The sequence below is a fragment of the Microcaecilia unicolor genome, chromosome 2 (assembly GCF_901765095.1).
Source record: "Microcaecilia unicolor chromosome 2, aMicUni1.1, whole genome shotgun sequence".
NCBI lineage: Eukaryota > Metazoa > Chordata > Amphibia > Gymnophiona > Siphonopidae > Microcaecilia > Microcaecilia unicolor.
The window spans coordinates 29,298,114-29,586,471 of NC_044032.1; the positions used below are offsets into that span (position 1 = coordinate 29,298,114).

At 44.7% G+C, this 288,358-nt stretch overlaps 1 protein-coding gene across 1 annotated transcript; it reads right to left on the reverse strand.

Moving 5' to 3' along the window:
* Positions 1 to 24,280: 24,280 nt before the first annotated feature.
* UBE2R2 (ubiquitin conjugating enzyme E2 R2) lies at positions 24,281 to 179,377 on the reverse strand. The gene is made up of 5 exons (XM_030192873.1): positions 178,668 to 179,377; positions 152,197 to 152,283; positions 94,163 to 94,260; positions 68,000 to 68,134; positions 24,281 to 25,377 (listed from the first exon to the last, which is right to left on the reverse strand). The coding sequence occupies exons 1-5, from the start codon at positions 178,842 to 178,844 to the stop codon at positions 25,158 to 25,160; spliced, it is 717 nt and encodes a 238-aa protein (XP_030048733.1). The 5' UTR covers positions 178,845 to 179,377; the 3' UTR covers positions 24,281 to 25,157.
* Positions 179,378 to 288,358: the final 108,981 nt, after the last annotated feature.

A 288,358-nucleotide genomic window follows, 5' to 3' on the forward strand; every position in this document is an offset into this window, starting at 1 on the left:
AGAGGAAGACAAACGAAATTGAGTAAGCAACCAATCTGCCATTTGTCTCATAAAATTATGCCAGGTCAGTATGGAGGGTACCACAGCCCCTCTGTACCCCCTTTTTGCCTCATTCCTTCTAACCATCCCAAGACCCAACCCAGCACACCCCCACCTTTGTGCCCCACTGCCTCCCTTCTTTCCTCTTTAGCTTCCTGAACTCCCCTCTCTCCCTCACATCTAACCAGGCCAAACAAGACACTTGATCTATGTGGTCCATTCTCCTAACACCATGACAACGATGACTCAACCTCCTTCTTCAATGACCTGGCTGTGGAGACAGTGTAGCTGTGAGGGGGAGAGGGAAAGGAGGTGGAGGAGACAAAAGGCTAAGGGAAATGCTACTCCCTGTTGCTTCAGGGTGCCAATGTTTTGAAAAATACACTACCTGCCACACCCATGTACTGCCCCTGCCCTGCTCCCAAAATAACTGCAGCTAGTGCAGGCAGTACAGGATTCAGGTGGCTGAAGGCCACATTGAGGGCTGGGGGGGAGGAAAGAGTACAAGAGATTGCACTCTTCAGTGTCCACTGAACTACAGTCTTGCAAAACACTATGCTTTCCCCCCATATCATATTACAGCCAAATTGTGCATCCACAAAACCACCGGCCCTCCCCCAACAATGAGTGCACAGCATGGCTGGGACATTTTTGCATAAAACTCACCATACAAAACTTCCAATTCTACTGTAATCTCATTAACAGCAACATAATTTTTTCCCAGAACCAGGCATCAACACAGCTCAACAAAAAGTGACTTGGAACCTAGGGCAAATCCACCATCCCAGCACTAAAGGCAGTGACCTTGATGAACCTTCAGTCTGCCTCAGTATGGCAACACTTATGTACTTATGTAAATACTTCAGTGAGCCACAGAACTTCAATAACCTATTGGGAAAAACTGAACAAGCCCAATTACTACAGATAGATAAATAGAAAATTAATGCTAAAATACCTTGTCTTGGTCATACACACAGATACCAAATACACAATAACTGACCACAAACTAGAAATACACAGTAGAAATAAGTAGACAAATTAAACAACCAGACCTTGCGGGTAGCACAACACTAGAGAAACAACCAGTGCAATTGCTCTGGACCCCCTGGCCATAGAAAACCCCAAGCCTGCCTGAACCTGAAGATGGCACAGATTGGTAGTGGGCTTTGGGGTCCGTTCCAGATTTCTGCACTGAGCTCCACCCATGACTAACACCAGCTCTGGCAGTTGTATATTCCAAAAACTGACCAATTCTAATAAACGAATAGAACATTAACTTATTTTCTACCTTTTTGTCATCTGTATTGGTCCCAATCTCAGGTTTCTTCTCTTTCTTCTCATAACTTTTTGCCAGTGTCTATTTAAAATTTCTTCTTCCTCCATGTACATCTCTCTATCCCTACTCTCCCCCGAAAACATAATAGCAGCCGTACTGGGTCAGGCCAATGGTCCATCTAGCTCAGTATCCTGATTCCAACAGTGGCCAATCCAGGTCACATGTACCTGGCAGAAACCCAAATAGCAACATTTCATGCTACCCAATCCCAGGGCAAGCAGTGGCTTCCCCCAATGTCTCTCTCAATATGGGGCTTTTCCTCCAGGAACTCAACCAAACCTTTTTTAAACCCAGATTCACTAACCGACAAGTTCCAAAGCTTTACTATTCTTTGAGTGAAAAACTCTTTCCTCCTATAAAAGTATTTCCAAGTAATTTCATTGACTGACCCCTGGTCTGTATTCTTTGAAACAGAAAAAATGAATTAATTTTTACCCATTCTACATCACTCAGGATTTTGTAACCCTCAATTATATCTTCCCCTCAGCCATCTCTTTTCCAAGCTGAATAGTCCTAACCTCTTTAGCCTTTCCTAATATGAGAGGAATTCCATCCCCTTTATCATTTTGGTCACTCTTATTTGAACTATTTCTAATTCCACTATATCTTTTCTGAGATATGGCGACCAGAATTGAACAATACTCAAGGTGTGGTTGCACCATGGAGCAATACAGAGGCATTATAATATTCTTGGTCTTATTTACCATCTCTTTCCTAATAATTCCTAGCATCCTGTTTGCTTTTTTGGCTGCCACCGTACACTGGACAGATGTCAGTGTATTGTCTACAAGGACACCTAGATCTTTTTTCTTGAGTGCCGACTCCTAAGGTAACTATGTTTTGTATTATTCTTCCCAATGTGAAAGTTTCAGTATCTCCCTTCTCTGTGTCCCCCTATCTTCTACCCATGTTCAGCATCAACCTTGTGTCCACCCCCCCCCCTATATTAAGCATTTTTCCTCTATATCCCTATCTCCCCCATATCCAGCATTGCTCCCGTGTGCCTGCCCCCCCCCCCCTTATTTAGGATTGTCCTTGTTTCCCTATGCTCCCATATCCGGCATCATCACTTTGTGTTACCCTCTCCGGTGTCCAGCATTGCCCATGTTCCTATCCCTTCCCCATCCAGCATTATTGCTTTTTTCCATGTTCCAATGCTCCCCCATGCCCAGCATTCTCCTTGTTTCTGTAGCCATTCCTGGGTCCAGCTTTTCCAATCTGCTTTCCTCACTCTTGCCCCCATCATGTAAAGTTCTTGCATTTGCTACTATTTGCTCAGCTTGCAACAACCTCCTTACACTTCTATTCGCAACATTAGTTGCTCAATCCATATTAGATTCTAATACTGGTGCATACATTAGATCTACAAAATTAAATACTGCTTTAGTATCTGTTTTTCTTTAGCATAAGATTTTGCAAAATCAAAAAATTTCATAGCCCAACAAAGACTTGAAGACATTTGTCTTGGATATAGAGGGAAAGCATTCCAGAGCTTAGTTTCTTGGAACTGGAAAAAGGAGTCAACATATTTCTACAACTTTGACAACCCCACTCACCTCCCTCCCCCAAAATTCACTTGTTCTACTGGCAATATATTTCTATAACGTCAACAACCCCACTCACATTCCTCCCTCAACATTCACTTGTTCTACTGGCTTGTGCAAAGCCCGCTGCCCCGCTCCTACTTCTTGGGACTAGTGCAGCCTTCTCATTGGCTAGATCCTTCCAGTGTCTCTGTACTAGAAGGGGAAGGTTGGGAGCTATACAGGACTAATTTCTGAAAATTATCTAGACACTACAGCTATCATTCTGGCTTTGGAGCAATTAATCTACAAATGTATAGAATCCTGAAAAAATCCAGGCAATTGACAATCCTAGGCTCCTGCATCCACAGCACATCTGACAGCGCCCACTAAACTTTTTGTCCTTAGAAATGTGCCTAGTTTGCCTCTGCCTTAATCCAGCTCTTTTTATAGTTTTTAGTTCTATAATTACTAAATATTTGTGATTCAGCCTCAAATACACTATTCGTATTCAGCTGAATAGTGATTTAAATTCAAATAATCCAGGGCACAAATTGTGCTAAATCCTATGGAAATAAACACGATCTCTTGCTTTCACACTGCTTATTTTATCATTTGTTATGTTAAAGCTCAGTTGCCCATTATCTGTATTTGGCCGAATAAGAAAATATGCTAGTCAGAGCCACTCTAATAGAAACTTCAGAAAATAAGATGCTTCACCTTGGTATAAGCTCATTAATATTTAAATTTCCCACAGAAGTACACATTTACGGTTTAAGGGACACAATATGACCAATAATAAAGGAGAAAATGGAGGAATTCGGGTGTGAATGGCTGCTGCCATTGGGGCCCACTCCGGAAGCCAGTGCAAGCATCGCTGTGGCTGCCTCTGCCTGAATCAGCTTGGGGGGCTTTGTGCTCTTTATCATCTAGCGATGCTTATGTTGCACGGCCACAGGGGCAAGCCATGCCCCTTAGGAGTCCCTTTGGAGCACAGCGGGAGTGACTAGCTCAGCTTTCTTAGGATGGAAGATCTTCACAGGGAAACAAAATCAAGAATAAAGGTTCCCTTTCTTCTGCTTCAGTTGAGGCTCCTATTGGGGAGACCCTTTTTCACTCCCCCGATAAACCTCCTTCCTTGGAGTTAGAACTCCTCCTCCCCATCCGCAAGTTTTGTCAGATGATTCCCCTAATCTTCCTGCAGCTGCTTCATCGCCTAAAGCTGAAGCAACACAGGAGATGCCCAATATCAGTCTCTGATATTTACACCTCCTTTGAAACCTATATTAATTTCTGCTGGGTTGACAGAACTGGACTAGGGGGAAGAAGAATGTTTCTCAGCAGGATTTATGGCAAGCTATGTGTGTTCTGGGTGGTTCTTTCCGGCGTACTACTGTTCAAGTATGTATGTGCCTTCTCTGAAAATACTGTCTCTAAGATTTCTAATGTTAAAACAAATCTGAAAGTTTTGCAGACTAAAATTTGTAAAATGGAACCTTGAGTTTCCACTTTGCAGGCTGTATCCTCTACTATTATTAGACTCTCATACAATTAATTTAAAACTTGAGTAGAGAGGTGTGGTAGCCGTGCTTTGATGTTTCTCTTATATATACTATCTGCTACCACATTTGCTTATTTCCGATCTGACGAAGAAGGGCAACCTTCGAAAGCTAATCAAGAAATGTATTAAGTTATGTCCAATAAAAAAGGTATCATCTTATTTTCTTTTCCATGTTTTATTTTGTTTGATTTAAAACTTGAAATGTTACAGAATGCCAGCAGAATTAGAGTTAAAATATAGTGCACTAAATGAAAAATTAGATATAACAGGCATCTCTGAGACCTGGTGGAATAACCAGTGGGACAAATTATATCATAGTGATAGAGTGAATCAAATTGATGGAGGGGTAACACTGGCCTTGAATCAAATAGATTGAAAGTTCTGCAGAAATCATCCTGGAAGCCCATGTGTAAAGGGGAAACAGATAGCGATAGGAGCATACTATCGTCCACTTAGCCAGGATGAACAGATGGATGAGAGATTAAATTAATTCTTTGCTTCGGTCTTCAACAAGTACGATTTGAGAGATAAACCGCTGCCAGAAATACTATTCAAAGCTGACGAATCAGAGAAACTGAATGAAATATCTATAAACCTGGAGGATGTAATAGCGCAATTTGACAAATTGAAGAGTAGCAAATCTCCTGGACCGGATGGGTATTCATCCCTGAGTACTGATAGAATTGAAAAATGAACTTGCAGAACAATTGTTAGCAATACTGTATGTAATTTATCTTTAAAATAAAGCATAGTTCCAGAAGATTGGAGGATGGCTAATGTAATGCCAATTTTTTAAAAAGGTTCCAGAGGAGATCCAGGAAATTATAGACTGGTGAGCCTGACGTCAGTGCTAGGCAAAATAGGAGAGACTATTATAAACAACAAAATTACAGAGCATATTCACAAGCATGGATTAATGAGACACAGCCAACAGATTTGGTGAAGGGAAAACTTGCCTCACCGATCTATTACATTTCTTTGAAGGGGGTGAACAAACATGTGGATAAAGGTGAACCGGTCGATACTGTGTATCTGGATTTTCAAAAAGCATTTGACAAAGTACCTTGTGAAAGACTCCAGAGGAAACTGGAGTCATGGGATAGGAGGTAGTGTCCTAATGTGGATTAAAAACTGGTTAAAAGATAGAAAACAGAATAGGGTTAAAAGATCAGTATTCTCAATGGAGAAGGGTAGATAGTGGGGTTCCCCAGGGGTCTGTGCTGGGGTCACTGCTTTTTAACATATTTATAAAAGCTCTAGAGATTTCATTAGTGAGGTAATTACATTTGCTGAAGACACAAAGTTATTAAAAGTTCTTAAATTGCAAGAGGATTGTGAGAAATTACAAGAGGACCTTATGAGACTGGGCATCTAAATGGCAGATGACTAATATGAACACGTGAAAAGTGATGCATTTGGGAAAGAGGAACCTGAATTATAGTTATGTAATGCAAGGTTCCATATCCTAGTCACCTACCAGGAAAGGGATCTAGGCATCATTGTTGATGATACGTTCAAACCCTTGGCTCAGTGTACGGCAGATAATAAAGCAAATACAATATTAGATATTATTAGGAAAGGAATGGAAAACAAAAATGAGGACATTATAGTGCCTTTGTATCGCTCCATGGTGCAACCGCACCTCAAATATTGTGTTCAATTCTGGTCACTGAAGGGCGATGAAGATGATAAAGGGGATGGGATGACTTCCCAATGAGGAAAAGTTAAAGCCGCTATGGCTCTTCAGCTTGGAGAAAAGACGGCTGAGGGGAGATATGATAGGTCTATAAAATGAGTGGAGTGGAAAAGATAGAAACTACAAATTAGTAAATTTAAAACTAATCTGAGAAAATATTTCTTACTCAATGCATAATTAAACTCTGGAATTCATTGCCAGAGAATGTAGTAAAAGCAGTTTGCCTAGCGGGGTTTAAAAAAAGGTTTGGAAGGCTTCCTAAAGGAAAATCCATAGACCATTATTAAAATGGACTTGGGGAAAATCCACTGCTTATTTCTAGAATAAGCAGCATAAAATGTATTGTACTATTTAGGGATCTTGCAAGGTACCTGTGACCTGTATTGGCAACTGTTGGAAACAGGATGCTGGGCTTGATGGACCTTCGATCTGTCATAGTATGGCAATACTTATGTACTTATGACCCAGAAACTTGCGTTTCCATCAATTTTCTCTATACTCATTTGTTACCTGCAGAAATTCTTCTTAGAAAATATTTTAAGGAGGTTCTTCTCCTGACAATAGCAGATTCTATGTCTATTTCAAATTGTTATTATGTTCCTGTTTGTGGTGGCTCTTACAGGCTGCTGGAGCTCCAGCTCAGCCTAGATCGAACTGGCTTTCTTGAAGATTCTATGGACAATATTTCAACTAGAGCCACCCTCCTAGTGACTTTCTCTACAGATAAAGATAAGTTTGGTTTTGAAATCTTATTTCAAAAAAGGAAGACTTTTTTTGTGGTGCTAAAATGCAGTTATTTCCTGATGTTTCCCATGTGACACAGGCTTATAGGAAAGCTTTCCTCCTATTGAAACCTAGGGTCTTGGCAATTAATGCAACATTTTTTTCTCAAGTTCCCATTGAGTGTATAACCACTTGGCAGGGGAATCAAAATGTTTCGTGATCCTATTCAATTGGAGAAATTTGTTGTGGACATGTATACCCTGGAGGAAAGGAGAAACAGGGGTGATATGATACAGACGTTCAAATATTTGAAAGGTATTAATCCACAAACGAAACTTTTCCGGAGAGGGGAAGGCGGTAGAACTAGAGGGCATGAAATGAGATTGAAGGGGGGCAGACAAGAAAAATGTCAGGAAGTATTTCTTCACAGGGAGAGTGGTAGATACTTGGAATGCCCCCCCCCCCCCCCCCACGGGAGGTGGTGGAAATGAAAACAGTAACGGAATTCAAACGTGTGGGATAAACATAAAGGAATCCTGTTCAGAAGGAATGGATCTTCAGGAGCTTAGCCGAGATTGGGTGGCAGAGCCGGTGGTGGGAGGCGGGGCTGGTGGTTGGGAGGCGGGGATAGTGCTGGGCAGACTTCTACAGTCTGTGCCCTGAAAATGACAGGTACAAATCTAGGTAGGGTATACACAAAAAGTAGCACATATGAGTTTATCTTGTTGGGCAGACTGGATGGACTGTACCATCATCTACTATGTTATGTTATTATACTATTCTACTGAATACTATTCTGGACAAAATACGGGGGATACAGACAGGTGAACCATGTGGTAGAAGAGGTAGTAATACTCTTGATTATTGGAAGATATTTTTCTAGTATTATTCCTCTCTCTCTCCATGATGAGGGCTAGTGTTGTTTACTTTTTCCTTATGGATTTTTATTTTGTTGTAAACATTTCTGTTTTGCTTGTTGTATTATGCAATAAATATAATAAAAGTTTGAAAAGAATACCTTATTCAAAAGGCCTCATACTGGGGTGGAACAATTTTGTTCATAAACACAGGTGAATTGGAACATAAATATTGTATAATTAGATTATAAGCTCTGTCGAGCAGGGACTTTCTCTTGTTGTCCAGTATACAGCGCTGTGTACGTCTAGTAGTGCTATAGAAATAGTAGTTTTGATACAATATAGTAAATGCAGTTCTAAAACAGAGTCTCACCTTCATACAGCCCACAGCATTAGCCATATTTTTGTTCATGAAGAAGATAATTTAGGCATCTCATTCCAGCCTGTGTCACCTCTCAGCACCTCTCATGTAGTTACTCAGCAGTGTTATATAGCGTGAACCCTCTTTAACCTTTGGAAGGTCAAGCACCTAGGACATTTGTCAAAACCTCTTGTGTAAGTATCGCTTCTCCTGTGCTACAGCTTCTAGCAGCAACTCTAAATACTTTTAAGTGCACTGCTGAATCGGTGCAGAGGCAACACCTTCTGCAACCAGGCATTTTTCTGCTGTTCCCTTTATGATAGGAAAGGGAAGAAGCCTTATGCCTTTATTAGAGTATCCTTTACCCCACTGCATTCACAGCAGGACACTAACATTTCCAGAAGTCAGATATGAAATAATTTTTAAAGCACCATTTCAAACCCAACTTGCTTCCCCTCTGCTTGAGAGCTACCTTTTTTAATAAATAAGGATTAAAATTTGTGCCTTCAGTAGTCAGGTAGGCACTATTTTTTTTTGTTACAATTTAGATCAAAAACTACAAGTCAACTGTGTATACAAAGCATAAAACATTAACTGCGATGTCTGTTCAAGTTCTCATTGACTGCGGAAATAAATCAGAAACATTTAAGAATGTAACCTGATCTTCCAAATACCAAGCACGAAAGGAGCTTAAGAGTACGTAATACATTAACCTTAAAATAGACAAAGCAATTTTCTATCATCATTTGATTGTAACACCCTCTGAAAAGTGGTGAAACCTACAAATACAGGTTAACAAATCAAAGGCCAAGGTAACCCATACCAGTCACCTTTTCCTTAGAAAAAAATCTGGATTGTCAAGCGCAAAAATATTAATACAGGAATATTTTATTTCACACTTCATTAATAGACAAGTGTGCAAGACAGACAAAATAAAACTACAGACAGGGGAAGGTAACACAAATTAGGTAATGCTTTGTGCTAAAGCATGGGGGAAAAAAGAAGATTATCTGGAAATCCCTGCTAAGGACAACTAAAAATGCCATGAGCACCATTTTTGTTCGCAGGAGGGGGAAAGAAAATTTTTAAAATTTGTTTAAACCAAGATGCTAATTTGTTTTTCTTTAATGTTGGAAGGGAGGATTTATGAGTTATACAATTTTTTTTTTTTGAAAATATATTGTTTTGGCTTTTATATTATGTTTAAAGGAAGCATGCCAGAAATTAAACCATGACACTAACAGGAGAAAAGGGGAAACCAGTCTGAGGAATGGTATTTTTCTTTAAAACAAAAAGCCTCAACCCTCCCCACCAGAAGGATCCTAAGACAACAAAGTTTGAAAATAGAAGTCACTGGAGAGTAAAGAAGTGTCATACTAGATGGGAAGTGTACCCTGAATGATTCAGTATCCTTATTTCAAACTAACCAAGAGTATCGGCAGCAGAACTCCAAGGTTCATGATTTGGTCATGGTAACACTGCCCCTTGCTGTGGGGTTGCCTATCTTGTCCGCTCCTTCAGATTCCATGAGCTTGGAGGCTGACCTGAACTTTTTTTTTGTAATCTTAAAATAATTTGTGAGCCTCATTTATACACACAAGCTACAGCAATAAAACAAAATGCCTCAATCTGTGCTAGGATTAAAGAAAGTGACAATTGTATACAGGCTGATACCAAGCAAAGTCTGGTTCATGTTACCAAATGCTTCTCCATGTGGCCTTAATGTGTTACATATCTGGTACTCCTGATCATTCAGAATAATTTTGCTCAGTTGAAAATATTGAATCATTATCCACAGATATGGCGACAGCATTACTTGTGGGGGATATTTACTATCCAATATAAACTAATTTCTTTACTGCTGCAAAATGTTACTTAACTACCAATTTGGGGAGGTGGGGAGAAGCCAGAAAGATATCCACCAAAGGACAAGTGGGTACATAAAATATAGGAAATCATGTGATAGGAACCCCTTTCAAAGGGCCAATTAAAAAAAAAAGTTAATTTCCTGAAATATAGGAAAACAAGGAAGCCTAAGACCCAAAAGTTTGAAGTTTGTGTAGACACTGCTACCATTAACAGATGCCCTTATCGTACAATCTCACTGAAGCCAGGCTTTTGACTTTACGGTTGTCAGTTTCATCTAATACTGTAGACCACTTAGTATGGATTTGAATGCATTTTAACTGGATATATGCTAAAAGTAATGCTATATAGACCTGTATGATCTTAATGTATGGAGATTTACCTTTAATTTGAATTATTATTTATTTGGATTTTGCTCACACCTTTTTCAGTAGTAGCTCAAGGGAGTTACATTCAGGTACACTGGATATTTCTCTGTCCCAGGAGGGCTCACAATCAAATTTGTACCTGAGGCAATGGAGGGTTAAGTGACTTGCCCAAGATCACAAGGAACAGCAGTGGGGTTTGAACCGGCCACCTCTGGATTGAAAGACTTGTGCTCTAACCACTAGGCCACTCCTCCACAATAACTTTTTGTGTGTACTGGAAAAAAAAAAACTTACACCTTGTTTTCTAAATAGTGAAATACTGAAAATAAGCTGCACTTCTGAAGGTAGAACAGCAGCTGCATCATGTGATTAAAAAAAAAAAAGATAGCAGCTATGTCCATCTATTATACAAGACAGAACAGAATCTAAAAATTCAGCATGTCTCCAGAACACTGGACTTGCATTTTTCCATGCATAGCTAAGTATAAAAAGTTTCCAACTTCAGTGAAAGAAAGACAGTCCACAGGACTTAAGGCAGCAGCACCAGTTGTAATAGTGTTGTTGGATTTCTCAAGTGCCTTCGACACTGTGGATCATATCATCATGCTTATAAGATTGGCAGACAGGTATACGCTTTCCAAAAATACTAGGACTAGGGGGCATGCGATGAAGCTACGATGTAGTAAATGTAAAACGAATCAGAGAAAAAGTTTCTTCACTCAACATGTAATTCAACTCTGGAATTTGTTGCCAGAAAATGTGGTAAAGGCGGTTAGCTTAGCAGAGTTAAAAAAAAAAAAAAAAAAAAAAAAGCTTGGATGGCTTCCTAAAGGAAAAGTCCATAGACCATTATTAAATTGGACTTGGGGAAAATATTTCTGGGATAAGCAGCATAAAATGTTTTGTACTTTTTGGGGGATCCTGCCAGGTATTTGTGACCTGGACTGGCCACTGTTGGAAACAGGATGCTGGGCTTGATGGACCTTTGGTCTGTTCCAGTATGGCAACACTTATGTAGGTATCAGTGGCATAATGTTTACATGGTTCAAATCCTATTTGTCAGACAACAATCAATTCTGTTCAGCAACAGCACATCACTACCCTTGAGCACTAAACTGTAGGGTGCCAAAGGGATCCATACTTTGTCGTTTTATTTAATAGTTACTTCTAGCCTCTGGCTGAGCTGCTTCAGTTGATGGATACAAAATTCTACATCTATGCTGATATGGTATCTACCTATACCCATTGAACCAGATCTACCCACAGCTCTGAGTAAACTGTCTGCCTGCCTAACCTCAACTCAGCAATGGGCAAGAAACAAAAATTCTGTCTGAACTCAAGCAAAACAGATTCTTTGGGTACCTAACACAAGTGGACAAATACCTGACTTCAACATACCTTTTGGGAAGTATGAACGCCCCATAAAATCACAGGTCAGGAATCCTGGAGGTACTGCTAGACTCAACACTCACTCTGATCCCGCAAAGATTTGTCTCTACCATACACAGCAACTATGAATCTCTCTCCACATATTGAAAAGACGAATCTGACCACAGTGGTCCATGCCATGACTACATAACAACTAGACTACTGTAATGCCCTGTACATTGGTCAAACCAAGAAGACTGCATCAGCTCCAATTCAGAATGCTGCAGTACGACTGATAGAAGGCTGTAAGTGGTGTGACATCATCACACACTTCCTGCAAAAAATCTACACTGGCTACTAGTACCTTAAGGGCTAAATTTAACTCTGTTCAAGGCCCTCAGACAAAATAGGCCACAGTACTTAAAGACTAAGTTAATCCTTTATACACCTTTGAGACCACTAAGGTCCTATCAAGGACCATCACTCTGTTCCCTCATCAAAAGAAATTGTACCTGCAGGCAAGCCTTCTCAGGAGTAGCCCCCGTGCTCTGGAATTTACTCTCAGAGGAGCTACGTATTAGAGACCTGCATGGGAATGGTGTTTGCGGGAATCCCGCAGAACCCTCAGGGTTCTTGTGGGGATGGAAGCAGTTCTGCGGGGATCCTGTGGGGACAGAAACAATTCCTGCGGGGTTCCCGTGGAAGCGTATACTGCATTGCATCGGCCTCTCACCTATCAAGTACCAAGTCCTTTGAGTACTGTCTCCTCCTCACTTTAACAGCACAGATGTGGAAAGTCTCCATTAAAGGAGGTAGTAGAGACACAATTGGTGACGAATTCAGAAAGGCAAGAGATGTACACAGAGGATCTCTAATTAGAAAATAGAAGTTACAAAAAACCTAACTTAAATGGCTGCATGGGTGTGGATGTATTGAACGACTCCAGCTGTGATGAACTAGGGCCAATACCAGGCAGATTTGTATGGTCTCTCTCTCATATACGGCAATCTGGTTTAGGATGGGCTGCAAAGGGCTTAGACAGCAACTTCAGTGGTTGGAACATGAGGACAGTGCTGGACGGACTTTTACGGGCTGTATCCTGCAAATGAGAAGAATAGGCTGGAGTGGGCTTCGATGGCAACTCCAGTAGTTGAAACATAAGGATAGTGATAGGCGGACTTATATGGTCTATGTCCCAGAGATACCAAAGAAAGACCATAATCAAGTATATAATATCACGTTCATTGTTGATTTAATCATGAATTGATAATGAGTGTGACTATTGGGCAGACTGGATGGACCGTTCAGGTTTTAATTTGCTGTTGATCCTCTCTGCTCCTGGGCCGACACGCAGACCTCAGCTCTGACAGAGGCACGAGCATCAGGTGTCATCTGACCTACTGGTGCGTCCATGTGGTGACCTCTTAGCACATAGTGCCAGTGAATCAGAGACAAGTCCATGTGTGCACCAGAGTGTTCCAAATTCCAACTTCCATTCCTGCAGTGCTGTGGATTGAACCAAGAGATAGACAACGAGCCAACCATAATTTTTTTTTTTTTAATGTACCATTAAATTCCTGCGGGACTGGGTGGGGACAAGTTAAATTCTTGCGGGGATGGTTAAGATTTCTGTCCCCATGCAACTCTCTACTATGTATAACTCGAGACTACCTCTACTTCAGGAAGACGGTGAAAGCCTGCTTCTTCTTCCAAGCCTTTAATACATAGTGTGACTGACTATACATTCATTCTGCACATGGGACTAACTTGCAACACACTAACTTAGAAAAGTTCCTTATCTTGTTTAACTGTACAAAGAACTTGCCTTGAGTTTAGCCACCCATCTATTTATCCCAACTGACTCTGTACCACGCATTTAGTCCCCATCTACATTTGGCCCCTCTGATATATGGTAAGCTGTATTGTAGAAAAGCATTAGTATCGTAGCTAAGTTATTTGAATGTTTTGATGTATGTTTATTAGATATTTCATTAGTATTATGCTGACATATCTGTTATTTGAATTTCAGTGCTTTTAAATGTGTATATTTTTGAACCTGTTTCATGGTAGTCTTATTACGTTTCAATTTGCTGTTTTCAAGTTTACTTCATCTACTGTATTTACATTTATACTTAGTTATTTTACTATTATGCTGTTAACAAAATTGTAAGTTTTATATTAAATGCTACCTGCTGTACACCACCATGGGTGAATCTCTTCATAAAGGCTGTTAATAAATCCCAATAAATAAATGCACTTTGAACCAGATGTTTTTAGTTTCTGCTAAATGTGTTGGGAACATCCTATTCATTTTGACCCAGCTGTTCTTTCACATTAGTATCTGGACTGAGTTGCCTAGCAGATCATTATTGTTCTATGAACCTGCCAAATCACCAACTTCATTACTTCCTGTTGCCAGTGCAAAATGCAGGCAGTCTACAGAAAATACACCAAAGCCACAGGCATCCTTCACAGCTTTTGAGCCTACCACCTCATCTACCAAGGATTTCAGAGGCTAAAGACAGATAAATGTAAAGTTTACATGAAATTTAAATTGTCTCATTCAAAAGAAGATTATTTCTATGCACTAAGTAGTCTTGGCACTGGGTACTACTTTTTTCTTGCATTATCCTTGCAAATGTCTGATAAATCACTTAGGATCAAGATATGTTCTTTGACCTAGAACAATTACACTCCTTTATTGATTTACAGAAAGTCTCTGTTTTGCCACCTATATCAAGGACCAAAGTGACTAGCAATGGTTAATCGGGAAGGTTCCAGCTAAGAATTTTTGTTTAACATTTTTCTTCTAGATATCCCCCGTGTTGCCTAGTCCACCCATCTTTAATTGTGGCTTAATGTTACAAGTCTGAGATTGATTTGTTATGTGGAAAAAAAAAAAGTATATTCTTTATACATTTTATTATTTTCTCAGACCTGTGTTTCTTGATCAAGTGTATACTTGTGTAGTTTATTAAACTTATAAATAAAAAAAAAATTGTAATATAAATTTTGTGTAGGTTAATTTACATTCTGCTCCCCGTATCTTATAGAATCATTTGCCTGCCCCGTAGTTTATCTCCTATATTTAAAAAGCTTTCACCTCTTCCCACTTCTGAACCTTATTATTGACCTTTTCTTATTATTCCTTATACTCCTTCACGTTCTCTTCGGTCACTCGACTCTCACCGTCTGGTTCTGCCTTCAACAAAACAGGCTCATTACTAATCTACTTGTCACACTGCATTTTACCTTCTGGCACCAAAACTGTGAAATGACTTTCTCCTTTTGTCCTTCACCCTTCGAAGTCCTCCTGAAGACTCATTTTTTTTCCCTCTTGCGTTTGGATCTTCACCCCTGCACGTTAGTGCTGGGTGCTGGCCTTCGGTTACCTGCTCAGTTGATTGTGTAGTCCATATTTTGGTCTGTTTGCTCTTGCATGAATGTTTGTCCTTTCAACTAATGGAGTTCCTTTCTATTTTTTAATGATATTTTTATTGCAAATCGCTGCAATCCTGTTATAGAAATGGCAGTATATTAAAAAATGTTAATAAGGATCCAAGATGGTGGCTGAGTAGGCGGACGTGTCCCGAGACACTGCACCCAAAAAGTTGAGGACATACACCCGTACCTGCCCAGAGTGGGAGCTGAAATCGCCAGGGATTAAAAGTTGAGTAGTCGGTGGCCAGGAGGCGCTGACTTGACGAGATCAAGAAGCGGGAAGGATTGGGAAAGCGTGCCCATGCTTACACGTGGCGGGCGCAATGGTCCGGAGATTGCGGGAGAGCAGAGCCGCCGCTGTAGACGGGAGGACACTGAGTCCATTGTGAGGCGGGAGCGGTGGATCGGCAAGGGGGAAGGCAGTCGCTGAAGAGACAGTGAGCTGCGGTGGCGGCATAATAAGAGGAATATTGCCGGAAGCTCCTGGAGCGTTGGGGCTCGGCGGTGTTGGCCTTCAAGGCAGAGGCACAGGCAGGCCGGTGAGTGGAGAATCGCTGTTCCTGCGAGGAGGCCAGCTGGGGCAAGGCTGGGAGAGGAGCTGCAGGCTACAGAGACTGGAAAGGTAACAGTTCTCTGTATAGAATCCTACACTAACAGCATAGCTTTGAAAGTAAAACTGCTTCAGTCGGGTTTTTGACTGCATCACCCATGCCTTGCTACTTTCCCTTAGAAGGGACTGGTTTTCTGAAGAACAGTATGTGCAGGCAGAGTGCAAGAGAAGAAAGGACTGGACAAGGCAGAAATAACGCTGTGGGGTGCTTGCAGGTCATGGACTGAGAGGTCAGCTTCAGTGCAGAGATCCATTGGGGCTTTAAACTGAGCAAGTGAATCCTGTAGAATTAAGTGGCATCCGGAAGGGTGCCTCGAGGGGGAAAGATCCCTGAGGAATGCCACCAAAGAAAGGAGTAGAGAGATTCCGTTATTCAAAGGAGCAAGGGGGGGAAAAAAACCTTGGTGACATCAGCGGGGACAGAGAGGAGTGGTATAAAGATGGTGACGAGCAGGTAGAGGAGGGCCCCAACCCTGGGGACATCGTGAAATGAGAGATGGTGGATTGGTTTCAGGACCTCAAGGCGGATTTGGCAGGGGTCAGACAGGATATACAAACTGCCCTGAGAGAAATTAAGGCTGAAATCCGTGATTTGGGAACGCGTGTCGGAAAGGATGGAGACTTTCAAGCAAGATGTGAGAAAACAACACAAAGTGTTGAACGATGACACGTGGGAATTACAACAACTTAAGGAGCAGGTGGAGGACCTGGAGAATAGGTCACGTTGCAACAACCTGCGATTTGGGACTTCCTGACTGATATATTTAGCAATTGTGAAGCAGTGATTCGGGAACTGTGTGGGTTTATTTTGAATGGGGAGGACGAGGGTCAAGTGCCAGACCTTGGAATTCAGAGAGCGCATAGAGTGGCTGGCCCGCAGCAAGACACTCGCCAGAAGGACATTGTGGTGTGTTTTGCTGACTTCCCTATGAAGGAGAAGATATTGACCAAAGCAAGGCAGCAAAAAGAAATTATTTGGAAAAAGATTGAAGTGTTCCAAGACTTGGCCTGGACTACACTGCAAAAGCGTTTATCCTTCAGAGAAGCCACGATATGAGGTCAAAGGGGATCCAGTATAAGTGGCTATTTCCATTTGGGATGTGGCTATTTCCATTTGGGATGTGGCTAACACTGGATGGTAAATTGTGTAAAGTCAAGACTCCGGAGGAGGCATGGGCAACACTGTGCTCGTTGGGGTGCAGAGATGTTCCAGTTCAGAAAGAGTTGCGGGAGATCACCAGAGAACCCAGAGCGGATTTGGTGTAGCAGAAGGTGGTGGAATGGGGAAAGACATCTAACAAGCAAGCTTCCTGAGGGATTATAGATTTGTGTGGACTGGTGGTGGAAGCATGAATTAGTGGGGAGGTTGGGTGGAGGAATGTGGGGTACACGAATGCAAGGGGTGTGGGTGAAGTAAGAAGCTGGGAGGGATAGGGATTAGCATTGGAGAGGTTAAAATGTTTGGGAGTGTGTGTGGATCTCTCGTGGGACGGCTGATTTACTGACGGAGAGATCGGCTACAGGTAGGGGGAAGGGTTGGGATAAGGTGGAGCAGGGGAGTGTCGGTTTGGAGCAGGGCGGAGGGTGCATGGGGGAAATGAGAGGGAAGGGGTGGGGGAGGAGAAGGGAGAGACCTTATTGGTGGGAACATGGAATGTAAGCGGGGTTAATAACCAAGGGAAGCGTAGTAGAGTATTTAAGGAGTTGGGTAGGCTGAAATGGGATGTGACGTTTTTGTAAGAAACACATTTAAGACCAAGGGATGTGCACCTGCTGCAGCGTAGGCCTTTTCAGGAAGTGGTGGTACATCAGGGAGTGGGGCTTAAACAGTTGAGGGAAGTGGCTATTTTGATAAGACAAACTTGTGGAATTGTGAATTAAAGAGGTGTTTCGGGATACTAGTGGGCATCTGAGGGTGGTTGCAGGGGAAGGAATTGACTGATTAATATTTATGCTCTGAATGTGGGGCAGAGGGACTATTTTCAAACATTAAAGGAGGAAATTTTGGGATTTGTAGGAGGGCACGTTGTGGTAGGGGGGGATTTCAATATTGCCCCTGATGCGAGATTAGATCATTCGACGGGAGGGGAGCAGCAGAGTGGCCCTGGGAGGAAAGCTTTCTTACAGTTTTTGAAGGGGTTGGAGGTGGTGGACTGTTGGAGGTTATTACATGGGGTGCAGCGGAATTACACTTTCTTCTCGCATGCAGCACAGACTTATTCCCGGGATAGATGGGCTATGGGTGCATCACAATGGTTGGCATATGGTGGGGGCAGCTGAGATAGAGACCATGGGTATTTCTGACCATGCGCCAGTGTGGATTAAATTAATTGGGTTGGGACAAAGCAGGCAACAAGGACTTTGGAGACTCAATGAGTCATTGCTTGGGGATGAGAAAGTGCGGGAAGATATTCAACATACTATTCAAGAATATCGACACTTCAATGATAATGGGGAAGTAACAGATGGGGTGCTCTGGGAATGCGCTGAAGGTAGTGGTCAGGGGTGTTCTGATTAAGTGGGGGTCGCGCAAGAAAAGGGAAAGGGGGCACAAAAGAAACCCTACACTGCAGGCATGGGCAGACCTTAAGCAAGTGAGAGGAGAAATAGCACAATTGCAGATGGCAGAGGTGGATTTTATGAGAACTAAGCTCAAGCAACAATATTTTGAGTTCGCCAATAAATCCAGGCCAAGGTTGGCCCGTTATTTGTGGGCATTCCTTTATTCAGAAGTTGAAGGATGAGAAGGGAGGATGGCATTATGCTGATTCTGACGTTGGAAATTGTTTTGTGAAGTACTGTCAAGAGCTATATAGTGCTTCCGAGGAACCACAGAAGTTAGAGATGGTTCGGTTTTTGGATTTCGATTCCCTTACCATGCTTGGATGAATCTGAAAGAGCTCAGCTGGGGGAACCCATTAGATTAGGGGAAGTACAGGGGGTGATAAAACGGCTACCTAATGGTAAAGCACCAGTTTTAGATAGATACTTGGCGAGGTTTTATAAATGTTTTGTGGAGTTGGGAGGCCTCTTGGTAAGGGTGGGAAATGGAGTTTTGGAAGGTAGTGGACTTCCGGTATCAATGTCTGATGCTGGGATAACGGTTATACCTAAGCCAGAGAAAGATCCTGTGGTTTGTGGGGCTTATAGACCGATTTCACTTCTGAATGTGGATGTAAAGATAATAGCTAAGGTTCTGGCTAATAGGTTGGCTAGGGTGCTGCCAAAATTGATCCACATAGATCAATCTGGTTTTATCCCGAGCAGGCAGGTAGGGTTAACATTAGGCGTACGCTACATTTAATACGGGAGGCACAAAGATCCCATCTAGTGCAGGTTTGTTGGCGCTAGATGCGGAGAAGGCTTTTGACCGGGTAAGCTGGGGGTTTCTGCGGGAAGTAATGAAGCGCATGGGGTTGGGAGATAAGTTTGGGGCTTGGTTGGCTGCTTTGTATACAGCTCCTAAGGCATGTCTCAATATCAATGGGGGGTATACACCCTTTTTCCCAATTGGCAGAGGGTCTAGGCAGGGCTGCCCACTGTCGCCCCTTCTTTTTGCACTTTACATAGAGCCGTTGGCAGTAATGATACGTCAGCATCCGGACTTTCAGGGTATTAGGGTAGGGGGGATGGAGCATCGAATTGCTTTGTTTGCAGATGATGTGTTACTTTACGTGGTGAATCCTGAGCAGACATTGCCTGCGGTGTTGGAGATATTTAGGAAATTTGAAAGATATGCTGGCCTAAGGATCAATATGGATAAAAGTGAGTTATTGGGGATTTCTTTTTTTGTTTTTTAATTATTTAAATTTTCCAATACATCACCACTTAAAGTGAATATACAATCGGCATTATTTAACATTAGGAAACAAAAATAATAAGTATATATCTTTACAGCCCGTTTGTCCACAAGTTAAAGAAATTTGATTCCAAGATTAAGGAAATTAAAAAAAAAAAGAAAGAAAAAAAAAATACAAAAATTATCAATCAATAGACGCTTCCTCTGGTTCAGACCCCAGCCTGCTGATTAGGGAAGGTTTACTATATTCACATCAACTCTTGCATCAATAAACTCTTTCAACTGTTTTGGGTCTACAAACTGAAAATGTTTACCCTCAAGCATCACATTACAAAAACAAGGAAATCGCAAGACAAAATTTGCTCCCAATGCCACCACCCTGGGGCGAAGTTCCAAAAAGGCCCTTCGTCTCATCTGTGTAGGCCGTGAGAGATCTGGAAAGATACGGACCTTTGAGCCCAAAAACAGATTTTCTAAATGTCTCAACGAAAGCCGTAATACGGCATTCCTATCAGGCTCCAGCGCAAAAGTGACAAGCAGAGTTAACCTCTGAGTAACTATTTCTAATGAGCTTTCTAGGAATGAGGTAAGATTCATTCCTTCCCCTATTACGGGGGGGTGGGGGGGGGTTCCTACCACCACTCCAGTACTCCCGATGTAATAAGCCCGTGTAATGGGAGGGAGTGAGTCCTTGTCCATTCCCAGGATGTCCACCAAGTATTTTTTAACCATCTCCAAGGGATGGATTAACGGCGATTTGGGAAAATTAAGAAACCTAAGGTTAAGTCTTTTAGTCTGATTTTACAGGTATTCAAGTTGTTTATGTAGGAAATTATTGTCTTTAACCAGAGCTGTTTCTATAGACCCCATTTCTTGAATTTTGATATCCACATGTTCCAATTTCTGGGTTTGCTGTGCAGTTACTTGCGCTTGAAGCAGGGCAGCCTCAGAAAGAACTTCAATATCAGAAGAATTCTGCTTTAAAGTAGTTTGCATAGAGGTTTGGATATTGTAAACCATATCCCATAGTGACTCCAGCGTCACAATTGCTGGTCTAATCACTCCACTAGCCACAGGAGGAGATTGAGACAGACTGTCAGCACGAGCTAACTTGGAAACAATAGCTTGAGGCAATACCTTTGAAGCCTGTTGTAGTAATGTTTCCCGAAGTTGAAAATCTATCTCCGTTGCTGCAGTCACACCCTCAGACAGGACCAGCTGAGCCACTTCGGCGTCTGTCTCTGTTTGATCAGCCAGCAACTCTCCTCCAGGCTGGGGAGCTGCAATTCGCTCCACAGGGCTCAGGGAAGCCCCGTTTCCACTCTCGATCGACTCTGAAGGGCCGAGAGCTGCAGAGGGGGTCGAAGTTCCCTGAGGACCCGGTTGCTGCCTGGGAAATTGCAGGGTTGTTTGTTTCATCGTCGAGGAGGTCACAGGAACCGAGGGATATTCCTTTACCTTCCCCCTCCGCTTCCCCATCGTTGACGAGGCTACAGAGGCACCGAAGAAAACTCACAAACACAGCAGCCTCCAGGAGCAAACACAGGTGTGTGTCCATTCACAGCGCCATCTTGGAAACGAAGCCATTATTGGGGATTTCTTTGAATCAGGGGGAAAGAAGTAGATTGAGGGCACTGTTTGCGTTTAGGTGGGCCAAGCATCATATTCAGTATCTGGGGATTCAGATTCCCAGGGACTTGGGTGAGGTGTATAGTCTCAATTATGGGGAGATAATAGATCAGATCCGGAGGGGAATTGTCCCAGTGGAAAGGATTGTGTCTCTCGTGGTGGGGGCATATGGCAGTGGTGAAGATGAACGTGTTGCCTAGACTGCTATTTTTGTTTCAGGCGCTGCCAGTGAAGGTACTGAAACGGATACTTAAGCTGTTGCAGGGTTTTGTGTCACAGTTTATATGGGGGGGGGGGGGGGTAGGCATCCTCATTTGGCTAGACGAGTGTTATGGAGCGCTCCCTGGGGGGGGGGGGGGGGGGGTAGAGTGGTACCTAATATTGAATGGTATTATGTGGCTGCTCAATTGAGGATGATCCTAGATTGGGAGAGGGGGATGACAGCCTGCTAATCACGTGGAGAAAGCATATAGCTTGCACAGGCCCAATGAGCTCTTATTTATGGACTAGTGAGGGAGTGGGAGTGATCTTAGATGGGATACAGAATCCATATGTGAAGCATTTGGTGGAATTGTGGGGGGAAGTGCGGAGAAAATGGGGGCAGTTTAGTAGGGTATCAACATTGGCATCTTTGAGATGGGAGCCTACATGCTAGTTTTTTGAGGTGGGAGCAAGCGGGCATTGTGAATTTTTGGGATGTGCTACGGGGGGGGGGGGGGGGGGGGGGGATGGAAAGTTTGGAAAATCTGTGTCTTTTGTTGAGGAAAGTGCCCATACCTATATCAGTGATGTATAAATTTTTTAGGGGGTATGATCCCAGATCATTTAGTTTTCAGGGGGCTTGGGAGGAAGATTTAAATTGCCGCTTTTCCGATCAGGAGTGGGAAATTATTTGTGGAGAAGTTCAGAAAGCTTCAATCTGTGTTTTGGTACTAGAAAATGCATATAAAGTTTTATCCAGGTGGTATTACACACCTGAGAGATTGAAGCGGATGTATCCCAGTACATCAGATTTATGCTAGAGGTGTAATTCACAAAGGGGTTCATTTCTACACATATGGTGGACATGCGCCAGAGTGGTGCCTTTTTGGCATGCAGTTATGAAAGCGTTAGTAAAGTTGATTGGAGTGTCTTTGGTGTGTAGTCCTTTGGGGTGGCTCTTGGGCTTATATAATGACAGGGACTCTTGGAAAGGGTGACTGGAAATGTAAATTGGGGCTATTAATACAAATGAAGCGACTAACAGCATACCGTAGGGAGGGGGCACTGAGATATATGGGTGGATGGGCTCGCTTACAACAGCGATTGACATGTATTTAGGAATGTGGTGTATTGTAGGACGGGGGGGGGGGGGGGGGGGAAGGAGAGAGGGATGTGACTCAAAGAACCAAGGGGTATTCTTAAGTTGACTTGGGATTGGACACAGTTAAAGGGGTGGGGAAGGGGATGTTGCTACATTAGGGGTGCACGGTTTAGTTGGGAATTGGATACTGTTTATGGGACTATTTTGATGTTAACTACTACTACTACTACTGGGGATGTCAGGTCCTGATGTAGTAGTTCAGTATTTATGAGCCCCTGCGTGGGCAAACATGAGCAGGTTGTGCTCTTTGCGAAATTGCCTGTTGCAGATTTATTATCATAAAAAAATTAAAAAAAAATTAAAGTGAAAAAATAAAAGTAAAAAATGTTAATAAACATAACAGCAAATTCATACAGAGAATCCCAGAGCAGGGACCCTTAACGCTGACTGCTTAGTGTGCACATTTGAGTGGGGAAAAACTAATCCAGCCATTATATCCATAAGCTGGGGAAGGGGGAAGACAATAACTCCTATACATTAGCTAGCTTCAGTTGTCTGCTCCAGCCAGGATGAGCTTAGTATTTGACACCCTCCAACATTCCTGTTAAGGCCAATCATCCAAATTTTGCTACTAGGGTACAAAATACAGGCTCCTAGAAACAGTACCTTAAGGTTTCCTTGTGACATTAGCTAAAGAACCCAAGTTTGAAAGCTCTTTTCTAGCCACATGGCAACTAGGGACTCAAGTTAGGGCCTAACATCCTTAGGATGTATTAGACCAGAGGTAGGCAATTCCAGTCCTCGAGAGCCGCAGGCAGGTCAGGTTTTCAGGATATCCACAATTTGCATACCAAGGAGGCAGTGCTTGCAAATCTCTCTCCTGCATATTCATTGTGGATATCCTGAAAACCTGACCTGCGGCTCTCGAGGACCGGAGTTGCCTACTCCTGTACTAGACCCTTGAAGTCCAAGTACCATAAGTTTAAGCCACAGCTCACAGAGTGAAATGCAGCTTTACACCTCTCCCTCCCTGACCCACCACCAACCCCACTGTTCTACATATGAATGTGCTACCAGCTAGCTACATCTCACCCTTCATTGAGCCAAATGAAAGCTCACACAAGGCAATCTTGACCACATTTTACTTGGAGGAATTTGCCAAATCACATATGTTTTCAGTAAGTATATGAGAGGGTCTGCAAGATTTTTGCCTCTCCCTCTCAACATCTCTAAAGGATGTATTCTCCTACATGGCAACTTCCTGCGGCAGAATAAAAGCAGAGAGCCATTAGTGCCTTATCTATGGAATATTCACAAATTCAACCTTCTATATTCAAGTCTAGGCTCTTAATTAACAGAAATATGTTTTACAAGGAACAGAAAAACCTAACAGAGTTGCATGGGGACAGAAATTTCACCAGTCCCTGCCTGTCCCCCACTGGAATCTCCTCCATCCCCTGTACTAAAATTACTCAACTTATCAGTAGCCCATATTGATAACTTCCCCTCTTAGTGCTTATGGGGATTTCAATGGTATCAATCATATCCATTATTTTTATTTTTTTTTTTAGTGTTATAATTGCTAAGCTAGCTTAGAAACATAAGGCTAAGTAGGCTGGCCAGGCACTACACTTCCGTGGGAACGACGCAGGACTTATGTTCATCCCTGCGGGATCCCCATTAACCCAAGTACCCATGCAGCTCTCTCTAATTTATGTTGCAGGAGCACTGTACCAACCGAACAGCTTTTTTTTTTTTTTTTTTTTTTTAACAACTCAAATAGCAACCAAAGGGCTCAGCTGGAGAAAATAAGTAAGTATCAAATGTTTATTTCAGGGCTCAAATTGACAATCATTACAAACATTAAATAAAAGAAAGCATTACTTCTCTGGGCCTTGACTGTAGCTGAAATATGTAGATATAGATATATATCCATTTGCACAGACATATATGTATATGTTTAAAGAAGGAATACTGTACCTTCTAGTAACACATTCCATTATGCTTAGCACAGTAGCTTACCATTCTCCACCCCACTTCTTAAGGGAGAAACAAAACAAAACAAAAAAAAAAAACACCCCTAAAACATTCACCATCACTAGTTTAAAAAATGAGAACACTTATAGTAAATGGATCACCTAAACCTTGGCAATTTTCTGCTTTTATTTTTTTTTTGCTACCGAACGTTGCACATAGGATCTAGACCCAGCATCCGTGTGGGCTCGGCTTCAAAATGCTTGTAGTACACATTCTATTGTGAGATGCAAGCATTCAGGCCCTCAATGACTAACACGCAAACCCCCCCCACCAAAGAACTCCACTTTTTGCTGTGCAATTTTTTTTTCGAAAGTGGAAAGGGAGAATTACTTAACAAACCCCCCCCCCCCCCAAAAAGAATCATAATACAGTGATGAAAAGGTTAAAGAATGCAAAGAATTCATTAACATTCTGCAGAGCATTCCCCCACCTCCTGGCATGCTCCCCATCAGCGGTCCATAAAAAAAGGAGCAAACAAATCTCACACAACAGGAGACAGCAGCAGTTTGTTCTGGTTTTATCCCCATATATATTTTTTTTGCTGGACTGTTGTTAGGTTACTGCTACTCCTTTTAGGCCTGAGTACGCAGGGTGCAGGAGAAGGGGAAAGGGTTGGAGGAAGGGCCCCTTTCTCAGCAGGTCACGACTCCTCATTCCCAGAATCATCATCATCATAACAGTCAGCATCTTCCTCCTCTTCATCTTCATCATCAATGTCGTCGTCATACAAGTCGTCATAAAGCAAGTCTGAACTGTTATCATTAGAAGGCACTTTAGTTTTGATGCAGTACTCAGCCAGGGTGGTGGGAACCTTCACACCATCCTTTTCTGCTTCAGCCTTAGTAGCCAAAACCTGTTTCCTATGAGGGAAGCCAAAAGACAACAGCCATTAAATACCAGTTTGTGATTTTCTGACACAGAATATTTGCCGTTCTATGTCCCTTTCTGCTTGGAGAGAAATGTCATTCATCCCCATGCTTGGCTATGCGAGGCCAAGGAACAGATAAGTGTTCATTCTGCTTGACAGATCAGGGGTGGGCAACTTTGGGTTCTTGAGGGCTGTACCCTGCATGCAAATACATCTCATGCATATTCGTTGCAGAAATCCTGAAAACCCAACTGGATTACAGACCTCAAGGACCGAGGTTGCCCACACCACAACAGATTGATAAAAGTTCTTCAGATTCAAAACAGTTATTTAAAATAGTTAATACTCTGTCACACTGGTGATCTAACATCTGACTTCTCTGAGCAATCATCATCATTCCAACTAGCAGGTTTTTTTCATTTTTTTTTTAAATAAAGCAATTACAATTATAACAATCCACTAACAGCTGTAGGGTTAGAGATACCGCAAATAGAATCTTCTTAGGGTATTCCCAGCGATTGTGGTAAAAAAAATTTTAATTACTGTTGCTGACCTTTCTTCTGTTTTAACAATATTGATAAAGTCATACTGCCCTTCAGATGTTTGTCCCTCCTATTTATTAAATCTTCTCCTACGTTTTTTTTTTGCTATAGCTAACCACACCAATGTCTAATTTGTTTAAGCTAGGATACTTTACTACTGAGATGGGAGAAATTTTGTTAATTTATAGCCTAAAAAAAAGACATCCTTCAGGGAATCCAAACTAATTGTCAAATTATAGACCAATAGTGGTATTCTGATCTTTTCAAAATTGGGAGAAAGACTGGTAGTTAAACAGTTAACAATATTTAGAATTACATGACATCCTTCATTAGTAACCAATCGGGTTTCCAAGGTGGTTATAGTACAGGAATGTTATTAGGAACATATAACACTGCATATGATTTTTGCCGAGGGCTCTTCTGTTTTGTTTTTTTTTAACTTGTCTTCAGGTTTTTATTAGGTACCACTACTACTTATTTCTATAGTGCTACTAGATGTACGCAGCGCTGTACATTGGACATGAAGAGAAAGTCCCTGCTCAACAGAGCTTACAATCTAATTAGGACAAACAGGACAAATAAGGGATAAGGGAATTACTAAGGTGGGGACGATAAAATAAGGGTACTGAACAAGTGAGGGTTAGGAGTTAAAAGCAGCATCAAAAAGGTGGGATTTTAGCCTAGATGCGAAGACAGCCAGAGATGGAGCATGACGTATCTGCTCAGGAAGTCCATTCCAGACATATGGTGCAGCAAGATAAAAGAAACGGCGTCTGTAGTTTGCCGTGGAGAAGGGTACAGATAAGAGACTTACCCAGCAAACAGAATTCACAGGGAGGAGTGTAGGGAGAGGTAAGTGGAGAGGTACTGAGGAGCTGCAGAATGAATGCACTTGTAAGCCAATAAGAGGAGTCTGAACTGTATGCAGAAACGGATAGGGAGCCAATGAAGTGACTTGAGGAAAGGACTAATATGAGCACAGTGACGATGGCGGAATGTAAGTCGTGTAGCAGAATTTTGAACAGATTGGCTTAGTGAGAGACCTGTGAGAAGCAAGTTGCAATTGTCTAAGAGAGAAGAAATAAAAGTGTGGATAAGGGTTTGATAGTGTGCTCAGAAAAGAAAGGACACATTTTGATGCTATTACAGAGAAACAAACAGGTTTTAGCAGTCTGTTGAAAATGTGCAGAGGAGGGGGGAGAGGAGTCAAACATGACCTCAAGTTTACGAGCTAATGAGACAGGGTGGGCAAGAGTGTTATCCACAGAGATAAAGAATGGGAGAAGAGAAGAGGTTGGTTTAGAAGGGAAGATAAGAAGCTCAGTCTTGGTCACATTTAGTTTCAGATGGCGCTGAGACATCCAGGCAGCAATGTCAGACAGGCAGGCTGATAATTTGGCCTGGATTCCTGCTGAAAATTTCTGGTGTGGAGAGGTAGATCTGGGAGTCATCAGCGTAAAAGGCGATACTGAAAACCAAGGGATAATATCAGAGTACCAAGGGAAGAAGTATAGATGGAGAAAAGAAGAGGTCCCAGGACAGATCCCCGAGGTACACCAACTGATAGTGGGATAGAAGTGGAGGATGCACCAGAGTAAACACTAAAAGTGAAATGGGAGAGATAAGAAAACCAGGGAAGAACAGAGCCCTGAAATCTAAGTGAGGACAGTGTATCAAGGTGTATGTGGTGATCAACAGTGTCAAAGGCAGCAGATAGATCGAGAAGGATGAGGATAGAATAGAGACCTTTGGATCTAGCCAGGAACAGGTTATTGGAGACTTTAGCAAGCGCTGTTTCAGTTGAAGAGTGCGAAAGCCAGATTGAAGTAGATCAAGAATAGCTTGAGATGAAAGAAAGTCAAGACAACGGCAGTGAACAGCATGTTCAAGTATCTTGCATAGGAAATGGAGGAGGGAGATGGGGCGATAGTTGGAAGGACAGGTAGGGTCCAATGAAGGTTTTTTTTGAGGAGTGGTGTGACAACGGCATGTTTGCAGTGGAAAGTGAAAGATTGAGGAAATGACTGATAAAAGTGATGACAGTAGGAGAGATACTGCTAAGTAGATGGGTGGGAATAGGATCAGAAGAACAGGTAGGTAGTTTCAAGGAGGAAACAAAATGTGTCTACAAATGGTTAATAGTTGGATGAAAGCAAATTGCTTCAATCTTGTCAAAATATTGTTCTTGTCAAGCAACAATTCTATGATTGTACCACCATCAATTAAATTTGATATCACCCTTATTCTTACAGAATGTTAATATTTGGTGTTTGTTGATTCGTTATCTTTAAAAGCTCAGGTAAAGAGTGTAATCAAGAAAGCTTTCCACCATAAACCACTCAGGAGATTCATCTTGCAATACTATGATGAAGAAGCCCATCAGTGGAACACTTTACCTTTTGATTTACGGATTATCCCAGTGTTATCACAGTTCAGGAAACAACTGAAGGCTATTTGCACAAGCTTTTGCTACATGTGTATTTTTTGACTTGCAGTTTCAATGAGTCAAGAATGTTATCAGTATTTGTCATGTTTAGGCAAGATAACAGCTCTTCAATATTTGGTTTGTCTAATTTGGATTATTTTCTCGTGTATGTTTTGCTTTTGTACCCTACCTAGAATGGTTGTATAGCATGGGTAATAAGTACTTAAAATAAAATAATGGGATTTGATATACCGCCTTTCTGTGGTTACAATCAAAAGCATTTTACATATTATATACCAGTACTTATTTTGTACCTGGGGCAATGGAGGGTTAAGTGACTTGCCCAGGAGTCACAAAGAGCTAAAGTGAGAAACTAGTTCATAAGCTGGTATTTCCATTTTATTGAGGCAATGCTCTGCAGGCTTGGTTCATTTTTGTTCTGAGCATGAGACTTTGGAAGGGAAAGCTAGTAAGCATAATCTATTGCTTGTTATGAAAAGCTTCTCTTTGCTATCTGTCAAAATCCTAGTTGTATCAGATAACATACAAAATGTATGCCATACTAGACAGACAATACTGCTACTGTCCCACACACCAAAGCACCTCAAAGCTGTTGTGGTATAAAGTAGCACAAAATAACTGTTCAAAGTTTATAGGGTTAAATCAAACATGACCCAAGGACAGAGAATTAATTGCTTTATGAGGAGGGTAGAAAGAAAAGGGGCCTACAGTCAGTACCTATCTTGCATAAACACAAATGAATTTTTTTTTAAATTTAATCTACCAACTGGAATCAAGAAAGCTAACTCGCTCATGCAAAGGCTTACGAGAAGAGGCTCTTGAGCTGTTGCTTAAATGTTGGAATATCTGGCCTGTTCTCGAATAAGCTTCCAAGGGGGAACTGAGAATCCTTTCAGAAACAGAGAAGACAAGTTTCAGCAAACAGATTTTTGAGTCATTCTGTGTCAAGTGGACCAGGGGTCCCCACCTCACCATCTCAGATTTTGATGAAATTTGGTACATAGTTTATGATAAAAAACTAAGCTGTGCAAAATTTTAGTTCAAAAGGCTAAAAATTGGAGGTTCTAGGGGACCTCAAGTAAAGGGTTGCAAAATGTCACCTGAGCAAAAATGACATTTTGGGCCAACTTCCAGAAGCTGTAAAACTGGAAGTTTTAGTAGTACAAGGGGGATATTTGGAGAACCTGCACTACTTTTAGGGCTTAATGAACTGGCAAAACCCCATGTTCCTAGTCCTCTTACTTTTTGAATGGTTTAGGCTCAAACTTTGCCAAAAAAATGGCAAAAATCAATTTACAGCGATGTTGAGGCTGCTGTAGTTTCTAAACTAGTTGGCCTTTCAGGTTGATTTTTGGTAGGTGTACTACATGCATGGCTGTAATGAGGCATTCCAATTTGCAGCACTTTCCTTCAAGTGGTTGAAAAATTATAAGCGTTAAAATTTGGTATAAAAAGCATTTTTGCCCATTTTGGGCTATATTTGATGCCCTTGATCTCCAGTGGGACAGCTTCAATATTCTTTCTTTTAGCACCATTAGAAAGAGCAGATTTCCTTCTATCAGAATATGTAGTTTTCAATTTGGAGTCTCTCCATATAAGGATTGCAAAAAAATTGTTTTTTGGCCAGTATTGTTGAATGATAGATGAAACGGATATAGGGCCCATCAATGTTTCTAATTGCTGTATAAGTCACTCAGTTGCTTTAAGCATGCGTTGATCCATGGTGGCTACGCCACTACCCATTCAATAGGAAGTGGCAACCTCATCGCCAAGAGGTCACGCCCGATAGCCATGCAAGTCCAGCCACTTGGCACAGGTTCCCAAACCTGAAGGTGGGCATATTACTTGAGGTTCCCAAGCCTCATTTGGTTGTCTTTGCCTAGTTTCTCAAGCCTAATGGGGGTGTCTTAATGGTTCCCAAGTAAAACCTCAGTGCTGAAGTGACAAGAATTTTTCACTGATAAGTTTCACTGCTGTTTCTGGAAATGTATACTGTCGTTCAAGTGCTGTAGTTGCTGGTACTGGAAGAACTGCTAGAATATGCTGTTCAGAAATCCAACAAGAATCTCTTCTGCTAGGCCAATGAAATGTTCGTGCAGGCCCGCATGGATGCATAAAGTTGACCAAGTCATCATGTTCTTCAAATGATGTGTCACAGACATTGCCAATCCACCATCTGTTGTCATAAACACAGGCAACATACTGCCCAGGCTGAAGTTGAGACACATTTATGCCAGGTACACTCACTGGGTCATCTGACTGACAAAGTTTGACAACAAATGAGGAGGAATCATTTGACACTCTACTGACTGAAATTTGGTTCAAGTCAATGGGAATAAACTGGTGATTTTCACAAGTTCCAGCAACTGTGGAAGCTTTACTGAATCTTTCCTCTTGTGCAGATCTTGAAGATTCAATTTCATCCTTGGAAACAAAAATGAACTTGATTTTATTTATTTTTTGATCACAAAATTCAAACAAGCCTTGTGCTGTGAGAATTTGGCTATTTTTAGGTCGTTGCAAACTAGCCTGAGCAGCTAGTCGCTTTGTTGTACCACCTATGGCATCACATGGTGACTTGCCATGGCTTGTGCCAAAGAAATTCCACTGTGCACTTATTCCAAATTCTGTTTGATGATAGCACAAGTTGGCAAAGTTTTTGAAGTTCTTGTATTGTGCAGCTGAGCCATCACTAAAGTATGTTACATATTTTATTTCTCCAATTTTGCTTGTTAAGAACGCGATTAATTTTTCCAAGAATGCATGTACAGCAACTGCATCATGCCGCAAGCTGTCACTTATTATGCAAACACTTATGCACTGAATTTCACTTGAAGCATCACGGAAGTACACAACAAATGGATGCAGTGTAGCTTGACTGTTTTCCCAGTGGAAACCTTGAACAGCATCTTGGACAATAAAGGAGTAGGTTTCAGCAAAGTCCAAGAGAACAACAATTTCACAAGGATTTAGGTTTTCTTTAACAGTTTTTAAGTATTGTGTCCGATGTTTGGAAATGTAATGGTGAACTGACAGGTTTGAAACTTTCAATGCAAGCTCAGATACAAAATCATCAACATACATCTGTTTGGTCTCCAGTGTGGTGCGATCTGTATGAACCCACTGCTTAAACTCGATTGTTTCACCTGGGTCAGCATCACTGAACACTTCTGTCAGGTAATTTTCAAGCACATCTTTACCTGGACATATTTCACACCTGTGAAGCATGCATTCTTTGCATTCCAAATTGCACACAGTTTTAGCCATCAGTGCTTTGTAATCTTCGTTCAGCAGATGGCTTCCAGCAAGCATAAGCTTCACATTTTGATGAATGACACAAACACACACTGAATGCATACAAGATGAGCCAACAGTGACACACCATTTTGGCCTTAGCTCACGAAATTTGGAAAAACCCACTTCTGGCCCATTTCGAGTACGATATGCAACATACATTTCTTTTAGATTGCTAAGCAGCAAGCGCTTTTGGCATTTGAATTTTTTCAGTGCCAGTTCTGACAGAGACAAAATCTTTTTTCCCTGGGTACAGTCTACTGAATTCATCAACTTCAAAAAAAGCCAAGAATTTTTTTTTCTGTTTCTTCTGGTAAAACTTTACCTTTCTTTTTGTCTGGTTTTGCCAGAATTCCACAAACTGATTTCAGATTTCTTGCTTTTTTAACCATTCTAGTTGAAACCATGAATTCTGAGGCAGTTCTTTCAATAGACCAGCTGTTTGGTGCTAAAGTTAGTATTTGCAGTTTTTCTGCATGATTTGCTGAAACTTGGACTTTGTTTTTCAACTCGTTTAGCAGGTCATCATAATCAGAACATTTGTCACATTTCTGACTGGTAGAAGGTTGAGTTTCAAACTCATTTAGGTCTAAGCCACCAGCAACTGCAAGATGATGACAAAGTATTTTGCACTCGCCTGATTTTGCGCTTGGTGTAGCCTCGTACATCACGCTTGCTGACTTTTTTGAACTTTAATGGAGAAATACCAAGAGATGTCAAACTTGTGTTCATCATCTGCTGTTGTTGATGATGATAAAGAATCAGCAGCTCTGTTACTGACGTCTTTTCGACAAGATGGACATAGTTTCTGACCTGGCACAAAATATTTTGCTTGTTAAGGCCTTTAGCTGGGCTGCTAGTGTGTCATCCAGCACTCTTAAGCCCCTTTTTGCATTATGACCACCTTTGGAAAATGGGTTACATCAGGTTCTTTGCAAAAATTCAAACTTTTTCAACAGTAAGGATTCATGATGAAGGCAAATAGTTGATCCAGCATCGAAAAGTTGACCAGAACGCTCTTGTAACAACTTCTGTTGATCAGGCAGAAGCTCTTCAATTAATTTCAAACCTTTATTTTTATTGTATGTCAGTAAATGACACTGATGTACTTGAACAGCCAACTGAGCAAAGTGGAAATTCATCTGATCTTTCTGGATCCATTGATGACCATTAGCATCAGTTCAACACACACATTTATTCTTGCAATCAGGTTTTCAATGGGTAAAATTTTACTTCAGTCTAAAGTGATTAATATCTTCATTTGTGGCATTTAATTCAATATAAAAGAGCCTGTCAGTGCAGATGCGAGTTTCTTCAACAAGAAGTATGTATACAATGGTTTCCACCCTGTTTTTTAGTTTACTTGAACACAGTTTTATAACAATGTTTAAAGAAAACTTCTTTAGCCAGTTAGACTTGGCCAATTATGATTGGTGAACCCTGTTGCAAGGCAGAATTGTTTGTTTCATTGCCCAATTGTATGTTTCTGGTACCTCCTGGCTCCTGAGTGTCTGTTGCTAGGCTTACTTTGATGCCTACAGTTCACTAAGAGGTCAAACTGTAGCAAGGGTGAAGAAACACCAGCAACAGACACTCAGACGCCTTGCAACAGGGTCCACCAATCATAATTGGCTAAGTCGGTCATCCTAACTGACTGCAGTTTTCTTTAAACCTGTTATGAAACCTGGCCTCATCCTTCCACATCCTAAAAAACATTCCTGTTTTTTAGTTTTCTTGAATACAGTTTTATAACATAATGTGTTCTTTATTTAAAAAAATTGGTGCTTTTTGAAAGAAGAATCACTTTTACTACACTTGTATCAAGGGTGTAGTGAAGAAATCACAGGCTGCTGCCCGCAAACATTTGAGGGCATTTTTGCAATCCTTATATGAAGAGACTCCAAAATGAAAACTACATATTCTGATAGAAGGAAATCTGCTCTTTCTAATGGTGCTAAAAGAAAGAATATTGAAGCTGTCCCACTGGAGATCAAGGGCATCAAAGATAGCCCAAAATGGGCAAAAATGCTTTTTATACCAACTTTGAACGCTTATAATTTTTCAACCACTTGAAGGAAAGTGCTGCAAATTGGAATGCCTCATTACAGCCGTGCATTTAGTACACCTACCAAAAATCAACCTGAAAGGCCAACTAGTTTAGAAACTACAGCAGCCTCAACATCGCTGTAAATTGATTTTTGCCATTTCTTTTGGCAAAGTTTGAGCCTAAACCATTCAAAAGGTAAGAGGACTAGGAACATGGGGTTTTGCCAGTTCATTAAGCCCTAAAAGTAGTGCAGGTTCTCCAAATATCCCCCTTGTACTACTAAAACTTCCAGTTTTACAGCTTCTGGAAGTTGGCCCAAAATGTCATTTTTGCTCAGGCGACATTTTGCAACCCTTTACTTGAGGTCCCCTAGAACCTCCAATTTTTAGTCTTTTGAACTAAAATTTTGCACAGCTTAGTTTTTTATCATAAAGAAACTATGTACCAAATTTCATCAAAATCTGAGATGGTGAGGTGGGGATGACCTTTAAAATTGGTCCACTTGACACAGAATGACTCTTTTGCTAAAGACAATCTAAAGTAGCTGGGTACCCTCAGAATTTAAAGCTATACAGGGGCCATAAGGTTAAATAATGTGGGGCATGAACTTGAATTACCATGCGAATCAGTAGTAAGATTTTAAACAATGCATGAATGAATGGACAGTCAGTGCAAAGCCTGTAGCTGCAGAGTGATATGTTGGTACCTCAGTATGCTGACCAACAATCAGTGGTGTTTTGTATTAGCTGTAATGCTGTCATTTGAGCCTAACAGAACTATAACATAGCCCAGCTTGGCCAAGGCCTAATACTGTATCAAAGGTATTTACAGTTTGAACATGGGTTTGATCCTACTAAATCTTAAGTAGGTGACTGTAGAACTGCCTTTATGTATGATTACATGGAGAGGGAAACCAGGTGACTGATAACCATGTTTGAAAAACTGTAGACAAAGTGAGTCTCGCACTTAAGTTTGCTTATTATTTTGGCCAAAATAATGGCTACTAATGAAAGATCTTTCCACATTAGGTATTTAAGACAAGTTTATTCTATAAATGTATTGGAGTGAGTTAGGCTACAATCGTGCTGTTTCATAGAATGGAGTCTTCATGGCGGGGGGGGGGGGGGGGGGGGGGGGGGGGTTCTGGCATAACCCTATCATGCTACTTCACTCTGGGGGAAATTGCTTACAATAGAGTACAGATCATATAATCACCATTACAAAATACTTTTGTAATGGTGATTATATAACCCTATCATGAACAGATGAAGAAATACAAGTTTCCATTAGTGTGTATATGGCAGGCTGCTATTCTACCACTAAGGTGGTGCTTAGATCACATAGGTCGAGTAAGTATGGAAGTCAAGTACAGATCTGACGCCAAACACCACAGCATGAACCTTGTCCAAATGAAGCAAACAGGACATTCTCTACTTCTCGAGAAACTGCAGATACAATGCTAAGAAGTGTTCAGATTTCATTTTAGTACTACTAATTTTTTTTTTTGTGAACGTTTTTACTGAAATTTTTCAAAATATAACAATGGTCCCACCATACAACATATTGCACACAAGTAGAATACAAAAGCATCCCTAAACACAGCAACTATAGTAACATTAACAACATAATATACAGACAACAGACCCCCCTTCCCCAAACTTCCCCTCATGTTCAAGTTCCTTTAAGATGATCAATGAATTGGTCCCATTTAGCCAACTCTTTAGGGCTCTTATTTAGCGACAGATCTTGGCTGTCTGCTGGATATGCGCAAAGAAGGAGAGGGAGGAGTCAAAGAGGACTCCGAGGTTGCGGGCAGATGAGACGGGGAGGATGAGGGTGTTATTGACTGAAATAGAGAGTGGAGGGAGAGGAAAAGTGGGTTTGGGTGGAAAGACAATGAGTTCGGTCTTGGCCATGTTCAGTTTCAGGTGGCGGTTGGACATCCAGGCAGCAATGTCAGATAAACAGGCCGATACTTTGGCCTGGGTTTCCGCAGTGATGTCAGGTGTGGAGAGATTATGCTGACGACACCCAGCTTTAAGATGATATTGGAAACCATGAGATGAGATCAGCGAGCCCAGGGAAGAGGTGTAGATTGAGAAAAGAAGGGGTCCAAGGACAGATCCCTGAGGAACACCAACAGAGAGCGGGATGGGGGTAGAGGAAGATCCATGAGAATGTACTCTGAAGGTACAGTGGGAGAGATAAGAGGAGAACCAGGAGAGGACAGAGCCCTGGAATCCAAATGAGGACAGTGCGGCAAGGAGTAGATTATGATTGACAGTGTCAAAAGCGGCGGATAGGTCGAGGAGGATGAGGATGGAGTAGTGAGCTTTGGATTTTGCAAGGAACAGGTCATTACAGACTTTAGTGAGTGCCGTTTCTGTCGAGTGTAGAGGGCGAAAACCGGATTGAAGCGGATCGAGGATGGTATGAGAGGAGAGAAAATCAAAGCAGCGGCTGTGAATGGCGCGTTCAAGTATCTTGGAGAGGAAGGGTAGGAGGGAGATGGGGCAGTAGTTGGAAGGACAGGTAGGGTCTAGTGATGGTTTTTTGAGGAGTGGTGTGACTACAGCATGCTTGAAGGTGTCAGGGACAGTTGCAGTGGAGAGAGGTTGAGGATATGACAGATGGGGGGGTGGGGGGCGTGACAGTAGGAGAGATGGTGTTTAGTAAGTTGGTGGGGATGGGATCAGAGGAACAGGTGGTGCATTTCGAGGAGGAAAGAAGGTGAGCGGTTTCCTCCTCGGTGATATCAGGAAAAGAGGAGAAGGAGGCCTTGGTTGGTTGGTTGGTTGGTTGAGGGAGTGGGTTAAAGGGTGAAGAGGGAGGTGGCTTGGTAGTGAATTCGAGGTTGATCTTCTGCACCTTGTCGCGGAAGAAGTCAGCCAGTGATTGAGGAGCGAGTGGGGGGGGGGGGGGGAGCGGAGGGCACTTTGAGGAGGGAGTTAAGGGTGGAGCGAGTGAGGGGGATGGGAGCGGAGGGCACTTTGAGGAGGGAGTTAAGGGTGGCGAAGAGACGACGAGGGTTGGAGCAGAGAGGATTAGTCAATTGGGTGTAATACTCCTGTTTGGCAAGGAATTGGGAGGACTGGAAGGAGGATAGCATGAATTTGTAATGAATGACGTCGCTATGGGTGCGAGATTTCCTCCAGAGGCATTCAGCAGATCGGGCGCAGGAGCGAAGTTATTGGATGCAAGGTGTCAGCCAGGGCTGGGGATTAGTACGCCTTGTGGGACGGGGGATGGATGGTGCAAGGGTGTCCAGAGCAGAGGAGAGAGTGGCGTTGTAAGCACAGACAGCCTTGTCGACAGACTCGGAGAACATGATGGAAGGGAGGAGATTAGAGATACTAGAGGATAAGGTGGGAGGGTCGACAGCCTGGAGATTCCTGAAAGTAGTGTGGGCGGGACTGAGGGGGAGGGTGATGAAGTGTGAAGGTGATCAGGTGATGATCGGAGAGAGGAAGAGCTGAGGCGCAGAATTTGGAGGGTGAGCAGGCAGAGGAAAGGACGAGGTCAAGACAATGGCCAGTTTGGTGAGTGGGGGTGGTGGAGCTCAGCTGGAGGTTGAAGGAGGATGTCAGAGTGAGGAACTGAGAAGCGTAAGAGTCGGATGGGTCGTCAGTGTGTATGTTAAAGTCTCCAAGAATGAGGGACGGAGATGAGGGTTCAAGAAATACGGACATCCAGGCATCAAAGTCGGTAAGGAAGAGAGGGACTTATCGGGAGGGGGGGGGGGCGGTAAATGACTGCAACTCTGAGTGGCAGTGGGTAGAATAGACAGATGGAGTGAACTTCAAAGGATGAGAAATAGTGAGATTGCGGTAGGAGGAGGGGTTGAAAACTACAGGAGGGCAAAAGTAGAAACCCAATGCCTCCTCCGCGGCCAACTGGGCGGGGAGTGTGGGAGAAAAGATAACCTCCATGGCATAGGGCCGCGACTGAGGCAGAGTCGTCAGGGGTGAGCCAGGTTTCAGTTAGGGCGAGCAGTTGAAGGGAACGGGAGATTAAGAGATCATGGGTGAAGGAAAGTTTGTTGCAGACCGAGCGGGCATTCCACAGGGCACATGAGAAGGGGAGGGAAGAGGGGGGGAGGAGGGGAATAAGAGATGACATTGGAGACATCCCGGATTCGTTTGCATGGATAGGACGAGGACAGGTGTGGAGGACCAGGATTGGGATTAATGTCCCCAGTGGAGAGCAGGAGAAGGAGTAAGACAGTACAGAGAAGAGTAGGAGAGGTACGACGACAGCAACGAAGGCGAGATGTACTCAGATAAAAAGAAGATGGAAGTTCAGAGGCTTGAAGAGAGGCCCAATTAGAAATGACATTAGATTTAAATCCCAATAGCCATCAATGCTTCATTAGGGGGATGAATAAAGTTTAACCACTTACAGGATCTGTACCAAGTCCAGCAATATAAAAAAAAGTGTATCCAATACACACTATTATGAGTCACACTCTTCAATCAACACAATCAAATATTAAGCCCAAACAGATACTTATAAAAGCGGATCCTCAAGACTGAGCTCAGAATGTTATCTTTCGCAGGCTGAACACCTACTTTCATTGATCATTTTTTTGTACCTTAATTATTAAATAAACACTTAATTTAATAAATATATCCTAACCTCCTGCATCCACACAGGCCACAAATTGCCTTGCAAAAAATGAACTGAAGAGGTCACAAGTCTCACAAGCAAAGGCACTACACATAACAATAAAGATACAGCCCAGTGCTGAAATAATCTCTAAATATTTAAAGCCACAACGCTTACATCTGGCCCCAGCGGTGACTATTCACATGAGCACACAGGCTTATGGCTCACCTACCCCCGAACTGGCCATCACAATTTTTTCAAATATTACTTTAATAATTTTCATTTCAAAATATGACTTTTTTTTTTTTTTTTACTTACCTTAAAAATCAAAAGGACCAAGTGCCATTTTGGAAATAAAAATTATTAAAGTAATATTTGAAAAAATTACGACGGCTGATGTGGAGGCATACGAGCCCAGATGAGCCATGAGCTTTATACTCATGTGAAAAAAGTCAGTGTTGTGGCTTTAAGTATTTAGAGATTATTCCAGTGCTGGGCTATATCTTCAATGTTATTGCAAAAAATGCCAGCATGAAGTGAATACCTAAACATTGAGAAACCTTGACTTAAATACCAGTGCTCAAAGACTTTCTATGCTGATACAGGCTAGAGAGAATTTATGGGCCTTCAGGAGCATAACTACAGCTGAATAACTTTCCACCATAGGTGATGTTGCTCAATTGCCAAGCTTGAAAGCCAGAAGGGATCCGGATTCTTCATGAGAACCAACTCTGTTGAAGACTACCTGGACCTCTTGGGAGAAAGAGTGGTGGGTCCACCAGTGATTTAAATCATAACTGTGTACCAGGAATGATGAGGCCAATTCAGAGCAAGTCAAGATGACCAGAAAAGGGTTTCACAATCCTGTGCAAGACTTGGACAACCCTAGTTCTTTCCTTCAACTTAGTCAACTCACCTGAATTCCAAGTGTCCTCTCCAGTCAAACAATAGAGCCCCCCCCCCCCCCCCCCCCCCCCCCACACACACACACAGAAGGTGCTCAGGCTCAATTCCTACTCCCTGGAGTCTAGCAGCTGCCTGCTGAGAATCATATGCTGATGCACCCCTGAAGAGAGACAGTTCAACTTCCAGGAACACTGCCTGTACCACCCTTCTTGCTTAAATACACTAATATCACTGTGTTAAGCATCACAGAAACTGTTTGCCCCTGTAACAGAGGAAGAAACTGTAGCAACAGCTAGCTAAATGGCTCTCAATCCAAATGGTGGGTTTTCCAATTCTTGAGTCTCATATTAGTTTTCATTAAGGTCCAGGAGAGCATAGTGCAACAGGTGCTCCAGAAGAGTTCATACAAGCTACCTCAAGGGTTACTGAATCAGGACTCAAAGCGCTGATAAAATTGGGACTAATAAAAATGCCTGCTGCAGGGATTATATGAGCTCTCTCACACAGAAATTCTGAGGTTGCTGTTATGGAGCCCTGCAGCTGCAGACATGCCAAGCCTTTAAGGCTTGTGGCAAACAGAATACCACAACTTGGGTTAGGAGCTTTTTCACTGTCTGTGTCCTGAAAATGGCAAAGAAGGATCAGGGTGGTTGGCTTCTATGCTACCTCCAGTAGTTGGACAGTTGGGAATTGAAGCCAGCGCCAGGTAGACACAGTCTATTCTGAAAATGGCAATGACAGGTCAGGATTAAGTATGTGTATTTTATATCACATTTATATCATATGTTATGAGTGGGTGTTACCTCTCTATGGTGGAAAGGAAGATATCTTATGATTGAAATCAGAAGTTAAATGTTGCCAACAATACAACCTTATTACTAATTATCGATAGGACTATGGTATTGCAATTTTGCAGTATCATATAGAACTGCCTATGAATAATTATGGTAAACTGCCAATTGCTAAAAGAATGTAACCTGCACAGTGCGCCCAACAAGGCAGCCGGAGTCACACGTGCCAGACTAGATGGACCATGCAGATCTGCCTCATTTACCGTGTTACCGTATAAGGCACTAACAGACAGATAGCATCAACTTTTGATGGCAACTAGCTCTTTTCTATTTTTTTCCTTTTTTTAGGGGGGGGGAGGCAGCAGAGGGAAGGCAGCCTAAAACAGAAAAGAAATGGGCCTAGACAGGATGAGTTGGATTCTATTCCCCAAAGATTCTGGAGGGCTAACTTACCAAACCTGTCAAGCTGCGGAGTGTTTTTCCCAACAGTAGTGAGATGTCAATGTTATGAACAGATATCCATATCTATACTGCAGCTTTGCAGTTTACTCCAAAGCTGTCATAGCTCCAACATCAGCTATGACATGACCATCCAGACTCATACCTGTCTAGGAATAAACAAAAAAATGCATTCTGCTAGCCAAATTAGTGTGTTTATGACCGTCCCTATTTGGATCAAAAGAACAGAACATTGCACTTTGTTGGCATGAGGCCTGGGGAAACAAATATCAGTAGAACAGACCAATTAAGATGGAGTCACTACCTTAGGAAGGGACAAAGGATGAGTACAGAGCCACCTTGTTGAATTTAGTGTGAAGATAAAGTCTTAATAGAGCCTGGAGCTTATGCACTCTACACGCTGAAGTCACTGCCACCAAAAACAATACCCTCCTTGTCAAGTACTTCAGTTCACAGGTATAGATTGGCTCAAAAGGAGCTTTCATCAGCTCAGTTAATACCACACTGAAGTCCCATGACACTGCAGCAGGCTTATGTTCAAACGTTTTTTATTGACATTAATCAACACCAACATTGTCATACAAGCTGTGCTTCAATCTAACTGTATAACAATTATTAACTAACATACAGCATTTGTACATTTTGTCAACTTTTTACCTCATCAATTGTACCAATCCTCCCCCCACCCTCTCCCTTTCCCTCCCTTCCCCCCCCCCCCCCCCCTTTTTTACCCCAGACCTGGATAATCATTCAGTATCAGCCTTTTGAGTTCACCCTGTATTTAGGAGTAAACTGCGGCCTTTATGGCTTAGACTGTGCAAATAAGGGCCCCATATAGCCAAAAATGTGACTCTCTTTTTCTGTGAGAACCGAGATTCTCCCGCCTCCCATGACACCAATTGATGTAGCTGATTTCTCCAGTGCCAGTATGCCGGAGGGTCTTTGACCGTCCAATTCTGTAAAATGCATTTCCTTGCCAATAAGCTCATCTTGCGGAGCATTAATGTTTCAAAGCGATTTCGCCCTCTAAAGGACCCTGGAATATCTAAAATCAACTGCTGAACTGTCCCTAAGATCCTCAACCCTAACCGCTCCTCCCAAAATCCTCGAACTCGGGCCCAGAACCTTTTCAAAATTGGGCAGCTCCAAAACATATGCAGCATCGTGCCAGGATGTCTTCCACATTTAAGACATTCCGGGCTACGGTTCCCTCCCATATGTGCTAACTGAGCTGTAGTTACATATCCCCTATGGATACAACGATAGGCACATTCTCTCAATCGAGCATCTGATATTAACAGGGGTATTCGTGCTATTGATTTAGTAATGTCCCATGATGTCACCACAACCCCCAATTCCTTTTCCCAAGCACTCTTCAACTGTCTATAGTCCCTAGGGGGCAGCCATCCTGATATTGTTTTATGAAGTGAGGATATCGTGATTCCTCCCTCACCAAAAGAGTGAAAAAACTCCCGTATCCTCACCCCCAGCCGAGTTCTCAGAGGGTCTGCTGGTAAAGAAATGATATAATGCCGTACTTGGCGTATAGCAAATTTATTCCCCCATGAGTCGCCTACCCTTCCAGCTAACTCCTCGTCTGTAAGAGGCTGCCCATCTTCACCCACCAGATGTTCCAATTTGGAAATTCCCCGTCTAGCCCATTCAACAAAATATTGGCTTGACAATCCTGGCAAAAATGCATTGTTCCCACGTATGGTTATTAAATCTGTTATTGTGGGGTCCCCTCCTAGTTGGCGTATAATCATTCCCCACACCTCTCGAAGTGAGCGCAGCAGCACACTTTTATTGAATCCCTGCGGTAAGTCTCGCGTTTTGTGGTGTAAAAGCGAAAATAGATGATAAGGTTCCCAGAGCGCTGCCTCCAGCGTCGTAGGAGTATAATGTTGCGTATCTAAACACCAATCTCCCAGGTATCGCAAATGACATGCTTTATTGTATAATTCCAAATTGGGCATACCCATTCCTCCTCGGCTCCAACTCCCCACTAACCGTGAGAAGCGAACCCTTGGCTTCTTGCCTCTCCAGCAGAACTTTGATGCTAATTTGTAAAAACTCTTTATGTCTTTCCGTCGGAGCCAAATTGGGATGGTCTGCATCACATAAAGCCATTTGGGAAACAACACCATTTTAATCATGTTTATTCTCCCTAACACTGACAACGGCAAATCCATCCATCCTTGTAGCACCTGCTGTGTCTCCTCCAGCAACCGAGTAATATTCAGATCATATAACCGCGAAATATCCATGGGCATCAGGATTCCGAGATACCGAAAAGAGGTTTGCGCTTTCCTCAGAGGAAACTCGCCTCTCCACCGCCTCCACACGTCCTCCGAGGAAGCCAAGGCCTCCGATTTTTCTAGATTCAAACTGAGTCCCGCATAATCTCCATACTCGGAGAAGATCTCTAATAGAGCATTCAGGGATTCTTGGGGGTCAGTTAAATGAACCAAGATGTCATCTGCGAAGGCCGCTACCTTAAAGACCTCCCTTCCTATCCTTACCCCTGCCACCGCTTCCTGCTCCTCAATTTCACGCAGCAGTGGATCTAGTGATAGCACAAATAATAACGGGGACAGAGGACAGCCCTGACGTGTTCCCCGGCCTATTTCGAATTCTTGTGTCTCAATCCCATTCACCGATATTCTCGCCTTTGGCGCGGAGTACAGTGCTTTAATCCCTGATAGAAATCTATCCGTGAAGCCATATCTCTGAAGAACAGCATATAGGAAATTCCATTTTACTTTATCAAAAGCTTTTTCAGCATCAAAGCTTATTAATAAAGAGTTTTCCTTCCCCCGACATCTAGCTTCTAATGAGGCCAGCACCTTGCAAACATTCTTGGTGATTTTCCGTCCCCCTACAAACCCCACCTGAGATTCGTGTATGAGATTCGGCAAGATTCTTGCTAATCTGTTCGCTAGTATCTTAGCCATCAGTTTCACTTCATAATTTAGCAGTGAAATGGGCCTATATGATTCAACTAGTTCTGGATCCCTCCCTTTCTTGGGAAGTACTATAATACAGGCTGTATTTAAATCCGGAGGCATCCTTTCCTGCTCGATTAATTTGTTAAACATTGCAGCTAAAGGCTCAGTGATTTCTTCTCCCATGATCTTGTAAAATTCCGCTCGGTAACCATCTGCGCCCGGCGCCTTAAACAGTGCGCTTTGATTAATCGCCAGAAACACCTCATCTGGAGTGATAAAAGCATTAAGTTGCTTTGCCTCCTGAGGTGATAATGTTGGTAATCCCATCTGATCTAAATATGAGTCTCCCGACAGACCATCATCCGGCGGGGCCTCATATAATTTTTTGTAATATTGATAGAAGCTCTCACTAATTTCCTTATCTGTGTGGACTCGTTCCCCTTGCCTCTTCCTCATAGTCAAAATCCTAGCCTTACCCTGTTTAGCTGCAATCAGGCGCGCCATCAAACGACCACACTTATTCCCATGCTTGTATAATTGGTATTTGTAATAAATTTGCGATTGGACTGCTTTGTAATGAAGCATTTCATTTAATTTAGTCTGCAAGAGCAACAAGTGTTGTCTATTCTCATTGGAGGCCTGTTGCCCGTATCTTCTCCGAGCTTGGCATATTAATTGACTCAACCTCAATATCTCTCTATCCCTGGCTTTACGTTTGTGAGCCACATAACTAATGATTTCTCCTCGAAATACTGCCTTAGCCGCCTCCCAGTATAAAACCGGGTCTTCAACGTGCATTGCATTATGTACTTTATAATCCTGCCAACTCTGATGTATAGAGGCCTTGAAACCCTTATCTCGATATAGCTCTGTAGGAAACACCCATCTCTGTACCCCTCCCCTCTCCTCCCGAGGTGCCCAGCTCATTTCCACCCAGGCATGATCCGATATCACATCTGCTCCTATTTCAGATGTTGTCACTGAATTAAACATCCGTTCTGAAATCAACAGATAATCGATTCGAGCTTGTGTGCCGTGCGCCCTTGAGAGGTGTGTGTAATCTCTCCCCTGTGGATTGAGAACCCTCCAGACGTCCACTAGCCCCACCTGTCGGCAAAAATTAGGCAGCCCTCTAGACTCCTGTCTAAACTCATTCCTCCTAGCCCCAGTACTATCGCTCAAGGGATCCATCACCATATTAAAATCTCCCCCTATTATCATGGGCAAAGATTTGCTCAGTAATAGACGTGAAATAATCATCTTATAGAACTTCCTATCATATTGGTTCGGGGCATATATATTACCAAACATCATAATTTGGCGTTGCACCTGAGTCTCGCACAGCAGAAATCTACCCCCTGGGTCTTTAAATTTCACTTCCACCTTATCCACTATTCCTTTTCGAAACAGGATGGCAACCCCCCCTTTTTTCCCTTGTGCCGCTACAGATACACACTCCCCCACCCACCAAGTTCGCAATTTAGCATGTTCCCCATCCGATAGGTGAGTTTCTTGAAGAAAGGCTATATCAACTTTATGTCTTTGTAAATGTTGCAAAATTTTTGAGCGTTTAATTGGGGACGAAATCCCTCCCACATTCCATGTAACTATTTTTAAAGGACCTGGGTCACATAAGAAATCTGATCACAAGATATATACCATTTGTTCATAGAAGAGGGATGTCCCAGCCTCCACCCCTCCTCATGTGCTATCTTTAGCCATCTTAGTTCCTTTTCAAACCCCAGTCGCCGTCTCTTCCAGGTCTCATTCCCCCCCCTTCCCCCAAACCCCCCCATCTCCCCTTTATAAGCCCCAACTATCCCCGTAACCCCCAACTTCCCCTCTTCTAATCCCCTGCCTCCAAAAGAGACCATCACGTATAACACCCCCTACCCCCCTCTCTCTCGTAAGCCAATTAACACAATGCTTCCCTCTAGGTCTTCCTCTCCTCAGTATGATTCTAAGTTAAGGTTGTGTAACCTTTCCAGTTAGTCCAAAGAAAAACAGCATTTAACAAACAACTCAAAACCTTGCTCCAGAGTTCTCAGGCTGTCCCTCTGGCCTGGAAGGAGAATCCCCCGCAGCCTCTGCAAGAATATCCTCAGGATGGTCTTTTATAACATCACTCTGATATTAATCCAAGCCACTTTGACAGACCTCGCCTCAATTCTTCCATGTAATGATTATGTCTCGATTTTCTGTAGTATTCTTTCTTTAAGCCCAGGCTTCCGCCCAGTCCATTCTGCAGCACATACCCCAGGATTTCTGGTTGTCTAGTAAATTCTCCTGGGCTGCCTCCTGTGTCCGCAAACCCGACACACCATCAACTCTCCCCAACAAATTAGGTCTTAACATCTTCCAACTCCAATTAACTTTTGTAATCCAACATGAGATATCTGTCAATCTTCCATTTGACCTCTCAGTCAGCGGTGTTCCACAGAATTCAAAAAAGCTTGTGCTTGTTCAGTCGTTGTATAAACCTGTGTAACCGCTTGATAAGTAACTCTTAATTTAGCTGGATACTGCAGTGCAAATCGAATTTTCTTTTCAAAAAGTTTTGTGCAAATAGGTGAGAACTTCCTTCTCTGCATCGCCACCGCAGCCGAATAATCCTGAAAGCATAAAATCTTTTTATTCTCATATTGCAGCTCCTGATCCTTCCTTAATGCTTGCAGTATTGCCTCTTTGTGCGCAAAGTTTAATATGCGGCAGATCACCACCCTCGGGCGCGCGGTTTCCACAGGCTTGGGTCCCACTCGATGCGCTCTCTCTACCTGGAGAATTCCCAAGGCTTCTGGGAGTTGTAGTTGTTCTGGCAACCATTTTTCCAAAAATCCCCGCAGGTTTACAGTCTCCAGTGCCTCAGGCAGGCCCACCAATCTTAAGTTATTCCTCCTTGATCTATTCTCGAGGTCTTCAAGCTTTCCCTCATAGCTTTCCACCATGGTTTTAAGCTTTGTATTTTCCTCCTCCATTTTGTGCACTCTGTCTTCGAGAGCCCCATGACGTTGCTGGTACTCCGCTAGTTCTTTAGTTAGCTGTCCCAAGTTCTCCTGGACCAACGTTATTTTACTGTCAATTGGCCCCAAACGTCGATCCAGCAAAGGCTCCATGGCGGCCGTCACCTCCGCCGCCACCTCCGCTACCCACACGGAGCTCAAGGCCGTCGCAGCCGGACTCGCCGGCGCCGCCATTTTGTCCTCGCCGGCCCGTGTCTTATCTTTGTCTCGGCGGACGCTTTTCGCCGCCATGGATTTTTCCGTGAGTAGCGTCGATTTAATTACTTTCTCTTCCCCTTGCGGAATAAGGTGTTTGTCAGTTCGCAACTGGTCCGTTGCCCTAGATTTTGAGGGTTGAGTGGGTAAGCTGGCCGGAGCGGCGATTTCAACAACCGCTCCTGGTCATGGCGTCACGTGATCTACTGCAGCAGGCTTAAATGGGTTGTTTCAATAGAAGCAAGCACCGCATAAAGTTGAAACTAAAGGATGTGCAGAGATATGCTTTCCTCTATGTGGCAATTAATGAAGAAAAGCCTTCATCTGGGTGCAATTAGCACTTATTTCTATTCACAAAAAGCAATATAGGACACCAATACTCAAAAAGTCCCTCAGAATGACCTGTAAGCTCAGTCTTTTGGACTAATGGACATACCTAGCCATCTCTGCTAACTACATTAAAAACCTCATTTTCACTCCCCCCCCCCCCCCCCCCCCACGCACAGGTCCTTTTACTTGTCAATTTACAAAGGAATGACAGCAAATTTCACATTTTGCATTCATTTATTAGTATTTGATAAAACTGTCATTTGCAGGAAAGTTCATGGTGATATACAAAGTTCAAATATAAAAGCTAACCGATTATAAAAGCATGTCAATACTCAAACATTTAAAAAAAAAAAAAAAAAAAAACACAAACCCCCTCCACTTATCCCAAACCTTCCCCCTCCCCCAAAAAAAAAAAATTACAAGAGGAAGAGGGGATACACAACACAGGAACATTATCTAGAGAACAGTATTAAAAAAAATGGACAAGCAGAAATTTTGGGTATGACTTGGAGGGAGGTGGACTTTACAAAACTGATAAAGGCTATTCCGAAGCAGGTTTTCAGTGCCAAACTCCGCATACTTCATACAGCATATATATCACAGCTACAAGCCTCTAGTGGGTTGGGTGATCATTGTACAGCAGGCGGACAATACTTTTTCTTCCATGCTTTCTGAAGATGTAGTTGGTATCCAGGATTTTTGGAGGACAACTCAGATACTCGAGGAATGTTTTTGGTCACCGTATAGTCTTTTCTTGGAATGGATTCTATTGGCACTGGGGGAAAAAAAATGTCTACTTCATCACTGGTTGCAGGATGTCCCCCTCTCTTTGGTCTTGGAGAAAGATTACATTCTTTAAATGTTATGGGAGGCGCAGGTTGCCCATGCTACCCAAACATGACAAAAGGCTTTTTTGTTTGTTTGGAATTGTTATCTACAAACTCTTCCACGCAAGGCAAGTGCTGTACTGAATAAATTCTAAAGCACATCATGATTTGGTTATTGCCTAACAATAGGCTGTCAGGGGTCCTATGTGTTGGGAGGTGGGGGGGGGGGTGGCAGGGGGAGGCTAGAGTATCTTGGGCACACTCATCTTAATAAGATGGCCTGGAATCATAACAGTCCAGACAATGGGCCACCATAGTTGTATTTTCAAGGATAAAGGTTATGGGGAGGGGTGGTAATAGGTTGCTCATAAAAATGGGATCATACGATTTTGCTCATGTTTCATGATGCTTTGTTAGTTATACTATCAATAGAAATCAAACAAAATAAAACATGGAAAAGAAAATAAGATGATACCTTTTTTATTGGACATAACTTAATACATTTCTTGATTAGCTTTCGAAGGTTGCCCTTCTTCCTCAGATTGGAATTAAGCAAATGTGCTAGCTGACAGTGTATATAAGTGAAAACATTCAAGCATTACTATGACAGTAAAATAGATACTATTGGAGATTCTACATGGAATGTTGCTACTATTGGAGATTCTACATGGAATGTTGCTATTCCACTAGCAACATTCCATGTAGAAGGCTGCGCAGGCTTCTGTTTCTGTGAGTCTGACGTCCTGCACGTATGTGCAGGACGTCAGACTCACAGAAGCAGAAGCCTGCGCGGCCACATTGGTGATTTGCAAGGGCCGACTTCTACGTGGAATGTTGCTACTATTGGAGATTCTACATGGAATGTTGCTACTATTGGAGATTCTACATAGAATGTTGCTATTCCAGTAGCAACATTCCATGTAGAAGGCTGCGCAGGCTTCTGTTTCTGTGAGTCTGACGTCCTGCATGTACGTGCAGGACGTCAGACTCACAGAAGCAGAAGCCTGCGCGGCCACATTGGTGATCTACAAGGGCCGACTTCTACATGGAATGTTGCTAGTGGAATAGCAACATTCCATGTAGAATCTATAGAAATCAAACAAAATAAAACATGGAAAAGAAAATAAGATGATACCTTTTTTATTGGACATAACTTAATACATTTCTTGATTAGCTTTCGAAGGTTGCCCTTCTTCCTCAGATCGGAAATAAGCAAATGTGCTAGCTGACAGTGTATATAAGTGAAAACATTCAAGCATTACTATGACAGTCTGACAGGGTGGGAGGATGGGGGTGGGTAGGAGGTATGCATGGGGACATCAAAGCATATCATTGATATTCTAACAGGGTGGGTGTGGATAGGTGAGGGGAGGGTGACTTAAGAGTGGACTAACACGGCTACCACACTCCTCTACTTAGTTATACTATTATTTTTGAATTATGTAACTGACTGTTGACTTTGTTTTACAAATTTGTTTAGCAGCTTGCTGTATTGGTTCTTTTGATCCTGAAAAAAAAAAAAAACTTTAAAAAATGGACACAAGGAAGAACTATATTACAGAGAAAGAAGGAAGCAGAATGTGTGTCTCCAAAAGAAAAGAGGTCCCTCACGGAAATGGTCAAAAACCAAGTTTTCAACACGGCCCTGAATTTTTAAAATTAAGGCTGTAACTGAAGATCCACTGGTAGCATGTTTCACAATACAAGGGCCACACAGCAGGCTGAAGTTGGAGAAAGCCTAGAAGGAGAAGGCACCAGGAACAAAGTGAGCAAGATGGAGCATATGTGATCTGAGAGATATGAAAGTAATTCTGTATAGAAAGTCGTGTGCCAAAAGCAACATTTTGAAATGGATTCCGATAGAAATAGGTAACCAATGTTTAACAGACAGAGGGGTGAAAAGGTTTTTGTTTTTTTTGTATGGTAAAGAATAACTCCTGTGTTCTCAATCAACTGCAGGCACTGGAGAAAATAAAGATGAACATCATCTAATAGAGAATTACAGTAGTCTAATCCAGGCTTGTCCAACCTACAGCTCGCAGACCAAAATTCGGCCTACCAATTTTTTTTTTTTTTTGCCCTTGGAAGCTTGACAACAGTAATGCTTACAGTGATATTCTTGCTTCCATACCATTATTCAGCCCCATCTTACAGTTACATAGTAACATAGTAAATGACGGCAGAAAAAGACCTGCATGGACCATCCAGTCTGCCCAATAAGATAAACTCATATGTGCTACTTTTTGTGTATACCCTACTTTGATTTGTACCTGCCCTCTTCAGGGCACAGACCGTATATGTCTGCCCAGCATTATCCCCGCCTTCCAACCACCAGCCCCACCTCCCACCACCGGCTCTGGCACAGACCATATAAGTGTGCCCAGCACTATCCCCGCCTCCTGCCACCGGCTCTGCCACCCAATCTCGACTAAGCTCCTTAGGATCCATTCCTTCTGAACAGGATTCCTTCATGTTTATCCCACTCGTGTTTGAATTCTGTTACCGTTTTCATTTCCACCACCTCCTGTGGGAGGGCATTCCAAGCATCCACTACTCTCTCCGTGAAAAAATACTTCCTGACATTTTTCTTGAGTCTGCCCCCCTTCAATCTCATTTCATGTCCTCTCGTTCTACCGCCTTCGCACCTCCGGAAAAGGTTCGTTTGCGGATTAATACTTTTCAAATATTTGAACGTCTGTATCATGTCTCAACTGCAAGACCAACCCAAACTTGAAGCACCACGTGGCTCAAATTCGTGCTGGGGGAAGCAGGAATCCCATTGCTTTTTTGGTAGCTGAAGCCAGGTGAGATGAAGAAGTGGTTGAAGACTGAGGGGGGGGAAGTACATGAGAGAGAAAGGGGTGAAGACAACAACATACTGTCATATTTTACCACTATTTGACAAAACATGCAGCAAAATATAACGGTGTGTGTTGTGGCCCTCCAAATGTTACAAAATATAAAATGTGACCCTCAACAGAAAAAGGTTGGACAAGCCTGGTCTAACTATTGCAGAATGAGAGCATAAAGTTGCATCTTTAAGGCCCTGTCATCCAAGAATGGCCTAAGCTATCCGATTTTGATTTTTTTTTTTGCTTAAGTCTTTATTAAGCTTTAAGAAGGGATAATAGAGAATACAAGCATAAAACCATATCAAATCACTGCAAGCCTATAATGAAGTCATATCATTAAAAGAGACAAGAGCTAAATAAACCATAATTAGGTCCAAAGAAATCTAATGACCAAACCTTAAAGTAGCTCCAGATCCCCTTCCTATTAATCCCCCCAACCTCCCACCTCGCCTAAATGTTAATCTATAGTGGAAGAATAGAATGAACATTTCTAGAGTGATAGCTGGCACCCAGATAAGTCTGTAAAGGAGACCACACATTTTGAAACTGATGTAGTGTATCTAGATTTTCAGAAAGCTTTTGATAAAAGTTCCTCATGAGAGACTCCTGAGAAAAATAAAGAGCCACGGGATAGGAGGAAAGGTTCTGCTGTGGATTAGGAATTGGTTATTGGACAGAAAACAGAGGGCAGGGTTAAATGGTCATTTCTCTCAATGGAGGAGGGTGAACAATGGAGTGTTGCGGGAATCTGTACTCGGACCGGTGTTAACATATTTATAAATGATATGGAAATCGGAACGAATGAGGTGATTAAACTTGCAGATGATACAAAACTATTCAAGACTGTTAAAAACATGTGCAGACTGTGAAATATTGCAGGAAGACCTTAAAAAATTGGAAGACTGGGCATCTCAATGGCAGATGAAATTTAATGTGGACAAATGCAAGGTGACGCATTGGAAATAATAATCCAAATCACAGTTACCTGATGCTAGGGTGCCACCTCGGGGGTCAGCACTCAAGAAAAAGATCTGGGTGGTGTTGTAGATAATATGCTGAAATCTTTTGCTCAGTGTGGTGGCAGCCAAAAAAGCAAACAGGATGCTAGGAATTATTAGGACAGGGATGGTGAATAAGACTGAAAATACTAGCCTTTGTATCGCTCCATGGTGCGTCTGCACCTTACTACTACTACTAATTTCTTTTTTTTTTTTTAATTCTTATTTATTGCAATCCAAACTATATCCATGTACATCAATCTCAGAATAAACAATAAGTAAGTACAGTGTTTGAGTTGCTTAACTTTTTTAAACATTTTGTCCCAGCTAAACCCCACCCTTTCTCCCCCCTCCCTCCTCTACTACTAATTTCTATAGCGCTACTAGACATACGCAGCGCTGTACACTTGAACATGAAGAGACAGTCCCTGCTCGACCGAGCTTACAATCTAATTAGGACAAACAGGACAAACAAGAGATAAGGGAATATTAAAGTGAGGATGATAAAATAAGGGTTCTGAACAAGTGAATAAGGGTTAGGAGTTAAAAGCAGCATCAAAAAGGTAGGCTTTTAGCTTAGATTTGAAGACGGTCAGAGATGGAGCTTGACGTACCGGCTCAGGAAGTCTATTCCAGGCATATGGTGCAGCAAGATAAAAGGAACGGAGTCTGGAGTTAGCAGTGGAGGAGAAGGGTGCAGATAAGAGAGATTTACCCAGTGAATGGAGTTCCCGGGGAGGAATGTAGGGAGATAATGAGAGTGGAGATGAACTGAGGAGCTGCAGAGTGAATGCACTTATAGGTCAATAAGAGGAGTTTGAACTGTATACGGAAACGGATAGGAAGCCAGTGAAGTGACTTGAGGAGAGGGCTAATATGAGCATAACGACCCTGGTGTTCAGTTCTGGTCGCCGTATCTCAAAAAAGATATAGTGGAATTAGAAAAGGTTCAAAGAAGAGTGCCCAAAATGATAAAGGAGATGGAACTCTTCTCTTATGAGGAAAGGCTAAAGAGGTTAGGGCTCTTCAGCTTGGAAAAGAGACGATGAGGGGGAGATATGACTGAGGTCTACAAAATCCTGAGTGGTGTAGAATGAGTAGAAGTAAAATAGATTTTTCATTCGTTCCAAAAGTACAAAGACTAGGGGACACTCAAGGAAGTTACATAGAAATACTTTTTAAAACAAATAGGAGAAAATGTTTTCTCACTCAATGAATAGTTAAGTTCTGGAACTCTTTGCCGGAGGATGTGGTAACAGTGGTTAGCGTATCTAGGTTTAAAAAAGGTTTGGATAAATTCCTGGAGAAAAAGTCCATAGTCTACTACAGAGACATAGGATGCAACTTCTTGCCCTGGGATTTGTAGTATGGAGTGTTGTCACGATTTTGGTTTCTGCCAGCTACTTATGAGCTGGCTTGGCCACTGTTTGGAAAACAGGATACTGGGCTAGATGGACCATTGGCCTGACACAGTACGGCTACTCTTACGTTCTCTCTCATGCTTAATAGCCATCTTCTCCATCAGTAAAAGGTGTTCCAATTTGTTTTTCCAGTCTGTAAAGGAAGGTGCAAGATTTGCTGTCCACAATCTGTGATCTGTTTTTGAAAGTCCCAAAAGGACTTCTGGACTACATGAGAGATGTAATGACTAAAAGAGAGAGTCATCTATAAGAACTCTCGAGGATACAAATCCTGGTGTGGAATCTGGAGGGCTTCTGGATTTTGCAGGATTTAAAATTAGCTTATAGGCTTCAGGAGGCAGAATCAGAAATACCCTTACTCACGGTTCTGCTGGAATGGGGAGCTCGATATTAACATATATGTAGGATGCAATGCTTGGTCCTGTATCAGTGTGGCAAGAGGAACCATAAAGACATTAAATACAGTGGCCAATATAGGTCCTGGAGGTACTTCACAAGAGGGAGTAACAATACAGGTCAAACAAGAATTAATGAAGTACAACAAGTGATCAGACCACACTTCAAGAGCAATGAGGGAGTCCCATCTAGCAGGGTGACTGATGGTCCAACAGAACCAATCATCTTTTGAAGTCCTAAATAGTACAGTTTGAAGATAGCATGCAGTTTACAACATGGTCTTCAAGGTAGCATGTCTGTTATATGCAAGGGAAAGAAGTGAAGAATAAAGATGTGATTCTTTGACTGAAGGGCCTTGGAAAAGGGACAATTTTTCCAAAAGAGTCTGCATAATTATCTGGAGTAGATGTAGTGTCTGCTGTGAGGAGTGTGTCTAAGTTTATGATTTTAGAATAGGGGCCCAGGTTATGGATTACATCCGGGTTTCCTTTAAGCAACCAAGTTATCAGAACCTATAAGTTCTCCCATATCTGCAACTAAGTCCCCTATTGAAGGAGATTTGTCAGCTTTCCATTTCTGGTCAACTGTCATCTTGGCAGCCAGAAGGTTAAGATCAGTTTAGAAACTCGTTTTGGGGACCCTAGATTTACACCCATCTAACATGCAATACTAACTTAGGAAATTCTCAGGAGATTTAATGTATTTCCACATTCTCACAGAATATATCTTGCCACATATACCCATGAGCATCTTACACCGCCTCTAACATTTACTACTCTCTAAAGCTCCCCTTTTGAGAGTCTTACTGAATTAAAGTCTACAAACTATATTATACTGCATCTGTTTAAAGTTTGTGGGAGCAAATGTATTTGCATATGCATAAATGCTCTTTTCTACACACAACTCCTTGCCTGCACGCATTAAGAACATAACATAAGCACTGCCATACTTGGACAGACCAAAGATCCATCAAGCCCGGTATCCTGTTTCCAACAGTGGCCAGTACAGGTCACAAGTACCTGGCAAGATCCCAAAACACTATAATACATTATATGCTGCTTATCCTAGAAATCAGCAGTAGATTTTTCCCAAGTACATTTTAATGGACTTTTTTTTAGGAAGATATCCAAACCTTTTTTAAACCCCGCTAAGCTAACTGCTTTTACCACACTCTCTGGGTGTGGGTGGGTGTCACATCAAAAGAAAAAGTCTCAGAGGAAACAAATACTGAAATTACTAAGGGGCCCTTTTACTAAACTTGTATTTATTTATGCATTCTTGTATCTCACTATTATCCAAAAACAAGATTTGGTTCAAAGTGGTTACAATTTACATTTTGGTGGAGTTACAATACTGTTGTGCAATGTTGAGAAGAATCTATAGTTCATGTGGCTATTCATAGAGTTTTTGCACGGACAGATTTGAAGTGGAAAAGGTACTAGCAGCTTGTGTGTTCAATTGTAGAGTTTTGGTGATATTTATTTATATAGTTTTTGAAGAGATAGATTTGAAAGGAAGGTGACAATATCTTTGTGATTAGCTGTTGAATTTTTTTGAAGAGGTAGGTTTTCATTTCTTTTCTGAATTGGAGGTGATCTGTGATGCTTCTTATGGTTTTTTTGTATCGAGTTCCACCATTGGAACCCAGGTAGCTAAATCCTGCTGTGTAGATAGTTTTGTAGATAGTGTTTTTGCAGTTGGGTAGATGGAGGAGTAGGTAGTTTCTGTTTTCTGGGCTGGCATTTCTTGAGGATAGTTCAATCATGTTAAGCATATATTTGGGTGCCATTCCGAACAGTACAAGAAAACAACTTGTGTAATATGATTAGCTGAGGTTCAAAAGTAAGTATCCAAAATAACACCAAGAACTTTTGAAGTTCTTTTAATCTTTAGAGAAAGGCAGTCGGATATAATTATAGAGTCTGGAACAGAATCAGTATTTCTATCTAACCAAAGTACTTTACTCTTATCGGTGTTCAATTAAAATCCATGGCTAAGGCAATAATAATTAACTTTAGAAATACTGCAAACAACCTTAGATGAAATATCATTCAAATCATTCTCAACTGGAATTAACAGTGGCATATCATCTGATTGAGTAATATTTCACACCTAAAGAAAAGCCAAAATCCATTAATGTCATGTAAACAGAACGGTGAAAGTGAAGAACCCTGTGGGATTCCACAAGATGGGTGCCAAGATTCTGCAAGCACCTCCTTCATTTTAACCCTATAATGTCTGTTAGAAATTCTTTAAATTGAAAAAAACATTGCCAGAAATAATGTAATATGGTAATGTAATGTAATATGCTTCTTGTATCCCGTTAACTCCCAAACAGCATAGGCAAACAGTACAGCATGTCATTAACCCAGAAAATGTTTAAAAAAAAGTTTTCAGATCTTTATGAAAGGAAAAGTAGGATGGAGAAGCTCATAAATCTACTGGTAAACAGTGAGATTAAACCAAAAATGATCTGGCATCTGAAACAAGAGAGTAAACTAACTTTGTACTATGGAAAGATCAAAATCTAAACTATAATGGACTTCAACTATGTTTACCCAAATAAAAGTTAATTCAGAGCTACAAGAGACTCAAAAGTTTAGCCAATAATGGAATACTGGCAACCAAATAATTCCCTCTAATTCAACTGGATACAGACCCTGTTGTAATAAAAAAATTTACAAAAGATGTAAGCCAGTTAATAGTTGATAGTGGAGATTTCATAAGATATGAAGGGCAACTATCTAATAAGAAGCAGCAGCAGAGAGTTTAGACAACAGACCCTTAAATTCAGTGGCACTGACCAAAGAAAAGGCATTCCAGTGCCTATCAACAGGAAAAGTCCCAGAGGCAGAAGTGGAAAGATCCACTTCAGACTGTAAATCAAATGGAACCAAACTCCTAATTTTTAGTAATTTATCCTGAAAAATAGGTAGCTAAACAAGAGGACGACAGAAAACATTCATCAACATCTGGGTACAGGTACCTAGTACTAAAGTCCTAAATAAAACAAAAAGCTGTTTAGACGAAGAAGCACCCTAAGTGAGGGAAAAGTTTTTTTTTTGCTTTATAAATAGCAGATTTATACATTTTCAGAGCACTACTCTACTTGGCAAATTGAGACCAACGCCAACAACATTCTAGCATTGACATTTAGATTTCAGAATTGCCAAGGATCTCTATATAGAAAGACGGAATCAAAGACCTTCACACTTTACAAGGAACAGAAGGGCGTAAGCTGCATGGAGAAGCAAGTACAATTAAGGTTGCCTTGCTGGACAGACGAGGAGTATACAGGTCTTTATCTGCAACCATTTACTATGTTTACTATGCTTAGTTACCCTCTCAACATCCAAGCTAGGGAGCAAAGGACAATTCTGCGATACAACAGAGTTCCCTGAGCCTGTGTGAGCAGTAAAGCGAAGATACTTACCTGTAGCAGGTATTCTCCGAGGACAGCAGGCTGATTGTTCTCACATGTGGGTCGACGTCCGCATCGGCCCAGGAATTGGATGGGATTTTGCAAGCAAAATATTTAAAAAAAAAAAGTTTTGCCAGTCTTCTGGCGCGTGCGTGCGGACTGATTTCCCGCCCGTCGTGTAGCGCATTCCCTCAGTTAAATCAAAAAACAAAGAGAAGCAAATAACTCCAAAGGGGAGGTGGGCAGGTTTGTGAGAACAATCAGCCTGCTGTCCTCGGAGAATACCTGCTACAGGTATGTATCTTCGTTTTCTCCAAGGACAAGCAGGCCCCCGGGACCACAGGATTAGACAGAGGGAACGACCAGTTTCGCATAAGGACTTTCTTCAGTACATTATGCAAAGGAGCCGTTGCAGCCTCTCTAGGCGGAGGATAATCCAGGACCTCGAGCATCTCAGCCCTGAGCTCATCCTCAACCTCCATAGGGAAGGGAATAGCCACAGCCATTTCCTGGACAAAGGAGGTAAAAGATAGACTCTCCAGTAAAGAAAGTGTCCTTTCTGGTGGAGGTGAAGGTTCAGAGGGAATCCCATAGGACTCGTCAGAAGGAAAAGTACCTGGGATCTTCCTCTTCTTCCCACGAACGATCATTGTGGAGGAGTGGCTTAGTGGTTAGGGTGGTGGACTCTGGTCCTGGGGAACTGAGGAACTGAGTTCGATTCTCACTTCAGGCACAGCTCCTTGTGACTCTGGGCAAGTCACTTAACCCTCCATTGCCCCAAGTACAAATACGTACCTGTATATGTAAGCCTGACATGAGTGGGAAAGCGCGGGGTACAAATGTAACAAAAAAAAATAATAAAATAAAATAAAATCTTCAGTATCGGACAAGATATCCCTCAGAGCAGTCCGAAACTGAGCCTGTCTCGACGCCGAAGAGCAACGTCTTCGAAGGCGGTGCCGAGAAGTCGACGCCCGCCTGGACTGTGGTGAAGCTTCCTCCATCGACGTGGAAGGGGAGTCGGCCTGGGTGGCAGGCGGCACCGAGGTCGGGGACCTCACCACAGGCGAAGGGCCAGATGCCGCTGCAGCAGACGGTATGGAAGGCGCAAGCACCCCTGACACCGAAGCAGACTGGCGCAGCAATCCCTCCAGAGGCTCTGGAAGCAGGGCCCTGATGCGGTCGTCGAGAACTGCCGTTAGACAAGGCTGCGGGGTCGGTAAAGGAGACGGTGGCAGAATCTGTCGAGGCTCGGGAGCACGTACCAGGCTGCCAGAAGACCGACGCATTGGCACCTCCTGAATAGAGGGGGAGCGATCCTCTCCACGCTGACGCTTCACGGGTGCCGATTCCCTCAACGCCCCAGAGCTCCTGGCACTGTGTGTCGATGGAGAATAACGACGGTGCTTCTTCGCCTTCGCTCGATGCCAGTCATCGAGACTCCTCGGTACCAATGAGGACGTGGAATCTTCACGCCTCCTCTAGGCCGGGTCTGACGAAGGTTGGTCCCAGAAGGCCTGCATAACAGGAGGCCTCGAGGCAGGTGGAGACCCACTCAATGCCTCACTGCTCCCAGCGTGGTCTTTCAGCAGCCATTACCTCCGTTCCCGACGTTGGTACTTCCCTTAATGTCGATGATGCCAACCTCAGTACTGAAGTCGATGTCGAAGGGCTGGACCAAGCCCCAAAAAGCTTTTCTCGTTGGGCTCGAGACGCTTGGTTCAGTTTCTTCATACGAAGACACAGACTGCAAGCGGCTGGGCTATAGTTGGGCCCAAGGCACTGGATACACCAGGTGTGGGTATCGGTACCTGAGATGATCCGGTTGCACCGAGTACAACGTTTGAAGCCCCTGGGTGTCTTCAATGACATGGAAGGAAAAACGGCTTCGGAGAAATCAAAAGACGCGATTGTGTATGATAAAAGAAAAAGGGCACAAAAATAAGGGAATAACCCAGCCACGACAAAAAACAAAGGAAACTTGAAAGGAGACAAAACAAAGTACACTACGGGAACTCCCCCCCCCCCCCCCCCCCCCCCCCCCCCCCCTTAATGACAATAATAATAAAATAAAGAAAAAATTAGGAGAAAAAAAGCAAAAACTCGAAGACTTGGAGAAAAGAAAACTGAGAACACGCTCACACGATGGGCGGGAAATCAGTCCACGCATGCACTGGCAAAACATTTTTTTTTTATATTTTGCTTGAAAAATGCCGCCCGATTCCTGGGCCGTTGCGGACGTCGACCCACATGTGAGAATCTGAGAATGGAGAATTTCCCAGTTTTATGAGTGGTCTTATAAAGTTCCAAAAAGGAGGAGCCACAATTCCTTGCTAATGAGGAACAATGAGAATCATGGTTCCCCCACTCTGTCAGTTTCAGGAGAGTTCTCATTATTAGGGATACTGGAGTGTGTACAGAAACCCTCCCTACAAACCAGGAAGAAGTCATCCAAGGTTAGATTGCCATGTACCCCTATTCTATAACAGAATGGAGGTACCTTGTTTTGAGTGGAAAAAGATCACAGGAGTGCCACACTTGAAATACCTGTTGAGCCACTCTTATCTAAAAAGGACAACTTATGTGACTGTAGCATATCTTTCAGCTTGTCTGCCAGGGAATTGTCCTTCCCTACTAGTAAAGTTGCCAAGGGTCCTCCTATGACCTCTCTACATCCTGACATTCTCCCAAACAGGCGGTACAATCTTGTTCCTCCCTGCTTGCTGATGTAATACATCGCCATCAATATAACTGGTAGTCAACCAACCTCCGAAAGCCTTTAGACTAGTGTTTCAACTGCTCTTCATTACATACATAGTAACATAGTAGATGACGGCAGAAAAAGACCTGCACAGTCCATCCAGTCTGCCCAACAAGATAAACTCACATGTGCTACTTTTTGTGTATACCTTACCTTGATTTGTACCTGTCCTTTTCAGGGCACAGACCGTATAAGTCTGCCCAGCACTATCCCCGCCTCCCACCACCGGTTCTGGCACAGACTGTATAAGTCTGCCCAGCACCATCTCCGTCTCCTGCCACCCAATCTCGTCTAAGCTCTTTAGAATCCATTCCTTCTGAGCAGGATTCTTTTATGTTTATCCCACGCATGTTTGAATTCCGTTACCGTTTTCGTTTCCACCACCTCCCGCGGGAGAGCATTCCAAGCATCCACTATTCTCTCCGTGAAAAAATACTTCCTGACATTTTTCTTGAGTCTGCCCCCCTTCAATCTCATTTCATGTCCTCTCGTTCTACTGCCTTCGCATCTCCGGAAAAGGTTAGTTTGCAGATTAATACCTTTCAAATATTTGAACGTCTGTATCACATCACCCGTGTTTCTCCTTTCCTCCAGAGTATACATGTTCAGGTCCGCAAGTCTCTCCTCGTACGTCTTGTAACGCAAATCCCATACCATTCTCGTAGCTTTTCTTTGCACCGCTTCAATTCTTTTTACATCCTTAACAAGATACGGCCTCCAGAACTGAACACAATACTCCAGGTGGGGCCTCACCAACGACTTATACAGGGGCATCAACACCCCCTTTCTTCTGCTGGTCACAGAAGAAAGAGATGTGACATCTTTTACAAGAGAGATGTGACATCTTTTCTGGGGAGGACCACAAACCCTGAATGTGAAAACCAATCTACATCTCAGTTTGGATGAACTTTGTTCGATTCTATTACAGAAGGGTGGTAAAAAAAAAATCAGGGCAGTTTACAGGCTAAAACGAAGGTTAAAAGGAAATTTATTTTCAATAAGTAAAAAAATAGCATTAGAATTGAGAGAGAAAAGGAGGAATAGAAGTAAAGTTGAGGAGAGAGGGGTAAATAAGAGGAGGGATTCAGATTGTTTTGCTGCTGGAGCTACACCTTCAAACTGCTTGGCCAAAGAAGGCTAAGGAGATAAATTCACATCAGCACTGAAAATCTGAGTTTGATATTGTGAAATTCGGACAGGGATCCATTATGCCAGATGAACCATTCACCAGGACACAGAAACTAGAGGGGTTTTTATTAAATATTCCAGTCAGAGGCCTACATCTTGAAGGTCTATTGAACTTATCTCCAATACCAGCTACATGTAAGTATCTTTGTTTTCTCCGAGGACAAGCAGGCCTTCCCTATTTTCATGTGGAAATCTCTAGCTACTGGGCTCACTGAAAACAAGAAAGCTAGGATAATTGATTCTCAAAACTTCAGACAGCCCAGAATACAGCAGCTAGACTCATTTTTGGAAAGACAAAATACGAAAGTGCAAAATCCCTAAGAGAGAAGCTCCATTGGCTCTCAGTTAAGGAACGTTCTGTGTTCAAAGTTTGCACACTGGTCCATAAAATCATTCATGGAAATGCTCCGGCATATATGTCAGACCTTACTGATTTACCTCCCAGGAACGCTAAAAAAAATCAGCACGTACATTCTTGGGATTCCACTTCCCTAGTTGTAAAGGTTTAAAATACAAACTAGTTCATGCATCCTGCTTATCTTATATTGGCACGGAACTGTGGAATACACTACCACTTAACGTAAAAAATATTCATGACCTTACCAACTTTCAAAAATCACTAAAGACCTACCTTTTTACCAAGACTACCCATAATAATTAATAACAGGAACTCTAAACACATCATTACTTACTAGGGAATCTGTCTGTTTTTTGATTTATCGAACTGTTTAATCAGTCTGTTTTCTGATTTATTGAATTGATGATTATATCCATTGTGTTACACTTGTTCTCTATGTAACTAATTGTTTTATCTACTCTTGATTGACGATGTTAGGATGTATTATTGTAAGCCACATTGAGTCTGCAAATGGGTGGAAATGTGGGATACAAATGCAACAAATATATAAAACATCGAGACTAAAGCTGATTCAACCTTAAAACTATATACATACTAGCTGTGGAGGTACAATCTGGAACAGATTAAAACAGGGCCTAGGAGGGTGGAGCTGAATTCTACACACTGAACAGATTCTGCAGAACTGCCTATCCGAACCTGTTGTGTCGGGTATCCTGATACAGACAATAGTGTAATGTGAATGTGTGGACTGAAGACCACGTCACAGCCTTGCAAATCTCCTCTATGGAGACTGAGCTCAAGTGGGCTACCGATGCTACCATGGCTCCAACATTGAGAGCCATGACATGTCCCTTAAGAGTCAGCCCAGCTTAAGTATAAGCAAAGGGGATGCAGTCTGCTATCCAGTTTGAAAGTGAGTTTGCTGATGGCCACCCCCAATTTGTCGGGATCAAAAGAAACAAAAAGCTGAGTGAACTGTATGGGCTTTAGTCTGCTCCATGTAGAAGGCTAAGGCTCGCATGCAGTCTAAGGTATACAGTACACTTTTCACCAGGATGGGCATGAGGTCTTGGGAAAAATGTTGGAACAATTGACTGGTTAAGATGAGACTCCGACACTACCTTAGGAAGGAACTTGGGGTGCGTGCAGAAGACTACTCTGTTGTGATGGAACTTAATATACGGTGGATGAGCTACCAGGGTGTGGAGCTCACTGACCCTGTGAGCTGAAGTGACCACCACCAGAAATATGACTTTCCATGTCACAAACTTCAGATGGCAGGTATGCAGAGGCTCAAAAGGAGCTTTCATCAGCTGGGTGAAGACAACGTTCAGATCCCATGACACAATGGGAGATTTGATTGGGGGCTTTGTCAACAACAAACCTCCAATGAAGCAAATAACTAAAGACTGTACAGAGATGGACTTGCCTCTTACACAATCAGCACCGACTGCACCAAGATGGACCCTTACAGAGTTGTTTTTTAAACCAGACTCAGAAAGGTGCAGGAGGTACTCAAGCAGTTTTTGTGTAGGGCAAGAAAGGCCTTGCCCTCACACCAGAAGGCAAACCTTCTCCATTTAAAAAAAAGAGTAACACCTCTTAGTTGAATCTTTCCTGAAAGCCAGGAAAATACAGGAGACACCCTCAGGCAATCCAAGAGACCCAAATTCTATGCTCTCATCCTCCAAGCCGTGAGGGCCAGAGCTTGGAGATTGGGATGCAGAAGGGACCCTTCGTTCTGCATGATGAGGGTCAAAAAACAGTCCATGGATCTTCGGAGGACACTGGCAAAAGAGGGAACCAAATCTGCCATGGCAACTAAGCCCTGATCTTGACTGAGTTTCAGCAAACATCCTCTCTATGAGAGGAATGGGAGGATATGCATACAGAAGACCCTGTTCCCAATGCAGGAGAAAGGCATCAGATGTAAGTCTGCCATGTGACTTGAGCCTGGAGCAGAACCGAGGGACCTTGTTGTTCAGATGAGTGGCAAAAAGATCCACCAAGGTGGTGCCCACTCTTGGAAGATCTTCCAGGCTATGCTCATGTTTAGAGACCACTTGTGCAGCTGCAATATCCTGCTCAGTCCACCAGGCAGTTGCTTTTGCTGGGCAGGTAAGTGGCACGGAGGTCCATCCAGTAAAGAAGAGCCCACTGCCACACCCCTACCGCTTCCTGACCCAAGGGATAGGATCATGTACCCCTCTGTGCAACCTGGTTGGCTGTTTGAATTTGAACAATTTGGTTCTGAAGTCTATCTCTGAAAGCTTGTAGAGTGTTCCAAAAGGCCCGGAGCTCGAGATTGATGTGGAACTGACCCTCCTGAGTGGACCACTGGCCCCGAGTGTGAAGCCCATCCACATGAGCTCCCCAACCCAGTTGAACAATGCGTCCTTAAGGATAGGGTGCAATGGTGCAGTGACTCCTTCCTTAGGAGACTTATAGCCCAGATCAGATGGCATTTCTGCCCTTGTCTCCTCCTCCGCCTCCAACTTAAATGGGACAGCTACAGCCATCTCCCTCACAAAACTGGTGAAAGAGCGTCTCGGGAGGAAATTTTCATCTTTTGAGGTGGTAAGGGCTCTGGTGTGATGCCATATGATTCCTCCTCTGAGAAGTAATGTGGATCCTCATCTGATTCCCAAGAGCGGTCTCTTTTGCTCATATCGAGAATAAGAAGACACAGTCTGCACCGGCCTCGACCTAGTGGAACAATATCCATGCTCTGAAGAGCCTCAAGATGCAGTCCTTCCCTCAGACTCTGGGGAAGTTTCCTCCCACAATGTAGGAGGAGGCACTGCATGTTCAGACTTCATGTTAGACACCTTGTGTGGCATTGAGGATATGGTTATCAGCATCGATGGAGCCTCGGAGATGGCCTGGGGCTGTTCTGCAAGCTCCCTTGATGTCAAGGGGGAGCTCCCTGCAACAATTGCACCAGCTGCTCTCAGAGCATGCTTCAGAACTGCTCATCGAAGGCGGGCATTGGCAAAGGTATGGGAGCTGGAGCCAAACCGGTGGAGGAAACCTGGCCACTCAACTGGCACGATGACACCACTTCCACGGAGGGGAAGTGGTCCTCCCAATGCAGGCACTTCTCAGGTATTGCAGAGCCCGATGCCTTGGTGCTCCTGGCGCTTCGTTCAGTCCCCTGGTGCCGATAAGGATGCCGCCGAATAAGAGCGTCGTCTCAGTGTTGGGCCCGATGTTGACTGGTCCCAAGGAATGCTAACAGCACCTGGTGTCGAGGCAGGTGGAAACCCACTTGATGCCAATGTCGCCGATGCCAAAGACGATGGTCTGGCCTTCAAAGAGCCAAAAAGATGCTCCATTTGAGCCAGTTGAACCCTATGGGTTCTCGCCTGCATATACAAACAGAGGGGTCATGATGCGCCAAGGCACCCGATGCACAAATTACGCGGGTGCGTGACAGAAATCATGTGCCTACACTTGGTCCACCACTTGAAGCCACTGGGTTCTTGGATATTGAAATTAGAATCTCGGCTAAATTAAACTCCTCATTTTTGAAGTGATCAAATTGAGGATGGGACTGTGGCCTAACCATGCAGCCAATCATGAAAAAGGAAACCTAAAAATGCTGAAAGAACGTAAAAGGTTAACAGGAAGGTAATAGGAAAGTAACTTAAGTAAAAAAAAAAACAAACAAACCCAAAACCTCAACACCTCCATGGGAAGGCACTCACTGAAAACTACAGCACAGCATTAGAGAGAGAACACAAAGCACATCCTTTCAGCTGCACAGAAAAAAAAAAAAAAGACTGGAGGACCAGCGCTACTGCGTTCCATTTCCACTGCAGCTCCTTGTAACCTTGGGCAAGTCAGTTAAGCCTCCACTGTCCAGGTACAAAAAAAAAACCCAAAAAAACCTTAGAATGTGAGCCCTCTAGGGACAGAGAAAGTATCTGCATACATATACACAGCGTTACGTATGTCTAGTAGCACTACAGAAATGATTAGTAGTAGTAGAAATGTTAAATAGTAGTAGTAGTAGTAAAAAATATCATCTGAAAGTCTTGCCCAGTTAAATTACCATAAGAGTCTAATAGAACTTGAAAATTTCTCCACTACTGAAAAAAGTTCTTTATCATTAGGTGCTTGAGATATCAAAATATTCTCTTAGATGTCTTAGAAAGCTGCTGACAATCTTGCAAACTAGCACAATAATCTACAAGGGTCTCTTGATTATGTGTTTTACACCACATTTTCTTTCTTCTGTAAGTCCTGTTTTGCCAACTTAATATCATCTGAAAACCAGGGAGCAACACATGTTTTTAACACTAATTTCTAAAGGAGCTATGACATCAAGACTCTCCGTCAAAGAGAATTCCCAAAAATCAATTGCATCTTCTACCTTTAAAGAATCTAAAGGACAGTTTAGAACACCATAAGGAATGCAAACCATCTATCTCAAACTGGGGATGTACTGTCTTTTAGATGAGAAAGAAACAGAAATCAAACCATCATCGGTCCGAGGCACTGGAGTATTAGACAAAGAAAAATCAGGATCATTAGCAATAGTTCGACAGATAAAACACAAATCAATAGTATAACCATGAACATGAGTAGGTCCCTTAACCACTTGCTCCCAACCCAAAGAATGTCATACTAAACAAAAATCATGTTGCGCTGAACCAATCCTAGGTGAAATCAAAAATGGTGCAGCTCCTGATGCCACTGGGATCAATGCCTCCAATTCAGATGTACCGGACTTTGGTACACCAAGAAGATTCTCATGCAGGGCCTCTACTTTTCTGTGTTCTTTTCTGTATTTAAAAATAGAGTTTACAATGAGAGGACATGATTAGGTCCAAGGCACAGCAGGCACCAGTTGTAAGGATCTGTCAGAGACATGGTCCTACTGCACTAAGAACTTCTTAAACCCACTGGGAGGCTTTTGATACATATTGGGGAAAAACAGCCAAAGCAAAACTTAAGCCAATTGATTGTTTTTTGTTTTTTTTTGAAAGAGGTCCCAATCAGGAGCTCAGGCATAAGTAGGCCATGAACAAAAAAAAAAATAATTAAAAATGCTAAACAGTAAAACTTAAGGGGAACAAAAAGAAAATAAAAACAAATGTCACATGCTACTCACACTGGGGGAAAAAAAAAAGGCAGGAAGGCCAAACAAAAAAAAAAGCAAAATGGAGTGTCCCACATGCATGCACAGTAGGACAGACCAAAGCTTCTAGAATAAACAGAACACTCTGCAGCATTCGTTCCAGGGCTCCATGGATGATGTCATCTACATATCCTGCTTGTCCTTGGAGAATCTAAATACAAATTTATTAGGGGTGCATTTCGATTAAAAATTTTTACATGTTTAAAAAATTTCAATCATGATTAACTGTGTGATTAAAAGACCAAAATGAGAAGAAAAGAGAGGAAAAAAAAATAAAAACTACCCTCCAGTGTCCAGCATATTGCCCATCTCCTCCACTCCCCAGGCTCAGTCCAGGAATTCCACATCTTATGATCTCTCGTCCCTCCCCCCCCACCCCACCTGTCAGCAGCAGAATGGCATCTCTCCCTGTACTTCAACCTCACCAACTTTCCTGTACTTTCAAAAGTTGCCTACACAGAAGGAGCAGTGTAGCAGTGTCTATATATGCTGCCTGCTCCAGAGACTCCTTCTCAGCCACTCCGCCCCCTCTGAAGCAGTTTCCTGCTTCCTCAGAGGTGGGACAGGTCAGAGGGAGCCTCTGGAACAGGCAGCATATAAAGACAATGCTGTGCTGCCCCTGCTGTCTAGGCAACTTTGAAGGTAAAGGACAGTGCAGAGAGATGCTGATCACACTGTTGACAGGGGTGTTGACAATTAATTTAATTAGCTGCAATATTTAAATCGTGACTAAACGTTAAATTGCAGCATTAACCATGATTAACGTGCAGCCCTAATTATTTATATAAAATTATTTTTAAAATGTGTGTGCGCGCACATATGCAGTAAAACTACAGGTACCACAGTAGCCATCTCTTGGAAAAGGTGACTAAAGTCATCAGAAACAAAATTAGGTTTTAAGGAATCCTATTAGAATAAATTGTAACATAACAGTCCGAACCCTGTACCTTTGTGTGAAATAAAAAGTTATAGATGTTCAAACGTATGTAACATTTTCAGCCTGCTGATGGACCCATAGCATTGAGAAACTGGCCATACTCAAAATCTGGATCTGCCAGAGATGGTCACATACACACAAAAAAATCAGTGATGTTTCCACCAAGGAAATGAAACCCACACAGAATAGCCCATATTACGATAAGCATCTGTTTAGATCAAGAACACAATTTTCATTAAGTAAAATGTTTTCCTTAAAATCATTCTGATAAGACCATATGTATTACTACTTTCCAGATATAGAATTTAGGCTCTAAGGCAGATGGCATAATGGCTATTAATTTAGTTGAACTATTTGAGAAGAGAAAAAAACATTACCTAACAGCTGGATAAAGAGTTTGAAAGATCGAATAACCTGAACAACCATGGTAGTGAAGAAACTTAACCGACTTTCAGAACGTCTTTTACACATAATGTCCTTGAGATATAAAAGCTTCAAATCAGTTTGAATACCTAACTTCTGACTCCTACCATGACCATTAATTCTGGATGAGAATGTCTAACATGGATTTGGATCACTGAACAGCACTGAAAACAGCAGCAATTGTGTTCAGATTTGCTGCTCTTGGTACTCAATGGTCTGGCAAATATAAAAACTGAAATGGTCAATGTGGGATAAATGCACCAGATTTTAAAGCATCTATGTTCCTATTTCTCTTGCACAGTTTACCTAATGATTTCAGCATATTCTTTGTCTTTTCCTTTACTGTCCCTCCATTTTCTAAACATTACTGAGGCGTCCACATTGGCAGGAGAGAAGGTGTTGGGCTCATTAAGCAAGGAGATAACACTCAGCAGTATAGTCCTGAAAACAAGAATACAAAGGTGAGTTCCAATATTTTATGAAAATTATGCTTATATACACACACACATACCTTAAGCAATGACCCATTCTTGTTGTATTAGTTCACTTGAATATATACAAATATGGGGCAAACATTTGAAATTAGGATGACTGAATAAAAAATACCAAAAGATACTTGCTCTCTCATCCATTATAAGTTGTATATCATTTCTTTCAAAACCCTTCTCCAATATCCTTAACTGACCTGTATTGACAAATGCAAGTGACAAAATCCAATTATCTAAATCCAGCACAACTGTGCTTTTTACTGGCCTGATGAAGATAATCGAAGTTAGTCAAAATGTATTATTTTAGCCAAATATAAAGACTTGTTACCTACAAGCTGTAGCACAACTCATTTCTGCCCATATGTATTGCATACTCATGCCAAAGCAGCACTAGGGGTCTACATTTGAGAAATTTCTAATTGATCTAATAAAACCTTTAACACTAATACAAAGTAAACATTCCTTAATCTTCACTTCCCCAGTTGTAAAGGCCTAAAATACAAACTAATGCATGCGTCAAACTTCTCTTACCTGACTACACAGTTATGGAACGCATTGCTGCGCAGCTTAAAAAATACTTATGAACTAACTTTCGCAAATCCCTGAAGACCCTAAAGGACAAGTCCATAGACCGCTATTAAATGGACTGGAAAAATTCCTCATTTTTAGGTATAACTTGTCTGGAATGTTTTTACGTTTGGGGAGCGTGCCAGGTGCCCTTGACCTGGATTGGCCACTGTCGGTGACAGGATGCTGGGCTAGATGGACCTTTGGTCTTTCCCAGTATGGCACTACTTATGTACTTATGTACCCACCTATTCAACAAAGCATACCAATAAAAGCAGCAACTATAAATGTAATACATCGCAACCTACCTATTATCAACAATGTTTTTGCTTAGATCTGCTTGTTTAAATTTTGATTACGTTAATTTCCATGGCATCTCCACCTTACCCATTGTCAGTACTGTTTACTACTTATATTTACTTGTTTAAACTTCGATTATGCTATTCTTTATGTAACAGTAACTGTTCTCTCCTAATCTACTATCCACTAATACCGACACATTGAGCCTGCAAAGAGGTGGGAAAATGTGGGATACAAATGCAATAAATAAATAAATGAACAGTCATGGACTTTACTTCTGAATTACATAAGTGGTTATGATAAATACACAGGACCATTGTTTTGGAAGTAGAGTAACGTGCAGCCAGAAAAGTAACAACAGTTCAATTCCTGGCCTAGATAATTTACTCAGCTAGGGGAAAAACTACCACACACTTGGTCTAAACAGAAAGCACCAAAGCAGCTAAGGGAAAGCTGCCTATACTTATAACATCTGCAATTCCAGAAGGAAGCTCTGACAGATACAAAGTACTACTGCTGATGTTCACCATAAACGATATACAGGTCATATCTACCCTGGCTTAGTAGTGAGGTTCATAACTGCCATGGGTGTGCACAAAACTAGCCCCCTGAAGACATCACTCCAAATATACTTCATTGTTACAGGTTTTATTAAATTTTGTTTTTCCTTCTCAAAAGCTAACACAAATCATCAAACCATAATGTAATCCTCAGAGTGGAGGAAAAACCCTCACACCCCCAAGCAGTGATTTTCTCAAATTTTTAACACCGCTAATATCAACCGGGCTGTAGCATCATAGGTAAAGAACAAACATGAAAATGGTATTAATTCAACAATCTAGACACTTGGAATGCCCTCCCGCAGGAGGTGGTGGAGATGAAAATGGTAACAGAATTCAAAAATGCGTGGGATAAACATAAAGGAATCCTGTTCAGAAGGAATGGGTCCTCAGAAGCTCAGTGGAGATTGGGTGGCAGAGCCGGTGAGGGGGGGGGGGGGGGGGGGGCTAGTGCTGGGCAGACTTCTATGGTCTGTGCCCTGAAAATGGCAGATACAAATCAAGGTCAGATATACACATAAAGTAGCATATATGAGTTTATCTTGTTGGGCAGATTGGATGGACTGTACAGGTCTTTCTCTGCCGTCATCTACTATGTCACTATGTTACCTAATGATAATAAGAGGAGTGAAATCGCACCTATCTTTAAAAAAAAAAATATCCCAACAGGAGCCTGTCTCACCAGTGGCTTCTTCAGGGGATCATCATACTTCAGCGCCTATAAAAACAAACCTGGTGTCAAAACAAGTGAAAGCAAAAATAAGTACATACATAAGGCAATCCTGAACTGGTATTAATCATGCCATAACGTTTCCCCTGCAGCTTATGCAAATCAAAAATGGTGCCAATCTGCCTTGTGGACACCACAAAATATAACCACTGCGTTATACAGGAAGTCAAGTCATCCAATCACACCAATCAAAATGTCCAACGTTATCCAGTCACCATCTCATCACAAAAGCACAATCCATTCAATGGTGTTATTGAGGCTGCTAGGCTCTAAAACATGCAAGCAATGAATCCCATCGCTGTATGAGCTTCCTTGCTGTGATCTCCACATCAGCCCATCGTCACATGATAAACAAAATCTTCAAAGGACAGGTTACGCAACAATACAGTGAGTCACTAACAGGACTCCCAACTTGAGTCATAGTACTGCTGAACGATGTTCATTCAATCTATTGTGTAATGGCCAGACAGTTTTGCCAACATATAGTTTGTTACATCTACATTTTAATATGTGCACAATGTGATCTGCCTTAAAGGTGTTAGAACATCTCAATACATAAAGACTTATCCACAGGGTTCACAAATGGGAGTTCTTTCATCATAGGGCAAGATTTACGTCGTCTGCATCTATGGTACCCAAGCACTGGTGTTGACTCCTGCTCCAACGATGGCCCAATAACAGAGCTGGATTCAATACGATATTTTTGAGTATATAACCCGCAGATTATACACTATTTTAAATTTAGAACAGGATTTAGATTTACTATTTATAATCCGCCCTTATCTCCCATGTTACTCTATTTCCAAGTCAGCCCCGGCCCTTACATTACCAGACAATAGACTGAGATGCGAATTGAGTAATAAACTGTATATCTTTATTTAACCAATAGCAAAAAGATAGCAATTACAAATGAATTTCACCAATCATTCACAAGTTGAAAAGTAAATTTCTTGGGCATCATCTTCCTCTTCATCACCAGAAGTAAAGCTTTTAAAGTCAGTGTCAGCAAAATGTTCTTCAGCAAATGCTTCAGCTTCGTCATCTCCCATTTCATTCTTCATCACCACTGGAGTCTGAATATGGTAAAGCTGTTGTTCTCGAGTAAGCCTACCTTTTGAAAGCCATGGATAATGGTAGTTGGTTTCACAGCATTCCAAGCACTCTCTACCCAACAGCAAACTTCTGTATATATTGTGCGTCACTGTATACTGGAAGGAGAGAATGAATGAGTTCCTTCTCACATTCACTCTTTTCTTATGAGCGTTTTAAATGCGTGATTGATGGCGATGTCCAGCAGTTGTAGTTTGTAAGTAAGCCCGCCAGGGATTTTTTTTTTGTTAACATCTTCAAGTTTGTGGGCTGCCATTGAATCAAATATAAGTAAAGACTTCTGAGCAAAAAATCCACCAGATCGAGCATGGAAGCACTTATCAACCCACTCTTTCATAATGACTTCATTCATACAGCCATTTTTGTTGACTATCACGACCACAAAGAGGAAAGTTTTCATGAGGAATAGTTGAGTGTTTGAAAATGGACAATGTTTTCAATTTCCTCCTATCGGCATCACAGGTTAACAGTGAAACTGCTCCATTCATGGCCTGTTGATGTAATTGAGACTGTTTTGCTGCCTCACTCAGCCACTGTTCTAGTTGCTGGTGTGGCGAATGCCACAGGGACTTCGTCCATGTTAAAAATGCTTCCTGGTAAAAGATTACCTTTAAGACTCTTGTTAACCATTTTCTTTTCCCAATGTTCTGGTAGCCTCTGAACTGTGGTTCTGGCCCTGACAAAATTTCTATGCATAAACTCGTGAGTCCAATTAACCTCTCCAGTAAAATCTGGTATTTTCATCATGATGGCAAGCGCTTTGGTCTTTTGTTTGGATGCTGATAGTTGAGATCACCCTGCAAACTTTCTCTTTTGATAGTATCCCAATGTTTCAATTTCACCTCAAATTGAGACCACTTGGCAGACCCTTCCACGACAAGCACACTTCCTTGGGTTGAGTTCATTTAAAGTTTCTTCTTGGTGGCACCATTCTCAGACAGACTTCTCATCCACCGAGAATAAGTGTCAAAATTCTCTGTTTCCATGTTCTTTTGCATACCCTATCACTAAGTCAGATGTTTAAGACCTCCTTTTCAGCACAGTTAAGGTAGGCCTTATGTAGAATTGAACTGTTGCCTTATAAGCCAATCCCATATCGACTGACATTGCATAGCCTTGCTTTCTGCAAGACATGCATATCTACATTCTGCATATATAATCCATGTCTATATAAGGGTGCAGAGGTTACATGTGTGAAAAAATGGTACTTCTTTTAGATTTATGTCCCTGGATAGAAAGCTATCTGCAAGGTGTGATCACAAAAAACAGGGTGGGTCTGCATAACATCCCAATTTCTTCTGATGGTATTTGCCACCACTTCCCCTCCCAACTTGAATCTCAAAACAAAAGTATCAGTTGTCACCATGAGACATCATAGTGGACTTACTTGCATCTTTCAACAAATCCTGGTTGGTGTATGTTGAGATTTCGCAAAAAAATTGACCATTTTCTAATCAAAGTGTATAAGAAACCAACTGCCATCCCCACTGGTTGAATAATTTACTCTACTCAGGATTTCTACATTTTCACAGGATTTGTGATGACAACAAATTCAAGTTACAGGCTCATGTGTTAGCCCCTCTCATGCAAAGACTTGGACATCTTAAGAATGTTTCGAAGGCAGCTTACTGGTAGACAAAATTTAACAACCTAGATATGTTAAAAGATTTGAGTAAATCAACTATGTCTCATAGTGACAAGACTGATACTTTCATATTGAGATTCAAGTCAGGAGGGAAGTGGTGGCGATCATGATTAGAAGAAATTGGGATATTATGCGGACGCATTCCATTTTTTTGAGTTCACACCTTGTGGGTAGCTTTTTCGAGGAACAGAAAACTAAGAAAATTATTGAGTCCAGCTATGTTACTTGGGCCATCATTGGAGCAGGAGTCAACACCAGTGCTCGGGCACTAAAGATGTTGACGCTGTAAATCTTGCCCTATGATGGAAGCACTCACTTCATTTGCGAACCCTGTGGACAATAAGTCTTATCAGATGTTTTAACACCTGTTAAGATGGATCACGTTGTGTACATATTAAAATGTAGATGTAACAAAAGACCATCTAGCCATTACTCATTAGAATGAACATTGTTTAGCAATACGACTCCTCAAGTCGAGAATCCAGTTAGTGGCTCACTGTATTGCTGCTCAACCCATTTTTGAAGATTTTGTGTGTTTTATTGATCATGTGACAGTGGTCCGCCATGGAGGCGACACAGTAAGCTCATGCAATGAGAACAATGGATTAATTGCTTGCATGTTTTAGACCCTAGCAGCCTCAATAACGCCATTGATTGGACCGTGTTTTTGTGATGAGATGGTGATTGGATTACATAGGATATTTTTTGAATGTGACTGGATGATGACAACTTCCTGTATGATGCAGTGGTTATATTTTGTGGTGTCCACAAGGCAAGTTGGCACCATTTTGACTCATAGGGGCTGTGGGGAAAAGTTATAGCAATGATTGAAACAGCGAGTCCTGGACTGCCTTATATATGTACTTATCTTTGCTTTGTGACTCCATTTTTTATAGTCACTTAAGTATGATGATTCCTCCCCCCCCCTCCCCCGAAGAAGCCACTGGTGAAACAGGCTCCAGTTGGATCTTTAAGATAGGTGCAGTTTCATCCTGTTTATTAGTATTGAGGCCTTAGACTGTTGAACAAATAACATGAGTGGAGGTAGTTTAACCTATAATACCACAGTCCGGTTGATATTAGCTATGTCAAATTTCTTTGAGAAAATCACTGCTCGGGTGAATGAGGTTTTTCCTCCACTCTGAGAATTAATACATTATGGTTTTGATTTATAAAGTGATTGTTCTTCCACTTTTTGTTTTTGATTGTTAGCACATTCATTTTGTTAAGTGGAAATTGGTTCTCTTGTTCATATTAAAGTTTCCTTCTCAGAAAGCCATAAGGCTAAGTACAATAAAGTAATATATATTTAAAATTCAAGCTAAAAAGCAGTTACATCGTGATTTCAATTTTCTGTTACATCAAGCCATCAAGAGCAGTCCATAGAACAGGAGCACAGTATAAATGTTTTCACACCAATCCATCCCAGTCAGATTTTGCTTACAGTAGATTTTGAAACGATGATCAGTTTTTCAAATTTATGCTTTTTCTTCTAATTGTTGACACTTTGCGTCTGTTATATAATTTGTTTTCTTTTTTGTGTGTTGTTTTTACCGTTCACTGTCTAGAAAATAGTACGCTTGGATAGCATTGTTAAGTTGCTACTTGATTGTTTGACTGGATTAAGATCTTTGTCAACCATGTTTGAATGCTTTCAGACCAGTAGAGATTGCTCTTAGTTCTAGGTCAAGATGATGCATTTTCCCTCTCTGGTCCAAGCTCCTACGATTCAAAAAGAACAGAACATGAGGTCCCCCCCCAATCCTATATTAGAGTCATGTATAGGGAATGTTTGTCATTTAATAGCACATGTAACTCATTTTCCTGGTAAGGGAAATACTAAATACATACCATATGAATATGTGTTTTCCTATATGGCCCTTCCAGGTTTAGATCTAATGGGCAGCCATGTAGGACCTCATCACAGATATGCATTTTATCTGGTGAAAGGGGTGTGGATAGTTAAGGTGAAAACAAATGGGACCGAGAAAGAAGGCAGGAAAAGCAGGATTTCTGTGTATTTTTATCTCACCTTTAAACACACCTCCACTGCTTTTTCTGCAACTGGACCTTTGAAACTGAATTTACTGTCTTCTTAAGTAGAGACTATGTATCTTTTAGGTGGCAACTAAGGAAGTTATTTTAAAAAGCTTTTGCTGTCTATTTTGTTAAAGTATGTCATTGATTTTATACATGCCGTGTTCTGTGATGGATGGCATTTTAGTTAAACATGCAGAACTTAAGTGCTGAACAAGTGGAATCTTTCCCAACTCACTCCCTACCAGGGCAGACACACAGGGACTGGCGTATTTTGAATGCAACAGTACCCAAATATTCCATTTTTTTGGAGAGAATAAAATTAAACCAAGTGTGATAGCATATCTAGATATAAGTCCCTGATTTAAAAGCACGACTCAACTACAGCTACAGCTACACCACTAGTCAGCAGTACACATAGCAACTAGCTCAGTCATTAGATTTCAGTGCACATAACCATTAAGAAAATGATCTATGAAACCTTGTAACTAAAGTAATTTATAACCAAAAAATATTTGCATCATTAAAGCACCTTAGCAGAATACAGAGTGATAACAAGAGAGGAGGTGCATGGTAGGAAAAATATGAGAAGCATGCTTCATGGAAATATTTCCAACCCTGTTGTCCCTGCTATATATATATATAATAGACATAATTCAGGCAAAAGCCCTTTCTAAAGGGTCTGTGTGTATATATACATACATATCTATATACACACACACAGACCCTTTAGAAAGGGCTTTTTGCCTGAATTACGTTGAGTAGATCTCCTCTGAATTTCAAGTGAGATGAAATGGGGTAGCTGATTACGAACTCTAGTGATTCTAACGCTGGGACGGTTGTGTTAACTTGCTGGTCAAATATATATCATAGGAGGGGGCTATGCCATCAATCATCCAAATATAGAAATCTGTGCCTCACCAGTTTAAATGCACCGCTACCACAGGTAAGAATTTTGTGGTTGATACTCAGTACATATCCAGACAAGAGTCACTACTACCCAGGAAAGTCCTGCTCACTAGGTACATAACCAAATTTAGCAGCATTATCTGGATAATGTGCTAAAAATATGGGCTGACAGCAGTATCTGGGTAGTGCTAGGACAGAGCCTAGATGGAGTTGCCATTTACCTACTTAGAAGTGATATTCAGTCCACTAACAGTGGTTCTCAACCCAGTCCTTGGGGCACACCCAGACAGCTGGGTTTTCAAGATACCTACAATGAATGTGCACAAGATAGATTAGCATACTAAGGAGGCAGGGCGTACAAATCTTATGCATATTCATTTTGGGTATCCTCAACACCCAGTTGTCTGGGTATGCCCCAAGGACTGGGTTGAGAAGCACTGTACTAATGGGTTAACAGCCCAAATCTAGTTAGGACCACAAGGAGGCAAGATAAACCTGGATATTAAGCACCAGACAGCATCTAAATACCAACACTGAATATTCATGTATAGAATACCCAGTGCTTTTTTTGTAAGAAAAAAGGTACTGGACTCATGCAGTGCAACTTTAGGGGCAGGGTCACTATTTATGGCTCCTCCCCTACAGCAGCCACACTCCCATAGTAACCACACCCCTTTTACCAGCCATGGAACATATAAAAAAAGGCATTACTGAAAATACTTTATCCAATTTGTTTTAAGTGTACTACTTAGTAGCTTTGTTGCAGACAAAATAATAGAATTCAGTCATATCATGGGAGAAAGTAGGTGGATATGTCTGAAACATAAGTACATAAGTAATGCCACAATGGGAAAAGACCAAGGGTCCATCGAGCACAGCATCCTGTCCACGACAGTGGCCAATCCAGGCCAAGGGCACCTGGCAAGCTTCCCAAACGTACAAACATTCTATACATGTTATTCCTGGAATTGTGGATTTTTCCCAAGTCCATTTAGTAGCAATTTATGGACTTGTCCTTTAGGAAACCGTCTAACCTTTTTTTAAACTCTGCCAAGCTAACCGCCTTCACCACGTTCTCCGGCAACGAATTCCAGAGTTTAATTACGTGTTGGGTGAAGAAATATTTTCTCCTATTTGTTTTAAATTTACTACACTGTAATTTCATCGCATGCCCCCTAGTCCTAGTATTTTTGGAAAGCGTGAACAGACGCTTCACATCCACCTGTTCCACTCCACTCATTATTTTATATACCTCTATCATGTCTCCCCTCAGCTATCTCTTCTCCAAGCTGAAAAGCCCTAGCCTCCTTAGTCTTTCTTCATAGGGAAGTCGTCCCATCCCCGCTATCATTTTAGTCGCCCTTTGCTGCACCTTTTCCAATTCTACTATATCTTTCTTGAGATGCGGCGACCAGAATTGAACACAATACTCAAGGTGCGGTCGCACCATGGAGCGATATAACGGCATTATAACATCCTCACACCTATTTTCCATACCTTTCCTAATACCCAACATTCTATTCACTTTCCGAGCCGCAGAAGCGCACTGAGCAGAAGGTTTCAGTGTATTATCGACGACGACACCCAGATCCCTTTCTTGTTCCTTAACTACTAACGTGGAACCTCGCATGACGTAGCTATAATTCAGGTTCTTTTTTCCCCACATGCATCGCCTTGCACTTGTCTCACATTAAACGTCATCTGCCATTTAGACGCCCAGATTAGTATATACACACAACTGGGCATTTATAAGTGTCTGTCCTTTAACAAAGCTGCATGTTCAGAAATCATAGCCATAAGTATAGGCAGCTATTCAAACATTATCACATGCAAACACCAGAATAGGCATCCATACACACATTGCAAAAGTAAACATCTTCAACAGAGTACATCCAAATGTTAATTTTTCTCATTCCATCTTCTGAAATTCTAGACAGCAAATGTACAGATCAGTAGGACCAAAATAGTCCAAAACAACTAAAGTCAGAAACACAGTATATACCTAACTGTTCAACCACCCTTAAGATTCACCTTTGGGTTTAAAAAGCAAAAACCATGTGCATGTCCAAAGCTTATGTTTGATTTATTCTTACTGTGCACCGCCTTAAGTGAATTCTTTCAAAAAGGTGGTAAATAAATCCTAATAAATAAAATGTAGACTGGATAAACAAATTAGAAAAAAAGTTTAAAGCAATTGCCCTTGATAAGAAATACTTGGTAGCAATAATGGAAGAATGATGGAATATTCACATAGCAAGCAGACTGAGCCAACAGATTTATTTTCCACTGAACATAATTTTGTATGAACTTGGCAGCTAATAGTGTGCTGAACTGGACAAAGTTGGCACATTTAGACTGACTCAGGACAGAATTTCTGCAAGAAGGAAGCTCTGTGAAATAGCAGTAATAAAAGAAAACAAGTGCATTTTTATAATATACCACTACATGCCATAAAACAAAAGGAGCAAGTTTCCATATGCTATCTTTTTCTTTGGATGTAGAGCACAGGAAAAAAAACAATGATGTTAAATGCTCCCAGGTATCAACTTAATTTTTTTTTTTTTTTTTAATTGTACTTATAAATAGTAAGTCTGATTGTTAAGCTGTGTTTTGGTAGCCCTTTACCAGGTGAAAACATCTCTGCTTCTGGGTCACTATAACCAGCCCCTCCAAACACTGCTTTGAGTGAATTCTTTCAAAAAAGGCCATAAATAAATCCTAATAAAAATAAACAAACAAACACGCAATGATTTACAATTTAGAACTAATTACTACTCTAACCAATGAAACCAATACTTCCTGGGTACATCTGTATGCTGCACAATCCGGCATGTTTGAAAATATAAGTGAGATCAAATAGAAATGCTACAAATAAAGAATGAAACTTGGATAGAGCAGCTCAGAGGTTTGTTTGCTTTGTTTTGGGTGAACAGGGATGATGGCTGAGTGGAGGAGAGGAAAAGGGAGTACATAAGTACATAAGTAGTGCCATACTGGGAAAGACCAAAGGTCCATCTAGCCCAGCATCCTGTCACCGACAGTGGCCAATCCAGGTCAAGGGCACCTGGCATGCTCCCCAAACGTAAAAACATTCCAGACAAGTTATACCTAAAAATGCGGAATTTTTCCAAGTCCATTTAATAGCGGTCTATGGACTTGTCCTTTAGGAATCTATCTAACCCCTTTTTAAACTCCGTCAAGCTAACCGCCCGTACCACGTTCTCCGGCAACGAATTCCAGAGTCTAATTACACGTTGGGTGAAGAAAACTTTTCTCCGATTCGTTTTAAATTTACCACACTGTAGCTTCAACTCATGCCCTCTAGTCCTAGTATTTTTGGATAGCGTGAACAGTCGCTTCACATCCACCCGATCCATTCCACTCATTATTTTATACACTTCTATCATATCTCCCCTCAGCCGTCTCTTCTCCAAGCTGAAAAGCCCTAGCCTTCTCAGCCTCTCTTCATAGGAAAGTCGTCCCATCCCCACTATCATTTTCGTCGCCCTTCGCTGTACCTTTTCCAACCTAATTGACTTCAGCTTTTTGACATCATGAGTCTCCTGTTCGCAATGTAACCTCCTTGTCAGGAACAAAGGCAAGAAATTCCCAAGCAAACTTTCTAGCCACTACCCACCTCACAAGCAGTCTCCCTGCAGCCAGCCAGGCCTCAATCTCTTTCACACCTCCCCCTCCAGTTTACCTTTTAGCTTGTTTCTGTTGTACAGCAACAGCAGAGAAATTTGGCTGTGCCAGCCCAGAAGTCTCATTTCTGCTGCACCCCTGCGGAACAGTAAGCTATGGGGCAGAGTGAGGCAGAGAGGAGATTCCGGGGCAGCACAGTCAACAACTTTCTCTGTAATGCTGCTGTATGACAGAAACAAACTGAAAGGTAAACCAGAGGGGAAGCTGCCTCGGCACCTGCGGCTCCTCCTGTTCCGACAACAATGGACGGGGAGCAGGCAAAAAAGGTGCCCATAAGTAGCAGATATTTTAAAAATGATGACTGTTTAGGGATGAATGGGGGGAGGGGTGCGTGAATGTGGGGTCCTAATGCTAGGCTAAGAGCACTATGTGATACTAGAGATGGTGATTGCCTGTCAAATGGCATTTCCTGCAACTTGGATGTAGACTAAGCATCCTAGACCCTGGAAGCACAGCCAATCTCCTTTTAACAAAAAATAGATTTAAGTGCATCTAGAAGCTATTTAAAATTACTATTATTTTAAACACAAGGAATACACTCAATGTCCTTAAGTCCAGGAGAGATTTGAGTCCTCCTTTTCTCTGGGATCAGGAAATACTTGGAATAAAATCCCTGCTCCCTGAAGTGGAGTAGCAGCCTGGTGGTTAGTGCAGCAGACTCTGAACCTGGGGAACCGGGTTCGATTCCCACTGCAGCTCCCTTACCCTGAATTGTTCTGTTTACCTGTCTTACCTAGATTGTAAGCTCTTTGAGCAGAGACTGTCTTTTGTGTATGGTGTACAGCACTGTGTATGCCTTGTAGCGCTATAGAAATGATAAATAGTAGTAGCTCCTTGTGACTCTGGGCAAGTCACTTAATCCTCCATTGCCCCAGGTACAAATAGAGAAAGGTACATTCTGATGCCAAGAGTTTGGACATGATCTCAATAGGCAATCCAGTGTTAGTGGGAGGGAGAGTACAACAAATCTGAGGTTATCAATAGAAATCCTGAGGAAGAAGGGCAACCTTCAAAAGCTAATCAAGAAATGTATTAAGTTATGTCCAATAAAAAAAGGTATCATCTTAATTTTCTTTTCCATGTTTTATTTTGTTTGATTTCTATTGATAACCTTAAGAGTGGACTAACACGGCTACCACACTCCTCAACAAATCTGATGAAATAACCACAGCTGTGAATATTTTCAAAACATTACTCAATGAAGTAGAAACCAAAAGTATTACAAAAAGGTCTTGTGGCAACTCCAGAATATGCCTATAAGAGCTGAATTGCATAAATTTACCATAAAGTTTATCTGCATGTAGTACAGACTATTGTAAAATGTTATAGTAAGTGGTAACAACCAGATACTGTAAATCCTATCATATACATATGTGACCACTAACAGATGGTAACCCTAGCACCAAATACTTTAAGCCATATATCAATACAGCATAAACTGTACCCTGATTTTACCATGCTCCGCCTTCAGCAAGGAGGAATTGGTTAGAACTACTTACCTAATGCATTCACCTAACATTCTTGTACAGTGACATGTACCCCAAGTCAGGTTAACCCAGTCAATTCGGAGCCTGGGCATGGAAGGTGGCCACAGAGCACACATAATTAGACTGTTCAGTCTGTTTGGTGCAAGAGTTCCTGAAACTGCACTTTGCTGATGCAAAATGGACATTCTAGTGATTTGCCAGGTCAAAAGGTCCAGAACAAGGAGTGATGTTTTATGTTAACCACGGCCACATGCTATAGCTAGAAATGGTATATAAGAACACCTCTGTGGTCCAAACGTTATCTGATGATCTCACCAGATCTGAGCAAACATCCTCTCATATATCCTAGTTCATAATACTCCGACTTCTTCTACACCTCCCTGCACTGATGGGACTCTTCAGAGCTCCTGCTTGCCTCCTGCCACACATCTCCAGGAGAAGACATCAGGCTGTATAAAACCAGCTCTGTACTGCTACTGGGTAATAAGCAGGTGGCCCCTGAATTCCGGGCCTAGGGCCTAAGTGTGTATTTACTTTAAACCCCTTTTAATAAGTGCAAGTTATTTTTCTTTGAATGACCCAGCATTGTGCATAACCTTCCCATACTTGTTGCCTCCTTCATTCCAGTAATTTACTTGTTGATAGAATACATTTCTATTCATATAACTTGGGCCTTGTGTCTGTTGCTTGTCAGTATTGCTCAGAAGCTAGAACTTAGATCTGTGTGGTCTGGGGATATACCTTGTATTTTCCTGACCCTAGAGTGCTAAACATACCATTATACTTCAGGCTGTCCCCATCTTATATAGTGCTATCAGAAAGCACTGTAAAGCTACAAATTCGCTCCACTTACACAGTCACAATTTTAGTGTACAATGTATTAGTATTTCAAGCTGCAAAGTACTTGTTTGCCAGCCATTTTGAAATAAAGGGGGTGGGGGTAACCGTAAGGGCTCCAGGCCCCTCGTCTATATAGAGTAAATTTAATACAAAGCTTGGATTGACAACCTTCTGCAAGAACAGAGCTCAATGCAGGGTGAATTTTAACCTGAATTCACCCATCAGCTGGAACCGGACTACTTAGCTGATATCTTTATTGCACAAACTGTGCCCTGCACTTTGTGTACAGATACCAGCATGACCCCCACCCACTCTGGTGCCTGGTTTCAAGGACTTTCCTAATTCCAATAACTGCATATTTACCAACGTAAAGCCCTGCAAACCAAGAATACTAGCCTGATGCTACCATCCGACCGATATAATCATTTCAGGTGTCCACCAGTCATTTTATCTGCTACTTCACTGCTGGGGCTCTTCTGAATCCAGTTGCTCATCTGGTGTCCTGCACGAACATCACCTGCTACCTTTATCTGTTGTATACCATCTCTATTATTGGTAAAGAGTAATAGGAAGCCCGATTTCAGGGCCTGACCCAGAGTTGCACACATTCATTATAATTCACTGAGAACCTGTCTTACTTTCCTGAGCTACCTCACATTTGAACATAATTCTTAGTTACTCATGTTTTCACCTAGATACAATTCGAGATGGTGCTGGGGAGGAGACAGATGTCTTCTTGGTACATGTGGATACCAGTGACATGGGAAAATGTGATAAGGAAGCTCTGGAAGCAAAATGTAGGCTCAGATGGAAAGCTAAAATCCAAATCCTCCAGGGCAGCATTTTCAGAAATGCTCCCCATTCCACACACAAGATTCAAGAAGCAGGCAGAGATCTGAAGTCTTAATGTGTGGTTGAGATGATGGTACAGGGATGAGGGATTTAGATTTGTTAGCAAGTGCACAACATTCTGGAAAAGGGGGAGTCTATTCTAAAAGGATGAACTGCACCTTAACTGGGATAGAACCAGGCTGCAGCACCAAAAAAAAGAGAAAGAGGCTTTTAAAACTGAAATGGAGAGAAAGTTGACAGTCACTCAGGAGTGCGTTTGGTCTGCAGTATCCTTGAAGGATATTAAAAAAGGCCATTAAGGAATCCCAATAGAGAGATTTCAACAATAGTGAAAGAAATCCAGGAGTGTAAGGGAACAGCGGAGTAAAGAATGGAAATTATCCCTGTCAACTTCTAAGCTGCTTGTAGATGCAAGGGAAATTTTTGTATACCAATGCTAGAAGCATAAAAAAATAAGATAGAACGTAAGAACATAAGCGTTGCCATACTGGACCAGACTGAAGGTCCATCAAGCCCAGAATCCTGTTTCCAACAGTGGCCAATCCAGTACCTGGCAAAATCCCAAAACAGTATATGTTATGCTGCTTATCCTAGAAATACGCGCATTTTCCCCAAATCCATCTTATTCATGGTTAATGGACTTTTCTTTTAGGAAATTATCCAAACCTTTTTTTAAATCCCGCTAAGCTAACTGCTTTTACCAAACTCTTTGGCAATGAATCCCAGAGTTTAATTACATCTTGAGTGAAGAAATATTTTCTTCAATTTGTTTTAAATGTATTACATTGTAACTTCTTTGCATGCCTCCTACTCCTAGTATTTTTGAAGGAGCAAACGAGATTCATGTCTACCAGATCCACTCCACTCATCTTATAGACCTCTATCATACCTCCCCTCAGCCTTTTCTCCAAGCTGAAGAGCCCTTGCCGCTTTAGCCTTTACTCATAGGAAGTCATCCCATCCCCTTTATTACTTGCTGCTCTTCTCTGTACCTTTTCTAATTCCACTATATCTTTGAGATGCAGAATTGCACACAGTATTTGAGGTGTGGTTGCACCATGGAGCGATATAAAGGCATTACAACTTTCTCATGTTTGTTTTCCATTCCTAATACCTAACCTTCTATTCTCTTTCTTAGCTGCCGCTGCACACCGAGCACAGAATTTCAACGTTATCAACAATGACACCTAAATCACTTTCCTGGTCTGTGACTCCTAATGTGGAACCTTACATCACATAGCTGTAAGTTCAGATTCCTCTCTCTCACATGCACTTGCGCACATTAAACATCATCTGCCATTTGGATGCCCACTCTCCCAGTCTCGTAAGGTCCTCTTGCAATTTGACAACTTAGAATAACTTTGCGTCATCAGCAAATTTAATTAACTTGCTAGTTACTTCCATCTCTAGATAGTTTATAACTATGTTAAAAAGCAGTAGTCCCAGCACAGACCCCCTGGGGAACCCCACTATCTACCCTTGTCCACTGAGAATACTGATCATTTAACCCTACTCTGTTTTCTATCTTTTAACCAGTTTTTGATCCACAATAGAACACTACCTCCTATCCCACGATTCTCCACTTTCCTCTGGAGTCTCTCACGAGGTACTCTGTCAAATGACTTTTGAAAATGCAAAACAGTTAAAGTACATAGCAGTAAATGAAGAGGTAGATATAACAGGTGTATAAAGAGACCTGGTGGAAGAAGAACAATCAAAGGGAGGGGGGGGGGGGGGATATGTTAAAGAGGGAATTAGGAAATATGGTAAAATTGGCCAACAGTATAAAGGGTAATTTCAATTATCTCATCAAAAAAATGATCACAGGACAAAAGATGGACAAAAAAAAAAAAATCAAGGAAAGACAAAATCACCTCTTCTACTTCACAGTCAGAACCCACTGCTGTTTCACAAAAAATTGTGGCGAGAAGAGACCTCAAAAATCAAGAGCTTCAAACAGAACAGCAACAACTGAAAACAGTAGAAAGCTCAACTTCATCACTGGTCATAAACATAGGGAGCTTTAGGGAGGCTTGGGCCCTGATGTTTTTATCTTCAGAGCACCCCTCTGAATAATGAACACAAGGGGTTACCTGTAAGAATCCTTTATCCCCACCCCCACCCCCTCCAATAACTACAACTATTCTATTCTGTGTGATAATTTCAGCCTTGGCTTACAGGTTGAAATTGTGAAAAATAACAGATAGATAGATAGATAGCTCACACACTTCCCGTATCAGACTGGGTCCAAGCATATTTACGCATCAAAGTGTGACAACTTGGGCAGTCATGAGATGGGAAATAGAGAGGTGGGCATGCACCTGGTACTGCTGAAAGGGAAGTTTAAGATCTGGGAGAGAGAGAGAGAAAAAAAAGACAGAATGTGAAAGGAAACAGAGAGCTTATGTAAGGGTCATGACCCAAGGCATAACATTAAACAGTTACTGATTCTATTATATGCTTTTATAGAACAGACAAAAGGTATAATAATAAAGGTGAAGTTCCTTTTTATATATATATATATATATATATATATATATATATAATAAGTATATCATTCTGCTTAGGCTCATACTTTACATGATATTACTTTATAATATCAAGTCCCTATAAGAAAGAATATGATCTTTATAGAAGCTGGAAAAGTTTCTTTTTTTTTTAGACAGTCACAGAAGCCAGGTGGTGGATGAAGATAACGACCTTGAGACCCAGGAGGCATAACTGCTATTTTAGGGATTAGGATATGAACTGATAATTGTCAGAATAGGTCAGATGTATTTGGAACAGGAAAGTAGATGATTGGTTGGTGGAATGTGCTAAAATGGTAAATTAGTTTCCGGATTGTCTAACTTGTGCTAAACCAATTGTATAAAAATTGAGGGCAGTGAACTGGCATGGAAATAAGGAAGTCTCTCTAATTATTTCTTTCTGTATTTCAGACTTGCAATAGACTCTGCTTGAGCTACTATTTACTTGTTTCCAGAATAAACTTTTCCTTTCACTTCTGAGTATGACAGTATTATTTTGTTTTATTAGTGTAAGAAAATAAACTCCAAGAATGTGGGTATTCCAGCAATTATCAGTTGAGGTAAGCTCTAATGGGGGGCAATTATCTAGTGTGTGAAAATACATAGACCCCAACATAAACTCCACAATAAGTTTAAAAATCCAAATATCAAACAGAACAGCGAGTTCCTGCTTTTTGTAAGGCACTCACTGTTTTTTTTTTTTTGTGGAGGTTTTTTTTTTTGTTTTTTAAATGACTAAAGGTGAGCTTTCTATTATTTTCAGCTGTTTTGTTTGAAGCTCTTGATTTTCTGAGGTCTTTTTGCTCCACTATTTTTTTTGAAACAGCAGTGGGTTCTGACCTTAAAGTAGGAGGTGATTTTGTCTTCTTCATTTCAATTACCCCAATATTGACTGGATAAATGTTACATCAAGGAGTGCAAGGGAGGTAAAATTTCTAGAGGTAATAAATGATCATTTTTTAAATTTATGTTACATTTGTACCCCGCACTTACCCACTCATGGCAGGCTCAATGGTTCAAGAGCTGACAAAAGGGGGAGCTATTTTAGATCTAGTCCTTAGTGAAATGCAGGGCATGGTACGAGAGGTAACGGTGTTGTGTCTGCTGGGAAACCATCATAACACGATCAAATCTGAGCTGATATCTGGAGTGAAGTCAAAGGAAAGCTACTGTAGCAGCATTTACTTTTTGAAATGGTGACTGAAAATGAGAGGGGGGGGGGGGGAAGCTAAACAGATCAGCTGTGAAGGTTAGGACTATAAATCAGGCATGGACATTGTTATTTAAATACCATCTTGGAAGCCCAGACCAGATGTATTCCATGTATTTACAAATTGGAAAGAACAAACGACAGCCAACATGGTTAAGTGAAAGAGGCTATTGGAGCCAAAAGAACATCCTTCAAAGGGTGGAAAAAGAATCCAAATGAAGAGAATAAGAATCAACATAAGTGCTGGCAAGCTGGCTACAGAACAGTGATACATAAGGCTAAAAGAATATGAAGAGAAAGTTGCCGCAGAGCCAAACACTCACAGTAACAACTTTTTCAGGTACATTAGAAGATGAAAGCCTGTGAGGGAATCCGTGGGACCGTTAGATCATGAAGGAGCAAAGGGGCAACTCAGGGAGGACAAGGCCATAGCGGAGAAACTGAATGAATTCTTGCTTCACTCTTTACAGAAGATGTAAGAGATCTACCTGTACCAGAAATGGTTTTCAAGGGTGATGATGCGGAGGAACTAAAAAATTTCAGTAAACCTGGAAAATGTACTGAGCCAAATCAACAAGTTAAAGAGTAGTAAATCACCTGGACTGGATGTCATGCATCCAAGGGTACTGAAAGAACTGAAACATGAAATAGCTGATCTGCTATTAGTAATCTGTAGCCAGTCATTAAAATCGTTTGTAGTACCTGAATATAGGAGGGTGGCCAATGTAACACCGATTTTTAAGAGTACAATGAGTGATCTGGGAAATTATAGACCAGTAAGCCTGACTTCAGTGACAGGCAAAATAATGGAAACTATTATAAAGAATACAATTATGAAACACAAACATGGTTTAATGGGACAGTCAGCATGGGGAATTTAGTAGGAATAGTCACATCCATGAGGCACTGAAGTATCACATGCTGGCTCTTGGGTATGTGAAGACTGTTTTACCCCCTCTAACTTAGGAGCACTTCGAGGACACCAGTGACTTCTGTCATCTTGGGGCTATATGCCAGCCTCTGCCTACCACTCTACATCATGAGCCCCTGGCATTAGCCTAGGTAGAATCTTTCTGACACTGAGCATGGCTAGAGGCCACTGGGACTGGTCATCTTCAGAGTCCCATTTGAAGGTGATCAATACACTGACAAAGCATCCTTCACATCTGAAGCAGCTTTGGGGCCCATAAAAGTGCTATACTATACCAATATCCTGGACTTACTAACACTAAATATGTTTGTTCACAGATGTCTTTGGGAGAAGTGCCATCTACAGCAACATGGATCATGGTCAAGCCCCAGGTAACATAACGTTAACATAACATAGTAGATGACGGCAGAAAAAGACCTGCACGGTCCATCCAGTCTGCCCAAGGTACAGGCATTAGTTGAGTTCTGTTATAGATATGGTCCTGCTACACTTCTTAGAGAAACGGGGGGAGGAGCACTTTTTTTGAGACACGTCTTCTGGAAAGAAATAGCCCCAGAGAATAGATTTTTGAAAAGATCATGGCAAGGTGCCCAAGGTTCTGAAACAATGCCTATACTGGGTTATGTGTGAAAAATAAATGAAAATAAGTAGGATGTTACTGGGAACTGGCACCACAAAACCGCAACTTGACAAAGCTGAAAAACTTAACAGGATAGAAGTGAAAACGTCTACACGAGCTCCAGTGACATGCAACTGACCCGCTCCATGGAAAGATGAAAACCAAGATGGTTCTGTGTGAAAGCAGTACGCAGAAATAATGAGCACGTGCAGTAAGGCAGTTCAGAAGCTTTTAAATACCAAGCTGGAATAGCTTCCTGTTTGCAAGCTGTCTGCGACATCACCCCTATTGTGAGAGATTGCTATCAAGATGTCAACTGATGCTGGGGCTGGAATTATGTTAGCTGGGATAGCAGAAAAATGCTGGATGTTTATTAACTTATTTGATTAAAACTGTCATATCCATACTGCCATGGGAGACATGTGCATGAAATTTCTACCAGAGTTAACATACTTAAAGTAAGAGTAATAATATATTACAGACCTCTCATGTCATGAATTTTCTCTTATTTATATGTAGATATAATGCCACTTTCTATGGATGGATTAAAAACCTATACACTAGAGGTCTGTGGGGGTCCAGTGAGGCCTGAAAAAGGTAGGCAGCAAGCTGAGGAAGGGTTCAAGCAAAAAGAAAAATAACCTTTGAGGAGACAGAGAAGCTGTGTTTGAGCCTTGGACAGTGATCCTTTCAGGTAGTACAGTTTTCATCTCAACTCCTTCTTCCCTGACATGTGGTGTCCTCCCCAGGGACTGGTGCTCTCCACAATGCTTTTTGTTTGGCTCTACATATTCAGTCTCTGGGATCAGCTCTTATTCTTACGTCAACCATTTTCTTTTAGTCTATTACACTGACCTGAACTCCACTGATTTACAGTCAATTCAAAATTGTTTGTATCTTGTAGCATGTTGGCTAAAGATCATCGCTTAGTTTTGAACCCCGAAAAGATAGTAGCCTGTTGGGTTACTGGGTCATCTCCACCAACTATTACTTCTTTGACAGGCACATTATTCCCATTCCATCTTTTCAATATCTGTCATTCTGGATTCAGCTCTGTCCTTTGGATCTCAGATCTCAAGTTGTTAAAACAGTTTTTTTTTTTTTGCGTACGTTAAGATCAATTCATAACTTACTGGATTTTGATGTTCTCTGTTTTATGCCTTTCTTTGTTCTAGATACGGATTATTGCAAATGTCAACTATGCAGGGATTACTAAACAATCTTAAGGGGGCGTGTCAAGATGGCAGCACACTAAGTTCTCCTGGTGCTAGCTCTCGACAGTTTGGAGAATAAAACTTTTTTTCTTCAAGAAATATGCCCCATACAAAGTGTAAGGGGATAGTTAAGATGGTTTCCTCGGCCGCCGTAAAACTACCCCCGCAACAACAAACTATCGAGCGCTATGCCACGAGGCAACCGGTCCAACCTACCGAGAGGGGCCCTGCTGAAGCCACGGGGGAAGACACCCTTGGAGTCTTGGGGCTAGATGTGTCATTCTCCCCTCCGGATCATCATCCGCCGCTGCCGCCCGATGGTCGCCTCTCCAGGCGAGACCTGCTCGACCCGGAAGTGGAAGGGGTATCGGTCGACGATCGAGAAACTCGAGGGGCGAGCCATTCAGGCGGCCAAGAGATGGAGGAAATCCTGGCTGAGCCAGCTAAGAGGGATCGATCGACAGAGGTGATTCTGGAGAGCATTTGGGACGCTCTCCAGAGAGTGGAATTGACGACGGCCAGAACAGCACAAGAGATTGCAACCTTACTAGGTACCGTTGAACATTTAAAACTTTCCCTAAATACTTCTAAGCAATTTAAGGCTGTTAAAGACGATATCTCTCAGTTGCAAGGAGTATCAGCCTCGGTAATTAAGGATAATAGCATAATCCACTGTCGACTTGAACAAATAGAAAACTACAACCGTAGGTTGAACTTACGTTTTTTGAACTTTCCTCAGGAGTTTGGAATCAATCCACAGGAAGCCTTTAAAACATATCTCTTAGAAGTATTAAACTTTACCCCAGACTCTTTTCCACCATTGAATAAAATATATTATATACATACAAAAAAAATCAGTGGACGATACCCTTCAAGCCTTACCATCAGAGGTACCAGAAAAACAGTTAAATATATCCGAGATATTAGAAACATCTCTAACAGCTGCTTCTGCAAGAACTACCCCCAATTTGACTGCCCCTATCGGACCGACCGTTCACTTGTCTATTAGATTGTAAGCTCTTTGAGCAGGGACTGTCTCTCTTTGTTAAATTGTACAGCGCTGCGTAACCCTAGTAGCGCTCTAGAAATGTTAAGTAGTAGTAGTAGTGTCTTTTGTTTTTCAACAAGACCAAGATGCAGTAAAACGTATGTACTTTAAAAAGATGCATGTTTTGTTCCGGGGGGAAAAGATATGGATGTACCCAGATATAACCAAGCAAACACAAGAAAGGAGAAAACTCTTTCTTTCTATGAGACCTGAAGTGTTAAAACTGGGAGCCTCCTTTTATTTGAATTACCCGTGTAAATGTGTCATTAAATAAGCTGTGAGGAAAGCAGAGGTATTGAAGACTCCGGAGGCTCAGATGAGTGGGAAAGGCAGGGAAAGGGCGAACCTATATGCCTGCATCCACTGTTGGTGGGAAAGGACAGGGAAAGCAAGGCAATATGTCCACATCCATAGAGGTATGGGTAAGGCAGGGAAAGGGCTAACCTATGTGCCTTTAAAGTGAAGCTGCTATAGCCTCCAACACCCCGGTTAACAACTGGCAAGCCAGGAATCACCTCCCGGCAGATTTTTCTGGAGCTCGAACAAGCTGCAGCCACCCTGCTAGGGGAGATAGAGAATACTGAAGAGGCAGTGGAGCTAGCTGGCCAAGAGGGCACTGTAAAAGTTTGAGTGCTCTCTATCTCCCCTGCTGGTTGATGGACATAACCCATACGTAATGGCTTCATCTGCTTGATGACAAGGAAATATCTTTTTTCAACCAGAACAATTGAAAGAATTTATAACTGTAAAGAAAGTTGGTTAACGTCATTTCCCATTATTATGGTATAATATGATTTACGGGACCGAGAAAGTGTGTTAAGCATATTTCCTCTGGGGCAGATATTATTGATTTAAGAAGTCTTCTTTTTCCTTACGCTCACCCCTTGAATTAGTGATCTAAAGAAGAAATTATTAATGTTTACTTTAAACTGGTGTTATTGTAATATTTTCTTTTTCTGAATTTCCTGTCAAGTGTAATAGCTTGTTATTTAATGAAAATGAATAAACAATAAAATAAAATAAATAAACTATCTTAATAGATTACAAACTATAAAATACCGCAGCCTGTATACTCTGTCAGGCATCCTGCTTTGATCATAGTTCACCTCTCCTCTGACAACTTCCTTGGTTACACATTGATTTCAGGATTAAGTTTATAACTTACTTTGACCAACAAGGTTCTTTACAGTGGTTCCCCTGTCTACCTTGCTTCCTTGGCGATTCCCTACACATCTTCTCACACTTTACATTCACTAACAGGCTAGTCCTCCCCACACCCCTCGAAACCTAGATGGAAATCCACCAGATCTAGTGCATTCTATTTTATTTCACCAGCACTATGGAATTCATTACCACAGTGCATTCAACTTGGAAATATCTTACACATCCTTTCATAATCTATTAAAGACCCACTTGTTTCAGCACGCTTTCTATATTAAGGTTTGGCTTGAATCTGCAATGGGAGGTCAGGGAACAGTTTAGCTGCGTGAATTGTTAAATTTGGACTGTCTTTGTATTCATGTCTTCGACTACGTTCTTTGTGGGACAGATAGGAAATAACTAATGCAACCAAACACTATCTACAACTGGTTTTCTTTTCTGTTGTTTTTATTGATTTTATTGTAAACCTCTAATTTCCTTGCAATGAAAGCAGTATAGCAAGTTTAACAATAATGAGGCTCAGAAAGCTGGGGTATTGGCCATAGGACAGAGGTGTTTAATGCCACTCCTCAGGGGCCGCAGCCCACTCGGGTTACAGGAATTCCCCAATGAATATACATGATATCTATTTGCATGCATTGTGGAAATCCTGAAAACCTGGCTGTGTTGCAGCCCTTGAGGATCGACATTGAACACCCCTGCACCCTTTCAAGCCTGGGGAAGGTACATGATTATCTTGGTAAAAGAGGCACTGGCGCACAGCGAAAATGGCCGTTTGCACGGGCCCCTTTTACCGCAGCTTAGTAAAAGGGCCCCTAAGATGAGTTAACAAACAAGAACATAACAGATCTGAAAAAAAGGGTACAACACATCTTGGGACAAACCAATAATCTTGTACTAAAAACAATTAACTTCAAAGAATTTTTAGAACGTCTCTGTAGAATTAAAATGCTCTAAACAAAGCTTGTTTTGCATTTACATTGTTTTATTCTTGCTTTTCAAATTTAAGGCAAGCTGAATACAGAAAAAAAAACCTTCAGCCACTGAAAGGGGAAGAGCAAACAAAATGAACAAAAAAACCAAAACCACTGTTCTGAGAATATCTAGCAAGCAGGTTAGTAGAGGCCATAGTAAAAGTTGCATCCTCCACTCTCAAATTTTGGTCCAGGTGAGAGCAGGAATGCAATATCAAGGCACACAGGTAAAAACAAAAATTCAATGGGTACTCTTTCAAATAACTGTCCAGCTCCTTTGTTGCAGCAGCTGTTTCAGTAGTGGTGCAGGACTACTAGTTCTTGTCAGACAGGAGTTCCTGCAAAGCGCAGCTCAAAATCTGACAAGTCAGAAAAGTCACATGAAGTGGACAGAAGAGAAATACCTGCTTTAACAGTAGCTAACACACAAAACAGGTATAAAATCCCAGGTACTAGACGGCAATTTTTGGGTGCCATGACAACCCAGCACTCTGGATTTGTCAAAGACGGCTGTAAATACACCACTAGTATTACCTACTACCCACTTTTTTTCTCCCTTTATTGGCCTAGTCCCACATGTGGATTTTAAGCCCATCAATAAGCTCCATTTCTGTTCAATTTTTATTTGCTATATGATTATGGATACAATCATAAATAACCAAGCAAAACCTGCTTGTACAGAAGTGATTAAATCCATATATCATAAACCAAAAGGAAATATTACAAAAGAAATCTACTAGAAAACTCTGGAGTGGAGGAGTGGCCTAGTGGTTAGGGTGGTGGACTTTGGTCCTGGGGAACTGAGGAACTGAGTTCGATTCCCACTTCAGGCACAGGCAGCTCCTTGTGACTCTGGGCAAGTCACTTAACCCTCCATTGCCCCATGTAAGCCGCATTGAGCCTGCCATGAGTGGGAAAGCGCAGGGTACAAATGTAACAAAAAAAATAAAATCTTGTGTTGATTGGGGCTATAACCACAAGCCACCAAATAGTTCTATGCAGTTTGGATGTACCAAACCATAAAAACAGAACTTTCTAGATACAAAAAGGGAAATAGTCATACATTCTTTAAATCAAGACTTGTTTTCAAGTGCCCTTAGGCAAGGCTGACTATTTGTTTTTCCCTTTAAATTCTGTGCTGCTCTTTGGAACACTGTTGGATATTACATCTTGCTATGCAGTCCTTCTACACTCACTTTAAAATAACTGCCATCATGACTGCAGATGCAAATGAAATATTTAAATTGCTTAAGCTGTAATATTTAACTCGATACTAAATGCACCAAAGCCTCAAGCAATTTTTTTAAGTACGTAAAGTAGCATATTAGAGTTATATGACTGCCTCCAGTACACTATACAAGTTAAAACTGCCATTAATGTGGTCCTTGAATCCAAATATTGGACAAAATGTGGAAAGATTTAGCCTCATGAGCAAGAGAGAACTGTGGTCAACAGTATTAGGTCCAAGAACTCATAGTAAATCATCCACATCTTCAAAGTCAGAATCAAACTGATTTTCAACCTCACATGTTTACACATTGCTTAGACCATTACCTGACATTCTGTGTGGGATTCCACCTTTCTGATGGTAGCTCTCCACTTTGTGGATCATCAACTGGTGGGTGAAGAATTGAGATGCATACGTCTCCATTCTAAAAATAGACATGTTAAGAGTATTAATTATATTAATTGGGGAACTACTGTTAAAAAGACAATACAGTTATAAAATGATTGAGTTCTCAGATCATTAATTCGTGCTGGTGAATCAAAAACTAAGATCTTTGCATCCTAGTGTCTTCAGACTTTGAAATATGTTGCATCCAAGCCACACTACTTAGTAGCATGTGTCTGACCTAGGGAAACCTCAAACTAGAGCAAACTCAATCGGTCACTATAGTTAAAAAGTTCCCAGAGTGAATGGTGCAAGTTTGTAAAAATATTACACTGAATTCAGGCAACTATTTTTGCAGTTTATTCAAACAGAAATTAACAAGTTGAGGGATTTCACTTCATTTTCTAGGATTTCCAAGTTCAGGGTGGCTTCCACCATTTCAGGTATGTTAAATTGTAAGCATTTTGGGGAAAGGACTTCAGTACCTGAAGAAAATGGGAGATAAAGTAACTTGCTAGATGTCACAAGGAATATTAGTATGAGAAGTGGGATTTTTAGACCCCAAAATCTAATTTGTAGTACATTTAGTCACTCTAAATATCAAAAAGCTTCAAGGTCAAATAGAAGTCTGAGAATGAGGTCTTAACGTCCAGTAAAATTCAAACTGTGCACGTCATCCAGGGGACATGGGTTCAGATACCAGCTTAGATCATCCATTTCACAGGTCTTCACACACTGGTGACTCTAGGGCCCAAGACTGCAGGTTTCTAGGACCAAGTTGGGGAGTATTAAGAAGAAAACTTCTGGATAGTTATGCAGAAAGACATGGCACTTGTCCTGGACCCAATCTAAATTTAGGTAAAGAAAAACTGATAGGTAAAAAGAAAAAACTATGAGCTACTGGAGTATAAAAAGGCAGATTTAGTTAGTGGAAAATCACTTAAACAGCTCCACAAGAATTCTAGCAGAACACCAGAAAAGGCCACATCACTTACCTGTAAACATGTTCCTGGTAGACAGAAGTAAGCAGACATACAAGAGAGTGATGTCATTGGCTGAGAACAGCTCTGAACTCAGAAAAAAAAAATGTAGAGTTCTGAACAGACATAGCCCTTCCTAATGCAATAGTTCACTTAGTTTAAAGCTTAGAAAAAAAAATCTTGAAACAGGGAGGAAATACACGCATAATTAATTCTATTTGCAGAGTAAACTTGTTACAGGGAAGTAACTGATTTCTATATGGACAGGATTGAAATCTAGCATAAAGTGGATGACTACCAAGCTCAGGTGTGCTCCTGCCTCTGATATTCTACTGAGGAATGGACTAGAAAGTTTGTGAGCGCTAAACAGATCAGTTTGTTCAGTACTGTTTGACCAGCCTGTCAAAGACACTGAAGACTGGTTCAGAAAGTACTACAAAGTATGGGGTGATGAACAATTAGCCACTGCACCAGGCAGCCTTTATGTGATAAAATTTTAACTTAGTCAAAAAATACTTGTAACTATACATGATAGCCAAATTTACTAGTATACATAGTAACATAGTAGATGATGGCAGAAAAAGACCTGCATGGTCCATCCAGTCTGCCCAAGACAAACTCATATGTGTATACCTTACCTTGAATTTGTACCTGTCCTTTTCAGGGCACAGACCGTATAAGTCTGCCCAGCAGTATTTCCTGCCTCCCAACCACCAGTCCCGCCTCCCATCATCGGCTCTGGTACAGACCGTATAAGTCTGCCCTCCCCTATCCTAGCCTCCCAACCACCAACCCCTCTTCCCCTCACCTGCTCCGCCACCCAATTTCAGCTAAACTTCTGAGGATCCATTCCTTATGCACAGGATTCCTTTATGCCTATCCCACGCATGTTTGAACTCCGTTACCGTTTTCATCTCAACCACCTCCCGCGAGAGGGCATTCCAAGCGTCCACCACCCTCTCCGTGAAAAAATACTTCCTGACATCTTTCCTGAGTCTGCCCCCCTTCAATCTCATTTCATGTCCTCTCGTTCTCCCGCCTTCCCATCTCCGGAAAAGATTCGTTTGCGGATTAATACCGTTCAAATATTTGAACGTCTGTATCATATCACCCCTGTTCCTCCTTTCCTCCAGGGTATACATGTTCAGGTCAGCAAGTCTCTCTTCATAGGTCTTGGAACGCAAATCCCATACCATCCTCGTAGCTTTTCTTTGCACTGCTTCCATTTTTTTAACATCCTTCGCAAGATACGGCCTCCAAAACTGAACACAATACTCCAGGTGGGGCCTCACCAACGTCTTATACAGGGGCATTAAAACCTCCTTTCTTCTGCTGGTTACTCCTCTCTCTATACAGCCTAGCAATCTTCTAGTATGCTTACTGGAATACCAGAAGTTTGAAGTCAAAGGAGACAAAGCTGTGTAGACCAAGTTCTAGGAAGCACATGAGCTTGTCTGAATTCCAGAATTTAAAGAATTCTCATTATAATGCATTGAGAGTTAGGAATAAAGGAAGGTGAAACACTGATGTGTGTTGATTATCTTTAAGGAGCTTAATTTCATAGCAATGAGGATGCATTCATGAGTATAGCTCATATGAATGAGGCTTGAAGATCACTGATTCAGTGATTCTTCTGGCCAAGTAACTGTTACCAGGTAAAAGTACGGGTGGAACTAGGCTGCTGAAGCCCTACATTTAAAAAGGAGATAGAGCAATTTCTAAACTAGATCTTGGAGGAAGCCACGAATATAATGCCCAGTAGAAAGGTTGTCATAAATCCTAAGTAGCCCAGCTGCATATAAACAAATGAGATAGGCAGTTGATTCCAAACTATTCCCTCACTATGAGGCAAGCTACTAGGCAGATCTATTATTAGAGGGCAATGCTCTCTGTTGGAACCTTTATCTACCTATTTTTTTTACTCCCTCTGGTATACTGAAGATCCTACTCACTTTTTGAATAACATACAATATTAAATTTATTGATCAACAAGAAGGGGTGTGCCTCACCCCTCTGTACAAAAAAACTTAGTGCAACAGTTTGGTCAGGATAGAGAAACCAGTTTAAAAAATGTTGTTGTGAGACCATCATTGTTTTATATTTTAAGGTAAGCCAATTTTCTCCTTATTGCCCAATACAGGTATTTTTCAACCGTTTTCATCTCGTGGCACATTTCCAAGGTGCAAACACTGTCAAGGAACACCACTGGAATGTAACCTATACTCATCTGTCCCTGCTAAGATCCATTCCATCCCAACCCATACCTGTAATCTTCAGAAGTAGTAGTTATTTCATTTAAATATGCTACTGAAATACATTAGAACACCAATATACCCTGCTACTGAGAAACTGAAACAAGATTGACTGTTACAGATTCCTACACAGACATCACGAGCCAGCAGAATCCTTTACCTCTGTTACAAAATATGACTCTCACCTGATACAAAATAAGGAACCACAAAAAAAAACCTGCAGACAAAAACTCTGCATGTTGTGTAACACCAGAGAAATATAAACATAAACATAGTAGATGACGGCAGAAAAAGACCTGCACGGTCCATCCAGTCTGCCCAACAAGATAAACTCATATGTGTATACCTTAATAAAGAAATACATGTCCTCCTGTACAGTGAAAAATAAAGCCAATAGATGTAAATTCTCAACACCAACATAATTCAAACACTGAACTGAAAATAAAATCATTTTTCCTACATTTGTAGTCTGGTGGTTTTATTATTCCAATCATCTTGTTCCCAATCTTTCATTCTGCTTTCTTCTCACTGTTCTCTCAACTGTTTCCAGGGCCTCCTTTCCATTTGCAGTTCCTCACCTCCTGCCCTGTGTCTTTCTGATCTTTCATCCAGTTTCTCTGCCTCCTTCTCAAATCTATCTCCCCTCCCCTCTTCCCTTCCCTATGTGTGCAGCCTGTCTCCCCTCTTTTCTTCCATACCCATTTTATCTATCTTACCTCTGTGTCCCTGTCTCTATCCTACTCCCACATTCAGCATCTCGCTTCCCCTGCCCAACATCTCCATTCTGTATCCCTACTCCCCCTGTTCAGTTATCACCCCTCCGTGTCCCTAACCCATATCCAACATCACCCTTTTCCCCGACCACAGGCTCCCCCCCAAGTCTAGTATTTCCCTTCTGGTGTCCCTAATCACCTCCCAGCCCGAGTTCCTACCCTCTCTCTACCCAGCATCGACTCTTTCCCCGTCCCTCTGCTCCTCCATACCCATCATCTCCCTTCTGTTTCTCTATCCCTTCCCATGTCCAGCTTCTCTCTACCCAACATCTTTCCTATTCTTCCCACATGGTCCACTATCTGTCTCTTCTCTCCACCCTTCATCCTATGTCCAGCATCATTTCCTCATCTTCCCTCCATCCTACCACAGGACAGTATCTCTCTCCGCCTCTCCAATACCCAGTGCAGCATGTGTCCCTACCACTGAGTCCAACATCCTTCCTCTTCCCTCCTTCTCCCACGTCTCCCCACTATAGCATTTTATTTCCCCCCTCTCTGGGTCCCCCCTGGGTAGCTTGGCATCTCCCCCCCCCCCCCCCCACAGGTCCAGATCTTTTACCATCTTCTCCTGCCAATCTACCATCTCTCATGCCCTCTGCATGGTCAAACTTCTCTCTTGCGCCCCCCTGCAAATCCAGCAGCTCTCCCCTCCATTTGCCCAGCCCTGTGATGTTTCAATCCCATATTTCTTGCTTCCTCCTGTCCGAGTGTACCTCTTCCCAAGGCACTTCAAACTTGTCTCCTTGCTGCAGCAGCTATCAACACACGCTGTCTGCAGCTAGCCTTGGAACCTTTCCTCTGCATGTTCCAGGCTCCCGGAAATTGAATCAGCTGGGAGAGGGGGAGTGGAACTTGCAGAGGAAAGGTTCCAGGGCCAGCTGCAGACAGTGTGTGATCGCTGCTGCTGCTGCAGGCATGGGAAGAAGCGGGAGAGGTGTTTGAACCCACAGGGGGAGTGGGGGAAAGAAGCGGTGTCAGAAGAGCTCCTGACTTGCACTCGGGGAGGAAGGAGAAAAATGCAGCATCAAGGAAAGAAAAAAAAAAAAAAAAAAAAGATGCAGCTGGAAATGAGAAAAAAAATAATTTTAAAAAATCATGCAGTGTCATGGAGATTCCTAAAGTCTCACGGCACACCTGGGAAGCAGCCGCAGCACACCGGCTGAAAAATGCTGGCGTTATTGGCCTAGTACCCTGATGGCGAACCTATGACACGCGTATCAGCACTGACACGTGTGCCATTTTCGCTGACACGTGGCGGATTTCAGCATTTCCTTGATTTGTCCAGGTTTCTCGACAAATCAAGGGAATGTTGAAATCTGCCCCGCACTCCCCGACAGAATCCTCCGATGAGCACGCGACCACCTCACCTTCTTAACTCCTCTGCTCTGATGCACGCGCGATGGCGACACAGGCAGGCTAGAGGCAGCGTCTGTGCTCGTGCGCGTGCCAGCCAGTGCCTGCATGCTCAGCATCAGCTGGTGATAATCCTGCACGCAGGCGCAGCGGCTTACTTCTACTGTCTGCAGCCTGCCGCCTTCTCTTCAGCCGCTGCCATAATAATCGCGAGTCGACGAGAGCATGAGGCTGCAGCGGGACTGTCTGGTCTCTATCTTCTGACTCTTCTCTTGTGCCCTGCCTGCCCCTTGCTTAGCCGCCACCATAACAGTGAGGTAAGATTCTTAAGAATGGGCTCCCATGATAAATTGTTTGGGATAAATATAAGTAATATAACAGCAGGTTATGCCATGATTTAACAGGGCAGGCATTTCTCAGTCTGGGGGGGAGGGGTGCATAGTTCTCTGGAAGAAAGACAATCTACTGAAGACCTTCCAGAGAATTACGTGCAGTGTGAGCTGATTTTCATTTTCCAAGTCTCACCCTGCTGCTGCTGTTCTTTCTTTCCTTTCCAGGTTAGTTAAGGAGTGTGGTAGCCGTGTTAGTCCACTCTTAAGGTTATCAATAGAAATCAAACAAAATAAAACATGGAAAAGAAAATAAGATGATACCTTTTTTATTGGACATAACTTAATACATTTCTTGATTAGCTGACGAAGAAGGGCAACCTTCGAAAGCTAATCAAGAAGTGTATTAAGTTATGTCCAATAAAAAAGGTATCATCTTATTTTCTTTTCCATGTTTTATTTTGTTTGATTTCTATTGATAACAGGTTAGTTAAAGAATTCCCCCTCCCCCTCACTTATCTTAGTTCACGGCACCCCACACAAGTTAAATAATATCAAGACCAACAAAAGAAACCGACAGATGAACAAAGAAGTCACTAAGCAGGTAAGTTAAATAATTAGTTTTTGGTTTATTAAAAACAGTTATATATTACAATTATACATTTTTGTTATTTAAACTATAAATATCGCGAAATTATGGTTTTTTTTCTCAAAGTGACACACCACCCAAGTTATGCTCGGTTTTTTGGCAAATTTTGACACACCAAACTCAAAAGGTTGCCCATCACTGGCCTAGTATAATACCACAATTGTTAACACAGCAATGTTGAAGAAATGGCTGTTGTATTTTTTTTTAGTGATTATGTTACTAAAGTTAGAATGTTTTATGTAATGATGTGGGCACAAGAATTCCTGTGATTATAAATTATTTTCATCATGTTAAATCATTCCTCAATACTCACCAACAAACTCTTAGAGGTGGGTTTATACCAGAAAGTCCTATGAAGGTCGGAGTGTAAAATCCAAACAGCTGAGTAGAGGTATTATCTTCATGTCAATTGATTAATGTAAGAAAAAGGAATATATGATTTCATATATTCCCACGCCAGTACATATAATTAATGCAAAATCGATAGTTAAATCAAATTAAAGATTGGGTAGATGGGGGAGATATGATTGAAGTCTACAAAATCTGAGTGGTATAGAACGAGTAGAAGTGAATCTATTTTTTTTTTTTTTGTACTTGTTCCAAAAGAAAAAAAAACCCCAAACATTAGGGGACACAAGTTACATGGAAATACTTTTAAAACAAACAGGAGGAAATATTTTTCCACTCGAATATAAGCTCTTGAACTCTTTGCCAGAGGATGTAGTAACAGCGGTTAGAGTATCTTGGTTTTAAAAAAAAGGTTTGGCCAAGTTCCTGAGGGAGAAGTCCATAGTCTGCTGTTGAGAGAGACATGGGGAAGCTACTGCTTGCCCTTGGATTGGAAGCACGGAATGTTGCCACTATTTGGGTGACTACCAGGTATTTGTGACTTGGCTTGGCCACTGTTGGAAACATGATACTGGGCTAGGTGGACCACTGGTCTAACCCATTATGGCTATTCTTATGTTCTTATGGAAGTCAGCTGAGAATAGTATTTACAGTAGAAACTTGGTTTGTTTTAAGGCCGACCTGTCATTATGGAACTTTGTCCAAATGGATATGAAATATTTCATCTTACAAGAGAGGGGAAGAAGGGTGGCGATATAGCAGTGATTTACAAATCCTCTTAATCTGCAATTAATATCAAGTTATGTCACACCTTATTTGGAAATAATGGCCTGTTCGGTTCAGGACAATACAAATGATTCATTGTGCTGTGTGTTTTTTTGCCCTCCAGGGAACTGGAGGTTAGTGCAGGATGTTTGTATGGACTGTGTCTCTATTAGTTTGAAATATGCACATGTATTGTTAAGAGATTAATACCTAATTAGAAAGCTTAGATGACCCAAGGTCAAAGCTGGTCTATGATTTGCTGAAAGCTTTAGCTTACACCTCACCTCCCTCGGTACCTATGCATATTAAGGGTAATCAGTTAGACCTTTTTGCTTATAGATCATAATCATCTGATAAACTTTTTCATTACCGACTTAATTTGGGAGCCAATAATTTGTTTGGATCACAACAAATTGCAGTTTATAATTCAGTGGAAGGAAAAGTTAGATAAACCAAAAAGGGGTAGTGTAACAATATGAGACCAGAGATAAAACTGATGAACAGTACCAGGGTAGACCATTCCATGCGGATGGGGCAGCAATAGAGAAGGCCCACAGTTTTTGTCTTAACATAATTATACGATTTAGTGGAATGTAAACAAAGCTGATGGGACATCTCAGAACTTAGTGCTCGTTTTGGTTTATATAATCGCAAGGTATTTCGAAAATAGGCTGGAACGTTCCCAAATAGAGAGTTACAATAATCAATCTGTCAGTACCAAGCTCTGTACAATCGTCCAAAAATCAGATGGTGTTGCCATAGCTTTCAGTTTGCTCAACATGCAAAGTTTAAAAAAAAAAAAAAAAAGGCCAAAATCAAATGGTCTATGTTTTTGCATTGTCAGATTGGTGTCTAGGAAAACTCCCAAACTATAGACAGAGGGCTTCATAATTACTTTTTCACCCTGATATTCAAACATTGCTGGCAGAGACGAGTCCAGAGTTCTACCTACATACATTATTTCTGTCTTTGTAACATTTACTACTACTATTACTTATCATTTCTATAGCGCTACTAGACGTACGCAGCGCTGTACACTTGAACATGGACAGACAGTCCCTGCTCGACAGAGCTTACAATCTAATTAGGACAAACAAGAGACAAGGAAATATTAAGGTGAGGATGATAAAATAAGGGTTCTGAACAAGTGAATAAGGGTTAGGAGTTAAAAGCAGCATCAAAAATGTGGGCTTTTAGCTTAGATTTGAAGACGGCCAGAGATGGAGCTTGACGTACCGGCTCAGGATGTCTATTCCAGGCATATGGTGCAGCAAGATAAAAGGAACGGAGTCTGGAGTTAGCAGTGGAGGAGAAGGGTGCAGATAAGAGAGATTTACCCAGTGAACGGAGTTCCCGGGGAGGAATGTAGGGAGAGATGAGAGTGGAGAGGTACTGAGGAGCTGCAGAGTGAATGCACTTATAGGTCAATAAGAGGAATTTGAACTGTATGCGGAAACAGATAGGAAGCCAGTGAGTGACTTGAGGAGAGGGCTAATATGAGCATAACAACCATGGCGGAATATTAGTCGTGCAGCAGAATTTTGAACAGATTGAAGAGGAGAGAGATGGCTAAGGGGGAGACCTGTGAGAAGCAAGTTGCAATAGTCTAAGCGAGAGGTGATAAGAGCGTGGATGAGGGTTCTGGTAGTGTGCTCAGAAAGGAAAGGGCGAATTTTGCTGATATTATAGAGAAAGAAACAACAGGTTTTAGCAGTCCATTGAATATGTGCAGAGAAGGAGAGGGAGGAGTCGAAGATGACCCCAAGGTTACAAGCTGATGAGACAGGAAGGATGAGAGTGTTATCCACAGAAACAGAGAATGGGGGGGGGGGGGGGGGGGGGGGGGAGGAGGGGCTGGTTTAGGGGGAAAGATAAGAAGCTCAGTCTTGATCAGGTTTTAGTTTCAGATGGCGCTGAGACATCCAGTCAGCAATGTCAGACAGGCAGGCTGATACTTTGGCCTGGGTTTCGGCTGAGATTTCTGGTGTGGAGAGGTAGATCTGGGAGTCATCAGCGTAAAGATGATACTGAAAACCATGGGATGAGATCAGAGTACCAAGGGAAGAAGTGTAGATGGAGAAAAGAAGAGGTCCCAGGACAGATCCTTGAGGTACACCAACTGACAGTGGGATAGAAGTAGAAGAGGATCCACTAGAGTATACACTAAAGGTACACTGGGAGAGAAGAAGAAAACCAGGAAAGAACAGAGCCCTGAAATCCAAGTGAGGACAGCGTATCAAGGAGTAGGCTGTGATCAACAGTGTCAAAAGCAGCAGATAGATCAAGAAGGATGAGGATAGAATAGAGACCTTTGGATCTGGCTAGGAACAGATCATTGGAGACTTTAGGAAGCGTTGTTTCAGTTGAATGAAGAGGGTAAAAGTCAAATTGAAGTGGATCAAGAATAGCTTGAGATGAAAGAAAGTCAAGGCAACGGCGGTGAACAGCACGTTCAAGTATCTTGGATAGGAAAGGGAGGAGGGAGATGGGGCGATAGTTGGAAGGACAGGTAGAGTCCAATGAAGGTTTTTTAAGGAGTAGTGTGACTACGGCATGTTTGAAGGCATCAGGAACAGTCGCAGTGGACAGTGAAAGATTGAGGATATGACAGATAAACGGGATGACAGTAGGAGAGATAGTGTTAAGTAGATGGCTGGGAATAGGATCAGAGGAACAGGTAGTTAGTTTTGAGGAGGAAAGAAGATGTGTAGTTTCCTCTTCAGTGATTTCAGAAAAGGAAGAAAAGGAGGCAGGGGTTGGAGGGTTGAGAGAATGGACTAAGGGAAGGAGAGGTGGAGGTTTTTTTTAAAAAATATTTTATTTACAATTTTCAGGTGGAGGTGACCTGGTTGAGAATTCAAGTTTAATCTTGTGAACCTTATCATGAAAGAACTCAGCCAGGGTCGGGGGGGGGGGGAGTGAAGGCACTCTGAGGAGAGAGTTCAGTGTGGCAAAGAGACGACGAGGGTTTGAGCCAAGAGAATTAGTCAACTGGATGTAATAGTCCTGTTTGGCAAGTAAAAGAGCAGACTGGAAGGAGGTCAGCAAGAATTTGAAATGTATGAAGTCTGCATGGGCACGGGATTTCAGCCAAAGGCGTTCGGCAGAGTGGGCACAGGAACCTAGGTAGCGGATTCTAAAGATCAGCCAAGGTTGGGGTTTGGTACGTTTTACAGAACAGGGAATGAGAGGAGCGAGAGTATCCAGAGCAGAGGAGAGAATAGTATTATAGGAAGAGACAGCCTGTCTCATTCAATCAACAACTTTGTCAAAAACATTCTTCAGTTGTACAGTTAGATCCTGATCATGTTTGTTAACAAGGATAATGAGTTGTACATCATCTGATATGTGCAGATCTTGGAAAACAGACCCTAGAGACACCACAAATAAGTTAAAAAGTATTGCCAAGAGGGCTAAACCTTGCAGTACATCAAACGTGATTTGGAAGCTAATGGAAACTGTCCTGTACTTTGAAATGAATCTTCTTCTCTGCGAGTACGAAACTAGGATAGGACTTATCCACCAATGCCAAAATCTGACAATTTGTTGAGTAGCAGCTGATGGTCAATAGTGGCAAATGCTAATGCAATTATCGAGTGTGAATGCATAAATTAATGTTCTGGTCCATTCCAATCATTAATTCATCCAACATTGATAGTAGCAAAACTTCCACACTAAGCCATATTGAAAGTCGTTTAATAAATGATTTTCTTCTACAAACTCCATTAGTTGATGCAACAGTTTTCTCAATTTTTAAGAACGGTATGACTAAAATTCGTCTGCAATTATTCATTATGCTTACATCAAGTGATGATTTTTTTTTTTAGTAATGGTTTAACAGTCACCTCTTTAAGCGAGTCCACCACCACACCTTGCTGCAGAGATTTATTCACTAGATATTTCAAAAAGGAAACAATTATCTCTGGCATTCATCTAAATATTACCGGAGAGCAGGGATCTATCTGAGCTCTGGTGAGCGATACGCTCTTCACCAGTTTCTCTATCATTCACCATGTGGAATGAATTCCAAGTATTTTCTGCTGCTGCTTCATTTGATATGGGCATAACTACATTATAGCGAAGAGGACCAACAAAAGAAAAAAAATAAAATAAAAAAAGTTAAAAATATAATAAACACAAAAAAAATAATAAAAACAAAAAAATAAAATATAGGGCGTCGACACAGCTGTGTTTCGGAGTCTTCTCACTGTATGCTGATCTTATATGCTATCCAATTAGGGAGAGAATGTGTATATCTCTTTCTAATGTAATGACATTGTGCGGTATTCAAACCAGAATCAAGCGGGAATCAGAGTAGCGTCTCGTTTCTCTCACTCCTGACGCAGGCCTGTATGGCCGAAACACAGCTGTGTCGAGTCCCTTTCTCCTTGCTATTACAAATAAAGTTTACTTTTGATTTCAACAACCAGTGTTGACGCCCTATATTTTATTATTTTTTTATGTTTTTATTATATTTTTAACTTTTTTTATTTTATTTTTTTTTCTTTTGTTGGTCCTCTTCGCTGTTTTGTTTGTTGCTAGTTTTTGCGAAGACTGGTTTCTTCTGTTTTTTCACATAACTACATTATCACATTCTGAGTTTGACATTTTGGTATTAAGTTTCCGATGTAGCCCAATCGCATAATCCTGAGGATCAACATTTTGTGCCAATTCATCTTTTCTTCCCTCAATTAAGTAGTTCACTGTATGAAATAATTCTCTGGGTCAATTTAGGGAAGCTTTAATCTTATCTTTGAAGTATATATTCCTTTCTTCTTCCCACCATAACTGCTTATATTTATATTTTAATCCTATATATCTCCAGGTTATTGTTTTTTTTCCCATATTCTCTCTGCAGCTCTTAGACCTTTTCTTGCTTGTTTTAGTGTTGGTGTGAACCAAAAACATGTCTCTCTTCAGCTCTTTACTTTTATCGTCTTTATTGGTGCTACTTGAGCTAAGGCCTCTCTTATTGATTTTGTCCAGTGATCAACCATATCATTTTGACTCATCTGCATTGATTGAGAATTTATCTGCTAGACAGGCTTTTAGGTTTGCCAGCTCGAAGTTTGACCATGTCTGTAACATTTTGACTTCTGACTTTTTTACTTTCTAAATATTTGATCAGACCATGCAATTTCTTGAATGACAGGGGTTACATTTAGGGACTGAATTAAATCAGGTGATAAATATACTAGATCTAACATGTGACCTGTAGTCTCATGATTTGTTTAAATTGAAATTGCTCTAATATTACTTTCCATGATCTTTCACCTGGTACATTAAAACCACCTAATATGCATACCTTCTGGATATCAATTGATAAAGTCAATAGAAATTCTAAGAATGGTGGTTATTTTTCCTGGTGGACAATAGAATAAGCAAAAGGCTATAGATGTAATTCTATAACTAGGAATTCTGCAAATTCGGATGACTCTGCATCAAGCAGTTTAAGTAACTTTAAAAATATTACTCCTCCGCCTCCTCTTTTGTATGATCTACATGAGCTTTCCCATTTATATTCTTTAGGACAGAACTGTCTAACTACAACTAAGTCTGATTTCAAAAAAGCCATTATTCTATAACACAAAACATGTTGAAGTTATGCTGATCTAAAGTACTGGTAAGGAGAAATTAAGTGTTAGATGAAATTTTCTTTCCATTAACACTATTCCAGAAGAGGGTGGTAGACGCTTGGAATGCCCTCCCGCGGGAGGTGGTGGAGATGAAAACGGTAACGGAGTTCAAACATGCGTGGGATATGCATAGAGGAATCCTGTGCAGAAGGAATGGATCCTCAGAAGCTTAGCTGAAATTGGGTGGCGGAGCAGTTGGGGGGAAGAAGGGGTGGTGGTTGGGAGGCGAGGATAGGGGAGGGCAGACTTATACGGTCTGTACCAGAGCCGGTGATGGGAGGCGGGACTGGTGGTTGGGAGGCGGGAAATACTGCTGGGCAGACTTATATGGTCTGTGCCCTGAAAAGGACAGGTACAAATTCAAGGTAAAGTATACACATATGAGTTTGTCTTGGGCAGACTGGATGGACCATGCAGGTCTTTTTCTGCCGTCATCTACTATGTTACTCAAACTTTACCAAGTACATGAAAAATGTTTACAGCAAATAAGAAAGGAAAACAAATTTTAAATTCCATACAAATTAGAAACAGAAAAATAATATTAAGGGTAATAGAAATATATCCTCTCAGTCCCCAAAACTGAGATTCCACATAAATTACAGAGATATATAAAAAGGAAATACATATAACCATAAGAAAAAACACTTAAATGCCCCAAAAATGCCCCAAAAGGTTGCTTCTATATGGGAGCTCACTCACCAACTGAAAAAGAAACTTACTATCTGTGAATTGTTTCACATGTTATCAGGTCACAGAATATCTATCACATTTTGAAATTTAACCAAACAAGAAATCATTTAAAAAAATTCTCGCCAATTCCTAGAACACATGGGTGGAGATCCAGAAAAAAAAGTTTATCAGATTCAAACACGAATGATACCAAAAGGGTTGATGGGTTTCTACTTATCCTGAGAGGTCTCCAGAATTTCAAACATTTAAACTGTCTGAGGAAACAGCTTCCAATCTGATAATAAGTCCACTCCAGATATTCCTGAAGCTGGTTGCTTTTTATATGGAAGAGTACTATTAATGATTTACTGGTGTATTAGGTCTTACCTGAATTCTCTTTCCATTAGCCAATTCCAGAACCTGTGGGATACTTGTTTGAATCAACCAGCAGGTGGAGCTAGAGAACTGAAAGCTGAGCTGAGACATCTCTCTTGGCATCCAATTCAGCTCCTCAATATCTACTTAGTCAAGTAGTAAGGATAATACTCTCTAGCCTAACACTAACCAGACAAGCAAACATGCGTGGACCTCTGATCTTACGACAACTTGTAGAGAAAAAGATATGCAGGAAGCACCATGCAAAGTAACAGTCCTATTTGGCCCATTACATCACACTTACTAAACATATAAGAAACCTCAGGTGGGCCTTCTGGAATAGTAGGACGGACTAATGGAAAGAAGAAAATCATCATCATCAGTTAACACCTAATTTATCCTATTACATAGCTTCCCACTATTTCAGAACCTGTGGGATGTATAAAAGCAATCCTTATAGCGGGTGGGATCCTGGTGTTGCCACTGCTCTGAGAACCGATGCCCCAAAACTGGCTTCCGAGTGCACCACAACATTCACCCTGTAGTGCTTGGCAAAGGTATGTAGTGTCGACCACATCGCTACCTTGCAAATATCTGCCAAAACAGTTAATGTAGTCTCCACCAGGATGTTGCTATACGCCTGTTAATCTGTTCGTGAGCCCAGGCAAGATCTTGGCCAAGGCCTAGGGTAGACCAAACAGGCGCTACACACAACCCCAGCCACCAAGCCTCACACACACACAGGACATGCAACTAGCACCACCAGGAAAACAGAGATAGACCACTTGGGTAGGCCTCGCGGCCGAACAGGAACCCAATCGTACAGTCCAAGCATGCGGGCCTCACGGCCGAACAGGAACAGAGTCATACACTGGGAAGGGAGAAAGAGCAACAAGGGGTCCCCAAGGGACTGGAGCAGAAGCAAAGCACACAGCACAAGCTAGAGACACCAGGGAAAGGGCGACAGCCAGAAGCTACTATAGGAATACATACGGCTGTGCCACACAGCGCACAAGGGTAAAGGGAAGCTGCTTACAGGAGTACACAAGGCCGTGCTACACAGCGCACAAGGGTAACGGGAAGCTGCTTACAGGAGTACACAAGGCCGTGCCACACAGCGCACAAGGGTAACGGGAAGCTGCTTACAGGAGTACACAAGGCTATGCCACACAGCGCACAAGGGTAACAGGAAGCTGCTTACAGGAGTACACAAGGCTATGCCACACAGCGCACAAGGGTAACAGGAAGCTGCTTACAGGAGTACAAAAGGCTGTGCCACACAGCGCACAAGGGTAGCAAACCGAGAAAGTTGCTTTAACATACACAAATCAGACAAGGAGCAATGCTCACCAAAATCAGGAGACAGACTCAGCAAACAAAGGGAAAAAACAGGTTAAAGGGAAAAAACAAGTTAAAGGGAAGGCTGCTTCTGGGACACCAAACAGCAGGAAGCAGGGCAAACACGGCAGACAAAGGAAAACTTAAACAGGGAGGCTGCCGACAGAGGCAGGACTACAGATGGCAAATACTAAATTCAGCACATAAAGGGGTACACTGAGGAAAGGGAAACTAAACAATCTAACTGAAACGATACAAGGGACAAGCTTACCACAGACCACACTACAGCAGCAAGTAGGGAACAGACTCGGGTGCAGGGGAGTGAAAATCAAGCTCACGCTGGGAACACCCAGCAAACACAGAAGCTACAAGTTACGAGGAGAGAAGACAAAAGTCCAACAAACACACAGTGTGCAACAGCACAGACAGAGAAAGGGGAACAGACTTCAGCAGACAGGAATCAAACGCTAAAGTATGGCCTATAGGGAGAGGTAAGTTTACATAAATAGATCAGGCTTCTGACATCTGCTGCTTTAGACGTCAGCTCAACCCCTGACAGGCCAATCAGAAGTGAGTCCCAAACATTCTCCTGCCTGTCTAGCAGAATCATAACGCCTCATAGAACAAGCCCATAAGACCTGAGGAGCCTGCTTCCTCGCAAATAAGATGAGTCACATTCAGCCATTAACAAGTGTGGGCTGGGAAGCTACAAGGCCAAGCCTCCATTTACCAAAAAGCACAGGCAGTGTCTGATTTGTGAAACTCACTCGTGACTTCCAGATATCAACTGAGAACTACTCACATCAAGAAGCTTCAAGGAAGAATATTGAGCCTCTTTGTCCTCTACTAATCATTTCTAAAGCGCTACTAGATGCACACAGCACTGTACACATTATATGCCCTCTCTCTGTCCTCTAAGGACAGAGAGAGGGCTCACAATCTAAGTTTTTGTACCTGGGGCAATGGAAGGTTAAGTGACATGCCCAAGATCACAAGGAGCTGCAGTGGAAATTGAACCCAGGTTACCAAGATCATAGCATGCTGCACTAACCATTAGGCCTCTCCTCCACTGCAAAAGGATGGAAGCTCCACAAATTGGTTGAGATGTAATGATGATACCATTTTCGGAAAAAGAATGGAACTGTGAGCAAGGAGACCACCACCTCTGAAAAACTGAGAAAAGGATCCTGACGACAGAGTGCAAGCCTGAAGTTCTGAAACCCTACGTGCTGAAGCAACAGCCACCAAGATCTTTCAAGGCAGCCTTCCGGCTGCGGCAGAGCTCATAAAACTAAATTGAGGTTCCACTCTGGACAGTGTGTACAAAAGGGATGTTGCAAGCAGTCCATTCCCCACAAGAATCGAATAATATCCGCCACAAGAGGCGTCTTCTGTAGTTGGCCCCTGAAACAGGCCAGAGCTGAAACCTGAACGTTGAGAACCCAATGCCAATCCTTTCTGAAGGTCTGCCTGGAGAAACGCTAGGATGTGTGTGATCTGAGCAGAGGAGGGACAAAGTCCACACTTGGAACACCAGTCCTCGAATGTCCTCCACACCCTCGCATATACCATAGATGTAGTGTTTCTGAGCCTGAAGCAAGGTAGCAAAGACCAAACCATAACCACCTTTTTATATCAGCCAAACCCTTTCAATGGCCAAGCCATAAGATCAAAGTCTTTCGCAGGTACATGGCCTACTGAAGGTAGAGGACTCCCGTCCAGAAGTCGAATCAGGTCTCCATACTATAGCCCGGTGATGGCGAACCTATGGCACGGGTACCAGAGAGGGCACGCAGAGCCCTCTCCCTTGGCATGCGCGCTGTCGCTGGTCCGCCCACTCTCCCTCCCTCCGAGCATAAGTTCGGCCTCCCTCCCTCCCTCCAACCAAACAAGCATCAGGCCGCCCGCCCGCCCTCCCTCCCAGCACCAGGAACCCCCCTTCTCCTCTGAAATTTAAAAAGCGTACCGTCCTACTCCTCGGGGTTAAGGCGGCGTGCGTCGGCAGCAAAATGCGTGTTCTTCTTGCGGCGGGCCTTCGGCCTTCCTTTCTGTCTCTCAAGCACTTGAGAGACAGAAGGGAAGGCTGAAGGTGCGCCAAGCAAATAACATGTGCTTCGCTGCTGACACACGCTGCCTTAACCCCGAGGATGGTACGCTTTTTAAATTTCAGAGGAGGACAGGCGCCTGATGCTTGTTGGAGGGAGGGCGGGAGGCAGGCAGGCCTGGTGCTGGGTGAGAGGCTTGGTGCTAGGTGGGTGGGTGAGAGGCTTGCTGCTGGGTGGGAGGGCGACTGGACATGGGTGGCTGGAGGGGAGGGCAGGGGGAGAGGAGGGTGGCTGGACATTTATGGCTGAGGGGAGCGGAGGGTTGCTGGACATGGATGGAGGGAAAGAAATGAAGACGAAAGGAGGAAAGTAAAGAAATAAATGGAAAGGAAGCCCTGGAAACGGAGTTAAGAGGACAGATAGCAGCAGAATCTGATACTGGGCCAGCATGATCAGAAAAACAAAGTCATCAGACAACAAAGGTAGAAAAAATCATTTTCATTTTAGTGTTTGGAATATGTCCAATTTGAGAATTTACATCTGCTGTCTTATTTTGCACTGGGTATACTGGAGCTGTAACAGCTTTCAGAAATGATTTATAATGAAAGAAAATCATGTTATTTTTTTCTCCTATACTAGTATAATATTTTCAATGATGTCTGTTTATATGCGCCATGGCTGGTGTAAGGGGTGTGGCTATCATAGGGATGGAGTCATATGTGGTGACCCTGCCCATAATGAGTACTGTCACTTTGCAATAAATAATTTGATTTTGGGTTGCTGTTTGGGCACTCGGTCTCTGAAAGGTTTGCCATCGCTGCTATAGCCTCTGCGGCCAATCCGGGTCTATGAAAATTATTCTACCCCAGTGCAATGCGATCATTTTAACATGCAGCATACCATGGGCTAAGGAAGTAAGACACAGTAGATATGCCTCTAGCCAGGGCTGCACTAAGGCATCAATCCCCACTGAGCCCAGTTCTTTCCAGCAGCTGAAGAACTTGGGCACTTTGGCATTCCATTTTGTCGTCAGTTCAGAAGCAGAGAACCCCATCAGTCCACAATCGGCTGAAAACCCTTGCTAGATAGTTCCCATTCTTCCAGGTCCAAGGAGTGCCTGCAGAGAAAGTCCACCTTCACATTCAAAAGATCCAGCAACGTGAGCTGCTAACAAACAGAGGATTTCTCTCCGCTGAACTCACGAGGGAAGCAGCTTCCACTACCATCGGTCAGCTGCAGGTCCACCTTGCTGAATGATAAACCACTGTCGTCACATCGTGGGAGAAAACTCAGACCAAGGCCCCTGCCAGAAAGGGAGTGAAGTCGTGCATGGCATTCCACAGTGTGCTGAGCTCCAAGTGATTATCCATCACCAAGACTCTTGTTCAATCCATGTGCCCTGTGCTAATTGAACTTGTAATGAGCTCCAGCCCAACTTGCTGGCGTCCATTGTCACCACCTCCCACTGAGTTATCAGAAAGGGAACTCAGTCAAATTCCTGGGCAACCATCATCACTGCATACTTTGGCTGACATCTAGTGTATAAGGAAGATATAGTAACATAGTAGATGAGCAGAAAAAGACCTGTACGGTCCCATCCAGTCTGCCCAACAAGATAACTCATATGTGCTACTTTTTGTGTATACCCTACTTTGATTTGTACCTGTGCTCTTCAGGGAGATGAAGTTCATACTGAGACACTGGAGAACAGCAGCTGAAAAAAGAGATTTCTGTAATGGCTACATATGAGCCCTTGCCCATAGCACCACTACCATCACAGACCCCAGAATCTGGACTTAGTCCCAGACCCTGAGCCTGCCATGACAGAGGAAAAAATGATCCTGTTGAACCAGATTTGACCTCCTGCATTGCATGAGAAAGATAGTCTCCCTTGCTGTGTCAAATAGAATACCCAGAGACACCAAATACCCAGATACACCAATGTCTGATGAGTTAGTCTACTCTTCTCGAAATTGACCAACCAACCCAACAACTGCAGAAGGCAGACAACTTTGTCACTGCCACGCTGTCTGAATAGGATGTACAAATGAGCCAGTCGTCAATATACGGGAGAACTGATTCCCTGGTGCAGAAGGCTGCCACCACCATAATGTTGGTACACACTCTTGGTGCTGTGGCAATTACAAAGGGCAAAACCCTGAACTGGAAGTGACAGCCCAGCACAGTAAAGTGGCCATACAGGTATACAGAAGTGTGCCTCCTTGAGATCAAGGGTGGTGAGAAATTCTCCTTCTTGAACTGATATTATGACTGCTCTTAGCATTTTCATGCAAAGCAGGACATCCAGGGGCAACAGTTTAGACCTTAGAGACTAAGTAAAAGGTGCCTTCCTAAATTTGGAAGTAGACACAATCTGCTTTGTCCCTGTTCGGCCTGGGGTACTGAAACAATGGCCTGGAATGGCCGGAATCTATGGTGGCCTGAACCTTGACCGCCTTGGTTCCCTTTCAACAAGGAGACAAAGAAAGTGACCAGGCGGGAGAACTCAACTTTTAACCTTCTATAAGAATATCCAGAACCCTCTGGTCTGATGTGGTTTTGGCTCACTCCTCACAATGGAGGGAGAGTGGACAAGTCTCACATGATTACGAAGCTCGGGAGGCATTGGGCATTCTAGCAGATAGAGGAGGACATCCTGTCCACATGAAAGGAAGAGTGGCATGCCTGAAAGTGGACTTTTGATCATACTACTGATGACCAGGCTGGTATCATCTGCTATCTCAAAATCAAGATTGTCCATCTTCAGGGTGCGCTCAGAGGTTTCCAGGTTATCCTCAGCAACTGTGTGGCTTAGCTTCTCCCAGTTTTCAACAAGTTACTGAGATCTCCAAATAGTCACTGCCTCGAAAGGCAAGTTTAACTAGATGTGGCATTGGGCAGCGAATGCAGCATCAGTCACAACAGCCAAACACATACTATGGGTCATAATCCATAAAATGACCAACAGAATCTGTCACAGTGGCTAACACTGTGTCCAGTTAGGCATTATGGCGCCCATCTTGTGCTGCAAACTGTCGCTTGAAGATCCTAGGAAGCTGCAGTTTTTCTTTCTTCTCCGGAACCAATGGGTGGAGGCGAGGCATGGATCTTCTCACTCTCAGCCCCGTGTCTGATGAGACCCATTCTGCTCTAATTTGGTCCTGAATGTCAGCATGCATCGGGAAGGCCTTAACACAGAAGCCCCCTTATGATCGAAGACAGAACTCCTGATGCTGAAGCAGCAGGCTCCTGAATAGAAAGCATGGCCAGTAACTCAGAAAGAAGTACTGTGAAAAAACCTCTGTACTTTTGGGTCAACCCCCCTCCTCAGGAGGAATCTCTCCCTCTAATAGAAAGAGGCCACATCAGATGAGGAGGGAGAAGCAGAAAGCCACATCTACCCACTGCTGGATAAATGAACAAGATCTCTTAGCAGCCAGAGGGGCAGCAGAGCAAAAAAAAAAAAAAAACAAAAACACTAAAGCATCTTGCAAAAACTTAAAAAAAAAAAAAAAACTTTCCCTGCTTTAGTCAATAGGCCTGGTATAAGAGCAATATAAACTCCAGAGAAAAAGATCCTGATGCAGCTCAATGTTCTGTCAGGCCCTGAGGTTGTAAAATGGCAGCTGTGCTACATGCGTGATCAGACAGCAGATGTTCCTCACTGCCAGTCCAGCCCCGACAAAATGGCGCTTGTTCCCACGCTCTCCTGTGAACCAGCCCTGCTGGAGGGCCTGAAGTCTCTGGCATATTTGGAGGCTGCGCCAAATCTGAAGATGTGCTGTAGAACTTGTGGGCCTCCAAGCGGTTCTGAGTCAAACTTGCTACTGCTGGCTGCCCCCCCCCCCCCCCCCCCCCCCCCCCCCCCCCCCCCCCCCCCAGCTCAGTGTCTCCACAAGTCTTACCTTAGATGAGGACCAATCAGGACTGATACTCTGTCATACACTCTTCAGTAAACATCTTGGAAAAAACAATTTATTTTATTTTTTTTGGTAAGGTTATGTTGGAAAAGAAGAGCTCCACAGGAACACAGGGGAGAGGTGACGGGAGGGAAGAAGTAAATTTGCAGGGCAGAGACAGGATCTGAACACCTCCAGAAAGGACTGCCAACTCATGAGACCTGCAAAGTTCAACTGGGAACCAGCTGACCAACTGCACCTGGAGCAAATCACTCACAACCAAAGGCTGCTGATGGAAAATACCAAAGGAGCTGGACTGGATACCAAGAGATGTCTCGGCTCAGTTTTCAGTTCTACCTCCACCCGCTGGTTGATGGTCACAGCTATCCTACAGGTTCTGGAATGGTGGGAAGCTATGTCATGAAAATATCTTTTGTCCTGGATCTAAAGTTGTAAGTATAAAATAATAAGTTTGCCATATATTATGTTTTGTTTTTTTATTTTGAAGCTGGAATCGGTACACATAAGTACAGTGAATGATACATACCTGTAGCAGGTGTTCTCCGAGGACAGCAGGCTGATTGTTCTCACGACTGGGTGACGTCCGCGGCAGCTCCCACCAACCGGAAAGAAGCTTCGCGGGACGGTCGGCACGCAGGGCACGCCCACCGCGCATGCGCGGCCGTCTTCCCGCCCGTGCACGACCGCTCCCGCCAGTTGAATGACTAGCAAAAGATGAAACACACAACTCCAAAGGGGAGGAGGGAGGGTAGGTGAGAACAATCAGCCTGCTGTCCTCGGAGAACACCTGCTACAGGTATGTATCATTCACTTTCTCCGAGGACAAGCAGGCTGCTTGTTCTCACGACTGGGGTATCCCTAGCTCTCAGGCTCACTCAAAACAATAACCCAGGTCAATTGAACCTCGCAACGGCGAGGGTACAACAGAAATTGACCTACGAAGAACAACTAACAGAGTGCAGCCTGACCAGAATAAATTCGGGTCCTGGAGGGTGGAGTTGGATTTACACCCCAAACAGATTCTGCAGCACCGACTGCCCGAACCGACTGTCGCGTCGGGTATCCTGCTGGAGGCAGTAATGAGATGTGAATGTGTGGACAGATGACCACGTCGCAGCCTTGCAGATCTCTTCAATAGTGGCTGACTTCAAGTGGGCCACCGACGCTGCCATGGCTCTGACACTATGAGCCGTGACATGACCCTCAAGAGTCAGCCCAGCCTGGGCGTAAGTGAAGGAAATGCAATCTGCTAGCCAATTGGAGATGGTGCGTTTCCCGACAGCGACCCCTAGCCTGTTAGGGTCGAAAGAAATAAACAATTGGGCGGACTGTCTGTTGGGCTGTGTCCGCTCCAAGTAGAAGGCCAATGCTCTCTTGCAGTCCAATGTGTGCAACTGACGTTCAGCAGGGCGGGTATGCGGCCTGGGGAAGAATGTTGGCAAGACAATTGACTGGTTAAGATGGAACTCCGACACCACCTTCGGCAGGAACTTTGGGTGGGTGCGGAGCACTACTCTGTTGTGATGAAATTTGGTATATGGAGCATGAGCTACTAGGGCTTGAAGCTCACTGACCCTACGAGCGGAAGTAACTGCCACCAAGAAAATGACCTTCCAGGTCAAGTACTTCAGATGGCAGGTATTCAGTGGCTCAAAAGGAGGTTTCATCAGCTGGGTGAGGACGACGTTGAGATCCCATGACACAGTAGGAGGCTTGATAGGGGGCTTTGACAAAAGCAAGCCTCTCATGAATCGAACGACTAAAGGCTCTCCAGAGATGGCTTTACCTTCCACACGATAATGGTAAGCACTAATCGCACTAAGGTGATTCCTTACTGAGTTGGTCTTGAGGCCAGACTCTGATAAGTGCAGAAGGTATTCAAGCAGGTTCTGTGCAGGGCAAGAACGAGGTTCTAGGGCCTTGCTCTCACACCACACGACAAACCTCCTCCACTTGAAAAAGTAACTCTTTTTAGTGGAATCCTTCCTAGAGGCAAGCAAGACCCGGGAGACACCCTCAGACAGACCCAACGCAGTGAAGTCTACGCCCTCAACATCCAGGCCGTGAGAGCCAGGGACTGAAGGTTGGGGTGCAGCAACGCTCCGACGTTCTGCGAGATGAGAGTCGGAAAACACTCCAATCTCCACGGTTCCTCGGAGGACAACTCCAGAAGAAGAGGGAACCAGATCTGACGGGGCCAAAAGAGCGCTATCAGAATCATGGTGCCGCGGTCTTGCTTGAGCTTCAGTAAGGTCTTCCCCACCAAAGGTAGGGGAGGATAAGCATACAGGAGGCCGGTCCCCCAATGGAGGAGAAGGCGTCCGACGCTAGCCTGCCGTGTGCCTGAAGTCTGGAACAGAGCAGAGGCAGCTTGTGGTTGGTCTGAGAGGCGAAAAGGTCCACCGAGGGGGTGCCCCACTCTCGGAAGATCTTGCGTACCACTCTGGCATGGAGCAACCACTCGTGCGGTTGCATGACTCTGCTCAGTCTGTCGGCCAGACTGTTGTTTACGCCTGCCAGGTACGTGGCTTGGAGGAGCATGCCGAACCGACACGCCCAACGCCACATCCCGACGGCCTCCTGACACAGGGGGCGAGATCCGGTGCCCCCCTGCTTGTTGACGTAATACATTGCAACCTGATTGTCTGTCCGAATTTGGATAATTTGGCAGGACAGCCGATCTCTGAAAGCCTTCAGTGCGTTCCAGATCGCTCGGAGCTCCAGGAGGTTGATCTGCAGATCCTTTTCCTGGAGGGACCACAGACCCTGGGTGTGAAGCCCATCGACATGAGCTCCCCACCCCAGGCGAGATGCATCCGTCGTCAACACTTTCGTGGGCTGTGGAATTTGAAATGGACGTCCCAGTGTCAAATTGGACCGGATGGTCCACCAGAGCAGTGAAGTGCGGCAACTGGTGGAGAGGCGGATGACATCTTCTAGATTCCCGGTGGCTTGGAACCACTGGGAAGCTAGGGTCCATTGAGCAGATCTCATGTGAAGACGAGCCATGGGAGTCACATGAACTGTGGAGGCCATATGACCCAGAAGTCTCAACATCTGCCGAGCTGTGATCTGCTGAGACGCTCTGGTCTGCAAAGCCAGGGCCAGGAGATTGGTGGCCCTCGCTTCGGGAAGGTAGGCCTGAGCCGTCTGGGTATTCAGCAGAGCTCCTATGAATTCCAGAGACTGGGTTGGCTGGAGATGGGACTTTGGGTAATTTATCACAAACCCCAGCAGCTCCAGAAGCTGAATAGTGCACTGCATGGACCGGAGGGCTCCTGCCTCCGAGGTGTTCTTGACCAGCCAATCGTCGAGATATGGGAACACGTGCACTCCCAGCTTGCGTAGGTAGGCCGCTACCACCACGAGGCACTTGGTAAACACTCGTGGGGCAGAGGCGAGCCCAAAGGGCAGCACACAATACTGAAAATGCCGTGCGCCCAGGCGGAATCTGAGATACTGTCTGTGAGCTGGCAGTATCGGAATGTGAGTATATGCGTCCTTTAAATCCAGGGAACATAGCCAATCGTTTTTCTGAATCATTGGCAGAAGGGTGCCCAAGGAAAGCATCCTGAACTTTTCTTTGACCAGGAATTTGTTCAGGCCTCTCAGGTCTAGGATGGGACGCATCCCCCCTGTTTTCTTTTCCACAAGGAAGTACCTGGAATAGAATCCCTGCCCTTCCTGCCCGGGTGGTATGGGCTCGACCGCATTGGCGCTGAGAAGGGCGGAGAGTTCCTCTGCAAGTACCTGCTTGTGATGGGAGCTGAAAGACTGAGCTCCCGGAGGACAATTTGGAGGCAGGGAGGCCAAATTCAGGGCGTATCCGCACCGCACTATTTGGAGAACCCACTGGTCGGAGGTTATGAGAGGCCACCTTTGGTGAAAAAATTTTAACCTCCCTCCGACCGGCAGATCGCCCGGTACGGACACTTGTAGGGCGGCTATGTTCCCGTGGATCCAGTCAAAAGCCCGTCCCCGGCTTTTGCTGTGGAGGCGCAGGGGGCTGCTTAGGCGCACGCTGTTGACGAGAACGAGCGCGCTGGGGCTGTCCCTGTGCCTGACGAGGCCTTCGGGCCGGCTGGTTGTACCTACGCTTCGCAAAAGAATAGGGTGCAGCCTGCCGGGCCCGGGAAAAACGTCCACCTGTGGAGGTGGATGCTGAAGGCGCCCGGTGGGAGAGCTTGTCGAGAGCGGTTTCCCGCTGATGCAGTTGGTCCACCATCTGCTCGACCTTCTCACCGAAAATGTTATCCCCCCGGCAAGGGACGTCAGCCAGTCTCTGCTGGGTGCGGTTGTCCAGGTCAGAGGCACGCAGCCATGAGAGCCTGCGCATCACTATACCTTGGGCCGCAGCACGAGATGCCACGTCACAGGTGTCAAAAATACCCCTGGACAGGAACTTTCTGCACGCCTTCAGCTGCCTGACCACCTCCTGATAAGGCCTGGACTGCTCCGGCGGGAGCTTCTCGACCAGGTCCGCCAGTTGTTGCACATAGGTCCGCATGTGAATGCTCATATAGAGCAGGTATGACTGGATGCGGGTCACGAGCATGGAGGATTGGTAGGCCTTCCTCCCAAACGAGTCCAGAGTGCGAGACTCCCGCCCCGGGGGCGCCGAGGCGGTATCCCTCGAACTCCGTGCCCTCTTGAGAGCAGAATCCACGACCGCTGAGTCATGGGGCAATTGGGGCCGCATGAGCTCTGGGTCAGAGTGGATCCTGTACTGGGACTCTGCTTTCTTGGGAATGGTGGGGTTAGTTAATGGTCGCACCCAGTTCCGGAGCAGCGTCTCCTTCAGGACATTGTGCAGCGGTACCGTGGAGGACTCTCTAGGTGGTGATGGATAGTCGAGGACCTCGAGCATCTCGGCCCTCGGCTCTTCCACAGAGACCACGGGGAAGGGAATGCTGATAGACATATCCCGCACAAAGGAGGCAAAGGAGAGACTCTCGGGAGGCGAGAGTTTCCTCTCCGGTGAAGGCGTGGGGTCCGAGGGAAGGCCCGTAGACTCCTCTGAGGAGAAATATCTAGGGTCCTCCTCTTCCCCCCACGAGTCCTCATCCTCGGTGTCGGACATAAGCTCATGTAGCTGAGTCCTGAACCGGGCCCGGCTCGACGTCGAGGCACCAAGGTCTCGGTGTCGTCGAGCGGTGGACTCCCGCGCCGGCGGGGACGGAGCTCCCTCCATCGACGTCGACGGGGACTCCACCTGCGTGGCGGTCGAGACAGGCACCGCAAGCGGCGGCGGCGGTGTCGACAGCCCCGGCGCCGGGCTAGAGCTCGCCGGCGCCACAGTCATCGGCGCCGAGGGCGCAAGCACCCCCGGCGCCGGCACAGCCTGGCGCATCAGCCCTTCCAGGATCCCCGGAAGGATGGCTCTGAGGCACTCGTCCAGGCCCGCTGCCGGGAAAGGCGGTGGGGCCGGTAGGGGTGTCGGCGCCAGAAGCTGCTGGGGGCCAGGAGACGGCACCGAGGTGCCGGAACCCCGATGCGTCGGTACCTCCACAACCGACGGAGACCTCTCCTCTCGACGATGACGCTTCGGCGTCGCCTCCTCTCCAAGATCCGGATGCACCGAGGGCGACCGGTGACGACGCTTCTTATCTTTCTTGCGATGCCCGTCACCGGCGCCGGAGGGCATGGAGGAGGAGGAGGTCGATCCCCCTCGGTCTCGAGGTACCGGGTCAGACAGGGTTCGGTCCCGTGGCTCACGAGCTGAGGGAGTGACCGGGGCCGACTGCCCACGCGGCCTCTCACCCCCACTCTCACCGGAGGACCGGCGGGCCGACGGGACCTGTTCTCCTGGGGTCGCTGCCATCGGTGCCGATGTCTCGGGCATCGATACCGGTACCGAAGGGCCGGGCGTCGATACCGATGCCTTCAAGGTCGACGTCGAGGGGCCGGCGCAAGTTCCAAAAAGACGGTCCCGCAGAACTTGCCTCGCAACCTGAGTCCGTTTCCGGAGACCGAGACACAGAGAACACGACTTGATATTGTGCTCCGGCCCGAGGCACTGGAGGCACCAAGCGTGGGTGTCGGTCTGCGAGATCGGCAGGCCGCAGCGACCACACTTTTTAAATCCACTCGGGACCTTCGAGGACATCGACGGAAAAATCGCGTCAGCGAAGTCAAAGTCGTCAATGGTGGCTGAAATCACACCACGAAAAGGAAAAACGACCGTGCGGCCACTAGACCGCAACGCGGCGTCCCCGCTGGAAGCGAGGGAAAAAGGGGAGCGCGTGCTCCACACGCGCAGGGTTTCTTTTTTTTTTTTTTAAAAAGAAACCGGACGGTAACTAGACCGAAATAAACAATAGAAAAAAGCACGATCGGCGTAAACGCGATCGAAATCCGGCGGCTGAATCCGAGAGAGCGGCGAGGCACGACTCTCTCCAGACGCGGAAAAAAAGGAACTGGCGGGAGCGGTCGCGCACGGGCGGGAAGACGGCCGCGCATGCGCGGTGGGCGTGCCCTGCGTGCCGACCGTCCCGCGAAGCTTCTTTCCGGTTGGTGGGGGCTGCCGCGGACGTCACCCAGTCGTGAGAACAAGCAGCCTGCTTGTCCTCGGAGAAATATAAGTACATAAGTATTGCCTCACTGAGACAGACCAAAGGTCCATCAAGCCCAGCATCCTGTTTCCAACAGTGGCCAATCCAAGTCACAAATACCTGGGCAAGATCCTGAAAAAGTTCAATACATTTTATGCTGCTTATCCCAGAAATAAGCAGTAGATTTTCCGCTAGTCAATTTAATAATGGTCTATGGACATCTCTTTGAGGAAGCCATTCAGACCTTTTTTAAACCCCGCTAAGCTAACCACCTTTACCACATTTAATGGCAACGAATTCCAGAGTTTAATTAAACATTGAGTCAAGAAAACTTTTCTCCAATTAGTTTTAAATGTACTTCTTTGTAGCTTCATCGCATGCCCCCTAGTCCTACTATTTTTGGAAAGAGTAGACAAATGATTCACATCTTCCTGTTCCACTCCACTCATTTTATAGACCTCTAGTATATCTTCCCTCAGCCGTCTTTTCGCCAAGCTAAAGAGCCCTAGACGCTTCAGCCTTTCCTCATAGGGAAGTCATCCCATCCCCTTTATCATTTTCGTCGCCCTTTTCTAATTCCACTATATCTTTTTTGAGATGATGTGACCAGAATAGAACACAATATTCGAGGTGCGGTCGCACCATGGACCGATACAAAGACATTACTACTACTATTACTATTTAGCATTTCTATAGCGCTACAAGGCATATGCAGCGCTGCACAAACATGGAAGAAAGACAGTCTCTGCTCAAAGAGCTTACAATCTAATAGACAAAAAATAAAGTAATCAAATCAATGTGTACAGGAAGGAGGAGAGGAGGGTAGGTGGAGGCGAGTGGTTACAAGTCAAAAACAATGTTAAAGAGGTGGGCTTTCAGTCTAGATTTAAAGGTGGCCAAGGATGGGGCAAGACTTAGGGGATCAGGAAGTTTATTCCAGGCGTAGGGTGCAGCGAGACAGAAGGCGCGAAGTCTGGAGTTGGCAGTAGTGCCCTTCCGCAAATAGGAAATGAGGGTGGGACCAGAGGCAGAGCTGAAACAGAAGCGAAGGCAGTGTGAAGCACCTTGCCATGCCTGCTCGACTTCACTGTTGTCGGCGGACCAGGAGGAAGAAGTTTTAAATAACAGCCGGCACTTACGAAGAGGAGAGGCACACGTCCTACTTCCAGTCGGAGGGCACAAAGAGAGAGGGAGGGAGGCGCAGGCCGGTGGAACTCGGAGAGACAGCAGGCACTTACGAAGGGGAGGGAGAGGGTCCTGGAACTCAATGAGAAGGGGGGGGGGGGGTCCTGCAACTCGAAGGACAGGGGGGGAGGGAAATAGGGGCCATGGAACTCTGAGAGGAAGGGGCCTGGAACTCCGAGGAGAGAGAGGGATGGACACACGGGGGTGTGGAACTCCAAAGACAGAGACCGAGGGAGGGAGAGCTGGAACTCCGAGGAGAGGGGAGCATAAAACTCCGAGGACAGGGAGGGGGGGGCCTGGAATTCACATGATAGGGAGGGAGGCAGGAGGCCAAGCTGCAACTGTGAGGAAAACTTTGCTAGCGCCCGTTTCATTTCTATCAGAAACGGGCCTTTTTTTACTAGTTTCCCATAATAGTCAAACTTTTACAATCATATGGACGCTACTGAATATAGCATGGTTTGGAGAAGTCAAATTTTTGTATGCAGATATTACATCTCTGTAGTTCAAGATAGTCTAAATCTTTCACAGAAAAAAAAAAAAGTAGGCAGATAACGACCAAATGGCCTATCCAGTAACATAGTAACATAGATGACGGCAGAAAAAGACCTGCACGGTCCATCCAGTCTGCCCAACAAGATAAACTCACATGTGCTACTTTTTGTGTATACCTTACCTTAATTTGTACCTGTCATTTTCAGGGCACAGACCGTATAAGTCTGCCCAGCACTATCCCTGCCTCCCAACCACCAGCCCCGCCTTCCACCACCGGCTCTGGCACAGACCGTATAAGTCTGCCCAGCCCTTCCTCCCACCACCGGCTCTGCCACCCAATCTCGGCTAAGCTCCTTAGGATCCATTCCTTCTGAACAGGATTCCTTTATGTTTATCCCACGCATGTTTGAATTCCGTTACCGTTTTCGTTTCCACCGCCTCCCGCGGGAGGGCATTCCAAACATCCACTACTCTCTTCTTGAAAAAAATACTTCCTGACATTTTTCTTGAGTCTGCCCCCCTTCAATCTCATTTCATGTCCTCTCGTTCTACCGCCTTCGCATCTCCGGAAAAGGTTCATTTGCAGATTAATACCTTTCAAATATTTGAACGTCTGTATCATATCACCCCTGTTTCTCCTTTCCTCCACCCGCAAGTCTCTACTCATACGTCTTATAACGCAAATCACATACCATTCTCATAACTTTTCTTTGCACCGCTTCAATTCTTTTTACATCCTTAACAAGATATGGCCTCCAAAACTGAACACAATCCTCCAGGTGGGGCCAAACCAACGACTTATACAGGGGAATCAACACCCCCTTTCTTCTGCTGGTCACACCTCTCTCTATACAGCCTAACAACCTTCTAGCTACGGCCACCGCCTTGTCACACTGTTTCGTCGCCTTCAAATCCTCAAATACTATCACCCCAAGATCCCTCTCCCCATCCGTACCTATCAGACTCTCCCCGCCTAACACATACGTCTTCCGTGGATTTCTACTCCCTAAGTGCATCACTTTGCATTTCTTCGCATTGAATTTTAATTGCCAGTCTACCCATCTGTGCAGTCTCCTTATCACTCTAAGATCCTATGTACTGGTCCCAAGTCTAGACCATTCCTCTAGCTTCGCTAAGTTCTTGCCTCATGTTATCCACATTATCAGGGGTCTCTATGCTACTGCAGATTTTGGTTTCATCTGCAAAGCGGCAAACCTTAACAGAAAGCCCTTCAGCAATATTGCTTACAATATAGAAAAAGAATTCTATACCACCTAGTCCTTAGTGGAGCGCATGATCTGGTGTAGGAGGTAATGATGCGGGGGCCACTTGATAACAGTGATTATAATATGAACAGATTTGATATCGGCTTTGGAGTAAGTACACACAGGAAATCCAATACATTATCGTTTAACTTTCAAAAAGGAGACTATGATAAAATAAGAACGTGGGGGGAGGGGGGGGGGGTCTTAGAGAAGCAGCTGCAAAGCTCAACAGTTTATATCAGGCGTAGATGCTATTCAAAAATACCATTTTGGAAGCCCAGGCCAAATATATTTCATGTATTAAAAAAAGATGGAGGGAAAGATCAAACGACAGCTGGCATGGTTAAAAAGTGAGGTGAAGGAAGCTATTACAGCCAGAAAAGAGAAGTTGAATGAAATCTCTATAAACCTGAAGGATTCAAATGGTGCAATTTGACAAATTAAAGGAGTAGCAAATGTCCTAGATCGGATAGTATTCATCCCAGAGTACTGATAGAATTGAAAAATGAACTGGCGGAACTATTGTTAGTAATATGTAATTTATCTTTAAAATCAAGCTTAGTACCGGAAGATTGGAAGGTGGTCAATGTAACGCCATTTTTTTTTTTTTTTGAAGGTTCCAGAGGAGATCTGGGAAATTATAGACCAGTGAGCCTGACGTCTGTGCCAGGCAAAATGGTAGAGACTATATAAAGAACAAAATTACAGAGCAAATTCAAAAGCATGGACTAATGAGACAAAGCCAACATGGATTTAGTGAAGGGAAATCTTGCCTCACCAATTACATTTCTTTGAAGGGGTGAACAAACATGTGGATAAAGGTGAGCCAGTCAAAATTGTGTATCTGGATTTTCAAAAGGCGTTTGACAAAGTACCTCATGAAAGACTCCAGAGAGCTCTGTCGAGCAGGGACTGTCTCTTCATGCTCAAGTGTACAGCGCTGCATACGTCTAGTAGCGCTATAGAAATAAGTAGTAGTAGTAAATTGGAAGAGTCCTGAATTAAAACTGGTTAAAAGAGTAGGGTTAAATGGTCAGTATTCTCAATGAAGAAAGGTAGATAGCTGGGACAGCTGCTTTTTTAACATATTTATAAATGATCAACAGATGGGAGTAACTAGTGAGTTAGTTAAATTTGCTGATGACAAAATTATTCAAAGTTGTCAAATCGCAAGAGGACTGTGAAAAATTACAAGACTGGGAGACTGAGCATCTAAATGGCAGATGACATTTAATGTAAGTGCAAAGTGATACATGTGGAAAAGAGGAACCCGAATTATAGCTACGTAATGCAAGGTTCTACATTAGGAGTCACCGACCAGGAAAGGGATCTAGGCGTCATCGTTGATAATACGTTGAAACCCTCAGGTCAGTGTGTGGCGGTGGCTAAGAAAGCAAATAGAACATTAGGTATTATTAGGAAAGGAATGGAAAACAAAAATGAGAACATTATATTGCCTTTGTATTGCGACTGCACCTCAAATAGTGTGTGCAATTTTGGTCACCACAACTCAAAAAAGATATAGTGGAATTAGAAAAGGTACAGAGAACAGCGACAAAAATGATAACGCGGATGGGAATACTTCCCTATGAGGAAAGGTTAAAGCGGCTAGGGCTTTTCAGCTTGGAGAAAAGACGGTTGAGGGGAGATATGGTAGAGATCTATATAATAATGAGTGGACTGGAACGAGTAGACTTGCATCGATTGTTTACTCTTTCCAAAAATACTAGGACTAGGGGGCACACAATGAAGCTACAAAGTAGTAAATTTAAAATGAATTGGAGAAAATGTTTCTTCATTCAATGTGTAATTAAACTCTGGAATTCGTTGCGAGAATGTAGTAAAACCAGTTCGCTTAGAGATGTTTTAAAAAGATTTGGATGGCTTCCTAAAGGAAAAGTCCATAGATCATTATTAAAATGAACTAAAATCCACTGCTTATTTCTAGGATAAGCAGCATAAAATGTATTTTCATTTTTGGGGCTCTTGCCAGGTACTTCTGACCTGGATTGGCCACTGTTGGAAACAGGATGGTGTGCTTGATGGACTTTTGGTCTGTCCCATTATGGCAATACTTATGTACGTATATTGTAAACATGAAGACTTTAAACTATGAAAACACTTTTGGATTTAATTTTTAATTAAAAATTCTCAGATTGAAATAGATAGGGGCTCATACTGCCAGAACTGAATTTGAGAGACATGAATACCATATAGCTAAAGTATATCTGGATTCTACACTGCATTCACTCATCTACAGCAAAGTTTAGTTCTGTATGGTTCATGGTATGTTTTTTATTTAAAAAAAAAACATAAAATGAAAAAATGATAGGGTATCACTTAAAACTGCAAAAACTATACAGAAATGTAGTCGACTTGGCGGATAGTATAATCATTTAGACCAACCAAAAATTATCAAATATGTTAAAATTCTTAACTGTATGTAACAGTATTTTAAACCAAACACCAGTCCAAGTCCCAATGCTAACCTTTCATCAAATGAATTCCACAAGTTCCCTTGACACAGGCATTCAGATGGTCATTATTTTAAATTGGTGTTGCCTAGGAACACAGAAAAATAAATCAGTAAGCAAAGTTATAATGAAAAGCAGAACCGAGCTACTGCAACACTTTCAGATCAGTAGTGGCCATTTTTGAAACACCATGCCTCCCGAGTATGCACGCTACTATGACAATATATATAGACCTTAAAAGTCAATCATGCATAAGTAGACCTCCCATTCAATTTCCGCATTTAACTCTGTGGGTGCTACTATGTTGTATTTGTAATATCAGACACTGATATGACAGCAAAGCATTAAGGTCACTTCTGAGGTACAGAATTTATAGTCAACGGATAAAAAGTAATCATGAGGGTTCTACAAGTATTTCATCAGAGTTATTAAATTTTTTTGTCCTTATTAACCTATAAAGGCAAGACAACATACTCACTGAAGACACATTAATGCAAATTTTATGTTCAATTACACAAGGGACTAATGAATGCTCCCTTGTACATTCAATTTTGGCATACGTTCAAAGATGTGCATATCACAGTGAACAATGCTCTCTCAAGGGTAACCTTAATGCCCTGCTGTTACAACATTAACACCTGATTTACAAATGCGGTAGCACCCACAAGGTTAAATGTGGAAACTGAATGGAAGGTGTGGTAATGTACCCGATTCTATTTAATTGACCATTTAAAGTCCATGTTGAGGGGCATAATCAATAGGGGCGGCCAAGTTTTCCTGAGGATGTCCTCAAGGACGTCACGGCGAAGGGGTGGGGAAACCCATATCAAAACAAGATGGGCGTCCATCTTTCGTTTCAATAATACGGTCGGGAACACCCAAATCTTGACATTTAGGTCGTCCCTAGGACTTGGTTGTTTCTGATTTTCGGCGATAATGGAAACTAAGGACGCCCATCTCAGAAACAACCAAATGCAAGCCCTTTGGTCGTGGGAGGAGCCAGCATTCGTAGTGCACTGGTCCCCCTGACATACCAGGACACCAACCAGGCACCCTAGGGGGCACTGCAGTGGACTTCAGAAAAAGCTCCAAGGTACATAGCTCCCTTACCTTGTGTGCTGAGCCCCCCAAAATGCCCCCAAACCCCACTACCCATAACTGTACACACTAACATAGCCCTTATGAATGAAGGGGGGGGGGGCACCTAGATGTGGGTACAGTGGGTTTCTGGTGGGCTCACATTTACCACCACAAGTGTAACAGGTAGGGTGGGATGGGGCTGGGTCCGCCTACCTGAAGTGCACTGCACCCACTAAAACTGCTCCAGGGACCTGCACACTGCTGCAATGGACCAGAGTATGACATTTGAGGCTGGCATAGAGGATGGCACAAAATATTTTTAAAGTTCTTTTTTTGAGGGTGGGAGGGGGTTAGTGACCAGTAGGGGAGTAAGGGGAGGTCATCCCCGACTCCCTCTGGTGGTCATCTGGTCAGTTCGGGCACCTTTTTGTGCCTTTGTTGTAAGAAAAACTGGACCAGGTAAAGTTGTCCAAATGCTTGTCAGGGACGCCCATTTTTTTCCCCCATTATGGGTCGAGGATGCCCCTGTGTTAGACATGCCCAAGTCCCGCCTTCGCTACGCCTCCGACATGCCCCTGGGAACTTTGGTCATCTCCACAATGGAAAGCAGTTGGGGATACCCAAAATCGGCTTTCGATTATGCTGATTTGGGCGACCCTGTGAGGAGGACACCCATCTTCCAATTTGTGTCGAAAGATGGGCGTCCTTCTCTTTCGAAAATAAGCCTGATATTGTCTTAGTAGTGTGCATGCTCAGGAGACATGACATAAGTGGCCATGTTTGAAAGTGAGTTCTCTAATAGCTTGGTTTTACTTATTTTGTGTTCCCAGACAAAACAATTTCAAAATCACCGATTTCCACAAGTTCCCTTGAATCAGGCATTCATTTACTGAAACACAGGTGTGGGACCTTATTGACATTTGGATTATACCACTGTTAAGTACTTTATTACATTCAATGGACAATTTATCTGCCAAATCAGCTACATCTCTTTAAAGTTTGAGGTTTCTAAGTATGATATCCCTTATCCATTTCATTGTGAGAATAAAAGTTAAATCCAAATATTTTCAGCTTAAAAATCTTCGAGTTCATTATACCAGTCTCTCCCTTCTTCTATCTTCCCTTCCTAATCGCTACACATTACTAACTGTATCTGATATCCTGCAATGACAATGTTAACAAATCTATGTAAGCCACATTGAGCCTGCAAACAGGTGGGGGAATGTGGGATACAAATGCAATAAATAAAAATTATATACCTTCACCTTTTAATGACTGATTTGCTATAAAATTGGTGAGAGGTATAGTTGGCACCATATGGCCTATCCAGTCTGCCCATCCATGCCTTCTACTATCCCTTCCTTCCCCTTAGAGGTCCTACGTACAGCATAACACTGGGACAGGGACAAACTTTGCACCCATGTCATTCTCTACTTTGACGGCTCCTAATGAATCGGACAATTATTTATGTTCTAGTGATGCAGATGATGTTGTTTTCATTTATTGAAAAAAACAAACAAGCAAAATTTACACAGTGGATACTGTGCATTCCTGCTACCAGCACATCTTCTGAAAGATATTTTCCATTGCAGGAAGGACTATAGAAGACAGGGGAGCTAGACTGAATCCTGAGATTGTTGATGACTTATTCATACACAGATTAAAAACTCATAATACTTCATAGGGCATATTTCTGCCCTGCTAAGGCATACAGAGCGGGTTGTATTTTGTATCCCTAGACATTTTATGTTTAAACATTTTTTATTAGAATATTTGCCATGTCATTATACTTTACAACATATCTTGAAGCATATACATCTCTGTCAACTATGTATAACATCAACTTCTGTCAACATCATTTTACATATCACCCTCCCCTCTTCCCTCTCTCCCTCCCCCCCATACCCCTCTTTGAGATTGAGCATACTGATATGTGATTTCTTGATCGTGGATTAAAGAATTATGCAATAAAGTGATATCATCTACTTATGTCTCATGTTTTAATGCTATTCCTAATTATTTTAATTCCATTCTTTGTCCTATCGCTTTAATGTCCAATGTTCCCATCAACATTATATATCGAACCTATCATTATATACTAACATCTCTCCCCCCTCCCTCCCTACTTAGCCTATTATTTGTATATTGAACCACTACAATTAACACAATTATTGTTACAAAGTGTTGAGAATTCGGCTTCTCCCTCTTTGAGTCATCCCATCCAAGTAACACCCCCAAATTTTAAGGAAATGTATTTTTCGTTTGTGTGTTCCTTTCGCTTCTCTGGCTTCCCAGGTCAGCAGCTGATGTAACTGATTGCGCCAGTGCCAGAAAGTTGGTGGATGTATTGAAGTCCAATGCTGCATTATACATTTTCTTGCCACCAAGCACACTTTACGACAAAACATTATTCTTTCTGCTTTTAATCTAGGATATGTATCTCGTATATCCAGTACTAATATCAGTGGATTCATTTCAATTCTACTGTTCACAGTAGTAGATAAAAATGCAGCTATTTGTCGCCAATACCGTTGTATTAATGGGCAGACCCAGATTGCATGATATAATGTATTATCTGTCCTATTACATTTCAAACAGGTAGCCGTCTGGATTCCCCCCGATCTATACAAGTGCACCTGAGTAAAATAAGCTCTATGCAGCATTCGAAATGCGCATTCCCTAAGACCTGCCCCTCCTATTATCCTGGGAATATCTTTTATTTGTGTAATAATATTCCATGTTGTCAGTTCTCTTCCCAAATCTACTTCCCACCGTTTCCGAAGCTGCTCTACATCCCTCCCAGGCACCAACTCCCATAGTTTTAAATGTATATTTGATATGGATGGAGCATTCTCAGATATTGCCTCATAGAACCTACTAACCCGGTCCCCTAATTTCTTATTGAGCTCTTCTCTGTTAAGAGTGCGTATATAATGATGTAATTGATAATGTGCAAAGTGGTCCTTCCAACTTGCCGTCCTTATGGTTTGTAGCTGTGTTACCTTTTTTATATGCCCATCGTCCCGCATTACATCCTGCAAATTAACTATGCCATTTTGTTCCCAAGTAACAAATGTTTGGTTCTCTATTCCCGGTAAGAACATCGGGTTACCCCTGATTATCAATAATTCTGTGACAGATGGGTCTCCCCCCAGTAATTTTCCTAAGAATCTCCACACACCTCTGATGGGCATCAGCAGTACACTATGTCTAATTCTGTTGGGAAGCATATTGTTCTGAGTATGTAGTAACGTTATAAGATTATACGGAGCAAAGTAAGCTTCTTCATATTCAAGTGGAGTATGAGTTTGAGTGGAAAGTAGCCAATCTCTCACCTGCCGTAGCAAGCAAGCCATATTATACTTAATGTTTGGAATCCCCATTCCCCCCTGTTTCCATCCACCCAATAGGAATTGCTGCTGAAGTTTAGCTCGTTTTCCAGCCCAGCAAAAGCGCATCACTAGTTTATAAAAATATTTTATGTCTATTTGTTTAAGTTGCAGTGGCAATGTCTGAAGGGCATACAACCATCTCGGCAGGATCACCATCCTCGTTAGACATATCCTTCCCGCCAATGACACCGTTAGGTTACTCCAGGAGTCTAGTTGTTGCATTGTCTGTTCACGTAACCTGTTAATATTTAACCGATATAAGTCCCTTGTGTTTACCGGAAGCAATATACCTAGATATTTAAAATGGTTGTTTGCCCATTTTAAGGGGAAGTCTGCTGGCCAAAGGCTGTGGGCTTCGCAATTTATAGCTAGGGCCTCTGATTTATCCAAATTTAATGTGAACCCCGAGTATTCACCAAACTCTCGAAAGATTTCCAGTAAATTATTCAAGGCATCTCTCGGGCTCGTTAAAATCACTAAGAGGTCATCAGCAAATGCTGCCACTTTAAATTTCTGTTGTTGTATATCCACTCCAGGCACTGCTGTACACTTGTATATGTCTCTAATTAGTGGGTCCAAATATAACGCAAACAGTAATGGTGATAACGGGCACCCTTGTCTCGTTCCCCTTCCAATTTGAATTTCCTCCGAGAGGTTTCCATTGACCATTACCTGTGCACGAGGATCTTTATACAGTGCTCTCACCGCTTGCATAAACTTTCCCTGTAATCCATATTCTTCCATCACTGAATACAAGAAGGGCCATTCCACTTTGTCAAACGCCTTTTCAGCGTCAAAACTAACTATTAAGGCTTGTTCTTTGGTATGCCCCAAGTGTTCCAGCGATGTCAGAATTCGTCTAATATTCTTTGTTACCGATCTATCCTTCACAAACCCAACCTGAGCTTCATGTATAATCTTAGGCAAAACTCGGCCTAGTCTATTTGCTAAAATTTTTGCGAATATTTTAGCCTCGTGATTGATTAGCGATATGGGTCTATATGATGTTACCAATTGCACATTTCGGTGAGGTTTAGGAAACACTATTATACGAGCTAGGTTCAAGTGTTCCGGCATTCTACCACTTTCTATCCACTTTCTCATTAAACACCTTAGCTAATGTAGGTATTATCGATTCCCCCATTACTTTATAGAATTCTGCTTTATACCCATCAGGGCCTGGTGCTTTATCTATTTTACTATGTCCTATAGCCCATGTAATCTCATCTTCGCTAATTTCCGCATTTAATTGGCTGCGGTCTTGCTCTGTTAACTTCGGAGTCTTGATATTTTGCATATACATTTCCCCCAGGAGTCCGTCTTGCTCTGTGGACCTATATAATTGTTGGTAGTATGTTTGAAATGCCATTCTGATCTGTTGGTTGGTATGTATCAGGCTCCCTGTCTCGTTTTTAAGAGCAGTAATGGTTCTGGATGCATATTTAGGGGCAATAACTCATGCCAAGAATTTACCTCCTTTACTCCCATGCTTATATAGTTGATAGCGATAATAGACTTGGGATTTCACTTCCCTCTCATGAAGTAAAGAGTTGAGGGCGGTTTGTATTTCTTGTCTAAGTCGAGGGCAAGGATTCAAACCATATTGTCTATTTGCTCCCCTAAGGGCGGGTGTATGAGTGAGAGTGATTGGTGCTGACAGGCTACAACAGTGCAGGGCTTCAGTGTTTCCGTGGCACACGGTGAGCTTCAGAATTGGAGGTGAGAATTATGTATAAAGATGTAGCCACCCTCTGGATGATTCCATTTATGCCTTTTTGGGTGCAGTCTACAGACATGTACACAGTACGCTTTCAGACATATACAGAGGAACTAACACCTTTTTCCTTCTGATCAATCTTCTTCCTATGCAAACAAACATCCTTCTGAATTTTGCAGTCACCTTTCTGTTTGGTCACCTTAAGATCAGAGATGCAAAATAGAGGCAAGATTCCAAATAACATGGAGACAAAAGAATAGCCACAAAGGTTGGTAAGAAATATCAGTGTGAGTTGGGAGGATATCAGAAACAAAGGGGTCAGACCTCATAATCACAGCTATTGCAAGTCCAGCCCTCAACTGGTTTCTTAATCATTCGTCACTCTGCCTATAAAAAGGAAACTGGCTAATATCTTGTGCCAACAAAATCTCATGCAAATATTCATAGAAGTCAATAATAATCAATATAAATCTTAGAGTGCAAATCTCATTGCGACCACTTACCTGCAATAGCAGTTTTCAGCACAGAGTCGAAAAAGAACACCCAATACCAACAAAAGCAATGTCGTCTCAGCAGGGGGCCTGTTTTGGGGGTTGTAGAGTGTCTGGTTGGATTGCTTACAATATAGCTACAATGATTCATCCAAAAGAAACTTACATACTTTATCCTGGCATCATGTTCAATCAAAAAAAAAAAAAAAAAAGAGACCAAAATGATAAAGGGGATGGAACTCCTCTCGTATGAGGAAAGGCTAAAGAGGTTAGGGCTCATTAGTTTGGAAGAGACAGATTAGGGGCGATATGACTGAGGTCTACAAAACCCTAAGTGGTGTAGAACGAGCAGAAGTAAATTGATTCTTTACTCATTCCAGAAGAACAAAGACTAGGGGACACTCGAGGAAGTTAACATGAAAATACTTTTAAAACAAATGAGGAAATATTTTTTCACTCAACGAATAGTTAAGTTCTGGAACTCTTTGCCGGAGGATGTGGTAACAGCGGTCAGCTTATCTGTGTTTTAAAATGGTTTGGACAAATTCCAGGATGTAAAGTCCATAGTCTGCTACTCAGAGACATGGGAAGCAACGGTTTGACCTGGGATTTGTAGTATGGAATGTTGCCATGATTTGGGTTTCTGCCAGGTCCTTGTGACCTGGCTTGGCTACCTTTTGGATACTGTGCTAGATGGTCTCAGAGTTTTTCCCACATTTACTAAAATGTCAGGGACACCAGATAGCGCACAACACTCAATGGGTTTGACAGGTAGAAAACAATTTCTAAAGTAATTGTATGTCTATTTAAGATGGCTGAAGACCCTGAAAAAAATGAGCGCAAGGGTAATGTTCCTTAATATCCACTGTAGGAGGAGCTGTCATCGCAGGCAGTAAGCAAGAGGGAGCAAGGGAATCCCTCAGATTTTTACCTCATTTAAAAGCAACAGGAAGAGATTCTTGAAAAGAATGATATAATTGTAATATATGCCCCATATTTAAGTATTAGACCTAACTACATGCTATTCTATCAGATGACTAGACCAAGTCACAAGATCTTCGCCCAACAAGCTCTTATAGGCTCTCTTCACAACAGAGAGGATAAAATCTCTTCATAAAGGAAGTTAATAAATCCCAATAAATAACCCTCCCTGATCTATAAACTTCTGAAAAAGATCTGAAGCTTGGTTTTTCAACTGCATGGAACAAATGCATTAAACAAAAGTTGGCCTACAGGAATAATTTTCATGTAATTTTCTCAGATGACAACTATGGAAATGTAAGTGTGTTCCTATCTATTCTGATAGATAGCATTAAAAAAAACCAAACAAACCAACCCCCCCCCCACCCCAAAAAAAAAAACCCAACCTGAGAACGTGAGACAAGCAGATCTAAAAATGAACATGGTGGGCATTAAAGGAAAATACAAAATTAAGGACCTGGAATGAAGAATTAGTCAAAAAAATGTTTTTTAATTCCCTTCGTATAAGTTGGCCACATCAGGAGTAGCAGTCACCCCTAACGGCTATCCCTTTCATTTGAAACAAATACTGAAACATACAAAAAAATGTTAGTGAGTACTAACTGAAGATGCACCAAAAATCGGGTCGGAGGATTTAGATTTCCTACATGTTGATCTAAGAACTCACGTGCTACCTGAAGAGCTACTGCTTGTGGAATGTTTGTATATAAAAGCTTCAATATCTGCAGTCAGCATTAAAAAAAAAAACATCCAAAAGTACAAAACAATTTAGGCATAAAATATCAATGCCTTAATACAGGAAGGTAATGTCGGAACAAAGGACTGCAAGAAGGTGTCAACGTAAATTGAAAGGGGTTCTGGTAAAGAGCCCTTTGAAGAAATAAGACGACCTGGAAAATTATGAATGTCCAACAGGCATGATGGGAAATGAAACTTGTAAAGATTGCTGTTGTCACTAATATATTGCTGATTAAAGCCCTCAATGTGAAGAAAAAAAAATCACATGGATATTTTGATCATTTCTGATGTAATGTTATAATCTACTTGCCAATAAAAACGATCAGCTAATTGTTCAATTTCATTAATATTGAGAGAAAGGTCCACTGCAATGATGGACCTGCACTATTTCAGAAGGTTTGATCAATTTTTTGATTACGTTCCAGCTCTGTCAGGACCTGTTTATGACGAGATGAAAGTATGAACAATTGGCAATGCCCTGAATTTCCTTGGTGACCAAACGCTGAAACATAGCGATGGATAGGTCTACAGGACCTGGAAACATCCATTTGGATGGGGCTTTGACCTAGAATGCATCATCTGCTGGCATCAGATGGGCATCAAAAGCCTCAAAGCCCGAGAAAGAGAGTCTCTGTAAATGATCTTTTTTTTTTTTTTATTTGTAAGAAGTCTTTATTATGCAATTCAAGAATACAGATTTGCTTCAATACAAAAAGAATGATGCACCAGTGCATAAATATTACATAAACGTAGGTAGAGCCAGTACACCTCTCGTCTACAACTGTAACATTCAAAACCAAACCTCAGTAGACTTCAAAGATTTCTTAAGCATTTCAGAATACACTAATTATCCCACCCATGTCCCACCCCACCCCTTCCAACTTACCCACCTTCCCTCCCTCCCAGTAAGTTTAGTGATATGACCGTATAGGCTGCCATCATTATAACATCACACTACAGATTTTGCATAGTGGTCAGAAAAATGTTTCCATATCGATTGCCATTTATTCATCTGGCGTTTTCTTACAGCTATCAACCTCTCCATCTCACATACATAACTCAATTTGCTATGCCATTTTGTGATTGGCGGGACCCCTGTTCTGTAAATGATCTTTAATAGAAAACATATCAACCACGAAAGCAAGGTGGACTTGGGCCAATGCAGATTCCTCTTCTTTCAGATTTAACACATCAGATATCAAAAGATTATGGTGTATACTTGGAGGACCAAGGGCACACACAGAGGCCTTTTCATTATTGATGATTTTATTTTTATTTATTTTTTTGTTACATTTGTACCCCACGCTTTCCCACTCATGGCAGACTCAATGCGGCTTACATATTGTATACAGGTACTTATTTGTACCTGGGGCAATGGAGGGTTAAGTGACTTGCCCAGAGTCACAAGGAGCTGCCTGTGCCTGAAGTGGGAATTGAACTCAGTTCCCCAGGACCAAAGTACACCACCCTAACCACTAGGCCACTCCTCCACTCCATAAAGGAGTTCTTGGGCAAATTACAATGTATGACCTTCCTGTGGGCCGCTCAGTAGACGAAACTCTCCGTCTTGTCCAGGCATTTCAGTACACCAACAAGCATGGAGACGTTTGCCCTGCAGGTTGGAAACCTGACAGTGAAACAATAATCCACTAAACAACTAAACTTGTGGTGTGGATACACAACAATATTCAAAAAGAGACAAAAAATCCACGCAATACAAAATGACTCACAGGGAAAAAGCCTCAAAGAACTCTTAGACCAAAACTTGATCTCACGGAGCTGAATGGACACAATGGTCCTCTCTTCATCATAGGCAAAAAAACCCTGATGCCACAGTTCTAAACAAAATCTGTTTGCTGTGGTCAAAAATACTTTTTAATGTGTATTTTTTTTCCTTTTGAAGTGATAACAAATAACTGGTTTTCTGAGCATAGATCGCTACTAGAGCGTAACAAGCTATCCAATGTTTACTGATAAACTTATCTTAGTTAAGTCTTATTCATCAGATGCTGCTCCCTGCTGTGCGGTCCTTCACATGATGCCCTGAGCCTGCAAATGGGACACCCGCACAGCTCCCAGAAAAGCTCAATACATTTTATGATATTTACCCCAAAAATAAACAGTGGATTTTCCCATGTCAATGTAATAATGGTCTATGGACTTTTCCTTTAGGAAGCCATCCAGACCCTTTTTAAACCCTACTAAGATAACCACTTTTACCTCATTCTCTGGCAACGAATTCCAGAGTTTAATTACATGTTGAGTGAAGAAACATTTTCTCTGATTCATATTAAATTTACTACTTTGTAGCTTCATCGCATGCCCCCTACAGTCTTAGTATTTTTGGAAACAGTAAACAAACGATTCACATCTACCCATTCCACTCCACTCATTTTATAGACTTCTAGCATATCTCCCCTCAGTTGTCTCTTCTCCAAGCTGAAAAGCCCTAGACGCTTCAGCCTTTCCTAATAGGGAAGTCAATCCCTTCCCCTTTATCATTTTCGTCGCCCTTCTCGGTACCTTTTCTAATTCCACTATATCCTTTTTTGAGTTGCAGTGACCAGAATTGAACACAATATTCGAGGTGTGGTCACACCATGAACCAATACAAAGGCATTATAACATCCTTACTTTTGTTTTCCATTCCTTTCCTAATAATACCTAACATTCTATTTGCTTTCTTAGCCGCCGCAGCACACTGAGAAGAACATTTCAACATATCATCAAACAACAATGCTGAGATCCCTTTCTTAGACAGTGACTCCTAACATGGAACCTTGCATTACGTAGCTATAATTCGGGTTCCTCTTTCCCACATGCATCACTTTGCACTTGTTCACATTAAATGACATCTGCCATTTAGACTTCGTCTCCCAGTATCGTAAGGTCCTCTTGTAATTTTTCACAATCCTCTCGCGATTTAACAACTTTGAATAATTTTGTGTCGTCAGCAAATTTAACTACCTCACTAGTTACTCCAATCTCTAAATTATTTATATATGTTAAAAAGCAGCGGTCCCAGCACAGACCCCTGAGTAACCCCACTATCTACCCTTCTCCATTAAGAATTCTGACCATAGATAGTTCAATTTTCATCATAAGGGTGACTGGGTTGTTGTTTTGTTCTTTTCTGTTATATTATATGGATGTCCAATAGTTTAGGTCAACTTGGCATTATCTGTACTGTCTTGAATGTTGCAAGTTGCTTTATTAATAAAAATATTTAAAGTGAAAAAATAAAAAAGAATACTGACCATTTAACCCTACTCTCTCTTTATCCTTTAACCAGTTTTTTTTAATAAACAGGACACTACCTCCTATCCAATGACTCTCCAATTTCCTCTGGAGTCTTTCATGAGGTACTTTGTCAAACACATTCTGAAAATTCAGATACACAATATCAACCAGCTCACCTTTCTCCACATGTTAGTTTACCCCTTTAAAGAAAAGTAATAGACCTACAAACTATTGCTCCTCATCTATAAGAACCTCTCCTCTGGTGAGCCTGCTTATCTCTTTTTCTTACTCCTTATTGTCCCCCTCGTGCTCTCCAATCAGCACAACAAAGCCAGCTCTTAGTTCCATCTTTTCAGGAAATCCACCACAATACTACACATCAGTTCATTTTTTTCAGTTCAAGGACCTAAACTTTGGAATAAATTACCAGCTCACCTCCGTCTTCCATCTTCCTTTTCTAAATTCAAAGCTGATTTGAAAATGTATTCCATGATGCTTATAACTAGAACAGACAATACCCTCTCCACACGCTGTAGACTGAGTTGCACCCTGAAAACCACCAACTCCCCTTCCTCTCGTATTCCCCCACCCCCCAGCTTTTCTATTATTGTATTTCCTCCCCTTACCCTCATGGTATAGTCGTCAATGCACTCCCTTTCTTTCCTAATACTTTATTGCAAGTTACTCAGATAATATTTGAGGGGCGGGGTATAAGTCTCCAAATAATAACCTTGAACTGTCACTCAAACCTTTAAGACAGTGTCCCCACCGCACAGGCATGGGTGTCTTCCCGCCTGAGCATGAGTGCGGGACAAGCAGTATAATACTAAAGCTACGAAAACTCTCAGGGGAGGCAGGAGGGATGTAAGAATATATGCCTGCTCTCCTCAGAGAACACCTGCTACAAGTAAGTAACTTTGCTTTCTCTGAGGACAAGCAGGCATAATATTCTCACATTTGGGATTCACTAGCTGCTAAGCTCACTAATGTAATTATAATCTTGGCAACTAAGGAGAAAGTGAGCCTGATGGGGAAAAAAAACGGCTGAGGATGGAGTTGGCATTCAGGTAGTAAAAAGATTTTGAAGGACTGCTTGTCTAAACCAGGTATCCTGCCTATAATTCTGCTCCAGACAGTAGTTAGCAGTAAAGATGTGGCTAGGACCACCATGTTGCCACCTTGTAAATTTCTTCAATGGAGGCAGAGTGGAAATGGGTTACTGAAGCTGCCATGGCTCTTCCACTGTGAGCAGCGACACTCCATGAAGGTCTAGAGGGAGGAGGAACCCTCCCTCTGTGTTATTAGGGTTGGAAAAGCATCTAACCCAATGGTTCCTTGCATGACAACTCTAGAGGAGGGAACCAAATTTGATGTGGCAGGGATGCTAGTTCTGAGAAGAAGCAAACAGGTCTATCGCTGGGGTTCCCTGCTGTTGGAATATTCAATGAACCACAGGCATGCTGAGGGACCATTTGTGAGGCAGAAGACCTCTGCTAAATTTGATTACTACAGCATTGTTTGCCAGTTAAACAGCTCTTAGAAATGTTTTGAGATGCTGCCCGTCCATATCTGGATTGCTTGTTGACAGAACCTGTTCCTCTAATTGTTCAGGTATTATTTGTTGCATTTGTATCCCACATTTTCCCACCTCTTTGCAGGCTCAATGTGGCTTACAATACATCATGAATAGTGGAAATAAGAAGAAAATAGACATTTGGTGTTACAGAAGGATTTTGGGTTACATGGTGAAGAAATTACATGATAGCAATACATATTACATCACAACCTGGTTATCTGGGTGAATGAGGATTATCGGATTAAGGCTGAGGTCTTGGAAAGTTCAGGGTGTTCCAGACTGCTCACAATTCAGGGAGATTTATATGTCATAAGTACATAAGTATTGCCATACTGGGACAGACCGAAGGTCCATCAAGTCCAGCATCCTGTTTCCAACAGTGGCCAATCCATGTCACAAGTAGCTGGCAAGATCCCCAAACAGTACAATACATTTTATGCTTCTTATCCTAGAAATAAGCAGTGGATTTTCTCCAACTTCATCTTAATAAAGGCTTTTGGACTTTTCTTTTATGAAACAATTCAAACCTTTTTAAACCCCACTAAGCTAACTGCTTTTATTGCATTCTCTGGCAATGAATTCCAGAGTTTAATCACATGTTAATTGAAGAAATATTTTCTCCGATTCGTTTTAAATGTTCATGTATTGCCATAATGGGACAGACCAAAGGTCCATCAAGCCCAGCATCCTGTTTCCAACAGTGGCCAATACAGGTCACAAATACCTGGCAAGAAAGCGCAATACATTTTCTGCTGCTTATCCCAGAAATATTTTCCCCAAGTCCAATTTAATAATGGTCTATGGACTTTTCCTTTAGGAAGCCGTCCAAACCTTTTTTAAACTCTGCTAAGCTAACCGCCTTTACCATTTTCTGGCAACGAATTCCAGAGTTTAATTACACATTCAGTGAAGAAAAGTTCTCTCTGATTAGATTTAAATTTACTACTTTGTAGCTTCATTGCATGCTCTCTAGTCCTAGTATTTTTGGAAAGTGTAAACAAACGCTTCACGTCTACCAGTTCCACTCCACTCATTAATTTTGTAGACCTCTATTGTATCTCCCCTCAGCCGTCTTTTGTCCAAGCTGAAGAGCCCCAGCTGCTTTAGCTTTTCCTCATAGGGAAGTCGACCCATCCCCTTTATCATTTTCGTCACCCTTGTCCTCGGAGAAATACTTTTACACTGCATTTGTTGAAAATATTTCTTCACTTTGGGCATTCACATGGAGCTGGATTAGTTTGTTTGGCATTATACTGTTATAGGTTGAGTACATTAGATGCATTACTCTTGTTGTACACTGTGTGATAAATAAGAGGCTGTCCTAGCCAGGGCAGGCCACTAGATGGCGCTGTTCCCCTAAAAATGTCCAGGATGTCTGGGGTAGGCCACTAGAGGGCGCTAGGACTGGGGAGAGCCCTGGGAGGTCCACAGGTGTAGGAGATTATGGGCTGGGTCCTGTGTAGCTAATTAACCACTTTATACCCCACCTGAGAGGTGAAAGAAAAGGAGGAGAGCTGGTAGCTGAAGAAGGAGAATCCCCCTGGAAAGAACTGGCTAAACCCTATGGACTTGTGGTGGACTGTGTGTTCAAGGAAGAAAAACAGGCTGGGGTAAGAAGTCCCTAAAGCATTAGTGTTGGACTGTGTAGCCTCAGTTCTTAGAGGAACTGTCTGTTCCAAGAAAGGACTGTGAGTCTAAAGAAAGAAAGGACTGGGTGTCCAAAGAAGAAGTAGGGTTGTGTGTCCCAGTACTGAGAAGCAGGCTGCAAAGCCTGGGGTTAGAAGTCCCCAAAGTATTGAGGTTAGTGCTGAGCCCAGGAATCTGTGTGGGGAGGCTCAGTGAGAAGATATGTAAATGTATAAAGTATTTAAACTAGAAGAACTGTGCCCAGGGGCTGGAATAAAGAATTGCCTGAATATGCTGTTGGTAAGACCTGTTTAATTTTGCCTCTGGAGAACCAGGTCACCCTGAGCGTGAAAGGATAACATGCTAATCTGCATACAATTTGCATACTGAGAACCAGCTCACCCTGAGTGAACAAGGGGCTTAGGAGCTTGAGGTTGGATTGCTCAGGATGCTGGGAAGAGACTGTTTGGAGTCCTATTCAGAGGCCACAGGCCAGTGAAGCCTGCTGGAGAGTGGGAGCCGAAGCCTCATCTTCACAACTGACACTACTGTATCTTTTTTCTACCTCTTTACATTGTACTCTAAGAGGAAAAAGCAATAAAAACTAAAATGCAATTTTTTCTTTTTTAAGAAACATGCTATTCCTGCAAGCAGCTTAACTAGGATGGAGGCTCAGAACACCAACCAGAAGCATTCAGGGCCCAATGCATAAAAGTTCTCGTTAAAAACCACATGCATGTAGACCCTCGGCAGAACTTACCAATTGGGAAATAACAAGCGATGCTCAAAGGAAATTGTATGCAAATGAACTGCATGCAATTTCAGCAAGCAGCTCGGTAGGGAAAGCTCCTTGCAATCTCAGTAAGTATCCCTGTTCTGCACATGTGCTAGGGCTTGAATACTTTTTCCTTTCCCCTGCAGTACTTGCTGGCTCCACTGTCCCCTTTCCCCTTGCAGTGTTCTGGTGCTGGCTCCTTCCTCCTGCAGCTTACTTACCTTCCCCTCTGCCCCCAATGATTTTGCTTGGGAATCTCCTCCTTGCTGAAAGCTCCCCCAGTTGACATAGGGGGCTTTCCCCACCCCTAAGCTGTTTGACACCATTTGCAACTGATAATATCCTTGCTGAAAGCCCACCCCCAGCTGTTTCTCTGCCCCTCTAAAGCTGTTCTCTGCTCTCCAACAAGTTTTGCTATTGAAAAATACAGCAGACTGCTCTTCCCCAAAGTCTCCCTCACACGACAGCTCCAGACATGAAGGAAATTTTTGCAGGTGAAAAGGTAGATGCTCCTTTCTATGCACTGCTCAGAATGCTTCTTTTAATACTAATGAGCTCTCTGTAATACATTTGAATAGGATTATCGTTCGCTGCTATCCTGAATGGTAAAAACCATACAGAACCCTTTATACATTAGATGCTAGCTAGAGCCAGTTTAAAATTAGATGTTGCTAGCACATTAAACTTTGAGCATCAGCCCATCAGTCACAACTGAGAAAGTTAAACCCACCCTCCATAAGGCCTTCTGGTCCATACGATAATGCTAGATATAAAACCAAGCACAAACCAGCAACCCTTGAGTTTGAGCCCAGGTGTGTCACTGAAGCAGCTTGCGCAAAACCATAAAAGAGCCCACTGGGGACTATCTCTCCCCTAGTCAACTCAGATAAGCCCCCCCCCCTCCAATCTCAAGTTGGGTGGGGAAGGTATCTGAACCCTAAATCTTTGCTTGCCACTCTTAGATGCAGCCATCAAATCAAGCACCAGGGTTCTCTTTTCACTCTTCCTTTTGTAGGAAGAGCATAACCACTCAAAACCCCAACACCACTCATGTGGCACCACAGCAAGTATGAACAAGAGGCTGGGAGCAAGCCTAGGGAAAACATGCTACAACAAAAAAATGGCAACCCTTACTGCTGGTGGGGAAATCCCCTGCTCCAACAGTTCCATTGTCCTAAGGGCTCATCTGACTCACCAGTGCCATGGTTCTGATGTCTGAGCCAGTAAACGAAGCGACAATCCAGACTACTGCCCCCTTGAGGTGCTGCACAGATGGCAATGTGAGGTGGCCAACTCCAGATCTCCCAGCACACAACAGCTGCAGTGCAGGGGAATCCCTATGAAATCTGCTCTAAGAGTGCTCCTCCCTCCATGCATTTAAACAGGAGCCTCACTGCTCCCCTAATATGACCCTCAAATAGCTACTACTTGCTCATGCCAATCTCTCCTTTTTTCCACCAAGGCAGCATCAGCAGAGGGAGGAGGGGCTGAGGCTTAAGATGGGAAATTCATTAAAAAAGGGGTATAGCAGACCCCCTCCCCCAACCAAATAAGCATGGAGCACGTCCCTGCCTCAGCCTATCATCCCAGAGCAGAGACCTGCAGGTCACAGGCTCTTAAAGTGGCCACCTCACACTGTCACCAAGGCACACAGGATAGAGTTTAGAAACAAGTAGGACTCTTCCTGCTGCTCTATCAGAGGAAATGCCACAGGCCCAAGGACTCAATCACAGGAGCCACAGTGAGAACTGTGTCCCAGATAGTCTGGCCTGGTCAAAGATCTTGCTGTACGAGTCCCAACTGCAACCATCTGCTGGAATGAGAGAAGACTGGCAGGTTTCAACTAATGTAGCACACCTTAAAGCAGATACTGAAAGCTCTGTGATCCATATGACCAGACATATCTGGCTGTGCTGGAGTAGGCTTTTAAAGCAATTCCAGTATTTGGGGAATAAGACCAATGTGAGGCAAACTTCTTTGGTCTGTGCCCCAAAACTGGAGAAGAAATCATGAACAAGTATGCACATGTTAAATTCATATATGTAACATACAAAAATTATATTATATATCTATATATACATATGACTTTGTATGACCCCTGAAGCAGATGGGCTTGTCCCATCGGAACATGGCCCTGTGTTGGGACTGGCACACCTATGGTGCTGAAGGTAAAATTATGCCTTACCTGCTGATAATTTTCTTTCCTTTAGTAGCAGCAGATGAATCCAAGAACTGGTGGGTTATGTCCATCTACCAGCAGGTGGAGATAGATTACAAAGCTGAAGGCAGTGATACCAGACGGCCAGCTCCTCCTTCACCTCAGTACATGTCTCATCACCAAGCAGAATCAGACAAGAAACCAGGAAGCCTTCCTCACCAACCATACAAAACAGAAACTTATCAGTCTGATTTAAGAGAAACCATGACTGCGATGAAGTCCTCTTCGGTGGTTTCTGTTCTCTTTCCTTACTTTTTTTTTTTTTTTGAAACTAAATACCAGGACAAGAACAGATAGGCAAAACAAGCGTGGCTGACAACGGCCGGGATCCTGGATTCATCTGCTGCTACTAAAGGAAAGAAAATTATCAGCAGGTAAGGCATAATTTTACCTTCCTTAGCGTATGCAGCAGATTAATCCAAGAACTGGTGGGATGTACCAAAGCAAACCCTAAACAGGGTGGGAAGCAGCCGCTCCCCGAAACAGAACTGCCACTGCAAAGGCAGCATCTGAATAGTGAAAGTACACCCGCTCCTCCCAGAAGTAGATAGTAAACTCGTGAAACGAGCCTGGAATGCCACCGGCAGGACGCAACCTTTCCAAAAAATCCACAAAGTATCTGCAATCCAACGAGAAAAAAAAAAAAAAAAATCAGATCAGCCCAGAGGATGCCATCCCACAGCAAGAACCAGCGACAAAAACAAAGAGAAGATCTGAACGCTGAAAAATATGCAACATCTGCAAACACTGGTGAGCCCTCTGAACATCCAGAAGACGAAGTGCCATGCACTTCGTGTGAAAATCCCCCTCCCGAGAGGGAAGAAAGAGGCTGAAAAAGAAAAGCCAAATCACAGCCGGAAAAGAAGGAGGAACCGAAAGCAAGGTCACTCGAGACTCAGCAAATCGCAGAAAAAAAAACAGCTCGGCATGGCTGTGCTAAACATTCAGACACTCTGCATGCCGAAGAACTGGCGACTAAGAACACTGCTAATAAGTTCCTAAGTGAAGCATTCTGCAAAGGAACAAAAAGGAGTCCGAAGCAATCCTCAGTAGACAAGGAGCCTGAAGCTAGGCTCAGAGAATATGAACAAGGTTTCAGGGAAAAGAAGGTTTCAGCAGCGGAGGAGCAAAGCACTCTGCAAGAAATTTACCACCTCCGAGTGCAAGGCCAGACCAGGCCCTTCTGCAACCCATCCTGCAAAAAGAACTCAATCGCTGAGGAACAGTCGCTCGCAATGAAGACCAAGCGTGGGCCGCAACCAGCCTCAAAAAAATCCTCAACACCCGAGAATATGCGGTTCCAGTGGACCGTGGACCACATACAAGATCACAACAGAATAGTAACCATAGTGTCCAAAGAACTCTGTTCCTCAGAGTCTGCCTCTCAAAAAACCAGGCCGTAAGACCAAAACGAGAGGGATCACCCACTGAGGAGCGGACCCAGAAGGAACAGCCCGGAGTCAAGCGCATCCAAAACAAAGGCACCACCAGGGCACCGTGGTTAATCCAGAGCTACCAGAATGACTCGACCCCAGTGGAGCGATCCAAAAAGAACTCTGAAGCAGAGAGGCCACAGAGGAAACACTATCAAAGAACGTCCTCCGGCTAAGGAAGCAATAGAATAACCAGCCCTGCCGAATCACCCTCTCTCCAATGACAGAAGAAAGAAGACACCTGGGTGTCCAGCAGGTACACCATCCGATCTACCTACGGAGCTCTCTACCTGAGGCCTTGTTGGAGAAGCACTGGTGTGGAATAACCATTCTGCTGAGACCAGAAGATGCCAGAAAAGAGAACTCACCGTAGGAAAAGCCCGCAAAGTGTGCCACGTAAAAACGGAACACGAAGTCCTCCACCCAACTCAATGGGAGTGGGAGTGATGGCCATAGTCTGACTCCGTCGAGGAAGCAGCCACCGCCTCATCTTCGCCGATGGCACAAGCACCGCCTAGCCCACAACATGTCCTGAAGTGCTAGAAGACGATCAGCACCAAAAGCAGGTTCAGGCGGGGGAGACAGCAAAAGCACCGCCTGGCCTGCAATGTGTCCTGAAAGGCTGGAAGACGAACAGCACTAAAAGCAGATCCAGATAGGAGATCAGCTACTCCGTCCCCTGTGCCATCCATCACCCCGGAGGCGGCAAAGGGTTCTCCAGTCCGAGAGACTCGCATCCGTGACCACCACCATCCACTATGGAGGCGCCAAGGCATCCCTTCCACAGGGAGGAATTGCGAAGCCACCAGTTCATGCGCAGGCGTACCTAGAAAAGACACTGCTGACACTCCTAGGAGACCACCAATTGAGAAGCAAGAGCTGTAGATGTCATCTATGAGCACTGCCACAGCACTACCTCCAAAGTGTCCGCCAGAGAGCCCAAGATATGAATGAATAGCCAGGCCCGAGGACTCAGCACACCCAAGTCTGAACCTAGATCCTCCAGTCCCCGGTCAAGAAAAAAAAATTGTACCAGAGGTGTCTGGAATGGGACGAGGTGGCTCATTTGAAGGGTGATCACCCAGCTCAAGGATTCCAAGAAGACCCGGGAAGATAAACTCTCGGATCTCATCTAGAGCGAGGTGCACTCTGATGCTGTCCCTGCGGAGAATGCCGAAGAACTCCCAAACCTAGGAAAAGGTGAATGGAGCCATAGCCATGCCGACTGGCAAAGCCTGGAACTGAACATGAGGGCTCAGAACGGCCAAACAGAGAAACTGCAGATGAGGGGGCCAAATAGGAAAGAAAATAAACGCTTCTTAAGGGAGAAGTGCAAGTTAAATTGAAGTAGCTCTGAATATAGCTAGCTGTCCAATATAAAGAAAAAGTGCAAAAGTGCAATAACAACTTTAGAGCCACTGCAACAAACAGCTAGTTAGAGGTGCCACAGATAAAGTGGAAGCTGGAGCTGGAATGCAATAGATTGATCAGTGTCAGAGAGCAAAACTAGAACAGCAGAGCTGCTGTGGGAAACCACCACAGCTAACCTTTGCCACTGTAGCCTAGTGTAAACTGTCCCTGCTATGGAAAGAACTGTCTGACAAGGCAAGCAATATGAGAGAGGGAAGTAAAATATGCCCCATAAAAAAGGAGCCGAGGGCCACAGCTTCTAATATGATGCACAAACAAACCTTAAACCTGTGACCTTCAGGCTGAAAGCCAACCATGTTCCAGAAAAATATAACTATTTTGCGGAAACTACTGTACCTGGAGCAAATGCCCCCATGACAGCACTGAGGTTCCATGGTTACCTTGGAGACCAGAGCACTAGCCCAGAAAACAACAATATGTAACATTTCCCACAGGTGGAGCCAAAGGCACTAAGCCTAGAAACTCCCATGTAAAGGAGCAAAAGGTGCAGGAACACCCCCCCCCCCCCCCCCCCCGAAAACCTACTGCACCTGGTACTCCCAGGCAGTCTCCCATCCAAGTAGGAGTGGCCTAGTGGTTAGGGTGGTGGACTTTGGTCCTGAGGAACTGAGTTTGATTCCCACTTCAGGCACAGGCAGCTCCTTGTGACTCTGGGCAAGTTACTTAACCCTCCATTGCCCCATGTAAGGCGCATTGAGCCTGCCATGAGTGGAAAAGCGCGGGGTACAAGCGTAACAAAAAAAAAAACCCAGCTAGGCCCAACCCTGCTGCGCTTCCAAGATCAGAGACCAGGCACACTCAGGGTGGTGTGCTCGTAGGCAATGCCAGTACTGCCAGCAGTGTGTTCTTTCTAGTAAAAAAGGTGCCGGTACTCAAATGCTAGGCCACCCTTCAGGGTTGGGGTCATCACTGAGGATCCACCCCCCAATAGCCAGGCCCCCTGCAATGAGTCATAGAATCTATGACAAGGCAGAATTGGTGTGTAGAGCCTGAGCTCTTTCATTAAAACTTGTGTTCCATGGGTCAATTTTAGCAGACAATGGAAAAGGTGCCGGTACTCAGTACCCCCAAGTACCCCCTCAAAAAAGCCCCGACTGCCAGTATAAAAAGAGTTTCACAAAGGAAGAAGGGAAACTTCCAAGCTGTTCAAGCAACTGCCCTCAGAGAAAAACTGAGGGGACAGAAAAGTCTGTAAATAAAAACACTAAAATAGGCCCTTTCAGCGGCCCAACATACAAGGAGTCCTGCTCCGATGCTGTTCAACGTTTCCAACACCAGGAATAGCCTTAGCCAACGCAGGAACTTTAAGAAAATCTAAACTCACCACAGACAGCAAGGCCTATTGCTATCAATGTACCCACTTAGGCAAACATGGCTTTCCAGCTCAGGTGATTCTTGCTGCCTTTGTGCAGAAAGGGACTGCCCTGAAAAGACTCCCTCCGAATAGAGGAAGGCAGGGGATAAATGGACCCTACTGCTGAGCTGGAGAGAAAACATCCCCTCTTTGGGGCAGGGTCCGTCAGAGGAGACAGACAGGGAACAAGCCAGAAAACTCCAAAGGCTGAACTATAAAGGAACTGTCACCTACCAGACTTCTGCAACATATAGCATACAGCAGAATGAGCTTGGGGGGGGGGGGGGGGGGGGGGCAGAAATCCAGAAATCCCCTGGGGAAGCCCCCAGTGGCTGACGTGCATCCTGAAAAAAACAAGGCACATCACAGGACCATCAGATTCTTTTTGGAAAACTTAACCCTCTAGAACCCATCTGCCCGAGATAGGCATAAAAACTCCCCCAATCACGAAAAGGGCTACTGAGACCAAGCTCTCTAAGAAGAAAGGTTCAAATTAAGGGTCCCAGAGCAGAGAATATCCTGCTCAGAAGAAATAGAAACAGCTTAAAGTAGTTCTGTTCTTCCCCTGGTCCCCTTGCATAGTGGGGGCAGTTTGAGAAGAATTTGTGCCACTGCCCCAGCTACATGCAAACAGTTTCTGACTCAACAGTGATTTTGGTAAAGGAAACCAAAGGCTGGAGAAAATAAAGGGGAATCCTGTACCAGCAGTCTCCAATGGAACACGAGGTCCTTTAGGAGAAGCCACCCCAACCCCCTGCTCACATCAAGGCCGCAGGGCGGGAAAGGATCAGAGCTAATATCAGGAGAAAAGAGAGGGCCACGCCAGCAAAAAGGCATGCATTCCTGCCATTTTAGCGCGGGAAAAGGCTGCTTGGGGAAGGGGAACCAGCACTTCCCTCCCCAGCGTTCAAACACGCCACCACACAGAGTCCCACTGCAGAGCATCTGCTACCGCAGCGGGAACAGCTTTCAAATGCCAGTGTCGCCCACATTAAAGCACGGTACCCCCGCACCAAAAAGGGAAAGGCAGGGACTCACCGAACAGCAGGTGTCTCCGGAGGAGAAGCAGAGTCCCACAGACGCAGCAGCCTGCAGCCTAACCGGCACACAGACAAAACAACCCTGTACTGCCCGGTCCTGTCAGAAATCTTCTGTTTTGTTTTTTTAACACCAAATGAAGGCAAAGGAACCCTCTTTTTTTTTTTTTTTACTGGTGAGGAAGGCTAGAGCTCTGAAGACCGTGAGGCAAGGGTGAAGCAGGGACCCAGAAGACTGAGTATGCCCCCAAAGTCGGCACCACCACCCAGACACCCCTAAACTCAACTGGCCCACAGGACCCAGGAGTATCTCCAACAGACAAATCCAGGAGCTGCTGAAGTGCTGTCCACCACCTGCTGGAGATAGAGATGTACTGAGGTGAAGGAGCAGCTGGCCATCTGGTATCACTGCCTTCAGCTTTGTAATCTCTATCTCCACCTGCTGGTAGATGGACACAACCCACCAGTTCTTGGAGTCATCTGCTGCATAAGCTAAGGAATAAAGATTAACGAATCTAGTTGTGAAGATTTTTTGGTCCACCTCTACGATATGGATTTTCTTTGGATTATACGTAGGGGCTCTACCTTTACCTTTGGGTTTGGATTTGCATGTTAAACTCATAGCATATGTTATGATGCAACATCTTTTTGGGCAGACTGGATGGACCAATCTGACATCATCTACTATGTTCTGCCATCTGCTGGTTGGGGGACAAGTTTATTTTTGGACCACTTCTGTTGAATTTCTAAAATACATTTTAAGTTAAACAGATTCAGAATGTTTAATCCTGATAACTTACAAATAAATGAATCTATACTCTGTAAAATGAGCAAAAAGTGACTGCAAACAAATAAGACATTTAGTCTCTCAAGTTCACCTTTCTGCTTCTATAATAAGATCAATGGCTTCCAGTAGTTCTTGTGGAGGGGGGGGGGGGGGGGGGGGGGGAGACAGCCATTCAGGTTTTTTATGATATCTGCCATAAATATGCATGAAACGTTCATGCAATGGGGAAAATGCATATGACTTGTATACACCTTCACCGTGGATATCCTAAAAACCCAATTGGCTGAGAGTCCTGAGAACAGACATAGGAAATCACTAGTGTAGACCATAAAGAAAAAGGACCAGCGCCAAAACCTACTGTAAGGATCCTCTCTGCAGTTATCCCATATTTTCTTGGATTATAATATGAATGGTAGAAGCGAAATAAACCAAACACACACAAAAAAACATACCCACCATTGACTGGTACTTACAACAAATTCATTTTCTTTAGGACTAAGTCTAGAGAAAGAAAATTCTATAAAACTCTAGGCCTATGAATAAAATACACCGTTTACAACCTTATACCTGACTAGATATGTGGCTAGAATAAATATACTCAGCCTATTGGTAAAGCTCACATTCTTCTCCAATCTGCTGCTGTTGTCAATACAACTAAAGGTGACGCTTAGGGTTAAATAGAAAAATAAGTACCTTACCTCATAGATGTTCGGGTGCCACATTTTGGTCAGGAATCTGAAGGTAGGAGGTGAGTACGGATAGTCAATGGGGAATTTAATGTGAGCCTGCAAAAAAAAAAAAAAAGTAAACCTTCATAATTCAATAGATGTGTAACATACCAATAATATTCCTTCCCCTGACCTTATACATGTTATGAAGAATTTTTTTACCTCCTGTGAACAGCAAAAGAAATACCACTGCAAGAGAAATATACTCAAGTAGAATAGATAGAACAACTTCATACTTTACAGACGTAGCTCACGAGAACATAGTAAGAAACCCTTAAGTTGCAGAACATTATATCTTGTAATCAAGGATTGGCCAAAAACAAGCAAACATGAAAAATACGCAGGAAATCTCACATCTGCAATTCCAGCAAAACTGAATGAACAACACTTGCTGAAATGTTTACATCTGAGCTCAAAGGTTAGCTTTGAAGCCTAACTGGATCAGGCTGTTGCCCAGGGCTACCTCTGTTCTGCTTTATCTAGTCTCAACAGTAGCACTCCAATGTGAACTCCATGTGCAATGCACTCCAGAAGTGCCATTGTCTGGAACCAGAGCAATGGTTACAAAGCTTATCAGATGTTACCCACCTCATAGAGACTCCCTATATAGAAAGGATGCAATCGAATTAAAACTTAAAATGACCTCACAGCTGGAGTGAGTTTTGATGGCGACTCTGGCAACTCCAGAAGTTGAAATGTAGATGGAAAGCGATGACCACAAATGCTTGCAGTCTAAACAATAAAGTTCATGACCTTCAAAGCCCTGATGTTGGAGGCAGACTTAGACATTGTTGCGATCACAGAGACGTGGCTCAATGGTTCCCGTGAATGGGATGCAAACATACCAGGCTATAATCTATTTAGGAAGGATAGAGATGGTCGTAAAGGTGGAGGAGTAGCTCTATATGTGAGAAATGATATCGCAGCGACTGAAGTGACAGGGACCTGGGGAAAGGAAGAAACGATATGGATCACCTTAAAAAGAGATGATAGAATCTCTGTCCACGTGGGTGTTGTCTACAGACCCCCCAACACAATTGGAGGAACTAGATAAAGATCTGATCGCAGATATTCAAAAGTTGGGAAAGAAGAGAGAGGTGCTGTTGCTGGGAGATTTCAATCTGCCGGATGTAGATTGGAAGGTTCCATCTGTGGAATCGGAAAGAAGTAGAGAGATCATGGATGCTTTTTAAAGTGCTCTGCTCAGACAAATGGTGACGGAACCCACGAGTGAGGGAGCGACGCTGGATCTGGTGCTCACAAATGGGGATAGTGTGTCAAATGTCCGAGTGGGTGCCCACCTGGGCAGCAGTGACCATCAACATGATAGCTGAAGTGGAGGGCGGCCACTCAAAACTCAAAGTCCTGGATTTCAAGCATGCTGACTTTAGTAAAATGGGGGAATACCTGAAGAAGGAGATGATGGGCTGGGAGGACGTATGAGAAGTGGAAGGGCAGTGGTCCAGGCTGAAAGAAGCTATAAATAGGGCCATAAACCTTTATGTAAGGACAGTAAATAAAAGAGAAAAACGATATGGTTCAACAAGCAAGTGGCTGAGAAAATAAAGGCTAAAGAGTTGGCTTTCCTGAAATACAAAAAAAACTGAAGAGGAGGAACACGGAGAGGAATACTGGATGAAACTGTAAGAAGCCAAGAGAGAGATATGTCTGGCGAAAGTGCAAGCGGAAGAACAAATGGCTAGAAACGTAAGGAGGGGTGACAAAAATTTCTTCAGGTATATTAGTGAAAGAAGGAAGACTATTGCTCATAATATTTTACTGCTTTTTATTATGTGTTATTTAAATCATTCTACAGACATATCTTCCTTATTTCTTAATTTAGAACAAACCTCTTACTCTGTTCATAATTAAACCTTTTGCAATATAATGTAAGCCACATTGAGCCTGCAAATAGGTGGGAAATGTGGGGTACAAATGCAGCAAATAAATAAATAAAAAGGGAATTGTGAGACTGAAAGATGCTGCGAACCGCTATGTAGATAATGATGAAGAAAAAGCAAATTTGCTAAATAGATACTTTTGTTCTGTTTTCACAGAAGAAAATCCTAGAGAAGGACCGCAATTGACTGGCAAAAGCACTAATGAGAATGGAGAGGACAGAGCACCGTTCATTGAAGAGTGTGTATGAACAACTTGAAAATCTAAAGGTGGACAAAGCCGTGGGACAGGACGGGAACCACCCCAGGATATTGAGGGAACTCAGAGAGGTTCTGGCGGGTCCTCTTAAAGATTTGTTCAATAAATCCTTGGAGACGGGAGAGGTTCCGTGGGATGGAAGAACAGTGGATGTGGTTCCTCTTCACAAAAGTGGTGATGGGGAAGAACCTGGAAACTACAGGCCGGTAAGCCTCACTTCGGTTATTGGAAAAGTAATGGAAGCGATGCTGAAGGAAAGGATAGTGAATGTCCTGGAAGCCAATAAGTTGCAAGATCAGAGACAACATGGTTTCACCAAAGGGAAATCGTGCCAAACGAATCTCATTGAATTTTTTGACTGGGTGACCGGAGAATTGAATCAGGGACGTACTATAGACATAATCTACTTATATTTCAGCAAAGCTTTTCACATGGTTCCCCACAGGAGGCTCTTGAATAAACTTGACAGGCTGAAAATAGGACCTGACGTGGTGAACTGGATTAGGAACTGGTTGACGGACAGAAGCCAGAGGGTGGTGGTTAATGGAATTCGCTCAGATGAGGGAAAGGTGAGTAGTGGAGTGCCTCAGAAATCGGTGCTAGGGCAGATTCTGTTCAATATATTTGTGAGTGACATTGCCGAAGGGTTAGAAGGTAAAGTCTGCCTTTTTGCGGATGATACTAAGATTTGTAACAGAGTGGACACCCGGGAGGGAGTGGAAAACATGAAAAAGGATCTGCGGAAGCTACAAGAATGGTCTAAGGTTTGGCAATTAAAATTCAATGCGAAGAAATGCAAAGTGATGCACTTAGGGAGTAGAAATCCACGGGAGACGTATGTATTAGGCGGTGAGGGTCTGATATGTACGGACGGGGAGAGGGATCTTGGGGTGATAGTATCTGAGGATTTGAAGGTGAGGAAACAGTGTGACAAGGCATGAGCCATAGCTAGAAGGTTGCTAGGCTGTATAGAGAGAGGTGTGACCAGCAGAAGAAAAGAGGTTTTAATGCTCCTGTGTAAGTCGTTGGTGAGGCCCCGCCTGGAGTATTATGTTCAGTTTTGGAGGACGTATCTTGCTAAGGATGTAAAAAGAATTGAAGCGGTGCAAAGAAAAGATATGAGAATGGTATGGGATTTGCGTTACAAGACATATGAGGAGAGACTTGCTGACCTGAACATGTATACCCTGGAAGAAAGGAGAAACGATAGACGTTCAAATATTTGAAAGGTATTAATCCGCAAACGAATCTTTTCCATAGATGGGAAGATGATAGAACTAGAGGAGAAGAATTGAGGTTGAAGGGGGGCAGAATCGGGAGTACCGTCAGGAAGTATTTTTTCACAGAAAGGGTGCTGGATAAATGGAATGCCCTCCCGCGGGAGGTGGAGGAGATGAAAATGGTAATGGAATTCAAACATGCATGAGATAAACACAAAGGAGTACTGTTTAGAAGGAATGGATCCACAGAATCTTAGCAGAGATTGGGTGGCAACACCAGTAATTGGGAAGCAAAACCAGTACTGGGCAGACTTCTATGCCCTGATCATGACTGAATAAATATGGATGCGCTAGAGTGTAAATTTTAAGGGGCTTCAACATTAGCTTCAGAACTTTTAGTACAAGAACAGTGCTGGGCAGACTTTTACGCTCTGTGGCCTTAGAATGACAAAAGGAAAATCAGACTCTGGTATACATAAAAAAGCATTGCATACCATGTAAAATGAGCATTTTGTTGAGCAGACTGTATGGACCATACAGGTTCTGTCATCATTTTACTATGTTACTAAATGCATGACTAAGATTAAAAATGTTAACATCGAATTGTTAACTCTCATCACAGTGTTACTCAACTAAAAAAGGACTCAAAGGATCATAACCTAAATGGATAATGCCATCACTCCTAAAAAAAATGGTTCTAGCCTTATGCTACGTAAGTGAAATCTCTTCTTTCAGCAGAACCTGCTACAAATAAACATATTCTTACTTAACTATGAATCCAATGCAAAAGCATTTCTGATACATAGTAACGTATGAACTTCCAGACTAAATTAAAGTTAAACAGCCCGCCTAGATTTCTTGACTTTTGTCTCATAAAAGCATAATAGCAGCCATACTGGGTCAGACCAATGATCCATCTAGTCCACTATCCTGTTTCCAACAGTGGCCAATCCAGGTCACAAGTACCTGGCAGAAACCTAAATAGTAGCAAAATCCCAAGGCAAACAAAACTGTGTTCAATACTAAGACGATGCACAAGAAAAGGGTAAGAGAATATCAATTACAACTGTTATGACAGCAAGCTTCAAGATACCACTACCTTTAAATGAGAACCATCAAGTAAAAAAGGTAAACCTCTCTGGATCCTGTAAACCTCTTTGGATCCTGTAAAGTACAGAGGTTCATTCATACAGAATGATATATATTAATGAATTTTTTTTTACTCAAGTGGAATAGTGTAAATACAGCAGTGATCAGAAGAAAAATAGAGTTCCAGTAGGAATCCATTTCCATTGTGCTTCATTTGCTTTAAAGTGTCAGAACTTCAAGACAGCCAGCTCTAGCCACAAACTGGTCCAAATGAAATGCTCTCTTTACAAGCCTGTCCAATATAGAATACTAGGTGAAAAGTAATGTTTGACTTGTGGATGCCACTCCATTCTTGGCCACTAAGTACTGGGAGCACTGCTCACCTGGTTTTGAATTCTTACTACATAACTGACTAAAATACGGGAAAATTAGGTTCTTACCTTGGTAATTTTCTTTCCTTTATCATAGCAGATGAATCCATTATGAATGGGTTGTGTCCATCAACCAGCAGGGGGAGATGGAGCTAGCTGGCCATGAGGCACTATGGTTTTTCAGTGCTCTCTATCTGCCTCTTCAGTATTTGAAGCTTCCAAAACAGTATTACACCACAAAGCAGTATAACGAACTTTCCTCACAGCGGACGAACGCCCCAGAACAGGAGCAGTAATTCAAAGGAGGGACGAACTCAACCTCCTGTAACAGAACAGAAATCCTGAAGACTGTTTTCCAACTTCTCCCAATGAGGGAACATATCTACAGGAAAAAACTGAACATTGAACATAAAACAACATCAATCACTCACTGAATCACTGAGGGAGGGCTCATGGATTCATCTGCTATGACTAAAGGAAAGAAAATTACCAAGGTAAGAACCTAATTTTCCCTTCCTTGTCATCAAGCAGATGAATCCATTACGAATGGGATGTATCAAAGCAATCCCTAGATAGGGTGGGAACAAGCCACACCATGCGTCAGCACTTGTGCTCCAAAATGCGCGTCTCTCCTGGCAGCCATATCCAGCCTGTAATGTCGGGCAAAAGAGAGCTTAGAAGCCCATGTCGCTGCACTGCATATCTCTTGAAGAGAGAGTGCTCCAGTTTCAGCCCAAGAAGAGGAAATCGCTCGTGTGGAATGTGCCTTGAAGGCTTCAGACGGCCAGATAGGCTGAAAAAATAGCTTCCTTGAGCCAACGGGCTATAGTGGCTTTAGATGCTGGAGACCCTCTGCGCGGACCTGACAAGAGGACAAAAAGATGATCAGCGGTCCTAAAAGCATTTGACTTGCACAGATACTGCAACAGAGCCCTTCGCGCATCTAAGAGGTGCAATTGCCCAAAGGCTTCCGGAAATTCCTCTCTGGAAAAGGAAGGCAGGAAAATAGGCTGGTTTAGGTGAAACGCTGAAACCACCTTAGGCAGGAAAGAAGGCACCATACGTACCATAACTCCGGACTCTTGAGAATTGCAGAAAAGGGTCTCAACAGGACAGCGCCTGGAGCTCAGACACGCGTCTCGCCGAAGTAATGGCCACCAAAAAGACCATCTTTAGGGTCACATCCTTTTCTGAAGCTCGCCTTAGCGGCTCGAAGGGCGAACACTGAAAGGCCTTTAAAACTAACCCCAGGTTCCAGGCCAGACACGGAGCCCACACGCGAGGACGGAGCCAAAGCACCGCTCTAAGAAACCGTGCCACATCCGAATAAGCAGCCAGAGAGAGGCCAGCAACCTTCCCTCGAAAACATGCTAAGACTGCCACTTGAACACGCAGGGAACTATAGGCAAGGCCTTTTTGTAAACCATCCTGCAAAATGTCAAGTATCGGCGAGACAGAAGCCCGCATGGGTGTGATCGCTTTAGAAGCGCACCAAGCCTCAAATTGGTGCCAAATCCTGGCATAAGGCACGGAAGTGGAACGCTTGCGGGCCTATAGGAGAGTGGAAATGACTTTACTGGACTATCCCTTGTCTCTCAATTGCGCCCTCTCAATAGCCATGCTGTAAGACCAAAGTGGCAGGCGTCCTCCATGGTCACTGGTCCATGTGACAACAGATTTGGTACCAGAGGCAAAGGAAGGGGTGCCTCTACCAGCATCCGCCAGAGGTCCGCATACCACGGCCTCCTGGGCCAATCTGGGGCAATGAGAACCACCCCTCCTTGATGTAGCCAAATCCGCAGGAGTACTCACCCTATCAAGGGCGACGGAGGGAACACATACATGAGGCCTAGAGGCAACGGTCGAGCCAAGGCACCCAACCCCGCCGAGCGAGGATCTCTCCGTCTGCTGTAAAAGCACGGGACTTTGGCATTTACGCTTGATGCCATAAGATCCGCTACGGGCGTCCCCCACCTGGCACAGATCTGAAGAAACACTTCGTCTGCCAGTTCCCACTCCGCTGGGTCGATTTGATGCCTGCTTAGATAATCGGCTTGCACGTTGCTCTGACCTGCAATTTGAGCTGCTGACAGAAACTGCAGATGTAGCTCGGCCCAGTGGCAAATCTGCACGGCCTGCGAGGCCAGTGCTCTGCACTGAGTGCCGCCTTGTCGATTTATGTAGGCCACTGCTGTCGTGTTGTCCGACAGAACTCTGACAGCTAATCCTTCCAGGGTCGAGTGAAAGGTCAGAAGCGCCTGGAATATCGCTTTCAACTCCAAGTGATTGATGGACCACTCCGACTCCTCGGGTGTCCAAAGACCCTGGGCATGCCTTCCCCGGCAATGTGCACCCCAGCCCTTCAGGCTGGCATCTGTTACCACCAGGCACCAACCGGGGAGCGCTAGCGGCATTCCTCGCTGCAGCATGCTGTTTGAGAGCCACCACTCCATTACTGAGCCGGGCTGCAGGGAGCCATGTGAGTCTGCACTGATAATCCTGAGAAATTGGAGACCATCGTTGTGAAAATGCCACATGTTCAGAGACTTGTTGACTTCTTTTAAGTCAAGGATGGGCCGAAAAGACCCACATTTTCGCTCTTGGATGGAGTCATGCAAAGGAAAGGCTCGCGCAGGCTTCTTAGTACTTGCCATCCTCGGATTACCAGAGGAGGCTTCGCCACTCCCAGGATCTTCAATAGAGAGGGCCTGCAGGGCATCAGAAATAAGCGCTGGCAGCTCGTCGCGGTGGAAAATCCCTACCGAGGAAGGATCATCTGGATCCGGTGGCAATCCTGCACCTTCCTCTGGCTCTTCAGACCACGAGGGCCTGTCAGACCCCTCAGAATCCTCACATCCTGACCACAGAGGAGAGAAGGGGGTGCGCCACTCCCTGAAGGGAATTAACCCTTCTGCACTTGTCTTACAGCCCGTCAGGGGAGAATGCGCCTGACGGCAATCCGAGGCCGGGCTCCACTGGAGGGGAAACAGCAGGGCTGAATGAGACCCCTGCGGGAGAGCTCTTTTTAACATGCATGCTTTATGCAGCAGTAACACAAACTCAAGGGAGAAGGGCTCACCCTGGCCTCCCGGTTCCAGTCCGGGGCTAGAAGCTCCCCTGTTAACCCCCACACGAGGCTCCCCTCCAGATTAAAACCCCTCCGCTTCAACGGGGGTCACGCCATGCTGCGCGTTCAAAATGGCGCCCGCTGCCAGCTCCACTGAGCGGGAAGAAACATCGCTCGCCATGCTTGGCCCGGCTCTGATGTCTGAAGAGCACAATTTACAGAGCCCTGCTGCTGATCTGCGCTTGCCACAACTGGAACAGCGCTTAACAACCTCCGCAGTCATCGCCGAAAAACGGCGGAAAATTCAAAATGGCGGATTCACGCCAAAAACGTCCCAATCACGGGCCCTCCCCGGAGGAGCTAGAAAGCGCTCTTACCTCTCCAGACCGAGTCCCAGAACTCCGGTCACGCTGCACAATCAGAAGAAAACCTCTTTACTGGAATCGCAGCGCCAAAGTGCAACGCAACTTTTTTTTTTTTTTTTTTTTTTTTTTTTAACGCTGTGAGGAAAGTTAGAGGCAACAGCAATAGAGGCAAATTTCCAACTCCGGAGGATCAGTAGAGTGGGAAAGGCAGGGAAAAGACTAACCAATGTGCCTGCATCCACAAATGAGAGTGTGGGAAAAGACAGGGACAGGGCAAACCTATGTGTCTACATCCACATCGGGGGCCGGGTAAGGCAGGGAAAGGGCGAACCTATGTGCCTTTAAAGTGGGCACCACCAGACACAACACCCCTGCTACAACTGGCAAAAGCACAGGAGCCACCCCAGGCAGATTTCTGAAGGAGCTGAATAAACTGCGTCCACCCTGCTGGGGAGCTAGAGAATACTGAAGAGGCAGATGGAGCTAGCTGGCCATGAGGCACTATGGTTTTTCAGTGCTATCTCCCCCTGCTGGTTGATGGACACAACCCATTTGTAATGGATTCATTTGCTTGATGACAAGGAACTTACAATTAGAACAAAACATAATAGCCATACTGGGTCAGACCAATGGTCCATCTAGCCCAATACCCTGCTTCCAACAGTGGCCAATTCAGGTCACAAGTACTTGACAATCCCAAATAGTAGCAAGATTCATGATACTGATTCCAGGAACAAGCAGTGGCTTTCCCCATGTCTACCTCAATAGCAGACTTTTCCTCCAGGACCATGTCCAAACCTTTTTTAAACCCAGATACACTAACTGCTGATACCACATCCTCTGGCAACTAGTTCCAGAACTTAACTATTCCGAATGAAAAATCTATTTACATTTACCTGAACTATATCACTCAGTTTTTTATAGACCTATTATATCCCCCCTCAGCTGTCTCTTTTCCAAGCTAAGAGTCCTGACCTCTTAAGCCTCATATGAAAAAAGTTCCATTTCCTTAATCATTTTGGCCGCCCTTCTTTGAACCTTTCCTAATTCTGCTATATCTTTACGATACGGCGACCAGAACTGCACTTAATACTCAAGGTGAGGTCACACCAGGGAGCAATATACAGAGGCATTAAAATATTCTGTCTTATTTTCTCTCTTGCCTAATAATTCCTAGCATTGTTTGCTTTTTGGGCCGCTGTCACACTGGGTAGAAGATTGCTACATATTGTTCAAGTTGACACCTAGATCTTTTTCTTGGGTGCCAACTCCTTGGGAGGAACCTAGCTTCAAATAACTGATTTGGATTATTCTTCCCAATGCACATTGCTTTGCACTTGTCCACATTAAATCTTACCTGCTATTTGGATACCCAGTCTTCCTGCAATGTTTCACAATCTGCATGCATTTTAACAACTTTGAATAGTTGTATGTCTGCAAATTTAATCACCTCGCTTGTCTTTCTTATTTCCAGATCATTAATAAATGTTAAATATTACCAGTCCCAGTATAGATCGCTGCAGCACTCTACTACTCCCTCTCCTTCACCAAAATAGTTGACCATTTTACCTTGCCCTCCATTTTCTATCCATCAACCAATTCCTAATTCACAGGACACTGCCTCCTACCCATGGGTTTTTAAATTTTCTCAGGAGTCTCATGAGGTACTGTCAAAGCTTTCTGAAAATCCTGACACTACATCAACCGCTCACTTATCAACATGTTTTACTCACGCGTTCAAAGAAATGAAGCAAACTGGTGAGTCAAGACTTCCCTTGGCTGAATCCATGTTGACTGTCTCAATAAACCATGTTGTTCTACGAGTTCAATGATTTTATTCTTACAATAGTATCCACTATTTTGATCAGCATTGATGGCAAGTTTACCAGTCTAATTTCCATCACTGGATCCCTTTTTAAAAATAGGTGTTACGTTGGCGACCCTCCAATCTTCAGGTACTATGGATGATTTTAACAGGTTAGAGATCAGTAAACAGCAGATCTTCTATGTAATACCATATCACCATTTGCACAGAGTATCCATACCAAATGCAGCTTGGCTCTTAAACCTCCCAGACAGATCACTGAACAATTAAGCCACTAACATATGTTCTTTCAGTGAAAGACAGAAAAGATCATTAAACAAACTAGTCTTGATATTCTTCCCACTATACCAAAAATGGATTATCTGCCTAACCAAACAGGATCACACATTCTAAAGCTAACATGCAAAAATCTTTAAAACAGAAAAGTTAAATAAAATGCAGGTGCCATAATTGTATTCATGGAACTTTGGTCAACTTTGGTCAGAATATATACGAGGCATTCTTGAGCCTTACTAAGATGGTTACATAGAGCTTAAGCTCTGCACACCCCAGGAAATTACTGCTTTACCATTGGTTCAGAGAACATCCTATTTACTTCATTTCATTGATTATGGCTTCACAAAAGCAAATTAAGTCAAATCATCCTTCTGCAACTCATGGAGTTAAAATGCTCCAAACATGATCTGCATCACCCTGCGAAACACCTCAAGACCATGACATTTCAAAAGCTCCTACAGGTAAAGGACCTAATCAAAAAATTCAGACTCACTTCATGAGCTCAAAGAAGAACTGAGTTCTCAAAAACAAGTTGCATCACAATCCTCATCACTTAATATTGATGAAGAGGCCTTAAACATGCACGAAACACAGCTTTCAACACTTCATCTAAAAAAAAAAAAAGTAATACTAACTCAAATGAGATCTGGAACATCTGACGAATCGATCGCACCAGAATATTAAAATTATTGACCTGCCTGAAAAGAGGGTACTGATGGGGCTCCCTCAAACAAACTTTTCTCCGATCCTAGAATTCAAACAGGCTCATAGAATGTAATCTTACATCATTAAGGGTGCCACCCAACTACAACAGATTGTAGCTAAATCCATACATTCATTACCAGTATGAGATACAGATTCTGGAGTAAGAACCCAGAGGAGCGCAGCAACGTGAGAGGCGAGAGGAGGAGCGGCAGCAGAGCCGACAGCCAATGCCTGATGGCTGTCTACAGTGCTGCGTTTCAGGTTTTAAAACATTTATTGCTTTTTTTCTTTTTGTAGCGGCCACTGCTGCTCAACAGGAGAAGCAGCAGCGGCCGGACAGCGTTACCAGTGGCAGCTGTGGGTGGCAAGGGGGGGTTTGATGCGCGGGGGGGGGGGGGGGGGGGGGGGTCGCTGGACATGGGTGGCTGCAGGGGGGGCACACACTCACTGTCTCTCACATACACTCTCTATCACACACACACTGTCTCTCTCTCATACACACACGCCGAGGAAAACCTTGCTAGCGCCCGTTTCATTTCTGTCAGAAACGGGCCTTTTTTTACTAGTATACCATAATTAATACCTTCAAACTACTCCTGAACACTGAGCCACTTAACACTAACCACCCCACTTGCAGAAAACATCATAACCATACTACACAATCATCATAGATTGATCAAATACACCACACCTCACCAAACTGTTAACAACCTAAACAAAGGAAGAACACTTACATGCGAACAACCACAACAGAAGGGAAAGAAGGGCCCAAACAAACTCACCTCAACAAAGAAACGACAGTCCACAACACCAAATACAGAACACCCCCATTCCAAACAATCCAAGTGGGCTACGTCAACGCCAGATCCGCTGTAAATAAAACAGCAATACTAACAGACTGGATCATGTCAGAAAACCTCGACCTACTCTTCCTCACTGAAACTTGGATCCCGCCCTTCCGGAAACAGGAAATGAGGGCAGAACCAAAGGCAGAGCAGAGACAGAAGGGAAGGCAGGCTGAAGCGCCGTGCCTGCTTGCCTTTTACTGCTGCTGGTGGACCTCGAGATAAGAACTTTTAAATTCAGGCCAGCACGCAGGAAGGTGAGGGAAAGGCGGAGGACTGGGAGAAAAGGGCGGGCAACGCAGGTCAGGCTGCAACTCGGAGGGGAGAGAGGGAGGGAGACGCGGGAGTCAGGAACTCGGAGGGGAGGGGAGAGAGAGATCCAACGGTCCCTCCATGACAGTGCAAAATTTATGACAGCCACTACTGCTGACTCCGTGGCACTGAAGCTTCTCTGCCATGCCGGAAGGAAAGCTGCAACGCACCTCAAACTCCCCACTTCCCCCTACAACACTTTTTTTTTTTTTTTAAACATGCCATTAGCCGGAAGAGGGGAAAGCTTAGAGGCGCTGAGTATAGCGAGAGAGGAGAGGATCCTCAGGAGCTCAGCCTAGAATGGGTGGTAGAGCTGGTGGTTGGGAGGAGGGGCTAGTGCTGGGCAGACTTATAAGGTCTATGCCAGAGCCGGTGGTGGGAGGCAGGGATAATGCTGGGCAGACTTATACGGTCTGTGCCAGAGCTGGTGGTGGGAGGCGGGACTGGTAGTTGGGAGGCGAGGATAGTGCTGGCAGACTTATACGGTCTGTGCCCTGAAGAGGACAGTACAAATAAAAAAGTAGCACATATGAATTTATCTTCTTGGGCAGACTGGATGGACCATGCAGGTCTTTTTCTGCCGTCATCTACTATGTTTACTATGTCTATGTTTATAAGAGCCGCTTTGTCTCCTCACAGCCCGTTACTTTAAGGGCTTTAGTCCTCTGGGGGGTTTTTAAACCAAGAATAAAACCAGCTGCCTCGCCCAAGCTCAGGATCTCTTCCCCTGAAGAGACTGAGACGCTAAGGGACCCATACATTGAGTCAGCAAGAAGCAGGGAGGACTTAAGGGGGGGGGGGGGAATGGAGGGACCTGGCCTCTCCGGTGTAAAACCCCTGAGGCAGCAAGAGACCCCTGCGGACCTCTGCCTCTAAACTAGGTTCCCCCAGTAGGTGCACTAACTAGACCCAGCCCATTATATATTTTTTTTTTTTTTAGTAAATACAGAGAAATAACTCAGAAAGAAGAGAGACTGATAGGGCTCACCACCTTCCACCTGCTGGAGACTGAGAATACTGGATTCTTCACAGCCTAGAAAGGGCTCTTACTGGCCATCTTGGATGAGTCAGAATTCTCAGTCTCCACCTGCTGGAAAGCATGCACAACCCATCAGTCAAGCTCTGGGCAGGTCAGGAGGAATGCTAAGGAAACAGCACAAAGATTTAGAATCCAATACAAGAGCATCAGAACTAAACTATATGCATTTGCCCAAATATCATACTTTTCAACAAATATTAAAACTTAGAACTGAATAATATCTATAGTAAACACACACTGCATCAGTTAACTTTAGGAACAAATTACTCAGAACAAAGCAGGTAGACTTAAACCAAATATTTAAAGGGGGGGGGGGGGGGGCGCAGAAGTGTCACTTCCTTATTGAATGCCAAAGACAATTCTGTAATAATTGACCACTTCGGGATTGGTGGAAACATACTCAGTTGGATCAAGGGTTTTCTAACCACCAAAACATACCAAGTCAAACAACCATATCAACACCATGGAAAGCAGCCTGCGGAGTACCTCAAGGATCACCATTATCACCAATACTCCAACATAATGATGATCCCACTGGCCAAGTCCCTATCCAATCAAGGCCTCAACCCGTTCATCTATGCAGATGTCACAATCTACATTCCCTTCAAACACGATTTGACAGAAATCACCAAGGAAATCAAGCTTGGTTTGAACACCATGGACTCATGGGCAAGTTCATTCCAACCGAAAGTGAATACCGAAAAAAAAAAAAAACTCACTGCCTCATCCTCTCATCACCACACAATAAGTACAAACCCACAACCATAAACACCCCAGATCACACCCTACCTATCTCAGGCAGCCTAAAAATACTTGGCGTCATAACTGACCGCAACCTCACTCTTGAGAGCCAAGTAAACTCCATAACAAAGAAAATGTTCAACTCACTGTGGAAATAAACGTATAAAACCTTCTTCCCGAGGGAAATATTTCACAATCTAATACAATCAATGGTACAAAGCCATGCAGAGTATTGTAACGGAATCTACGCGGGATGTAAGGACCAACTCAAAGAAACTCCAGACCGCCCAAAACACAGCAGCCCGGCTTATATTCGGTAAAACATGATTCAAAAGTGCCAACCCCCCCCCCCCCCCCCGAGAAAAAAATGCATTGGCTACCAATCAAAGAACGTTATCTTCAAAATATGCACCCTGGTCCACAAAATTATCTAAGGCGAAGTCCCAGGCTACAACAGATCTCATAGATCTAACAACCAGAAACAGATCATCACAATCATACCTAAACCTTCACTACCCAAACTGCAAAGGTCAAATACAAAGCAACCTATGCATCCAGCTTCTCCTATATAAGAACACAACTATGGAATGCACTGCCAAAAGCCGTGAAAACAATACATGACCATTTAAATTTCAGGAAATCACTAAAATCCAACCTGTTCAAAAAGGCATATCCTACTGACACAACTTAAATGCCTGCAACACAGCAAACCGAAAGATCGTATTGAACACTATAGAACCTACCTTTCTTCAACCCCATAAAAACTGAAACACACGTACCTTATTAACCTTGTATCAGTCTCCCTACCGGACTTGGCGAACGTCTTCACGGTATTATGTAAGCCACATTGAGCCTGCAAATAGGTGGGAAAATGTGGGATACAAATCCTATATAATAAAAAACATACCCTCAACGTTCTGAGGACACTGTCAGGTCCGAAGCCTTCGTGGTGGTGAAGCCACCGAAAACACTGTTGGGGCCCCGCCCTCACGTCAAACATGATGACGTCGAGGGCGGAGCAATGTCAGCAGATTGAAGGTGGCGTGCCGAGGTCTGCAACAATGGCGGACGAACGTCAACTGGGTGAGTAGGGAGGTCCGGAAGGAAACCGTGCTAGCGCCCGATTCATTGCCGCAAGAAACGTTTTTTTAATGACAAAACTTTAGTTGACTTAGAAAAAAACCAAACAGTTTAGAAGAAATGTCTGCTATAAACTTGTTTCCATTAAATAAGACCCCAGGCCCCGATGGTTTTAATGCAGAATACTATAAGGGCCCCGTTTACTAAGCCTCGCTAATGATTTTAGCACATGCTAAAAGTTAGTGTGCGCCAACGCTAGACAAACCCATATATTCCTATGGGTGTTTGAAGCATTAGTGAATGTTAAAAATGCTAGCGCACCTTAGTAAACAGGACCGTATATGTTTTTCACCCTTACTACATACTTTAATCCGATCAATACTGATAATTTTACTGAAGCAAAAATAATTGTTTTTCCTAAAACTAGGAGACCCAATATTAGTTTCTTTTTTTTTTTGAAAATATCTTTATTATGTCTTTGGTGCATAATAATATCAAGATAAAGTACAAATGCATGTCCCAACAAGGGGACTTCCGCTGGTACAGCAACAAACAAAGTGAAAGCCAATACACAAGTATATCACAAAAATAGACTTCACGACTATGGCTTATAATTATGTAAAACACCTTTGACTTTTTGGTTATTGTTAAACTTCCCACCCCCCCCCCCCCCCCCCATCCCCCTGTTGTCCACTGCTAGTAACCAGGCAATTTCTAGTCTCTCTGATTTCCTCTTGGAGATTCCTTTCACTCCCCTCTCCCAAGTGTTAGCTTAGCATCCTTTAGTCCTCAATTATTCTCAGCCGAGGGATCCAGCAACAATGCTTCAGCCTCAGGAATTCTACCCCATAGCAGTCGGTATTGCTTCAGTCCTGGAGATGCATGAGGTTGTATTGTCTTCATTACCCAGCTAGCCATTTCTCTCATCAGGCCCATCCACACTTTGAGTTGGGGAGGGGCAGTATCTATCCATGACATCAGAATACACTTTTTAACTAGTATGGTGGCCACTATTACAAACTTACATTGGGCCTCACTCAGCCCTTGCTCTCTCAGATTCATCGAGCTACCCAAATACGCAACTGAGTAGGACCATTCAAATTCATCTTGTACCAAGCGTTCTATATGTGTAAGGGCGCCCTGCCAAAGCTCACCCAGCTTAAGGCATTCCATAAAGGAGTGCAGTAGTGTTCCCACATGTGCTCTGCATTTCACACATTGATTATCGGGCCACAACCCCAGTGCTTTCCCTTTTGCCCTGGAGACGTGAACCCTGTGCAAAATGCGAAATTGTATCTCCTGTAAAGCAGTGTTTGGTGTAACCTTGCAAAGCTCTCCAAAGACCTTCCCTAATTCTTCCACAGTTACTGTGCCCCCAAATTCTTTACTCCAAGTGTGCGCTAATTGCTGCAGATACGTAACTTGTCTATTGTCCCTGATAATCTTATGCCACATAGACAACTTATTTAATATGGGTGGCACTTGCATAAACACCAAATCCAGTTTACCAAAGGTTACCGGGCCCCCATATTTACGCTCTATTGACAGTACATAGTCCCTGGCTTGCAAAAAGGCAAAAAACTGGGTATTAGGGATGTTCCATGCGCGCCTGAGCTGTTCGAAGGACGGGAAAGTCTGTTCTCCCACCCGGCGGAATTCCCCAATGTATCTACACCCCTTTGCTCTCCACGAGTGGAATACCGTGTTTCCAAGACCTGCTGGGAAGTCCGAATTTCCTGTCAAAGTGACAAAAGGACCCACTCCTCCCCTTGTTCCACCCAGCTCTCTCCACCATTTCCAAGCCCTCCGCAATGCAAGCAGATATGGATTGATTTTTACCCTGCCAAAGCCACTAGCCTGTGCCATGTCCATAAGTACGAATGGATCTAGAGGGGCACACCAACTCTCCCAGAAATCTTCCGGAGAGAAGGTCGTCCCCCCGGAATGTAACTCATGTATCCAACGCATCAGCGCTGCCACATTGTATGCTCTGAGATCAGGCAGCCGAAGGCCCCCCTGTGTTTTATCTAGGACTAATTTAGCAAAAGAAATTCTGGGTCGCTTCGCATGCCATATAAACGAGGTAATTAAACTGCGATATTGACTCTCCTCCCGTTTGCGAACCCATAAGGGCACCATCTGTAAAGGGTATAATACTTTCGGAAGCAAGACCATTTTTACTAGAGCCACTCGCCCCATAAAACTGACTGGGAGATCTTTCCATTTGCAGCATAACTTCTTAATAGCTTCCAATCTTTCTACTACATTTTTCTTATACACCCATTCTACCTTTGCACTTAAGTACACTCCCAGATATTTGATCCCCTCCCTGGCCCATCCCAACGGGAAGTCTGACATCTGTACACATGCACAGGGGTTACTAATTGGGAGCGCCTCAGATTTTCCAAAGTTGATGCACAAACCCGAAAATTGACCAAACTTTTTAATAAGGTCCATCACTTGGAAGATACCTGTGGAGGCCTCATCCACCAACAGCAACATGTCGTCAGCAAACATATTTATGCGGTATTCCCTGCCTCCTACCTGAACCCCTTTCAGAGTCGGATCTTGTCTAATTTTAGCTGCTAGTGGTTCAAGGGTGAGGATAAACAGAAGAGGCGACAATGGGCACCCCTGTCTGGTGCCTCCCCCCAGGCGCACAACAGGTGTCAACATATCATTTATTATAATTTGGGCAGTGGGATTGCTGTATAGTGCCTGAACCCACTCTAAAAATTCGCCCGTAATCCCATATTTTCGGAGCACCCAAAACAAGTATTCCCACACTACCTTGTCGAAAGCCTTTTCGGCATCTAGGCTTGCCATTATCTTGTCCCCTGCTGTTTTACTACCCTCCAACAGAATGCGGCTGACCTTCAATATGTTGGCTGATGCGAATCGGCCCTTTACAAATCCCACTTGATCTTGATAAACTAGATGTGGCACCACTGCGCCCAAACGCGCTGCTAAAACCGCCGCCAAAATCTTAATGTCCTGATTCAACAGGGATATTGGGCGGTAAGAACCTACGAGCTCCACATCCTTACCAGGTTTTGGTAGTACCGTGATGTGCACGTGGTTCAGAACTGTGCCCATGTCACCCGAGTCACGTATCTCCTCACACATGGCCACAAATGATGGGACTATCTCACCCTGCAGTATTTTATAGAACTCTGTCCCCAGGCCATCTGGTCCGGGAGCTTTTGCTAATTTCAATTGTTTTATGACATTCAGCACCTCCCGACCCTCAATCGGCCCGTTCAGGCTAGCTACCTGTGTCTCTGTAAGGGATGGCAATCTCAGCCCTGCAAAGAAGCTCTCGCAGCTGGCCTCTGAGAAGGAACCCTTTGCGTAGAGGGAAGAATAAAACGGACAAATTCTTGTTGAATCTCTGCCCTCCCCGTTTGTGCTTTACCTTGTGCATCCTTAATTTTTCCTATGAAACTTTTTCCGTTTCTTTGCCGTACTAGGGACGCTAGCAGTTTCCCCGTTTTGTTGCCCCATCTGTGATTGCGGTATTTGTATAAACGGATATCATACAATGCTCTAGCGTCTAGCGCTGTCTGCAGCCTCTTTCTCGCTGCCACATACTCTTTCCTATTAACCTCTGAGGGCGAGAGAACAAGCCCTCTCCTTGCTCCCTGTACCTGGGCTATGAGTGTGTGGAGCTCCTTGTCCCTCTTCCTATTGAGGGCTGCGGTGTACGCCAATATCTTTCCGCGTATCACTGCCTTTGCTGCTTCCCAAAAAATTCTGTTATTTACTGGCTGCTCTGAATTTTCTTCTACGTATTCTCCCCACACTTGCTTTAGATACTTGCAGAAGGCTTGGTCCTGGTACAGGGCCGGGTTCATGCGCCAACGAATCATCCTTTCCCTCTCGCCCCACCTCAGTTGGACCCACACTGGGGCATGGTCAGAGACGACCGCCTCGCCAATTTCTGCTCTCTCAGTCAATCTCACTAAGGGTTGACTTATCAACACATAGTCAAGGCGCGCATGGACTCCGTGGGGATGAGAGAAAAATGTGAATTCCCTCTCTTCTAGATGTAGTAGCCTCCAAATATCGATTACTCCCAATTCATTAATAAGAAAGTTCACTCCCTTCCCATCATGGTCTTTGCTAACTGTCTTAGCTGGTTTCCGGTCTATTGAGGGATCACTAGTTATATTGAAGTCTCCCCCCAGTATAAATGGGTAGTTATCAAATGTGGTGAGCTTTGCAGCTAGTAGGGTAAAGAACTTCTGTGAATTTATATTGGGTGCATATATACTACATATAGCCACTTTCTGTCCCTGCAGGAGGCCTGCTATGATTACATATCGGCCGTCCGGGTCCTGATACAATCTGTGCAACTCAAATGCCAAGTTCTTTTTTAATAGGATTGCCACACCTCTCTGCCTGTTATTGTAAGAGGCATAGTATACCTCCCCCACCCACTCTCTACGCAGTTTGACGTGTTCAGCGTTCCCCAAGTGTGTTTCCTGCAATAAGGCGATGTCGGCCTGTTGTTTCCGTAACGCCTGTAATATTTTAAAGCGTTTGACTGGTGAGTGGACTCCGTCCACATTTAGGGATATAACTCTCAAACTAGTCATACAAAAGCAATCTCCACATCCAAATGTTCACAATAGATTTCATGAGATTCACCCCAAGGAGGCCTCCCAGCCAAACCCCCCAGGGAATTCTGATAGCAGCGTGAAATGCTTTAGTAGGCTCCTTCTTTTGTACAGTGGACAACTTCTCTCCCATTCCCTCCCCCCTCCTCTGCCCCCTCTGCCCCCTCCCCTGGAAGGATACCCCCCCTACCTTCCAAACTCTCCCAACCATTCAACACATTCAGCCTCCCCCCCAACCGTATCCATTGCTTCTTCGCCCCACTCATCCCCTTAACACTAACTCCTCCCGGTCCCTTGAGCTTACCCCTACCCCCCTTACAAAATAGTTCTCTTATAACCCTCTATGTGCATCTCCTGTTTTCCCCCCGTGACACCCTGCCTGTGTCTTGCTGTTCATTACTAAACAAGATACCTTTGAACTGGAGTCTCTATGCATAAACCATTAACAGGTTTCTTACTAATGATGCTTATAACATTTGAAACATATTAACATGAACATGTAAACATAAACATAACTGGTCTCGTGCAGATATTCAGTTACATGTTGAGAGACACAGAATACCTGCGGACCATATCTGAATGTTATACGCTTCAGTCACTGCAGCTTATCTTGTCTCGCACCCCACAGCTCTGGCATTTAAAGTATAGTAAGAACTTCGAGGAGGCTCCCCTTGCTTCCAGACCGATAAAGATGTCAACTTGCTGCTTAGCATGATTCTGCTCCTCCCAGCTCCCCGCAAGGTCCTCTCTAGCAGGCAGCTCTCATTGGTCTGCTTCACTGATCTGCAGAGGTCTAACCTATGCCGTGAGCCTCCTACGTCTTACTTAGCTAGCTGTGGGGCTTTGCACACTGACAACTGTTCATTGGCCACCAAGACTGCAGCCACTTCTTCAGAATCCCAAAACTAAGAAGAAAAATCGTAAAGTGGAAACTGGAAACAGACATTCAGAGCTGCATGCGTTCCACATAGTTCCCTAGTTCTTTAGGTTCTGTGAAGAAAAGTACTTTGTTGTCCTGCATGATCCGTACTTTAGCGGGAAAAAGCAGAGCGAACTTTACTCCTTTCTCATACAGCCTCTTGCAATGCTGCCCCATCTTCCGACGCTGTTCAGTTACTGCAGCAGAGTAGTCTTGAAACATTAGGAGCCTATTCCCTTCATATTCCAACTCCCCTTTCCTCTTCCGGAACGCTAGCAGAAGTTTCTCCTTATCAGCGTAATTTAGGATTCTGGCTATGACCGTCCTGGGGCGTGCGTTTCCCTCTTTCAGTGCACCGAGTCTATGTACCCGCTCAACTTTCAATCCTTTCTCAGGCCCCTGTAAACCCAGCTGTTCCGGCAGCCATGACTCCATGAAGTACCATAAGTCTTTCTCTTTCACTGTCTCAGGGAGTCCCACGACTCTCACGTTATTTCTTCTGCTCCTATTCTCCAAGTCATCTAGTTGTTGTTCCAGTTTCCCACATTTCTGTTCAAGTGCCACCAACCTCGTGTCTGCTGCCTCTGCCCTGTCCTCCTGCCTGTAGATTCTTTCCTCTGCTAGTTGCAGCCTCGCGCCCTGCCGCTCCACTGCTTCTCTGATTTGCTCCACCGATGTTTGGAACTTGGATAGCTTTTCTTCCAGTATTGCGGTAACTTGCTGGATCAAATCTTTAAAGGCGTCTGCTGGCTGGCTGATCTCCCCCGCGGCCATATTTACCGTCGCCATTTTGGCGCGTGCTTCCACCTCGCGGGTCTTTTTAGGCCGCTGATTCTTAGCGGGCATACCCATCTCCCGTCCTCGCTGAGCTGCCGATTAGGGCGCAGATGCGCTGCCCTACTCTTCCGCTGCACTGATCTCCGTTTTCTTGGCTTGAAAGAGATTTTTTGCGGTTTAATTAGCTGGTTTTCGGGGGCGTCGGGAGCGGAGCTGGATCGCGTGCGTCCGATCAGCCGCGTTGCATCATGGGACCCCAATATTAGTTTCTAATTACAGATCTATATCTTTAATGAATTTAGAGAGAACCTTTTGTATTAAATTTGCTAAGATTGATCTAGATGAATAATAAAAAGGTAGAACCATGGGCAATGTGGATTTATGGCTAGTTGTGCAACTACTGATAACTCCAAGCTATTTTGTAATATACTCCCCTAAGTTAATACACAAAAAGACTGACTAGTTGCATCGTCTCTGGACACAGTGAAACCAGGGTAGAATGGAGGTATCTATTTAAAGTTTTATCCTGGTTTGATTTTGGCCCTAAACAATACAGTTACTATATCATTAACAAAAACAAATAGTTTGCTTTTGGATTACAACCATTATTTGGTCCCTTTTTCCGTGTTCAGAGGCACCAGACAAGGGTGCCCCTGTCGACAGTTTTATTCAACTTACCAATAAGCAATGGCACCAAAACAAAATTTCCCAAATTGTAGGTTTAAAAATACGTAATCTGGACATTAACTCATATGCAGATGACTTGTTACTGTATATATCCATATCTTCTTTACCTCATGTCTTCATTACCAAATTGTTTCTAAATAATCGGGATAAGAGAAAAAGTCTTCCATTGCACCAGAGCATTACAAGAACTGTCTAACTTTCCATTTAAAACTCAATCACAATTCAGTAAACATTTAGCATTATCTTTGCAGAACTATTGAAAACTGAAAAATGCTAATTACATCATACGTTAAGAATTCCATTTCTAGCTGTCACCCTTATTTCTGAGATGGCAAAACTATAAAGATGACGCTTGCTCCTAGAATTATATGCTTAGCATGCTTCCAGTAACCTTGTCAGTCATTGACAGGTTACTATCAATTACTGTGGACGTCTAAACCATCACGCACTGCGCTGAGAACTATAAAGCTTCCTGAAAACATGGGGGAGTTAATGTACAAAGTCAGGAAAACTATCATTCAGCCTTTATCCTTAATAAGGGATATAATTGGTATGTGTATCTGCTACTTCAAATAAACCTACAACCAAGAAGTTATATTTCATGACATTTATATCCCACATTTTTCCATACGATTTTGAGTTCAATGTGGCTAACAAGCAAAAAAAAGTCATTGCAAAATGTGTAGCAAAATAAACCCACACATCAATAAGGAAAGAATCGCAACTATATAACAATAATAAAGCATAATGGGAAGATTAAGCACCAGGATGAATTGACAAATTTTTTGAAAAGGAAAGATTTCAAAAACTTATGAAAAAAAAACAAATCATGTTGGGGTCTTTATATTTTTCACCAAAGAAGTCACCATTTAGCACCTTGGTGTAAAAAAGTAGCTGAATATATATAGATTTTAATTACAGGTAGGAAAATGAAGATGCAAGTAGTCTCTTGAACCAAAGATTGAATTGCAAGAAGGCAAAGTAACAAGGGGCAACATAAAATTGAAAAAGAACTGTCACCATTTGCCTCTTAATATTTTATCAGCTACCAATAGTAAAACAAAAAATTGGAATTCAATCTCTCCTGTGATTTCAGTCACCATTTTCCCCCTCAAACTTATTAACTCTTTACCTAAGAGCACCAAAACATTGCACATCGTCGTATTATGAACTCATGTATTTGGCAACACTGCAATATTTTGTTCTTAAGCCAACTCATCCACAACAGTAACTTTAAAACCTTTCCTTAACTTCAATGTGAATTTCACTTTCCCAGTTCCCAATTTTTACATTGGTTTCAACCAATGTGGGCACAGTCGCACTGGGAATTACAATGTAAGTTTGCTTTGCGCTGGCATATCCCACCCAGAAGAGCTTTTCATATGGGTATATCACCGGATGGTGCATGCCCTAAGTGCGGAGGCAAAGGTGCTACATTGGGACATGTTTTGGGACTGTCCGCAAATCGCACGTTTTTGGAAACAAGTCACACAACAGGTGGGATGTTGATGGAAAACAAGTTGGCCACTGGACACTAAATTATTATTTGGCCAGCCAAATCTGGGATCGCCAACACCAAAGGGCTTACGGGAATTTGCGGTTTGGACCACTAGACTGCCCCAATTTGACTGCCCCAATTTGACTGACTGTACATTTGTCCTTTAGATTGTAAGCTCCTTTGAGCAGGGACTGTCCTTCTATGTTAAATTGTACAGTGCTGCGTAACCCTAGTAGCGCTTTAGAAATGTCAAGTAGTAGTAGTAGTAGTTGTTATGGCAAAAAAGGTCATCCTAACAAACTGGTTGTCTACAGCTGGTCCAAATATACAGCAGTGGCGAACACAAATGATGTCGTTGTTGCATTTGGAGAGAGTTGGAGTGGGAGACATTTCCTTAACATCAGGCAAGCAGTTCCAAGTAAGATGGGCTCCGTTTTGGATGATTCTGCCCCCTGCTGCAAGAGGCCGCCTGTTGAACATTTGAACCTCTGTTGCTTTAAAAACTTTGTCACTAAGGATTGACAACATCTTGAGCTGAAAGATGGGAGGGGAAAAAGGAAAAGGGGAGGATAGTAGGGATTTGAAGACTTATGTGTTAATCTTGAATTTGACTTGTTGATGGTGTAATAAAACTGATGGACATATACAAATGTTATAAAGGGGAAGGGTGGGGGAGAGTTAAAAATGTTAAATCTAGATGGTTCAGTTGCACAATTTCTGCTTACATGTATTAACATGATACGATAATCCTGTGGATAAAATTGAAATGTTATAGTTTTGTATGGAAAAAGTTGAATAAAAAAAATGATTGAAATATTAAAAAACTAGTAAAAAAGTCCCGTTTCTGATGCAAATGAAATGGGGGCTAGCAAGGTTTTCTTCTGTGTGCATGTGGGAGTGTGTGTGTCTCTGCCCTCTCTCCCTTCCCCTGTGCTGTCTGTCCCCTCCCCCTCGGAGTCCAGTCCTTCAGTGTTGTTTCCTGCTGTGCTGTGTTTGTGCTAGAGATAGTGAGGGCTTCTGCCCTCTCGCCCCTCCCCCTCTGAGTCCTTCACTGTTACAGAGAGAGCGATTTGATTTCGTGCTTTGCTGTGTTTTCCTTTACTGTTTGTGTTACAGAGAGAGCGAGGGCGGGGCAGACACTCATGGGGAAACCGGATATCTCTCCCCCTTCACACTTCCGGCTGGAGGTTTCATTTAGAACGTTGGTGGTGCCTTTTATATATAGAGATATACATTGGTTTCAACTCGGCTCATGCCCTCAAATCTAATAACTGGAGCAATGAAAACATTACTCAATTTACAGCAATTTATGACTGACATCTCAAAGAACTGTCTTATTACGCATAATGCATCAGTTTTCTACAAAGCCTTTCAAAACAGCAAAAGAAAAAAAAAACCCCAAAAAACCCTTAACTGTCAAACTCAAAGTTTAGGAAACTGATATTCAGGACAACTTGTCCGGTGAATTATGGCAACTGGTCTGGACGAAAGGTCCAAGGGCATCACTTCATGTTGTTTTCTACTTCATCGGGCTGTATGGACACTGAGGAAAGCTTAGATTTGTGGTTCTTCTCCATCAGATGTGTTGGTCTTACAAGAGCAAAAACTGGCACCTTGGCTCACTATCTTTGCGTGTAATAATCTTCTGGTCTTCTGGACATGGAAAGTGCTCTCAAATTTTCAAGCTTCAAACAACTTCCTTTTTAAAATATCTTATTTAGAAATCATGGGCATTGAAATCTATTCTTCTAGATGAGGGCAAAACCTTATTTGACTTTTTACTCCCAAATGCTTTAAAATTAAGTATCACTGGACATGTGGTGGAACTAGGTTATACTATATAAAAATATGCATGTGTTTATTTGACTAACACAATCTTCAAAAAAAAAAACTGAATTTGGAAAACCATTGATTTGGGTTAAGCTTCATCTGCTGTTTAATCTTCCATGGCTTGCCTATTGGCTTTAATCTCTTACTGCTTCCTCTTTTGAAACATGCATTCAATATACTTCTATTTTATCCCTCATGCACTTTTTCTGTTTTGACAGTTTATCCATCAACCTGTCTGTACCATTAAGATTCTATAATTGGAACTACTATACATTCAGATACACTAGGCAGCTCATCTTGAACTATTAGTGAAATGTTTGAGCTAAAAAGTGCACACCCTTCATTTTTCAGACTTACCAGGAAAGTCACATAAGAAATTCCCTAACTATACAAAAAGAAATATGTTGACAATTATGTCAACAAAAAGTTATGCATAGTTTCTACAAGCTAGATGCAACCATTTAAACACTTAAAACAAGGCTATAAAGCTCATCCAGTCAACCTGCTTAAAATTAAGGATCAGAACTCAGAATCCCTGCTTTCCAGTTATGAAAAAACCTGTGAAATAGAAGTGACGAATCGGGGAAGTGGGTGGTGATAAATTTAGAGAACTGAACAGGATTATATTTACAAGCTGTAACAAAACTGAGCGATAAGATCATTCTCTCTTATCAGGTCCCTTTCTGTTTGTTTCCAAGTACCTGCTCATTCCAATTTCAAAAGACCTTATGTTCCCGGGTACTTTAATAGATCCCTTTAGATCCTAGCACCAAAAAAAAAAAAAAAAAAGCCCTCCCCTGCCATTCTGTTTACATGGCACAAAAGTGAACGCCTACAATAACAAATCCACCAACTACAAGGGTTGTTTTGTTTGCCACGCACACTACTAAAGCACAAAATGCACAATCATTGAACGACATTAGCAGTGGACCAAAAGAAACCATTTATCTTCAAGTTGAACTCTGTAAAGAATCTGAGGCAGAGATTTCTAATGTGTTTACAAAGTCTCCCCGCCTTACCTTGAAGTACCCCCCCTCGTAGAGCGTGTTGGGGGGCCCGAAGATCGCCACTTCCCAGTTGTACAGATCGGACTCGTCCACCAGGGTGATCCGGAAGCCCTCCACGGGCTCCTCCTGCAAGGATTTGAGCTCCAGCATCAGGGCCTTCTGAGAACTTGTCATCTGCTGCTGAGCCATCGCGGGGCAGAGAGAGAGGGGGAAGGACGAAAGGAAAGAAAAGGACCAGCGGGAGCCACCGAGGAGGGAGGGAGGCAGCGGGGGCTTCGGGTGCCCTTCTGTCCTCCTCTTAGCCGGGACCTGGAGCGGCTCCACTTCCCCCTGTCCCCGCGGAGGGAGAGAGGGTGGGTGGGCGGCCGCCGCCTCCGCTGTCTCTCGGGGGGGAGGGGTAGGACGGTGCGAGTTAAGAGGAGGGGGGGGAGGGGGAGGGAGTAAACGCGCGCTCCCTCCTACCAAACTAAACAAACCCGTTACCCCCTCCCCGCCGCCGAGGGGGAGGGGAGGGGAGAGGAGCGTCCACCGGGAACCGGTGCCAAGAAGAAAAGCAGCGGGCCGGAGCTCCGCAGGCGTCCCGCGTAACAGCTGGACTGGGGAGGGAGGGGGAGGGGTGGCTCGGTTGTTCCCGGGGCCTGGCCGGCTCCGGCGGCGGCCGCTCAGGCTCTGGCCTCGCTCCGCTGTCTCCTCTGGTGACGGAAGCACCTCCCTCCTACTCGCGGCGTCTCCTCTCACGCTCCGGCCTGCCCACCGTTCCTTTTGTGACGTTGACGCTCGCTGGTGGCGTCAGCGCGCTGCGGCCGACGCTCTCTCCGCCCTTTCACCCTTGGCTCGTCGTCGACCCTGCTGCGCCTATCACGTGGTGGCCCCGAATGTAAGTTCACTTGTCTGTGTTTGGCTGAGAAGCTGTGACAGTACTAGTTTGGGAGGGGCGGTGAGGAATTGGTATTGGTTTTCATTTGATCTTTCACCTTTAAGCCCTCTTAAGGTTTCAGGTTGTGCAGTTTATGTTACAGGGCGCGGCCGTTTGATAAAGACCATTAAGCCCATCTGCTGTACTCAGTTGATCCCTGCCTCTGCGGCTCAGAATCTGGGCATTAGGCGACCCCCATGCATGACTTTTTAGTCTTAGTTTTACCATATTCTCTGTGGAAAAAAATAATGTTGCTCCTATTGTTAAATTTATCTATTAAAAAAACAATTATGCCCTGCCTAAAACCTAGGAAGTTTCCAGAGATACATACACAATAAAAACAAATAAAAAATACATCGCAATATAATCATTCAAAAAATGCTGTCACAAAAAGCTGCATCTTCAATAATTTTTTAAACTGCAACACATTAAACATAAGGGTATCAAGCCAGGCAATGCATTCCACAATAAAACTCCTGCTATCGAAAAGGTAGAAGCCCATGTATCCACTGCAAAAGGATACGCTTAAAGGTTTAACTTAGCACCAAGATGGGGGCAATTTGAGCAATGAACAATACCAAAGAACAGCCCACCATCTAATGATTTCATTCCAAACCTATTAAGTGCAACAATTTTCTATATAGTCTAAACTGGCGACTTGTTTCATAAGAATCAAAATATCTCTTAGCTTGCCTTGCCTCATCACCAGTCCAGATTTTTAATCCAATTTTAAATGTATTGAATTATCTATTGCATGACTTTCTTAAAGATTTTAGTAAACAGCTTTGATTGCAGTTATGAACAGCGGGACCACTGGCTGACATGCGGCATGTTTCACTAGGTGCTGCATTAGGGTCCGGTCCATTCTTCTTTTAAAAGTTCTTTTTGCCACAATCTTCGCTGTGCCGGCACTCTTGCAGGTGTTTTCATTATGTATCAGCATAATGTGCAGTAGGCACTACATCAGAGGATAACCGTAGAGCATGCTCGGATCTTAATGCTCTATTTGGACGATACACTCATTTAACTTCCTTAAAATACATTGGTGCGTGAGAATACACAGCCTGGTGTATCAATGATTAAACTGAATCCTGTGATATACTGGTAACCTATGATACTGTATGAGGACTGGAGAAATATGAGCAATTTATGGAACTCCAGCAATCAGTCTGGTCGCAGCATGCTGAACAACCTGCAGTGCCTTACACTTGGAGCTTGACATTCCAAGGTACAAGGTATTGGAGTAGTCCAATGTACTCGACCATATTGTGCACTACCCTTTGAAAATCAGACACTCACAACATTGGTCTCAATTTATACAGTAGATGGATCTGAAAAAGGAGGTCTGAATTATCTTGTCAATTTGATTCATCATAGTAAGCTTGGAATAGAGGAGTGGCCTAATGGTTAGAGTGGTGGACTTTGGTCCTGGGGAACTGGGTTCGATTCCCAATGCAGGCACAGGCAGCTCCTTGTGACTCTGGGCAAGTCACTTAACCCTCCATTGCCCCAGGTACAAATAAGTACCTAAGCCACATTGAGCCTGCCATGAGTGGGAAAGCGTGGGGTACAAAAAAAAATCAAACAGTACATCTAATAATTTGATCTCCTTCCAAACTACTACTACAAGTTGAACATCATTAATCCAAATAGAATCAGGCCATACATCCTCCATACCCCTCCCAATGATCATAACTTCAGTCTTACTCAGATTCAAAAGAAGCCCATTCTCAACCATACGCCAACCTTGCCCATGCATTCCTGCAGCCACTGAACGGTCAGCCCAGTTCCCCAAGAAACTATCGGAAAGAGAACTGTATGTTGTTGCCATACATCTGATAATAGACCCCCAATACCTTACCTAATGATGTCATATAAATATTGAACAGTGAGGAAGATAAAGCAGAGCACTGTGGCAGCCCTCTATCAATCAAACCTTCACGAGACACCTGCCCTCCATTTCTCACACAAAATGACATACCAGAAATGTAGGATGCGAAGTAGTCATACAGTTGACCTCTGATACCCAGACACTTTAATTTCCACAACAACAAAACTATATCCACTGAATCAAATGCTCCAGAAACATCCAAGGACACTAAACAAAAACAGATTCTCATCCATACCTTTTCTCAACACATCAACAGTACAAATGAAAAGAATTTCAACCCCATGTGCACACCTAAACCCAAATTGAATGAATTAGGACAAGCATTACTTTCAATAAATTCTTCCTGCTGTTGTAGAACCACTTTTTCTATCACGTTACTCAAATAGGGGATCACTGAGATTGGCTGAAAATGACCTAGATTGGAAGGATCAAGTCCCACTCTTTTCATCAAAGGCCGAACTATAGCCTGTTTATATGACTCCGGAAATTTACCAGACATCAAAGATTTATTAACTATACTAGCCAAAGCAAACCACCCCATCTGCCAACTGTCGTATCACCTCAGACAAACAAGGATCCAACAAAGAATAGATAGGTGTACCACTACAAACAATAAAACCAACACAGTCCTAAACAATGTCCAAACACAGTTAACCACCTGACCATTCTCCACCTGATGCTAATTTGTTTGCTGATGCTATGCTGAAATAAATTAGCATCAGGCCCCATCCTGTATTGTCAGTTAGCAGTTACAGAGGATTAGGCTTATATTACAATGAACTACACAGTATCACAAGGCAGATCAATTCTTATAGTTCAGAGGAATAAGACCTTAGAAACCATTCTGCAATTTGTTGTCTTTCTAAAACCGGTTGATTTTCTTCCACCGGTCTTAAAAAATCTCTCCTATTTTTTTTATAATGTGTTGCTTGTGCAGTAAGTTGCGCTTGATAAAAAAAATCTGCGCATTTTCATTGCACTTAAATTTTCTTCATGCATCAAATGTTAACATTTTAATTCCATAGAGCAGAGTATATATATAGAGCACGGGTAACAATGTCCCTGATGAGAGAGCCTTTGGGGCTCATTATGTCTAGCATGCATTTAGTAGTCCAGCCCTTAAGGAAGGCAAAGTGCGAAAAGAGGGAAAGCTGAGATTAGTCATAGGTACATCTCGAATGAATCTGTGGGCGCTAACAGGCTTACTTTGTATGTCCAAGTGGAGAGGAACATCATTCCCACAGAGCTGTGGACTAGTCTGAAGGTGGCATTATTAGTTCTTGAGAGTTGTTCATAGGATAAAACCAAAGGATAGCAGCAACTGGGAAGGAGAGCGGCATATTGACATAAAAGGAGGCGCCCCAAGGAACGCACAAGGAGCACCCTACGCCTGGAATAAACTTCCAGAGCCCCTACGTCTTGCCCCATCCTTGGCCACCTTTAAATCTAGACTGAAAGCCCACCTCTTTAACATTGCTTTTGACTCGTAACCACTCGCCTCCACCTACCCTCCTCTCTTCCTTCCTGTACACATTAATTGATTTGATTTGCTTACTTTATTTTTTGTCTATTAGATTGTAAGCTCTTTGAGCAGGGACTGTCTTTCTTCTATGTTTGTGCAGCGCTGCGTACGCCTTGTAGCGCTATAGAAATGCTAAATAGTAGTAGTAGTAGTAATGACCTGCACCTTGGTTGCGCTCCTTCAGCATGCACCAGCAGCACAAGCACCTTTCTGCTATGGAGCTTATATAGGAAACCAGAAATGATTCAAAATGATTTACACAGGCAGGAGAGGCTCCTGCCTACTTAAATCACTTGCAGCTAGCTAACCGCCAATATTCAGCAGTAATTAACTGGGCAATGCCACTGAATATCTGCAAAAATATGGACATTTTGGAGCTGAGACGCGCAAGGGTTATATGGGACTGTATATCATCTGGACAGTGATATGTGGGACCTGATTGGTCCAGAAAAATCACCTGAGAACCATTGGGGCAGAACCGATCCCAGGCATTGTGAAGAATTTTCAGAAAAGAAAGCGCTAATTGCGAACGGACACCTCTCTGAGGAGAGGAACTGACATCCGTATCTCCTATAAACTGTACCTCTCTGTACAACAATTTCGTGCAGAGAAATCTTAGCTGATATTTACGTCTTCTAACACACTGTAAGAATCTGGTAACCTGTGCCAGGCAGGGATTGTTAGACAGACTCCTGATACCAACCAGCTGTTGCTGGTGGGCTCACTGTGAACCCAGCTTGAGCCTAAGAGAAGAGCCTGTCCATCACCAAGTGGACAACGCTGCCACCCTCTAGGGTGAAAAAAAGGGTTTACCTTTATGATCTGAGAAAGTTATTTCCTGTTCTTAGCTTGCAAAGGTGCATGGTCTATGAGCCTAAGATATAGTTGTTGCTTTTTTGCAATCTCAGGACTGGGGGGACCCACATTGTACAGGTACGGGCGGTCTTGAGGGCTTTTAGGAGTGCGGGCTTAGTGTTAAATCCCCAGAAGTGTCATTTTGCCCAGCGCATGGTGAAGTGCCTAGAATACAAGATGGGGCAGGGAGAGGTGAGGCCACTCCTGGATAAAATTAAGAGTATACAGGAATTTCCCCAGCCAGTTACAAAAAAAAAAAAAAAAACAGTTCTGAGGTTTTCTGGGCCTCATTGGCTACTATAGTAGATTTATTCCTAATATTTTTCACTCTGTTGACTCCCTTTACAGACATGCTTATACTGCATTGTGGAGGAGTGGCCTAGTGGTTAGAGTGGTGGACTTTGGTCCTGGGGAACTGGGTTCGATTCCCACTGCAGGCACAGGCAGCTCCTTGTGACTCTGAGCAAGTCACTTAACCCTCCATTGCCCCAGGTACAAATAAGTACCTAAGCCGCATTGAGCCTGCCATGAGTGGGAAAGCGCAGGGTACAAATAAAAGAAAGAAATAAATGCTGAAGAACAAGAGCCCTCACCAGTTGAGGTGGGGAGAGGAAGGGAAGCAAGCAAGCATTTAGCACCTTACAGCGGGCATTATGTCAGGAGCCAGTGCTTAAAGCAGTGGATTTTACAAAACCCTTTATCCTTCAGACAGATGCTTCCGGGGTAGGACTGGGAGTGGTACTGTCCCAGGAACACCAAGGGGAAGAGCATCCTGTGCTTTACCTAAGCCGAAAGCTGTTGCCTCATGAGGTAAACTGTTCCATATGGAGAAGGAGTGCCTAGCTATTAGGTGGGCAGTTCAGGCATGCCAAGTCTATCTAGAGGGTCGGGAGTTTAAGCTGGTGACAGAGCACGCACTACTGAAGTGGCTCAACCAGATGAAAACTGCATCCAGTTTTTCATACATGAGTTCGCAGCTGAAAAGAGTTCACAACCTAATTAACTTCCGCAAAGCACTGAAGACTCACCTGTTTAACAAGACATACCATAATGACTCATAATAGGAACTGTAATGCACCATCACTTAATATTTAAAATATTTTCTTCTTATACCGGATTGTTTACTATTACTATGTCATCCATGTTTTATATGTAATACCAACTGAATGTTTTCTCTTTTTACCTGATTGTTTATTATGTCATCCATGCTTTCTTTATAATACCAACTAGCCATTAAGCCCGTTAAAACGGGCGAGATTTCCAGCTACCCTCCTCGCCGCCGCTCCCTCCCCCCTCCGTGCCGGGCCCCCTGCACTGACCTGACAGCGACTCTCACCTCCGTGTGAAAGCGCTGCAGGCAGCAGCAGATCGCTGTGCTGCTGCCTGCAGCGCTTCCAAACGGAGGTGAGAGGCGCTGTCAGGTCAGTGCAGGGGGCCCGATACGGAGGGGGGCGGGAGTGGCGGCGGGGGGAGGTTGGTGCGCGCGATGTTCGTTTGCAGGCGGCAGCGTCCGTCAGTGACTCCGACTCCGTTTCCGTCTCTGTTCCGCCCTCTGACGTCATCATGTCTTGACGCAAGGACGGGACAGAGAGGGAAGTCTCTACTGCGCATTTGCAGGTGAGTCGGTCACTTGCTATTTATATGTTTGACTGTATCTGTATTCTGGAATGGCATAAGCCATGACGGAAAATTGTAAGCCACATTGAGCCTGCAAATAGGTGAGGAAATGTGGGATACAAACACAACAAATAAATAAAAACAACAATGCTAGGTTGATGAGGTGGTATCTGGCTCTGCAGCCATTTCGGTACACCTTGGAACATTGCCCCAGGAAGTTGTTGGGCAATGTAGATGCCTTATCTAGGATTGCTGATCCTTGCGCTGAAGCTGTAGAGCAAGGAGCTAGCAATCACTTAAGGGGGGGGGGGGGGGTATGTGAAGAGTACAAGGACATGGAGTTGGAAATGGGAAAGGGAGAGAAGGGCTCCTTTGAGGTGGCCTGAATCCGCCCCTAGGGGTGGTCGCCATAGATTCCAGTCCCCAAGGATCCAGCATGTTAGGGAAAGCAGTTGTCACCTTCCTCAGAGGAAATAGAGCCAAAGACTACAATTCCCAGCAGCCCCTGAGGGAGACACAGAGAAGAGAGCAAGTAAGAATTATTTTTAATTTATTTAGATTTTACTCACACCTTTTTCAGTAGTAGCTCAAGGTGAGTTACATTCAGGTACACTGGATATTTATCTGTCCCAGGAGGACTCACAATCTAAGTTTGTACCTGAGGCAATGGAGGGTTAAGTGACTTGCCTTATTCACACTACCGGGCCCAGAGGGCTAGGAAGGAGGAGACTCTGAGTAAGTTCAATCAGGGGAATGAAGAGCAGCTGGGAGGGGGCAGGGTAGAAGAACCTATGGATTGGCAATCAGGGGATGGTGGGGAGAAAGAGAGAAAGGAGAACCTGGAAGAGGAACCCATGGATATCTCAGCTCTTAGCAAAGCTAAAGGTAGAGAGTTAAGAGGGCAGATGGCAGCCTGGTTCTCTGGCTTGATGCAGGGAGGCAAAAGGTGGCTGCATCAGAGGTGGGATTAAGGAACAAATGTTTCAACCTGGGTCAAGTGGGAGGTTATCAGGAGTTGGTGCTGACAGTGAAAAGGTGGGACCCTTACATTCCCCTGGCCTGGTAATAGGTGGACAGGGGAAAAAAAAGGTTGAAGCGGAAAAATGAACTGTTTAAATTGGGGTTTGTGCTGCAACACTGACTCTCTCCCTAATCAGGAAAGTTGAAGGAACCTGAGAGAAAAGGGGGGGAGAAGGGACCGCACAGAGACTCTCCTTCCCTTCCGTAGGAAAGGGGAAGGGAGAGAGAGAGGGGTTGTTTTAGAGGGAGTTTGGAGCTGAGTGGGGGAAGTGGTGGTGGAATCCGGAACGCACTGAGGGGCCGCACCCACCTAGAAGTCTTAGTGCCATGCAGGGGACAGCTAAGAGGGAAAACCTCCAGACTGTAAAAGCGAAGAGGTTGCGCGAGACAGCCCTGACTGTGAATTACAATACAGCTCTCCCTGTGGTCCAGTGGATTGCAAAGGAGGACCCTATGGAATTCCGAACCCCAGAATGCGGAGGGTAAAAAGAAAACTTCCATACTGTAAAAGTACAGAGATTGAGCAAGGACGGACACAGGCTGTGAGGGGGCCCTATCATGCTCCTCCGTGGCTGGGAGCTTTACACTCTGAATATTCTCGTTTCTTGGGAAGGACTTGATATTTAGAAGCCAAACTCAGCCAAGATCATCTGGCATGCTGTGCAAAACTACAGTAATAATAGTACTGGATTTTCTGATCCTTATCTGACCCTAGCCAGGCAGTGTGAGGTGATAGTTGGGTGTGCCTGTACTTGAGTTCAGGTGGTGACAGTCTCTGCTCAAAAGGAGTTACAATCTATTCAAGACAGGCAAATATAGGTTAAATAAGAGATTAAGGAGTTTCATTTATTATGAGAATAATTAAAGCAACATGAATATTGAACAGGTGAACAAGGGTTTAAGAGTTCAAAGCAGCTTCAGAAAGGTGGACTTTTAGCATGAATTTGAATAGGATCCGTATGGAGCATGACATACCAACTCAGACCGGTCAATATTCAGCCCATGGCAGTCTACATTTAAACCGCATACATTCATCCAATCATTAGGGTATTCTTATAGTAGCTTAGGAACCTCAGCTGTGCATATATAAAAGAAGAAAAATATAATTTAAAAAATGTGGCATCATGGTGAGACGATGAAGAGTTGTGTGCAAGTTCTATTGCCATAAAGTTGAGTTGGCAATATGCACAGCTGAGGTTCCTAAGCGACTATAAGAATACCCTAATGATTGGATGAATGTATGCGGTTGATAAATGAACAGAGGAGAGGGAGTCATTGACAATATAGAAGGATATAATTTCCGGACTCCCGAGTGGTTAAATTAACAATTAGCCGAAGAGACTAGTCTACATTTAAACACACAATTAGTCCCAGATGTTCAGTGCCGGACTTTTCCAGGCACTGACACTAAGTATCTGGGTCTAATTCAAAATGTGCAAACCGCCAGGTCTTATGTGAGTCCCAGCCAATATTGAGCCGGGACCCGCAAAAAGCATCAGGCTGAATATCATCCAGGACCCACATAAGGAGAATCAGGTGCCTCCCCTTCCTCCCAGAGCAAATGATTGGCCCGGCCTGAGCCCCAACCCCCTACACCATAGGCTCCCCTCCCAGGCCTACCTGGAACTCCCTGGTGGTCTAGGGAGTCCTGTGGGCAGGGGTGATGCCCACTTGCTCCTGCCCATTGTAGGTCCTGCCTCAAAATGGCTGCTGCAATTCCTAGCGAGACTCCACTAGAGGTTATGGTGGCCATTTTGAGGCTGTACCCATGATGGGCAGGAGCAGATGGGCATCGCTCCTGCCCATAGGACCCTCTAGAGCACCAGAAACTTCCAGGTAGGCACGGGCTGATTATTTGCTTCGGGGGGGAAGGGAGCTGAGATTGGGACAGAAGCACCTGATTCTTGCCACTACCCAGAAGTTAACTGGGCACCATCCAATATTCGAATGAGTGCCTTGTTAGCTCTGCAGCTAAAGATAGGTCAGCCTTTTGCCTGTCCTAAATTTAGCTGTTTACTCAACCGGTTAGCAGTCTGAATATCACTGAAAACCTTTTAAGCACAAGCTCTGCCCAAGCTCTACCTTTGCAGACCACCGGACAGTTCAGAGGCAGTTGATGATGGTATTCCGTGAACACTATCTGGTTGAATATCAACGGTTAGGTGGTAGCAAGTGATCTAATCAGGCAGGAGCCTCACCTGCCTGGTGAAGTCACTTTGAATATTGGTCAGAGAAAGTCTTTTCTTTACAATACAATGCAGCAAGATGGAAGGAATGAAGTCTAGAGCTGGTAGTGGAGAAGAGTACAGATATAAGTGATTTACCAAATAAATGGAGTTCCAGCAGACGGGTGTAGGAGAGAGATAGGAGAGGAGAGATATTGAGAGTTGCAGGATGAATGCACTTGTAAGTCAGTAGAACTGTATATAGTAATGGATAGACAGTATCTGGTGGATATTCTGTACGTTGATGTGGCTCTTCTCCCACATATTGCTAAAGCATAGTATGTTCCTGGCTCTGTTAAGAATACTCTTCGAGATCGTATAAGTTCTGTTCAAGGGATAGTATGGTGGTGACCTTTGCCAAGGTATCTAATAGGGTTCTCCCATCTTCAAAGGGAGTTCTACAGTATTTCATGGAGGGGTTGTTCATATTTATCCTGTTTCCCTTCAAACACAAGAAATCCAAAGAGATTTTTTTTTTCAACGTAGACAAAGGGCGCTGGGTTTGGGAATTTCTTTTTTTCTAAACGTTCCTTGTAAATATTTGATCAACCAAGATTAGTGCCTGATATTCAAAGTGATTTAAGTGGGCAAGGGAGGCTTCTGCCCATTTGGATAGTGTTCGGCAGGCAATGTCGCTGAATGTCAGCACTTAACTGGCCATGTTGAAAGTGGGCAGCAGAGAGACGTCTCAGGGGGTGGAGTTGGGGAGGTTGGCAATATTCAGTGGCTGTACCCACATTGCTAACCGGGCATGTAGGACTGCATAAATAGCAGTCCGAGCTGCACAGTTAGCTATGCAGGTGCTGGCACTAAATATCGGCCGGCACCGACATAGCTGTCCGTTGTTGCCAGAAGCTCATCGCTCCTCCAAACACTCCACCTCCACAACAAGTTCTGAACACCCTCCCACCCCCAGTACCAGTATGAGTGAGATATATAAGATCCTAGATGCAGGAGATATTGTTTAAAAAAAAAATAAAAAATATATAAGGAACCTATGGGCAAACTAGAAATACACAAAACTAAATAAACATCTTCATACAAAAAGATATTTAAAAAGTCCCAAATTCAAAACCATGTATGTGATAAGCTCACAGCCAAACAAACCCAGTGCTAATTATAACTCTTCTGGAATACAAAACACTTCACTAAATATTTTGTTTAAATATGAAAAATCTTTAATGCTCTTCTTAAATAACCCAATCTTGATCGGCACTAGATATACATAAGCTTGCAGTCTCCCAACATGGACAATGTTTCGCTGCTCACTTTTTCAGGGGACCCATATCACGAGATTCCGATATTTCACAGTGTCAGTTCCTACGAGCAAATAACATACATGTTAAAAAAAATTTAAATATAATCTTAGCAAATCTTAAAAGATAACACAATCCAATAAACTAAAATATACACTTACAGTATAATAACAAAAACTATTATGGCAGCAAGAAGCAGAGAGAACCAACCTCACAGTATTACTTCACCAACATTGTGAGAGACGCTGTTAAACTGGAAACAGAAAGGCTGCCTTTTAAAACAAGCCACCCACCAGTTGGACAAACAGAAGCCAAGGGCCACATGACCTCATCACAATATTACAATGCAACCCTAGAGAAATACACAAACAAAAAATGACAAAAAAAAAAGAATCACGAAAATGCCCACCATTCCACCTCCTGTTTTAAACCTCACGGTTGAAAGGTACACTAAGTGTAAATCCACCTTTGTTCTTAACGCCAGAGGTGACGCACTGAATCCTCCCCCCCACCCCCACCCCCACCCCAGGAAGAAAAGGAACTTCCACTACCACAAAACATAAATCCCACAAAGAGTGTTCATGAGAAAACCAACGCTGCACCAAAGGCGCCTCAGTCACCCCAGTGTGTATAACTAGTTTTCCTGTACGGAGATATTGTTTTAGCAGAATGGTAATGGTAAATCAGTTTTCTATCCCGCTATTATGTCACAGTTCTACCGGTTACAATTTAAGAAGCCAGTTTCATTTAACTGGGAAGAAGGGCTATAACAATTCAATAATTAAAAAATACATATTTAACTAAAGTAAAGAATAATTACTGATATCAACAGTTAGGATGAGATACATATTTTTGAAACAAGAGTTTTCACATTTTTTCTAAAAACAATATAAAACTGAGAGGATTGGCAAATAGATGTGATCATAGTTCATAATTTTGCCGCTTGAAATGCCAAACCTAATTTGAAGAGATGTAATCTCTTTTTCCCTTTTGATGATGGGAAATAATAATTTACAATACCAGTGCATCTTGTTCTCAAAGCATAAGTAAATATAAAATGTGGAGATAAGTAATCTGGTGCCAAGCCGTGTAGATGTTTAAAGACAATACACGCCAGTTTGAAATAAATTCTGGCCTCAATAGGCAGCCAGTGTCACTTGACTTGGCAGCAGCTTTTGATCTGGTGGATCATGATCTTCTTATTCAGTGGTTACAGTTTAGTTTTGAAATGGTTTATTTCATTCCTCAGTGACTGAACGTTTAGAGTAGCTGCTAAGTCTGCTACTTCCAAGATCTTTCATCTGAAATGTGGGGTACCACAGGGGTCAGCCTCATCACTAATATTGTTTAATGTCTTTTTTAGTCCTCCTCTTACCTTTATGACATTTTGATAGAATGGATCCTTTAGTGCCCAATTTTTCTAATCTACAGAATTATTTACAAGGTATAGCGCAATGGTTAGAAAATCACCGGTTGGTTCAGAACGTTGAAAAAACGATTGTTGGATTTCAGGCAGAACAAATCCACCACTAATGACGCTTACTCTGCTCGGAAAAATCAATAGTCCCGACGTCGGTGCCGGGGAAAATGGTAGAGGCTGTTATCAAAAACAAAATTACAGAGCACATCCAAGGACATGGATTACTGAGACCGAGTCAGCACGGCTTTTGTGTGGGGAAATCTTGCCTGACCAATTTACTTCAATTCTTTGAAGGAGTAAACAAACATGTGGACAAAGGGGAGCCGGTTGATATTGTGTATCTGGATTTCCAAAAGGTGTTTGACAAGGTACCTCATGAAAGGCTACAGAGGAAATTGGAGGGTCATGGGATAGGAGGAAATGTCATATTGTGGAAACAGAGAGGGGGGTTAAATGGGCAGTATTCACAATGGAGAAGGGTAGTTAGTGGGGTTCCGCAGGGGTCTGTGCTAGGACCGCTGCTTTTTAATATATTTATAAATGATTTAGAGATGGGAGTAACTAGCGAGGTAATTAAATTTGCTGATGACACAAAGGTATTCAAAGTCGTTAACTTGCGACAGGATTGTGAAAAATTACAGAAGGACCTTACAAGACTGGGAGACTGGGCGGCTAAATGGCAGATGACGTTTAATGTGACTGTGAGCAAGAGCAAGGTGATGCATGTGGGAAAAAAGAACCCGAATTATAGCTACGTCATGCAAGGTTCCACGTTAGGAGTTGCGGACCAAGAAAAGGATCTGGGTGTTGTTGTCGATAATACACTGAAACCTTCTGCTCAGTGTGCTGCTGCGGCTAGGAAAGCGAATGGGTATTATTAGGAAAGGTATGGAAAACAGGTGTGAGGATGGTCGCTCCATGGTGCGACCGCACCTTGAGTATTGTGTTCAATTCTGGTCGCCGCATCTCAAGAAAGTTCTCCGAGGACAAGCAGGCTGCTTGTTCTCACTGATGGGTGACGTCCACGGCAGCCCCTCCAATCGGAAACTTCACTAGCAAAGTCCTTTGCTAGCCCTCGCGCGCCCGCGCGCACCGCGCATGCGCGGCCGTCTTCCCGCCCGAAACCGGCTCGAGCCGGCCAGTCTTCTTTTGTCCGCACTCGGTACGGTCGTGTTTTCGCCGTGTCGAGCCCCGGAAAGTCGACCTCGCGCGTCCAATTTGTTTTGAACGTGTTTTTTTCCTTCGGGAAAGCTTTGTCCTAGTCGGGAAGTGCTCCGGAAACCCCCCGCCGGGTTTCGTGTAAATCCTCCCCGTACTTCCAGCTTTTTTGCCCCGGTAAGTTTTCTTTCGTCGTCGGGGTAGGCCTCTTTTCGGCCTCGGTCGAGATTTTTCTCCCTCTAAATTTGGTGCTTCAAATTTCGCCATTTCGGCTTTTGATTTCGCCGGCGTGATTTTTCCGCCCATGACATCGAAGCCTTCCAGCGGCTTCAAGAAGTGCACCCAGTGCGCCCGGGTTATCTCGCTCACTGATCGACACTCGTCGTGTCTTCAGTGTCTGGGGGCCGAGCACCGCCCTCAGAACTGCAGTCTGTGTTCCCTGCTTCAAAGGCGGACTCAGGTAGCGAGACTAGCCCAGTGGAACGTGTTGTTCTCGGGCTCTTCGTCGGCATCGGCACCGGGATCTTCGAGTGCATCGACGTCGTCAGCGTCCAGACCATCTTCCTCGGCCGCCCCTGCATCGAGTGCATCGAGGCACCGGGCCTCTGCATCGGCGCCGAGACATCGGATAGCTGCATCGACGTCGGTGGTACCAGGACCTCGTCTGCTGATGTCGTCGGACGGTGGTGCATCGGGTGGAGTGCAGGTGAGGGCTGTCCATTCCCCTGCTGGTGGCGGTGAGCCCTCGGGTGGGTCTCCGCCTACCCTGAGGGCTCCTGCGGTACAGCCCCCCCGAGATCGACCTTCTTCAGTCTCGGCCCCGAGGAAGCGACGGATGGATTCGACGTCCTCCTCGTCGGTGCCGGGGAGCTCCGGTGACATGCTTCGGAAGAAATCGAAGAAGCATCGACACCGGTCTCCTCCCCGTGTCGGCACCGAGAGCTCTGGGTCGCCGAGGGATTCGGCACCCAGCAGGCATCGGCACCGAGAGGACCGCTCACCCTCTGTTCAGGAGGTGTCGATGTGCTCCGCTCTGGACAGCCCGGAACAGCCTCCACGCCCGGAACAGGTACTGACGTCGACGCCTGCATCGACCTCTCAGCCTTTCTCTGCAGCCGCTCTAAACGAGAGCCTCCGGGCCGTTCTCCCAGAGATTCTGGGAGAGCTGTTGCGCCCTACCCCTCCGGTACCGGCGGTGCTTGCGCCACCGGTACCGTCGAGCGTGGCGCCGGCTGGCCCATCGCCCAGGTTGAGGTCCCCGACGTCGGTACCGCGTGCGGTACCGACCGCGGCCACCTCCCAGGAAGGCTCCCCGACTACGTCGGCGGAGGGAGCTTCGCCGATGCGGGCGAGGGAGTCTACCTCTCGACGCCCCCATCGTGGACGGGGTTCCACGGAGTCGAGCAGGGCGAGGTTGCAGACACAGGTCCGTGAACTTGTGTCTGACACCGAGGGTGAGGCCTCGTGGGAGGAAGAGGAAGATCCCAGATATTTCTCTGACGAGGAGTCTGAGGGTCTTCCGTCTGATCCCACTCCCTCTCCTGAGAGACAGGTTTCTCCTCCCGAGAGTCTGTCTTTTGCCTCCTTTGTCCGGGAGATGTCTACGGCCATCCCCTTCCCGGTGGTTGTGGAGGACGAGCCCAGGGCTGAAATGTTTGAGCTCCTGGACTATCCTTCTCCACCTAAGGAAGCGTCCACTGTTCCCTTGCACCATGTCCTGAAGAAGACATTGCTTGCGAACTGGACCAAGCCATTAACTAATCCCCACATTCCCAAGAAGATCGAGTCCCAGTACCGGATCCATGGGGACCCAGAGCTGATGCGCACTCAGTTGCCTCATGACTCTGGAGTTGTGGATTTGGCCCTAAAGAAGGCTAAGAGTTCTAGGGAACATGCTTCGGCGCCCCCGGGCAAGGACGCTAGAACCTTAGACTCCTTTGGGAGGAAGGCCTACCATTCCTCTATGCTCGTGTCCAAGATCCAGTCTTACCAGCTCTACACGAGCATACACATGCGGAATAATGTGCGGCAGTTGGCGGGCTTGGTTGATGCTCTTCCCCCTGAGCAAGCCAAGCCTTTTCAGGAGGTGGTCAGGCAGCTGAAGGCGTGCAGAAAATTCCTGGCCAGAGGAGTTTATGACACTTTTGATGTTGCGTCCAGGGCCGCTGCTCAAGGTGTGGTGATGCGCAGGCTCTCATGGCTGCGTGCCGCCGACCTGGAGAATAGAATCCAGCAGCAGATTACGGACTTGCCTTGCCGTGCGGATAACATTTTTGGCGAAAAAGTCGAGCAGGTGGTAGAGTCTCTCCACCAGCGGGACACCGCATTCGACAAGTTCGCCCGCCGGCAGCCTTCAGCTTCTACCTCTACAGGTAGACGATTTTTCGGGGGAAGGAAGACTGTTCCCTATACTTCTGGCAAGCGTAGGTACAATCCTCCTTCCCGACAGCCTGCGGCCCAGGCTAAGCCCCAGCGCGCTCGCTCTCGTCAGCAGCGTGCGAATCAGCAAGGCCCCGCGGCTCCCCAGCAAAAGCAAGGGGCGAGCTTTTGACTGGCTCCAGCAGAGCATAGCCGACATCCAAGTGTCAGTGCCGGGCGACCTGCCTGTCGGAGGGAGGTTGAAAGCTTTTCACCAAAGGTGGCCTCTCATAACCTCCGATCAGTGGGTTCTCCAAATAGTCCGGCAAGGATACACCCTCAATTTGGCCTCTCAACCTCCAAATTGTCCACCGGGAGCTCAGTCCTACAGCTTCCAGCACAAGCAGGTACTTGCAGAGGAACTCTCCGCCCTTCTCAGCGCCAATGCGGTCGAGCCCGTGCCATCCGGGCAAGAAGGGCTGGGGTTCTATTCCAGGTACTTCCTTGTGGAAAAGAAAACAGGGGGGATGCGTCCCATCCTAGACCTAAGGGCCCTGAACAAATATCTCGTAAAAGAAAAGTTCAGGATGCTTTCCCTGGGCACCCTTCTCCCCATGATTCAGCAAAACGATTGGCTATGCTCTCTGGACTTGAAGGATGCCTACACACACATCCCGATACTGCCAGCTCACAGACAGTATCTGCGATTTCAGCTGGGCGCACGCCACTTCCAGTACTGTGTGCTACCCTTTGGGCTCGCCTCTGCGCCCAGGGTGTTCACAAAGTGCCTAGCTGTGGTAGCAGCGGCGCTTCGCAGGCTGGGAGTGCACGTGTTCCCATATCTCGACGATTGGCTGGTGAAGAACACATCCGAGGCAGGAGCCCTGCAGTCCATGCAGATGACTATTCGCCTCCTGGAGCTACTGGGGTTTGTGATAAATTACCCAAAGTCCCATCTTCTCCCAGTGCAGAAACTCGAATTCATCGGAGCCCTGCTGGATTCTCGGACGGCTCGCGCCTATCTCCCAGAGGCGAGGGCCAACAACTTGTTGTCCCTCGTCTCGCGGGTGCGAGCGTCCCAGCAGATCACAGCTCGGCAGATGTTGAGATTGCTGGGCCACATGGCTTCCACAGTTCATGTGACTCCCATGGCCCGCCTTCACATGAGATCTGCTCAATGGACCCTAGCCTCCCAGTGGTATCAGGCCGCCGGGGGTCTAGAGGACGTGATCCACCTGTCCACGAGTTTTCTCGAATCCCTGTATTGGTGGACGATTTGCTCCAATTTGACTCTGGGACGTCCCTTCCAAATTCCTCAGCCTCAAAAAGTGCTGACCACGGATGCGTCTCTCCTGGGATGGGGAGCTCATGTCGATGGGCTTCACACCCAAGGAAGGTGGTCCCTCCAAGAAAGCGATCTACAGATCAATCTTCTGGAGTTGCGAGCGATCTGGAGCGCTCTGAAGGCTTTCAGAGATCGGCTGTCCCATCAAATTATCCAAATTCAGACAGACAATCAGGTTGCCATGTACTATGTCAACAAGCAGGGGGGCACCGGATCTCGCCCCCTGTGTCAGGAAGCCGTCAGCATGTGGCTCTGGGCTCGCCGTCAAGGCATGGTGCTCCAAGCCACATATCTGGCAGGCGTAAACAACAGTCTGGCCGACAGGTTGAGCAGGATTATGCAACCTCACGAGTGGTCGCTCAATTCCCGTGTGGTGCGACAGATCTTCCAGGCGTGGGGCACCCCCCTGGTGGATCTCTTCGCATCTCAAGTGAACCACAAGGTCCCTCAGTTCTGTTCCAGGCTTCAGGCCCACGGCAGACTGGCGTCGGATGCCTTCCTCCTGGATTGGGGGGAAGGTCTGCTGTATGCTTATCCTCCCATTCCTCTGGTGGGGAAGACTTTGTTGAAACTCAAGCAAGACCGAGGCACCATGATTCTGATTGCTCCCTTTTGGCCGCGTCAGATCTGGTTCCCTCTTCTTCTGGAGTTATCCTCCGAAGAACCGTGGAGATTGGAGTGTTTTCCGACCCTCATCACGCAGGACGAAGGGGCTCTTCTGCATCCCAACCTCCAGTCCCTGGCTCTCACGGCCTGGATGTTGAGGGCGTAGACTTTGCCTCTTTGGGTCTGCCAGAGGGTGTCTCCCGCATCTTGCTTGCTTCCAGGAAAGACTCCACTAAGAGAAGTTACTTCTTTCATTGGAGGAGGTTTGCCGTCTGGTGTGACAGCAAGGCCCTAGATCCTCGCTCTTGTCCTACACAGACCCTGCTTGAATACCTTCTCCACTTGTCTGAGTCTGGTCTGAAGACCAACTCCGTAAGGGTTCACCTTAGTGCAATCAGTGCATACCATTACCAAGTGGAAGGTAAGCCGATCTCAGGACAGCCTTTAGTTGTTCGCTTCATGAGAGGTTTGCTTTTGTCAAAGCCCCCTGTCAAGCCTCCTACAGTGTCATGGGATCTCAATGTCGTTCTCACCCAGCTGATGAAACCTCCTTTCGAGCCACTGAATTCCTGCCATCCGAAGTACTTGACCTGGAAGGTCATTTTCTTGGTGGCAGTTACCTCGGCTCGTAGAGTCAGTGAGCTTCAGGCCCTGGTAGCCCAGGCCCCTTACACCAAATTTCATCACAACAGAGTAGTCCTCCGCACTCACCCTAAGTTTCTGCCAAAGGTTGTGTCGGAGTTCCATCTGAACCAGTCAATTGTCTTGCCAACATTCTTTCCCCGTCCTCATTCCTGCCCTGCTGAACGTCAGCTGCACACATTGGACTGCAAGAGAGCATTGGCCTTCTATCTGGAGCGGACACAGCCCCACAGACAGTCCGCCCAATTGTTTGTTTCTTTTGATCCCAACAAGAGGGGAGTGGCTGTAGGGAAACGCACCATATCCAATTGGCTAGCAGATTGCATTTCCTTCACTTACGCCCAGGCTGGGCTGGCTCTTGAGGGTCATGTCACGGCTCATAATGTTAGAGCCATGGCAGCGTCGGTAGCCCACTTGAAGTCAGCCACCATGGAGGAAATTTGCAAAGCTGCGACGTGGTCATCTGTCCACACATTCACATCTCATTACTGTCTGCAGCAGGATACCCGACGTGACAGTCGGTTCGGGCAGTCAGTTCTTCAGAACCTGTTTGGGCTTTAGGATCCAACTCCACCCCCCGAGGGCCCTGTTTGTTCTGTTCCAGGCTGCACTCTCAGTTAGTTGGTAAATTTTTTAGGTCAATCTCAGTGATGTCCTCGCCGTTGCGAGGTCCAATTGACCATGGTTGTTGTTTTGAGTGAGCCTGGGGGCTAGGGATACCCCATCAGTGAGAACAAGCAGCCTGCTTGTCCTCGGAGAAAGCGAATGCTACATACCTGTAGAAGGTATTCTCCGAGGACAGCAGGCTGATTGTTCTCACAAACCCGCCCGCCTCCCCTTTGGAGTTGTGTCTTCCCTTGAAGTGTATTGTCTTGCTACATACTGGACTGGCCGGCTCGAGCCGGTTTCGGGCGGGAAGACGGCCGCGCATGCGCGGTGCGCGCGGGCGCGCGAGGGCTAGCAAAGGACTTTGCTAGTGAAGTTTCCGATTGGAGGGGCTGCCGTGGACGTCACCCATCAGTGAGAACAATCAGCCTGCTGTCCTCGGAGAATACCTTCTACAGGTATGTAGCATTCGCTATATAGTAGAATTGGAAAAGGTGCAGCGAAGGGCGACTAAAATTATAGCGGGGATGGGATGACTTCCCTATGAAGAAAGACTAAGGAGGCTAGGGCTTTTCATCTTGGAGAAGAGACGGCTGAGGGGAGACATGATAGAGATATATAAAATAATGAGTGGAGCGGAACAGGTGGATGTGAAGCGTCTGTTCACGCTTTCCAAAAATACTAGGACTAGGGGGCATGCGATGAAACTACAATGTAGTAAATTTAAAACAAATCGGAGAAAATATTTCTTCACCCAATGCATAATTAAACTCTGGAATTCGTTGCCGGAGAACGTGGTGAAGGCGGTTAGCTTGGTAGAGTTTAAAAGGGGGTTAGATGGTTTCCTAAAGGACAAGTCCATAAACCACTACTAAATGGACTTGGGAAAAATCCATAATTCCAGGAATAACATGTATAGAATGTTTGTACATTTGGGAAGCTTGCCAGGTGCCCTTGGCCTGGATTGGCCGCCGTCGTGGACAGGATGCTGGGCTCGATGGACCCTTGGTCTTTTCCCAGTGTGGCATTACTTATGTACTTAAATATCTTTGGATCATTATAATTCCAAACTAACTTTTCAAGGACAAATTTCTTCATTGATGAGAAAAGGATTTTATATTCTCAGACAGTGAGGACAATGAGACATTGCTTCGATGAAGCTGTGTTGCATACACTGATACATGCGTTGTTAATCTCAAAACTAGATTATGGCAATATGAGTTATGCTGCCATTACAAAAACACATTTGCAGACACTACAAAATATGGCAATTCAGCTATTAGGCAGGGCTTGTAAATATCATGTCACACCATTGTATAAGCATTATTATTATTTGTAGCATTTGTACCCCACATTATCCCACCTATTTGCAGGCTCTACAGAGTTGCACATGGTTTTACATTCAGTGCGTACATACATGGTATAAGAATACATTGTGATCTTGCGTAGGTGTCAACATTATATTGTTGCTCGGTTATCGACATTAGGGTAGAAAGTGATAGTGTTTGGCAGTGAGATTAGTCAGCATTGTGTGGTTACATAGTAATCGATTTTAGATTAGAAGTGGGATTATTTGTTTATTAAAAGCATTGAGGTTATTCGATCGAGTGATTAAGGTCGATCCAGTCTTATTCTTCAGTCTTATTGTTTAGTAATTAGGACGGTTGTTTGTGGTATGCCTTCTTGAATAAGTCAGTTTTCAATAGTCTTCGGAAGATAGTTAAATCTTGCGTTTTTATGTTCTTCGGAAGTGCGTTCCATAGTTGCGTGCAAATGTAGGAAAAACTGGTTGCGTATGTGGACTTGTATTTTAATCCTTTGCAGTTGGGGTAATGGAGGTTGAGGAATGTGCATGCTGATCTTTTTGCGTTCCTGGCAGGTAGGTCTATAAGGTCTGTCATGTAGGCCGGAGCTTCCCCTTGTATAATTTTGTGGACCATGGTGCAAACTTTGAACGCAATTCGTTCTTTTAATGGAAGCCAATGTAGTTTTTCTCTTAAGGGTTTGGCGCTTTCATATTTTGCTTTCCCAAATATGAGTCTGGCTGCTGTGTTTTGGGCTGTTTTAAGCTTCTTAATGACTTGTTCTTTGCAACCTGCGTAAATTGCATTACAGTAGTCTAGGTGAATTAGCACCATTGCTTGTACTAGGCTGCGGAATGTTTCCCTTGGGAAGTAAGGTTTGATTCTTTTAAGTTTCCACATTGCGTAGAACATTTTCTTTGTTGTGTTTTTCGCATGGTCTTCTAGTGTAAGATTTCGGTCAATCGTAACTCCCCAAATTTTCAAACTATCAGAGACCGGGAGTGTGTAGGCTGAAGTGTTATCATATCATTGGCTGCCTAACTCTTTTAGGATTAATTTTAAAATTTTGAAAATAGCCCATGTTAATTTTTATAAACAGCAACCTTCGTATTTATGCTCGTTAGCTAATCCTTAGACACAGTCAAGATTATTGAGGTACTTACAAGACCATAGGGTGGTCATACTACATTATAGTAGAGCATATGGTGATTGGACTATGAAAAGAGCTTTCATTTGGGTAGCACAGTGGTTCCCAAACCTGATCCTGGAGGCATCCCAGCCAGTCAAGTTTTGGGGATATCCACAGTGAGTATTCATGAGAGAGATTTGCATGCAGTGGAGGCAGTGCATGCAAATATCTCTAATGAATATTCATTGAGGCTATCCCAAAAATCTGACTGGCTGGGCCAAGTATAGGAACCACTGGGTTAGCAACATTCCTTTGGCATAACCTGCCTGTGATGGGGTGCATCTCCTATCACGGAGTGAGGAGAACTCCCAGCAGATATGCTAGAGCAATTCTGAGCCATCTGAGACGCTTCCCTCCGGTGCTCTAGGGGGTGATGGCAAACAGGGACTTTGACAACAGCCATTCGGTCTGAGAGTTCCAAAATGTACCGATTCCAACTCTGGCTTCAAAATAATAAAAAAAAAAAAAAACTTACAACATTATTTTGTTTTAAATGTTTTATTTATAACCATTTAAATTTGTACAAACGTTAAAACAACTTGCCGGAAATACAGAGAAAGTAATATAGCGAATGCTACATACCTGTAGAAGGTATTCTCCGAGGACAGCAGGCTGATTGTTCTCACTGATGGGTGACGTCCACGGCAGCCCCTCCAATCGGAAACTTCACTAGCAAAGTCCTTTGCTAGCCCTCGCGCGCCCGCGCGCACCGCGCATGCGCGGCCGTCTTCCCGCCCGAAACCGGCTCGAGCCGGCCAGTCCAGTATGTAGCAAGACAATACACTTCAAGGGAAGACACAACTCCAAAGGGGAGGCGGGCGGGTTTGTGAGAACAATCAGCCTGCTGTCCTCGGAGAATACCTTCTACAGGTATGTAGCATTCGCTTTCTCCGAGGACAAGCAGGCTGCTTGTTCTCACTGATGGGGTATCCCTAGCCCCCAGGCTCACTCAAAACAACAACCATGGTCAATTGGGCCTCGCAACGGCGAGGACATAACTGAGATTGACCTAAAAAATTTACCAACTAACTGAGAGTGCAGCCTGGAACAGAACAAACAGGGCCCTCGGGGGGTGGAGTTGGATCCTAGAGCCCAAACAGGTTCTGAAGAACTGACTGCCCGAACCGACTGTCGCGTCGGGTATCCTGCTGCAGGCAGTAATGAGATGTGAATGTGTGGACAGATGACCACGTCGCAGCTTTGCAAATTTCTTCAATGGAGGCTGACTTCAAGTGGGCTACCGACGCAGCCATGGCTCTAACATTATGAGCCGTGACATGACCCTCAAGAGCCAGCCCCGCCTGGGCGTAAGTGAAGGAAATGCAATCTGCTAGCCAATTGGATATGGTGCGTTTCCCTACAGCCACTCCCCTCCTATTGGGGTCAAAAGAAACAAACAATTGGGCGGACTGTCTGGTGGGCTGTGTCCGCTCCAGGTAGAAGGCCAATGCTCTCTTGCAGTCCAATGTGTGCAGCTGACGTTCAGCAGGGCAGGAATGAGGACGGGGAAAGAATGTTGGCAAGACAATTGACTGGTTCAGATGGAACTCCGACACGACCTTTGGCAGAAACTTAGGGTTAGTGCGGAGGACTACTCTGTTGTGATGAAATTTGGTGTAAGGGGCCTGGGCTACCAGGGCCTGAAGCTCACTGACTCTACGAGCCGAAGTAACTGCCACCAAGAAAATGACCTTCCAGGTCAAGTACTTCGGATGGCAGGAATTCAGTGGCTCAAAAGGAGGTTTCATCAGCTGGGTGAGAACGACATTGAGATCCCATGACACTGTAGGAGGCTTGACAGGGGGCTTTGACAAAAGCAAACCTCTCATGAAGCGAACAACTAAAGGCTGTCCTGAGATCGGCTTACCTTCCACTTGGTAATGGTATGCACTGATTGCACTAAGGTGAACCCTTACGGAGTTGGTCTTAAGACCAGACTCAGACAAGTGCAGAAGGTATTCAAGCAGGGTCTGTGTAGGACAAGAGCGAGGATCTAGGGCCTTGCTGTCACACCAGACGGCAAACCTCCTCCAATGAAAGAAGTAACTTCTCTTGGTGGAGTCTTTCCTGGAAGCAAGCAAGATACGGGAGACACCCTCTGGCAGACCCAAAGAGGCAAAATCTACGCCCTCAACATCCAGGCCGTGAGAGCCAGAGACTGGAGGTTGGGATGCAGAAGGGCCCCTTCGTCCTGCGTGATGAGGGTCGGAAAACACTCCAATCTCCACGGTTCTTCGGAGGATAACTCCAGAAGAAGAGGGAACCAGATCTGACGCGGCCAAAAAGGAGCGATCAGAATCATGGTGCCTCGGTCTTGCTTGAGTTTCAACAAAGTCTTCCCCACCAGAGGGATGGGAGGATAAGCATACAGCAGTCCCTCCTCCCAATCCAGGAGGAAGGCATCCGACGCCAGTCTGCCGTGGGCCTGAAGCCTGGAACAGAACTGAGGGACCTTGTGGTTCACTTGAGATGCGAAGAGATCCACCAGGGGGGTGCCCCACGCCTGGAAGATCTGTCGCACCACACTGGGATTGAGCGACCACTCGTGAGGTTGCATAATCCTGCTCAACCTGTCGGCCAGACTGTTGTTTACGCCTGCCAGATATGTGGCTTGGAGCACCATGCCTTGACGGCGAGCCCAGAGCCACATGCTGACGGCTTCCTGACACAGGGGGCGAGATCCGGTGCCCCCTGCTTGTTGACATAGTACATGGCAACCTGATTGTCTGTCTGAATTTGGATAATTTGGTGGGACAGCCGATCTCTGAAAGCCTTCAGAGCGTTCCAGATCGCTCGCAACTCCAGAAGATTGATCTGTAGATCGCTTTCTTGGAGGGACCACCTTCCTTGGGTGTGAAGCCCATCGACATGAGCTCCCCATCCCAGGAGAGACGCATCCGTGGTCAGCACTTTTGTGGCTGAGGAATTTGGAAGGGACGTCCCAGAGTCAAATTGGAGCAAATCGTCCACCAATACAGGGATTCGAGAAAACTCGTGGACAGGTGGATCACGTCCTCTAGTCCCCCAGCGGCCTGATACCACTGGGAGGCTAGGGTCCATTGAGCAGATCTCATGTGAAGGCGGGCCATGGGAGTCACATGAACTGTGGAGGCCATGTGGCCCAACAATCTCAACATCTGCCGAGCTGTGATCTTCTGGGACGCTCGCACCCGCGAGACGAGGGACAACAAGTTGTTGGCCCTCGCCTCTGGGAGATAGGCGCGAGCCGTCCGAGAATCCAGCAGGGCTCCGATGAATTCGAGTTTCTGCACTGGGAGAAGATGGGACTTTGGGTAATTTATCACAAACCCCAGTAGCTCCAGGAGGCGAATAGTCATCTGCATGGACTGCAGGGCTCCTGCCTCGGATGTGTTCTTCACCAGCCAATCGTCGAGATATGGGAACACGTGCACCCCCAGCCTGCGAAGCGCCGCTGCTACCACAGCTAGGCACTTTGTGAACACCCTGGGCGCGGAGGCGAGCCCAAAGGGTAGCACACAGTACTGGAAGTGGCGTGTGCCCAGCTGAAATCGCAGATACTGTCTGTGAGCTGGCAGTATCGGGATGTGTGTGTAGGCATCCTTCAAGTCCAGAGAGCATAGCCAATCGTTTTGCTGAATCATGGGGAGAAGGGTGCCCAGGGAAAGCATCCTGAACTTTTCTTTTACGAGATATTTGTTCAGGGCCCTTAGGTCTAGGATGGGACGCATCCCCCCTGTTTTCTTTTCCACAAGGAAGTACCTGGAATAGAATCCCAGCCCTTCTTGCCCGGATGGCACGGGCTCGACCGCATTGGCGCTGAGAAGGGCGGAGAGTTCCTCTGCAAGTACCTGCTTGTGCTGGAAGCTGTAGGACTGAGCTCCCGGAGGACAATTTGGAGGTTTTGAGGCCAAATTGAGGGTGTATCCTTGCCGGACTATTTGGAGAACCCACTGATCGGAGGTTATGAGAGGCCACCTTTGGTGAAAAGCTTTCAACCTCCCTCCGACAGGCAGGTCGCCCGGCATTGACACTTGGATGTCGGCTATGCTCTGCTGGAGCCAGTCAAAAGCTCGCCCCTTGCTTTTGCTGGGGAGCCGCGGGGCCTTGCTGAGTCGCACGCTGCTGACGAGAGCGAGCGCGCTGGGGCTTAGCCTGGGCCGCAGGCTGTCGGGAAGGAGGATTGTACCTACGCTTGCCAGAAGTATAGGGAACAGTCTTCCTTCCCCCGAAAAATCGTCTACCTGTAGAGGTAGAAGCTGAAGGCTGCCGGCGGGCGAACTTGTCGAATGCGGTGTCCCGCTGGTGGAGAGACTCTACCACCTGTTCGACTTTTTCGCCAAAAATGTTATCCGCACGGCAAGGCGAGGTCCGCAATCCGCTGCTGGAGTCTATTCTCCAGGTCGGCGGCACGCAGCCATGAGAGCCTGCGCATCACCACACCTTGAGCAGCGGCCCTGGACGCAACATCAAAAGTGTCATAAACTCCTCTGGCCAGGAATTTTCTGCACGCCTTCAGCTGCCTGACCACCTCCTGAAAAGGCTTGGCTTGCTCAGGGGGAAGAGCATCAACCAAGCCCGCCAACTGCCGCACATTGTTCCGCATGTGTATGCTCGTGTAGAGCTGGTAGGACTGGATCTTGGACACGAGCATAGAGGAATGGTAGGCCTTCCTCCCAAAGGAGTCTAAGGTTCTAGCGTCCTTGCCCGGGGGCGCCGAAGCATGTTCCCTAGAACTCTTAGCCTTCTTTAGGGCCAAATCCACAACTCCAGAGTCATGAGGCAACTGAGTGCGCATCAGCTCTGGGTCCCCATGGATCCGGTACTGGGACTCGATCTTCTTGGGAATGTGGGGATTAGTTAATGGCTTGGTCCAGTTCGCAAGCAATGTCTTCTTCAGGACATGGTGCAAGGGAACAGTGGACGCTTCCTTAGGTGGAGAAGGATAGTCCAGGAGCTCAAACATTTCAGCCCTGGGCTCGTCCTCCACAACCACCGGGAAGGGGATGGCCGTAGACATCTCCCGGACAAAGGAAGCGAAAGACAGACTCTCGGGAGGAGAAAGCTGTCTCTCAGGAGAGGGAGTGGGATCAGACGGAAGACCCTCAGACTCCTCGTCAGAGAAATATCTGGGATCTTCCTCTTCCTCCCACGAGGCCTCACCCTCGGTGTCAGACACAAGTTCCCGGACCTGTGTCTGCAACCTCGCCCTGCTCGACTCCGTGGAACCCCGTCCACGATGGGGGCGTCGAGAGGTAGACTCCCTTGCCCGCATCGGCGAAGCTCCCTCCGCCGACGTGGTCGGGGAGCCTTCCTGGGAGGTGGCCGCGGTCGGCACCGCACGCGGTACCGACGTCGGGGACCTCAACCTGGGCGATGGGCCAGCCGGCGCCACGCTCGACGGTACCGGAGGCGCCAGCACCGCCGGTACCGGAGGGGTAGGGCGCAACAGCTCTCCCAGAATCTCTGGGGAGAACGGCCCGGAGGCTCTCGTTTAGAGTGGCTGCAGAGAAAGGCTGAGAGGTCGATGCAGGCGTCGACGTCAGTACCTGTTCCGGGCGTGGAGGCTGTTCCGGGCTGTCCAGAGCGGAGCGCATCGACACCTCCTGAACAGAGGGTGAGCGGTCCTCTCGGTGCCGATGCCTGCTGGGTGCCGAATCCCTCGGCGACCCAGAGCTCTCGGTGCCGACACGGGGAGGAGACCGGTGTCGATGCTTCTTCGATTTCTTCCGAAGCATGTCACCGGAGCTCCCCGGCACCGACGAGGAGGACGTCGAATCCATCCGTCGCTTCCTCGGGGCCGAGACTGAAGAAGGTCGATCTCGGGGGGGCTGTACCGCAGGAGCCCTCAGGGTAGGCGGAGACCCACCTGAGGGCTCACCGCCACCAGCAGGGGAATGGACAGCCCTCACCTGCACTCCACCCGATGCACCACCGTCCGACGACATCAGCAGACGAGGTCCTGGTACCACCGACGTCGATGCAGCTACCCGATGTCTCGGCGCCAATGCAGAGGCCCGATGCCTCGATGCACTCGATGCAGGGGCGGCCGAGGAAGATGGTCTGGACGCTGACGACGTCGATGCACTCGAAGATCCCGGTGCCGATGCCGACGAAGAGCCCGAGAACAACACGTTCCACTGGGCTAGTCTCGCTACCTGAGTCCGCCTTTGAAGCAGGGAACACAGACTGCAGTTCTGAGGGCGGTGCTCGGCCCCCAGACACTGAAGACACGACGAGTGTCGATCAGTGAGCGAGATAACCCGGGCGCACTGGGTGCACTTCTTGAAGCCGCTGGAAGGCTTCGATGTCATGGGCGGAAAAATCACGCCGGCGAAATCAAAAGCCGAAATGGCGAAATTTGAAGCACCAAAATTTAGAGGGAGAAAAATCTCGACCGAGGCCGAAAAGAGGCCTACCCCGACGACGAAAGAAAACTTACCGGGGCAAAAAGCTGGAAGTACGGGGAGGATTTACACGAAACCCGGTCCGGAGCACTTCCCGACTAAGAGAAAACTTTCCCGAAGGAAAAAAACACGCTCAAAATAAATTGGACGCGCGAGGTCGACTTTCCGGGGCTCGACACGGCGAAAACACGACCGTACCGAGTGCGGACAAAAGAAGACTGGCCGGCTCGAGCCGGTTTCGGGCGGGAAGACGGCCGCGCATGCGCGGTGCGCGCGGGCGCGCGAGGGCTAGCAAAGGACTTTGCTAGTGAAGTTTCCGATTGGAGGGGCTGCCGTGGACGTCACCCATCAGTGAGAACAAGCAGCCTGCTTGTCCTCGGAGAAATAGGAATTATTTAATTCAGGTAATTCTATTCTCTTCCTTAGACCACTAAATAGGGAGAGTGAAACAAGACAAGGAGATCAATTAAACAGTAAACAGAAAAAAAACCCCCGTGGTATTATAATCTGATTATCCCCAGATATTAGTCGTCTAATTCATTATTCCACATTTATCATCTGGTTGGCTTCTTCAAGGCCAATACGGTGGTGTATAGTCAAGTCATTTCATTGAAAACATACTTATTGTCCAATATTAGTTAGAAATGATACATCTGATTACATTCTTTCTCTTTTAAAAACCAGAAGTTATTTAACAATACATATACTTAAGTCTCTAATTCAAATCCCACTGATTAAAGTAATCCCAGTTTTCACAGGCTTCACTCCTTTTAAAGTAATAATTGAGGAAATATTTATGAGGAAATCTTTAGGAGTCATACCCGGAACTCTGGGAAAAACAATAATCTCGATATTAATCATCTATAATAATATTCATTTTATTATTCAAAGTTTCTGGTCTATTATCATTTTCAAAATCATAACCACTTCTTGCTTGCGCAGAATCATTTGTTATATCAATTTTTCACTCTCGAAGGGTTCAGTTAAATTGTCCATGTAACTCTCTAATAAAATTATATCTGAAACAAAATTATTTACTGCCACCGTTAGGTCCCGAAGCGCCTTCCAGATGGTATTCAATGTAACCTCCACGGGAGCCAAAAACTCCAAGTTGATTTCTCTTAGGTGTTTAGGAGTGGTTCAGCCGATTCGGGTTCTGCTGTAAACGTCCTCCGTTTCAGCATATGCCTCTAACTCACTCCTCCACTCCTTTGGACATGGTGGTTGAATAATTCAGGAGCAATGGAGTTGTTTTTTTCCAGGTCCAAGAGTGTCAACGCTTCTTCGCCAGCGCTAATCAAAGGACTCGCCAACCCTTTCATCTGTGGGCAGTTCGTCGCGCAGCGCTCCCGCACTTGTTGCTCAGGGGACAAAACGCTGGCCATCGGCGGCTGACCACCGGTTGTCCCCTTCCTCTCAGTTAAGGTAACTGCAATTGCAGAGAGGAAATTTACGTAAAGAAGACGAAACTTCAGAGGGCAGCTGGGCCGTTGGGCATATGAACTTCAGGTCGCCACCTTACCACTCTCCCAGTTTGGGACACTCTTTGTCTGGTTTCTCCTCAGAGGCCTGTCTGATATGGGTAACCCTTCGGCATAGCCCTCTGAGTCTTTGAAGCACAGAAGCCCCTCCACCACTACAAGGTGGTGTCCCTTCGGAGGGGACAACATTATAATATATGGTAACTGTCAGCAAGGAGGAGAGTAGGCCTATGTTCCTTGAACTCGCCTTCGGCCGAACTGAAGCTGTGCAGTGCTGTACTGCACAAGGAGATGCTGTCGCTGAAAGAATTTTTAGAAAGTCCTTAGCCTCTTTTGGAGAATTTAGAAATCGGCATCTCCCATTATAGATGACTGGTAATCTATCTGGAAACCAAATCCCCACTTGAAAGCTTTTCTCTTGTAATGCCTTCTTATAGGGCTATAGCCAGGGCCGTGCCAACATGGTAAGCGAGGTAAGCACGGCAGGAGGGGCGCCCCGCCGCACCATGTTTACCTCGCCCTCCCGCTCCCATGTCCCAACTGCCCGCCCTCTTCCTCCCCCCAACAAGATCCCTTTTAAATTTACCTCCGTCCGGCAGCGAAGGCGCAGCGTCAGTGAAGGAGGCGGTGCTCCCGATGTCTCTACTAGTCTTCCCTTCGCTCAGTGTTCCGCCTTCTTCTGACGTCAAGGAAATGACGTCAGAAGAAGGCGGGACATTGAGCGATGGGAAGACTAGTAGAGACGTCGGGAGCGCCGCCTCCTTCACTGACGCTGCGCCTTCGCTGCCAGACGGAGGTAAATTTAAAAGGGATCTTGGGGGGAAGAAGAGGGCGGGCAGTTGGGACATGGGAGCGGGAGGGCAGGGGAGAGAGGAGCGTGGATGGGAGGGCAGCGATCATTTTCACGGGGGGAGGGGGCGCGTGCGCGCCAACTGTTTGTCCGTGGGGGGCGCTGGGGGCGCCAACTGATCTTCTGCAGGGGGGCGCCACAGACCCTTGGCACGGTCCTGGCTATAGCTCCCTACTCTAATGCACTGTCACCAGACTCGTCAGGAGAGTGCCAATCGCGCTTCACGTGGTACGCAGCTGAGCAGGGGGAACCCCCGAAGCAGTGCCCCTCCGAAGCCGAAAAGAAGTACTCCGGCTTCTACACCCTTTTCCTCACCAAGAAAGCCACAGACTTCCTAGTGCCCCTGCCAGTAAGACTGTTGTTTATTCGATTTTGAAGGGAGTGACTCCGTGCTCGTAATAATCTCAGTCTGTCTGTCCCTTCTTATAGAGGCTCATATTCTAAGAAATATTTTACGGCTTTATTTTCATATCAGGCCTCTCAAGTTTGGAATCTTTTACCAACTTTGGTGAAATCTCAATTGTGTTATTTAGCTTTTTGTAAGTTTTTAAAAACAAATCTATTTAGAAAATACGTTCTTTCTAGTTAGACAGTGACATATTTTGTATTTTAATTTATGTAAATTCATTTTATTGTGAGCTTCGAGTTTTGTAGAGTGGTTTCATTTTGAATTGTATTCCGCTCCAAACCTATTCTAAGATGTTAAGGGGACCATAACATTAAGGGGCCCTCATCCAAGGTCTGGCCTAGGTCAGCCCTGCTTAGCTTCCTCAGACGCACTGCCAACTGGAGGGGTCTGCCACACTCTGGTCTTAACTCTTTATTCAGCTTCAGTCCTTACTGCCAGTATTGCTGCTCTTTCTATCCACAAATGCACACCAACGGCAAGACTTCTTATAAATGAAAGTTTATTTGCGCAATCCATAGCAGTACTGCTTACAGCTTCACAGTGGATCTTACATAAGTACATAAGTACATAAGTAGTGCCATACTGGGAAAGACCAAAGGTCCATCTAGCCCAGCATCCTGTCACCGACAGTGGCCAATCCAGGTCAAGGGCACCTGGCACGCTCCCCAAACGTAAAAACATTCCAGACAAGTTATACCTAAAAATGCGGAATTTTTCCAAGTCCATTTAATAGCGGTCTATGGACTTGTCCTTTAGGAATCTATCTAACCCCTTTTTAAACTCCGTCAAGCTAACCGCCCGTACCACGTTCTCCGGCAACGAATTCCAGAGTCTAATTACACGTTGGGTGAAGAAAAATTTTCTCCGATTCGTTTTAAATTTACCACACTGTAGCTTCAACTCATGCCCTCTAGTCCTAGTATTTTTGGATAGCGTGAACAGTCGCTTCACATCCACCCGATCCATTCCACTCATTATTTTATACACTTCTATCATATCTCCCCTCAGCCGTCTCTTCTCCAAGCTGAAAAGCCCTAGCCTTCTCAGCCTCTCTTCATAGGAAAGTCGTCCCATCCCCACTATCATTTTCGTCGCCCTTCGCTGTACCTTTTCCAATTCTACTATATCTTTTTTGAGATACGGAGACCAGTACTGAACACAATACTCCAGGTGCGGTCGCACCATGGAGCGATACAACGGCATTATAACATCCGCACACCTGGACTCCATACCCTCCTAATAACACCCAACATTCTATTCGCTTTCCTAGCCGCAGCAGCACACTGAGCAGAAGGTTTCAGCGTATCATCGACGACGACACCCAGATCCCTTTCTTGATCCGTAACTCCTAACGCGGAACCTTGCAAGACGTAGCTATAATTCGGGTTCCTCTTACCCACATGCATCACTTTCTCACCTCAGTCCTGCACACAGCTGGAGGAAGCTTTACTGTGCCTTTACTTTTCAGACACTGTTTTCAAACTCTCAGCAGTTATATATTCCTTCACAGGGTCACAGTTCATCAAACAAACAAGTCCCTTTCATTTCTTCTACTCCGGTGCTTAATCTCTGCAACACCCCTTTCTATTCTCTGAGGCAAATTACCTGGCATATCTTTCCCACAGGGTTTTTTCCCATTGCCTCAACCACCCAATTTCAGCTCAGGCCCGCCCACCCAGCTGATCTCTCCAGACTCGCAGCAGTGAACTGGTGAGCGGCGGCACTAAAAGCATAAAGCAGTCAGGCTCTTCGATTCCATCCTTCGCTTTCCTGCCCTCTCAGCGTCCCGCCCGCCCGAAAGGAAATGACATCAGAGGAAGGCGGGGCGCTGAGAGGGCAGGAAAGCGAAGGATGGAATCGAAGAGCCTGGCTGCTTTATGCTTTTAGTGCCGCCGCTCGCCAGTTCGCCACTGCAACTACAGAAGGAAGCCATTTAAAATCTCTGTTTCTACTGCAGCAGTCGCCATTCACTTATAACACAGCAAGCAAACCAGTGAGCTGCTGTGCTGCCTGCATCCACGTTGTCGTTCTTTATTCAGCAGAGGGTGGTGAGCAGAGGGAAGGATGGAACTGGGAGGGGTGGTGAGCTGAGGGAAGGCGCAGAAGATGGATGGGACTGGGAGGGTTGGTGAGCAGAGGGAAGGATGGGTCTGGGAGGGGTGGTGAGCAGAGGGAAGGATGGGTCTGGGAGGGGTGGTGAGTACAGAGTATGGGGAATAGGGGACTAATGAAGTGGGTGAAAGATGGGGGAGGAATTTAGGAGACTGGGTAAGGGAGAGACAGAGGGAGGAATGGGAGTGCTGGAGAGGGAATGAGAGGGAGATGGTCAAAGGGGAGAGAGGCGCATCAATGGACATGGATGGGAGGACAAAGCCCAGGGAGAGAGGAGAAATTGCTGGACATGGAGGGGAGGGCAGGGGAGAGAGGAGAATTTCTGGATATGGAGGGGGGGCAGAGGAGAGAGGAGAAATTGCTGGTCATGGAGGGGAGGGCAGGGGAGAGAGGAGAATTTCTGGTTATGGATGGATGGAGGGGGGCAGGGGAGAGAGGAGAATTGCTGGATATGGATGGATAGATGGATGGAGGGCAGGGGAGTTGCAGGACATGGATGGAGGGAAGGGCAGTGGAGAGAGGATGGTTGCTGGACATGGATGGATGGAGGGGAGGGCAGGGAGAGAATTGTTGGACATGGATGGAGGGGAGGGAAGAGAGAGGAAGGAGATGATATGAGGGAAAAGGAAGAAAGGAGAAAAACTGCACATGGATGGAGAAAGTAGACAGAAGCTGGATCCACTGGACACTCAAGTCTGCGGAGGACCCAGCTTTTACTTACGGATGTAGAGCAAGAAATGAAGAAGAAAGGAGGAAAGTAAAGAAATAAATGGAAAGGAAGCCCTGGAAATGGAGTTAAGAGGACAGATAGCAGCAGAATCAGATACTGGGCCAGCATGATCAGAAAAACAGTCACCAGACAACAAAGGTAGAAAAAATAATTTTATTTTCATTATAATGTTTGGAATATGTCCACTTTGAGAATCAGGTGCTCAACATTAAAAGTTTATATTTTTTTACTTATTTATTTATGGCATATTATCCCACATTAAACATGAATTAGATTGGAACCTGGGATCATTTAATTTTTTTTTTCCTGGAGAGAGTAATGCATTGCCTCCCCCCCACCCCCCAGGCTCTCTCCCCGGCTATAGCCAGCTCTGCAATTTTGAGGGGAGGTGGACGGGGGGGGGGGGGGCGCAGAGGTGGACCGGGGAGAGAGCCTGTTGTTAAACATTTACCAGCAAACCACTGTCTAGTGTCCACCCATCCAACCTGTTGGCCCACCCAAAAATTGACTTCTGGCTACGCCACTGGACTTGCCTAGGAAGAGAGGGTTCCTGGGACTGGTAGTTCCTCCCCCTCTTCAATACTCGGGCTGGTCTCTCAGCCACTAGGGGGACGAACCCTCGGTGTACTGGGAACTTGATACTGAAACTTTCTCTTTCTGTAACCTCCTACCTGCTTGAGCCCCTGTTCCCGTATTCTTTTGGTCCAACTTTTCCCTGCCCCCTTACAGCGCGTAGATGCCTTCACGCATCCAAACTCGTGTCAAATTAGAACTACTGCCCAGCTACTGCATGTGCCGGGTGGTAATTCCATTTTTGATGCACGTCCAAAACACGAGGTAGAAAATATTTTCTATTTTTTACCGTATGGTGCTTACCCGGTGGTAATCGGCAGTCTACATGCGCTGACGCTTACCGCCTGGTTAGTGCGTGAGACCTTACCACTAAATCAGTAGGTGGTGGTAAGGTCTCAGGCCGAAAATGTACGCGTGCTGGTTTTAATTTTGCAACATGCCCATTTTCGGCCACACAAAAAAAAGGCCTTTTTTTCCAGGAGCGCTGAAAAATGGACCTGCGTGCATCCAAAACACACGCCTACACCAGCGCAGGCCATTTTTTTGGTGTGCCTTAGTAAAAGAGCCCCTATCTTGTTGGGGGCTGTGGGAGGACCAGTGAAGACAAAACTCAGCACAGTGATCTTGGTTGAGGGTTCTACTGGAAGTCCAAATTTACCATATATTATAATGTTGTACGTTTTTTTTTTTATTGTGAAGCTGGAGTTGGTCAGTATATTTTTACTGACTCAAACTTTGACTCCACCCAAAATTGCTTCCGACTCTGACTCTACAACCCTGGCTGTGTAAGCAAATATATAAGATTTCTATACCACCTCACCACTAGAGACCTGCACGGGAACGGGATTTGTGGGAATTCCGCGGAACCCACGGGGATGGAAGCAGTTCTGTGGGGTTCCCGCAGGGACGGACGCATTTCCTATGGGTTCCCATTTTTACTTTTATTTTATTTTTGTTACATTTGTACCCTGCGCTTTCCCACTCATGGCAGGCGCAATGCGGCTTACATGGGGCAATGGAGGGTTAAGTGACTTGCCCAGAGTCCCACTAGCAACATTCCATGTAGAAGTCGGCCCTTGCAGATCACCAATGTGGCCGCACAGGCTTCTGCTTCTGTGAGTCTGACGTCCTGCACGTGCAGGACGTCAGACTCACAGAAACAGAAGCCTGCGCAGCCTTCTACATGGAATGTTGCTAGTGGAATAGCAACATTCCATGTAGAATCTCCAATAGTAGCAACATTCCATGTAGAATCTCCAATAGTATCTATTTTATTTTTGTTACATTTGTACCCTGCACTTTCCCATTCATGGCAGGCTCAATGTGGCTTACATGGGGCAATGGAGGGTTAAGTGACTTGCCCAGAGTCACAAGGAGCTGCCTGTGCCTGAAGTGGGAATTGAACTCAGTTCCTCAGTTCCCCAGGACCAAAGTCCACCACCCTACGGAAACAATTCCTGTGGTGTTTCCGTGGAAGCATAAACTGCACCTTCGGCAGCCTCTCAGCTAACGAGTATCAAATTAATTGAGTGCTGTCTCCTCCTCCTCCTCCTCCTTGCTTTAACAGCACAGATGCGGAAAAAGTCTTCACACAGGAGTAATTTTGGGTAATATTAATAGATTTTTTAATTTTTAAGAAGCAACACTAATTGTGGCTATTTTTTTTTTTTTAAATCAGTGAAATCGGTCCACAGAATTGTTTAAGGATGGTGATTCACTACTGCATTACTAAAATGATATTGCCTGGAAGGGTGTGACTATTTTTGATGTAGGCAGTGCTTTGATTTGCATTAATTATAGGAATCTTAGTGTACCTTTCAACCGTAGGGTTTAAAACAGGAGGTGGCATGGTGGGCATTTTTGTGATTCCTTTTTTTTTTTTTGTCATTTTTTTGTTTGTGTATTTTTCTAGGGTTGCATTGTAATATTGTGACCATTGTAGACACACAAATGGTGATAGAATTTAAAAATATAACAAAAGAGAGGGAACGAAGTACAAACTAAAGTCCAAACAAAAAAAACAGCGCCACGGGCCTTTAAAAATGGAACACAGTTCTTTAATGAATGAGCCTTGACAAAAAGACCCGACACGGGCCGTGTTTCGGTGACTAGCACCTGGATACAGAAAGTGAAAGTGCCTTGGTGCTTTGTAGCTTTTACTATACGAGACGTGGGGTAAGGAATAATATATTGTAGAGGAATATATTCGAGTTATTCCCCAAGTTTTCCACGTCATCACTGTGACCCCTGACGCAGGTGCTAGTCACCGAAACACGGCCCGTGTCGGGTCTTTTTGTCAAGGCTCATTCATTAAAGAACTGTGTTCCATTTTAAAGGCCCGTGGTGCTGTTTTTTTTTGTTTGGATAGAATTTAAAAAGGCTTAGGATGAACACAGAGGCTCTCTAATTAGAAAATGGAAGTTATTTCAAACTGGGATTAGGGCGTGCTTAACACTTGGACATTTCACAGCCATAATGGAACAAAACTAAAACTAAGACATTTTGGTCTAGACCTGTTTTCAGAACGAATAAGGCATAAAAAGGTGCCCTAAGTGACCAGATGACCACTGGAGGGAATCGGAGATGATCCCCTAATACTCCCCAGTGGTCACTGACCCCCCCCCCCCCCCTAAAAAAAAAGAAATGTGAATAAAAATATGACTTAACAGCCTTAGATGTTAAAGTCAGGTCTATTATAGCAGCATGCAAATTCTCTGGAGTAGTGTAGTGGTTGGTGCTGTGCAGTATGGAGTGAAGGATTCTGTCACACTTGTGATGGAAATTGTGAGCCCTCCAAAACTCACCTGACACCCACTATTCCCATATATAGATGCCCCCTTCACCCCATAAGGGCTATTGCAGTGGTGTACAGTTGGGGATGGTGGGTTTTGGAGGACTCAGCGGACAACATAAGGGAGCATGTATATGAAGTCCACCGCAGTGCTCCCTAGGGAGGCCCACTGCTCGTCTGGAGGACCAGTCTGCTAAAAGTGCTGGGCCCGCCTACATCCCAATGGCTTGATTGTTTGCATTTTTAACTTGTGCAGTGTTTTTTTTTTCCGAAAATGGCCTAAAAAAATGCGCAAAGCACAAAGCCTTGTTTGAAATAGTATTTTTGATTCGGATTTTGGACATTTAACACAAAACATCTAAAGTCTGACTTAGACGCACTATCAAAAATGCTCCTCCATGTAACCTGTGGAACTTTGTAAGTCTAAGTTCTTTGAAAATGTGCCCCGTGGAGGGGCATAATCGAATGCGAACGCCCATCTCCGAGAACGGGTATGTGAAGGGGCGGGACAAACCGTATTTTCAAAAAAAAATGGGCGTCCATCTTTTGTTTCGATAATACGGTTTGTGCCAGCCAAATGCATCGGATTTGTGCGGATTTGAGCTGGGCGGTATCGTTTTTCAGTGATAATGGAAACCAAAGGCGCCCAGCACAAAAACGACCAAATCCAAGGCATTGGGTTGTGGGAGGGGCCAGGATTCGTAGTGCACTGGTCCCCCTGACATGCCAGGACACCAACCGGGCACCCTAGGGGTCACTTGTAACAATTTAAAAAAAAAGTTAACTACCTCCCAAGTCCATAGCTCCCTTACCTTGGGTGCTGAGCCCCCCAAATCCCCCCCAAAACCCACTGCCCACAACTCTACACCATTACCATAGCACTTATGGCTGAAGGGGGGCACCTAGATGTGGGTACAGTGGGTTTTGGGGGCGGTTTGGAGGGCTCACATTTACCACCACAAGTGTAACAGGTAAGGGGGGGATGGGCCTGGGTTCACCTGGGTGAAGTCCACTGCACCCACTAACAACTGCTGCAGGGACCTGCATACTACTGTGATGGAGCTGGGTATGACTTTTAACTGGCATACAGGCTGGAAAAACTTTTTTTTTTAAGTTGTTTTTTTTTTTGGTGGGAGGGTGTTAGTGACCACTGGGGGAGTCAGGGGTGGTCATCCCCGATTCCCTCTGGTGGTCATCTGGTCATTTAGGGCATTTTTGTGGGACTTGTTCGTGAAAAAAAAGGGTCCAAAAAAGTGACCCAAATTCGCGCTAAAAACGCCTTTCTTTTTTCGATTATCGACCGAGGATGCCCATCTGTCCTTGGCCGATAAAACACGCCCCAGTCCCGCCTTCACCATGCCTCCGACACGCCCCCAATCGGCTTGCGATTATACAGATTTGGGCACCCATGGGAGAAAGACGCCCATCTCCCGATTTGGGTCGAAATATGGGCATCTTTCTCTTTCGAAAATAAGCTGGATAGTATACTAACAATGTCAACACAATACGTAATAAAGCATTTAACCAATTCAGTCCACTCATGATTTTATAAACTTTTATTATATCCCCTCTGTCTCCTTTTTACCAAGCTGTTGTGTTTCTTGTACTTCCAGCCCGCTCCTACTTTGTCTCTGTAATCTTGCTTTTCTTTTGCCTAACCTTGTTCTGCTTTCTGCTAAAGCCAAGTTCCATTCCTGACTCCTGCTATTGCCTATGCTCTGTCCCTTGCTGCAGTTCAACCCTGTTCTTGCTTCCTGCCAAGTCTGTGCCTGACTCCTGTTCCTGCTACTGCCAAGTCTGTTCCTGACTCTTGTTCCTGTCAAGCCAAGTCTGTTCCTGACTCCTGTTCCTGTTACTGCCAAGTCTATTCCTGACTCCTGTTCCGGCTACAGCCAAGTCCTGTTCCTGTTCCAATCCTGCTTGTGCCAGTCCTGCCTGTCTTTAGCTTGAGTTCCAATCCTGCTTGTTCCAGTCCTGCCAGTTTTTAGCTTCCATCCTTATTTGGGTGGTTTGCCTGCTGCTGTCGTTCGCCGGCAGCAGCCCAAGGGCTCACTAACCTTGAAACTGTGACATAGGCGCTCAGGGTCTGTGCGTTGCTCGGAATGCTAATTTTAATACTAATGAGCTCCTTGCAGTGCATTTGCATAGGGTTTTTGGTAGCTTCTAACAGCATTCATTAAAGCCACGGAAAACTCCTTTGTGCATTCCTTGCTAATAAACTTGTGCTTTAGACTGCTGCAACCAGTTTAAAGCAAATGTTTATAGCTCAGAAAGTTTTGTGCATCGGGCCTCTGTCACTGAGCTATAGGAGCAGTTCCTCCAGCTGCACTAACAGTAGCTTCCTATCTGTTCTTTTCTTCCTGCTTGGTTTCTTTCACCCTCCGCCTCTCCTCCTCCTCACCATCACACTAATCCTAAAAATACATATCACGCTTATATGACTAAGATTCCTATAATTAATGCAAATCAAAGGACTGCCTACATCAGAAATAGTCACACCCTTCCAGGCAATATCATTTTAGTAATGCAGTAGTGAATCACCATCCTTAAACAATTCTGTGGAGCGATTTCACTGATGAAAAAAAAAAATAGCCACAATTAGTGTTGCTTCTTAAAGATTAAAAAAATCTATTAATATTACCCCAAATTGTTCAGACAGGTCTTGATTGGGAGGACCTCTAGTTGCTAATACAGCCTAGCTTTGGTCCTCAACTGACTCCCTTGGCGTTGAGTTAAAGGAACAGGTGCTTGAGCCTATGCCAGTAGCATGCCTGTTAAAATTAACTAGGACTTGTCTGTGTATGCCATCCTCATTACAGTTGTGTAATTCAGGCTGCCATGTAAGCCAAGTCTCTGCCAAGGTTCAAAGGTAGTCAGTGCTCTGTGTTTTCAGGTCCAGTATTTTATGAATGCAGGCTGTCACACATCTTTATCCCATAAATGTATCGTTTATCTATTTTTCTTCTAATTTTATGGTGCTCTCTCTCTCTCTTTTTTTTTACCTGCAATATTACTCTGTGTTTCTTATTCCGGAAATGGCGATCGCCATTACGGTATTTGTAAGCCACATTGAGCCTGCAAAGAGGTGGGGAAAATGTGGGATATAAATGCAGAACATAAATAAATAAAATACCTCTGTATTCACATGTTTAATTAAATGTTGAGCAAAGTGTCACCTGGAAACCAGCTGGAAGCTGTCAGACTATCCCTGTCATGTGCAACTCTATTTCCTTAGAGAAACGGTCAGTCTTTTGAGAGAGTTCTTCTTGTTTCCTGCTAGGTGGCCAATGTTTCCTGCTCCATTTAAAAAGATAGGTCTGCAGGTTCATACATTCAGACACTGAGGAAAATAAGCTTTTTGTATGATTAATGTATGTTTGATTTCTGATTTGTAATCTGCTTAATTATAGGCAGAATATAAATTAATAAAATAGATAAACAGATCTGCAAGCCCTAGGCTGGGGCAGACCTATATTCCTGGTGACTTCCAGTATACTCAGTATTGTCCCAGTTCATATTTGAGGTTTGTCCCTTCTTTAGTAGACTGGTTAGAAGTTTGCCCACTTAGGGGGGAAGTTATCAAAGTAGAGTAAAAGGTGAACTTTTACCACACCTTGATTTACCATGGGATTCAGCAATCTGCTGGAGGAAGAGGAGGAGGGGATCTGGGTGGTAGGATGAGAGCTGCTGGTTGTGGGAGGAGGAAGAGGGGACTGGAGAGAAAGAGCTGCTGGATGTGGGGGGAAGAGGAGGAGGGGATCTGGACGGAAGGGAGAGACCTGCTGGACGTGGGAGAAAGAGGGGGAGTAGAACTGGAGGGAAGGGATAGAACTGCTGGTACAGCACAAAGAGGGGGAGGGAAGGGAAACAGAGATACCAGACCAAGGAGATGAAGGAAAAGGGAACAAATACTAAACCTACAGCTTGAGGGAGGAAGGAAGGGAGGGCAGGCAGGCAGAAAGGGAATCAAGCAACCAAACCAGATGCTGGAAAGGGGAGGGAGTGAGAGGGAAAGTGAGAGGGAGAGAAAGGGGAGGGGATGGGGTAGGGTCAGAGAGGGTTCAGATATAATGGCACTGGGGACGAAGTGAGGAGAGAAGCTGGACAGAGAAATATAGGGACACAGAGAAAGGGAGATACTAAACATGGAGGAAGATAGAGGTACAGAGATGGAAGAAGATAGATAGTGGACATGGAGAGAGAGTAGAAATATCAAATGGACATGAGACCTTGGTGAGTGAGTTAAGAGAAGACAGAAGGATGTAGAAACCAGAGCCTAGGACCAACATGACTTGGAAAAATAAAATGAGCAGACGATAAAAGGTAGAAAAAAGAATTTTATTTTTCTATTTTGTGATTAGAATATGTCAGATTTGAAATGTACATCCTGCTAGATAAGGCTGGGGCCCAAAGCAGAAATTTAGGAGGGGACCCCAAAGCTTACTAACAGGCTGCACCGTCTTCAGCTTCCAGCTGGCCTAGGGTTCTCTCTGGCTAGGGGGCCAAACGCAGTTGCCCTAGTCGTACCTCCCCTAACACTGTCTCTTGCATGTGCTATCATATTTTGCACCGTGTAGGAGAAAATGCATCTCTTTGTATTTCTCTGTGCTGTGCTAAATGCAAGGTCTGGCCTCTTGGGATTTTGATTTAATTTGTTTATGGTTTGTGGTCACTTATTCTGTATTTGGCATTTGTGTTCTGTGTGTGTGACCAAAGAATTCTGTTAGCATCAATTTTCTATGTAGAATTCTATAGTACTTTGGCTTGTTCAGTTTTCTTCATAGATGTATTGATATTTTAAGGCCCCACTGTAATATTTAGGGCACGTTTGGGAGAAGCATATGTGTGTTGGCGGACCGTGGCTCAGTGGAGGATGAAGAGCGCACCCTCTTATATTTCCCCTAGCTCTCAATGTGGCCTGCAGCCACTGAGGCCAGCACTGCTACTCCCATTGAAGTTATTGGGAGTGGGGTAGATGTGCGGTAGGAGCAGGGGCGTGGGCAGGGCATATCAGGTGGCAGGTGTTTCTCTAGTGCCCATCCATCCAACCTGTTGGCCCACCCAAAAATTGCCTTCTGGCTACGCCGCTGAGTCAGATTGATAGATTCTTGATTGAGGAGTTCCTCAGGATCAGCCCTATGAAGACCTTAACATCTATTTGTGTCTTTTCCATGTTGTACTGCAAACACTAAATATGCAGTGCAGATGGTACAGGGATGACGATATGTTGATCACGAGAGCTGAAACAGATTTAAAAGGTACTCTGCAACAGATGGTTCTGGCATCTGTCCTGTATCTGACAGAATGCTGGCAAATGGGCTTAATTTAAACTTGAACAAAACTGAACCGAGGGTACTCAGGCATGATACTCGTCCTGATGTCCCTACAGAATATGTAGTATGAATTAAATTGTTACTTATCTGAAGTTACATATTTGGGATTTGGTTTTTTTTTTTATTGAAAGGTTTTTGACATTTACATTCCAAAAGACGAAAATAAGAAATTAAAACCTAAATCAAGGGTGTTACTACATACTTGGGTATTTTAATTGATTGGTCAAAGCAAGAGGTTTCTTCCTGGAGAAAAAAGTCCTCTTGCTAGATCAATCAAAACAAGTGAGTTGTGCTCCCCAACCAGCAGATGGAGGCAGAGAACACTGACTTTCAGCGGTATCAACAGTGTAAGGATTGGTGCAGTCCTAGAACTTACCAGTGGTCACTGTCTTCAGTAGATGGCTGCAGTCTGGATTGGTGCAAGCACTCGGTGGTTGGGCTCCCTGGGGCACAGCTCACAGCCCAGTTCTCTGTGGTTAAGCCACTGCTGGGGAGGGGCTTTCAGGGTCACTCTACAGACCTTCCTCTATTTGGGCCAGAAGGAGAAGTAGCCCCTGTGCCAAGTCAGGTCTGTGGGCCTCCCCTGGAGGCCTAGTGGTCTAGGCAGTGTGGTACCAAAGGACTTCTGTCTAGGGAGGGTGGTAAGGAGGGAGGGGAGCAGTCTTTGAGTGCCCGTGTGTCTTGCTTTCCCTCTCAGTTCTTCTTTCACCCACTCCCCTCTGTCCCCCCTCCCCATCATCCTTTCTGGTGTGGGCTAATTGGAAGAAAAAAAAAAGTAAAGATCAGCCTGTTGGGAGCAGCAGCCCCAGGATATTCTAGGTTGAGCTGTGTGCAGCAGCGGGGAGAGCTGTTGGGCCAGAACAGGAGAAGCCCGGCAGTAAGGTTAGAAGTGTTTTGCTCCCCCTCACTGCCGGGAAAGTAGCAGCATATCTAATCAGGGTAGACGATGTGGTGCTTTGGGCACTTGGTGACTTAGCTATGTGGCTAGATCATTATGCCCTGCCTGCAATTGGGATGTGGTGTGGCAACTGGCAGCTAATTTGGGCAGTGAATTTAAGTGAAGCCAAAGTCTGGGAGAAGTGGAGGCACCAGCAGTTATGTCAGTGACACTTTAACTGCTGGCAGGAATATCAGCCATTATGTTGTTGAGCCATGTGTCTCCTGTGCAGCAGGACTCATCAAGAGGCATGACCTCCATGATGAAGGTGGCCCTGGGGCAGCTATGGACAGGCACAGGTAGGGCGGAACAAAGAACTCCAGCTATTTCTCCTCTCCTAGAGCAGTGTTCAATCCAGGAGATATTGGGCTGCCTCCACAAGGCCCTGACTTCCCTCCAGGTTCTGAAGCAGTGTGTGTGTGTGTATGGGGGGGGGGGGGGGGGTGATAGGCTCTGCTATTGGGGGTATGCACAGGCCCTTCCACAGGACCTAAAGGGTTAAGTTTCAGAGGATTGTCTGAAGCTCAGGAGAGGGCCCAAAACCCTATTTCAGGGGTTGGCCATAGATGACTACTGGACTGGGGTATAAGAAGAAGGAGAGATTTCCCCCTTGAGGAGCTTCATCTCCAGAGCAGGGAGGTCACCCCCTTGAAAGTGGATGAATCCCACATGCCCAGTTGTGTACCTTTATCTCTCAGGTGTCCTCCTCCTTGAGTATGCCAGTAGAGGAGGTGGCAGACAGGGACTCAGTTCTGCAGGGGCCGGGCTCTTCCTGCTCCATAATGCTCTGCACGGGATGATTCTCGAAGAGTGGGAAGCCCTGGAAGTGGTGCTGAGGGGTACCAAGACTGATTTATTTTTGGGCTGTATTTCAGTTAAAATTTTTGATCATGATTAATTGCGCAATCAATTTTCAATCATGCAATTGCATGATTGAAGGATAACTAGGGAGCAGATAAAACTATTATTTTTTCAAGTTTAATTCTTTTTTTTTTAGTTTATTGTATATTTATAACAATAATATAAACATAACAATATAAAATCAGAACAGAGCACTGCACATACAGTATCTCATACAAATTAAACAACAATGTCGGGGGACCAAGATGGCTGGTGCAATGTGAGCTCTTGTCCAATACGCTGGATTCTTTCTGATTTGTTTTTCTACTGATGGTAAAGAGGAAAGGAAAGCCAAGGGTTTTTCCCTCGGAGCCCTCTAACTTACCTCCCTTTTTGACGATGGATTGATATGTGCAGTGTTTGGGAACAGGAGGAGTTGTTTCTGGCGCTGCCTCGCTGGTGTCTTTTCTAGAGACAGGAAGACCAGAGGAGTCCCTTGGGGCAGAACACTCAAGCCCAGAACAGAGGGATCCCCCGCCTCAACCGCCATCTTTGGCCCAGGGAATCCCTGCAGAAAAGGAAATACCGGGAGGTATTTTATCCTTTGAAGCGCGAGGGGGAACCATCGGAGCAGCATCTAAGGAGACCGTGGAGCCGCAGGGATTGCCCAGGAGCACCGAGAGTGGTAAAAGTGGAAGAATCATTAATTAATGTGAAATCTGTCCAGTCTACTATAATTAAGGAAAATACTATTCTTAAAGCTCAGGTGGAAGCCTTGAAAAATGCTGTTTTCCTTTTCCGGAGATGGGAAGGTGGTAGAACGAGAGGGCATGAAATGAGATTGAAGGGGGGCAGACTCAAGAAGAATGTCAGGAAGTATTTTTTCATGGAGAGGGTGGTGGATGCTTGGAATTCCCTCCCGCGGGAGGTGGTGGAGATGAAAACGGTAACGGAATTCAAACATGCGTGGGATAAACATAAAGGAATCCTGTGCAGAAGGAAGGGATCCTCAGGAGCTTAGCCTAGAATGGGTGGCAGAGCTGGTGATTGGGAGGCGGGGCTAGTGCTGGGCAGACTTATACGGTCTGTGCCAGAGTCGGTGGTGGGAGGCGGGGCTAGTGCTGGGCAGACTTATACGGTCTGTGCCAGAGCTGGTGGTGGGAGGCGGGACTGGTAGTTGGGAGGCGAGGATAGTGCTGGCAGACTTATACAGTCTGTGCCAGAGCTGGTGGTTGGGAGGCAGGGATGGTGGTTGGGAGGTGGGGATAGGGCTGGCCAGACTTATACGGTCTGTGCCCTGAAGAGGACAGTACAAATAAAAAAGTAGCACATATGAATTTATCTTCTTGGGCAGACTGGATGGACCGTGCAGGTCTTTTTCTGCTGTCATCTACTATGTTACCATGAGGCATATTTTCAAAGCACTTTGGGAGGCTAAGTTCCATAGGTTTCTATGGAACTTTGGGAGGCTAAGTGCTTTGAAAATGAGCATCTATGTAATTTAAGAGTACTTAATTTTTCACGTTCATTAACTATTTCCGCTAAGGAGTTATTTTTTAGAATACCTTAGATTCTACAAGTATCACCTGAACTTTTACCACCATTAGTAAAAGTTTTTTTATTTGCCTTCATTTAAATGGAGTTGATGATGGAACTCAGTTGGAACAAATGCAACCTATGGATAATTTAGATGTCTTTACTTTACTATAAACTTCAGATTCAGAGGTGGCCCAACCAGCCAGTCATTGGTTAACTTTGCTTTAGCTTCAGATAAAGACTGGGTTCTATGTCTTTATTTCAAGAACAGAGTTAAAAACATTTTGAATTTTAACATTCGTATATTTCCAGACGTTTCACATGAAACACAAAAGAAGAGGAAGCAATTTCTTCTATTGAGACCTGCAGTTTTGCAATTGGGAGATGAGTTATCAAACAAATTCTATTCCAAACATCCTTCAAAAGGGCAGTAGATTAGGACAAGATTAACAAATATGCTCTAATGTACCTAAATCTTTATTACAGGATCAACATAAGTTAGACAGCTCAGGGTTGGCCTTATGTTGAATTGGGGTCTATAAAGCTTTGTGATAGAAATTATAAAGTTTGCAAAATTGGTGCAGAAGCCTACGTTTAATTGATTTCGTCCAAAACCAAACCCATCCTGCAAGCTGGTGCTCAGTTAACTCTCCGCACAGTTGTGTGCTGGTAAATTTTTAACAACAGGCTCTCTCCCCGGTCCACCTCGGCACCCCCCCACCCCGGCCACCTCTGCGCCCCCCATCCACCTCTGCGCCCCCCCCCCCCCCAAAATTGCAGAGCTGGCTATAGCCGGGGGGGGGGGGGGGGGGGTAATGCATTACTCTCTCCAGAAAAAAAAAATTAAATGATCCCAGGTTCCAATCTAATTCATGTTTAATGTGGGATAAAATGCCATAAATAAGTAAATAAATATAAACTTTTAATGTTGAGCACCTGATTTTCAAAGTGAACATATTCCAAACACTATAATGAAAATAAAATGATTTTTTTCTACCTTTGTTGTGTGGTGACTGTTTTTCTCATCATGCTGGCCCAGTATCCGATTCTGCTGATATCTTAACTCCGTTTCCAGGGCTTCCTTTCCATTTATTTCTTTCTTCCTTTCTTCTTCAATTCTGGTCCTCAGCTTCTGCCTATTTTCTTCATCCATGTGCAGTTTTTCTCCTCTCTTCCTTTCCCTCATCTCATCTCCTTCCTCACTCTTCTCTCCCCTCCATCCATGTCCAGCATTTCTTCTCTCTCCCCTCCTCTCCCCTGCCCTCCATCCACCCATGTCCAGTGACCCTCCTGTCCCCTGCCCTGCATGCACCCATGTCCAGCAGTGACCCTCCTCTCCCCTGCCCTCCATCCACCCATGTCCAGTGACCCTCCTGTCCCCTGCCCTGCATGCACCGATACCCAGCAGTGACCCTCCTCTCCCCTGCCCTCCATCCACCCATGTCCAGTGACCCTCCTGTCCCCTGCCCTGCATGCACCGATACCCAGCGAGCCTCCTGTCCCCTGCCCTGCACGCACCTATGTCCAGCAGTGATCCTCCTCTCCCCTGCCCTCCATCCACCCATGTCCAGTGACCCTCCTGTCCCCTGCCCTGCCCTGCATGCACCTATACCCAGCGATCCTCCTGTCCCCTGCCCTGCATGCACCCATGTCCAGCAGTGACCCTCCTCTCCCCTGCCCTCCATCCACCTATGTCCAGCAGTGACCCTCCTCTCCCCTGCCCTGCCCTGCATGCACCTATAGCGACTCTTCTCTCCCCTCCCCTCCATTCACAAATGCCCAGCGACTCCCTTCTCTCCCCTGCCACCCCTCCCGAGTTCGGCGAATTCAACTCCCTCCCTCCGGATCCGGTCCCTTACATCAGCGACTTCACAAATTCTTTGGGGTCGCTGCAAGCGCTGACTCTCCCCTGCTGGCGCTGCAGGTTCGCGATTCAAAATGGCCGCCGAGACTTACAGGGCGGCCTCCAAGACTTCGGCAGAAGTCTCACGAGGCCGCCTCTGGAGGGAGGATTGGGAGGGAGGAAGAGAGCCGGCTCACGCAATTCAACAACCGGCTCGTAAGAGCCGAGCAAAGTTAACAACCGGCGAGCCGGCTCCAGCACACCATTGTCTCCGCATAACATTAGAACAGACTTTTTACAACACCTATGTCCCTATGTCCTCTTTCCCTCTACCCAGTCCTCCCATTCCTAGTAGCCTGGTGGTTAGTGCAGTGGACTTTGATCCTGAGGAACTGAGTTAAATTCCCACTGCAGCTCCTTGTGATTCTGGGTGATTCTGGGTAAGTCACTTAACCCTCCATTGCCCCTGGTACAAATAAGTACCTGAACATATGTAAACAGCTTTGAATGTAGTTGCAAAAACCTCAGAAAGGCAGTATATCAAGTCTCATTTCCCTTTCCCTTATTCCCTAGCTTTTCACTAAGGGCCCTGTTTACTAAGGTGCGTTACTGTTTTTAGTGCGCCAACCATGTAGGTGCCTTTAGGGATATTGTAGTACAAGGTTAAAGTGCATTAAAAACGTTAACGCATCTATAATGCTGCTTAGTTAACGGGGCCCTAAGTCTAATATCTCTCTCCTCCTCCTTCTTTCTCTCACTCACCAACTAGGACCGCTGAGAGGGGGGTGGGGGCAAAATTCCCCAGGCTCGGCATCAGCAAGCTTCTTCTTGCCTGCTTCCAAGTCTGTCCTCTCCTGCTCTTGCGTGCTACCCAGGACCTGAATGATTGCATTAATGCGATATTGTGTTAATTCAATCATCCGGGTCCGGAGTTCCAACTCCTGGCACGGACAGGAGCAGTACAGGTGAAGACAGAGTGAGGGAGCAGACAGAAAGGTGCGGGGGGGGGGGGGGGGCATGGTGCGGCAGTCCAGGTGGGGGGGGGGCACGAGCGGCGGTGGTCCAGTTTTGCCCCAGCCGTGTCTCTCGGCGGCCCTGTGTCTAGCATCTTCCTATTCCCCTTATGACCCAGTCTTTTTTCCCCTCCTCCCAGTCCAACACCAATGTATCTCTCTCCTCTCCAACTGACCCCATCTAGCTTCTCTCCCACTTTCATCCTCCTCCCCCCCTCCCCTCAGTATCTGGCTTGCCTACCTGCTGTCCTTCATTTTCTCCCTTCCACTGTGGGTTCAGTATTCAACTACCTCTTCGTTCATCCCCTTGGTTTGGCATTTCTCTTTTCCTTCCCTCACCCCTCCTGCAGGTCCAGCACTTGTCTTCCTTCCCTCTAGTCTCTCCTCTCATAGGTCCAGTACCTCTCTCCTTTCCCTCTAAAATTTGGACGGCCCCTAGTCAGCGGTTTCGCATGCTCCTATCTAGTAGCCTCCCCAATAGCTGGCAATTGGCTCCCTGGTGACCTCTGGACATACAGCCAATCCCGGAAGCTCTTCATCAACATGTAGATGATACGGCGCTTGGAACACTGAGGCCTGGACCTGGAGTCACAGCAAGTAAGTGCTATTGGGGAAGAGTGAAAGGAACAATATGCTGGACGCGTGGGCAGAGAAATGCGGTGATTAATTCAACTAAATGCATTTTTTTTTAAAATAACGGTTTAATCATGGCATTAAACACAATTAACATGCAGCCTTTATATTTATTTGTAGGGATTTATTTATATTTATTTATTTGTTGGGATAAAAACAGTATATTTCCATTGCAAACAACAGCCAATATCCAAAACATCATCGAGGTAAGACCCAGATGGGGGCTAGGATGAGACAGGAGTCCAAGCCCGTCTCGTCTTCCACCAGGGTCGCTTTACTCATACTACCCCTCTCCTCAAGACCCTTCACTGGCTCCCTATCCGTTTTCGCATCCTGTTCAAACTTCTTCTACTAACCTATAAATGTATTCACTCTGCTGCTCCCCAGTATCTCTCCACACTCGTCCTTCCCTACACCCCTTCCCGTGCACTCCGCTCCATGGATAAATCCTTCTTATCTGTTCCCTTCTCCACTACTGCCAACTCCAGACTTCGCGCCTTCTGTCTCGCTGCACCCTACGCCTGGAATAAACTTTCTGAGCCCCTATGTCTTGCCCCATCCTTGGCCACCTTTAAATCTAGACTGAAAGCCCACCTCTTTAACATTGCTTTTGACTCGTAACCACTTGTAATCACTCGCCTCCACCTACCCTCCTCTCTTCCTTCCCGTCCACATTAATTGATTTGATTTGCTTACTTTATTTATTTTTTTTGTCTATTAGATTGTAAGCTCTTTGAGCAGGGACTGTCTTTCTTCAATGTTTGTGCAGCGCTGCGTATGCCTTGTAGTGCTATAGAAGTGATAAATAGTAATAGTAGTAGTCTCTTGTAACCAGGAGCTAATATTGTGATGTCATAATGCCTCAGGCCACCAATAAGAGCCAACCTCATCAGTGATGTCACAATGGCTTGATTGTCCTATACTTGGCTCACTTTTATTACATAGCTCTTTGAGCAGGGACTGTCTTTCTTCTATGTTTGTGCAGCGCTGCGTACGCCTTTGTGGCGCTATAGAAATGCTAAATAGTAGTAGTAGTAGTCTCTTGTAATCAGAGGTGATATTGTGATGTCATAATGCCTCAGTCCACCAATAAGAGCCAACCTCATCAGTGATGTCACAATGGCTTGATTGTCCTATACTTGGCTTACTTTTATTACATAGCTCTTTGAGCAGGGCTGTCTTTCTTCTATGTTTGTGCAGCGCTGCGTATGCCTTGTAGCGCTATAGAAATGCTAAATAGTAGTAGTAGTAGACCAGTTAATGACTTAGAAGAGCACAGCAAGATTGTAGAGAAGGTGGTGTAAGATAGTACCCAGGCCACACTCCTCACCACCAGGGATTGTCTGAGGTTCAGTTGTAAGGAGTGGTGAGAAGCAGAAAGCTGTTCACAGCAACGTAAAGGCAAACCAGCCTGTATGCTATTGAACCTCCCATACCTGGGAGTCCTTGTTTCTAAGTCTGTCTGCTCCAGGCATATCCTTTACCTGCTTTATGACTCCTGTTCCATGCTTGTTGTCCATGTCCTGACTCACTTTTACTTCCTTATGACCTGCCAGCTGACTCTTGTTTCTTGCAGGGGCGTATCTGAACTGCGGCAGTAGGGGGGGCCAGGGCCAGAGTGAGGGGGCACATTATAGCCCCCCCCCCGCCGCCGCCGCCGCCATTGCCGATCCCCCTCCCCCCAGCCGCTACCATTGCCAACCCTCCCCCTCCGTTGCTCGCCTACCTTCGCTGGCGGGGGACCCCAACCCCCGCCAGCCGAGGTCCGCGTCCTCCTGCCGCTGCCACTGCTGGCTGCCTTTGGTCCTTTCATTTGTCCATTGAAGCTGGCGCCGACGAAAGTTTCTTTTGACTCTGACGTCGCTGCACGTTGTACGTGCAGGACGTCAGACTCAGAAACATTTTCTGAGTCTGACGTCCTGCACGTACAACGTGCAGCGACGTCAGACTCAAAAGAAACTTTCGTCGGCGCCAGCTTCAGTAGACAAATGAAAGGACCAAAGGCAGCCGGCAGCGGCAGGAGGACGCGGACCTCGGCTGGCGGGGGTTGGGGTCCCCCGCCAGCGAAGGTAGGCGAGCAACGGAGGGGGAGGGTTGGCAGCGGTAGGGGGGTCCAGGGCAAAATCTGCGGGGGCCCAGGCCCCTGAGGCCCCACGCAGATACGCCCCTGGTTTCTTGTAGCCATGCCCCAACTTTATTTGTGCTCCAACCGTTGCTACTTGCAGGTTCTGTGTTTACCTGAATGCAGCTCCTGGTCCCTTGCCCAGTGCTTAGCCCTGCTCCAAGGCCCAAAGTATCTTGAGGGCAATAATTTGACATCAGTCAACACATTTGCTGTGTGGAATAAGGGCAGATTAAGTTAATAGCCAGACAAGAAAAGCAGGCCTGGGGTGAGTAGTCAAATCTCAGCCCCCTAAAAGAATAAATGGAGAGAAAGTTTCATTGTGAAGATCTGAGGGTGTACATGGGCACATAAGAAGAAAGTAATAAACGGGATGGAGTCAGTTCAGAGGGCTACTAAAATGGTCAGTGGTCTTCATCATAAAGCATATTGGGACAGACAAAAATCTCAATATGTGTACTTTGGAAGAAAGGTGGGGGAGGGAGATATGATAGATACATTTAAATATCTATGTGGCATAATTGCACAGGATGCGAGTCTCAATTGAAAGAAAGCTCTGGAATGAGATGGTATAGGATGAAGGTGAAAGGGGATAGACTTGGAAGTAACCTGAGGAAATACTTCTTCATAGAAAGGGTGGTGAATTTGTGGAATGGCCTTCCGGGGGAAGTGGTGGAGACAAAAACAGTATCTGACGCAGGTGGTTTTGCCGAAACATGGACCATGTCAGATCTTATCAATAAAGTAGTGATGTGACGCCCCCGCAGTTGAAGGCTTGTTCTCTTCTTTTGGCTGCTTGCTTTGTTTCTAGCCACCAGAGTACTTTAAAACCTATTAAGTCCCAATCCTCCTGCTTTGAAAGAAGTGCTATTGATACCGCATTCAATTTGACAAATTTTAATTGCAACACCCTAGTGTTACAAGTAGAAAGATCCTGAACTCTTAAGCAGAACTGTTCTAGCAACTAGTAGCAGAACCAACATGGGAGGGGATGATGCTGGACCTGGTGCTTACAAATTGGGAGGGTATTTCTGAAGTTGAAATAGGTAATCATCTGGCATCCAGTGATCACCAGATGGAATTGTTCAGTATGAGTAGGGTTACCATATGGCTCCAGAAAAAGGAGGACACATTGATCCAGTCCGGGTTTTGCTTCCATTGAAAGCAATGGAAGTAAAACCCAGACTGGCTCAATATGTCCTCCTTTTTCTGGAGCCATATGGTAACCCTAAGTATGAGAAAACAGATGTGTCACAACTGTGGTCGTGACCCCACTTTCAGTCTCACCTTGTCTCCCGATGGTCAGCTTCAGAGGTGGCTCCAGTCTGTATTTTCCTTGCATTGTTGCCTCTGCTACCACTCCTTCTGTGTTTCAAGCCTCACTCTGATATTCTGTGTGTTTCAAGCCTGTTTCCTGTAGTTGTGACATCATCAGTGAAGGCCCTCATAAGGAAGGTGAGGACATTCATTCAGGGTCTTTGCAACACCAAAGGTCTCCAGGTTTGTCAGTGTGCTTGTGTAGCACTTCTGCCTAGTTTCTATTGTTAGTGTGCCTGTGTGGCACTTCTGCCTTGCTTCTTATCTGTTTATCTGTGTGCTAGGGTTAGCACTTCTGTCTTGGTTTTTGTCTGTCTGTTTGTTCTGTTCTTTGATTCTGAGTGGCTGTGTGGCACAGCCTTGCTCTTCTGTGTGGCTTCCCTCTACCTTTGTGGCTGTGTGGCACAGCCTTGCTCTTCTGTGTGGCTTCCCTCTACCCTTGTGGCTGTGTGACCCAGCCTTGTGTTCTGCCTAGTCTGCTTCTATCTGTGTATACTTGCCTTCTGCCATTGTGTGTGGGTTCCAGTTCGGCCTTGTGGCTCGTTTGAATGCCCTTCCTCTAGCTTTACTTGGCTGCTCTTGTGTACCACGTTCCTGCCTGTTTGCTTCTTGTACTTCTAGTCTGTTCCAGTCCTGCCTAGTCAAGCTCAGTGTCCTGTCTTGTCTAGGTAGTGGTGAGCCCTTAGGTTCTCTGAGGCCCGAAGGACCTCAGAGGACTGCCGCGCACCCCGGATCTTCACCCGCGGCGACCGCCGTTCACCGGAGGTTGAGCCCCCAGCTGCAGGCGGCCAGCGGGACTGCTGGAACCGCGGGGTGACGGCCGGCCTGGCTGAACACCAGCAACACAGTCCCGACTGAGTGGCTAGCAGGGACGGCTAGCGCTGCAAAAGCACAGTCTCTGGATGCGGCTAGCAAGGACGGCTAGCTGAAGGAACACAGTCTCTGAGGGTGGCTAGCAAGGACGGCTAGCGGAAGGAACACAGTCTCTGACGGTGGCTAGCAAGGACGGCTAGCAGGACGAAGAACACAGTCTCTGAGGGTGGCTAGCAAGGACGGCTAGCGAACGGAACACAGTCTCTGAAGGTAGCTAGCAAGGACGGCTAGCAGGACGAAGAACACAGTCTCTGAGGGTGACTAGCAAGGACGGCTAGCGGAAGGAACACAGTCTCTGAGGTGGCTAGCAAGGACGGCTAGCAGGACGAAGAACACAGTCCCTGAGGGTGGCTAGCAAGGACGGCTAGCGGAAGGAACACAGTCTCTGAGGTGGCTAGCAAGGACGGCTAGCGGAAGGAACACAGTCTCTGAGGTGGCTAGCAAGGACGGCTAGCAGGACGAAGAACACAGTCCCTGAAGTGGCTAGCAAGGACGACTAGCGGAAGGAACACAGTCTCTGAGGTGGCTAGCAAGGACGGCTAGCAGAAGGAACACAGTCTCTGAGGTGGCTAGCAAGGACGGCTAGCAGGATGAAGAACACAGTCCCTGAAGTGGCTAGCAAGGACGGCTAGCGGAAGGAACACAGTCTCTGAGGTGGCTAGCAAGGACGGCTAGCGGAAGGAACACAGTCTCTGACGGTGGCTAGCAAGGACGGCTAGCAGGACGAAGAACACAGTCCCTGAAGTGGCTTCTGACATTTGAAACGGAAGCCCCGAGCCCTCCTTGTTCCGGGGTTTAAATCCCCCGCCCGTCCATCCTCTCCCTGGAGAAGAGCCAATCCCTGTAGCCCTGACAGGCAAGGATGGCCGGGATTGGAGGACCCGCCTCGCAGGCGGAGTTCCTCCTGCCATGCACCAATCCGGCGCAAGGGGGCGGGACTTGCAATCCTCTCAGCTCCGATCGGGGAGACAACGACGACGACGCCATCTTGGCCGGCGTCCTCCCTTCCCTGGGGCCGGCGTTCGTTCCCGTGGGTCGCCAGCCTTGGGCCGCCCCGCGGAAGTGCCAGCCCCGTCGGCGGCCTGTCTCTGCCGCACCGGGGCCGCGGCCCCCGCCGACCATCGCTCCCCGCCGCGGGAGCACTGGTAAGGTCCCGAAACGGGACACTCAGTTCCTTTGTACCCCCATTCCTGCCTGTGTGCTCATTGCCCTTCTAGTCTGTTCCAGTCCTGCCTAGTCAAGCTCCGTTCCTATGTACCTTGTTCTTGTCTGTGTGCTTATTGCACTTCTAGTCTGTTCCAGTCCTGCCTGTTTAATCCAGTCCTGGTTGGAAGGTTCACCTGCTGCTGCCATTCGTCGACAGCAGCCCAAGAGCTCACGTTTTTCCCTGAGTCCGTGACAGCTTGCAAAGGCCCCGAGGCTGTGACCATGACAAGATGGAAATGGTTCATTAAAAAAAAAAAAAGTCCTAGACCTCAGGAAAACTAATTTTGTCAAGAGTTAGCTCGATGGGGGAAGTAGAAAAGCAATGGGCCAAACTGAAAGAATATATTTTAAGGGCAACCAAATATTTTGCTGCAAAAGTAAACAAAAGTAAGAGGAAAAACAGATTGATGTGGTTTTCAAAAGTCACTGAAAAGATAAGGAAAAAGAGGTTAGCCTTCATAAACCTCAAGTGATCGCAGAAAAAACGAAGACAGGCAACAATATCTGGAAAAGTAAAAGAAGCTGATTAAATAGTCAAGAAAGTAAAGATGCAAATGGAAGAAAAAAATAGTCAATATAGTAAAATGGGGGGGGGGGGGGAGAAGACATTTTTTTTTTTAGATGTGACAGTGATAGAAGGAAGTGCAAAAGTGGCATTGTGAGACTTAAAGGTGAAGGAGCAGTGTATGTAGAAGCTGATGAGGATAAACAGAATGGCTTATCAAATATCTCCATTCTGTGTTCACCAATGAAGCCCCAGGAGTAGGACCGCAGAGGACAAATACAAATAATGAAAATGAGGTAGGTTTTGAACAATTTTCAGAAGACTGTTGTTCGTGAGGAACTAGCTAAACTAAAAGTAGACAGTGATAAGGCTCAATGGGATACATTTGAGAGTATTGAAGGAACTTTGGAAAAATTCCAACCTTTTCAGTGCTTCTTTATTTAAAACATTTCTATTCTGCACGATCAGTGGCGTACCAAGGGGGGGGGGGCGGTCCGCCCCGGGTGCACGCCGCTGGGGGGGGTGCCGCAGCGCGCGCCTGTCAGCTGAGTTCGCTGACTTCGCTGCAGCTCCCTCTGCCCCGGAACAGGTTACTTCCTGTTCCGGCCGGGGCAGAGGGAGCTGCAGCGAAGTTAGCGAACTCAGCTGACAGGCGTGCGCCGCGGCACCCCCAAGCGGCGTGCTCCCGGGGGGGGGTGTCATTTCGCCGGGGGGGGGGGGGGGCGCATCGGCGATCCGCCCCGGGTGTCATGCCAGCTAGGATCGCCACTGTGCACAAACCTACAATTGTTGTTGGATCACAACATAACATACATAACATAATTTTAAAAGAAGACATACACATACACACACATGCAATAAAAGATTCTTGACTAAAACAAATCCATCACTAAGGGCTTCTTTTACAAAGCCGCGCTAGCAATTTCCGCACGGCAAATGAGAGGAAGCCTATAGGAACTGAATGGGCTTCCTCTCGTTTGCTGCACCAGGAATCGGTAGCACGGCTTTGTAAAAGAGGTCCTAAAACAATAAGGAGCTTCAACACCCAGCTTTAAACAACCATAAAAGCTTGGGCAAAAAGGAAAGCCTTCAAATGTTTACGGAACTGAAGAAGTGAAGTCATACCTCCTTAAATTAAAGGGCAGCAAATTCCACTGCCTTGCACCTTCAATTTAAAAACTAGTTGAACGGTGAGAGAGATTTTGTACGCAGTTGGCAGAGAGAAAGAGCTGGTCTTTATCTGTTGTTGTTTTCTCTGTTTCTATAATTTGGCTGCCATAGAAACAATCCTTAGTACAGAGCAAAAGACCACTGTTTCTGTCAGATCCTAAGTAGAGGAGTGTGGTAGCCGTGTTAGTCCACTCTTAAGGTTATCAATAGAAATCAAACAAAATAAAACATGGAAAAGAAAATAAGATGATACCTTTTTTATTAGACATAACTTAATACATTTCTTGATTAGCTTTCGAAGGTTGCCCTTCTTCCTCAGATCGGAAATAAGCAAATGTGCTAGCTGACAGTGTATATAAGTGAAAACATTCAAGCATTACTATGACAGTAAAATAGATACCATTGGAGATTCTACATGGAATGTTGCTACTATTGGAGATTCTACATGGAATGTTGCTATTCCACTAGCAACATTCCATGTACAAGGCTGCGCAGGCTTCTGTTTCTGTGAGTCTGACGTCCTGCACGTACGTGCAGGACGTCAGACTCACAGAAGCAGAAGCCTGCGCGGCCACATTGGTGATCTACAAGGGCCGACTTCTACATGGAATGTTGCTAGTGGAATAGCAACATTCCATGTAGAATCTATAGAAATCAAACAAAATAAAACATGGAAAAGAAAATAAGATGATACCTTTTTTATTGGACATAACTTAATACATTTCTTGATTAGCTTTCGAAGGTTGCCCTTCTTCCTCAGATCGGAAATAAGCAAATGTGCTAGCTGACAGTGTATATAAGTGAAAACATTCAAGCATTACTATGACAGTCTGACAGGGTGGGAGGATGGGGGTGGGTCGGAGGTATGCATGGGGACATCAAAGCATATCATTGATATTCTAACAGGATGGGTGTGGATAGGTGAGGGGAGGGTGATCAACAGAGACATACAGCTTTATGGTTTATAATGATCCTAGTATGCCTGCATTCTGTATCTCTACCATGGGTGTCACTGTTTTGTGCAGTGGCTTTAATTCCCTCCCCCACCCCCACTTTTGCCTGAAAGGATTTTAGATTGTGCTGGGGAGGAGCCGGCTGTGTTGGTATATGTGGGTACCAATTACATAGGAAAATGTGGGAGAGAGGTTCTGGAAGCCAAATTTAGGCTCTTAGGTAGAAAGCTCAAATCCAGAGCCTCTAGGGTAGCATTTTCTGAAGTGCTACCCGTTCCATGTGCAGGGCCCAAGAGACCGGCAGAGCTCCGGAGTCTCAATGCATGGATGAGACGATGGTGCAGGGAGGAGGGTTTTAGATTTATTAGGAACTGGGCAACATTCTGGGGAAGGGGGAGCTGGCTGCTGGCATTGGCGTTTAAAAAGGAAATAGAGCAGCTTTTAAATTAGAGACGGGGGGGAAGGCCGACAGTCGCTCAAAAGCGCATGGTTCGGAATAAGGAATCTTTCAAAGATATCACCAAAACAGGGAAGATAGGGTATCCCGATACTGAGGTTGCAAAACAGACCGTAATAGATCAGGTGTCCTTAAATAAAAATCAGACAAAAGATTGCAATTTAATACTGTCAAGTACTGAGCATGTTGTAAATAGGAACAACAAGCATAGTTTGAAATGTCTATATGCGAATGCCAGAAGCCTAAGAAATAAGATGGGAGAGTTAGAATATATTGCACTAAATGAACAATTAGATATAATAGGCATCTCTGAGACCTGGTGGAAGGAGGATAACCATTCGGACACTGTCATACCGGGGTACAAATTATATCGTAGTGATAGGGTGGATCGAATTGGTGGAGGGGTAGCATTGTATGTTAAGGAGGGCCTTGAATCAAATAGATTGAAAATTGTACAGGAAACAAAACACATCTTGGAATCCCTGTGGATTGAAATTCCATGGCCAGGATGAACAGACATGCCTGGCCAGGATGAGCAGACAGATGTAGAAATGTTATCGGAAATTAGGGAGGCTAACAAACTGGGCAACACCATAATAATGGGTGATTTCAATTACCCCGATATTGACTGGGTAAATGTAACATGCTGGGGAGGTAAAATTCCTTGACGAAATCAAGGATTTTATGGAGCAGCTGATACAGTAGCTGACAAGAGAAGGAAAAATTCTAGACCTAGTCCTTAGTGGATCACATGACTTAGTCCAGGAGGTAACGGTGATGGAGCTGCTTTATAACAGTGATTATAATATGATCAGATTTGATATTAGCTTTGGAGTAAGAATACACAGGATGTCCAATACATTAGCATTTAACTTTCAAAAAGGAGACTATGATAAAATGAGAAGAACGGTGAAAAAAAACTTAGAGGAGCGGCTACGAGGGTCAAAAATTTACATCAGGCATGGATGCTGTTCAAAAATACCATCCTGGAAGCCCAGGCCAAATATATTCCGCATATTAAAAAAGGAGGACGGAAGACCAAACGACAGCCGGAGTGGTTAAAAAGTGAGGTGAAGGAAGCTATTAGAGCTGAAAGAAAATCCTTCAGAAAATGGAAGAAGGAACTGACTGAAAATAATAAGAAACAGCATAAGGAATGTCAAGTCAAATGCAAAGCGCTGATAAGGAAGGCGAAGAGGGACTTTGAAAAAAAGTTTGTGTTGGAGGCTAAAACACAAAATAAGAATTTTTGTTAGGTATATTAAAAGCAAGAAACTGGCAAAAGAATTGGTTGGACCGCTAGATGGCCGAGGGGTAAAAGGGGCGATCAGGGAAGACAAAGCCATAGCGGAGAGATTAAATGAATTCTTTGCGTTGGTCTTCACCGAGGAAGATTTGGGAGAGTTACCGGTGCCAGAAATGGTATTCGAAGCTGATGAGTCGGAGAAACTGAATGAAATCTCTATAAACCTAGAGCATGTAATGGGGCAATTTGACAAATTGAAGAGTAGCAAATCTCCTGGACCAGATGATATTCATCCCCGAGTACTGATAGATTTGAAAAATGAACTGGCGGAACTATTGTTAGTAATATATAAATTGTCTTTAAAATCGCACGTGGTACTGGAAGATTGGAGAGTAGGCCACGTAACACCAATATTTTAAAAAGGTTCCAGAGGGGATCTGGGAAATTATAGACCAGTGAGCCTGACGTCAGTGTTGGGCAAAATGGTAGAGACTATTATAAAGAACAAAATTACACAGCATATTCAAAAGCATGGATTAATGAGACAAAGCTAACGTGGATTTAGTGAAGCGAAATCTTGTCTCACTAATCTATTACATTCCTTTGAAGGGGTCAACAAACATGTGGATAAGGGCAATCTGGTTGATATTGTGTATCTGGATTTTCAAAAGGTAATCGCGAGAGGATTGTGAAAAATTACAAGAGGACCTTATGAGACTGGGAGACTGGGCATCTAAATGGCAGATGACGTTTAATGTGAGCAAGTGCAAAGTGATGCATGTGGGAAAGGACCCCAAGCTATAGCTACGTAATGCAAGGTTCCACGTTAGAAGTCACCGACCAAGAAAGGGATCTCGGTGTTATTGATACGTTGAAATGCTTTGCTCAGTGTGCTGCAGCGGCTAAGAAAGCAAATAGAATGTTAGGTATTATTAGGAAAGGAATGGAAAACAAAAGTGAGGAAGTTATAATGCCTTTGTATCAATCCATGTTGCGACCGCACCTCGAATATTGTGTTCAATTCTGGTCACCGCATCTCAAGAAAGATATAGTGGAATTAGAAAAGGTACAGAGAAGGGCGACGAAAATGATAAAGGGGGTGGGATAACTTCCCTATGAAGATAGGCTGAAGCGTCTAGGGCTCTTCAGCTTGGAGAAGAGATGGTTGAGGGGAGATATGATAGAGGTCTAAAATAATGAGTGGAGTGGAACGGCTAACATAGTAACATAGTAACATAGTAGATGACGGCAGAAAAAGACCTGCACGGTCCATCTAGTCTGCCCACGATAAACTCATATGTGTATACCTTACCCTGATTTGTACCTGTCTTTTCCAGGGCACAGCCGTATAAATCTGTGCAGCAGTATTTCCCATCTCCCAACCACCAGTCCCTCCTCCCATCACCGGCTCCGGCACAGACCCCGTATAAAAAGTCTGCCCTCCCCCATCCTAGCCTCTCAACCACCAACCCCTCTTCCCCCTGCCACCCAATTTCAGTTAAGCTTCTGTGGATCCATTCCTTCTGCACAGGATTCCTTTATGCCTGTCCCACGCATGCTTGAATTCCGTTACCGTTTTCATCTCCACCACCTCCCGCGGGAGGGCATTCCAAGCGTTCACCACCCTCTCCGTGAAGAAATACTTCCTGACATCTTTCCTGAGTCTGCCCCCCTTCAATCTCATTTCATGTCCTCTCGTTCTACCGCCTTCCCATCTCCGGAAAAGATTCGTTTGCGGATTAATACCTTTCAAATATTTGAACGTCTGTATCATATCACCCCTGTTCCTCCTTTCCTCCAGAGTATACATGTTCAGGTCAGCAAGCCTCTCTTCATACGTCTTGGAACGCAACTCCCATACCATCCTCGTAGCTTTTCTTTGCACCGCTTCCATTTTTTTAACATCCTTCGCAAGGTACGGCCTCCAAAACTGAACACAATACTCCAGGTGGGGCCTCACCAACGTCTTATACAGGGGCATTAAAACCTCCTTTTTTCTGCTGGTCACACCTCTCTCTATACAGCCTAGCAACCTTCTCGCTACGGCCACCGCCTTGTCGCACTGTTTCATCGCCTTCAGGTCCTCAGATACTATCACCCCAAGATCCCTCTCCCCGTCCGTGTCTATCAGGCTCTCCCCACCTAACACATACGCCTCCCTTGGATTTCTACTCCCTAAGTGCATCACTTTGCATTTCTTCGCATTGAATTTTAATTGCCAAACGTTAGACCATTTTTCCAGCTTCTTCAGATCTTTTTTCATGTTTTCCACTCCCTCCGGGGTGTCCACTCTGTTGCAAATCTTGGTGTCATCCGCAAAAAGGCAAACTTTACCTTGTAACTCTTCGGCAATGTCACTCACAAATATATTGAACAGAATGGGCCCCAGCACCGATCCCTGAGGCACTCCACTACTCACCTTTCCCTCCTCCGAGCGAACTCCATTTACCACCACCCTCTGGCGTCTGCCCGTCAACCAGTTCCTAATCCAGTTTACCACTTCGGGTCCTATCTTCAGCCCTTCTAGTTTATTCAAGAGCCTCCTGTGGGGAACCGTGTCAAAAGCCTTGCTGAAATCTAAGTAGATGACGTCCATAGCCCGTCCTTGATTTAATTCTCCCGTCACCCAGTCAAAGAATTCAATGAGATTCGTTTGGCACGACTTCCCTTTGGTGAAACCATGTTGTCTTGGATCTTGCAACTTATTGGCTTCCAGGAAATTCACTATCCTTTCCTTCAGCATGGCTTCCATTACTTTTCCAATAACCGAAGTGAGGCTTACCGGCCTGTAGTTTCCAGCTTCTTCCCTATCCCCACTTTTGTGAAGAGGGACCACCTCCGCCGTTCTCCAATCCCTCGGAACCTCTCCCGTCTCCAAGGATTTATTAAACAAATCTTTAAGAGGACCCGCCAGAACCTCTCTGAGTTCCCTCAGTATTCTGGGGTGGATCCTGTCCGGCCCCATGGCTTTGTCCACATTTAGCTTTCCAAGTTGTTCATATACACTCTCTTCCGTGAACGGTGCTTTATCCAGTTCATTTTCAGGTGTACTATTGCCAGTCCCTCTCGGTCCTTCCCCAGGATTTTCTTCAGTAAAAACAGAACAAAAGTATCTATTTAGCAAATTGGCTTTTTCTTCATCATTTTCTACATAGCGTTTTGCTGTATCTTTTAGTCTTACAATCCCCTTTTTAGTCTTTCTCCTTTCACTAATATACCTGAAGAAGTTTTTGTCTCCCCTCCGTACATTTCTAGCCATTTGTTCTTCCGCTTGCGCCTTCGCCAGACGTACCTCTCTCTTGGCTTCTTTCAGTTTCATCCGGTATTCCTCCCCGTGTTCCTCTACTTGAGATTTTTTGTATTTCTGGAACGCTAACTCTTTAGCCTTTATTTTCTCAGCCACTTGCTTTGAAAACCATATCGGTTTCCTTTTTCTCTTGCTTTTATTTACCCTCCTTACATAAAGGTCTGTGGCCCTGTTTATTACTTCTTTTAGCCTGGACCACTGTCCTTCCACTTCTCGTATGTCCTCCCAGCCCCTCAGCTCCTTCCTTAGGTATTCTTCCATTTTGTTAAAGTCAGCTCGCTTGAAATCCAGGACTTTGAGTTTAGAGTGGCTGCCATCCACATGAGCCGTTATATCAAAACAAACCGTTTGATGGTCACTGTTTCCCAGGTGTGCAGCCACTCGGACATTTGACACACTATCCCCATTCGTGAGCACCAGATCCAACGTGGCTCCCTCCCTCGTGGGTTCGTTCACCATTTGTCTAGATGTGAATCGTTTGTTTACTCTTTCCAAAAATACTAGGACTAAGGGGCATGCGATGAAGCTACAAAGTAGTAAATTTAAAATGAATCGGAGAAAATATTTCTTCACTCAATGTGCAATTAAACTCTGGGATTCATTGGAAGAGAATGTGGTAAAAGTGGTTAGTTTAGCGGGATTTAAAAAGGGTCTGGACAACTTCCTAAAGGAAAAATCCATAGACCATTATTAAATTGACTTGGGAAAATCCACTGCTTATTTCTGGAATAAGCGTCATAAGATGTATTGAGCTTTTCTGGGATCTTGCCAGGTATTTGTGACCTGGATTGACCATTGTTGGAAACAGGATACTGGGCTTGATGGACCTTTGGTCTGTCCCAGTGGGCAATACTTATGCATTTATGTACTAACCATGTCTCTGCAGCATTCCCAGGCTCTTTTGGCCCCTGAAGTGAAAGCCAAATCCAGATCTTGAATTGATATCTCTCCTCTCTTGCTATTTTAATTAAATCATTAAGGATGCAACTAAGAATATAATTTCTTCTTTAATGTCAGAGGACTGGAGAAGGGCAGATGTAGTCCTTCTCCACAAAGGTGGAGTTTTAAGGAGAATGCTGAGAACTCCAGGCCAGTTAGTCTGAACTCAATGGTGAATAAATTAATGGATTACAGAATCTCAAACAGTATGGTTTTATTAGAGAAGGTCTTGTCAGATAAATTTTATAAATTTCTTTAACTGGGTGACCAGAGATTTGGATCAGGACATGTCGTGTTCTTAGGTTTCAGCAAAGTCTTTGATATGGCTCCATATAGATGACTCATAAGCAAATTGCAGCCTTGATATGGAACTAAATTGATTGGCTGGGTTAGAATGCAGTTGAGTGAGAGGCAAAAAATGAAACAGGGATAGGGGCATTAGCATTGGTGTGCCACAGGGATTGGTCCTTGGTCTAGTTCGTTTCAACTTTTGAAGGGGTGTTGCAGAAAGGTAAGGAACAAGAGGTTAGCCTTCATAAACTACAAGAAATTGCAGTTGGGAAGATGGGCAAAAATATCTGGAAAAGCTAAGAGAAGCTGGTAAAGTAGTCAGGAATGCAAAGATGCAAATGGAATCAAAAACAGTCTTCAATTTTTATAAATGGTATTGCAGAAAAGTTGTTGGAAAAGGTTTGTCTCTTTGCCAGATGAAACCAAAATGTGCAACAAAGTAGCCCCTGGAAGGCATGAATAATATGAGGCAGTGGCGTAGCTACGTGGGGCCTGAGGGGGCCGGGGCCCCCGCAGATTCACCCCTGGACCCCCCTCCCGGCGAACCCGCCCCTGCTGCTGCCTACCTTTACTTTTGCTGACGGGGATCCCACTCCCCGCCAGCCGACATCTTCTCAGTCCTTCCTGCTCTTCAGTTTGTTTGCTGACGTCCTGCACGTAATTGTACGTGCAGGACGTCAGACTCAGAGAACTGAGCATGCGCAGGGTTGTTGCGGCGGCTGCTCGGGGATATTGCCGCTGACTGCCGAGCTTGGTAGGAATTCTGAACGCTGGATGAGGACTTCTTCAGCTGATGAAGCTTGGGGAGCCCAGCCAGCTAAGGTATTTATGTTCTGAGTTGCAGTGGCGTAGCCAAGGGTGGGCTTGGGTGGGCCCATGCCCACCCACTTTGGGTTCAGGCCCACCCAGTAGCAGCATACCTATGATGTGGCTGGCAGGGATCCCCAAGCCCCACCAGCCGAAAACTCCCAACAAGTGTCCCTCCTGCATACCTTGTAAGTAGCAGATCTTCGCCTGCAGTGAGCAGTGACATACATACTGCTCACACTGGCCCCATAGCCTTCCTTCTGACGTATTCCCGCCTATGCGGAAACAGGAAGTTGCATCTGAGGGAAGGCTATGGGGCCAACATGAGCAGTGTGTATTAGTTGCTGCTTGCTGCTGGTGAAAATCTGCTATTTAAAAGGTATATGGGAGAGGGGGGATGTTTGAGAGACCATATGGCATGCAGGCAAAAGGAGGAGAGACCAAATCACGTGTGGGACGGGGCGAGGTTCTTCTGCCCACCCATCTTGGGCCCAGGCCCACCCAAAATTGGGTGTCTGGCTACGCCCCTGATGAGTTGGTGAGGATGTGGGGGTGGGAGGCGGGAAGGGCTGGAGAGCAGGAGGAGGGTGGGTGTGGACAGCGCTATAGAAATGCTAAGTAGTAGTAGTAGGATAAGTGAATTTTGTGTCCACCCACTTTGGGCTCAGGATCACCAAAATTGGCAGTTCGGCTATGCTGCTGAATGGAAGTGGTGGAGATGACGATAGTATCTAAATTAATGAAAGCATGGAACAAGCACCAAGGATCTCTGAGGGAGAGGAAAGATTTTAGAGCTTAGTAGCTGGTGAGGATGAGCAGACTGGTTAGGCTATATGGTCTTTATCTGTTGTTATTTTCTCAGTTTCTATAATTTGGCTTCAATATAAACAATCCTCAGTTCAGAGCCACAGACCACTGCTTCCATCAGAGAGTAGTATTCTTGCACTCTATATCTTTACTGTGGGTGGCGCTGTTTTGTGCGGTGGTTTCAACTCCCTCCCCCACCCCCACCCCCACCTTTCCTTGAAAGATTGTGAACCCTGTCTGTGCAGCATTCCCAGGCTCTTTTGGTCCCTGAAGTGAAAGTCAGATCCAGATCATGAACTGATATCTCCTCTCTTGCTATCTTAATGAAACCAGTGAGGATGCAACTAACAATATCATTTCTTTTTCTGCATGAGTTTTCAGGCCTTCAGACAATTACCTCATCTTCTTAGAACAGTCTGTTGCCTGGATTTCTTTTTTTTTATTATTTGGAGACTAGGATTTGATGGTAAAGATTTTACAATTCTTTACAAAATTGGAATGGCCATATGTGAGAGGGAGGCTGAACAGTGAGAAATGTATTTATAGGAAAGAAGCATGGGAGTTTATCTGTGCACTGTCAGTCATGCAACAAATACTATTAATAGAATGTGATATAATTTCAGAGCACAGCAATGCAGAAATCCCATCACTCAGGTTGTAATTGTTCGCTAGTTATTGTGTATCTTGTCAGAAAACCGGATATATCATTCTGCTCAGTCACACACCCAACCCTTTTCTTGGCTATAATCCAGCAGACCCGCGGAGGGGAATTCTATAAAGGGTGCCCCAAAATGTGAGCATGCTCAAACATGATCCTACCCAGCTATTAGCTTATCTACTATAATAAAACGCACCCTCAACGTTCTGAGGACACTGACGTCACTGCAGGCACTCACACACCGCTTTGTAACTTCATGGTGGTGAAGCCCAGTGGCGTAGCCAGAAGTCAATTTTTGGGTGGGCCAACAGGTTGGATGGGTGGGCACTAGACAGTGGTTTGCTGGTAAATGTTTAACAACAGGCTCTCTCCCTGGTCCACCTCTGCACCCCACCCCCTGTCCACCTCCCCTCAAAATTGCAGAGCTGGCTATAGCTGGGGAGAGAGCCTGGGGGGGGGGGGGGGGGGGAAGGCAATGCATTACTCTCTCCAGGAAAAAAAATTTAAATGATCCCAGGTTCCAATCTAATTCATGTTTAATGTGGGATAATATGCCATAAATAAGTAAATAAATAAATATAAACTTTTAATGTTGAGCACCTGATTCTCAAAGTGGACATATTCCAAACACTATAATGAAAATAAAATGATTTTTTCTACCTTTGTTGTCTGGTGACTTTGTTTTTCTGATCATTCTGGCCTAGTATCTGATTCTGCTGCTATCTGTCCTCTTAACTCCGTTTCCAGGGCTTCCTTTCAATTTATTTCTTTACTTTCCTCCTTTCTTCATTTCTTGCTCTACATCCGTAAGTAAAAGCTGGGTCCTCCGCAGACTTGACTGTCCAGTGGATCCAGCTTCTGCCTATTTTCTCCATCCATGTGCTGTTTTTCTCCTCTCTTCCCTCCCCTCCATCCATGTCAGCATTTCTTCTCTCTCCCTTCCCCTCCATCCATGTGCATCTCCTTCCTCTGTCTTCCCTCCCCGCCATCCATGTCCAGAATTTCTTCTTTCTCCCCTCCATCCATGTGCATCTCCTTCTTGTCTTCCCTTCCTTCCCCTCCATCCATGTCCAACAATTTTCTCCCTGCCCTCCCCTCCATCCACCCATGTTCAGCAACCATCCTCTCTCCACTGCCCTTCCCTCCATCCATGTCCAGCAACTCTCTTCTACCCTCTCCTCCACCCACCTATGTCCAGCAACTCTCCTCTCCCCTGCCTTCCCCTCTATCCATCCATGTCCAGCAACTCCCCTGCCCTCCATCCATCTATCCATCCATATCCAGAAATTCTCCTCTCTCCCCTGCCCTCCCCTCCATGTCCAGCAATTTCTCCTCTCTCCCTGGTCCTTGTCCTCCCATCCATGTCCATCGATGCTCCTCTCTCCCCTTTGACCATCTCCCTCTCATTCCCTCTCCAGCACTCCCATTCTCCCCTCTGTCTCTCCCTTACCCAGTCTCCTAAATTCCTCCCCCATCTTTCACCTACTTCATTAGCCCCCCATTCCCCATACTCTGTACTTACCACCCCTCCCAGTCCCATCTATCTCCTGCTCCTTCCTTCTGCTCACTACCCCTCCCAGGCCCATCCTTCCCTCTGCTCACCACCCTCTGCTGAATAAAGAAGACAACGTGGATGCAGGCAGCACAGCAGCTCACTGGTTTGCTTGCTGTGTTTTAAGTGAATGGCGACGGCTGCGCAGGGGAGTAGAAACACAGATTTTAAATGGCTTCCTCCTGTAGTCGCAGCAGCGAACTGGCGGGCGGCGGTACTAAAAGCATAAAGCAGCGAAGCTCTTCAATTCCGTCCTTCGCTTTCCGTTTCCTGCCCTCTCAGCGTCCCGCCCGCCCGAAAGGAAATTACATCAAAGGAAGGCAGAACGCTGAGAGGGCAGGAAATGGAAAGCAAAGGATGGAATCGAAGAGCTTCGCTGCTTTATGCTTTTAGTGCCGCCGCCCGCCAGATCGCCCCTGCTGCGAGTCTGGAGAGATCAGCTGTGTGGGCGGGCCTGAGCTGAAATTGGGTGGGCCTGGGCCCACCCAGGCCCACCCGTAGCTATGCCCCTGGTGAAGCCACAACACTCACCATGACTGCATGCCCCGCCCTCGCGTCACACGTGATGACGTTGAAGGCGGAACACGAAAACAAGGCAAATCAATGCACGGGGAGCAGTCCTACTCCTCCCCTTCCAACAAATCACAGTGGTTAGAGCCTAGTGGTTAGGGTGGTGGGCTTTGGTCCTGGGGAACTGAGGAACTGAGTTCGATTCCCACTTCAGGAACAGGCAGCTCCTTGTAACTCTGGGCAAGTCACTTAACCCTCCATTGCCCCATGTAAGCCGCCGCATTGAGCTTGCCATGAGTGGGAAAGCGCAGGGTACAAATGTAACAAAAATAAAATAGATACTATTGGAGATTCTACATGGAATGTTGCTACTATTGGAGATTCTACATGGAATGTTGCTATTCCACTAGCAGCATTCCATGTAGAAGCCTGCGCGACCACATTGCTGATCTGCAAGGGCTGACTTCTACATGGAATGTTGCTAGTGGAATAGCAACATTCCATGTAGAATCTCAAATAGTAGCAGCAGTGGAGGAGTGGCCTAGTGGTTAGGGCGGTGGACTTTGGTCCTGAGGAACTGAGGAACTGAGTTGGATTCCCACTTCAGGCACAGGCAGCTCCTTGTGACTCTGGGCAAGTCACTTAACCCTCCAAAGCCGCATTGAGCCTGCCATGAGTGGGAAAGCGCAGGAGGGTACAAATGTAACTAAATAAATAAAGTTAAGCAGCTTACTAACTGAACCACCCTCCTTTCTTATCCCCATATGTTCAACAATTCTCCATATAATGTCATCAACACTATGTTGTTTTTGCAGCCATTGCTCCACCAAAGGACCCTGTGTGTTTTTTTTTGTGTATTTATTCGAGATTTTTGAGCAAAGATTCTCCTTCTCTGCCCAAAAAGGAGAATAAATGTATTAGCTGTAAAGGAGATTCACCATTGAGAATCTTAAAAACAAAACAGGGTATTTTAAAAACTATCTGCGCTAGGAGTTATTAGGAAAGAGATGGTAAATAAGACCAAGAATACTATAATGCCTCTGTATCGCTCCATGGCGCAACCTCACCTTCAGTGTTGTGTTTCGCAATTTGGGCGTCCCCGACCGTATTATCGAAATGAAAGATGGACGCCCATCTTGTTTCCCCGCCCCTTTGCCGGGACGTCCTGCGAGGACGTCCTCGGGAAAACTTGGGCGCCCCCTTCAATTATGTCCCTCTAGGTATCCAAATGGCAGATGAAATTTAATGTGGACAAATGCAAGGTGATGCACATTGGAAAAAAAATAATCCGAATCATAGTTACCTGATGCTAGGGTCCACCTTGGGGGGTCAGCACTCATGAAAAAGATCTAGGTGTCGTCGTAGATAATAAGCTGAAATTTTCTGCTCTTTGTGCAGCGGCAGCCAAAAAAGTAAAAAAGGATGCTAGGAATTATTAGGAAGGGATGGCAAATAAGACCGAAAATACTATAATGTCTTTATATCACTCTATGGTGCAACCGCACCTTGAGTAATGTGTTCAGTTCTGGTCGCCGTATCTCAAAAAAGATATAGCAGAATTAGAAAAGTTTCAAAGAAGAGTGACCAGAATGACAAAGGGGATGGAACTCCTTTCGTATGAGGAAAGGCTAAAGAGGTTAGGACTCTCTTCAGCTTGGAAAAGAGAGGGATGAGGGGAGATATGATTGAGGTCTGCAAAATCCTGAGTGGTGTAGAACAAGTAGAAGTAAATCGATTTTTTTTTTACTCGTTCCAAATGTACAAAGAGTAGGGGACACTCAAGGAAGTTACATGGAAATACTTGTAAAACAAATAGGAGGAAATATTTTTTTTCACTCAACGAATAGTTAAGTTCTGGAACTCTGCTGGAGGATATGGTAACAGCGGTTAGCATATCTGGGTTTAAAAAACGTTTGGACAAATTCCTGGAGGAAAATGTCCATAGTCTGCTATTGAGACAGACATGGGGAAGCAACTGCTTGTCCCGGGATTGGTAACATGGAATGTTGCTGCTAATTGGGTTTCTGCCAGGTACTTGTTACCTGGCTTGGCTACTGTTTGGAAAATAGGATACTGGACTAGATGGACCATTGGTCTGACCCAGTATGGCTACTCTTATGTTCTTATGAAGACTTGTTCCTGTGTACCCTGTTCCAGCCAAGCTCAGTTTCTGGTTCTTGCTTCAGCCAAGCTGTGTTCCTGGTTCCTGCTCCAGCCTATCTCTGTTCTTGCCATGTCTTTAATCTTGCTTCTGTTTGTTCCTGTTGCCTAGCTCCAGCCCTGCCCTGTTTCTGCCTACTTCCAACTCTGCTTGGTATACCATGCCTGGTATCTTGTCTTGTTTTGCTGTTTCTCGTGTCTGGATCCAGTTATTGCCCTGCCTTGCCTTGTCTGAACCCAGTTCTAGCCTTGTTTCTGTGTATTGCCTTGCTCCTGTATGGGTTCAGTTGTAGCCCTGTTGTCTTGCTCATCTGGATCGAGCTTCTGTCTTGTCTGTCTACTTTGTTCAGTTGTGCCTTGCCTTGTCTTGTCCAGACCTGTCTGGATCCAGTTCTTGCATTGCCCTTGATGTGCCTTTTCTGGATCCAGTTTTAACCTAGTTCCGTGTCTTGCCTTGTTCTGTCTGAGTTCTTGACCCAGTTTTAATCTAGTTCCGAGACTTGCCTTTTTCTGCCTGGGTTCCAGTTCTAGCCCTTTGCCTCGCTTTCCTTGCCTTGTCTGGATCCATTCCTTGTCTTGTTTGTGTCACGACTGTGGTCGTGATCCCTCTCTGACTCACCTTATGTCCTGGTCAGCTGCTGAGCTGGCTACTGTCTGCATTGTTTCTTTCCTGTGTGTTTCAAGCCTCACTTTGGGTTCAGTGTATTTTCTGTCTCTGTCTTGTAGGGTTCCACTTCCTTTGTGTTCCAAGCCTCACTTTGGTGTTCAGTGTGTTTTCTGTCTCTGTTCTGTAGGGTCTCCACTTCCTGCGTGTTTCAAGCCTCACTTTGGGTCCAGTGTATTTCCTGCCTCTGTCCTGTTTATAAGGAAGTGGTGCACTTTCATTCAGGGCCTGTGTAATGCTAAAGGTCTCCAGGTTAGTCCGTGTGCAGTGTAGCACTTCTGCCTTGTTCAAGTCTGTGCGCCAAAGTGTTTGGAAGTAGTTCAGAGGAAAGCAACCAAAGTGGTTCAGGGTCTTTGCCAGAAGATACAAGAAGAGACTTGAATATGTGAACCCTAGAGGAGAGGAAAGACAGAGGACATATGTAGATTTTTAAGTACCTGAACGATACTAACAAATTAATCATTTCCAAGGAAGGGGAAACAATAGAATTAAAAGAGTACATAAGTACATAAGTACACAAGTAGTGCCATACTGGGAAAGACCAAAGGTCCATCTAGCCCAGCATCCTGTCACCGACAGTGGCCAATCCAGGTCAAGGGCACCTGGCACGCTCCCCAAACGTAAAAACATTCCAGACAAGTTATACCTAAAAATGCGGAATTTTTCCAAGTCCATTTAATAGCGGTCTATGGACTTGTCCTTTAGGAATCTATCTAACCCCTTTTTAAACTCCGTCAAGCTAACCGCCCGTACCACGTTCTCCGGCAACGAATTCCAGAGTCTAATTACACGTTGGGTGAAGAAAACTTTTCTCCGATTCGTTTTAAATTTACCACACTGTAGCTTCAACTCATGCCCTCTAGTCCTAGTATTTTTGGATAGCGTGAACAGTCGCTTCACATCCACCCGATCCATTCCACTCATTATTTTATACACTTCTATCATATCTCCCCTCAGCCGTCTCTTCTCCAAGCTAAAAAGCCCTAGCCTTCTCAGCCTCTCTTCATAGGAAAGTCGTCCCATCCCCACTATCATTTTCATCGCCCTTCGCTGTACCTTTTCCAATTCTACTATATCTTTTTTGAGATACGGAGACCAGTACTGAACACAATACTCCAGGTGCGGTCGCACCATGGAGCGATACAACGGCATTATAACATCCGCACACCTGGACTCCATACCCTTCCTAATAACACCCAACATTCTATTCGCTTTCCTAGCCGCAGCAGCACACTGAGCAGAAGGTTTCAGCGTATCATCGACGACGACACCCAGATCCCTTTCTTGATCCGTAACTCCTAACGCGGAACCTTGCAAGACGTAGCTATAATTCGGGTTCCTCTTACCCACATGCATCACTTTGCACTTGTCAACATTGAACTTCATCTGCCACTTGCACGCCCAATCTCCCAGTCTCGCAAGGTCCTCCTGTAATCGTTCACATTCCTCCTGCGACTTGACGACCCTGAATAATTTTGTGTCATCGGCGAATTTAATTACCTCACTAGTTATTCCCATCTCTAGGTCATTTATAAATACATTAAAAAGCAACGGACCCAGCACAGACCCCTGCGGGACCCCACTAACTACCCTCCTCCACTGAGAATACTGGCCACGCAATCCTACTCTCTGCTTCCTATCTTTCAACCAGTTCTTAATCCATAATAATACCCTACCTCTGATTCCATGACTCTGCAATTTCTTCAGGAGTCTTTCGTGCGGCACTTTGTCAAACGCCTTCTGAAAATCCAGATATACAATATCAACCGGCTCCCCATTGTCCACATGTTTGCTTACCCCCTCAAAAAAATGCATTAGATTGGTGAGGCAAGACTTCCCTTCACTAAATCCGTGCTGACTTTGTCTCATCAGTCCATGTTTTTGTATATGCTCTGCAATTTTATTCTTAATAATAGCCTCCACCATCTTGCCCGGCACCGACGTCAGACTCACCGGTCTATAATTTCCCGGATCTCCTCTGGAACCCTTCTTAAAAATCGGAGTAACATTGGCTACCCTCCAGTCTTCCGGTACTACACTCGATTTTAGGGACAGATTGCATATTTCTAACAGTAGCTCCGCAAGTTCATTTTTTAGTTCTGTTAATACTCTGGGATGAATACCATCAGGTCCCGGTGATTTACTACTCTTCAGCTTGCTGAACTGACCCATTACATCCTCCAAGGTTACAGAAAATTCGTTTAGTTTCTCCGACTCCCCCGCTTCAAATATTCTTTCCGGCACCGGTGTCCCCCCCAAATCCTCCTCGGTGAAGACCGAAGCAAAGAATTCATTTAATTTCTCCGCTACGGCTTTGTCCTCCATGATCGCCCCTTTAACACCATTTTCGTCCAGCGGCCCAACCGACTCTTTGGCCGGTTTCCTGCTTTTAATGTATCTAAAAAATTTTTACTATGTATTTTTGCTCCCAACGCTAATTTCTTCTCAAAGTCCTTTTTTGCCCTCCTTATCTCCGAGGTGAAATAAAGCTGCAAGGCAGTAAACTTAAAAGCAACTTCAGTTAATATTTTTCCATGGGCAGACCAGAGAGATCACACTGGTTTATCTGTCATTTACTATGTTACTAGGTTGGAGAAAACTAGAGAGATCTTTTCCTCTTTCCTCAGGTCTCTCACACCAGGTAAGTCAGGGAGAGATGCACCAAGCTGACTGGTGCATCTGGCACAGTTTTAAAAAGGTTTGGACGGCTTCCTAAAGGAAAAGTCCATAGACCGTTATTAAATGGACTTGGGGAAAATCCACTATTTCTGGGATAAGCAGTATAAAATGTTTTCTACATTTGTGGGATCTTGCCAGGTATTTGTGACCTGGATGGGCCACTGTTGGAAACAGGATGCTGGGCTCGATGGACCTTTGGTCTTTCCCAGTATGGCAATACTTATGTACGTATGGATTGCACTGCCAATGATCAGCAGCCTCATCTCTCCACGGGGCTTTTCACTGATAGACCAAAATATTAAACATGGAAAATATTCATCAGCCAAACTGGGAAACCATCTGTTAAACAATCACTAGTAGTACATCAAGTCATTTCTGACTTTTCAGTATAGTAAGGTCCAAGCTTTTGTGCATTAAAAACAGGACCTTTAATTTAAATGATTTTATTGAAACAGTTAAACCTGAGCAGGACTGGTGGCCCATGAGGCAAATGCTGTGCATTGTCATGTGGAAGGTCCCCAGTATGACCCTTAAGTCAACTCTTTTGCTCCCTGGGTTATCCAGGGCTTGGAGATACTGCAGAGATAATATTCATAGTTCCCTGGTGGGGTAACATAGTAGATGATGGCAGATAAAGGCTTCTACAGTCCATCCAGTCTGCCCAACAAGATAAACTCATAGTATAAGGTATGATATGTGTACTTGATCCTTTGTCCTTGCCATTTTCAGGACACATACCTTGGAAGTCTGCCCAACACTGGCCTTGTTCTGCAGTTATGGAAGCTGAATCTGTCCAGCCATGATTAGGACACAGACAGTAGAAGTCTGCCCAGCAGACTGCTTTGCTTCCCAGTTATTGGTGTTGCCATCTAATCACTGCTAAGCTTGTTTGGCTTCACGTCTTCTATACAGGATTTCTTTGTGTTTATCCCATGCATGTTTGAATTCCATTACCGTTTTCATCTCCACCACATCCCGTGGAAGGGCTTTCCAGGTATCAATCGCCCTCTCTATATAAAAAAATTAGGAGTCAACTTTTCAAAATGATTGGGGGTGCTGAAATTTCTTTTTTTAACAGGTGGTGGTGCATTCCCCCCTCCCCCCTCTCCGAGTTCCAGGCCCAACCCCAGCCCCACCTCTTCTCCCTCAACAGTCCTCCGCCCTCGCCTTCCTGCATGCCGCCAAGAATTTAAAACTCATCTTACCTCGGGGTCCCGGCAGCAGCAGTGAAAGGCAAGCAGACTCGGCGCATCAACCTTCCCTTCTCTCTCAGCTCTGGTCCCGCCCTCATTGGGCGGCACGCAGAAAGGTGAGGGCGGAGGACTGTTGTGGGAGAAGAGGTCGGGCTGGGGTTGGGACTGGCACTTGGAGGAGAGGGAGGGGGGCCTGGAACTCGGAGGAGAGGGGGGAGGGGGGAATGCACCACCTGTTAAAAAAAGACGTTTCAGCACCCCCAATCATTTTGAAAAGTTGACTCCTATGTATCACTTCATACCATATATAATGAGTGTATCTTATTGGGCAGACTAGATGGACCATACAGGTCTTTTTCTGCCATTATCTACTATGTTACTATGTTACTTCCTCACATATTCCTGAGTTCCCCCCCCCCCCCACCCCCACCCCTGCAACATTAATTCATATCCTCTAGTTCTACCACCTACCTGTCTCTGGAAAAGGTTTGTTTGTAAATACCTTTCAAATATTTGAACGTCTGTATCATAATCACCCCTCTTCCAGAGTATATATGTTCAGGTCCTCAAGTCTCTCCTTATACATCTTGCGATGCAAACCTCATACCATTTTGGTCACTTTTCTCTGAACCACTTCAAGTCTTTTTACATCCTTAGCATGAATAGTGCTCAGAGTGAGTGCATTACGGTACTAGGATCCATCTCCTCTATAATGCACTATAGCAACACCATCATAGCACTAAAGTCCACCTGCGGCTAAATGGCAGATGACGTTTAATGTGAGCAAGTGCAAGGTGATGCATGTGGGAAAAAAGAACCCGAATTATAGCTACGTCATGCAAGGTTCCACGTTAGGAGTTACGGACCAAGAAAGGGATCTGGGTGTCGTCGTCGATAATACACTGAGACCCGACACGGGCCGTGTTTCGGTGCTGCCGCACCTGCGTCAGGGGTCTCCGAATAAATTGGCGAAACTGACGCTGCTGTTGTGTGAGTTTTGCCAATTTATTCGGAGACCCCTGACGCAGGTGCGGCAGCACCGAAACACGGCCCGTGTCAGGTCTCTCTTCAATCAAAGTTCACCATTAAAGGATTATTTTAATGAAAAAACTGTGTTCCTTCCCGTTTTTAAAGGCCCTTCTGTATTTCTTGAACACAGCTTCTTTTGCCCTAATATTTTCAGTTAGGAGACTCATATAGGCTTCATGTTTCTCTTGTTTTTGTTTACTTTCCTTGTATAAAGATCTGTTGTGATATTTTTATAGCAGGTTTCAGCTTGGACCACTGTGCTTCCACTTCTCCAGTGTCTACCCCTGCTGTCAGCTTCTTATTCAAGTATTCCTCCATTTTACCTAAAATCAGCACATCTGAAATCCAGTATTTTCAGTTTGTGTGTCTGAACTCAGCTTTCACTCTTATATCAAACCATATTGTGTGATGATCACTATTGCCTACAGTACCCACCTGGATGTTGGAAACACTACCTTCATTTGTGAGCACTAAATACAGTGTCGGCCCTTCCCTCTTGGGTTTGGTCACCATTTGTCTGAGCAAAGCACTTTGACAAGCATCTATGTGATCTCTCTACTTCTTTCTGATTCTGCCGACAAACGTTCCAGTCCACATCAGCAAACAAGGAGGGTGGGGGGTGGAAGGTCAGGGGAGATAGACATAGTCATTGCTTAAGGGTAGCACTTACTGGTCAGTCAAGATACCTTAAATTCTTGAGTCCTGGTACATGGATTCCAGCCAAAGTCTGTCACTGCAATGACCAGATAGAAATGTTGGGGGAGGGGGGGGGGGTACTAGGTCTGTTTGAATCCCAATGAGTAAAAGCAAGAAAACACACACTTATACAAACAAAGGTACCAAAGAAATACAGACATTTATTAGCAGCTTAGAAATAAATCACCAAACTTATAAACATCATCTCAGTGTCCATCAGCTGGGATAGCCCCTCTTCAGCAAAACCTGAGAGAAGTTTGGGAAATCTGCAACACACTCGTCAGTGGACGGCTTCAACTGAAGAGGGGGAAAAGGGGTTGGTGGTGGGGAGGCGAAGATAGTGGTGGGCAGGCTAAAGGGGGTGGGGGTGGGGCGGAGCTTAAACCCATAATTGTCACCCAGCATCAAGCACCCCTTCCTCCCACCCATCAGGCAGGTAGGCACCCCTCCTTCCCACCCACCCACCCAGCATCAAGCGCCAGGCACCCCACCCAGCATCAGGCCTGCCTGCCTGCCTTCCTTCCTTCCTTCCTCCCTCCCACCCAACAGCATCAGGCCTTCCTCCTTCCCACCTACCCAGCATCAGGCCTTCCTCCTTCCCTCCCTCCCACCGAGCACCAGGTCCAGTTCTCGCCCCCCCCCCCTCCGAAATTTAAAACTTGATACCTGCTCGGGGTTAAGGGAAGGCGGCGTCGGCAGCGACACAGCACGTCAGCACCAGTGAAACGCGTGCTGGCTCGGCGCACCTTCAGCTTCCCTTCGTTCTGTCTCTCAAGCGCTGGTCCCGCCCTCACAGCTGGGGGGAATTATATACTGATGGCGAAGCCAGGAAAAATGAGCTTCATCCTTCCCTCTCCCTCTAGTGGGGAAGGGAGTAACAGGCTCACCCTGCCTCAAGCCATTGCTGGGAATCCATTCCATCTTATAACCAGCCCCTCCAAATGACACACCGATTACGATTTATAACAAATGACTACTCTACCTATGAAAAGTTATTCCCTTATTATACTTCCTATTCACAAACCGGCATGTTTGAAAATACAACTTTTGTTTTTTTTAACAGTATCCACCCCACCTATTCCAGACCTCCTCCCCGGTCTCCCCTGGTGTTTAGTGGATTCTTTGGGGCAGGAAAGATCCACAGTCCTTCCTGCCCGCTGCCGGCGCTGACCCTCCCGCTGCCACATTGCTCTTTAAAAATGGCTGCTGAGATCCAGAGGCGGCCTCGTGAGACTTCCGCTGGAGGCTTGTGAGGCCACCCTTGTAAGTAATTTTCAAAGAGCAATGCGGCGCCCGTAGTGGGCAGGAAAGACGGGGGGATTTTTCCTGCCCCGAAGAATCCACTAGACACCAGGGTGGCTGCCTTCAGGTATGTGCTGGGATCCTGCGGCTCCGGGGGAGAAGAAACAAACCAGCTCGCCCTGCCTGAATAACCGCCTCGCAAAATGCTACAAAAATTAACAACCGGCTCATGCGAACCGATGCGAGCCAGCTCCAGCACACCACTGCTTCCACGATTGCGTGAGTAGCCTATTTGTGATGGCAGTATTTGATCACGACGGAATGTTACCTGCATGGAGTGGCAGGTGCAGTTCTGACTGCAGACTAGATGGACTATGTGGGTCTTTATCTGCCGTCGTATACTATTATACTGTGTTACATGCAAGCATGGCCCAGATTGCTTCAGCCACTATCTTTTACTTCTTCCCGTGTTAAAGATTTTTATTAGGGTTGTCAAGGTTCCTTATTTTTCCAGTGATGGTTAGTTTTCTTGAATGGTTTCTAGGACAGTCAATCCAGAACCTAAGTTCTCTAGTTATTTGTAGACCCAATGCAGGAGAGGCTCTATCAGTGCAGCTTTGTTTGCATATGCTGTGTCTCTCCTACCCCCCCCCCCCCCCAATAGCGCGGTTGCCTTCAGCAACCAACAAGGATATCTACCAAGCCGCCCTGAATACTCTTTTCATGGCGGGTTCAAGAGGTTGTGGCACCTTGGGCCAACTTTTGTTTTTGTGTGTCCCCCGCCACACCACGCCACATAATATTTTCTCTTCTTCTTCCACTTTCCTTCCCCCAGCCCCATAATATTTTCTCTTCTGCCATCTTGTCCCCCAACCCTGAATAGTTTCTCCTTTTATTCTAGCTTATATCCCCCCTGAATATTTTATTCGAGTTTTCCCAGCTTTTCTCTTGCCCCAATACCGTGGAGTATTCTTTCCTTTCAACCACCCCCTCCCCTCACCAGCACCCAGCCCACCCCTCTCTAGAAACCATTAGCTTTAATTTTCTCACACATACATACCCCGCCACAGCAAGATTCCCGATTCTTTCTTCCCTCCCCTGGAACCAGGCCTTCCATAATTTCACTACCAGCTGAAATGCTGGAAATCCTAGTCATTGACTTGGAAGGTGGCTGGGAACGTTAATGCTCAGGTCCAGGTAGTAGCAGGCCAAAAGAATTGTGGTAAGACACTGAATCAGTTTAAATATTCAGCATCCCACTTCTCCCTGCAAAGCTCACCGGGATTGGATGCCCAACACAACATGTCTTCCTGGAGGGGGTGTGATGGAGGGGTGGTTCCAAGAAGCCTCTGTACCTACCAAAGATGCAGGTGCCATGGGGGGGAGGATCTCAAAACAGCCTTGGTGAATGCCAGAGGCCTAGCCTCCTGAGGGGGGTGGCAGTGCAATGCTGGGGAGTGGGAAGGGCATTGGCATTGCTCAGAAGCAGGAGGAAATCCAAAGCCAAATCTTTTTCTCTGCACATGTGACCACCAGGTAAGGTCCCTCTGCCTCTGGTCCAACTTAACCTATTGGGCTGGTGACCTCACAGGCCTGGGCATTTGGCGCCCTTTTTCACTAGTGCCCTGAGCCAGAGCCTCATCTGGTCCATAAGAATGGGCCATGAGATCAATTTTTTATCGTAAACATAAGTTTTTCAAATACGGAAACAAAACAGAACAATAAATCTGTATCTTAGGACATGCCCACCAAATATGAAACATGTCTCCCACTTCTGCACAACCCCTCCAGCATTGACCAGATCCCTGATTATACATTTTTGCTAATCTATTGGGGGGGGGGGGGGGGGGGGGTGAAATACCATTGATATAGATTTTGTAACCATTTTCAATTAAAGAACTGGAAACAGAGACCCTCAACATGTATCCCAAAGCCCTCTCCCAACGTTTGAATTCATAATTAGTCTCCAGATCTCCTTCCCATTGCTGAATATATCGCAGTATAGGGGTGTGCCTTACTAGGCAGCGTATATGCGGGAAAAACTTCCCCTATAGCTCCCCCCTCTAAGTGTGGGACGATATTAACCGATGAGTACACCAAGAAGTTTCTGGCTTTATAATTGGAGTCTCTTTAGATTCTGTAAATTGTAGAGGGTTCTCCGGACCTGGGTAGATGGAATGAGGTAATGCTGAACCTAACTTCAAGTAGTCAGTGTGGTCTGAATCCAGATTGGAATTTCTTAGATTTATGAAATTTTCACAGACGATTTAGCTGGTGGGTCCCAGGTGTGAGTCCTTGGTCTGTTGCTTGGTGACGGTTGAAAGGTGTCAAATGAACTCTGTAGCTCTGTTAGGGAGAGAGAAAAAAGACATCCTGTTATTTGTCAGTGATGTTTGAAAGGTTATGGCTTGTTTAGGTTAATATGAAAGTGTGGATACTACGAAATGTATTCAGATTGTATGTATTTATTTGTGACTATGTTGAGTTATATACTATCAAAATTTTTAAAAATTAAAAAAAAAAAACAGGGGTATGTATCACTGCCTGCAAAGAATCCACATCTCCCCAGGGTCATTCTTTCTTAAACTGGAATAAAGGTGTTGACAGATGAAGTGCTATCAAATAACCACTAAACATGTGCGAAAATGACACCCTTTCTTGAATGCTGCTCATTTTCTCTGTAAGGAAAGGGGGGGGGGCTGTTATGCAAGTCTCTGTGGGGAGCTATTGAAAGACTTGAATATTAATGCTGGTGCTCACAGTTGTGAAAAAAAAAATCATTTATCTGCAGCTTCTGGTACCTAACAGATTTCTGAGAAGAGGAAGCAGGTTTGTTCCATTTGTATCTGCAAAAAAAAAAAAAAAAAAAAAAGAAAGAAAGCCCAGAGATGTTTCCTGCAACTGGCATTATTGCAATTTTTGTGAGAGATTTTCCTTAACCTTATGTGAATAAAAATTATCTTTTTTTTTTTTTGTTTTGTTACATTTGTACCCCGCGCTTTCCCACTCATGGCAGGCTCAATGTGGCAGGCAATGGAGGGTTGAGTGACTTGCCCAAAGTCACAAGAAGCTGCCTGTGCCGGGAATTGAACTCAGTTCCTCAGGACCAAAGTCCACCACCCTAACCACTAGGCCACTCCTCCACTCCACTCCTCCACTAGGCCACTCCTCCACAGTTGCCAACTTGTTCACTTTAGAGGTAATTTTAGAAGCATCTACAGATCAATTTTGCAGCATTTACATGTGCACATAGGTTATACTCACTATTTACAGGTTTAGAGTTCAGGGGGCATGGTTTGGGCAGATGAAACAAGTGGACATGTATTTTCCATTTTACAGTGGGTATACAGCAGGGGTCCTCAGGTCCAGTTCTCAAAGTCTACAACCCGGGTTGGAGTTCAAACTATTGAAATTTCCCCTGTCGGGACTTCACTGATTAAATGGCACCACCTCTACATATATTTTTCTTTAGGGCAACTCTGCATTCGCAGTTGTGTGCTGATTACAGTGTCACGCCCCTCACCTGGTTCAGAAAGCCACTAGAGTCCTGCAGCATGCAGTTCTTAAAAGTCTTGTGTTCACTTCCTGGTTGCTGCACTTTCTTTTTATAGCCCTAGATGGGACGCTGACAGATGATCTCACTTCCTGACAAGGGATATATAAGGAAGTGTTCTACAGTAGTGGAGTGCCTCAGGGGTCGGTGCTGGGGCCAATTCTGTTTAATACATTTGTGAGATACATTGCTGAGGGGTTAGAAGGGAAGGTTTGCCTTTTTGCGGATGACACAAAGATAACCAATAGAGTGAATAGCCTGGAGGAAGTAGAAACCATGAGAAGGGATTTCCAAACTTTAGAAGAATGGTTGAAGGTCTGGCTACTGCGCATGCACCGGCGTTTCCCTGCCGGTTGAGAGGAGGCGAGGCTGATTCATCGTAGTCCATTTGTTTTCCTGAGGACGCTTAGGGCGAAACATGTATCCATGTTGGGAACAGCCGATATGAAGTAACAATAACACCAAGGACTATGAACACCTCTGTGAACCACAGAGCACTAAATCGGGGCATACTCTGCAGGAGCTGAGCCATTTCTCCAAGCACCGAGATAAGTACCCCGCTTACGTGGTAGCAGTGGCGTACCAATTGCGGGGCGGGTGGTCTGCCCCGGGTGCACGCTACAGGGGGGGGGGTGCTGCGCGCCTGTCAACTCCGCTGGTTCCTTGCTCCCTCTGCCCTGGAACAGGGTACTTCCTGTTCTGGGGCAGAGAGAGCAGGGAGCCAGCGGAGTCGAGAGCCGTGCGGCTGCTCCCCGCAGGTAAAGATGCACCCGGGGGGGGAGGGGGGGTCTGCTGCACCCGGGGGGGGGGGGATGCACATCGGTGATCCGCCCCAGGTGGCAGCCGACCTAGGATCGTCACTGCATGGTAGGTCAAACAACAACTGAGAAATTGAAAAATATATGATAAAGTATTTAGAGGAGACTTGAACTTGGACAGATACCATGGTAGGCGGTAGGGTGCTATGATGTTTATGAGGGTTAACTCCTAAAATGTGAATGACCAGCCGATGCAATATGGGATGCCCTGACACTGAGCACAATTAGCATAAAAAAAAAAGAAAAAAGTTGTTTTGCACATTTTTTTCACTATTTGTTTTAACTTAATAGAGGTTTGAATTTTGAGGGTTTGCAAGTGTTGTTTAGTTAAAATGTAATGCCAGGAAAGTACAGAGAGATGCTGGGGACGGGGACTGTAGTGTGTGGTGGCCGGCAACTGGGCAGAGCCTTTGGGCCCCCAGGCACTGCCTGGTTGCTCAAACGGTTAGTCTCACACTGCTTGGCAGACCATTGACAGAGTTCAGTTATAGAATACTATAATTTATGTGCATATCTCTGGCATTTATTTATTTAGATTTTGCTCACACCTTTTTCACTAGTAGCGCAAGGTGAGTTACATTCAGGTACACTGGATATTTCTCTGTACCAAGAGAGATTGGTGAGGCATGGAAGATGAACAGAGTGGAAATTAGAGATTAGAAAGTGGGTGAAATTCAGGAGATAGGAAGCTGGGGAAGGAAAGAGAGGGGTGGGAATGGGAGGATAGTGTAGGAAGTGGAAAGCAGACCGTGTAGAGTATGTCAGTTGTTATTTACTGATCAATTGAGCTCCTCATATGTGTCAGACAAGAATCCTAAAAAGAAGGTCTTTGTCCCTATTCCTGGGGTTTTTTTTTCCATCTCTCCCTTCCTTTTCCTTAGGTTCTTCTGTATCTTTCCTCTCCCTGGTACCCTTCCTTCTTTATCTTCTGCCTCAAAATTCTATCTGCTCACCCCCTGATACCTCTCTATCAGGTTCGTCTTGGGGCACAGTGCGATAGAATAGAGACAGGTCATTGAGGTGGGGGCACAAGCAGCAAAATGTGCTCCCTGTCCTCTTGACTGCTCATTCCTCATGATGTGCACATCCTTTGTAATCAGGAAGCATAGGAAAGAGAAGCCACTGCAGAGACTGGGACCAGAGATGCCAAGTTACCTAGTTCTGACTACCCCATCCTGGTGCATTACGGGACTTGCATCACTCATTTCAATGAGCAGGATCAGGCACTACAAAACCGACACTGCTTTGGGATGTAAGTTCAAAACCAGATCTGGCTAAAATCTCTGACCTGGAATCAGGTACTACTACTACTACTTATCATTTCTATAGCGCTACAAGGCATACGCAGCGCTGTACACCATACACAAAAAGACAGTCCCTGCTCAAAGAGCTTACAATCTAGATAAGACAGGAGACAGACAGAACAATTAAGGGTAAGGGAATAAAGAGGTGAGGATAAAAAAGGACAGGGCAAGTGAGCAGTGGTGAGGAGTCAAAAGCAGTAGTAAAGAGGTGGGCTTTAAGTCTGGACTTGAAAACGGCCAAAGAGGGGGCTAGACTTACAGGCTTGGGAAGTTTATTCCAGGCGTGAGGTGCAGCATACTGTGCCCCTATGCTGGCTGCAGACCTGTCTGGCAAGAGGAGGGGGAGGCAAAGAAAAGTATTTTAAAAGTGACAATATTTGATATGACTTTACCTAGGGATATTCTGTATTCTGGGACTCCCTAATTCAAAGAGGGTAGCTCTACTACTACTACTACTACTACTTAACATTTCTAGAGCGCTACTAGGATTACGCAGCGCTGTACAAAATAAACAAAGAAGGACGGTCCCTGCTCAAAGGAGCTTACAATCTAAAGAATGAAATGTCAAGTTGAGCAGACTAGATTTCCTGGGTAGAGGTGTAGAGGTTAGGTGCCGAAGGCGACGTTGAAGATGTGGGCTTTAAGCAGAGATTTGAAGATGGGCAGGGAGGGGGCCTGGCGTATGGGCTCGGGGAGTTTGTTCCACGCGTGGGGTGAGGCGAGGCAGAAAGGGCGGAGCCTGGAGTTAGCGGTGGTGGAGAAGGGTACTGAAAGGAGGGATTTGTCTTGAGAGCAGAGGTTACAGGTTGGAACGTAAGGGGAGATGAGGGTTGAGAGGTAAGGAGGGGCTGCAGATCGAGTACATTTGTAGGTTAGTAGCAGAAGCTTGAATTGAATGCGGTACCTGATCGGAAGCCAATGAAGTGACTTGAGGAGGGGGGTGGTATGAGTGTATCGGTTCAGGCGGAAGATAAGACGTGCAGCAGAGTTCTGGACGGACTGAAGGGGGGATAGGTGGCTAAGTGGGAGACCAGTGAGGAGTAGGTTGCAGTAGTCAAGGCGAGAGGTAACGAGAGAGTGGATGAGAGTTCGGGTGGTGTGCTCAGAAAGGAAAGGGCGGATTTTGCTAATGTTATATAGGAAGAAGCGACAGGTCTTGGCTATCTGCTGGATATGCGCAGAGAAGGAGAGGGAGGAGTCGAAGATGACACCGAGGTTGCGGGCAGCTGAGACGGGGACGATGAGGGTGTTATGAACCGAAATAGAGAGTGGAGGTAGAGGGGAAGTGGGTTTGGGTGGGAAGACAAAAAGTTCGGTCTTGGCTATGTTCAGTTTCAGGTGGCAGTTGGACATCCAGGCAGCAATGTCGGATAAGCAGGCTGATACTTTGGCCTGGGTTTCCGCAGTGATGTCAGGTGTGGAAAGATAAAGCTGGGTGTCGTCAGTATAGAGATGATACTGGAAGCTCAGAAATGAACTACTTTTGATGTTTTTAACAGCAGGAATACGAATACCCAAAATACACAGCTTCCAAAAACTGACCAATGGCTGGACAGCAGGAGGGAAAGAGGGAAACTGAAGTGCAGGTACCAAGAAAAACTGTGGTGTTAGCAAACACTGTCTCCATGGAGCCCCTGGACCAATCCTGGCAGACAAAGTCGCTCTGCCCACTGTGAAAATAAATGAAGAGGGAACATCATTTGCGACTGATGTCTTTATTTTATTTTTTTTTTTAGAGTTTTTTTATGTTCTGTGGGTTGAAGCCTGGCAGCACTGAAAGGAAGAAGCAACGAGATGGTTCTCTTTCACAGAGTGCCTGGTTTAAACACACCGAACTTCAATTCTTGGTATCCCAGGCAACCACACCAACTCCAAACTGAACCTTTCATGCATTTAATATCTGGCAGATAGCAAGGAGAAAGCAGGGATCTGAGCCCGAATCCTGCCTCAGGACAGAATCCGTGAGAAGTGTGTTCCAGGTTTGGTGGTGCCTGTATAATATCCCTAAATGTCTACCTCCATCTTATGGTTATGGCCTGGATTTTCATGCAGACCTGCTGGTCTTATGCCAAGGTTGTCAAACTGACATTCGTTTGAGAAAGGGATAGAAAACGCCAAGGCTGCTGCCTTCCACCATTGCTGCCAGAGCCATCACCAGGAGTTGCCCCCCTTTGCTGCTGTTGGAAGCCATGAATTCAGAAACGGAGGGGAGAGGGATGGGCGGAAGATGCATCAACAGGGACAATGGCAGCTGTATATATATATATATTCAGTGCCACAACAATCAGCAAAATTAACTGAATATCTGGTTAATATCCTACGGATATTCAGTGGTACTGATAAGATAAACTTAACTGGATAAAACAGCTGGCTTGCCCAGTTAATTATAACCATCTCCCATACAGTTTCTTTTAGGTAGAAATCAAACAAAATAAAACATGGAAAAGAAAATAAGATGATACCTTTTTTATTGGACATAACTTAATACATTTCTTGATTAGCTTTCGAAGGTTGCCCTTCTTCGTCAGATCGGAAATAAGCAAATGTGCTAGCTGACAGTGTATATAAGTGAAAACATTCAAGCATTACTATGACAGTAAAATAGATACCATTGGAGATTCTACATGGAATGTTGCTACTATTGGAGATTCTACATGGAATGTTGCTATTCCACTAGCAACATTCCATGTAGAAGGCTGCGCAGGCTTCTGTTTCTGTGAGTCGTGCAGGACGTCAGACTCACAGAAGCAGAAGCCTGCGTGGCCACATTGGTGATCTACAAGAGCCGACTTCTACATGGAATGTTGCTAGTGGAATAGCAACATTCCATGTAGAATCTATAGAAATCAAACAAAATAAAACATGGAAAAGAAAATAAGATGATACCTTTTTTATTGGACATAACTTAATACATTTCTTGATTAGCTTTCGAAGGTTGCCCTTCTTCGTCAGATCGGAAATAAGCAAATGTGCTAGCTGACAGTGTATATAAGTGAAAACATTCAAGCATTACTATGACAGTAAAATAGATACCATTGGAGATTCTACATGGAATGTTGCTACTATTGGAGATTCTACATGGAATGTTGCTATTCCACTAGCAACATTCCATGTAGAAGGCTGCGCAGGCTTCTGCTTCTGTGAGTCTGACGTCCTGCACGTACGTGCAGGACGTCAGACTCACAGAAGCAGAAGCCTGCGCGGCCACATTGGTGATCTGCAAGGGCCGACTTCTACATGGAATGTTGCTAGTGGAATAGCAACATTCCATGTAGAATCTATAGAAATCAAACAAAATAAAACATGGAAAAGAAAATAAGATGATACCTTTTTATTGGACATAACTTAATACATTTCTTGATTAGCTTTCGAAGGTTGCCCTTCTTCGTCAGATCAGAAATAAGCAAATGTGCTAGCTGACAGTGTATCAAACATATAAACGGCGAGTGACCGTACTCACTGCAAATGCGCAGTAGAGACTTCCCTCTCTGTCCCGTCCCCGCGTCAATTCGTGATGACGGGGGGGGGCGGGACAGAGAGGGAAACTGCGCCGCCGACGTTGCTACCGCTCCCCCCCCCACTCGGAGTCGCTGCCGCCACCCCTCCACCCGGCCCGGGCCCTCTCTTCCCTTCTGAACTTACAGATCCATTCGCCGAACGCAGCAACGCACATCAGCTGAGCTGCAGTGAGCCCTTCCTTCTTTGCCTGTGGCCCCGCCCTCCTGTGACGTAACGTCAGCGAGGGCGGGACACACACAGGCAGAGAAGGAAGGGGCAGCTCAGCTGATGTGCGTTGCTGCGTTCGGCGAATGGATCTGTAAGTTCAGAAGGGAAGAGAGGGCCCGGGCCGGTTGGAGGGGTGGCGGCGGCGGCGGCGGCGACAACGACTTCGAGGGGGGGGGAGCGGTGGCGACTTCGCGGGGGGGAGGGGAGCGGTGGTGACCACGGGGGGAGGAAAACCTCTATACCAGCCCGTTTTTACGGGCTCAACGGCTAGTATAAGTGAAAACATTCAAGCATTACTATGACAGTCTGACAGGGTGGGAGGATGGGGGTGGGTCGGAGGTATGCATGGGGACATCAAAGCATATCATTGATATTCTAACAGGATGGGTGTAGGTAGATAAATTTTATCTGGTCAACTAATTTGATAGACAATTTTTTTATACTTGTTTTATTGAAAATAAAAAAAAGGTACACACACAATAACAAAACTATTGGAAAACATAGCCATTATTTATCAGTTTTTCTTATTTTTCCCCTCATCTACCTTCTCACCCCTCCCAATAACCCATATCCCCCTCCCCTCCCCCACCCCAAGCCAGACAAATTGTAAACACTGGAAGGGACTGTATTAAAAAAAAAAAAAAGTTATTTGTTGCTGTTTCCTACCACCCCATAGAGTTGCCACTGTTAGGAGCAGCTGAAAGCTAAATCCATAACTGCATAGTTATTTGTATTTTTATTTGTTTACCAGGAAAGACAGATTGAGATACAAAATAGTCTTATTTCTGCTGCTTCTCTAAGGCACAGGACTTGTCCATGATCCCTTAGGACTTGTAACTCAGCCAATAATCTGACCACTGAAGTGTTTTTGTCTCTTCCAAGTTCCTTAAGGTTCACCTACCTCATTGCATTTCACTGGGAGACAGGCTGCAAGCTGGTCTTTTGGCACACTCCATTATTTATCAGATGAGAGGAGGGCAGGGTTCACCATTAAGATCAAAATGTACCAGGCAGTAATACTGTCCACATTGCTGTGAATGTGAATCTTGGAAGCTTTACTTCAGATATCTCCAGTAAAATGAAAAATTCCACTTGAGAAATCCCCGAGAACCATCTACAGTAGAAGGTGTCAAGATAAAATCACCAACCGAAAAGTCCTTGAAAGGTGGAGGGATGGTAGTAAAAGCTTCGTTTTGGTGGGCACGCCTTGATAGAATTGGAGGATAGCAGAATTTCTAAACCTGTGCTCGATGACCAACTGAAAAAAAAAACCAGGACATATCACAAGGACATCCTGAAGCACAACCTTAAAACTTGCAAGGCAGATAGACCTCAACAGTTGGGAGGACATGGCCTTGGAAAGGGTTAGGCTGAGGCAGCTTTGTCACTTTGCCGCCCAAAGCCTAGAAACCAAGCAAATTACTACTACCAAACAAAAGGAAAAGAGTAAGAGAAGGCCAACTCTACAAATTCATCAACTGCAATTGTTTTCATCTCTGCCACCTGTGATAAGTACATAAGTACATAAGTAATGCCATACTGGGAAAAGACCAAGGGTCCATCGAGCCCAGCATCCTGTCCATGACAGCGGCCAATCCAGGCCAAGGACACCTGGCAAGCTTCCCAAACGTACAAACATTCTATACATGTTATTCCTGGAATTGTGGATGTTTCCCAAGTCCATTTAGTAGCGGTTTATGGACTTGTCATTTAGGAAACCGTTCACCCCCTTTTTAAACTCTGCTAAGCTAACCGCCTTCACCACTTTCTCCGGCAACGAATTCCAGAGTTTAATTACACGTTGGGTGAAGAAAAATTTTCTCCGATTTGTTTTAAATTTACTACACTGTAATTTCATCGCATGCCCTCTAGTCCTAGTATTTTTGGAAAGCGTGAACAGACGTTTCACATCCACCTGTTCCACTCCACTCATTATTTTATATACCTCTATCATGTCTCCCCTCAGCCGTCTCTTCTCCAAGCTGAATAGCTCTAGCCTCCTTAATCTTTCTTCATAGGTCAAGGATTGGTCTTATATTGCACATAGTCAAAGGGTGTTGCTGAAGCCTCATCTGTCATAATCAATGGAAGACTCCAGTGCCACACTGTCACCCTGTAATGGTAATAGTTTATAGTATTGTTCATCACCCTTTGGCTTACACTATGGAAACAAGCCAGCCAACTCTTAGAACATCTTTTGACCTATATAACTGTACCAGATCTTAAGCTTTGTAAATATTATACCATGCCAATAATCCTGCCAAATGTTTTCTTACAAACTCAGTTGAAAGGCAGAATGATACAATGGGGAAAACCCCAAAACATAGAGCGATGTAGGACGTATACGGATGGGAGATAATCAGATTTGTGGACTACAAGTCCCTGTATATGAACCATGTTTTTTGCAGCATACTATCATATCTGCGCTTGGAAGACTATCCTGCTTATAATCGAAATAGAAAAACGCCTATATTGTGACCCAAATCGGGAGATAGACGTTTGTCTCACAAAAACGAATAAAGCGGTATAATCAAAAGCCGAATTTGGACGTTGTCAACTGCACTCCGTCGCGGATGTGGACAAAGTTGATGAGGGCGTGTCGAAGGCGGAACTGGGGCGTGGTTAGCGGCCGATCAGAGATGGGCGCCTTTCGCCGATAATGGAAAAAAATATGCGTTTTTAGCGAGATTTTAGGGCACTTTTCCTGGACCCTGTTTTTCCACGAATAAGGCCCCAAAAAGTGCCCTAAATGACCAGATGACCACTGGAGGGAATCGGGGATGACCTCCCCTGACTCCCCCAGTGGTCACAAACCCCCTCCCACCACAACATATGCCGTTTCACAACTTTTTTTTATTTTCACCCTCAAATGTCATACCCACCTCCCTGGCAGCAGTATGCAGGTCACTGGAGCAGTTATTAGGGGGTGCAGTGGACTTCAGGCAGGTGGACCCAGGCCCACCCCCCCCCCACCTGTTACACTTGTGCTGGTAAATGGGAGCCCTCCAAACCGCCCCCCAAACCCACTGTACCCACATGTAGGTGCCCCCCTTCACCCCTTAGGGCTATAGTAATGGTGTAGACTTGTGGGCAGTGGGTTTTGAGGGGGATTTGGGGGGGGCTCAACACCCAAGGGAAGGGTGCTATGCACCTGGGAGCTCTTTTACCTTTTTTTTTGTTTTTGTAAAAGTGCCCCCTAGGGTGCCCGGTTGGTGTCCTGGCATGTGAGGGGGACCAGTGCACTTCGAATCCTGGCCCCTCCCACGAATAAATGTCTTGGAGTTATTCGTTTTTGAGCTGGGCGCTTTCATTTTCCATTATCGCTGAAAAACAAAAACGCCCAGCTCAAAAAAAGATAAACGTCCACGTTTTTCGAAACTACGGTTCGGTCCGCCCCTTCACGGACCCATTCTCGGAGATAAACGCCCATGGAGATAGACGTTTCCGTTCGATTATGCCCCTTCACGTATTTAGTCAATTGCACTGAAGTCTGCTACACACACCGTTTGCATAGAATCCTCACAATCCATACAGATTACAATGCAACTTATGCTCCTCCTCTTAGTCAATGCTTCCACAATGTATATTTACTAATTTTTGGTAATCAAACATATATATTATCTCTCTATATAAAAAGCAACACCAACGTTCTATGAAGCCTCCAGCCGGAAGTGTGAAGGGGGCGAGATATCCGGTTTCCTTATGAGTGTCTGCCCCGCCCTCTCTGTAACACAGTCAGTGAAGGAAAACAGCAGAGCACGAAATCAAATCGCTGGCTCTGTAACAGTGAAGGACTCAGAGGGGGGAGGGGAGAGAGGCCAGAGGGCAGGGACACACACACTCCCACATGCACACAGAAGAAAACATTGCTAGCCCCCGTTTCATTTGCATCAGAAACGGGGCTTTTTTACTAGTATATATATAAAAGGCAACACCAACGTTCTATGAAGCCTCCAGCCGGAAGTGTGAAGGGGGCAAGATATCCGGTTTCCCTATGAGTGTCTGCCCCGCCCTCTCTGTAACACAGTCAGTGAAGGAAAACAGCAGAGCACGAAATCAAATCGCTGGCTCTGTAACAGTGAAGGACTCAGAGGGGGGAGGGGAGAGAGGCCAGAGGGCAGGGACACACACACTCCCACATGCACACAGAAGAAAACATTGCTAGCCCCCGTTTCATTTGCATCAGAAACGGGGCTTTTTTACTAGTATACAATATTACCCATCAAAGGTAGCAGCAGATTTACCAATACCAGGAATTGACCTGTATGTCTTTTCCATCAATTGATTAGACCTGATTAAAGCAGATCATTAATGTTACCATGATGCTGCAGTATCAACCAATCTATACTGCAGTATGAGCTAAATACCTTGATCATGTCTATTCACTTGAGAGCATCCAAGAGGCTCATTGAACGTCATTGGTATGATATTTTCTCTGGATGGTCTCCCTCTTCTACTGCTGTTTTGAAAACTCTGTGTCCTCCAATGTTAATTGTAATTTTAATACTAATCCTTTTTACTATATGGAATTGTATTTATTTATTTATGAACATTTATACCCCACTTTTTTCCATATTAAGCAGACTCAAAGTGGCTTAACAATGTACAGGAATCAATTACAATTACATTAGATAGAGTAAAAGGTACAGGGGAGGAGGGTCTAAAATGGACTGTGGAAGACCAGAAGCTGAGACGGAACAGAGTGGCTGGAACAGCTCTCTGCAAGGCAATCCAAAATTGGGAACTGTAGTAATGCCCAGGAAGCGCAGGTGAGGTGCAGCAGAAGAAGCAGAAGTATGTGGCCTGAAGAGTGGAAGAGGTCACCGGAGGCAGACGACATCAGCTGGATCCGGCGACACAAAAAGAAGCAAGTCCCCAGCAAGGTGTAGCCATAATCAAAAAGACTGTCCAACACGAAGCAGCTGTCAACGCGCAGCAGCCGGGACTGTTCTTACATAGTGTATCTTTAAGCGGGCTGCCCATTCTATATGGTCAGTTTTAATGTGTAGTCTCCCCACTGATCCACAGGTGGAGTAATGGGCCTGGAGATTGGCTCAGTGTGGAGCCTGCATCTTAGCTGACCCCTCATGATTTGGTGCAAGCTTGCAAAAACAGAATGTGCTATTTGCTTAGCTGGACTGGTGGTTAAAAACAGTTGGGAGACTGTAACAGGAGATGAGTCAAAGCCTGCTAACTCTGAAGTCACTTTGTTATGGACATATAACATAGTAACATAGTAGATGACGGCAGAAAAAGACCTGCACGGTCCATCCAGTCTACCCAACAAGATAAACTCATGTGTATACCTTACCTTGATTTGTACCTGTCTTTTTAAGGGCACAGACCGTATAAGTCTGGCCAGCACTATCCCCTCCTCCCAACCACCAGCCCCGCCTCCCACCACCGGCTCTGGCACAGACTGTATAAGTCTGCCCAGCACTATTCCCCGCCTCCCAACCACCAGTCTCACCTCCCACCACCGGATCTGGCACAGACCGTATAAGTCTGCCCATAGGCACCCCGTATAAGAGGCTTGAGGAGGCTAAGCCTCCCCAGCCCGGTTGTGACCTTCGCCGCCTGCCTCCCGCCCCTCCCCTCCGAAATTTAAAACTTGATACCAGCTCGGGGTTAAGGGAAGGCGGCGTCGGCAGCGACACAGCACATCAGCACCAGTGAAATGCGTGCTGGCTCGGCGCGCCTTCAGCTTCCCTTCATTCTGTCAATCTTTTTTTTTCCTGGCGAGAGTAATGCATTCCCCCCCCACACACACACATACAAATTGCAGGGCTGGCTATACCCAGGGAGCAAGCCTGTTGTTAAAAATTTACCACCACACCATTGCATGGAAGAGTTAGTACTTGATTAAACCAACAATCCAACAATGTTGCAAACTGACAACGTTTTACTACCAACTTTTAGGTGAATGTGACACAAAAAATTCACACTTGTTCTTGATCTGCTGCTGCTATTCTTGGGTCACAGACCATAGAAGTCTGCCCAGCACTGGTCCTACTTTCCAATCGCTGGAGTTGACGTCAAACTCCAATCTTGCCCATTAATAATCGGGTCACAGGCTGTATAAGACTGCCTTGCTTTTGCCGTACTTGAGACACAGACTTTAGAAGTCTGACCAGTACTGGCCTTACTTCCCTACTATTGAAATTGTCATTTAAGCATCGACAAGCTTTTGTTTTGATTCCATATTTTTTCTATATAAGGATTCTTTGTGTTTATCCCATGTGCTGATGGAGATGGATCCCAAAGAAGAGAGAAAGAAATCCATACTCCATGCAGGGCCGCCGAGAGACTGGGCCAGGCCCGGGACAAGGCCACCCCCGGGGCCCCCCCCCCCCCCCGAGGTCGCCACCGCTCCCCCACCACCCGTCCCCCCTCCGCGCACCAGCGGGCCCCTGCATTGAAATCACAGTGCCTCTCACCTCCATGTGAAGGCACTGCAGACAGCAGCAGATTGCCTCCCTCCTTCGGGCCTCCTTCCCTTCCTGTGTCCTGCCCTCATCTGACATAACTTCCGTGAGGGCAGGACACAGAGAGGGAAGGAAGCCCGAAGGGAGGCGATCTGCTGCTGTCTGCAGTGCCTTCACATGGAGGTGAGAGGCACTGTGATTTCAATGCAGGGGGCCCGGCCTGGTGGCAGACAGTTGACGACGGACAGGGCCGGTCTTAGCAACTGCAGGGAGCTGTGCAGACCAGTTCTCAGAGCCCACCCACCCCTCCCCAGTATACCCAAAATGACAGAAACCAAATTAGCATACAGATTCTGCATGCAGCACAATACCAGAAAAACAGAACATTGCTATACATTGCAAAATAAGCAGATGTAAATTCTCAAATTGGACATATTCTAAACACTAAAATGAAAATAAAATGATTTTTTTTCTACCTTTGTTGTCTTGTGACTGTATTTCAGATCATGTTGGTCCCAGTCTCTGATTCTGTTGCTATCTGCTCCCTTAACTCCACTTCCAGGGTTTCCTTTCCATTTATTTCTTTACTTTCTTCCTTTCTTCTTCATTTCTTGTCCTACATCCATAGGTAAAAGCTGGGTCCTCCGCGGACTTGACTGGAAGAGGTATAGAGTGGATCCAGCTTTTGCCTATTTTCTCCAGCCATGTGCAGTTTTTCTCCTCTTTTCCCTTTCCCTTTCCCTCATCTCCGTCAAGATGCATCTCCTTCCTCTCTCTTCCCTCTCCTCCATCCATGTCCAGCATTTATCCTCTCTCTCCTCCCCTCCATCCATGTTCATCTCATGTCCTCTCTTCCTTCCCCTGCATCCATATCCAGTATTTCAACTCTCCCCTCTCCTCCATCCATATCCAGAATTTCTCCTCTCCCCTCCATCCATGTGCATCTCCTTCCTGTCTTCCCTCACTTCCATGTCCAGCATTTCTCCTCCCCTCCCCTCCATCCATCGCAACTCTCCTCGCTCCCCTGCCCTCCCTACTCATCCCCAGTGATTCTCCTTTGCTCCCTGTCCTCCCTCCCTTCCCCTCCATGTCCAGTGACTTGCCCCAACTTACCCCCCTTTTCACCCCCCCCCGAGTTTCAGTTCCCAGCCCCAGCTATGCCCTCAGGTTTCCACCACATAAGTGTCATAAATAAGCAGATAAAAACTCTAAGTGTTGAGCACCTGATTCTCATAAATGATGTCGGTTTTAGTGACCCTTTACCAGGAGAAAAAAAAATGTCTGCACGAATACAACACGTGCTAGGGAGTCCCTATAAACAGCCCCTCCAAATGACAAATTACTACAAAAAGTTGTTCCGTTATTATACTTCCCCTGTGTACATTCCTATGCTGCACAAGCCGGCACATTTGAAAATATAAGTGAGAATAAATAAAAAATGCTACCCACAAATGAAGAGAACAAGGGACAGCCCTTCCTTCCTTCCAGGCCAGCCGCCCTGCATTTAAAAAGTTGCAGCGGCGGTGAAAACGCAGGCTCGCCTCTTCTTTAAGCCCTTCCCCTTCTCTCTCAGCGTGCACTTTGCCGCCTTCACGGAAACCAGAAATTGCATCAGTGCACGCTGAAAGAGAAGGGGAAGGGCTTAAAGAAGAGACAAGCCTGCGTTTTCGCCGGCGCTGCAACTTTTTAAATGCAGGGTGGCTGGGAAAAATGAAGCTGAGAGCATCGCAACGAGGAAGGGAGCGCCGCAGGGCCCCAGGAGGTACGAGGTCCTGATGACGGAGGGCGGGGTGGGACTCCGGCGCCGGGCCCCCCTGGAGGCCCGGGCCCGGGGAATTTTGTCCCCCCTGTCCCCCCCTCTCGGCGGCCCTGACTCCATGAGACCATACGCCAGGCCCCCTCCCTGCCCATCTTCAAGTCCTTGCTCAAAGCCCACCTCTTCAATGTCGCTTTCGGCACCTAACCACTACACCTCTACTCAGGAAATTTAGACTGCCCCCAACTTGACATTTCGTCCTTTAGATTGTAAGCTCCTTTGAGCAGGGACCGTCCTTCTTTGTTAATTTGTACAGTGCTGCGTAACCCTAGTAGCGCTCTAGAAATGTTAAGTAGTAGTAGTTAAGCATCTTAATTTTTTTATTATTGTTATTATTTGCCCCATCTCTCTCCCTCCTTTGTGAGGCAGTTTGTGTACAGGAGTACCAGAACTCCATTACTCATATCTCAATGGCAACTACCATCATCGTTGAAAGTAGAGAATGACATGGAGATGGGGACAGAGCCCGTGGGGATGAGCAAATTTTGTCCCCGTGTCATTCTCTAAAAGTTTGTGACTGGCCTTAAACAGTCTGTTCCAACTAGATGGAACAGCATCTATAAAATGCTAGTATCGATATTTAAAAACTTAACACATCTTAGACAACTAGCAACTGAATTCATTGATTAAAAAAACTGCAAAAACTGCTTTTGGATTTACGTGAAGCACTATTAAATGACATCTTTTGTGTCTTGCCTGCCTTTGATATGGCAACAAGAGTCTTGTCTGCTGATCAGACTCCTGCCATCTGCAACATCCTTCCTTCATGTGCCCAGTTGCTCAAGCATCTTAGTGTTACTGCTACAGATTTATCCGTTGTTGTTGGCATCAAGGAGTGTTTCTAACACTTAATTGATACTTATTTTCCTGTTCATCCACTACACAGTGTTGGTTCTCTTCTACACCTACGTCTGAAAGACAATCCAGTTGTCTTCCCAGATGATGTAAAAATGCAGGCAACCACATCTTTGAGAAGGTTGTACCAAACCCAGATCGAAATGGAAGGTTCAAGTCCATCAACATCAACAACTCAGGATCCTCCACGATCCAGATTCCCAGAAAGTGTTGCATCTGTGGAAAAGCCCTGCTCCGAAAGACTGTAAATAAATGCTAGCAGTTTTATGAGCGACTTTTGTGGAACAAGGCCTCCTTTGAAGGCTATTATTAATGAATTGGACTGCTATTTATGTTTGAGTGATGCATACGACAATGTTTTAGTTTTTTGGAAAAAACAAGCAAAGTGCTGGCCAGTGGCCAATACTGGCAAAACTTGCACGGGGGACCCTGTGCATTCCTGCTACCAGCACGTCTTTTCTATTACCGGAAGGACTATGGAAGACAGGAGAGCTAGACTGAATCCTGAGATTATTGATAACTTATTATTTATTCACAGATTAAAAAATCATAACAGTGCTTCATAGGGCATATTTCTCCCCCACTAGGGCATACAGAGCGGGCTGTATTTTGTACCCCTGGCCATTTTAATAGGGTGGATTAGGGTTCCTTGGGGTAGTAGAACTTGGGTTGGAAGGGTAGGGGGGGAGGGGTTATTATAGTTGCTCATTCTTATTATTGTTTCCTATTTGTGATTTATAAACAACAATTGCACAGAATATTGTTCCTTTTTACACTTTAATGAAAAGATTTAAATATAAAATCATAAGAGTTTGAGGCTAGTGCAGATGAGGACAGAGCCGACAGGGCAGGGACAGGAACAGAGCCAACGGGGAAGGGGCAGGGATGGGGGGAAAGCCCATGGGGATGGGGTCAAACTTTGTCCCCATGTCATTCTCTAGAAAGGTTACCGTTGTGCTGGAAAAGCCTTTAGTCAAATATTGTGTGTGTGTGAGGGCTGATAACTGCACGAGATCTGCCACACGTTTTATTTTATGATTTACCACACTGTTTGCAAATATAGCTGCTGAGAAAAATACCAGCAGATTGCAGCAAAAGTTGTCAAAACACGTTACAGATTTTACCAGGGATAGCAAACACGCTTCTAGTGCATAATGATGCTATAAATTTAATTGAAAAATCACACTTATTAATGCTTACGTAATCCCCTGGAGAGTCTGAGAGTCTGAAAAGGCAGAGGTTGGGTGGGCTTCTCCAGGGGATTACTAAAATCCATGTGGCTCTTACCCAGGGGGACTGGGGGTGGTTAACCCAGTCGGAGGGGGGGGATGTAAAATTTGAGGAAAAGAACAATGCAGGCTAGTGTAAGGTTGAAGGAGATAACAAGGTGTGCCATCCGGTCTTTGGTTGCCCGAACCCCTGCTAGGACCCGTGAGGAGAGGGAGTATCCTGTCCAGCATAATATCCAAGCGCTGATGTACAACATGAGTCCCTGCTATAAAAGCAGAGACTGAGAAGAGCTCCGAGAGTGCAAAAGATTGAACCCCCCCCCCAAGAGTGGAACGGGAAAGACCTGTTTGGGGTCAGAGGTGGGTGAGTGAAACTTTGTCAAGGACGGACAGGGAGGTCCGGTCCTGAGGTGGTCTAGCAGCTGGGGAAAGACAGTAACAAGGCAGCTTGACCATCTTTGCTCAATATATCCTTTACCTCTGATGTGAAAGATAAAAACAAGGTCTTGGTACTGTGTAAAGGGCAGAAGCTATGTTGTGTAAAATGTAAGCAATAGTTGGAAAAAATAAATTCATTAAACTGTTGGTATAGCAAGAACTCCAAGAGTTTAGCAACCCATGGAATTCCCCCAGCTGGTTGTTAATTATCCACTATAGATAAATCTGCATTGGTAGATTTAGGAAGAGGAGTAAGAATAATATCAGAAATAGAATCAAGGTAAATAACCTCCTCCAAAAATAATCTAAATAATTCAGTTAACCAAGTTACCAAATTCAAAGGAATTGATTTTAATAAATAAGACGGACAGTTATCCAACTTGCAAGACTTCCTAGAAAGAGTATTCAGAAGAAGTCTTGCAACACCAGTTATGGGGACAATAGAAAATACATTCGAGGACCTATCTACAGGGACTTGATCAAGATTTCAAGAAACTTCAGAACTGAAGCTCTGCCTAATTTTCTCTACTTTAATCTAAAAGTATAAAGCCAAACTATCTACAGATGGCTGTAAAGCTTTAGATGCAGAAGTAACAGTATTTAAATCAATTAACTTGTTAAAAATCTGAAATAATTCTTTAGAAGATTTTCCTGCTTGTTGTACCTGAGAGTCATAAAAATTAACTTTGGCGAATGAAACTGCAGCTTTATAATTCATAATGTTCTCACGCCAGAGATTATAGTGAGACTCATCCCTAGTCTTTCTCCATTGCCTTTCAAGACTTCTACAGATCGTTTTTTGAAGAGCTAAAGCTTTGTTATACCAGGGATTTTTTTGGTGCAAAACCTTAACAGATCTTAATTTAGATAGGGCCTCTTTTACAAAGTCGTGCTACCGATTCTTGGTGCGGCAAATGAGAGGAAGCTCATTCAATTCCTATGGGCTTCCTCTCATTTGCTGTGTGGAAATCGCTAGCGTGGCTTTGTAAAAGAAGCCCATAGCTTAGGGAGCGCTTTATCTAACCCAGAGTTCCAAGACTCAATAGTAAATTCAGTAGAGCCTAGATTAGTTAAATACAATTCAAGTTCAGTCCAAAAGGCAGAAGGCTCAAATGATGTACAATGAACTGTAAGAGCTTCACCCCTTATAAATGGCTTGACTGGAAAAGATAATTTAAGAAAAAAATTTAGTAAGAAGTGATTGTACCAAGGAATTGGTTTCCAAGCTAAGGGGTCCTTTAACAAAGGCGTGGCTTGCGGTAGTGTAGGTGCAGGTTTGGGCGCGTGCAGATCCATTTCTCAGTGCGCCTGCAAAAAATGCCTCTCTTTTTTAGGCAGAAAATGGACTTGCGGCAAAATCAAAATTGCCGTGCGTCCATTTTGGGTCTGAGACTTTACTGCCAGCCATAGACCTAATGGTAAAGAATTTGGGCGGTAATGACCTACGCTCATCAGATGCCACTTGGCGTGTGTCTGCTATGCACACCAGAAAAAAATAATATTTTTCAGACGTGCATAGTGGACACGCGCCAAAACTGAAATTACCGCAAGGGCCACGTGGTAACCGGGCGGTAACTCCAATTTGGTATGCATTGGGTACGCTAGCAAAAGGGGCCCTAAATGATCTAAACACAATACATAGAATTCACCCCTTAATGTGAGCAAGTGCACAGTGATGCTTGTGGGAAAAAAGGAACCCAGATTAGAGCTACGTGATGCAAGGTTCCACATTAGGAGTCACCAACCAGGAAAAGGATCTAGGTGTCATTGATGATGATACATTGAAACCCTCTGCTCAGTGTGCAGTAGCGGCTAAGATAGCAAATAGAATGTTAGGAATAATTAGGAAAGGAAAGAAAAACTGATACTATTATAATGCCTTTGTATCACTCCACGGTGTGAGTGCACCTACTACTACTACTACTTAACATTTCTAGAGCGCTACTAGGGTTACGCAGCGCTGTATAATTTAACAAAGAGAGACAGTCCCTGCTCAAAGAGCTTACAATCTAATAGATAAGAGTGAGACAAATATAGGACAATCAAGCCATTGTGACATCACTGATGAGGTTGGCTCTTAGGCATTGGTGGAATGAGGCATTATGACATCACAATCTCAGCTCTGGTTAAATCACTGCTATATGTAATACTACTACTACTACTTAACATTTCTAGAGCGCTACTAGGGTTACGCAGCGCTGTACAATTTAACAAAGAGAGACAGTCCCTGCTCAAAGAGCTTACAATCTAATAGATAAGTGAACGGTCGGTCCGATAGGGGCAGTCAAATTGGGGCACTCTGGATTCACTGAACGGTACTATGTGCAATTCTGGTCACTGCATCTAAAAAAACATATAGCGGAATTAGAAAAGGTACAGAGAAGGGTGATGAAAATGATAAAGGAGAAAGGACAACTTCCCTATGAAGAAAGGCTAAAGAGGCTAGGGCTCTTCAGCTTGGAGAAGAGTCGGCAGAGGGGACATATGATAGAGGTCTGTAAAATGCGGAGTGGAGTGGAACGGGTAGACGTGAATCGCTTGTGTACTCTTTCCAAAAATTCAAGGACCAGGGGGCATGTAATGAAGTTACTAGGTAGTAAATTTAAAACAAATTGGAGAAAATATTTTTTCACTCAACATGTAATTAAAGTCTGGAATTCGTTGCCAGAGAATATGGTAAAAGCAGTTAACTTAGCAAGATTTAAAAAAAAAAAAGATTTGGATACTTTCCTAAAAGAAAAGTCCGTAAGCCATTATTTAGATGGACTTGGGAAAATCCACTGCTTATTTTTAGGATAAGCAGCATAAAATCTGTTCTACTGTTTTGGGATGTTGCCAGGTACTTGTGACCTGGATTGGCCAGTGTTGGAAACAGGATACTGGGCTTGAAGGACCTTTGGTCTGGCCCAGTATGGCAATGCTTATGTTCTTATTTATGTTTCTGAACAGAAGGCAATTTTTTGTAAACTCTATGAAAAGAATAAGGCCAACCCAATAAGGGGGGGCCAAACACAACTGGGTGAGAGCACAAGGGATGGGGGAGAAGGGGGGGGGGGTTGGGGTGGGGAGTAGGGTTAGAGGGAGAGGTGAGTGAGGGGTTAAGGTTGAAGGGGGCGGGGAGGGAAGGGTAGGGTGAGAAGGGAGGAAGGTCGAGAGAGTGTGTCATTTTTGTGCAGCAGGCAGGAGAGAAACATCGCTGGGGGGTGCCTGCGGCAAACGAGGTGTCGCCGGGGGCAGTGGCGTCAGGCTATGAGAGTTATGCAATGGGCACCTTTAGCAGGGAATATTGCTAAGTGAGTTATTAAATGTGTGTTGAAAATAGTTGTTTGCAAGTTGCAACGTTAAATAACTTGTATGCCTGCATGTTAGCAGGTTTAGGGAGAACAATGTGGACACGGCTTGTCTCCTGGCTTGGACGGCCAGGGGGCCAGAGCTTTGGCTTGGAAATTGTAGGTGCATCCTTATACGGGATGCATCAAGTGACATTGTGTGCTATGACAGACAGCACTGAGGAGAAGCAGGGTGCTTGGACGGCACAGCCTGTGGAGCAATAATAAGGAACAGGGAGGGAGCTGCGTACTCAGGCGAAGGTTATGATTATAAGTGGGATTTGAATATGTTATATGTTTTATGGTGGTAAAAAGCAATGTTGAAGGCCTGGCTGCGGCCTAAATAAAATCCAAATTTATCAAAGAAATGGCTTCTTGTGTAGTATTGGGTATCGAAAGTGGGTATGTCTGAGTGAGTGCCGAATGCCCGAGTTGTTGAAATTCCTCTTGCTCTAATTCTTTCATGACCAATTTTTCAAATGTTGCTATATTAGAATCAACAGCCTGGCAGGGACCACAATGATTTCAGTTGCTACATTATCGCAGGCATATCTTGATGTTGATCTGACGATCTGATCATGAAAAAATAGCCTTAATTTCAATTGTTTAAAAAAATCTTTAATTAAATGCACCTTGGTGTTGAAGGAGTCATAACTCACCATGGGAACAAAAGATAAACTCAGTTGACGTGCCAAAATCTTTAGAAGACCTTCCTGCCTGTCGTACCCGAGAGTCATAAAAATTAACTTTGGCGAATGAAACTGCAGTTCTGATAGTAATCTTGATGACAAATTAAAAACATTTACCCCTGTTAACTAAGCCGCACGGCAATGTTGACACAGCCCATTCAATGTGAATGGGGTGTGTTGGCATTAGCGCACGGCAGCTGCTAACGCAGCTTAGTAAACAGGGGGGTTATTGTTAGAAACAAGATTTGCATCAACCTTTGACTGGCTTCCCTAAGCCACATTGGACATCCTGAACATAACAATTTTCAACCAATGTGTCCAATTCTGGTCGCCGCATCTCAAAAAAGATATAAAGGAATTGGAGAAGGTACAGAGAAGGGCGACAAAAATGATAAAAGGGATGGAACGACTTCCCTATGAGGAAAGGCTGAGAAGGTTAGGGCTCTTCAGCTTGAAGAAAAGGCGGCTGAGGGGTGATATGATAGAGGTCTACAAGATAATGAGCGGAGTAGAGCGGACAGATGTGAAGCATTTGTTTACACTTTCAAACAACAACAAAACCAGGGGACACAAGATGAAGCTAGAATATGGTAGATTTAAAACAAATAGGAGAACGTTTTTCTTTACTCAGCGCGTAGTTAGACTCTGGAACTCGTTGCCGGAGAATGTGGTGACAGCAGTTGGCCTTACGGAGTTTAAAGGGGGTTTGGACAGATTCCTGAGGGAAAAGTCCATTAAACATTATTAAATATATATATATTTTTTTTTTGGGGGGGGGGGGGGGTTGCTGGGTTCTTGAAGCCTGGATTGGCCACTGTCGGAGACAGGATGCTGGGCTTGATGGACCCTTGGTCTTTTCCCAGTATGGTGGTGCTTATGTGCTAATGCCACTAAGTGTATTTTCATTCGTATCAAGTGCTTTATTTAATTTTTGGATTTCCATCCAGCCAATTGTAGGCAGACTGCCCTCCCCTGTAAATAATCTAGTACCCGACAATAAATCAAAGATTCTTTTGGCAGAGAGTCCTGTTTTGGAGTCCCAGCCTGCCTCAGCCAGTGCTTCTACTACCAAATCGAAAAATATTGGGAGAATTAAAACCAATACACAACTGCAACTCCTTGTGACTCTGATCAAGTAACTTGGGGGGGGGGGGGGGTCTTTTACTAAGCCACGGTAGTGTTTTTAACTCTTTTAACTCGCAGTAGAAATCAGCTGGCGGTAAACGCTGAGGTGCCCATTATATTCCTATGGGCGTCTCGGCATTTAACTGCCAGCTGATTTCTACCACAAGCTAAAAACTTATTGCAGCTTAGTAAAATAACCCCTTAACCAGTGGTGTGCTGGAGCCGGTTTGCACCGGCTCGCAAGAGCCGGTTAAATTTTTTATCGAATTGCGAGCCGGTTGTTCTTGAGGGCGAGCCAGTTCTCCTTCCTCCCTCCCTCACTCCCTTCCTTCCTTCCTTGTCCAGCAAATTCTTCGGGGCAGGCAGGAAAGATCCCTAGTCTTGCCTGCCGGCGCTGACCCTCCCCTGCTGCCGGATCACTTTTTAAAAATGGCTGCCGACTTCCAGTGGCGGCCTTGCGAGACTTCTGCTGAAGTCTTGGAGGCCGCCCTTGTAAGTCTCAGCGGCCATTTTGAAGAGCGATCCAGCAGTGGGTCAGAGTCAGCACCGGCAGCGGGCAGGCAAGACTGGGGATCTTTCCTGTCTGTCCCGAAGAATCCGCTGGACAACCTGGGTGGCTGAAGGGGAGTCAGAGAGTTGCTGGACATGGGTGGCTGGAGGGAGGGGAGAGAAGGGAATCGCTGGACATGGGTGGCTGGAGGGGGGCAGGGGAGGGAAGGGAGTCGCTAGGCATGGATGGCTGGAGGGGGGCAGGGGAAAGGAGAGTCGCTGGGCATGGGTGGCTGGAGGGGGGCAGGGGAGGGAAGGGAGTTGCTGGGCATGGGTGGCTGGAGGGGGGCAGGGGAGAGAAGGGAGTTGCTGGGCATGGGTGGCTGGAGGGGGGGCAGGGGAGGGAAGGGAGTCGCTGGACATGGGTGGCTGGAGGAGGGGCAGGGGAGAGAGGAGAGTCGCAGGGCATGGGTGGCTGGAGGGGAGGGCAGGGGGAGGGAAGGGTCGCTGGACATGGGTGGATGGAGGGGAGAGTGGGGGGAGAGAAAGGTTGCTGGGCATGGGTGGATGGATGGAGGGGAGGGCCGCTGGGTATGGGTGGATGGAGGGCAGGGGGAGAGAAGGGTCACTGGACATGGGTGAATGGCGGGCAGGGCAGGAAAGAGGAGGGTCGCTGGACATGGGTGGATGGAGGGCAGGGCAGGGGAGAAGAAATGCTGGACATGGATGGAGGGGAGGGAAGAGTGAGGAAGGAGATGAGATGAGGGAAAAGGAAGAGAGGAGAAAAACTGCACATGGATGAAGAAAATAGGCAGAAGCTGAATCCACTGGACAGTCAAGTCTGCGGAGGACCAGAAATGAAGAAGAAAGGAGGAAAGGAAAGAAATAAATGGAAAGGAAGCCCTGGAGATGGAGTTAAGAGGACAGATAGCTGCAGAATCAGATACTGGGCCAGCATGATCAGAAAAACAAAGTCACCAGACAACAAAGGAAAAAAAAATCATTTTATTTTCATTATAGTGTTTGGAATATGTCCACTTTGAGAATCAGGTGCTCAACATTAAAAGTTTATATTTATTTACTTATTTATGGAATTTTATCGCACATTAAACATGAATTAGATTGGAACCTGGCATCATTTAAATTTTTTTTTCCTGGAGTAATGCATTGCCCCCTCCCACCCCAGGCTCTCTCCCCGGCTATAGCCAGCTCTGCAATTTGGGGGGGGGGGGGGGCGCACAGGGGGACCAGGGAGAGAGAGCCTGTTGTTAAACATTTACCAGCACACCACTGCCCTTAACCCTCCATTGCCACAGGTACAAAATAAGTACCTGTATATAATAAACTACTTTAATTGTAACCACAGAAAGACAATATATCAAATTGCTTCCCCTTTAGGGCATTGTGAAGTGATGGTAGATTTCCTACTACTACTATTTATAATTTCTACAGCGCTACTAGATGTACGCAGTGCTGCACACTGGACAGAAAGAGACAGTCCCTGCTCGACAGAGCTTACAATCTAATTAGGGCAGACAAACAGGACAAATAAGAGATAAGGAAATTACTAAGATGGGAATGATAAAACATGGGTATTGAACAAGTGAGTAAGGGTTATGAGTTAAAAACAGCATCAAAAAGGTGGGCTTTTAGCCTAGATTTGAAGACGGCCAGAGATGGAGCTTGACGTACCAGGAAGACTATTCCAGGCATATGGGGCAGCAAGATAAAAGGAACAGAGTCTGGAGTTAGCGGTGGAGGAGAACGGTGCAGAAAAAGAGAGATTTACCCAGTGAATGGAGTTCTCGGAGAGGAGTATAGGGAGAGATAAGAGTGGAGAGATACTGAGGAGCTGCAGAATGAATGCACTTGTAAGTCAATAAGAGGAGTTTGAACTGTATGCGGAGATAGGGAGCCAATGAAGTGACGTGAGGAGAGGGCTAATATGAGCACAGTGACACTGCGGAATATTAGTCATGCGGCAGAAGTTTGAACAGATTGAAGGGGAAAGAGATAGCTTAGTGGTAGACCTGTGAGAAGCAAGTTGCAATAGTCTAAGCGAGAGGTGATAAGAGTGTGGATAAGGGTTCTGATAGTGTGCTCTGAAACAGTATGCATTTGGTTCAGTAGTTTTTAAATTTGTTTGGGCCTGAATTTCAGCCAGTGGTAATCAGCGTTTTGCTGACTGCCACTGGCGTTATATCCAGAAATTCAACGCTGGGGCTATGTCCGGGCTTTAGCACTGTATTTCTGGGTTTGAGGAGCAGGCTAACACATAGCTGGTTAAGTGCAATATTATGGCTATAAAGGGGTCCTTTTACCAAGCTATGGGAAAAAGGGACCCGTGCTAGCGGCAGGGAACGTTTTATCTGCGCATCAGGGCCCTTTTTACCGCAGTGGGTAAAAAGCCCCCCTAGACAAACATGGCCATGTGGTAAGAGAACTCTTACCGCACAGCCATGCAGTGGGGAACCCCTTATCGCCACCCAATGAGGTGGCAATAAGGGCTCCCACAGTAACCCAGTGGCAACCAGGCAGAGCGCAGCGATGCCCAATTACTGCTAGGTTACTGCCATGCAAGCCATTTCCGGGGGTTTTCTTTTTCCCCCCAGAAATGGAGCGCCACGCACTTGGGGGCAGAATTACCATCGGCAGCTGCATTAGGCCAGTGGTAGTCCCGATTTAGCATTCGGTAAGCCCAATGCTTTGTAAAAGAGCCCCAAAGATAGGACTGACTTTTATGCAGTCTTATTTATGCTAGCTGGTTAAGTTCTGAATATTAATATTATTAGCATTTGTATAGCGCTACCAGACGCACGCAGCGCTGAACACCTGATAACAGAGAGACAGTCCCTGCTCAATAGAGCTTACAATCTAAAAAATACAGACAGACAAGACAATTAAGGGCGAGGGAAGTACTGGGTGAGAAGGAACAAGGGGTGGTAATTGAGTAGTGGTTAGGAGCCAAAAGCAGTGGTAAAAAGGTGGGTTTTCAGCATAGATTTGAAAACAGGTAGAGATGGAGCTTAGACGTACAGGCTCAGGAAGTCTATTACAGGCATAAGGTGCCACGAGGGAAAAGGAACGAAGTCTGGAGTTAGCAGTGGAGGAGAAGGGGGACGAGAAGAGAGATTTGTCCAGTGAGCGGAGTTCACGGGGAGGAATATTAGCACTTAACTGGCCAAGTGCCAACTCCGCCCCTGGAATACCCCCACAAATAGGCGCCAACCGGTTGTTTTCAGTGGCACTAGCTAGTTAAGTGTTGCTGAAAATTCGTGGTTAGCCCCAAAAGACGATTGAACCGGGCTGGAGCCACTTTAGCGGGATGCAAAGAACAAATTATAAAGAAACTTCAGACCGCCCAGAACACAGCAGCCAGGCTTTTGCACTGGCTCCCAATCAAAGAAATGAGGCATATTTTCAAAGCACTTTGGGAGGCTAAGTTCCATAGGTTTCTATGGAACTTTGGGAGGCTAAGTGCTTTGAAAATGAGCCTGATTGCTTTCAAAATCTGCACCATGGTTCATAAAATTATCTACGGCGAAGCCCCGGGATACTTGACAAACCTCATAGACCTGCCAACCAGAAACACAACAAGATCAGCACAAACTTACCTAAATCTCCACTACCCAAGTAGTAAAGGACTCAAATACAAATCAACTTATGCATCCAGCTTTTCTTACTTAAGCGCACAACTATGGAACGCACTGCCAAAGATAGTAAAAACAACGTACGACCACCTAAGTTTCCGGAAAGAACTAAAAATAAACCTGTTCAAAAAGGCATACCCCACCGACCCAACCTAAAAACCTACGTTCCTGCGACACTGCAAAACTAAAGACTGTAATGGACATACCTTAACCCTCATCCTCCCTCCCTAACTTCTCCAATGTATCTACCAAACACAAACCTTCTTTTACCACAATAACACCTGTATTTGTTCATACCGCAACTGGCGAACGCCATTACGGTACCATGTAAGCCACATTGAGCCTGCAAATAGGTGGGAAAATGTGGGATATAAATGAAACAAATAAATAAATAAATCATGTTGAATATCGACCTACTATTGTCTATGGGGTAATTCTCAAAAGGTTGCCTAAAGTTAGTTGCCGCTAAGCACAGATTCTATATTGCCTAATTTTTGTTAATCAAAACTAATGTCAAGGCTGAAATACAGATGTTCATAAGCCTAAAGTTAACCCATAATAATAAGAACTAGCTAATGAATCAAAACCTTAAAAAGTATATTTTTAATGAAGACCTCAGCAGGGAGGTAAGATGGATAATGTTTTGTACTCCATCTAAAATAACTGTCCAAAATCTTCACTGGTCTTCATTTTTTGTCTTTTCGACAGATACTTATTGTGTTTTAAAAGTCTCAAATTAAAGCGCTATGTTTCACTGTTTTTACTGAAAGTTTTAAAGTACAATCCAAAACTTATCTTAATCGCGTCGGCTCTGGAGGAATTTCTGATCCAACATGAAACATGTTTCACCATCCACTGTATCAAGGATCCACCCTATCGACAAAAATTTGTAAAGATTAAGTATAATCACAATATTCATATGACAATTTTTTAATGTCCGTTTTTACCTATGTGTCTCTCACACCATCCTTACCGACATTGCTATCTTCTTGTTGTCAAGATGGCGGCAGCGTTTTTCATATGGTAATTTATACAACAGCTGACTCGTAAGTCCACCAATCAGGATTCAGGAATTAAATTAATGTCATCCATTCTAATTCTGCATTAAGTCCTTTAGACATTTTATTTATTTATTTATTTATTGCATTTGCATCCCACATTATCCCATCTATTTGCAGGCTCAATGTGGCTTACATAGTTTTGATAACATTGTCATTGTAAGGTGACATATACATTTAATATTGTGCAGAGGTTAGATGAGGGTAGAAAGAAGAAGGAGAGGAGTGATTAAGGTAGCTATAATAGATGAGTTATCTTAGTTGATTGGATTGTCGGGTGAATTATTGTAGCTATTAGTTCTCATTGTATGCCTTGCTAAAGAGATATGTCTTAAGAGATTTGCGAAAGATAGTTGTTTCGCCGATTGTTCTCAGGTCTGTAGGCAGTGCATTCCACATTTGTGTGCCTAAATACGAGAATGTAGTCGCATGCATCTGCTTGTACTTTAGTCCTTTACAACTGGGGAAGTGCAGGTCGAGAAATTTGCGGGATGATCTTGTGGCGTTTCTTGGAAGTAAGTCTACGAGGTTTAGCATGTAGATTGGGGCGTCTGAGTGAATGATTTTGTGCACAATCGTGCAGATCTTGAACATAATGCGTTCCCTAAGTGGGAGCTAGTGAAGCTTCTCTCTTAAGGGTTTTGCATTTTCATATTTAGTTTTTCCAAATATGAGGCTGGTGGCAGTATTCTGGTCGGTTTGTAGTTTTTTGATAGTCTGTTCTTTGCAGCCCGCGTATAGTGCGTTGCAGTAGTCCAGATGACTTATTACCATTGACTGTACCAGGGTACGGAAGATGTATCTCGGGAAGAAAGGTTTTACTCTTTTAAGTTTCCACATGGAGTAGAACATCTTTTTTGTCGTGTTTTTCACATGGTCATCGAGAGTGAGGTTTCGATCTATGGTGACTCCAAGAATTTTCAGGCTTTTTGAGACCGGGAGAGAACAGTATGGTGTTGTTATGGTAGAGAAGTGTTTTGTATTATGTTGTGAGGTGAGTACAAGACATTGTGTTTTTTCTGCATTTAGTTTTAGTTGGAATGCATTATTTGGAGGCTTCAGTTGATCTCGTTGGTGATTTCATTTAGATCATGTTGGAATGGGATGTAGATTGTGACGTCATCTGCATATATGTGGGGGTTGAGGTTTTGATTGGCTAGAAGTTTGGCTAAAGGTATCACCATCAGGTTGAATAAGGTTGGCGAGAGGGGTGATCCTTGGGGAACTCCACATTCAGGTGACCATGGGGGTGATCTATCCGCGTTCGTTGTTACTTGGTATGATCTTGAGGTCAGGAATCCTTTGAACCATTTCAGAACTGTGCCTCCTATTCCAAAGTATTCTAGTATATGTAAAAGTATTTCATGATTAACCATGTCAAAGGCACTGGACATGCCGAATTGTAGGAGGAGTATGTTG

Coding starts and splice junctions, on each gene's coding strand:
- UBE2R2 (XM_030192873.1), bottom strand. CDS start 178,844: ATGGCTCAGCAGCAGATGACAAGTTCTCAGAAGGCCCTGATGCTGGAG. Junction 94,261..152,196: donor GGCACCCGAACATCTATGAG/GTAAGGTACTTA, acceptor GTCTATTTTTAG/AATGGAGACGTATGCATCTC. Junction 68,135..94,162: donor AATCCCACACAGAATGTCAG/GTAATGGTCTAA, acceptor TCTTGTTTTCAG/GACTATACTGCTGAGTGTTA.